We start from the raw sequence: 288,358 nt of genomic DNA, 5'->3' as shown, positions 1-288,358 counted from the left end.
GTTGAGGCGGGGAGATCACGAGGTCAGGAGATTGAGACCATCCTGGCTAACATGGTGAAACCCCATCTCTACTAAAAATACAAAAAATTAGCCAGGCATGGTGGCACGCACCTGTAGTCCCAGCTACTCGGGAGGCTGAGGCAGGAGAATCACTTGAACCCGGGAGGCAGAGGTTGCAGTGAGCCGAGATTGCGCCACTGCACTCTGACCTGGGCGACAGAGCAAGACTCCATCTCAGAACAAAACAGGCCGGGCGCAGTGGCTCACGCTTGTAATCCCAGCACTTTGGGAGGCCGAGGCGGGCGGATCACGAGGTCAGAAGATCGAGAACACGATGAAACCCCGTCTCTACTAAAAATACAAAAAAAATTAGCTGGGCGTGGTGGCGGGCGCCTGTAGTCCCAGCTACTCGGAGAGGCTGAGGCAGGAGAATGGCGTGAACCCGGGAGGCAGAGCTTGCAGTGAGCCAAGATTGCGCCACTGCACTCCAGCCTGGGCGACAGAGCGAGACTCCATCTCAAAACAAAACAAAACAAAACAAAAAATACTATCCAAGTAATGTTTCCTTTAAAATAAGGCTGACATGGAAGACCAATATGTAAGATTTGGGTCTTTCCTGGTAAAGGCAGGGGATTGGAGGTCCGGAACCTTACTCCTTTGGGTCCCTTCCCCATGTAATCTCTGAAAGCAGTTTGAAAAGTTTTAAACTAGGGTGAAACCATTCTTCATTCAGATCTGGCATCTTTCATTCATTCAACATTTATTCACTTGATGTTTGTTGAGTGATTACTATGTGTGAGCTAGCTTTATGGAGATCTGGTGAAAGAGCCTTCCAGGTGGAGGGAAGAGCAAGTACAAAACCTTGAGGTGGAAGGGAAAAGAGAAAAGAGGGGACAAGAATGGCACTAAGGTTTGTTTTTTCCCCAAATATATTACCACATTAGACACTAAAGTTTTTGATCTGAGCAATCAGAAGAATGAGGTTGCCCTTAGCTGAGATAAGGAGACTGAGGGAAGAGAAGGGTTTGTGTCTAGGGGATGGGGTAGGTGGGGGCAGAGGGAATATCAGGAACTCATTTAGACATGTTAAATTTGAGATGTCTGTCCTATATCCAGTTAAAGATGTCTGGTAAGCAGTTGGATGTATAAATCTTGAATTCAAGGCAAAGTTCAGGCTGGAGATTGACATTTTCCCACATCCCTGTAATAAGAATGTGGTATATCAGAAATACATCAGCAAACTGTCTTTCCACAAATGGCATGCACCCAGAAGGTTCATGGCTTCTAGTCCCAGTCACTTGAGGCTGCTGCATTCCAGTTGGCATATGTACAGACAATCCATTGCTTTCACCCTTAACAAGTGAGTTGGATAAACATGTCTGCACTTTCTTTCAAGGATCCCTAGGGATGACTTGTGAAGCTCAGAAACACAGTTCCAATGGAACTACATTTCATGATCTCAGATCCAGAATGTCGCTTTTCAATTGTGGCCCTTAGAGGGCCACAAAAACTTTGAAATAAAGCAAGGAAAATTTGTTTAGCCACCAAGGCTGTCCTTGCAGAACCCAGGACAGATCACAAAGCTGGCATTATCGCACATTATGAATGACTTATTAAGAGGAAATCCTCTTCAAAGGAATGTCAAGGGCAGGCTTGAGGGGAAAAGAAGTTAAAAAAGCAAGAGGGAGCCCTGGGAGCAGGGGTGCAGTGTTGGGGGGTGGGGGGAAGAGTGGCAGATTGGCTTTGCCAAGATCACAGAAGGAATAGTTTTCTTGACTTGTGTGCAGAGGAGCTCCAGTTTTTACTTAGTATCAGAGCACCAAGCCACCTCCCGCTATCCCAGTAGTTGCATCCTAGAGTAACTGCTCAGCCCCAGGTCCAAAGCGTGGGAACTGGAGAAAGGCCACTAGTCACTCAGCACTGACAAATATAGTAAACTCCTGCTGTCTTTGTTGGAGTGTGGGAGGCTGGCGAAGGGGAGGAGGTTGATACAGGATAAGGGGGTAGATGAAAAAGTACAGGAAAGAGTATTATTGGGCGTTCTAGAAGGGAGAGCTGAAAATGGGTTAGAGAAGACTTTCAGGAGTGGGTGGCAGTTAAATGATAAGCAGGATTTGACTAGGCAGAAATGGAGAAAAGGGAAATCCTAGCAAAGGAAATGGCATGAGCAGAGGGAGATGTCTTCAGGGAATAGTAAATTAAAGTGGGCAGAGTTAAAGTAAGTGAAAGAGGGCATGAAAAGGAAAGCCATACAGTGTTGTGGTTAAGTACATATTGGTGTGAAGCCAGGCTCTGCAATTTACTATGTGACCTTGGGCAAGTTACTCAACCTATTTTATCCTCTGTTTCCTTAACGTAAAATGAAAATAATAAAATTAATTGCATAATAGGGTGTTTGTGGGTATTTAATGAGATAATATCTAAGTGCTTGGCACAATTCTATTTAAGTGCTTGGCATAGTTCTCTATAACCTAACTATCAATCATACTATGAAGGAAATTACACTAAAACATTTATAGTAGTTATACTTGGGTTTAGGGATTAAGGGGAATTTTTCTCTGTTTTATTATTTTCTTTTCTTACATATACATTCTCACAGCAATAATTAGAAAAAGCAAAACAACTTTTCTTTCTTTTTAAGCATGTGCGAAAGGGCTTGGCGCAGTGGCTCATGCCTGTAATCCCAGTACTTTGGGAGGTCAACGTGGGCGAATCACTTGAGATCAGGAGTTCGAGACTGGCCTGGCCAACATGGCGAAACCCTTTCTCTACCAAAAAATACAAAAATTAGCCAGGCGTGGTGAGACATGTCTGTAGTCCCAGCTATGCTGGAGACTGAGGCATCAGAGTTGCTTGAACCTGGAAGGTGGAGGTTGCAGTGAGCTGAGATTGAGCCACTGCACTCCAGCCTGGGTGACAGAGTGAGACCCTGTCTCATTACAAAAAATGTGTAAAAGGCAATAGAAAACAATAAGATAAGAAAAATAGATTGAGGCTAGACCATCAAGCACATTCTTTTATGGCAAGGGTTTCAAATTACATTTCATGAGCTCTAAGATGCTATATAAGTGCTTCTGGGGTCTACAGATACTTGATTTAAATTTCTCCTTTAAAAATATATGTTGAGGCTGGCGTGGTGGCTCATGCCTGTAATCCCAGTACTCTGGGAGGCTGAGGCAGGTGGATGGTTTGAGCTCAGGAGTTCGAGGCCAGCCTGAGTAACATGTCGAAACCCTGTCTCTACAAAAAATACAAAAATTAGCCAGGCATGGTGGCATGTGCCTATAGTCCCAGCTAGCTGGGAGGCTGAGGCAGCAGCATTGCTTGAGCCCAGGAGGTGGAGGCTGCAGTGAGCCCAGATTGTGCCACTGCACTCCAGCCTGGGCAACAGAGCCAGACCCTGTCTCAAAGTATATATATATATTTTCAAACTGTAATAAAATTAAGACTATGTAAAATACATAAAAATTAACATATTAGAGACAATTAAAATTATGCTACTTCTTGACCTATTTTGTGTAGACTTTATAGTAAAGTGTCTTGTACAAATAAAGTATCTTACAAGATGAACTGCTAAAATTGTTAGCATTTGCAGCCACTTATCTATGGGTAAGAATTTTCTCAATACTGTACCACCAAAATTAAAAAAAAAAAACAGAAATAAGTGGGGCATGGTGGGGCACACCTGTAGTTGCAGCCACTTGGGAGATTAAGGATTGCTTAAGCCCAGGAGCTCCAGGCTGCAGTGTTCTATGATAGTGCCTGTGAATAGCCACTGCACTCCAGCCTAAGACCCAGCTCTATTATAAAACAAAAACAAAAACAGAATAAAATTGGATGTTAATATAAGAATGTAGTTCCTTAGCCCTTGATTTCAGGTTTTTGTGTTTATCAAAAGAGCCCCATTTTTCTCACTGATTGATTTCAAAATACATAGATGTAATGATTTTTAACTTACAAAATAAATTCATGTTAATAATTTAATCACCCAATGGGCTCACCTTGCCTGCTGCCTAGACAGAGCCGATTTCTCAAGACAGGGGAATTGCAAGAGAGAAAGAGTAATTCGTGCAGAGCTGGCTGTGCATAAGACTGGAGTTTTATCATTACTCAATTCAGTCTCCCTGAGCATTCAGGGATCAGAGGATAATTTGGTGGGTGAGGGAAGGCCAGTGAGTCAAGAGTGTTTATTGGTTGGGTTGGAGATGAAATCATGGGAAGTTGAAGCTGTCCTCTTGTGCTGAGTCAGTTGCTGAGTGGGGGACACAAGATCAGATGAGCCAGTTTATTGATCTGGGTGGTATCAGCTGATCCATCAAGTGCAGGGCCTGCGAAATATCTCAAGCACTGATCTTAGGAGCAGTTTAGGGAGGGTCAGAATCTTGTAGCCTCCAGCTGCGTGACTCCTAAACCATAACTTCTAATTCTGTGGCTAATTTGTTAGTCCTACAAAGACAGTCTAGTCCACAGGCAAGAAGGTTTGTTTTGGGAAAGGGCTATTATCATCTTTGTTTTAAACTATATACTATAAACTATATACTATAAACCTCCCAAAGTTATTTCAGCCTACACCCAGGAATGAACAAGGACAGCTTGGAGGCCAGAAGCAACATGGAGTTGGTTAGGTCAGATCTCTCTCACTGTCTCAGCCACAAACCTGCAATGGCGGTTTCAATAAGATATCACTTTTGTGTGTTTTATACACTGGAGTTCTGTGACAGGTTTTTATCTAAGATAGCATTCATTTGATTTTGAAAAATAAAAATGTCTGAAAACCAATATTCTATAGGAATTGGGGGCCTCTGAAAGTTTTGGGGTTGGGGAATATAAATCTTATATCTGTGCTTCTGGAAAGTTTATTTGGCAGCAATGTGAGAGATGGATTGATGGGGAGAAATTGGAGACTAGAATTAGGGAGAATAGTGCCTAACTAGAGGATAGAGCAGTGGATACAGGGAGAAGATGGATGACAGAGATGCTGAAGGGCAGATTGACATGACTTGACAAACATGACAACTGATTACTTATGAGAAAGGGGAGTCAAAGATGATGTGCTGAAGTTTAAAACCCAAGTCCCCAAGATGAAAGCATTGCTGTCCTCAGAGATCATAGACACAGGAAGAGGAGTAGATTTAAGGAACAGAGGCAGGAGATGATGAGTTCATTTTGGAGTATGTTGAGTCTCAGGTGTCTATGGACAGAAAAGTAGGAGATGCCATTCAGCAGTGGGAGATACGAGTCTAGAACTCAGGAGATTATTCTGAACTGGAGATGGAGATGAAGATTTGGGAGTGATCCACTTAGAATAGAGAAGGCCCAAAAATTGGTAATGCAAACTATGAATAGAAGTATAGTGAGATTATTGTTTTTTAAAAACTTTTTTTTTTTTAGAGACAAAGTCTCACTCTGTTGCCCAGGCTGGAGTGCAGGGGCAGAATCACAGCTTACCATAACCTTGAACTCCTGGGCTCCAGCAGTTCTCCTGCCTTGGCCTGCCAAAGTGTAGGATTACAGACATGAACGACCATGCCTGGCTTTGGCCAATACTCTTCATGTAAAATTGCATCATGATGCCAATTTACAAAGTTTTGTTTCATCTTAAATGAAGTAACATAGTTGCTCTCAGTCTGTGCTAGATAGTGAGTTGGAATTGCACTGGGTAGTGTTTTTCCAGCTTAATTTTAGAGGTAGGACCTAGGTGGACCTTGGAAGACCCATGTCAGAGCATTGACTCAGTTTCATCTGGTAGAATTAAGTAGGCCTAAGTGGATCACAGATGAAGATAATACAGCTACATGCCCAATCTGCCACAGACTACAAGAGGTTTATGTTTCACTAGTAGGAATATTTAGATAGATGCCAGAATGATGTGAATTATAGATGTCATGCAAAAATCCTGGTGCTGCTAGAGAAAAAAAATTATTTGCTAACAAAGAGCTGTCACTTAACATATTGTGGTAGGCTTGCAGTTTAGAATCTGAAAAATAATGAAATTTTAGAACTCAAATGCCCTATGGAGTTCTTTTATTCCAACTTTCTAATTTAACGTTTAACCCAAAATCTTACTTGGTAGCAGAGCTCAGAACTGAGGTCAGCCCAGTGTGCTTCCCGTGATATTGCATTCCATCCAATTCCATTCCTTTAATTTTAAACTACAATACAGTAGTTCTCTAATTCAATGAGATTTGAGGCATATAAAGAAAATTAACCTTATCTCTAAAAGGATGTATATGTATCATGCAGTGCTTGACCTGAGGTAAGATGAGGAAGATCCGACTGTTCCATGACTTTTTACCTGTGTGATTAAATTACTTCCTTATTTCTCCTCATATGTATTTGCATTTATAGAATGCAGTTGAAGAATGTGGATTATATAAATGGTAGCTAAATTTGCAAGGAAATGATCTATGCAACGATGTTGGCTGGGTGTGGTGGCTCATGCCTGTAATCCCAGCACTTTGGGAGGCCAAGGTGGGCGCATCACCTGAGGTCAGGAGTTCGAGACCAGCCTGTCCAACATAGTGAAACCCCATCTCTACTAAAAATACAAAAATTATCTGGGTGTGGTGGTGCATGCCTGTAGTCCCAGCTTCGTGGGAGGCTGAGGTGGGAAGATCACTTAAACCTGGGAGGCGGAGGTTGCAGTGAGCCGAGATTGCACCACTGCACTCCAGCCTGGACCACAGAGCAGACCCTGTTTTTTTTTAAAAAAAAAAAAAAAGAATGTCAATATGCTAAAAGTTAAGGGGTGGTTGGTGAGAAGGTGGTAGTCACACTTGAAATGTGTGGAAACAAGCAGTGTGGCTGGACTACCTCTTCCTTCCTTCCTTCCTTTTTATCTTTCCTTCCTTCCTTTCTTTCTTTCTTTCTTTCTTTCTTTCTTTCTTTCTTTCTTTCTTTCTTTCTTTCTTTCTTTCTTTTCTTTCTTTCTTCTTTCTTTCTTTTTCTTTCTTTCTTTCTTTCTTTCTTTCTTTCTTTCTTTCTTTCTTTTTTCTCTCTTTCTTTCTTCTTTTCTCTCTTTCTTTCTTTTTTTATTTTTTTTTTGGAGTTTCGTTCTTGTTGTCCTGGCTGGAGCACAATGGTGTGATCTTGGCTCACTGCAACCTCTGCCTCCCGGGTTCAAGTGATTCTTCTGCCTTGGCCTCCTGAGTAGCTGGGATTACAGGCATGCGCCACCATGCCTGGCTAATTTTGTATTTTTAGTAGAGACGGGGTTTCTCCATGTTGGTCAGGCTGGTCTTGAACTCCTGACCTCAGATGATCCACCGGCCTCAGCTTCCCAAAGTGCTGGGATTACAGGAGTGAGCCACGGCGCCTGTCCATGGTCTCCCTCTTTCTTCACTGACCCTTACTAAGCCTCTCATTTATAACATCTTAGAAATGGTACTTATTTCAAGATGGTGAATGAAATGCAAGACAAACTTAAGTCAAGAGATGGTTGTGTGATCAGAGTGCAATTTGCAATTTTGTCTCAAAAAGAGTACTAATTGGGAGAGACTGACTTTTATTGACCCAAGTTAGAAATAATCAAGTAGCATCTTTACACAATTAAAATAGCATAATCACAGTTAGATTTTCAGCGTCTCTTAACTTTTCTTTTTCACAATCTTTCTTTTTCTTTTCTTTTTTCATTTTTAGAGATGGTCTCACTGTCACCCAGCCTGGAGTGCAGTGGCACCATCATAGCTCACTGCAGCCTGGGCTCAAACAAGTCTCCTGGGCTCAAGCAAGTCTCCCACCTCAGCCTCCCAAGTAGCTGAGACTATGGCAACGTGCCACCATGCCCAGCTAATTTTTTTTATTTTTATTTTTTGTAGAAACAGGGTTTTGCTATGTTCCCCCGGCTGGTCTTGAACTCCTGAGTTCGATGGATCCTCCTGCCTCAGTCTTTCAAAGTACCAGGATTAGAGGCATGAGCCACCTCATCTAGCCTTCTTCTGATTTAAAAAAACATATAATAATTATAGAACACTTATAAAAACGCAGGAAAATATAAGAAGGAAAATAAAGCTCATTCATAATCCCATTTCCCTTGTTTTTTGGTTCATCGAGGCATTTTATTTGTATGTATTTATTACATGCCTAGAAAAAAAAGTCTCAGGTTTTCCCTCCTGTGTGTTTCATCTTGTTTCTTCATGGTCCATGATGCTAGCTGAGGTTGTCAGTACAATGAAACCTAACTGACAGATGGAAGCAGATTATTCTGTCATTTTTCTAGATCTTGTTAAGGCCTGAGCAAGAGTACTATCTGCCCTCCCCCCACCTTTTTTTTGGTTGTCAAATGATTCTTTATTGAAATATTTTCCTTTGTTCTTCTTAACTAGCTGGGCATTCCACTGTACCACTGTTGATGTCCTCTATGATGTCATGACAGTGGTGACAGCCATCAACATTGCAGCCCACAGATTGGGAAGTCCCCAGGATCTCTTTAATGGTACCAGAGAGTTCTCTGGCTAAAGATCAGTGCCACACCTGTCCAGCAAGTTGATAATCTCATCAAACCTCAGACCCTTCCAGTCACCAGTTCTCTTGGTGATGTCATACTCAACCTTTTTCTGGAGACAGATCCAGGGTGCTGATCTTGGGAGCCAGGGCAGATGTGTCACTGACTTCATTACTAGCGCACCTCATGTATATGACTTAGATCTCATTGGGGTTGAACTTAGGTGGCATGATGAGGTAGCTGGTGTTAGATGAACCCAGATTCAGGATGACTGAAGAAGGTTACACCTTGGCCTTCTCTGAGCTGGAAACTGAAAGGGTACCTTTCTGAAATGATAAAATTCACATATAGGAGTGATTAAAAACAGTAAACATAGAAATTCTCAAAGTAAAACTGCAGGCTAAATTTATAAAATAATAAAAGTCCACACTTTTATTGACCCAAGTTAGAAATAATTGTACTTAAATGATTATCATTTGACCTTTAGTGTACACATGCCACCCATCGCAGATCTCCTTCTGGTCCACCTCTCAGGCAGGCAGGAAGGAAGCAGAGTGATACAGAAGCTAGCTGGAGTGTTGCTAACCAGCAGGATGATCTTTAGGGCCCAACAGCTCATAGGACACATTGTTATTGAGGTCACTGTGGTGGCAGAACAGCCTGGTTCTGAAATGAATCTTTTATCCTGACTGTGTCCTCCCATTTCAACTTTAAGTCAGTCGGTTGACATCTATTTATTGAGCACAACCGAGGTAGGCATTTAGGATAGAGAAACCATCAAAATCAGATATGTTTCCTGGCTTTATGGAGATTGAAGACTAGTGGGAGTGATAAACATTAAATAATTACACCGATAAACAGAATAACAGAATAGGTGCACTTCTGTGATTTCTGTTCTGAACACCCTTCTTTTTATGTAGTTAAAATATGGAAAGTTATATTTTCCCTATATAACCTATTATATATAGAATATTCATGTTCACAGAATACATTTACATACAAGGTAGTACTCACAAACCAACTATATGCTATTTTATGGGAGATTTAAGTGGTTATTAATAGTAATCTTGACTCTGCTATTTTTACCCCATATGCTGATTTTAGAACTTAACCTTTGGGTAAACTGGAGCTTCATTGTGATAAAGATCTTAGCACCTGAGGGAACGCAGGTGCTAAGAGACAAAATATTCCTCTATTGGGGAAATAGAGTTTCCCCAAACTCTCTTTAGATTGGGGAAGTAGCAAAGTCTCACTGCTTCTACTCTTTGCCAACCCCTTTGTAGATTCTCAGAGACCCCGTTTGGGTCTTTGCCAAGATCTGGAATAATTGTCTCAAAATGTAGCTCTGAAGCAGCAGTTCAGCTTTGTAGGAAAATGAGGTATTAATAGGAATGAGACACTGAAGAGGTATCTCAGGCAGTAGTTCTGAAGTAGTTCAGAAATGTTCAACCCCACTCTTTATACAGAGCTGCTCTTTGTTTCATGCCTGATTTCTTCTACATGAATAATACCCATTCTTGTATTCAGATACAACAATCCGACATTCATTGTCATGATAAAATTAGAAAACGACAGGAATTGATTCTTCATAGCAATTAGTCCTAGGTCTGTTTTCTGATTTCTTGAGCACATACAGGCAAAAGAGGCAGGGCAGTAATATGGAAGAGAGTGCCTCATGCATTTAATAGGAGATCGTTGTTTTGGCAATCAGGAATGATGAAGGATAGTATATTTCAGAGAGTTTTTTTTCTCATTTCAGATTTAATTTTTCCTCATATATAAGCAAAATCTTCTGCTAAGAACAGATTTGTATAGTTAACAACAACTTTATCAGGTGTTTTAAAATTCTCTTTTCATGCTTACCATTTGAGGGACCATTTTTCTTTTTTTAAATTTAATTTAATTTTATTGTTATTATACTTTAAGTTTTAGGGTACATGTGCACAATGTGCAGGTTTGTTACATGTGTATACATGTGCCATGTTGGTGTGCTGCACCCATTAACTCGTCATTTAGCATTAGGTATATCTCCTAATGCTATCCCTCCCCCCTCCCCCGACCCCACAACAGTCCCCGGAGTGTGATGTTCCCCTTCCTGTGTCCATGTGTTCTCATTGTTCAGTTTCCACCTGTGAGTGAGAACATGCGGTGTTTGTTTTTTTGTCCTTGCGATAGTTTACTGAGAATGATGATTTCCAGTTTCATCCATGTCCCTACAAAGGACATGAACTCATCATTTTTTATGGCTTCATAGTATTCCATGGTGTATATGTGCCACATTTTCTTAAAACCAACCCAAATGTCCAATAATGAGGGACCATTTTTCAATCCCATGTGTTTTGATTGTACCAAAAGGACCTGATAAGATCAATTACAATAATGTATAGAGTAGCATTTTTGTAAACGATCACATGTCTTAGGATGATAAGGTACTATTACTCTTCATTCATTTTATAACTATTTTTTGAGAGACTACGCTGCACCAAGCACTGCACTAGATGCTTGGAAAAATGCAAAGAACAAGGCAGGCAAAGTCCAATTTGAGACCTCAGAGAAATTACATTTCAGAAGGGGTGATAGCCAGTAATCCAGAGTATGGGATAAATTCTGGAGACTTCGCTCCATCATCTAGATAACTCACCCTTCAAAATGCCATTCAAGCATTACTTCCCTCAACTAGTATTCCTTTCTACCATGGTGTGTGCACATTTGCATCATAGCACTTATCTCACTGTAGTGGGATAGGTCTTGGTTTACCTACCTAGCTCCTCTGTTATATTGTTAGCTCCTGAAAGGCAAGGGACATGTCCCGTTATCTCCTTGGTATCTATAATTTTTTACTTGCACTTAGAATGTACTTCATTAATGTTTGTAGTAATCAGTTAATGCGATGCATGGTGATTAACCTTGGCTCTGAAATTATGGACTATTGCACAAGAGCTATAAAATAGGAAGTGCTATCCAAGATCATATAGTCTAGCCTCCCTTCACATACAAGGAACTTGAGCTCTGCCGATATGCTGTGCTTTGGGCAGAGCAGATCATTCTGTGTTTTAGTGTTCTCAACTGTAAACTAGAGATAAGAGAATTTTGGAGCTGAAAGAAAGTTCACAAAGATTTCCTTATCCAAACATTTCATTTGAGAGGTGAATAAGTTGAGGCCCAGAAAAATGCAGCAGCTTCTCTAAATTTCCACAGCAAGTTAGTAGCAGAACCCAAAGCAGGTCTTCTGGCACCTATAATAATTCTTATTTCACAATCCCATGTCCTTTCTCCCTGTAAAGCTTAGTATTGTCACAAAATTTCTGTGAAGTCACATGGAAAGAATAGGTATGGATACTGTGGTTAGAGTATAAATTAGTGTTACCACTTTCAAAAACACTTTGGTATTATCTAGTGAAGATGTACATCCTCTACGACCCAATGGTTCAACTCCAGGGCATACTCCTGAGAAATTCTTGTGCATGTAAATAAAGAGGCATGTACAAAAATATTTAGAGCAGCTTTGATGATAATAGTAAAAAAAGAGAAATAAACAGCCTCGATGTTCAACACTGATATCCATTGACAGAAAATAGATAAATAAATGTATGCATAAACATAAGATGAAACATGATGTAGGAAAGAAAACAAATCTCATAAACATAATATTGAGTGAAAAAAGCAATTTCACCTCCAGTGTCAACATCCAGAATGTTTCATGTGGTATAATATCATCTACAGAAAGTTCAGGCTGGGAGACCTTGTCTCTATAAAAAAAAAAAAAAATTTAGCCAGGCGTGGTGGCACACATCTGTAGTCCCAGCTACTCAGGAGGCTGAGGTAGCAGGATCACATGAGGCTGGGAGGTCGAAGCTGCAGTGAGCCATGGTTGCATCTCTGCATTCCAGCCTGGGCAACAGAGCAAGCCCCTGTCTCAAAAAAATTATATGTATGTATGTATGTATGTATATATCTATATCTATTTAAAAATTAAAAATGGAACATTCAGTTATGAGCAAAGCTAAACAATATATGTGGTAAAACAATAAATAGCAATAAAGAAATGACAAATACAAAATACTAAAAGGTCTAGTGTAATATTCAGCCCAAACCAAGTATCATCATTGTAGAATGAACTTGAGATAGAACAAGTCTGGAACTTCATTTAAAAAAAGTATTATTGCTATACTTCCATTATTAAGCCGTTTGATATCCAAATTGTTTTAGTTATACCTTCAGTATAGGAACAATTTTTATTTTTTAACACTGTTAACTGTTAGATTGCTCTTGTGGACACTGATCTACACACTTATGAAACTAAACAGATGCTCACTGTCAACTGAGGTCAGTACAGAACCAAGCTATTTTTAGGGTGCTTCAATTTTCTGTAATATTTTCATGTTTGTTATACTCTGTATATTCTCTATTATGTATGTGGTTGAAGATGATTTGTCATGGATGTAGTTATAAATGATTTTGGAGTTTTACTCCTTGTGAAACTTAGAGGTGACAATGCTGATTTTTAATTCATCCTCACAAAATATTAAGGCCTCAAATGGGACTCTTCCTTAAAAGGCTTATTTATGGCCTATATGGAATTAGATACTTGAAAGTTAAATTCATTCCTTAAAGATGATGTTGTTTCATGTGGGAAACACAAGTACGTCAAACTAATAAAAAATATTTGAATTACTATCCAATCTAATATATACTATTTGCTCTAGAATTATTATGTAATTTTTATAAACATTTATTAGCTTGAAAAGTGTATAATTTTTTCATATAGTTATCAAGTAAACACACTCTTTTAAAATATTTATACTAACTCTCAACCTATTTGCCTATTGTTCATTTTTAAGAGATAGAGTCTTGCTATGTTGCCCAGGTTAGATTTGAACTCCTGGCCTCAAGTGATTCTCCTGTCTTGGCCTCTGAGTAGCTAGGATTCCCTGTTAATTTAACTACTTGATGTGCATAGTCATTGTGCTTGTACATAAATTTAACAGCTTCCTCAATCATTATTTATTAGTGCAACATTTTACTCCTGCAATAATAGATGTGTATTTAGGCTCCAAGTGATTGAGAATTTTGACCTCCAGAGAACAGAGCCAATTTTCAGTCCAATTATCATCTAGAATGCTTACATTTGAAACTGAATATTTTGATATTTTGATATAATAATTCCAAATGTTGTTCTCTGATCATGCACAAGTTCAGGGAAACCGAAATGATGTTGATGTGGGCATTGGCTATTCTGCTTTCCAAAGACCTAGCCCAAAATCAAAACCAAATAATAGACTTGGCCAGAATACAGAGGCCAAAAGCAGACCTCTGTCATCTCCTTGATGGACATTGGGTTTACAGATATTATGGCTATACTTTGTAATTTGCATACACATTGCAGACATTCCATTGTAGGTATCTAATATTTAATAATTAAAAATTCTAAGGATCTAGAGGTATTTTGAAAAATAAGAATATCCTATAAGGATAATCCAAGTTGTAACCCATACCTCCTTTTCCCCCTTTCTTTTCGACATGTTGCAGACAGTTTCTTTCAAAAGGCCCGATCCACCATGACTCTCATATTCAGCACTCTAGTGCTCCCCCATGTTACTCGCATCTGGGATTGGCTGGCTCCCTTTGGCAGCAGGTGTGCCACTTAGCAGCATTCATACTCAGGCTGTGCTCTGGTTGAGACTTACCCCATACTTCTTTGGGTACCACATATGCCCCTGGCAGACATACAGATAGGCATATGAATGTTAATAGACCCTCCCTTACTGTAGATTATTCCTAAGAAGATTTAATGAGCTAAGTATATTAACATTTAATAGCTTAAGCACCATTCATATTTACAGTCATCTCCCTGGAGGTAAAAGAACATTTATGTAGGAATTGGCTGAATACCTTTGAGAAAAGTATTAATATCTGTTTGCTTGTGTTTATGGGCCCAAAGACATAAAGAACAAGCTGGTCAACTCTGTGAGGCAGCCAAGGACATACCACATAATCCTCTCCCTCCTTTTTTTTTATATTGGGGGCTGAGGACAAGAGAAGTTTTCTTTTCATGGAAGATGAACTGAGTTAGCAACTAACAAGTGGTGAGGGGATTTTTTTGAGAATTTTCTATGGCCTTTGAACTTAAATGTATGCATTGGTAACAGGAGAATCTATTGTGAATATTTTATTGGTATTATTAGGAGTAGGGATTATTAGAAGTGGAAGAATAAACTGTTGTTCTTGTTTTTTCTAGAGACAGGATCTTGCTCTGTCACCCAGGCTAGAGTGCAGTGACGTCATCATAGCTCAATGCAGCCTTGTCCTCCCAGGCTCAAGTGATCCTCCCACCTCAGCCTCCCAAATAGCTGGAACTGCATGCACATGCCACCACTCCTGGCTAATTTTTTTTTTTTTTTTTTTTTTTTTTTTTTTTTTTTAGTTTTGTTTTTTTTTTTTTTTTTTTTTTTTTTTTTGTTCACTTTTTCTTTTTTTTTATTATACTTTAGGGTTTTAGGGTACATGTGCACAATGTGCAGGTTTGTTACATATGTATCCATGTGCCATGTTGATTTCCTGCACCCATTAATTCGTCATTTAGCATTAGTTGTATCTCCTAATGCTGTCCCTCCCCCCTCCCCCCACCCCACAACAGTCCCCGGAGCGTGATGTTCCCCTTCCTGTGTCCATGAGTTCTCATTGTTCAATTCCCACCTATGAGTGAGAACATGCGGTGTTTGGTTTTTTGTCCTTGCGATAGTTTACTGAGAATGATGTTTTCCAGTTTCATCCATGTCCCTACAAAGGACACGAACTCATCATTTTTTATGGCTGCATAGTATTCCATGGTGTATATGTGCCACATTTTCTTAATCCAGTCTATCGTTGTTGGACATTTGGGTTGGTTCCAACTCTTTGCTATTGTGAATAGTGCCGCAATAAACATACGTGTGCATGTGTCTTTATAGCAGCATGATTTATAGTCCTTTGGGTATATACCCAGTAATGGGATGGCTGGGTCAAATGGTATTTCTAGTTCGAGATCCCTGAGGAATCGCCACACTGACTTCCACAATGGTTGAACTAGTTTACAGTCCCACCAACAGTGTAAAAGTGTTCCTATTTCTCCACATCCTCTCCAGCACCTGTTGTTTCCTGATTTTTTAATGATGGCCATTCTAACTGGTGTGAGATGGTATCTCACTGTGGTTTTGATTTGCATTTCTCTGATGGCCAGTGATGATGAGCATTTCTTCATGTGTTTTTTGGCTGCATAAATGTCTTCTTTTGAGAAGTGTCTGTTCATGTCCTCTGCCCACTTTTTGATGGGGTTGTTTGTTTTTTTCTTGTAAATTTGTTTGAGTTCATTGTAGATTCTGGATATTAGCCCTTTGTCAGATGAGTAGGTTGCAAAAATTTTCTCCCATTGTGTAGGTTGCCTGTTCACTCTGATGATAGTTTCTTTTGCTGTGCAGAAGCTCTTTAGTTTAATGAGATCCCATTTGTCGATTTTGGCTTTTGTTGCCATTGCTTTTGGTGTTTTAGACATGAAGTCCTTGCCCACGCCTATGTCCTGAATGGTATTGCCTAGGTTTTCTTGTAGGATTTTAATGGTTTTAGGTCTAACATATAAGTCTTTAATCCATCTTGAATTAATTTTTGTATAAGGTGTAAGGAAGGGATCCAGTTGCAGCTTTCTACATATGGCTAGCCAGTTTTCCCAGCACCATTTACAAACCCACAGCCAATATCATACTGAATGGGCAAAAACTGGAAGCATTCCCTCTGAAAACTGGCACAAGACAGGGATGCCCTCTCTCACCGCTACTATTCAACATAGTGCTGGAAGTTCTGGCCAGAGCAATCAGGCAGGAGAAGGAAATAAAGGGTATTCAATTAGGAAAAGAGGAAGTCAAATTGTCCCTGTTTGCAGATGACATGATTGTATATCTAGAAAACCCCATTGTCTCAGCCCAAAATCTCCTTAAGCTGATTAGCAACTTCAGCAAAGTCTCAGGATACAAAATTAATGTACAAAAATCACAAGCATTCTTGTACACCAAAAACAGACAAACAGAGAGCCAAATCATGAGTGAACTCCCATTCACAATTGCTTCAAAGAGAATAAAATACCTAGGAATCCAACTTACCAGGGATGTGAAGGACCTCTTCAAGGAGAACTACAAACCACTGCTCAATGAAATAAAAGAGGATACAAACAAATGGAAGAACATTCCATGCTCATGGGTTGGAAGAATCAATATCGTGAAAATGGCCATACTGCCCAAGGTAATTTATAGATTCAATGCCATCCCCATCAAGCTACCAATGACTTTCTTCACAGAATTGGAAAAAACTACTTTAAAGTTCATATGGAACCAAAAAAGAGCCCGCATCGCCAAGTCAATCCTAAGCCAAAAGAACAAAGCTGGAGGCATCACGCTACCTGACTTTAAACTATACTACAAGGCTACAGTAACCAAAACAGCATGGTACTGGTACCACAACAGAGACATAGATCAATGGAACAGAACAGAGCCCTCAGAAATGATGCCACATAGCTACAACTATCTGATCTTTGACAAACCTGACAAAAACAAGAAATGGGGAAAGGATTCCCTATTTAATAAATGGTCCTGGCTAATTTTTAAAATTTTTTTGTGAGGCGGGGATCTCCCTATGTTGTCCAGCCTGATCTTGAACTCCTGGGCTCGAGGGATCCTCCCACCTCAGTTTCCTGAGTAGCTGGGACTATAGGAGCATACCACCATGACTGGCCAGTTTTTTCTTTTATTTTTTGTAGAGACAGGGGTCTCACTATGTTGCTCAAGCAGGTCTCAAATTCCTAGCCTCAAGTGATCTTCCTGCCTTGGCCTCCCAAAATGCTGGGATTACAAGAGTGAGCCACTGGCCTGGCCCAGTATGTGTTCTTTATGTGAGGTACTTCTGGATACCAAAGATCTGTTATAATCACATGTAGCAGGGGAATACAAAAAGCCAGAACCATGTTCATTTTATTTATTTATTTATTTGGTTGGTTTGAGAGACACAGTGTCTGTCACCCAGGCTGGAGTTAGTGCAGTGGTGCCATCATAACTCACTGTTGCCTCAATCTCCTGGACTCAAATGATTCTCCCACCTCAGCCTTCTGAGAGCTAGGACTACAGGCTCACACAACCACAACTGGCTAATTGATAAATTTTTTTGCCTGTCATCTCAGCCCTTTGGGAGGCTGAGGTGGGTGGATCATGAGGTCAAGAGTTCGAGACCAGCCTGGCCAACATGGTGAAACCCTGTCTCTACTAAAAATACAAAAATTATCCAGGTGTGGTGGCGGGTGCCTGTAATCCCAGCTACTTGGGAGACTGAGGCAGGAGAATTGCTTGAACCCAGGAGGCGGAGGTTCTAGTGAGCTGAGATCTCACCACTGCACTGCAGCCTGGGCGAAAGAGCAAGACTCCGTCTTGGAAAAAAAATAATAATTTTTGCAGAGATGGGGTCTTGCTATGTTGACCAGGCTGGTCTTGAACTCCTGGCCTCAAGCAATCCTCCCACCTCAGCCTCCCAAAGCTCTGGGATTACAGGCATAAGCCACACCCAGCCTTGAAACCATGTTTTAAATCAAGAGAAAGAAGAGTCTGAGTTTTGATTCAGACTTTCTTTGAAAGAAGAGTTGGCTAGGCGCAGTGGCTCACGCCTGTAATCCCAGCACTTTGGGAAGCTGAGGCAGGTGGATCACCTGAGGTCAGGAGTTTGAGACCAGCCTGACCAACATGGTGAATCCCTGTCTCTACTAAACACACAAAATTAGCCAGGAGAATCGCTTGAACCTGGGTGGCGGAGGTTGCAGTGAGCTGAGATTGTGCCATTGCACTCCAGCCTGAACAACAACAACAACACACACACACACACACACACACACACACGAGTCTGAGCTGAGTTGTTGGGGGAGCAATGCTAGAGGAGGAACAAAAAGGAGAAAAGAGTCGACAGCCATCAGTGAATGATTTTAAGAAAATGGATGGAGGAGGAAGAGGCTGTCAACTCTGTCAACTTAACAATTTGTAAAATATACGAATGTTTACGAAGAAATTGATAAGTTTTAGAGGGATTCAATATGGTACTGGAAGGTCTAAGAAGAGTAGTTAGGCTGGAAAAAGAAAAGGCATCCAAATTGGACAGAAAGAAGTAAAATGATCGCTGCTCATACATGACATAGTCATATATGTTGAAGACTCCACAAAAAAACCTGTTAGATGAATTTAGCAAAGTTGCAGAATAGAAAATCAACACCCCCAAATCAGTGGCATTTCTATACGCTAGTAATGAACAATGTGAAAAGAAAACACTTTAATTTACAATAGCATCAAAAAGATACTATACTTAGATAAAATACTTAGGAATAAATTTAACCAAGGAGGTGAAAGACTTGTACACTAAAACTACAAACATTGCCAGAAGAAATTAAAAAAGACACCAATAAATGGAAAGACACCCTGTGTTCATGGATTGGAATTCATATGGAATGTCAAGGGACCCTGAATAGCTAAAATAATCTTGAAAATGAAAAAAGTTGGACATCTCACATTTCCTGATGCCAAAACATATTACAAAGCTATAGTAATCAAAATGGTGTGGTTCTGACAAAAAGGCAAACACGTAGAACAATGGAATAGAATAGACAGCCCAGAAATAAGCCCTAGTGAATATGGTCAAATGGTTTTTGACAAGGGTGCTAGATCACTCAATGGAGAAAGTACAGTCTGTACAAAAAAAAAAAGGTTTTGGGAAAATAATATCTGCATGCAAAAGAATAAAGTTGGACACCTACCTTACATTATATACAAAAATTAACTCAAAATGATTAAAGATCTAAATGTAACACCAGAATTATAAAATTAAACTGCTAGAAGAAAACATAGAGGAAAACTTCATGACATTGCATTTGGCAATGGTTTATTGGATATGGCACATAAGTACAGCCAACAAAAGCAAAAATAGACTAAATCAAACTTTAAAACTTTTGTGCATTATAGGTCACAATCATCAGAGTGAAAAGGCAACCTATGGAATGGGAGAAAATATTTGCAAGTCATATATTCAATAAGTGGTTAATATCCAGAATATATAAAGAATTACAACTCAACAACAAAAACAACACAGTTATAAAATAGGCAAATGACTTAAATAGGCATTTCTCCAAAGATGATGGACAAATGGCCAACAGGCACATGAAAAGATGTTCAGCATCACTAATCACTAGAGAAATGCAAATCAAAATGATAATGAGATACTTCCTCACATCTGTTATGATGATTACTCTTAAAAAAATAGAAAATAAAAATATTGGTGAAGATATGGGGAAATTGGATCCCTTATACACTGTTGGTGAGAATGTAAAATGGTATGGTTGCTATGGAAAACAGTATGAAGTTTCCTCAAAAAATTGAAAACAGAACTACTGTATGATCCGGCAATCCCACTTCAGACCACATATCTACAAGAATTAAAAGCAGGGTCTCAAAAGAGATATTTGCACACCCATGTTTATAGAAGCTATTCACGATAGCCAAGAGGTGGAAGCAAAGTAAATATCCATCAATGAATGAATTGATAAAGAAAATGTAGTGCAGACTGGGCATGGTGGCTCACCCCTGTAATCCCAGTGCTTTGGGAGGCTGAGGCAGGAGGATTGCTTGAGCCCAGGAGTTTGAGACCAGCCTGTGCCACATAGAGACCCAGTCTGTGGAAAAAAAAAAAAAGCCAAGTGTGGTGTGCTCCTGTAGTCCCAGCTACTTGGGAGGCTGAACCAGGAGGATAGCTTGAGCCCAGGAGTTCAAGGTTGCAGTGACCTATGATTATGCTACAGCACTCCAGCCTGGGCAACAGAGTGAGATCCTATCTCTTTAAAAATTATTTAAAAAAGAAAATGTGGGCCAGGCGCGGTGGCTCACACCTGTGATCCCAGCACTTTGGGAGGCCGAGGTGGGTGGATTGCTTGAAGTCAGGAGTTTGAGATCAGCCTGGCCAACATGGTGAAATCCCATCTCTACTAAAAATACAAAAATTAATTGGGCTTGGTGGCACACGCCTGTAATTCCAGATACTCAGGAGTCTGAGGCAAGAGAATCGCTTGAACCTGGGAGGCACCGGTTGCAGTGAGCCAAGATTGCACCACTGCACTCCAGCCTGGGCCACAGAGTGAGACTCCATCTCAAAAAAAAAAAAAAGTAGTGTGTATACATAATAGAATACTATTCAGCCTTAATAAAGAGGAAACCTATTATTTGTGACAGCAAGGGTGAAACTTGAGGGCATTATTCTAAGTGAAATAAGCAGTCAGTCACATTTTATTTTTCATATGGTTGATTATCAGCGTGCAGGAAATAAGCCAGTCATAGAAAGACAAATACTGTATGATTCCACCCATATAAGGTAACTAAAGTCAAATTCTTAGACACAGAATGCAGAATGGTGGTTGTCAGGAGCTGGGCAAAGGGGGGAAATGGGGAGTTATTGTTTAATAGGTATAAAGTTTCAGTCTTTCAAGAGGAAAAATTTATGGAAATTGGTTGGACAACAATGTGAATATACTTGACACCACTGAACGATACATTTAAAAATGATTAAGATGGTAAATTTCATGTTATGTGTTCTTTACCACAATTAACATTTAAAAATATTAAAGGAAACTTAGACATTATCTATTTTAACTCACTCATTTTGTAAATGCTAAACTGAGTCTCAGAATAGGGAGGCAAATTGCTTAATGACCTTTAGCTACTCTGTCAAAGATTTTGGATTTCTGAACAACATAATAATGAAAAATGTGTGTGTTTGTGCCCTAGGAAAACATTTATGGTGTTAAGTCTCAGTGTTGTTTTGCTCTTCTAAAAATAATTTATAACAAATCTTGAAACTATAAATGTCATATAGGAAGCAAAAAATAAAAAACAAGCAAGCCAAATACCCCAATCCATGTGCTATTTGCAATTTTAATTTGGTCTTACATTTCTCGCAAGATGAAAACAAAAAACAAAAAACATCTTTCAAACATAGTTAGGCTTTGTTATGGTCTCTGTGCAAACCATTTTTTTTTCAAATGAATTTTGTAGGCATGGACTCAGGATAAAAACTGTGACATCAGCAACTTTGGATTCAAATCCTAGGCTCTTAGCTTGAATGTTTGCTTTATTATAAACTTCTATGGTGTGAGCCTCAGAGTCAGAAAAATACATTAGCTGCTCGATTTTTAAAAAGAATCCTTATTAATTTTTTTCCTCCCTTTTTTCCCTAGATTTTTCTTTTCCCATCAAAAATAGCTTAGGAGTGATTAAAAACCTGGAAAGTGAAAGACTGTTAAATGCAAATATGCATGTGTGTACACACACACACACACACACACACGTGTGCATGCAACTTTAAAATCCTGCTTAGTTGTTTTGTCGTGATTTAGTGGATTCAATGACTCTCTCTCTTCCACCCTGATTCTCTTATTAGTCTAAATTCCACCTTTCTCTGTCTTGTTTTTCTTTAAACACAATTTTGGTTTAAGAAGTTTAGCTTCAGCCGGGTGTGGTGGTTCATGCCTGTAATCCCAGCACTTGGGAAGCCTAGGTGGATGGATCATGAGGTCAGGAGATCAAGACCAGCCTGGCCAAGATGGTGAAACCCTGTCTCTACTAAAAATACAAAAATTAGCCAGGCAGGGTGGTAAGTACCTGTAATCCCAGCTACTCAGCAGGCTTAGGCCAGAGAATTGCTTGAACCCGGGAGGTGGAGGTTGCAGTGAGCCGAGATCCTGTCACTGCACTCCAGTCTGGGTGACAAAGCAAGACTGCGTCTCAAAGAAAAAAAAAAAAAGAAAAAAGAAGTTTAGCTTCCACAGTCTGTTTCAAGGCTCAGACCATTTTACAATCTCATCTACAGACATGACTACAACCTTCAATTTCTTTTTTGCTTCCATTTGATCCTTATGCACAAGTGTGGTTCACTCATTCTTTCATTGAGTCTGTCAATTTGTTGAGCACTTATTATGTGCCAGATACATGCTACATGCTGGTGAGGTAGCAGTGAACAAAAACAAGTTCCTTACTGTCATGAAACTTACCAACAGGTCAGGAAAGCAAAAACGAATCCTCTAATCATACAAAGAAATAAAAAATGACCACTGTGATATATGCAATATGGGAGAGGTATGTGACCGCTTCAGAGCATTTTATACATCTTTGGTCAGGAAAGCATTCCTTGGGAAGTGAGGCTTGAGCTGAAAACCAAAGGATAAGGTGCAGTTAAAAAATGGAAGCATTGGCTGGGTGCAGTGGCTCATGCGTGTAATCCCAGCACTGTGGGAGGCCAAGGCAGGTGGATCGCCTGAGCTCAGGGGTTTGAGACCAGCCTGGCCAACATGGTGAAACCCCATTTCTACTAAAAATACAAAACTTAGCTGGGTGTGGTGGCGGGTGCCTGTAATCCCAGCTACCTGGGAGGCTGAGACAGGAGAATCACTTGAACCCAGGGGGCGGAGGTTGTGGTGGGCTGAGATTGGGCCATTGCACTCCAGCCTAGGTGACGAGTGAAACTCCGTCTCAAAAAAGAAAAACAAAAAAAGCATTTCAGGCAGGCAGAACAAGGCTATGGGAGGCTATGGGTTGAGAGGAAGCAGGTTGGGTGTAAAGGAGTAAGAGAAGGCTAGTAGGCTACTAGGAAGGTGAAAGAAAGTACAATGGAAAATTCATTTGTGGCTTCATGCTGAAGAAATTCATGTTCTAGTCTATGTTAAGCAGTTTTAACTTTATCTTAAGTGCACTGGGAATCCGTCAGAGTGTTCTGTGGGTGCTTGTGTGTAGTGGTGGTGGGGAGGATATGATTCTGTTTATTTTGGAAAATGCCACTTTGGCTACAGTGTGAATAATGAAGGGGGGCGAGTGAGAATGCAGATAATATTTTAAAAGCTATCATTGATGTAGCACTTACTGTGTTAAGCACTGTTGAAAGGGATTTATATATATTGTCACTGAATCTTTGCAACAACCCAGCAAGGTAGCTACTGTTATTGTCCCCACTTGACCTATGAGGAAATTGAAGTTCAGAGAAGTGAATAGACTTGCTGAAGAACACACAGCTGGAATGTGGGAGAGCCAAGATTCTATCCCAGGAGGCTGTTCCAGTATTCAAGGTCGGAGGTGGTGGTGGCTGGGACCAGGTTAGTGGTGATGGAGAGAAGTGAATAGATTAAAGAGATATTTACCAGGTAAACTTTATAGTAATTCATGGTAATTTGGACATGGGGCAGGGGTAGAGAAAAATTCTAAGTGTCTAAATTTCTGGTTTGCATAACTAGGTGGCTGGTGGTACTATTCTTTGAGCTAGGGAACACTGAAAGACAATAAAAGGAACTTGCAAGAGACAGAGAAGGAGTAGCCAGAGAGGCAATAGGCAAAGTAGGAGATTCTATCATGGAAATCTAGGGGAGCGATGTGGGGGATGATTCAACAAGAAGTGATGGTGAACAACAAAATCAACTGCTGCTAAGGATTTTCTGTTCAACTTGATTACTCCAAGTTCTGTTGCATTTGCTGCGGGTAATAATTCTCAAAGGTTCAGCCCAATTTGTCATATTCTCCAGGGTGCCAAAGTCAAGATGTCCCTTTATTTGTATGTCTAGAGCTGCCTGTTCCCATTGCTTGCCTCCATAGACAGGAACTAACTTGCTTGCCACCCACTCACAGATCCAATCCCACCTGTGTCCCTGGACCAATCCTGACTTTAGACAGGGGCAAGTCAGGCAGTTCCAGCCTAGCCATCTGAGTTTCAGTATTGGGTTATCGTTGTTGCCTTGACATTGTTTCACCATTTCTGACAACTGGGCTTCTTGCCTTCTTCCATGTGTCTGAGTCCTCATCTCTGCCAGGTGAAATAATGGCTATGAAAATGCTTTGAGGGCTGGGCACGGTGGCCCACGCTTCTAATCCCGCACTTTGGGAGGCCGAGGCGGGTGGATCATCTGAGGTCGGGAGTTCAAGACCAGCCTGACCAACGTGGAGAAACCCTGTCTCTACTAAAAATACAAAATTAGCCGGGCATGGTGGCACATGCCTGTAATCCCAGCTACTCGGGAGGCTGAGGCAGGAGAATCGCTTAAACCCAGGAGGTGGAAGTTGCAGTGAGCTGAGATCACACCATTGCATTCCAGCCTGGGCAACAAGAGCGAAACTCCACTTAAAAAAAAATTGTCATCCAGTATACAAAAAGTACACATCAGCTAAAAGTGTGTCTTTTTTTTTTTTTTTTTTATTATACTTTAGGGTTTTAGGGTACATGTGCACAATGTGCAGGTTTGTTACATATGTATCCATGTGCCATGTTGATTTCCTGCACCCATTAACTCGTCATTTAGCATTAGGTGTATCTCCTAATGCTGTCCCTCCCCCCTCCCCCCACCCCACAACAGTCCCCGGAGTGTGATGTTCCCCTTCCTGTGTCCATGAGTTCTCATTGTTCAATTCCCACCTATGAGTGAGAACATGCGGTGTTTGGTTTTTTGTCCTTGCGATAGTTTACTGAGAATGATGTTTTCCAGTTTCATCCATGTCCCTACAAAGGACACGAACTCATCATTTTTTATGGCTGCATAGTATTCCATGGTGTATATGTGCCACATTTTCTTAATCCAGTCTATCGTTGTTGGACATTTGGGTTGGTTCCAACTCTTTGCTATTGTGAATAGTGCCGCAGTAAACATACGTGTGCATGTGTCTTTATAGCAGCATGATTTATAGTCCTTTGGGTGTATACCCAGTAATGGGATGGCTGGGTCAAATGGTATTTCTAGTTCGAGATCCCTGAGGAGTCGCCACACTGACTTCCACAATGGTTGAACTAGTTTACAGTCCCACCAACAGTGTAAAAGTGTTCCTATTTCTCCACATCCTCTCCAGCACCTGTTGTTTCCAGATTTTTTAATGATGGCCATTCTAACTGGTGTGAGATGGTATCTCACTGTGGTTTTGATTTGCATTTCTCTGATGGCCAGTGATGATGAGCATTTCTTCATGTGTTTTTTGGCTGCATAAATGTCTTCTTTTGAGAAGTGTCTGTTCATGTCCTCTGCCAACTTTTTGATGGGGTTGTTTGTTTTTTTCTTGTAAATTTGTTTGAGTTCATTGTAGATTCTGGATATTAGCCCTTTGTCAGATGAGTAGGTTGCAAAAATTTTCTCCCATTCTGTAGGTTGTCTGTTCACTCTGATGATAGTTTCTTTTGCTGTGCAGAAGCTCTTTAGTTTAATGAGATCCCATTTGTCGATTTTGGCTTTTGTTGCCATTGCTTTTGGTGTTTTAGACATGAAGTCCTTGCCCACGCCTATGTCCTGAATGGTATTGCCTAGGTTTTCTTGTAGGATTTTAATGGTTTTAGGTCTAACATATAAGTCTTTAATCCATCTTGAATTAATTTTTGTATAAGGTGTAAGGAAGGGATCCAGTTTCAGCTTTCTACATATGGCTAGCCAGTTTTCCCAGCACCATTTATTAAATAGGGAATCCTTTCCCCATTTCTTGTTTTTGTCAGGTTTGTCAAAGATCAGATAGTTGTAGCTATGTGGCATCATTTCTGAGGGCTCTGTTCTGTTCCATTGATCTATGTCTCTGTTTTGGTACCAGTACCATGCTGTTTTGGCTACTGTAGCCTTGTAGTATAGTTTAAAGTCAGGTAGCGTGATGCCTCCGGCTTTGTTCTTTTGGCTTAGGATTGACTTGGCGATGCGGGCTCTTTTTTGGTTCCATATGAACTTTAAAGTAGTTTTTTCCAATTCTGTGAAGAAAGTCACTGGTAGCTTGATGGGGATGGCATTGAATATATAAATTACCTTGGGCAGTATGGCCATGTTCACGATATTGATTCTTCCAACCCATGAGCATGGAATGTTCTTCCATTTGTTTGTATCCTCTTTTATTTCATTGAGCAGTGGTTTGTAGTTCTCCTTGAAGAGGTCCTTCACATCCCTTGTAAGTTGGATTCCTAGGTATTTTATTCTCTTTGAAGCAATTGTGAATGGGAGTTCACTCATGATTTGGCTCTCTGTTTGTCTGTTATTGGTGTACAAGAATGCTTGTGATTTTTGTACATTAATTTTGTATCCTGAGACTTTGCTGAAGTTGCTAATCAGCTTAAGGAGATTTTGGGCTGAGACAATGGGGTTTTCTAGATATACAATCATATCATCTGCAAACAGGGACAATTTGACTTCCTCTTTTCCTAATTGAATACCCTTTATTTCCTTCTCCTGCCTGATTGCTCTGGCCAGAACTTCCAGCACTATGTTGAATAGGAGCGGTGAGAGAGGGCATCCCTGCCTTGTGCCAGTTTTCAGAGGGAATGCTTCCAGTTTTTGCCCATTCAGTATGATATTTGCTGTGGGTTTGTTGTAGATAGCTCTTATTATTTTGAGATACGTCCCATCAATACCTAATTTATTGAGAGTTTTTAGCATGAAGTGTTGTTGAATTTTGTCAAAGGCCTTTTCTGCATCTATTGAGATAATCATGTGGTTTTTGTCTTTGGTTCTGTTTATATGCTGGATTACATTTATTGATTTCCGTATGTTGAACCAGCCTTGCATCCCAGGGATGAAGCCCACTTGATCATGGTGGACAAGCTTTTTGATGTGCTGCTGGATTCGGTTTGCCAGTATTTTATTGAGGATTTTTGCATCAATGTTCATCAAGGATATTGGTCTGAAATTCTCTTTTTTGGTTATGTCTCTGCCAGGTTTTGGTATCAGGACGATGCTGGCTTCGTAAAATGTGTTAGGGAGGATTCCCTCTTTTTCTATCGATTGGAATAGTTTCAGAAGGAATGGTACCAGTTCCTCCTTGTACCTCTGGTAGAATTCAGCTGTGAATCCATCAGGTCCTGGACTCTTTTTGGTTGGTAAGCTATTGATTATTGCCACAATTTCAGAACCTGTTATTGGTCTATTCAGAGATTCAACTTCTTCCTGGTTTAGTCTAGGGAGGGTGTATTTGTCGAGGAATTTATCCATTTCTTCTAGATTTTCTTGTTTATTTGCATAGAGGTGTTTGTAGTATTCTCTGATGGTAGATTGTATTTCTGTGGGATCGGTGGTGATATCCCCTTTTTCATTTTTTATTGCATCTATTTGATTCTTCTCTCTTTTCTTCTTTATTAGTCTTACTAGCGGTCCATCAATTTTGTTGATCTTTTCAAAAAACCAGCTCCTGGATTCATTAATTTTTTGAAGGGTTTTTTGTGTCTCTATTTCCTTCAGTTCTGCTCTGATTTTAGTTATTTCTAGCCTTCTGCTAGCTTCTGAATGTGTTTGCTCTTGCTTTTCTAGTTCTTTTAATTGTGATGTTAGGGTGTCAATTTTGGATCTTTCCTGCTTTCTCTTGTGGGCATTTAGTGCTATAAATTTCCCTCTACACACTGCTTTGAACGTGTCCCAGAGATTCTGGTATGTTGTGTCTTTGTTCTCATTGGTTTCAAAGAACATCTTTATTTCTGCCTTCATTTCATTATGTACCCAATAGTCATTCAGGAGCAGGTTGTTCAGTTTCCATGTAGTTGAGTGGTTTTGAGTGAGTTTCTTAATCCTGAGTTCTAGTTTGATTGCACTGTGGTCTGAGAGACAGTTTGTTATAATTTCTGTTCTTTTACATTTGCTGAGGAGAGCTTTACTTCCAACTATGTGGTCAATTTTGGAATAGGTGTGGTGTGGTGCTGAAAAAAATGTATATTCTGTTGACTTGGGGTGGAGAGTTCTGTAGATGTCTATTAGGTCCACTTTATGTAGAGCTGAGTTCAATTCCTGGATATCCTTGTTAACTTTCTGTCTCGTTGTTCTGTCTAATGCTGACAGTGGGGTGTTAAAATCTCCCATTATTATTGTGTGGGAGTTTAAGTCCCTTTGTAGGTCACTGAGGACTTGCTTTATGAATCTGGGTGCTCCTGTGTTGGGTGCATATATATTTAGGATAGTTAGCTCTTCTTGTTGAATTGATCCCTTTACCATTATGTAATGGCCTTCTTTGTCTCTTTTGATCTTTGTTGGTTTAAAGTCTATTTTATCAGAGACTAGGATTGCAACCCCTGCCTTTTTTTGTTTTCCAGTTGCTTGATAGATCTTCCTCCATCCCTTTATTTTGAGTCTATGTGTGTCTCTGCACGTGAGATGGGTTTCCTGAATACAGCACACTGATGGGTCCTGACTCCTTATCCAGTTTGCCAGTCTGTGTCTTTTGATTGGAGCATTTAGCCCATTTACATTTAATGTGAATATTGTTATGTGTGAATCTGATCCTGTCATTATGATGTTAGTTGGTTATTTTGCTCATTAGATGCTATAGTTTCTTCCTAGCCTTGATGGTCTTTACAGTTTGGCATGTTTTTGCAGTGGCTGGTACCGGTTGTTCCTTTCCATGTTTAGTGCTTCCTTCAGGAGCTCTTTTAGGGCAGGCCTGGTGGTGACAAAATCACTCAGCATTTGCTTGTCTGTAAAGTATTTTATTTCTCCTTCACTTATGAAGCTTAGTTTGGCGGGATAGGAAATTCTGGGTTGAAAATTCTTTTCTTTAAGAATGTTGAATATCGGCCCCCACTCTCTTCTGGCTTGTAGAGTTTCTGCTGAGAGATCAGCTGTTAGTCTGATGGGCTTCCCTTTGTGGGTAACCCGACCTTTCTCTCTGGCTGCCCTTAACATTTTTTCCTTCATTTCAACTTTGGTGAATCTGACAATTATGTGTCTTGGAGTTGCCCTTCTCGAGGAGTATCTTTGTGGCGTTCTCTGTATTTCCTGAATCTGAATGCTGGCCTGCCTTGCTAGATTGGGGAAGTTCTCTTGGATAATATCTTGCAGAGTGTTTTCCAACTTGGTTCCATTCTCCCCATCATTTTCAGGTACACCAATCAGACGTAGTTTGGTCTTTTCACATAGTCCCAAATTTCTTGGAGGCTTTGTTCATTTCTTTTTATTCTTTTTTCTCTAAACTTCTCTTCTTGCTTCATTTCATTCATTTCATCTTCCATCAGCGATACCCTTTCTTCCAGTTGATCGCATCTGCTACTGAGGCTTCTGCAATCTTCGCGTAGTTCTCGAAACTTGGCTTTCAGCTCCATCAGCTCCTTGAAGCCCTTCTCTCCATTGGTTATTCTAGTTATCCATTCTTCTAATTTTTTTTCAAAGTTTTTAACTTCTTTGCTATTGTTTTGAATTTCCTCTCGTAGCTCAGAGTGGTTTGATCGTCTGAAGCCTTCTCTCAACTCATCAAAGTCATCCTCCATCCAGCTTTGTTCCATTGCTGGTGAGGAACTGCGTTCCTTTGGAGGAGGAGAGGTGCTCTGTTTTTTAGAGTTTCCAGTTTTTTTGCTCTGTTTTTTCCCCATCTTTGTGGTTTTATCTACTTTTTGTCTTTGATGATGGTGATGTACAGATGGATTTTTGGTGTGGATGTCCTTTCTGTTTGTTAGTTTTCCTTCTACCAGACAGGACCCTCAGCTGCAAGTCTGTTGGAGTTTACTAGAGGTCCACTCCAGACCCTGTTTGGCTGGGTGTCAGCAGCGGTGGCTGCAGAACAGCGGATTTTCGTGAGACCACAAATTCAGCTGTCTGATAGTTCCTCTGAAAGTTTTGTCTCAGAGGAGTACCCGGTTGAATGAGGTGTCAGTCTGTCCCTACTGGGGGGGTGCCTCCCAGTTAGGCTGCTCAGGGGTGAGGGACCCACTTTAGGAGGCAGTCTGTCCGTTCTCAGATCTCCAGCTGCGTGCTGGGAGAACCACTACTCTCTTCAAAGCTGTCAGTCAGACAGGGACATTTAAGTCTGTGGAGGTTCTTGCTGGGTTTTTGTTTGTCTGTGTCCTGCCCCCAGAGGTGGAGCCTACAGAGGCAGGCAGGCCTCCTTGAGCTGTGGTGGGCTCCACCCAGTTCGAGCTTCCTGGCTGCTTTGTTTACCTAAGCAAGCCTGGGCAATGGCGGGCGGGCGCCCCTCCCCCAGCCTCGCTGCTGCCTTGCAGCTTGATCTCAGACTGCTGTGCTAGCAATCAGCGAGACTCCGTGGGCATAGGACCCTCCGAGCCAGGTGCGGGACACAATCTCCTAGTGTGCCGTTTTCCAGGCCCATTGGAAAAGCGCAGTATTAGGATGGGACTGACCCGATATTCCAGGTGTCGTCTGTTTCCCCTTTCTTTGACTAGGAAAGGGAACTCCCTGACCCCTTGCGCTTCCCGAGTGAGACAATGCCTCGCCCTGCTTCGGCTCGCGCACAGTGCGCTTCACCGACTGTCCTGCACCCACTGTTAGGCACTCCCTAGTGAGATGAAACCAGTACCTCAAGCAGAAATGCAGAAATCACCAGTCTTCTGTGTCGCTGGGGCTGGGAGCTGGAGACCGGAGCTGTTCCTATTCCGCCATCTTGGCTCCACCAAAAGTGTGTCTTTCATAGGTGTCTGATTTACAAACTAGGCACTGTTGGACAAATCTGGTTTCATATTGTATAGAAATGTATTTAAAATGATTTTACGAATCACCTTTGAAAATCTTTTTTTTGTAGTACATTTTTCTGTTAAGATCATAATTTTAGAATATGTGATTCCCATACAAAGTCCCTTTGTGATAGAATTAAAGTGAGACTTATGAAATATATCACGTTTGTATTGTTTATAGTGTATACTTCTCAGTTTTGTTCTAGAAGGTGTAGCTGAATCCACACTCAAATATGGATGTACTTGATTCTGTGAAAATATGATATTCAGGAATCTGGTCCTGCAGAATGGATAAGTGAGATTGTTCATTTCACAACTGGATCATTCATTTTTCCCTTTTTTCCCTTTTCATATACTTCCATAATCTGTGCAAGCTGGCATAGGCTAGTGGAGAAGGGGTAGAACATGAAAAAGGAAAAAAAAATTAAAAGAACTAATGGTCTGTATACTGGCTCCCAAGGACAAGGAAACAAAGGGAATGGTGTTTGGTGAGAAAGCTTGCTAAACAGCTAAACTGTTGTAAATTCTAGCCTTTAGGAATATCCATGTAGTGTTGTTTGGAGTTGGGTAAATAGTTGCTGTTGGTAAGTTGAAACAGCACCAATTCATGGTGGAAGAGGAGCATTTGGGCTCCAGTCAAGTAAAAGCTGGACTTCAGGGCAGGGATTGAACCTCAAATTGAGGAACTGGAGTGAAAAATCAAGAATCCAGGCCAGGTGTGGTGGCTCATACCTGTAATCCCAGTGTTTGGGAGGCCAAGGCAGGAGGAATGCTTGCGGCCGGGAGTTCAAGACCAGTGTAGGCAACGTAGCAAGACCCCTGACTCTCCAAAAACCAACCAAACAAACAAACAAACAAACAAGCGAACAAAAAACAAAGGCCAGACATGTTGGTGCATGCCTGTAGTCCCAGTTACTTGAGAAGCTGAGGTGGGAGGATCACTTGAGCCCAGGAGTTCAGGGCGAGTCTGCAGTGAGCCATGGTCATGCCACTGCACTCCAGCCTGGAGATAGAGTAAGTCAAGATAGAGCAAGTCCTTGACTTTAAAAAGAAAATAATAGAGTCCAAAGTTTAAAGCAGTACGCTCAGGCTTCACTTCAGGTCTTCCAGCTTGAGAAGAGCAACAGTTACCTGACCATTAATCTCCCAGGTGTGAAGCATAGGGTAGCTGAATCTACCATTTATTGGGTTGTTTGCCTTTGTTTGGATTCCTCAAAAACTAGCGGAACTGGGCTACAGGTGGAAAGACGTTAGTGCATGAAGCCCCATGGGGCTTCTATCTATAAAAATTATATGTATGTACCACTTTCCAGGAATATCTCTATTGCTCAAGAAATATTTGTTGGTGATTCGTTGTTCTGTTCTGATAGTTAATTTTATGTGTCAGCTTGGCTAGGCCTTGGCACCCAGATATGTGGTTAAACGTTATTCTAGATGTTGCTGTGTAGGTATTTTTAAAAATGAGATTAACATTTAAATCAGTAGATTTTGAGTAAAGTAGAATATCTTCCACAATGTGAGTGGACCTCATCCGATCCATAGACCTGAAGTGAAACCTGAACATACTCACTCCAAGTTATCCTTCTAACCCTGACTTGGTTTGCTCAGTCTAAAGAAGTAGCCTCCTGCTTTGGGTTCTTGATTTTCACTCCAGTTCCTCAATTTGAGGTTCAACCCTTCCCTTGAACTCCAGCTTACATGACCTGACCTGCAGACCTTAATAAAGCAAAGACTCACTACCACCCTCCCAAGATGGAGGGACTCTGCCAACAGACTGCCTTCCACTGGAGCTTCAATAGGAACCCTTTCTTGGGTCTCCAGCCTTCCGTCCTCCACAATTAGGTGAGCCAGTTCCTTAAAAATAAGTTTCTTTCTCTCTCTCTCTCTCTCTCTCTCTCTCTGTGTGTGTGTGTGTGTGTGTGTATGTGTATATATATATATATATATACATATATATATATATATATATATATAATTTCCCCTATTGGTTGTATTTCTCTGGAGAACCCTGACTAATACAGTTGTGTAATATAAAGTTTACCTGAATTTCACTCCACTGAAAGGCATCACTTGCTTATGTTGTATTCCATCCAAACTATTCCATTAATAGTATCTCTACCTCCCCACAATCTGGTTCTATAAGGATAAAAGAAGAAAGTAGCAGAGCCGGGAAACTTCATATGAAGTACATTTTTAAAAAATCTACTTTAAAAACCTGCTTGCTTTTGATATCAAAATTTGACCATATTTCTCCTTGCAGTTCTATCAAAAAAGGAAAAAGAAAACTTCAGTATACTCACAAAAATGTGTGGAAAAGTATTCACTTGAGAATGAGATACTGAACCCTGAAGGATATTTAAAGACATTGTGGACATATTTGAACTGATTCAATTGTAAAAGCTCTTTCACATGACCAGGAGGGGATTACATGGATACATAAATGCGAGTGGTGATCTCTCATGATTGACCAAGCCTTTCTTCTGGCATTGTGTGCAGCATGATGTTATGTAGTTGGTTTGTGTTATGATTTCTATCAGGACATACAGTATTTAGTTTGCTAGCCCAATACAGATTAATATTAAAAGTCCCGTGTGGTCTTTGTTTTAAAATGTTTTTGTGTCCATCCTATCACCAATGTAGTTAAAAGCTTGAGAAATGAATTAGTATGAGGTAACCTAAAATATGAGCGACTCTACTGTGAATTTAGGTCAGATACTCTCTTAGTAACTAAACTGCTAAATATTGAAACTCTTTCCCTGAAGGCATTTAAATCTTAGTTTTGGTTGGACATCTTCCTGGTGGCTGAAAGCTAATGACTATGGACATTCCTAAAGCTATTTTCCCAAGTTTCCTGTATTTTTCTTTTAACTTCTCATTTACTCTTTCCAGCTGTTTGTATTTGATCAATTGTTTTCTAAACGTTCACTTTCCTTTAACATATTCAGTAGAAAATTTGGATTTCTTGATTAGAGAATATTGCATTTATAAAAATTGTTTTATTACACATGAAATTAAAGTTATCCATTAAAACCTAATTTTGGTTTCACCATAGTATATTGATAATGTTCATTTATAGCCAGCACCTAGGATCATGCTTGAGAAGGGACTTAATAAATACATCTTCAGTTACTTAATAAAACCCAGTAGCAAACATGCTATGCAGAAATTGTTCTCTTTTAACAAATGTCATCATATCGTCCCCATTTTGCCCCATACACTACTTCAAAAACCATAAAAATATAGTTTTGCTGATTTAGCTCTCAAATAAAAAATATAAATTCTGAAAGAATACATGAGAAATAAATAATAATAATTATGTAGGAGGGTCATCCTAGGTGGATAGGACAGAAAATTTTAACTAGATAACCAGTTAGTTAGATAACTGATTTTTATTTCACTGATTTTTTTTCACATGAAACAGATTAACTGATTTGTTTTCACTATGAAAATTCTTTAATGGTGGTGTCTGTACAGCATGGGATGTGGACAGGGAAAGCAGCAAGTGCACACACAACAGGACAGCCCACAGGACAGGTTGGGAGTGAATAAAGAGTTCACACCGCTTCCCTGCTTTCCCCGGTGACTGGAGGCTCTAGGCCATCTCCTACTCGGCCCCCTCCTTGAACTCATCCTTCTCCTCGGCCGTGGCGTCCTGGTACTGCTGGTATTTGAACACCAGGTCGTTCATGTTGCTCTCGGCCTCAGTGAACTCCGTCCTGGTACTGCTGGTATTTGAACACCAGGTCGTTCATGTTGCTCTCGGCCTCAGTGAACTCCATCTCGTTCCATGTACCAGTACAGGAAGGCCTTGCACCAGAACATGGCGGTGAACTGCTCCGAGATGTGCTTGAACAGCTCCTGGATGGCTGTGCTGTTGCGGATGAAGGTGGTGGACACTTTTAGCCCCCGGGGCGGGATGTCACAGGCAGCATTGTTTTCTTAAAATATTGATAATAAACTCAACTCATAACTGGTCAATTCTGTACCCAAACGAAAACTAGTGATAAGTATAACTATCGTTGTACTCAGACTTAAGATTTTAGCATCACTTAGTCATTTAAAATACTAAGACAAATCATATCATTGCCTTGCTCCAAAGCTTTCTATGGTTTCTTTTTATTTTTTTCTTTTCTTTTTCTGAGATGGAGTCTTTGCTCTTTTGCCCAGGCTGGAGTGCAGTGGTGCAGTCTTCACTCACTGCAGCCTCCACCTCCCGAGTTCAAGTGATTCTGCTGTCTCAGCCTCCCCAGTAGCTGGGATTACAGGTGAGTGCCACCACGCCCAGCTAATTTTTGTGTTTTTAGTAGAGACGAGGTTTCACCGTGTTGGCCAGGCTGGTCTCGAACTACTGGCCTGAAGTGATCTGCCTGCCTCGGCCTCTCAAAGTGCTGGCACTACAGGTGTGAAACACCACACCCGGCCTTTCTATGGTTTCTTATTGCAATTAGAATAATATCAAAATCTTCTGATATTGAGAGGTGACAGCGTGCTGGCAGTCCTCACAGCCCTCGCTCGCTCTCAGTGCCTCGTCTGCCTGGGCTCCCACTTTGGCGGCACTTGAGGAGCCCTTCAGCCCACCACTGCACTGTGGGAGCCCCTTTCTGGGCTGGCCAAGGCCTGAGCTGGCTCCCTCAGCTTGCAGGGAGGTGTGGAAGGAGAGGCACCAGCGGGAACCAGGGCTGCACGTGACGCTTGTGGGCCAGCTGGAGTTCCGGGTGGGCATGGGCTTGGTGGGCCCTGCACTCAGAGCAGCCAGCCGGCCCTGCTGGCCCTGGGCAATGAGGGGCTTAGCACCCGGGCCAGCAGGCCAGCGGCTGCAGAGGGTGTACTGGGTCCCCCAGCAGTGCCGGCCCACCAGCGCTGCGCTTGATTTCTCGCCGGGCCTTAGCTGCCTTACCGCTGGGCAGGGTTTGGGACCTGCAGCCCACCATGCCTGAGCCTTCCACGCCTTCCATGGGCTCCTGTGCTACCCGAGCCTCCCGGACGAGCGCCGCCCCCTGCTCCACGGCGGCACCCAGTCCCATCGACCACCCAAGGGCTGAGGAGTGCGGGTGCACGGCGTGGGACTGGCAGGCAGCTCCACCTGCAGCCCCCCCAGTGCAGGATCCACTGGGTGAAGCCAGCTGGGCTCCTGAGTCTGGTGGGGACGTGGAGAACCTTTATGTCTAGCTCAGGGATTGTAAATACACCAATCAGCACTCTGTATCTAGCTCAAGGTTTGTAAACACACCAATCGGCACCCTGTGTCTGGCTCAGGGTTTGTGAATGCACCAATGGACACTCTGTATCTAGCTACTCTGGTGGGGCCTTGGTGAACCTTTATGTCTAGCTCAGGGATTGTAAATACACCAATCGGCACTCTGTATCTAGCTCAAGGTTTGTAAACACACCAATCAGCACCCTCCCTGTGTCTAGCTCAGGGTTCGTGAATGCACCAATTGACACTCTGTATCTAGCTACTCTGGTGGGGCCTTGGAGAACCTTTGTGTCCACACTGTATGTAACTAATCTGGTGGGGAGGTGGAGAACCTTTGTGTCTAGCTGGGGATTGTAAATGCACCATCAGCGCCCTGTCAAAACAGACCACTCGGCTCTACCAATCAGCAGGATGTGGGTGGGGCCAGATAAGAGAATAAAAGCAGGCTGCCTGAGCCAGGAGTGGCAACCCGCTTGGGTCCCCTTCCACACTGTGGAAGCTTTGTTCTTTGGCTCTTTGCAATAAATCTTGCTGCTGCTCACTCTTTGGGTCCACACTGCCTTTATGAGCTGTAACACTCACTGCGAAGGTCTGCAGCTTCAAGCCAGCGAGACCACGAACCCACCAGAAGGCCGAACACATCCGAACATCAGAAGGAGCAAACTCCGGACACGCTGCCTTTAAGAACTGTAACACTCACTGGGAGGGTCTGTGGCTTCATTCTTGAAGTCAGTGAGACCAAGAACCCACCAATTCCGGACACAATATGGTCCACAGACCCTAAATGATTTTGTTTTGATCGACCTTTATGACATCATGTTCTACCACTCTGCCCATAATTTACCATTCTTCAGCTATAATGACTGTTTTTTATTTTTTCAATGCATTGAGTTCATTCCCACCTCAGGGCTTTTCATTTGCCATTCCTTCTCTGGAATGATTTTCCCTCGGATCTTTGCTTGGATGACTTCCTTTCAACATTCAGGGCTCGGTGTAAATTTTACTTCTTAAAAGCAGTTTTTCCTGACCACCTCTTCAGAATTAGTTTCTCCCATCCCAGGTCACTCAGTATGTATACTACTCACTTACTATAAACCATTTCCTTGTTTTATTTTGTATGACACATATCATTACCTGGAATTATCATGCTATAGTATTTCTTGATTATTGTCTTACCCTACTAGAATATAAGCTTTTCAAAGTCATAATTTTGTCTCTTCTGCACCATCCCGAATACATAGTTGGTACTCAATAAATATTTGCAGAATTAACTAACTAAATGCCTGGCATACTGAGTGTTGATCCAGAGATCTTCACTTGTAAGATGAAGAGGTTGGATCATCATTAAGGTTCTTTCCAACTCAAAAATTTAACACTTTTTTTCATATAATTTTTTAAAATTAACTTTATTTTTTAAAATTAACTTTATTTTTTAAAATTAAAATCTATCTAGCTATGAAATATCTATCTATCTACCTATCTATCCATCCATCAATCTGGAGACAGGGTCTCACTCATTTTCCCAGGCTGGAGTGAAAATGATCAAATGATCCTCCTACCTCAGCCTCCCAACTAGTTGGGGCTACAGGTGCACACCACCATGCCAGGCTATTTTTGTTTTTTATTTTTAGTGTAGACTAGGTCTTGCTCTGTTGCCCAGGCTGGATTTGAATGCCTGGGCTCAAGCAATCCTCCCGCCTCAGCCTCCTGAGTAGCTGAGATTGCAGGCATGTGCCACCACGCCTGGCATAACTCGGTTTTTATTTTTATTTTTGAGACAGGGTCTCGCTCTATTGCCCGGGCTGGAATGTAGTGGTGCGATCTCGGCTCACTGCAACCTCTGCCTCCTGGGTTCAAGTTATTCCCTGCCTTAGCCTCCTGAGTGCCTGGGACTACAGGCGCCCGGCACCATGCCTGGCTAAATTTTGTAATTTTAGTAGAGACGGGGTTTCACTATGTCGGCCAAGCTGGTCTCAAACTCCTGGCCTCCAGTGATCCACCCACCTAAGCCTCCCAAAATGCTGGGATTAGAGGCATGAGCCACAGTTCCCGGCCTCAGTTTTTAAATGTTAAGTTTGGACATGGAAAAAAGAGCTGTCAATAACAAGGAATGTGGGGATAAATTGCTATTCTATATATAACTTTCATGTTGTAAAGAGAATCTTCCATAGTAATTTTCAAATACATAGAGCATAGATAGAGATTAGGAAGAGGAATGATGATGAAACTTATATTGAAAAAAAAGATAGATGTTCCATTGGCTATGTTTATACCCAATTATCTCGAGGAAAAGTAATATAATTTATTAATTTTTCCTGTTTCACTGAGAAGGCCAGAGCAAGGTGGAAGGTGAGGGGAAGCCCTCCCCTGAGTGACACCAATATACTAACATTTTCATAAAAATGTTATAGCATAGGCTCTGGAGCTGCCCTGCCCAGGATTGAAGCCCATCTCTGTCTCTTAATACTTGTGAAACCTTAAGGAAGTTATGTAACTTCCTGTGCTTCAGATCTCATCTCTGTGAAGTGGGAAAATTAATGGCATCTACCTCACTGGATTGTTTCAAGGACTAAATGAGATAATGTTTTTAAAGGGCTGAGTACAGTATCTGCCATATCATAGCACTCAATAAATAATAAAGTCAACTCATTATTCCCATTATTAAGAATAATCAAAGAAATATCAGTAGATGTCAAACCTAAGGACGACAAGTACTGATTGATGAGCAGGTTGGGGTGAGGAGTGAGATGGGAGGCCTGGAAGAGTTCAGGACCTTTCTGACACTCAAATGAGGCTACACTTCTAATTAGCATAGTGTTGACATTGGGCAAGATGAGTGTGGGTACTTAAAGAGCAGCCTCTGGCTGGATATAATTTATAATGTAAGGAAACAGTTGTAAAAAAAAACAATTTTACTAAAAATGCCAATAAATTACAAGTGCCATTGAAATGTAATTTCCTGTATCTTGAATGTATGAATGTGGGATTTATACCAAAATTCCGTATTTAGGCAGCTAAGGTACACAGGGCCTGAATCAAAAAGAGTTGTATTGTTAAAATCATTCATGTTGAATAGACACATCACATTCTGAAACTTTTTAATCCCTGAAATGAAGTGGTCGTTACGAGGTTTCAAGAATAATCTGATCAGAATGCAGTATAGCTTCATTAATGTGTACTTCACTAGTTGAGAATCTGAGAATATTTAGACAGAAACTGAGATTTAGCCCTATCTGTGGAAAAATAAAAGCATTGCCAAGAACATCAGTATTATAGACAAGATTGTATCAGGAGAGTATAACGAACTTAGAAGAATAAATACTGTTGATGTCCTCTTTTAGGTACAGTTGGTATGCTAATATAGTTAGTCCATCACACAACATAATTCTTTAGTGACTTGAGTAAATAAATTAAGTCAACAATATTTATTTGTGCAGTCCCAATGTGACAGGCTTTATTTCAGACACTGGGATTCAGTAACGGAACAAGACAGACCTGATCTTCATGGGGCTTACATTCTAGCAAGAAGATAAATAATGGTTTATATTAACAGGATGACATTATGATTTGAGGAGTACAGGGTGCTTTGGGAATATTATAGAAATATTCTAGTCTAAGGTATCAGGAAAGGTCTTCTGGAGAAAAGCACTAAGCTGAGACTTGAAGACTTGTAGAAGTTGTCTAGGCGAATAGGGCTGGGGAATAGTGTCCTTACAGGAAACAGTATATGAGAAGACTTGGATACCTTACTTGGCTGATTATCTTTCTGATTAGTATAGCGGGTCTATTAAGGGTTTCTATGAACTCTTAGCCCAATTTGCATTTCTCTATATACTTGAAAGTAATGTAATTGTTTTTTTTTTCTTAAAAACATTCTGTGGCTCCAAATCTTCACAAATGTAGACAGAATATTGTTTTATTTTAAAAATGTGTTCAGTTCTGGGCCGGGTGTGGTGGCTCACGCCTGTAATCCCAGCACTTTGGGAGGCCAGATCACGAGGTCAGGAGATCGAGACCATCCTGGCTAATGCAGTGAAACCCCGTCTCTACTAAAAATACAAAAAATTAGCCGGGCGTGGTGGTGGGCACCTGTAGTCGCAGCCACTCGGGAGGCTGAGGCAGGAGAATGGCGTGAACCCGAGAAGCGGAGCTTGCAGTGAGCCGAGATTGTGCCACTGCACTCCAGTCTGGGCCACACAGCAAGACTCCATCTCAAAAAAAAAAAAAAGTATTCAGTTCTAAACTTTATATACTCAGTAAGCAGCTCTTGCTGCCTATCTCTCTTCTGACTGGTCAGTAATATAACTGCTGGTGTTTCATGTGCAATGCAAACCCTTTATAATTTTCATTTTTTCTATAGAACATTTGGTATAATATGATGCCACTGTAATTTATGAGCAGTATTTAGCAAAATCTCTAATGTATGGACAATAAAATGGCATTTTCTTCACTCGGGAGGCGGGGGAGGGAGGCTCACTTGAGTCCAGAAGTTCGAGGTTACAATAATTTATTTATTTATTTATTTATTTATTTATTTATTTATTTATTTATTTTTGAGACAGAGTTTCACTATGTTTCCCAGGCTGGAGTGCAGTGGCACGATCTCGGCTCACTGCAACCTCCACCACCCGGGTTCAAGCAATTCTCCTGCCTCAGCCTCTTGAGTAGCTGGGATTACAGGCACGCACCACCACACCCAGCTAACTTTTATATTATTAGTAGAAAAGGGGTTTCACCATGTTGGCCAGACTGGTCTCAAACTTCTGACCTCAAGTGACCCACCCGCCTCAGCCTCCCAAAGTGCTGGGATGAGCGTGCCCAGCCTACAATGAATTCTTATTATGCCACAGCACTCCAGCCTGGGTGACAGAGGGAGACCCTTTCTCTAAAAATAATAAAATAGCCCCCTAAACTCCAACATCGTCCATGTCATTTTCTGTGTTTATGGGGTGTTGTGTGAGGGGAGCAATGACCCCTCTTGTATTAGGTGGCATCCCAGATTTCTTGCTACTTAGAACAGTGTAGTTACTTATAGTGAGAATGATATGCCCTTTGTTCAATTTGATTAAAAGCTAGTCTTTCCCATTATTCTCTATTTAATGGTCCTAACTTTAGAGCATGGGTGAAAAACTATGTGGTAGGGTGAGAATAGAAGATAAGAGGCTTCCCTTTTCTTAAATTTCTGGATGCCCCTGTTATGTATTCTACTAAATATGGTAGAATTTGAGTTTACAATGAGAACCATGAAATACATTTTTATAGCAAGAGGAGGCCTCAGGAGGTCTTTTGGTGAGACCTTAGAAATTGTGGTTGCCTACTTGGTGTCTCTAGCTTTTACCTGATATCTCCATTACAAATGCTAGGTGATTTTGTTAGAACTCTTTTGGTTGCAAATAACAAAAGCCTTCTTGGAGCTAACTGAAGCCTCAATACTGACTTGAAGTCATGACCAGTATATCCTCAAGTTATTATTATTATTATTATTGTTATTATTATTACTGTGACAGGGTCTTGCTGTGTTGCTCAGGGTGGTTTCCAATTCCTAGCCTCAAGTAATCCTCCTGCCTCAGCCTCCCTGCCAGCTGGGATTATAGGCGTGAGCTACCATGCCCGGCTTATTTTCCCAAATTCTTAACAGCTAGGCTAAGACTTTCTCCATCTAGTTTAGATTCAATCTAGGCCAGAGATTAGTTCATTGATCCAGAACTGGGTACCTGATACCAAAATGGCCAGTCACAGGGCCTCCAGTGGAATATAGAGTTAGGTTTCAGAGATTTCAGCCTCAGCCTGTCTGGTCTGTTGAATAGAGGAGATAAAACCTAGGGATATGTGACCAACTGAGTCCTATCATGCAGCCTAGAAAGCATAAAATCCTCATCTGTGATAAAAGAGAATAATGAAGTAGATTTCCCGGTACTGTGCAGAAAAGAGACAGAGATAGTCCTGCCAGCACTCTAGTCCCTGATTCCAAACCATTCCTGAGCCTTGACTGTATTCCTGTCTTTGTATTCTTGTTCACAAAAAGGGAGTAAACTAGAGATACTGCAGTTTGTCAAGGCACATGACTAATTTTAACAGCTTTATTGGGGTATCACTGACATACAATAAACTGTGCATATTTAAAGTCTACAATTTGATAAATATTGACATGTTTTGTGAAAACATTACCATAAAAGCAATAAGGAATATACTTATCATCCCTAAAAGTTCTCTTGTACCCAGTTGTCCTTTCTGCCGTCCCTCCAATCTCATCCCTAGGCAAACACTGATCTGCATTCTATCACTACAGATTCATTTTCATTTTATAAACTTTTATATAAATGGAATAATACAGTGCATACTTTTTTGTGTGGCATCTTTCGCTTGGATATAGTTATTTTGAGATTCATCCATATTGTTATGCATATCATATTGTAGTACCTTCATTCCTTTTTATGGCTGGGTAGTATTCCAGTGTATGGATGTACTAGTTTATCACTTGTTGATGGACTTTTGGGTTGTTTCTATTTTTAGTTAATAACTAATACATCTTCTATGAATATTAATGTACAAGTCTTTGTATGGACATATGCTTTCATTTCTCTTGAGTAAATACCTAGGAGTGGAATGGCTGGATCATATGGTAGGTGTATGTTTAACTTTTTAAAAGACTGCCAAATTATTTTCCAAAATGAGCGTACCATTTTTCATTCACAGTAGCAGCATATCAGAGTTGTAGTGCCTTGCAAAAACTTATTATAATTATTCTTTTTGGTGCTAGGTATTCTAGTACATTGTAGTGTTATCTCATTGTGGCTTTGCTTTGCATTTCCCTAATGACTAATGATGTTGAGAATCTTTTCATGTGCTTGTTTGCCATGCTTCTTTGATATATCTTCTTTGGTGGTGTCTGTTCAAATAGTTTACCTTTTTTTAAAATTTGTTGTTCATCTTCTTGTTATTGAGATTTGAAGGTTCTTTATTCTGTATGCAAGTTTTTTAATATTAGATATGATTTTTGCATATTTTCTACTGGTCTGTAGTTTCTTTTTTCATTCTGTCAACAGTGTCTTTTATAGAAGAGTTGTTTCTTTTCAATTTTGATCAAGTTCAACTTATTAATTTGTCTTTTTGTGGATCATGCTTTTCGTGTCATATCTAAAAAATCTTGGCTTAACCCAAGGTCACAAAGGTTTTTGCCAAAGTTCTGGAAATTTTATAGCTCCAGATTTTACATTTAGGTCTATGATGCATTTTGAGTTAATTTTTGTAGATGGTATTAGGTATGGATCTTAGTTCACATGGATGTCCAGTTGTTCCAGCACCATTGTTGAAAAAAGCTACCCTTTCTCCACTGAATTGCCTTTAAATTTTTTAAATGGACAAATAATAATTGTGCATGTTTGTGGGATACAATGTGAGGTTTGCGTCTATGTATACATTATAGAAAGATTTAATCAAGATAAGTAACGTATCCATCACCTCACCAACTTATCTGTTTTTTGTGGTGAAAATTTTAAAAATCTATTTTAGCAGTTTTGAAATATACACTATTAGCTGTGGTCACCATGCTGTGCAATAGGTCACTAAAATTTATTCTCCAGTCTAACTGAAACTTTGGACCCTTTGATCAACATCCTCACTTTCCCCATGCTTCCTCCTCCTTCCCCTGCCTCTGATAACCATTTTTCTATTTTCTGTTTCTATGAGATTGACTTTTTTAGATTCCACATATAAGTGAGATCATACAGTATTGTCTATGTCTGGCTTATTTCACTTAGCATAATTTCCTCCAATTCTTTCCACGTTGTCATGGATGCAAATGACAGAATTACTTTTTTAAGGTTGTATAGTATTTCATTGTGTATATATACTACATTTTCTTTATCCATTCATTCATTGATGGATTCTTAGATTGCTTCCACATTTTGACTACTATGAATAATGCTGAAATAAACACTGGAGTGCAGATATCTCTTTAACATACTGATTTCAATTTCTTTGAATATATACCCAGAGGGGGGAAAAGGATCTGAGCAGACATTTCTCAGAAGAAGAGATACAAATCGCCAACAAATATATTAAAAAATGTTGAAAATCTCTAATCATCAGGGGAAACTCAAATTAAAACCACAGTGAAATATCACCTCACAGCTGTTAGAATGGCTATTGTCAAAAGGATGAATAACAGGTATTGATGTGGATGTGGAGACTGTTGGTGGCAATGTAAACTGGTGCACTCACTATGGAAAGAAGTATGGAGGTTCCTCAAAAAGCTGAATTGCTTTTGAATATTCGTTGAAAATAACTTGCCCATATATGTTGTGGGTCTGTTTATGGACTCTCTTCTGTTTCATTGATCAATACCACACTGTCTTGAATATTGTAGCTTTACAGTAAAAATTGAAATCAGGTAGTATTATCCCCCTAATGCTCTTTTTAAAAGTTGTTTTGGCTATTTTAGTCAATTTCCATATGAACTTTAGAATCAGCTTGTCAATTTCTACAGAAAAAGCCAGCTAGGACTTTGATCGGGGTTGTGCTGTAACTATAAATCAATTAGGAGTGAACTGACATCTTAATGATATCAATCCTTCTGCCCTATGAATACAGTATATCTCTACATTTATTTAAGCCTAAAGTTTTCAGGACAGGTCTTGCACATCTTTAATCAGATTTATCTCTAACTTCTAAAGCAAGACCCTTCTATGTATGCTACCCAAGGCCCTGTGAGGGTATTTTTTTTTTGTAATAGATTCCATTCAATAATAGGTTCCATTCAATAATTGATGAGATGAGTGTTTTGATGAAACGCAAATTTACCAGAGAGACAAAATGTATCTTAAATAGTTTTCAATTTGTTTTTTAGTCAGAGTTAATGCAGTTGAAATCTTTTAGTTTCACATTAGGCACACAGCAAGCTTGCAAATGCTTTTAGACTGATTAGGGATCAGCTACCAGCTCTGTGCACTTTGGTGTGTGTGTGTGTGTGTGTGTGTATGTTATGTGTGTGCTCACATCTGCCTGTATGGTCTCTTAGTTAATTTTTATAATTGTATAATTAATTGGTGCTGTCAAATCTTTGGGGGCATGGTAGGCAGAATTCTAAGATGGTCCTAAGATTCTTGTCTTCTGTTATACATTCTCCACTTAGGTATGGTTGGGACCTGTGAATATGCTGGGCTATCACTCTTGTGATTAGGTTACATTATGTGGCAAAGGTGAAGAGATTTTGCAGATGTAATCAAGGCACACAGTTAACTTTTGAGTTAATCAAAATGGTGATAATCTTGGGTGGGCCTGACTTAATCTGGTAAAAGACCTTAAAAGAGGCACTGGACCCCTCCTGAGGAGAAAGAAGTTTTTCTGTTGGCCTTGGCTAAGTAGAACAACCATGTTGTCAACTGCTAATGGAGAGGGGCTGCCTCTAGAGCCAGCAAATGCTACGGGTCTTAATCCTGTAACTGCAAGGAACTGAATTTTGCCAACAATCTGAATGAGTTTGGAAGAAGATTCTGAGTTCCACATGAGAACACAGCCCAGCCAAAAACTTGATTGCAACCTTGTGAGACCCTGAGCAGTGCACCCAGCTAAACCATACATGGACTCCCGACACATGGAAACAGATAATTAATGTGTGTGTTTTTAGCAATGAACAATAACTACGTCAGCGGATACTCTAGCTGGCATTTGAAATGCTTCCCATTGTATTTGTTTGCTAGACCTGCCATAACAAAGTATAACACCATAGACTGGGTAACTTAAACAACAGAAATTTATTTTCTTGTAATTCTAGAAGATCAAGGTGTAGGTAAGTTTGGTTTCTTCTGAAGCCCCATCTTGTCTTGCAAGTGGTTGCCTTCTCGCTGCATTCTCACATGGTCCTTCCTCTGTGTGTGTATGTGTCTAAGTCCTAAACTCTTCCTAAAAGGACACCAGTCATGTTGGATTCGGGCCCATCTTAGAGACATTAACTGAATTACCTCTTTAAAGACCTTTTCTCCAAGTGCAATGTACTCTCCCATGTGTTATCTTATTTGAAACCCAAAACAATGCTGTGGGGCATATCAGACCAGTATTATTTTGCTCCCCACTGGAAATTTGGGAAAACACTCTCAGAGCACTAACTTAATGTCACATAACACATAAATTGTCTTCTGACTCCGAGTCTAGTGCTCTATCCAGTAGATTAAGTATTCAGATAAAGCATCCGAACCCAAACAGCAATGGACTTCTATTGGATAAGTATATTTGTAATATCTTATTGCCAGTTCTTTTTCTTTTTTCTTTTTTTTTTTAACTGAGAATCTGTGCAAGCTACTGGCAGTTCAAATGCAGATCCTGTAGTTGCCCCCATCTCAACACCCTTGCTATGAGGGTTTTCTCTTTGTGTAGATAAGGGCTGCTTGGCCCACACTGGATTATCCCATTTTTACCGGCATTTCTGTGGGAGAAACTTATTATAAAGTAACCCCACTTGAACCTTTTTATGGCAGGACAAAGCGGTGACTCGAGTGTACACCAGCTCAGTTTGTACTTATTATTTTTTAACCTGTGTGCCAGGTTTTTGATACATGCTAAAAGTGATTGCTTGGAATATATCACCTCAGTGAGATTGTAAACTTCTGTAAAAGGTGCTCTCTACCTAATAAGCATTTAGTGTGTAAGGCAGGTATACAATAATTATTGAGTAAGCGTAGTGGAGAAGCCAATGGATGCATTCCTGTTAACAAAGGGGAATTGGGTTCAATACACTTGCAGGTAAAAAGTAATAATGCAAATTCTATGTATATTTGGAGTTCTTTGATTATTTGGTAAAGTCCAACAATGTGGTACTATCTTTAGTTCTAGCAAGTTTTTGAGTAGCTGATTATTCTCAAATTTACCTAAAACCTACTACTAGAATTTCAGTGTATGTAAGTTGAAATACAAAGTCAGCAATGTTGAAGATCTCAGATCCCAGAGGGAGAAATCCTAGAAAACATAAAGATTCCACACTCACCGCATCGCTTCCTTAAGAAGAAGAAGAAGAAGAAAAAAAAAACAGCCAAAGAAAAAAAATCACAACAGTGATTAAACTGGTTGCTAAGAGCAAACTCCCTTTATTTTCCCAAGGAGGAGTCTGGAATTATAAGTAGAAAGGGCAAAGGAAGAGGTGTAAGAAGGTGGCCCCAGGCTGTAACCGTCAAGAAGGCAAAGAATGAATAGAAGACAAGCAAGGGGAAAAACAGGCTTGACTGGGGTTTTTTGGGGGGCTAGGCTGATAGAACAGAATCAAGATTCTGACTTAGAAGAGCAGTGCCACCAGAGTTTGGAAGCAGTTTGCATAGTGGTTAAGAGCCTGGGTGCCAGAATCACACCGCTTGGGATCCTGAGTCCCGCTCTGCCACTTACTATTTATGTAACCTCTGGCAACTTGCTTAACCTATACATCTCAGTTTTGTCACTTGTAAAATGGAGACAATAGTGTGTAACTTATAGAGTAGCTGTGAATTAGGTAAGTTGATGCTTCAGTGCTTGCTTGGTTCATAGCAGACACTCAGTAAAATCTTAAGTTGTTATTTGTAGTTTTTATCCTTCCTCTTTCTTAATGTTGCGTACTGCAGCAGGGAGGGGGAGGGATGAAGCGCTTATCCCACTATAAGAGTGATATTTGTGTGAGAGCCTGGGTCAGGCTTATTTTGAGACGTGGGCCCCACTGAGGTGAGGTGGCACCGCTTCCAGAGCACACCCTTTGCTCGGGCTCCGCCGTGACTATGAGGAGGCCGAGGCCACGGCTGGCAGAATGCACGGATGGACCTCCTTGGAGTGGCTAACCCGGGGCGGCTGCACTGTTGTCCCTGGATACTTGACACTTTTCACTTTTTCTGCCTCCCGGCACTAGAAGCCATGTGGGCTCACACCCGAGCCTCCCGGTTTCGGAAGCGTGAGGGCCACTTAGCGGTCATTCAGCTTCAGGGTCCGGCCCTGTCACGCCTTGGCTACAGCCTGGGAGTTCCGTTCGGACCCCACACACTGTCCTAGCCCCAGCTCCCCACCACCCTGCCTCCCGCGCAGGCGCCGCCGGGGCCACCCCCGCCGCCATGTTTCCCCCGCCCGAGCGCTCCCCCCCACTGCCCCCTCCCTCCCCAACTGGGTTCCCGCCCCCCTCCCTCAGCAGCCCCCCCACACCCTGGTGAGGTCAGGCGGAGGCTCTGCCGCTGCGGCCGCAGTAGCTCGGCTCCTATTCCCGGGAAGCCAGGAACGGGGACTTTTGAAAATAACTGGAGCGGCATTCGGGTTAGGGTCCCTGCTCTCCGCCTGCGCCAGGACAGGGTGAAGTGGTCGGGGCGAGCAGAGGGTGCGAAGGTGCGGGTGCTGGTGCCTCGCAGCAGGAGGGAGCCCCGGCTGCGCCGCGCGACTCCCTCTTTGGCCCTCGGAGCGCAGCACCCGGCGGACAAGCGGCGGAACGCCAGGACGCGGCGAGCAAGGTGAGGCAGGGTCCTGAAGTCACAGGGGCTCCATCAGCCGCTTCCCTGCTTTCGGACCCGGCGCTGCGCGGTGCGCGGCGAGGAGTTGCAATCTGTACCGGGGCAGAGGAGCAGAGGAGCAGGGAACCAGCTTCGTTTTGCCCGCCGCCCCCTCTTTTTCTCCCGCGTGCTGGTGCGCGCCCTCATCCTTACACCTTCGCATCCCTTTCTCCGGGTCCCTCTGGCTCCGTCGGACGCCTGGGTTCTTCTAGGACCCCAGAACCCGGCTTTCCTGTGCTTCTTTGTCATCTCTCCAAGATCTTCTCCTCTGGGCCTCGCTGTTGCTGCCCTGACGGTCTGGGGTCCCTCTGCCCGCCCCGGCCCTACTGTCTCTTGCCCTCTAATAGTTTCTGCTTTGTGCCTCCTAATCCATCTCTGCTTCAGAATCTTCTAACTTAGGAGGCTCCTCTGCTGGCTCCCAAGTCAGGAGCACACTCCTCTTCTGCCTCGAAGCTTTTAACTTAGCTCTGAATGTCTTCAGCTCTGAATATTTTGACTTTTTTGTTTGTTTGTTTGTTTAATCACAGTTGACTAATGATTTTCTTGGAGGCTTACAGTCTAGGCTACAGTTTACTGAAAGTGATGAGATCATTCCTTCACTAAATAGCCATAGTAAATGTCAACTAGGGAACTTTAAAGTTTCTTTCTAGGTTTCATTAACTTAGCCCAAGAACAATAGCCACTTAAAATGTATGTATATATGTTGGTACGCAATCTTCGTACATGGTCCTAAATCTGATTCTTCCCTGGCTGCTGAGCAGGCCTGAGAGAGAGGATTGGTGGGAATTGTGATGCCTGGCTCCATTTCTCTAATTGTAAACTAGGATGTTAATCGTTTTAATGTAGTCAGAGGACTTTAGTGGTTTGGGATAAAGTCGCTCAAGTTAGCATAGGCTGGTAACTAAGCACGTTGAATGGAGACTAAGAGACGCTGGGATTTAAAACTGTCTCTGGAGGGCACCTGCTTTTTTTTTTTTAAGTCACAGTTTCTTAACAGTAGATTTCATGTTTGTATAAACCCTCTAAAAGCAGCATATTTTAAAACCACGTAGTTACAAAAAAGACTACTCACTCTTAGCGATATCGCTTTCTCCCCATGTAGTTGTGGTGTTAGCTCCCATACTGAGGTTCATTTGCTCACTTTCATACTGCAATTAGTGTGTGAAGAAAACTGAACGGAGAAGCACAAAGTGGAGGCAAATACCAGTGAACAAGCACATGCTGACATATGCAGCTGTGTTTTTGGAAATAGACTGTATCTAGTGTTCAAATTTAAAAACTGAGAAAAATGAAATAATTCAGCATTTATGACATCATTTTACATCTAAAAATATTAGCTCCTTTAACTGCAAGTTCTTATTAATATCCTCATACTTAACGGTAAAAGAGTTGTTTGCCTGATGTATGACCAAGTGTTGCCATTGACACAGTGTGCACTAATTGGCAGCAATCTCAGAAGAAACCAGGTTGTGAATGAAGATAATGGCTAAATTTCACTGTCCTGGTAGCACTTCTTATGGCAGTGAGATGAGAGTAGTTTCTGCTACAACATCAAATGATGTATTTAAAAAAACAGATAAATAAGAGCTTCAATTATTAAAAAGCCCAAGGTTTTCAATCTGTCATTTTTATAAGCACACTTCAAAAAGTGTAGTGTGATTATATAAGGCTTAGTTGATGTTCTGAAGAAAGTAGTTTTCACAAGAAAAGTAAAGCCTATTGCTTATCAATTTAATTTAGTTAGATAACTTGCAGATGATTTGTAGTTTTCCAATTGATTTGGTAAATTCCTGAGTTTACTTGAGGTTTATTAAAAAATGGAATGTAGTAGGGAAAGGGTACTTATTCTAATAGGCCCACCTTTCTAAATCTGTAATTTTCTTAGCAAACCATTCTCAAAATACATAAAAACTTACAACTTTTTCAAGGAAAAGAGTTTATACTATTTTCTTGCTTTTTTCTTTTCGCGCTTATTATTGATACAAAATCTAAGCTAAGATTGCTGCTAATGTGATTGCATAGTAAGACTATTTATATTTGCCAGGAAAAGAATAAAGGTGGATATGAGTTAGCCATAAGCATTTTGCTCTGAATCTTCAATATGACTCAATATGAGTTTGATAGTCCATCTGGTACACCTAGAGCTTATCAGACTGGATATTTCTGGTATTACTAAATGTAACTGCACTAACTTACTGGATTATCTTCTTTCTCATTTTATTTACATTTCAAATTATGCTTCTTCATGTAATTTGACTTGCAGTAGTGAAATGAGACTGATCAATTTTCAAATTGTTTGATTTTTACTGATGTTTGATAAACCACTAAAACCTCTTGAAAATATTTTTTTCTTAAATCCACTGTTTGAAACCGATGTATTTTTATTGCTATGAAATAATACAACAAATTTCCAGGAATTATTTCAGAAAATGTGGAAAGACTGTAGAGAAATGAATAGCCCTAGAGAAAATATCTCAAAATTATAAAAACGGCTTTCTCGAGTTACTGATATTCATAACAATCAGGTTTTTATGTATCATTAATTCATTTACTAATTCAATGTACAAAATCTACTGGGTACTTGTGTGCCAAGGCTCTGTGTTAGGCACAATGATAAACCTTATAAGGCACAATCTTTGCTCTTGTGGAGTATCACAGTGCTTATATTCTACCAGAGAATACAGACAATAAACAAGCAAACAAATGAAGAAGATCCTTATAGACTGTAGTAAGAGCAATGAAAATAAGTAGGGGAATATGATACAGATAACTAGGAAGGGCCTACTTTAGTGTGGGAAGTCAGAAAACGCCTCTCAGAGAAGATGATTGAGCAGAGACCTGAAAGAGAAGAGAGAATAGGCCTACCTTGTCAGGATCTGGGAGAACATTCCCGAGATAACGTTCTTGCAGAGAGAAGAGTAAGAGCCAAGGCCTTGAGGGGGGAAAAAGAGATTTGGCGTTTTTGAAGAGCAGAAAGCAAGCCAGCATGGCTGCATCCTAGTGAGCTGGTAGTGATTAAAGAAGATGTTACAGAGCCTAGAAGCAGCTCAATAAGATAAATAGGACTTGGAGGTCCTGAGAAAGAATTTGGGTTTGATTCTCAGAACAATAGGAAGCCACTGAAGAGTCTTTCCTGGGGAAGGTCATTGGCTTAAAAAAATTATCCAGGGAAATAAAAAAAAAAAGTTTTGCAGAGGATAAATAGAATGTCTACTCATTCAGTCATTTATATTAATACCTGAGAATAAAAAAACTCTATGATCAGTATGCTAAATAATCATGTAATTCGGTTCCTCTACTCTGTTTAGGTAAGGGGATGGGGGAATGGGAACACTGAGGTGAGTATGTTAAAAGGCAGTTTACTTTCCACTGTCACATTGTGACTTGTGCTACAAGGTAAGTTGTCACCAACTTTATTAAAAATCAGATCATTGTTCAACTTAATTTATTTTTCAAAGAATGATGTCTTATTTTCTCATGGAAATACGTTTCCTTTGGAAGGTTGGAAATTTTATTTTGTATAAAGGAATAACCTAGGTTTTAGAACGGGCCTTTGGAATTTTAAGAAGGGCTTATCATTTTCTTTTACCTGTTGCCTCTCCAGCATTTTCAAATGGCCATACCTTTATTCCTTGAGAGATTAGGGTTACTGTGTTTCCTGAGGCTTAAATTAATTTATTGCCCTAAGCCCTTCCTTGAAGGCAATCCAGCTTTGAGGTCTAGTTGATCCCAAATAGGAATGCAGATGATTATTGACATTCCATAGGAGTAAATCCTAATATTGGGGGGGGATAACCTGCAAAATAACCTTCATCAGTGTCTGCAGGGTCAACTTGATTTGATCCCAGCCTACTTTCCCATATGTCCTTATTATTCTCTTTCACAAATCTCTATTGGTTTAAACTGATTTTCCCCAGTTTGGAACTTTTGTGCTTAGCATTATTCCTGGCATAGAGTAGGTGCACAGTAGGTGCTTGTCAAATGGATGCCATGCCTTTCTTTTTTATCATTTCAAATCCCAGGTCCTATTACACTATTCCCCATTGAACTAGATCTCCCCCTCTGAAAGTGAACAGCAGTCACACACTTGCCCTGTTGTGTCATAATTATGCTTATTTGATGCCTGGCCATCTCCCCACTTGCCTCTGGCTTCATGAAGGCGACCTAGACCTTATCTGGTTTGCTCATTGTTGTATTCTGAGCACCCAGCACATGGTATGCACTTTATAAATAGTTATTGAATAATGAATAAATGCTGTCTTGTGATGTTTCTCCTATTAATTTTTTGATATTAGATCATTTAATACTGTTTTACTTTTCACGTGTTTGATGTTCCAAAGTGGTTTCTGAGAGAGATTGTAGAGCATACTTGTTAAGAGCTCAAAGCTCTGGAGCTAGGCCACCTAGGTTTCAATTCCAGCTAGGAGACTTAATAGTTGTGGGACACTGGGTGAGTCAGTAGACCTCCCTGTACCTCAGTTATCTCATATGTAAAAAAGGGATAATAGAACTTGCCTCTTACGGTACTTGCAAAGATTACATGAATTAGCTAGGCCCACTTTTTCTTTTCTTTTTTTTTTAGACGGAATCTTGCTCTCTCTTTCTATCATTCAGGCTGGAGTGCAGTGGCATGATCCTGGCTCACTGCAACCTCTGCCTCCCGGGTTCAAGCGATTCTCCTACCTCAGCCTCCCGAGTGCCTGGGACTACAGGTGCGTGCCACCACGCCAGGCTAATTTTTTGTATTTTTAGTAGAGACAGGGTTTCACCATGTTAGCCAGGATGGTCTCGATCTTCTGACCTCGTGATCCACCTGCCTTGGCCTCCCAAGGTGTTGGGATTACAGGCGTGAGCCACTGCTCCCGGCCTAACTTTTTATTTTTAGTAGAGACAGGGTTTCACCATTTTGGTGAGGCTGGTTTCAAACTCTTGACCTCAGGTGATCCACCCACCTCGGGCTCCCAAAGTGCTGGAATTGCAGGCATGAACCACCTACCCTGGCCTAGGCCCACAATTTGTTTGCAATTTTTAAATTTCGAAAGCTCTGAAAACTGATAAAGATTTTATTTGGTAACTTAGATGCCAAAACTCATGTGGTGGCAAAACCTGGCTTAAACTGACATAGGGTATTTATAGTCTTTACTCTACTTAATGTTGGTCTTTATTTTGTTTTGCTATAGAATTACTAATATGTTTATGGGGTTGCACCATAGACCCTAATGGTGTATTACATAACATATGGTATATGAAGTATATTTCCTGTCTAAAGGTCTGGACATTTCTAAATTCAGAAACACATCTGGCACCAAGATTTTTTGATGAGATTGTACACCTTGCAGTAAACTGCTTAAATCAGGGCCTTGCACATAGTATATTGTTGCTGTGGGTGGTGGAGATTAGGGAGGTAAATAAACTACTTTATCTTTCCCAATAGCTTGCTCATAATAGTTACCATGTAAATATGTACTGATTTACTCATGCAATAACTCTGTGAATAGAGGACTGGCTGTGTGGTTCTCATGTCATAGGAAAATAGATATGGCAGGGTCATGTAATTGAAATGAGCCATACCATTTGAACCAGCCATCCCATTACTGGGTATATACCCAAAGGGCTGTAAATCATGCTGCTATAAAGACACATGCACATGCATGTTTATTGCAGCACTATTCACAATAGCAAAGACTTGGAACCAACCCAAATGTCCAACAACGATAGTCTGGATTAAGAAAATGTGGCAAATATACACCATGGAATACTATGCAGCCATAAAAAATGACGAGTTCATGTCCTTTGTAGGAACATGGATGAAACTGGAAATCATCATTCTCAGTAAACTATCGCAAGGACAAAAAACCAAACACCACATGTTCTCACTCATAGGTGGGAATTGAACAATGAGAACACATGGACACAGGAAGGGGAACATCACACTCCAGGGACTGTTGTGGGGTGGGGGCAGTGGGGAGGGATCGCATTAGGAGATATACCTAATGCTAAATGACGAGTTAATGGGTGCAGCACACCAACATGGCACATGTATACATATGTAACAAACCTGCACATTGTGCACATGTACCCTAAAACAAAGTATAATAATAATAAAATTAAAAAAGAAAGAAAAAAAGAAAATAAAATCACAATTTCATGCATGTATTTATATTTGTCATCTATGGCAAACCATGGGGATGTTTAAATATGAAACTTCAAATACCCTCCTTATTATGTTAGATGCATAATTTTTAACAATAGAAGCCTTAAATAAAATATTAAGATAAAAAAAATGAGCCAAGACTCGTCTGTTAGTACTGTCATCTGGTACCATTCAGAGCAGTTTAGTTTTTGTTTTTCTGTTGTTATTTAAACCAACCTATGCTTCTTTAGCACAAGAGAGTCTTTTGTGGGGGCGGGGGTAAGACATTCAGTTAAGAACTTATTTAATGTGATTAGACACTTATTTTTTTGCAGTTGTTGAACATTTATCGAATTGCTAATGTGTATAGAAATCTGTATTAAGAGCAAGAGAAGGCCGGGCATGGTGGCTCAGGCCTGTAATCCCAGCACTTTGGGAGGCAGAGGCGGGCAGATGATAAGGTCAGGAGATTGAGACCATCCTGACCAACATGGTGAAACCTTATCTCTACTAAAAATACAAAAATGAGCTGGGCATGGTGGCATGTGTCTGTAATCCCAGCTACTTGGGAGGCTGAGGCAGGAGAATCACTTGAGCCAGGGAGTTGGAGGTTGCAGTGAGCCAAGATGGTGGCACTGCACTCCAGCCTGGTAACAGAGCGAGACTCAGTTTAAAAAAAAAAAAAAAAGAAAACAAAAGAGAAAGGTAGAAAACAAATGAGACATGATTCCTGACCTTCCTTAACCCCAGCGCCCTGCATGGTTACATGGGGACATGAGTGTGTGTTACAATTCTTTATTTTCCTCTGTAAACTTGACATCATTAAGATTAAAAACATGCAAAGGAAAACCCAAGAGTTAATTGAAAACTCTTCTTAGCGTCCACGATATGAATTGGATTTTAATTATCCTAACACAACCCCCCTCAGTATTATCTTTATATAACATCTTGACAGCCTTTTCCTTTCCAACTAAACTAAAACAACATGGATTTTCTTGTTCTTTACCAATATACAATTGGTATATTTTCTTAAGCTTTTGTTTTTGGTAGAGATGAGGTCTCATTATGTTGCCCAGGCTGGTGTTGAACCCCTGGCCTCAAGTGATCCTCATGCTGTGGCCTCCCAAAGTATTGGGATTACAGGCATGAGCCACTGTACCTGGCCTGTCTTTTTTTTTCCTTTGGTTTTGTGGGGTTGCCAGTAATTATATGTCTCAAAGGATTTTTTCTGCAATTTTCTTGTAGTTGAAAACAAGTCCTTGAAACTATTCTGCCAATTCATTCAACAAATACTTATTAAGTGCCTATTATATTCCAAGCAGTGTGCTAGTCTAAACAAAAAGAATCTCTGTCTAGTGCTCTTTCCGTTACTTTGGGTCCTTCAAAGTGGAGCACATGTACTGATTGAGCAGGGTGGTGACAAGGTAGTGTGCCCAGGAGCCACAAAATAAAGCAGCTTGTATTTTCTTGAAGCATCTGTTTTACACAGAGATTTAGGAGAACATTAACTGGTAGCTATTTAAAAATCTTTAAACAAATTCAGATACATTCTGCCTTAGAACACAATATTCATAGAAAATTTGAGGCAAACCCCAATATTTCAGAGAAAGTCTCTGCTTGCAAGGGCAGCTGTGGTAACCCTGAGATGACCCTTTGGAAAGCACTGAGGTGGTGCTGTACTGCCCGAATCTGTTCTTTTAGTCAAACACCCAAACATTTTCATAGCCGTAAATTCCCACGATGACCTGTGGAAAAGTTAATGGACATAAATGTTTTTCTCTGTTGTGCAGTTTCAAGGGTACATGTTGGTTACCCTTGGTCTAATGGTCTAAATCTAAACATGTGTTGAGTTCTTACAGAGTTTTTAATGTTGGTGGGTAATGGCTAAGAGCGACTATGAAGGAGCTGCCTAGGGAATGATATCTTCAGAATAAAGGTTATTAGGCCAGATGCAGTGGCTCACTCCTGTTATCCCAACACTTTGGGACGCCTAGGCGGGAGCATTGCTTGAGCCCAGGAGTTCAAGACCATCCTGGGCAACGAAGCGAGACCCTGTCTCTATAAGAACAAAAAGAAATTTAAAAATTAGCTGGGCATGGAGGCACACGCCTATAGTCTCAGCTACTGGGGGGAGGTTTAGGCAGGAGGATCCCTTGAGCCCAGGAGTTCGAGGTTGCAGTGGGCTACAATCACACCACTGCCCTTCAGTCTGGGTGACAGAGTGAAACCCTGTCTCAAAAAAAAAAATTTTAAAAAAATTTTAGAAAAGGCTAGAAGTTATTAGAACACAAGGACCACAAACTTAAAGCAGCACAGTTCATGGTGTCAAAGCTTTGCCTTGTTCTGTGCACACTTGCCTTTCTCATTGATTTGAAGTTCACTTTTGCTAACTTTAAAGCTGCTTTCATTTACAACATAGTATACAAATTGGTTTGTTAATTGCTGGCCACTGAAATAGTTAATACTAGAAGAAAGTTGTCAAGGATTATGTGCTTTGAGGTTGATAAAAGGTTTCTACAGTTTGAGATGGTTTTGAAAATAGGCCAGCAGAGCATTGGAGGAATGCCTGTTACAACGTGATGGTTTAATTTGCTCCAGATGAGAAAGATGAAGAAGAAAAAGGCAAGTGAAGAAAGGGGGTGAAAGTAAATGGAGTAAGTCAAACACTAAATCTTTCAACTGATTTTCATTATTGCAGTCCCACTTTCATTGCTGTTGTTCCATGCCAGACATAGTTCACAGGGCCTGACATTGTTATATTGTTGTGTTACTGCTCAAAGCTTGTAAGGACCTGGGTATAGAGGATTGTGATTAGTGGATGGTCTTTATCGTCTACATGTGAAGTGCTTTTACAGTCTATTCAGTAAAAGGAGATAAGAGTTTTGCTGGTAGTTTGTAGAGTTTTCTTTCTTGGTCCCACTTTTTAAAAAATGGTGGTACATTTCTAAAGATCACTTCATTTCAACAAAGTTTTCTGTTCCACTCTTGGATGTTTCTTTTTTCTTTTAAGACAGGTTCTCATTCTGTCACTCAGGCTGGAGTGCAGTGGTGCAAAGTCAAGGCTCACTACAGCTTCAACCTCCCAAGTTCAAGTGATCTTCCCACCTCAGCCTCCCAAGTAGTTGGGACTACAGGTGCATGCCACCATGCCTGGCTATTTTTATGTATTTTTTGTAGAGACAGGGTTTCACCATGTTGCTCAGGCTGGTCCTGGGCTCAAGCAATCCTCCTGCCTCAGCCTCCCAGTTTGCTGGGATTACAGACATGAGCCACTGAACCTGGCCTCACTCTCAGATATTTCTTAGTGGAAAGGCAGTAGAGCTTAATGGCTATGATCTTGAACCCTGGAATCATAGGCTTGGGTTCAAATCCTGACTGCCTTTTGTTGGGCAACTTGCTTCACCTCTCTGAGCCTTGTTTATCTCCCTTGTAAACTATCTCATCTAGTTTAAGGATTAAATTAATAATGCATATAGAGTGCTAAGCACACTTAAGCCACATATGAAATATAACTATACTTATTATTGACTATTTTCATAGATTTGTGGCTAAATTAGTTGATAACTTGGAGCATACTATAGGAGCTTGGCCAATCATATATGAAGCAGAAATGTGAGGGGAAATTGTGTGTCTTCTTTGTTTATATTGTCTTAATCCTAGCTGGAATGCTATTTTTTGAATGTGCATCTCGTAAATGGTGAGTAGACTGTTTAGAATTAACACTAGTTTTCTGGCAGACAAGAAAGTTTATGGTGAATGTTGGCTTATTACTTACTCAAATATGGCATCACATTGATTCCAAGAAAAATGTCAGTTTTTAATACAATTAACCCAATATGTATTTAAATGTGATACTGTTTGGTTTAATAGGATTTAAAATTTTAATATCCATTTTGAAGGAAAAGGGATATGCAGGATAATGTATACTATGAACATTGTTATCTTTTAAACATGAAAACATTTGGTTTTCTGATAATCACAGAGGTCACACATTTTTCTGATTTATCTCTAATTGTTCCAGATTTTAAGTCCCCAAAGAAGAAAATACTGAAGCATTTGTAATAGTTAAGCCATTGGGAAGAGGTATAATTCTGTTGTGAATAATGTCTTTCTATGGATTTTGAGTTGTTATGGTTATTTCAAGATTTTATCATGGCTACTGTAATAACAAATCAAATAATAACCTAAGAGAAGATAAAAGTTTGATAGTACCTTTGATAAATGAATGGATAAGTCTAAATGGAGTATTGAGAACAGCTTTAGGTGTTAGAGGGATAGACTAATCTTTTAAGTTGAAAGTACATGAATGTACCTTTCCTACTTTCTTACATGATGCCCTTTAGTTCCAATGTCAGACAAATGATGAGACAGATAATCCTTGGTTATGAAATGCCACAGGTGCACAGAAGGGAAAAGACCAGGTAACACATTGGTCATATACTGTATATTCACAGGTTTTTGTGACCAATATTAAGATAATGTATATCCAAGTGCTTGAAAAGCTTAGCTCACTATATTGATGAAATATATTATTTATTAGCAGTGATACCTACATTTATAAATAGTGATCATTCTCAGTATCATTTGATGATAAAAAGACAATATTCAAATATATATTTTTTAGAAAAATTAGACTTACTCTACCATTAGGTCATTAGCTCAAACCTTAAATAAAGATAATACCCTTTATTTTTAGAGCATGTTTCTTTTGAAGCATGATTAACTGTCCTTACTCTGTTTATTCCTGTGGAATACGCACGAGTTTAAGTAAATTGCAGAAGGGTTACATCCTGTGAGGTGGAGCTAAGAGTAGACCTTTAGTTTCTAATCCAGTGCTTTTGTACTAATGATATAAAAAGCTCTTGGCCGGGCGCGGTGGCTCATGCCTGTAATCCCAGCACTTTGGGAGGCCGAAGCGGGCGGATCACGAGGTCAGGAGATCGAGACCACGGTGAAACCCCGTTTCTACTAAAAATCCAAAAAAAAAAAAAAAAAAAAATAGCCGGGTGCGGTGGTGGGCACCTGTAGTCCCAGCTACTTGGGAGGCTGAGGCAGGAGAATGGCGTGAACCTGGGAGGTGGAGCTTGCAGTGAGCTGAGATTGCGCTACTGCACTCCAGCCTGCGCGACAGAGTGAGACTCTATCTCAAAAAAAAAAAAAAAAAAAGCTCTTTAGACCAAAGGATCCTTTAATATCTGTAGCCTTTCAATTGATGGGGTTAAAGCAAAATGTCAGTAATTGTGATATCTACATTCTATACCTATATACCTTCTTGCACAATTTGGTATTTATCAAAATGAGTTTTGGATTCAGTAAGAATTTTATAAGTACTTTTGGTATCATATAGGTACAGGATCCACGTGAACATTTATGAACAAGCAATTATACCCAAAGCACTCTGCTAGGAGGGAGAAAATGTATTCACTGCCCTGAAATAGGTTACAGTCTTGCCAGGGGCAACAGAGAACATGAGTCAATTTGATATTGGCCAATACTAATATTATTACCAACCAGCCAGTGACTAATAAATCATTATTGCACTCATTATGAGCCTGGGACCCTTCCAAGTGCATCTGATGCATTGATACATTTAAACCACATAACAATACTATGAGGTAGGAACTATTATTAGCCCCACTTTACAGATGAGGAAACTGAGGCACATAGACGCTGGATAACTTGCCTGTGGTTACACACCTAATAAGTATAAGAGCTAGGAATAAAATCTATGTAGTCTGATTCTTGAGTCTATGCTTTTAACCACACTTCCTTTCATGCTATCTCGGATAGAGGCCATTATATAACAGAGCATGATATCTAAAAAAGGCATGTTAGAAAACAGATTCTAGAGAAATACAGACAAATGATCAGATGAGGGTGTTAAAGTTGGAAAGATAGTTTGAAGAAGGCACTTTTAAAGGAGGTCTTACTGAAAAGCAAGGAACGTATTTCTGAATATTTCAATGCCCAAAGCTATGTGTACATATGTGCATGTGCGTGCACAGGTGCGTGTCGGTATATGTGTGTGGGTGTGTTTATTTTAAACTGGAAAAAAAACTTTAGAGGTTAAAACAAATTGAGAATCTTTTTACTGACAGCTAATCAGAGCTCTGTTTTTGTGTACAATATTTTGACTTCACAATCCTGTGTCGAAAAAATATTTAACGGCTTTATTAAGATATAGTTCACTCATCATACAATTTACCTGTTTAAAGTAATATAATTCAGTAGTGTTTAGTATACTCACAGAGCTGAGCAACTGTCACCACAATTTTAGAACATTTTCATCACCTCAAAAAGAGAAATTTGTTTTGAAACAATTGTGGCCACAAAGAGGATGGAACTAGTGTCTGTTGGTACTACTGCTTCTCTATCAAAATGTTCATGATTTATGCTCAGTCTAACACAGACCTCATGCTGTTTTTCTGCAGTCTAGCTCCAAATTGCTGTAGAGCTCCTCCTCCTTTGAATTTAATTTTGATCGGTGACAGTCTTTCAAGGCATTATGTATCGATCTAATTTTGAATTCTCAATTCAAGTTGATTGTATATTTGTATTTGTCATAAAGGTATTGATCTTAGTTCTAAATAGCAAAGCCAGACTCGTATTTAAAACAAAACTGCTAAACCCACTAGTATGAGTGGCTACCTCCTTGTCTGTGTATGCTCTATAGTGGGCCAAAGCCAAAGATTTCTGAGAAATTTTATGTGTATACACTGATATTTTTAATTACTTCTAAAAGTTATACCTGATATAGGTTACTAGTGGACAGATGGCTAAGGTAAAAGCAACTCCTCCATGCCTTTTTTTTGGCTGGGGCATAGTATTGGGGTGGTGTGTTATGGAAAATGTCTTTTTTTTGAGACAGGGTTTCATTCTGTTTTCTAGGCTAGAATGCAGTGGCATGATCACAGCTTACTGTAGCCTTGACCTCTGGGGCTCAAATGTTTCTTCCACCTCAACCTTCTGAGTAGCTGGGAACACAGGCGCACATCACCATGCTTGGCATTTTTTTTCTTTTTAGTAGAAATGAGGCCTCGGTATATTGCTCAGGCTGTTCTTGAACTTCTGAGCTCAAGTGGTCCTCCCACCTTGGCCTCCAGAAGTGCTGGGATTACAGGTGTGAGCGACTGCATGTGGCTGAAAAATGTCTTATAAAATGTATTCCATGATACTGTGTACAGAGTATGAAATAACTGGAATTAAAAAAAATTCGGCCACTGACTTTTCAGCTATTTAGGGTTCAAAAAATATACAGTTAGTGTTTACAGTCAAGGACTGTGTTTCTGTCCAGTGGGAGTTACCAAACCAAACATCTGTGTGTGTGTTGGGGGAGGCAGGCTGTTCCCAGGTCTTCATTAAAGTAATAAGCTACAGTCAGTGTTATCTTTCAGACTAAATAATTACTATTTCCTTTCTGTTATTAAAAAATGACCTTCAGACATAATTAAATGTCTTAAAGAACATAGGTGTCTTCTAAAATGTGTTAATCTTAGGTTGCTCTCTTTTTCTTTTTCTGATTTTTCTTACTTTTAATTTTACCGAATTTTTCTTTCAGAATGATCTTGAAATGTCATTTTACACTTTCTCGGTATTTTTAAATGCCTGTTATCTACTTGGGTTGTTTCTACTCAGGGGCCAAAGTAGTTTTAGTTGAAGTTAAAGTGAGTTGATAAAATGATTTCCTGTGAATCTTAAGTAAATTTTTTATTTGCATAGATGGAATTTCTGCTTTGCCATGTATGGCAAAAGGTGTAGTGATCTCACAGCTAGTAGGTGGGAGAAAATCAATTAAGGTGGCACTGCTGTCACTAGAATAAAAAATCTAAGCATACCTTTATATTAATTAGGTGGAAGCTCCTCTTTATCACTAAGCTCAACAGTTGAGATCGCCTGGAGTCAGGGAGTCAGGTGCCGTGGAGTTAAAAACAAAAAGCTTGCTTGATTTAGAAATTCTGGCTTATATGTATGATGCTACCTTTTCTCACAACTAGATTTTGGTTATTAAGCCATTGTGATATTGGGCTATGTTAAAAGACGTTAGAAACCTGTTCATTTAAGGCAAGCCAAATTGGTCTGGTATAAGAGGGGCATGCTGAATGAGAAAGTATCACATCATTTAGGATAGAGAATTTTGAGTAATGTGAATATTGAGTTTTCTGTGACTTGATATATCATTTATTGATTTTAACAAATGAACCCATTACATTATACTCATAAACTATTACTTCACAATAGTTTGATTTTCTGCTTAAATCAGTGCCTAAAATGGTAAAGTCTTAAATGGTTTAGAATGACTCTGCATGTAGGTTAGGTCCATCTACCTGTTTTATACAGGGATCTGCTTTATCTGCACATAAAGAAGATTCGCTAGCTTTAATTAGCCTTACTATGTAGGGCAGCACTTTCTCTAATGAGAGAAAATGAGGTATTTTACACAAATTAATTAAACAGAAATTAGCGAGTACCTTCTTTAACCCAGGTGATGGGGATGCAGTGGTGAACAAAGTTCTATCTTCATTCTATGAGGTATTCACAGCATTATATGCACTCTCTTTGTTCTTTTCTAAGAACATTCCATTCAAAGGAATAGAAAAAGTGGCAGGAGAAAACACACTCCTTTCCTTTAAGGATGTAGTTTAGCATTTGCACACATCACATTCACACATATCCCACTGGCCAGAACTTAATCCTATGGTGATACTTAAGCTGGAAAATGTGGCCCTTCACTGCATGGATATGTGCCAAGCAAAAACATTTATTACTATATGAGCCGGGAAGAACAGATATTGGGGAATAACTAACAGTCTCGGCTATACATTGTCCCTAATGTAAACCTTTAATCATTCATCAATTTCTTGACTTATCTGGAGATATTATCTCTATGACATCAGCTACACATTTGCTTCAGGGTAAAAATTAAAACTTCTCAGCAGAGTATACAAGCCCATCATGACCTGACTCCTGCCTGTCCCTCTAGCACCTCTCTCACCCCATCCGAAGTTGCAGCCTTATGGGGACTACTTGGACTTCCCCAATGTGCTCTCTTACCACACATTTGTACTTGCTACTTGTATTAGTTTGTTTTCACACTACTATAAAGAGATACCCAAGACTGGATAATTTATAAAGGAAAGAGTTTTAATTGACTCATAGTTTTGAGGGGAGGCCCTCAGAAAACTTACAATCATGGTGGAAGGTGAAGGGGAAGCAAGCACCTTCTTCACAAGGTGGCAAGAGAGAGAAGAGTGAAGGAGGAACTTCTAAACACTTATAAAACCATCAGATCTCATTAGAACTATCATGAGAACAGCATGGGGAAAACTGCACCCGTGATCCAATCACCTCCCTGCCTTGACACATGGGGATTACAGGTCCCTCCCTCCACACTTGGGGATTATAAATTGAGATGAGATTTGGGTGGAGACACAGAGCCAAACCATATCACTGCTCGTCCTAAACTGCTGCCTACTTTTTGTCCTTCAGGGTTCAGTTTAGATAGCACCTCTTCTGGGAAGGTTTTCTTGAGCCTCCTGTACCCCACACCCCTGTTATGTGTTTCTTTCATGTATTTCCATAGTATTGTTCATGACTCTCTTTAACAACCTGTATTACAAGTAGTGTTTTTCCTTCTCTGTCTCTCTCCCTGAATTATGAATTCCTTGAGGACAGGGGCTAACTCAGTTATCTGTATTGTCTGGCATGATAACCTGCTCCAGAGTTGAGTTTAGTTAATGTTTGTTGGTAAGAAAATGAATGAATGAATATTCAGTTTACTAATTATGACTCCTTGATTAAGATGTCAACTCTTCCTATTTGCCATCTGGAAATTGCAGTACTTAGAGTATTTTCCAGTAGCTAGGACTGGGTAATTTTGTAAGAGGTATTGATAAAATAAAATAATTTGAAATAAACATCAGATGATTAATACATGAATTATAGAAGGCACAAACAATTGATGTGTAAGAGTTAGGAAGAGCCCTAGGGATCATTTAATCCAGCCCTTCTAGAAGTTTTTAAAAGGACACACGACTAATATATAGAGAGATGTTAAATTACTTGCTCAAGGGCCTCCACTTTCAAGGATCTTGCAATATTGTTAGACAGATGGTATGTATAGACATGAAAGAGGTGATTGAGAAAAAATTGCTGAAGGAGTAGAAATGATTGGAATAGTCAGGGTAGGTTTGACCAAGGATCTTGGCTTTGCAGTGAGCCTTGGTCACTGGGTAGGATTTTGATATGAGAAGACATTCAAGATATAGGCAATGTATAAATAAAAGTGGAAAGACAAGGATATACGGGAGAATTTTGAGATCTCTTTAGTTGAGTGATATTTAGTAGTAAGAGAAAATACAGAAAAATTGGGCCAGAAAATGGAGGGATTTAAATACCAGGCTGCTGAGGGAAACCATTGGCAGTTTTAAGTAGGCGAGTAATACAATTTTTGTATGTTGTATCTGACTGATAGGTGGGCTGGGTTGAAGGCTGAATGGGTCATGAAACTGGCATATTGTCTAATATGCCAATTTAAAAATATGAACTTAATGGGTTCTTGTTTTTGCTCAAAAGCAAACGCATGATATACTATCAGTTCCCATGATAATTAACATAACAATGTCAGTGTTTTTCTTAATGGAGAAAGTGAGTGGAAGTAGCAAGCTTATAGTATTAGTATTGCATATGTATTAGTCATGACATACTATAGATAATTGTATAAATTCTCACGTTACGCCAATAAACTGTAAAAATTCCAGAAGTAACTGAGAACGTGGTAGCAGCTGCAGCATCAGCCCATGCTATTTTGCCAGCCATTCGGAGACTGGGTAAATTAACTAGTGGCATGAACTCTCCCGGTGCATTTTGGAGCCATTTTGTTCAAAAATTGTTTTGTAGAAAGTGAAAATGTTATACTGTATTTTGGCAAAAATACAAAGAACAATAAGCAGAGCTCTCTTTAGTATATTAATCATCATCTAAAAATGAAAAGTGTGAGGGGAGAACCTTACTTCATGTGCCTGTGAGGAAATTTTGACTTTGTATAGACAAAAAGTATGTACACAGAGAAAGATTTGTTATATAAATAGTATAGCTCATTTGTATAGTCAAGGTGCCTGCCTGCCTGCCTGCCTGCCTTCTTTCTTTCCTTCCTTCCTTCCCCCCTTCCTTCCTCCCTTCCTTCCTTCCTTCCTTCCTTCCTTCCTTCCTTCCTTCCTTCCTTCCTTCCTTCTTTCCTTCCTTCCTTTCTTCTTTCCTTCTTTCCTTTCTTTCTTTGTGACAGAGTCTGGCTCTGTCACCCAGGCTGGAGTGCAGTGGCACCATCTCAGCTCACTGCAACCTCTACCTCCAGGGCTCAAGGAATCCCCCACCAAGTCGCTGGGACTACAGGTGTGTGCCACCATGCCCAGCTAATTTTTTTTTTTTAAATTTTTATTAGAGATGAGGTGTTGGTGTGGTGCTGAGGCTGGCTGGTCTCAAACTCCTGGCCTCAATTGATCCACCTGTTTCGGCCTCCCAAAGTGCTGAGATTATAGGTGTGAGCCACTGTGCCCAGCCGAGTGTATTTATTTAATAGCTGTGTACGATTGCACTTAACTCATGGCTTTAACCCGTGGCTGGCTTTAACTTAGCCTTTTGAAAGTCTCTAAGTTTATAGCTTCAGACACATATTAATACTTACTTTTTAGGACCTAATGAAAACAGTTTATATTATCATTTGTCTTTCTCCTAGGAATTGGAAGGAAATTTTCAGTTTAATGAAGTTTTAAGTTGTATTAATTTGAGTCTAGCAAATTTGTACAACTTTTTTTGGGAAACCTTCAAAAGTATTTGTTTCAGATGGTGTACAATGAAATGCATAAATACCTACTTCCATAACATCTTTGTACTTCAAAATAATATAAAATTAATTTTATGTTCCTTCTGATAATTAAAAGCATTTAATAAATAAAAAAGTATAATTTTTTTAAAATTTTATTTATTTATTTATTTATTTATTTATTTATTTATTTATTTATTATACTTTAGGGTTTTAGGGTACATGTGCACAATGTGCAGGTTCGTTACATATGTATCCATGTGCCATGTTGATTTCCTGCACCCATTAACTCGTCATTTAGCATTAGGTGTATCTCCTAATGCTGTCCCTCCCCCCTCCCCCCACCCCACAACAGTTCCCGGAGTGTGATGTTCCCCTTCCTGTGTCCATGAGTTCTCATTGTTCAATTCCCACCTATGAGTGAGAACATGCGGTGTTTGGTTTTTTGTCCTTGCGATAGTTTACTGAGAATGATGTTTTCCAGTTTCATCCATGTCCCTACAAAGGACACGAACTCATCATTTTTTATGGCTGCATAGTATTCCATGGTGTATATGTGCCACATTTTCTTAATCCAGTCTATCGTTGTTGGACATTTGGGTTGGTTCCAACTCTTTGCTATTGTGAATAGTGCCGCAATAAACATACGTGTGCATGTGTCTTTATAGCAGTATGATTTATAGTCCTTTGGGTATATACCCAGTAATGGGATGGCTGGGTCAAATGGTATTTCTAGATCGAGATCCCTGAGGAATCGCCACACTGACTTCCACAATGGTTGAACTAGTTTACAGTCCCAACAACAGTGTAAAAGTGTTCCTATTTCTCCACATCCTCTCCAGCACCTGTTGTTTCCAGATTTTTTAATGATGGCCATTCTAACTGGTGTGAGATGGTATCTCACTGTGGTTTTGATTTGCATTTCTCTGATGGCCAGTGATGATGAGCATTTCTTCATGTGTTTTCTGGCTGCATAAATGTCTTCTTTTGAGAAGTGTCTGTTCATGTCCTCTGCCCACTTTTTGGTGGGGTTGTTTGTTTTTTTCTTGTAAATTTGTTTGAGTTCATTGTAGATTCTGGATATTAGCCCTTTGTCAGATGAGTAGTTTGCAAAAATTTTCTCCCATTCTGTAGGTTGCCTGTTCATTCTGATGATAGTTTCTTTTGCTGTGCAGAAGCTCTTTAGTTTAATTAGATCCCATTTGTCAATTTTGGCTTTTGTTGCCATTGCTTTTGGTGTTTTAGACATGAAGTCCTTGCCCACGCCTATGTCATGAATGGTATTGCCTAGGTTTTCTTGTAGGATTTTAATGGTTTTAGGTCTAACATATAAGTCTTTAATCCATCTTGAATTAATTTTTGTATAAGGTGTAAGGAAGGGATCCAGTTTCAGCTTTCTACATATGGCTAGCCAGTTTTCCCAGCACCATTTATTAAATAGGGAATCCTTTCCCCATTTCTTGTTTTTGTCAGGTTTGTCAAAGATCAGATAGTTGTAGATATGTGACATCATTTCTGAGGGCTCTGTTCTGTTCCATTGATCTATGTCTCTGTTGTGGTACCAGTACCATGCTGTTTTGGTTACTGTAGCCTTGTAGTATAGTTTAAAGTCAGGTAGCATGATGCCTCCAGCTTTGTTGTTTTGGCTTAGGATTGACTTGGCGATGCGGGCTCTTTTTTGGTTCCATATGAACTTTAAAGTAGTTTTTTCCAATTCTGTGAAGAAAGTCATTGGTAGCTTGATGGGGATGGCATTGAATCTATAAATTACCTTGGGCAGTATGGCCATTTTCACGATATTGATTCTTCCAACCCATGAGCATGGAATGTTCTTCCATTTGTTTGTATCCTCTTTTATTTCATTGAGCAGTGGTTTGTAGTTCTCCTTGAAGAGGTCCTTCACATCCCTTGTAAGTTGGATTCCTAGGTATTTTATTCTCTTTGAAGCAATTGTGAATGGGAGTTCACTCATGATTTGGCTCTCTGTTTGTCTGTTATTGGTGTACAAGAATGCTTGTGATTTTTGTACATTAATTTTGTATCCTGAGACTTTGCTGAAGTTGCTAATCAGCTTAAGGAGATTTTGGGCTGAGACAATGGGGTTTTCTAGATATACAATCATGTCATCTGCAAACAGGGACAATTTGACTTCCTCTTTTCCTAATTGAATACCCTTTATTTCCTTCTCCTGCCTGATTGCTCTGGCCAGAACTTCCAGCACTATGTTGAATAGGAGCGGTGAGAGAGGGCATCCCTGTCTTGTGCCAGTTTTCAAAGGGAATGCTTCCAGTTTTTGCCCATTCAGTATGATATTGGCTGTGGGTTTGTCGTAGATAGCTCTTATTATTTTGAGATACGTCCCTTCAATACCTAATTTATTGAGAGTTTTTAGCATGAAGGGTTGTTGAATTTTGTCAAAGGCCTTTTCTGCATCTATTGAGATAATCATGTGGTTTTTGTCTTTGGTTCTGTTTATATGCTGGATTACATTTATTGATTTGCGTATGTTGAACCAGCCTTGCATCCCAGGGATGAAGCCCACTTGATCATGGTGGATAAGCTTTTTGATGTGCTGCTGGATTCGGTTTGCCAGTATTTTATTGAGGATTTTTGCATCAATGTTCATCAAGGATATTGGTCTGAAATTCTCTTTTTTGGTTATGTCTCTGCCAGATTTTGGTATCAGGACGATGCTGGCTTCATAAAATGTGTTAGGGAGGATTGCCTCTTTTTCTATCGATTGGAATAGTTTCAGAAGGAATGGTACCAGTTCCTCCTTGTACCTCTGGTAGAATTCAGCTGTGAATCCATCAGGTCCTGGACTCTTTTTGGTTGGTAAGCTATTGATTATTGCCACAATTTCAGAACCTGTTATTGGTCTATTCAGAGATTCAACTTCTTCCTGGTTTAGTCTTGGGAGGGTGTATTTGTCCAGGAATTTATCCATTTCTTCTAGATTTTCTAGTTTATTTGCATAGAGGTGTTTATAGTATTCTCTGATGGTAGATTGTATTTCTGTGGGATCGGTGGTGATATCCCCTTTTTCGTTTTTTATTGCATCTATTTGATTCTTCTCTCTTTTCTTCTTTATTAGTCTTGCTAGCGGTCCATCAATTTTGTTGATCTTTTCAAAAAACCAGCTCCTGGATTCATTAATTTTTTGAAGGGTTTTTTGTGTCTCTGTTTCCTTCAGTTCTGCTCTGATTTTAGTTATTTCTAGCCTTCTGCTAGCTTTTGAATGTGTTTGCTCTTGCTTTTCTAGTTCTTTTAATTGTGATGTTAGGGTGTCAATTTTGGATCTTTCCTACTTTCTCTTGTGGGCATTTAGTGCTATAAATTTCCCTCTACACACTGCTTTGAATGTGTCCCAGAGATTCTGGTATGTTGTGTCTTTGTTCTCGTTGGTTTCAAAGAACATCTTTATTTCTGCCTTCATTTCATTATGTACCCAATAGTCATTCAGGAGCAGGTTGTTCAGTTTCCATGTAGTTGAGCGGTTTTGAGTGAGTTTCTTAATCCTGAGTTCTAGTTTGATTGCACTGTGGTCTGAGAGACAGTTTGTTATAATTTCTGTTCTTTTACATTTGCTGAGGAGAGCTTTACTTCCAACTATGTGGTCAATTTTGGAATAGGTGTGGTGTGGTGCTGAAAAAAATGTATATTCTGTTGACTTGGAGTGGAGAGTTCTGTAGATGTCTATTAGGTCCACTTTATGTAGAGCTGAGTTCAATTCCTGGATATCCTTGTTAACTTTCTGTCTCGTTGATCTGTCTAATGCTGACAGTGGGGTGTTAAAATCTCCCATTATTATTGTGTGGGAGTTTAAGTCCCTTTGTAGGTCACTGAGGACTTGCTTTATGAATCTGGGTGCTCCTGTGTTGGGTGCATATATATTTAGGATAGTTAGCTCTTCTTGTTGAATTGATCCCTTTACCATTATGTAATGGCCTTCTTTGTCTCTTTTGATCTTTGTTGGTTTAAAGTCTATTTTATCAGAGACTAGGATTGCAACCCCTGCCTTTTTTTGTTTTCCCGTTGCTTGATAGATCTTCCTCCATCCCTTTATTTTGAGTCTATGTGTGTCTCTGCACGTGAGATGGGTTTCCTGAATACAGCACACTGATGGGTCCTGACTCCTTATCCAGTTTGCCAGTCTGTGTCTTTTGATTGGAGCATTTAGCCCATTTACATTTAACGTTAATATTGTTATGTGTGAATCTGATCCTGTCATTATGATGTTAGTTGGTTATTTTGCTCGTTAGTTGCTATACTTTCTTCCTAGCCTCGATGGTCTTTACAATTTGGCATGTTTTTGCAGTGGCTGGTACCGGTTGTTCCTTTCCATGTTTAGTGCTTCCTTCAGGAGCTCTTTTAGGGCAGGCCTGGTGGTGACAAAATCACTCAGCGTTTGCTTGTCTGTAAAGTATTTTATTTCTCCTTCACTTATGAAGCTTAGTTTGGCGGGATAGGAAATTCTGGGTTGAAAATTCTTTTCTTTAAGAATGTTGAATATCGGCCCCCACTCTCTTCTGGCTTATAGAGTTTCTGCTGAGAGATCAGCTGTTAGTCTGATGGGCTTCCCTTTGTGGGTAACCCGACCTTTCTCTCTGGCTGCCCTTAACATTTTTTCCTTCATTTCAACTTTGGTGAATCTGACAATTATGTGTCTTGGAGTTGCCCTTCTCGAGGAGTATCTTTGTGGCGTTCTCTGTATTTCCTGAATCTGAATGCTGGCCTGCCTTGCTAGATTGGGGAAGTTCTCCTGGATAATATCTTGCAGAGTGTTTTCCAACTTGGTTCCATTCTCCCCATCATTTTCAGGTACACCAATCAGACGTAGTTTGGTCTTTTCACATAGTCCCAATTTCTTGGAGGCTTTGTTCATTTCTTTTTATTCTTTTTTCTCTAAACTTTCCTTCTCTCTTCATTTCATTCATTTCATCTTCCATCAGCGATACCCTTTCTTCCAGTTGATCGCATCTGCTACTGAGGCTTCTGCAATCTTCGCGTAGTTCTCGAAACTTGGCTTTCAGCTCCATCAGCTCCTTGAAGCCCTTCTCTCCATTGGTTATTCTAGTTATCCATTCTTCTAAATTTTTTTCAAAGTTTTTAACTTCTTTGCTATTGTTTTGAATTTCCTCTCGTAGCTCAGAGTGGTTTGATCGTCTGAAGCCTTCTTCTCTCAACTCATCAAAGTCATCCTCCATCCAGCTTTGTTCCATTGCTGGTGAGGAACTGCGTTCCTTTGGAGGAGGAGAGGTGCTCTGTTTTTTAGAGTTTCCAGTTTTTTTGCTCTGTTTTTTCCCCATCTTTGTGGTTTTATCTACTTTTTGTCTTTGATGATGGTGATGTACAGATGGGTTTTTGGTGTGGATGTCCTTTCTGTTTGTTAGTTTTCCTTCTACCAGACAGGACCCTCGGCTGCAGGTCTGTTGGAGTTTACTAGAGGTGCACTCCAGACCCTGTTTGGCTGGGTGTCAGCAGTGGTGGCTGCAGAACAGCGGATTTTCGTGAGACCACAAATTCAGCTGTCTGATAGTTCCTCTGAAAGTTTTGTCTCAGAGAAGTACCCGGTTGAATGAGGTGTCAGTCTGTCCCTACTGGGGGGGTGCCTCCCAGTTAGGCTGCTCAGGGGTGAGGGACCCACTTTAGGAGGCAGTCTGTCCGTTCTCAGATCTCCAGCTGCGTGCTGGGAGAACCACTACTCTCTTCAAAGCTGTCAGTCAGACAGGGACATTTAAGTCTGTGGAGGTTCTTGCTGAGTTTTTGTTTGTCTGCGCCCTGCCCCCAGAGGTGGAGCCTACAGAGGCAGGCAGGCCTCCTTGAGCTGTGGTGGGCTCCACCCAGTTCGAGCTTCCTGGCTGCTTTGTTTACCTAAGCAAGCCTGGGCAATGGCGGGCGCCCCTCTCCCAGCCTCGCTGCCACCTTGGAGCTTGATCTCAGACTGCTGTGCTAGCAATTAGCGAGACTTCGTGGGCATAGGACCCTCCGAGCCAGGTGCGGGACACAATCTCCTAGTGTGCCGTTTTCCAGGCCTGTTGGAAAAGCGCAGTATTAGGATGGGACTGACCCGATATTCCAGGTGCTGTCTGTTTCCCCTTTCTTTGACTAGGAAAGGGAACTCCCTGACCCCTTGCGCTTCCCCAGTGAGGCAGTGCCTCGCCCTGCTTTGGCTCACGCAAAGTGCGCTTCACCGACTGTCCTGCACCCACTGTTAGGCACTCCCTAGTGAGATGAAACCGGTACCTCAAGCAGAAATGCAGAAATCACCCGTCTTCTGTGTCGCTGGGGCTGGGAGCTGGAGACCGGAGCTGTTCCTATTCGAAAATTTTATTATTATTTAAGTTTTAGGGTACATGTGCACAACGTGCAGATTTGTTACATATGTATACATGTGCCATGTTGGTGTGCTGCACTCATTAACTCGTCATTTAGCATTAGGTATATCTCCTAATGCTGTCCCTCCCCCCTCCCCCGACCCCACAACAGGCCCCAGTGTGTGATGTTTCCCTTCCTGTGTCCATGTGTTCTCATTGTTCAATTCCCACCTATGAGTGAGAACATGCGGTGTTTGGTTTTTTGTCCTTGCGATAGTTTCCTCAGAGTGATGGGTTCCAGTTTCATCCATGTCCCTACAAAGGACATGAACTCATCATTTTTTATGGCTGCATAGTATTCCATGGTGTATATGTGCCACGTTTTCTTAATCCGGTCTATCATTGTTGGACATTTGGGTTGGTTCCAAGTCTTTGCTATTGTGAATAGTGCCACAATAAACATACGTGTGCATGTGTCTTTATAGCAGCATGATTTATAGTCCTTTGGGTATATACCCAGTAATGGGATGGCTGGGTCAAATGGTATTTCTAGTTCTAGATCCCTGAGGAATCGCCACACTGACTTCCACAATGGTTGAACTAGTTTACAGTCCCACCAACAGTGTAAAAGTGTTCCTATTTCTCCGTGTCCTCTCTAGCACCTGTTGTTTCCTAACTTTTTAATGATGGCCATTCTAACTGGTGTGAGATGGTATCTCATTGTGGTTTTGATTTGCATTTCTCTGATGGCCAGTGATGATGAGCATTTTTTCATGTGTCTTTTGGCTGCATAAATGTCTTCTTTTGAGAAGTGTCTGTTCATGCTCTTTGCCCACTTTTTGATGGGGTTGTTTGTTTTTTTCTTCTAAATTTGTTGGAGTTCATTGTAGATTCTGGATATTAGCCCTTTGTCCGATGAGTAGGTTGCAAAAATTTTCTCCCATTCTGTAGGTTGCCTGTTCACTCTGATGGTAGTTTCTTTTGCTGTGCAGAAGCTCTTTAGTTTAATTAGATCCCTTGTCAATTTTGGCTTTTGTTGCCATTGCTTTTGGTGTTTTAGACATGAAGTCCTTGCCCATGCCTATGTCCTGAATGGTATTGCCTAGGTTTTCTTCTAGGGTTTTTATGGTTTTAGGTCTAACATGTAAGTCTTTAATCCATCTTGAATTAATTTTAGTATAAGGTGTAAGGAAGGGATCCAGTTTCAGCTTTCTACATATGGCTAGCCAGTTTTCCCAACACCGTTTATTAAATAGGGAATCCTTTCCCCATTTCTTGTTATTGTCAGGTTTGTCAAAGATCTGATAGTTGTAGATGTGTGGCATTATTTCTGAGGGCACTGTTGTGTTCCATAGGTCTATATCTCTGTTTTGGTACCAGTACCATGCTGTTTTGGTTACTGTAGCCTTGTAGTATAGTTTGAAGTCAGGTAGCATGATGCCTCCAGCTTTGTTCTTTTGGCTTAGGATTGACTTGGCGATGCGGGCTCTTTTTTAGTTCCATATGAACTTTAAAGTAGTTCTTTCCAATTCTGTGAAGAAAGTCATTGGTAGCTTGATGGAGATGGCATTGAATCTATAAATTACCTTGGGCAGTATGGCCATTTTCACGATATTGATTCTTCCTACCCATGAGCATGGAATGTTCTTCCATTTGATTGTATCCTCTTTTATTTCATTGAGCAGTGGTTTGTAGTTCTCCTTGAAGAGGTCCCTCACATCCCTTGTAAGTTGGATTCCTAGGTATTTTATTCTCTTTGAAGCAATTGTGAATGGGAGTTCACTCATGATTTGGCTCTCTGTTTGTCTGTTATTGGTGTATAAGAATGCTTGTGATTTTTGCACGTTGATTTTGTATCCTGAGACTTTGCTGAAGTTGCCTATCAGCTTAAGGAGATTTTGGGCTGAGACAATGGGGTTTTCTAGATATACAATCATGTCATCTGCAAACAGGGACAATTTGACTTCCTCTTTTCCTAATTGAATAACTTTTATTTCCTTCTCCTGCCTGATTGCCCTGGCCAGAACTTCCAGCACTATGTTGAATAGGAGTGGTGAGAGAGGGCATCCCTGTCTTGTGCCAGTTTTCAAAGGGAATGCTTCCAGTTTTTGTTCATTCAGTATGATATTGGCTTTGGGTTTGTCATAGATAGCTCTTATTATTTTGAGATACATCCCATCAATACCTAATTTATTGAGAGTTTTTAGCATGAAGGGCTGTTGCATTTTGTCAAAGGCCTTTTCTGCATCTATTGAGATAATCATGTGGTTTTTGTCTTTGGTTCTGTTTATATGCTGGATTACGTTTATTGAATTTCGTATGTTGAACCAGGCTTGCATCCCAGGGATGAAGCCCACTTGATCGTGGTGGATAAGCTTTTTGATGTGCTGCTGGATTCAGTTTGCCAGTATTTTATTGAGGATTTTTGCATCAATGTTCATCAAGGATATTGGTCTGAAATTCTCTTTTTTTGTTGTGTCTCTGCCAGGCTTTGGTATCAGGATGATGCTGGCCTCATAAAATGTGTTAGGGAGGATTCCCTCTATTTCTATTGATTGGAATAGTTTCAGAAGGATGGTACCACCTCCTCCTTGTACCTCTGGTAGACTTCGGCTGTGAATCCATCTGGTCCTGGACTTTTTTTGGTTGGTAAGCTATTGATTATTGCCTCAATTTCAGAGCCTGTTATTGGTCTATTCAGAGATTCAGCTTCTTCCTTGTTTAGTCTTGGGAGGGTGTATGTGTTGAGGAATTTATCCTTTTCTTCTAGATTTTCTAGTTTATTTGCATAGAGTTGTTTATAGTATTCTCTGATGGTAGTTTGTATTTTTGTGGGATCGATGGTGATATCCCCTTTGTCATTTTTTATTGCGTCTATTTGATTCTTCTCTCTTGTCTTCTTTATTAGTCTTGCTAGCGGTCTATCAATTTTGTTGTTCTTTTCAAAAAACCAGCTCCTGCATTCATTGATTTTTTGAAGGTTTTTTTGTGTCTCTATTTCCTTCAGTTCTGCTCTGATTTTAGTTATGTCTTGCCTTCTGCTAGCTTTTGAATGTGTTTGCTCTTGCTTCTCTAGGTCTTTCAATGGTGTTAGGGTGTCAATTTTAGATCTTTCCTGCTTTCTCTTGTGGGCATTTAGTGCTCTAAATTTCCCTCTACACACTGCTTTGAATGTGTCCCAGAGATTCTGGCATGTTGTGTCTTTGTTCTCATTGGTTTCAAAGAGCATCTTTATTTCTGCCTTCATTTCATTATGTACCCAGTAGTCATTCAGGAGCAGTTTGTTCAGTTTCCATGTAGTTGAGCGGTTTTGAGTGAGTTTCTTAATCCTGAGTTCTAGTTTGATTGCACTGTGGTCTGAGAGACAGTTTGTTATAATTTCTGTTCTTTTATATTTGCTGAGGAGTGCTTTACTTCCAACTGTGTGGTCAATTTTGGAATAGGTGTGGTGTGGTGCTGAAAAGAATGTATATTCTGTTGATTTGGGGTGGAGAGTTCTGTAGATGTCTATTAGGTCTGCTTGGTGCAGAGCTGAGTTCAATTCCTGGGTATCCTTGTTAACTTTCTGTCTCGTTGATGTGTGTAATGTTGACAGTGGGGTGTTAAAATCTCCCATTATTATTGTGTGGGAGTCTAAGTCTCTTTGTAGGTCACTCAGGACTTGCTTTATGAATCTGGGTGCTCCTGTATTGGGTGCATATATATTTAGGATAGTTAGCTCTTCTTGTTGAATTGATCCCTTTACCATTATGTAATGGCCTTCTTTGTCTCTTTTGATCTTTGTTGGTTTAAAGTCTGTTTTATCAGAGACTAGGATTGCAACCCCTGCCTTTTTTTGTTTTCCGTTTGCTTGGTAGATCTTCCTCTATCCCTTTATTTTGGGCCTATGTGTGTCTCTGCACGTGAGATGGGTTTCCTGAATACAGCACACTGATGGGTCTTGACTCCTTATCCAATTTGCCAGTCTGTGTCTTTTAATTGGAGCATTTAGCCCATTTACATTTAAAGTTAATATTGTTATGTGTGAATTTGATCCTGTCATTATGATGTTAGCTGGTTATTTTGCTCTTAGTTGATGCAGTTTCTTCCTAGCCTCGATGGTCTTTACAATTTGGCATGTTTTTGCAGTGGCTGGTACCGGTTGTTCCTTTCCATGTTTAGTGCTTCCTTCAGGAGCTCTTTTAGGGCAGGCCTGGTGGTGACAAAATCTCTCAGCATTTGCTTGTCTGTAAAGTATTTTATTTCTGCTTCACTTATGAAGCTTAGTTTGGCTGGATATGAAATTCTGGGTTGAAAATTCTTTTCTTTTTTTTATTTTTCTTTTTTCTTTTATTATTATTATACTTTAAGTTTTAGGGTACATGTGCACAACGTGCAGGTTTGTTACATATGTATACTTGTGCCATGTTGGTGTGCTGCACCCATTAACTCGTCATTTAGCATTAGGTATATCTCCTAATGCTATCCCTCCCCCCTCCTCCCACCCCACAACAGTCCCTGGTGTGTGATATTCCCCTTCCTGTGTCCATGTGTTCTCATTGTTCAATTCCCACCTATGAGCAAGAACATGCGGTGTTTGGTTTTTTGTCCTTGCGACAGTTTGCTGAGAATGATAGTTTTCAGTTTCATCCATATCCCTATAAAGGACATGAACTCATCATTTTTTATGGCTTCTTTTCTTTAATAATGTTGAATATTGGCCCCCACTCTCTTCTGGCCTGTTGAGTTTCTGTGGAGAGATCAGCTGTTAGTCTGATGGGCTTCTCTTTGTGGGTAACCCGACCTTTCTCTCTGGCTGCCCTTACCATTTTTTTCCTTCATTTCAACTTTGGTGAGTCTGACAATTATGTGTCTTGGAGTTGCTCTTCTCGAGGAGTATCTTTGTGGCGTTCTCTGTATTTCCTGAATTTGAATGTTGGCCTGCCTTGCTAGATTGGGGTAGTTCTCCTGGATAATATCCTGCAGAGTGTTTTCCAACTTGGTTCCATTCTCCCCGTCACTTTCAGGTACACCAATCAGACGTAGATTTGGTCTTTTCACATAGTCCCATATTTCTTGGAGGCTTCGTTTGTTTCTTATTACTCTTTTTTCTCTAAACTTCTCTTCTTGCTTCATTTCATTCATTTCGTCTTCCATCGCTGATACCCTTTCTTCCAGTTGATCGCATCGGCTACTGAGGCTTGTGCATTTGTCACATAGTTCTCGTGCCATGGTTTTCAGCTCCATCAGGTCCTTTAAGGATTTCTCTGCATTGGTTATTCTAGTTAGTCATTCGTCTAATTTTTTTTCTAGGTTTTTAACTTCTTTGCCTTGAACTAAAGGAGGAGGTTCGAACTTCCTCCTTTAGCTCGGAGTAGTTTGATCTTCTGAAGCCTTCTTCTCTCAACTTGTCAAAGTCATTCTCCGTCCAGCTGTGTTCCGTTGCTGGTAAGGAGCTGCGTTCCTCAGTTGGAAATGCAGAAATCACCTGTCTTCTGCGTCGCTCACGCTGGGAGCTGTAGACTGGAGCAGTTCCTATTCGGCCATCTTGGCTCCACCCCCGAGAGAAAAAGTATAATTTTTCTGTGATTCCGTTTCCTACTTTGTTGGAACATCTGTTAAACTTTAGCTCATCATACTTCTTATGCTTGTATAACAACATGAAAATCTGTAATAACCAGTTTTTGGCATCATACATTATTATAAGACTTTGTCATAATATTTCAGGGAAGTAATGCTGTTGAATGTACTAATAAGATACAAAATTAATTTAGATGATTTCCTAGCTATAACCTATTGAAAATCATTTGTTTTGGTTTCCAATCTGATTGAAATCCTAAAAATACTTAAAATAAGTTACAGAGTAAAATGTAATAGGAATCATTTAATATACATCAGCACACATCCTGTCTCTTCATTACATGAAATGGTACTCGAACATTGTGAATATAAAGTTAAGGTATAGTTTTAATTAAGACTGTGGATTCTAAACCTGACCTAAAATCTGACTCTGTCACTTGCTACTTGTGTTACTTCATTTTATTGCGTCATGGTTTCCTCATCTCTAATGGAGGAACAAGATATTTTATAGAAGTTAGATAAAGTAGTGTATGTGAGTGTTAAGCATAGTACCTAGAATATGATAAGATTTAACAAATGTTATTATTTTATATAACTAGTATTATCTGGTTATGAAAGGAACTTTGGCTTTTAGTTTCAAATTTATCTTTCTAGCCATTTTATTTAAGACATTTATACAAGAAGAAATATATAAAGAATGAGGTAAATGACAAATTAGCAAATTAATAGTTATCAACTAGTAGGGGGCACTTTTAGCAGGCAAATTACTCATTATTATGGTCAATTATTTTGGCAAATAATTAAAGAAAATGAAAAAAGAGGACCACCAGACTATGAATGACTTTGCCTTTAACTCATGCCGATAGAATTTGTTTTAAAATTGTTTCACTATTAGGAAGTACCCTGGTTTTGACTAAACCTTTTAAAAAGTTTGTTTGAAATAATTACAGATTCACATGAACTTGCAAAGATAGTACAGAGATGTCCTGGATACCTGTCACTCAGTTTCTCCAAATGACTGTATCTTATGTAACTATAGTATATTTTCATAGCCCAGAAATTGATATTGGTACAATGTGTATATATAGTTCTGTGACATTTTATCACATTATGGATTCATGTAACCACCTCCACAATGATGATACAGAAATATTTCACCATAACAGACATAAATTAGAGAACTCAAGAGGAGGGGGAAGGAAAGAAAATTTTTTGTATTGATACATATTTTGCTTACCATGTTCTTCCTTCCTTCCTGATGTTCCAAGGTACCCTCTTTTATCATTTTCTTTTGGTTTAGATAACTTCTTTTAGCTAACAGGGTAGGTATGCTGGTGACAAAATCTTAGTTTTCCTTTATCTGAGAATGCCTTAATTTCCCCTTTATTCCTGAAGATTTTTTTTTTTTGCTTGATATAGGGTTCTGAGTTGACAGTTCTTATCTTTCAGCACTTGAAAAATCCTGTGTGTCTCTTCCTTATGGCCTCCATGGTTTCTGATGAAAAATCTGCTGTCATGTGAATTGTTTCCCCTGATAGGTAAGGTGTTTCTCTCACTGCTTTAAAAATTTTTTATTTGTTAACAACTTTCAAAAATTTGATTATGATGTGGTTTATAGTCAATTTTCGTATTTTATTTATGTATTTTTTAATTTCAATAGGTTTTTGACAAACAGGTGGTGTTTGATTACATGAATAACTTCTTTAGTGATGATTTCTGAGATTTTGTTGCACCCATCCCTCAAGCAGTGCACACTGTACCCGGTGTGAAGTCTTTTATCCCTCGCCACCCCCAACCCTTTCTCCTGAGTCCCCAAAGTCTAATGTATCACTCTTATGCCTTCGCATCCTCATAGCTTAGCTCCCACATATGAGTGAGAATGCGTGATGTTTGGTGGTTTTCCATTCCTGAGTTACTTCACTTAGAATATTCTGGTATGTATATAATGATGCTACCTTCATCCAGGTTGCTGTGAATGCCATTATTTCATTCCATTTTATGTCTGAGTAGTATTCCATGGTGTGTGTGTGTGTGTGTGTGTGTGTGTATATATATATATATATATATGTGTATACCTCCACATTTTCTTTATCCTAGAGTGGATTTTCTTGGGTATATTCTATTTGGGATTTGCATGGCTTCTTGATTCTGTAGGTTTCTTGTCTCTTTGAGTACTTTTTCAGCCCCACCCTTTCTCTCTCCTTCTTATCTCTCATAATGCAAATGTTAGATCGTTTGTTATAGTCCCTAAAGTCCCTAATTCTGTATTCATATTTTTTTCAGTTTATTTTATCTTTGTTTTTCAGGTTGGATAATTAGTGTTCTTCTATTTTACAGTTCACTGATTTTTCCTCTGTCTTTTCCATTCTGCTGTTGAACCTATCTGTTGGGTATTTTATTACAATTATTGTGTTTTTTGCTTTTAAAAGATCCATTTGGTTCTTCCTTATATCTTCTATTTCTTTACTGAGACTTTATTTTTTTGCTGAGACTCTTGGTTTCAAATGTTTTCGTAATTGCTCATTGAAGCATTTTTATGATGGCTATTTTAAAATCTTTGTCAGATAATTCTAACATCTCTGTCATCTTGCTGTCAACATCTATTGATACTTTTTTATTATACTTTAAGTTTTAGGGTACATGTGCACAACGTGCAGGTTTGTTACATATGTATACATGTGCCATGTTGGTGTGCTGCACCCATTAACTCGTCATTTAGCATTAGGTATATCTCCTAATGCTATCCCTCCCCCCTCCCCCCACCCCACAACAGGCCCCAGTGTGTGATGTTCCCCTTCCTGTGTCCATGTGTTCTCATTGTTCAATTCCCACCTATGAGTGAGAACATGCGGTGTTTGGTTTTTTGTCCTTGCGATAGTTTGCTGAGAGTGATGGTTTCCAGCTTCATCCATGTCCCTACAAAGGACATGAACTCATCATTTTCTATGGCTGCATAGTATTCCATGGTGTATATGTGCCACGTTTTCTTAATCCAGTCTATCATTGTTGGACATTTGGGTTGGTTCCAAGTCTTTGCTATTGTGAATACTGCCACAATAAACACATGTGTGCATGTGTCTATATAGCAGCATGATTTATAATCCTTTGGGTATATACCCAGTAATGGGATGGCTGGGTCAAATGGTATTTTTAGTTCTAGATCCCTGAGGAATCGCCACACTGACTTCCACAATGGTTGAACTAGTTTACAGTCCCACCAACAGTGTAAAAGTGTTCCTATTTCTCCACATCCTCTCCAGCACCTGTTGTTTCCTGACTTTTTAATGATCACCATTCTAACTGGTGTGAGATGGTATCTCATTGTGGTTTTGATTTGCATTTCTCCGATGGCCAGTGATGATGAGCATTTTTTCATGTGTCTTTTGGCTGCATAAATGTCTTCTTTGGGGAAGTGTCTGTTCATATCTTTCGCCCATTTTTTGATGGGGTTGTTTTTTTTTTCTTGTAAATTTGTTTGAGTTCATTGTGGATTCTGGATATTAGCCCTTTGCCAGATGAGTAGATTGCAAAAATTTTCTCCCATTCTGTAGGTTGCCTGTTCACTCTGATGGTAGTTTCTTTTGCTATGCAGAAGCTCTTTAGTTTAATTAGATCCCATTTGTCAATTTTGGCTTTTGTTGCCATTACTTTTGGTGTTTTAGACATGAAGTCCTTGCCCATGCCTATGTCCTGAATGGTGTTGCCTAGGTTTTCTTCTAGGGTTTTTTATGGTTTTAGGTCTAACATTTAAGTCTTTAATCCATCTTGAATTAATTTTAGTATAAGGTGTAAGGAAGGGATTCAGTTTTATGTTTTTTGAGACAGAGTCTTGCTCTGTTCCCCAGGCTGGAGTGAAGTGGCGTGATCTTGGCTCACTGCAACCTCCGCCTCCCCAGTTCAAGCGATTCTTCTGCCTCTGCCTCTCGAGTAGCTGGGACTATAGGCGCACACCACCATACCTGGCTAATATTTGTATATTTTTAGTAGAGACGGGGTTTCACCATGTTGGCAAGGCTGGTCTCAAACTCCTGACCTCAAATGATCCACTCGCCTTGGCCTCCCAAAATGCTGGGAGTACAGATGTGAGCCACCACACCCAGCTCTATTGATACTTTTTTAATGCAGCTGAATCTTCCTGGTTCTTGGTATGGCAAATGATTTTTTTGATGGCAACCTGGACATTTTGGGCATTATGTCATAAGATTCTGGATCTCATTGAAACTTTCTGTTTTATTTATTTATTTATTTATTTATTTATTTATTTATTTATATTTAAAATCTTGCCCTGTGAATGAAACTTTCTGTCTTAGCTGGCTTCATCTGATACTGCTGTGTCAAGGGAGGGAGGGCACTGCCTCGTTACTGCCAGGGGGGTCTAGACAGCCAGGTTTCCTAATTTACCTCTCTTGATACCTAAGAGGGTGGTTTTTCCTTACTGGTGGGTGAGGGTGGAAGTCCTGGCTCCTCACTAGACCTCCAGTGATATCTCCCTGCCTGAGAGGGCTAAGAGTGCCTTGTTACTGCTTTACACATAGCCTTCACTGACATCATTAGGGGGATGGTCTCACAGCCACTGGATACTGGTGAAAGTCCTGCCTCTCCATTGGGCCTCTTCTGACCCCATCCCAGGGCAGAAAGGAGTGTGTTTCATTACAGCATTGTGAAGGTGGAAGTCTAGGATTCCCACTAAGCCTTTGGTGACGTGGATGAGGGTGCAGCCATATTTTTTTCTGTAGTATTTAGCTGGAGTAGAGTAATTACTGTCTAAAAATTTTCTGTCCTGATATTCTGCCCTTTTTCTGATCCTCTGGCTAGAGAGAGCAGACTTTTCTTCTTCTGTTTTTTTGGTTTGTGCTCACTGTCATTTCTAGGTTGCCAATTTCTTCAGCTTTATACCTTGAATATATTAGGCAAAAAGAACGCCCAGGAAAATCTCCACTGTGCTATTCCTTGGGTCCTGAGGTCCCTAGCCCATCTGCTTCTTCCTGCCACCTTTCAGAACCATTTTATGTTTTTATATACAATATCCGTGATTGTTAGCCATATTTTGTAGGAGAAATAAGGAAAAAAATGCATCTACCTCATCTTTCCAGAGGAAATTTGACTTATGTTGGCCTTGCTGAATTTTTTGTAAGTTATTATAGTTTAATTATATCTTGAAACCAGAAACTATTCCTTGTCCTAACTCAGGAGACATTTTGGAGTGGCTTTATATTCTATTTTGCTGCTTTGTCAATAGAGTTATTTAAAATTATTATGTAGGCAACAGTTCCTTAGTTTGTAAGACAAAATGCTAAATCTAAGAAGCATGTACCACATATGTGTCTGTTATATCTTTAAGAATTTACTTATTTAAAATCCTGTTTGCGTTAAGGGCAATAAAAGTGAAGTGATGTATAGATGACAGATTTCATGAGGGAAAAATTTTGAAGTCAGAATGGGGATGAGTATCATACTGAATTCAGTAATGTATTATATATAATGCTTTAGTAATGATTAACATACACATTATTGCAGTACCGGTTAACTAGTAATCACATAATTCTCATCAAAATTTTTTAGAGACATAAAATATTGGCACAGGGTATTGTTTTACATTCTTTGAAACAGTAAATGTAGATTGGATTGAGGGAAAGGCTATCTGCTTTAACAATAAATTTCCTTGGTACTTCAGTAGCTTACTGTGAATTTACTTTGCCCTGTCTGTTGTATTACTCTTAAAGGAGTTAGAGAATATGGCTTCAAAATAATATCAGTGGCATTGCTTTCCCCTGCTCTTGCAGGTGAAATCCACTGATAAAGGGGAAGAAGATCCATTGATGGTCATAAATAAAATTTATCCTAAAAATGTAAAATATTCAGAGCTGAATACAGCTCTCTATATATCAGCCCTCTGAGTTTATAGATGAGGAAACTGAAGCCCAGCAATGTTAAGAGACCTGGAAAAAGTAACAAGCTACTTAGAAGGAACTGGGAATTGAATTCAGATTCTCTGATCCTGGGGCCAGTATATTTTCCATTAGCTGGTACAGTGAGGGAAGAATCAGACCTAGAAGCTGCCCTCAAAGAGTCTACTGGAGCAGATGGGAAGGGCAAAAGTAATTGTAATACTTGGTAGAAAGTGACCTTTCCCATAAAAGAGATTCGGATGAAGTTTTTTGAAATGTAATTCTTTAAGCATTTAAACTGTACTATGCATACATAAAGAAAAGGAAAGAAGTCAGAAATCTTATTTCCAGACTCTTTTAGATAAAGAGGTCCCCAAATTTATTAATTTTTATTTTGAAAAAGTATACTCTTGGGATAAAAATGTGGATGATTATGTCTGGTTTAGAGTGTTTCATAATTTAATTAACCTAAGATAAATTTATATAAGTAAATAGATAAATGAATAAATGTACTCACAGAAGATATATATATATGTGTATATATGTGTGTGTGTGTATATATATATATATATATATATAAAAGAGTAGATTCAGTGGATAGAAGTTTCAAAGAGTTAAATGTCACCTCAGTATAAGGAGATTTTTCTGATAAAGCTATTGAAGTATGGAATAAGCCATCTCAGATTACAGGGAGTTCACATTACTAGAGGTGGTTAAGGGAAGGCTAGTTAACTTCTTAACAGGGATGAGAGTTTAGAGGGAAATTAAGCATTGTGTAAGTGGCAGGACCCATTTGATCTGCAAAGTTCCCTTTGAACTTTGAGATTTTATGATTTGAATTATTTCAAATTTTGCCTAAACTTTGGAGACTTGGGCATAGTTTAAATATTGTATTTTTCTCATTTTCGATAAGAGAAATCCTTTATTTTCCAATTTTTAGAGTATTTAAGTGTCATGTCTAGCAGTAAAAAATAAAATTTTTTTGTAGAGTAACATCCTTATTTGTTAAGATTATGTTTTATGATTTCACCAAATTTGTATTTCATCATAGGTACATATAGGACTAACACATTTTAATACATGCCTCATAGACTGGAAGAATTTCAATCTACATATTTCATATGCTTTCTATTTTTTTAAATTATAAAGGCATTTAACACACATGGCAAAAAATTTACAGAAACGCAAAGTATCCATGAAAAATAAGTCTTCTCTCTCTGGAGGCAGCCATTGTTATCATTTTGTTTATTTGCTTTGCTTACAGATGTTTTCTATGCAAATACAAGCATGTGTGTATATCCTCTTTTAAACACAAGTGGAAGTACATGATACACATTGATCTATGGCTACTTAACAAAAATTTATATTATAAATATTTCTATATCAGGACATAAATACCTACCTTATTCTTTAATTTCTCATATAATTAAAAAAATTGAGATATAATTCACATACCATACAATTCACCTTTTTAAAGTATTCAATTCAGTGTTTTTTTTTAGGATGTTCACAAAGTTGTGCTGCCATTACAGTGATCTGATTCCAGAACATTTTCATCAGTGAATGCCTATATACTGTTGGTGGGAATGTAAATTAATACAACCTCTAAGAAAAACAGTCTAGAGATTTCTCAAAGAACTAAAAGTAGATCTACCATTCAGTCTATCAGTCCCACTACTGGGTATCTACCCAAAGGGGGAAAAAAAGCCATTATATAAAAAAGACATCCGGGCACGGTGGCTCACGCCTGTAATCCCAGCACTTTGGGAGGCCAAGGCAGGCAGATAATTGATGGCAGGAGTTCAAGGCCAGCCTGACCAATGTGGTGAAATCCCATCTCTACTAAAAATACAAAATTAACCGGCTATGGTGGCGCACTCCTGTAGTCCCAGCTACTTGGGAGGCTGAGGCAGGAGAATTGCTTGAACCCGGGAAGCAGAGGTTGCAGTGAGCCAAGATCGTGCCGTTGCACTCCAGCCTGGGCAGCAAAGCAAAACTCCATCTCAAAAAAAAAAAAAATCCTTCTTCATGCATATGTTTATTGCAGCACAATTCACAACTGCAAAGATAGGGAATCAAACTAAGTGACCATCAACTGTTGAGTGGATGAAGAATATATGATGTATGTATCATATATTTTATATATCATATATATCATATATATACACACACACACACACACCATGGAATATTACTCTGCCATAAAAAAGACACAAATAATGTCTTTTGCAGCAACTTGGATGGAACTGGAGGCCATTATCCTGAGTGAAGTAACTCAGGAATGGAAAAGCAAATATAATATGTTCTCACTTTTAAGTGGGAGCTAAGCTATGGGTATTCAAAAGCATACAGAGTGATATCATAGACACTGGAATCTCAGAAGGAGGGAGATTGGGAGGAGAATGAGGGATGAAAATCTGTCTGTGGGGTACCATGTACACTATTTGGGTGACAGGTACACTAAAAGCCTAGACTTCACCACTATACAATTCATCCATGTAACCAAAAGCCACTTGTACCCCCAAAACTATTGAAATATATATATATATATATCCTTTTACTCATCCCATTTGTTCTATAATAAAGTTTGAATCTGTACTAAACTCTCAAAAAAGAAAAAAAGAAACCTTGTATCCAATTAGCAGACACTCCTATCTCCCCTCTCCCCAGTTCCTGGCAATTATGATTCTGCTTTCTATTTCTATGGATTTGCTTATTCTGGACATGTTATATAAATGGAATAATACAATAAATGGCCTATTGTGTCTGGCTTCTTTCCCTTAGCATAACGTTTTCAATGTTCATCTTAGTTATAGCATGTATTAGTACTTTCTTCTTTCTATGGATGAATAATTCTACAAGGTATGAATATACTACTACTTATGTTTATTCATTTATCGGTTGATGGACATTTGGGTTATTTTCACTTTTTACTTATTAATAAAGCTGCTGTTAGCATTTGTGTATAATTTTTTATGTGGTATGTTACCTCATTATTATTATTATTATTATTATTATTTTTAGACAGAGTCTTGCTCTGTTGCCCAGTCTGGAGTGCAGTGTCACGATCTCAGCTCACTGCAACCTCTGCTTCCCAGGTTCAAGTGATTCTTTGCCTCAGCCTCCAGAGTAGCTGGGACTGGGCCACGTGCCACCATGCCTGGCTAATTTTTCTATTTTTGTAGAATGGGTTTTCTCCATATTGGCCAGGCTGGTCTCAAACTCCTGGCCTCAAGTGATCCATCCACCTCGGCCTCCCAAAGTGCTGGGATTACAGGTGTGAGCCACCATGCCTGGCCTATTACCTTATTTTTAATAACTCCATAGTACTGTGTCATTTGGATGTTTTATAATTTATCTAAATAGTCTCCTACATAGAGACATTATGGTTAGGTATGGACTTTGTGATTGATATTGAAAACAGCCTTGCACATTTCTGTGTACAATTATGAGATAAAAGTTGAGAGTTGGAATTTCTGCAGCAAAAGGCATGTGCATTTATAAATGTATCCTCGTTGCCCCTCAGAGAAGTTTCATCAGTTTATTCCTCTAAGTACCTGTTTCCTCACAACCTTTCTTAAAATCTTTTGAATCTCTGTAGCATTGTGATGTTCTTTTTTTTTTTTTTTTTTTTTTTTTTAGACTGAGTCTCGCTCTGTCGCCCAGGCTGGAGTGCAGTGGTGCATCTCGGCTCACTGCAAGCTCCACCTCCCGGGTTCACACCATTCTCCTGCCTCAGCCTCTCCAAGTAGCTGGGACTACAGGCGACCGCCACCACGCCCGGCTAATTCTTTTGTATTTTTAGTAGAGACGGGGTTTCATCGTGGTCTCGATCTCCTGACCTCGTGATCCGCCCGCCTTGGCCTCCCAAAGTGCTGGGATTACAAGTGTGAGCCACTGCGCCCGGCCATGTGATGTTCATTTTTATTCCTAATATATTAATGCTATCTCTCTTTTTCTGGATCAGTCTTTTAAGAAGTTTGTCACTATTATTCAGCTAATAAAATCCTCAGCAACCCAACTTCTTTTTTGAGACAGGGTCTCTGTCATCCAGGCTGGAGTGCAAAGGTGCAATCATAGCACTCCTGGGCTCAAGGGATCCTCCTGCCTCAGCTTCCCAAGAGCAGGTAGGACTACAGGTGCATGTGACTACTTCCAGCTAAGTTTTTAAACATTTTTTTTGTAGAGACAGAGTTTCATTATGTTGCTCAGGCTGATCTCAAACTCCTGGCCTCAAACAGTCCGCCTACCTTGGCCTCCCAAAGTGTTGGGATTATAGGCGTGAGCCACTACAACAAACCACATTTTGATTTTCTTGATCATTTATTGTTTTAGTTTTCTATTTCATTTATTGTTTTATTATTTCTCCATTTGTACTTTCTTTGATTTTTATAACATTGTTTTTCTAGCTTATTAAACTAGATGCATAGTGCATCTATTTTTAGCCTTTTAAAGCAGTTTTATTTTGTTTTAAATTGATACATGATAATTGTTCATATTTATGGGGTACATTGTGATGTTTTGATACATATATACATTATGTAATGATTAAATCAGGGTAATTAGGATATCAGTCATCTCAAATACATGTCATTTCTTCATGATGAGAACATTTGAAATCCTCTCTTCTATTTTAAAATACATTATTGTTAACTGTAGTCACCCCGCTATGCAATAGAACACCAGAACTTACTCCTTTTATCTAACTGTAACTTTTGTTGAACAACCTCTCTTCATTACCTGCCCCCCACTCTCGCCCAGCCTCTGATAACCATTATTCTACTCTCTACTTCTATGAGATAAACTTTTAAAAATTCCTCATTATGAGTGGAATCATATGGTGTTTGTCCTTCTGTTCTTGTCTTATTTCACTTAACATAATGTCCTCTAAGTTCATCCATTTTGTCACAAATGACAGGTTGCATTCTTTGTTATGGCTGAATAGTATTCCATTGTGTATGTATACAACATTAAAAATTAATTTATCCATTGATGGACACTTAGGTTGATTCCATATTTTGGTTATTGTTAATAGCACTGCAGTAAACATGAGGGCATAGGTGTATGATGATAGATACATATATATACTCGGAATTGTGATTGCTAGATCATACAGTAGTTTTATTTTTAGTTTTTTGAGGACCCTCCATACAGTTGTCTATATTGGCTACCCAAGGTGATCCACAGAGTCAATGCAATTCTACCAAAATACCAATGATAGTTTTTATAAAAATAAGAGAAAAACAGTCTTACAATTTATATGGAACAACAAATGACCTAGAATAGCCAAAGCTATACTTAACAAAAAGAACAAAACTGGAGGAATCACATTGCCTGAGTAAGGAAAACAGCATGGTACTAGCATAAAAACAGACACATAGACCACTAGAACAGAATGTAGAACCTAGAAACAAATACACATATTTACAGCCAACTGCTTTTAACAGAGGTGTTAAGAACATTCAGTGAGGGAAAGGAAAGTCTCTTCAATAAGTGGTGCTGGGGGAAATAGGATATCCATATGCAGAAAAATGAAAAGTAGACCCTTATCTCTCACCATATACAAAAAAAATCAAATCAAAATGGATTACAGAATTAAACCTAAGACCTGAAACTACTACAAGAAAACATAGGCGAAGTGCTTTATGAAATTCTTTGGGGAAAGAGATTTTTGGCTAAGCTTCAAAAGCATAGACAACATAAGCAAAAATAGACAGATGGGATTATATCAAACTAGAAAGCTTCTACACAGCTAGGAAACAATCAAGAGTGAAGTGACAACCTGCAGAATGTGAGAGAATATTTGCAAACTATGCATCTGACAAGGAGATAATATCCAGAATATATAAGGAACTCAACTCAATAGCAAAAAAGAAAATAATATGATTAAAAAGTTGGCAAAAGGGCTGAACAGCTGTTTCTCAAAATAAGATATAAAAATGGCTGACAGATATATTAAAAAAATGCTCAACATCACTAGTCATCAGATAAATGCAAATCAGAACCACAATGCAATATCATCTCACCCCTGTTAGAATGGCTATTATCAAAAAGACATAAAATAAATGCTGGGGATGATGTGGAGAAAAGGGAACTTACATATTGTTGGTAGAGTTGTGAATTAGTACAGCCACTATGGAAAATAGTATGAAGGTTCCTAAAAAATGTAAATAGATCTCCCATGTGATACAGCAATCTCACTGCTGACTGTATATTCAAAAGGAGGGAAATCAGTATATTGAAGAAATATCTGCACTCCCATGTTTATTACAACACTATTCACAATAGTCAGGATATGAAATCAACCTAACTGTATGTCAAAGGATGACTGGATAAAGAAAAGCTAATACACACACACACACACACACACACACACACACACACACACACACACAATGGAATACTATTCAGCCTTAAAAAGAATTAAATCCTGTCATTTGTAGCATCATGGATAGAACTGGGGGTCATTATGTTAAGTGAAATAAGCCAGGCATGGAAAGACAAATATTACATGTTCTCACTCATATACAAAAGTTGACTTCATGGAGGTAGAGAGAAGAATGATGGTTACTTGAGGTTGGGATGGGTAGCAGGAGGAATGAAGAGAGGTTGGTTAATGTGTACCAACATACAGTTAAATAGGAAGAATAAGTTCTAGTGTTTAATAGCACAGTAGGGTGACTGTAGTTAACAATAATTTATTGAATGTTTCAAAATAGCTAGAAGACTTGAAATGTTCCCAGCACAAAGAAATGATAAATGTTTGAGATGATAGACAACTCGGTTACCCAGATTTGAACACTGCACATTATATGCTTGTATCAAAAATATTATGTGCACCCCAAAAATATGTCCAATTATTATGTATCAGTTAAAAAAAACAAAAAATCAACATCACTGTAACAAATGGTATTTATATTCTTATTTTTTTACAGATATTGACAAGTTGTTCCAAAACCCATGCTCTCATGATGAGTGAGTTTAACTATCTGCCCACCCCCTTGACATATCTGATGTACTTTTTTTTGGCACAGGTGTGCACACAATTTGATAGAAAAATGATTTATTCTTGTTAGGGAGTATTTAAAAATATTTTCAACTTTTAGATACAGGGTATACACATATGCAGGTTTGCTACCTGGGTATATCGCACTCAGGTAGCGTGCACAATACCCAATAGGTAGCTTTTTAACCCATGCCCCACTCTGCCCCTCACCCCTCTAGTAGTCCGCAGTGTCTATTGTTTCGATATTTATGTCCATATGTGCTCAATGTTTAGCTCCCACTTCTAAGTAACAATATGCAGCATTTGGTTTTCTGTTCCTGTGTTAATTCGCTTGTGATTATGGCCTCTAGCTGCATCTATGTTGCTGCAAAGGACATGATTTTTTTCTTTTTTTATGGCTGCATAGTATTCTTTGCTGTCTATGTACCACATTTTCTTTATCCAGTCCACCATTGATGGGCACCTAGGTCGATTCCATGTCTTTGCTATTATGAATAGTATGACGATGAACATACAAGTGCGTGTGTATTTTTGGTATAATGATCTAATTTCCTTTGGGTATGTACCCAGTAATGGGATTCCTGAATCAAATGGTAACTCTGTTTTAAGTTCTTTGAGAAATCTCCAAACTGCTTTCCACAGTGGCCGAACTAATTTACATTCCCACCAACAGTGTATAAGTGTTCCCTTTTTTCTGCAGCCTCACTGACATCTGTTGTTCTTTTACTTTTTAATAACAGCCATTCTCACTGGTGTAAGAGGATATCTCATTGTGGTCTTGATTTGAATTTCTCTGATGATTAGTGATGAGCATTTTTTCGTATGCTTGTTGGCTGCTCGTATGTCTTTTGAGAAGTGTCTGTTCATGTCCTTTGCCTGTTTTTTAAGTGGGGTTGTTTCTTGCTGGTTGATTAAGTTACTTATAGATTCTGGATAATAGACGTTTGTTGAATGCGTAGTTTGCAAGTATTTTCTCCCATTCTGTAGGTTGTCTGTTTATTGATAGTTTCTTTTGCTGTGCAGAAGCTCTTTAGTTTAATTAGGTCTCGTTTGTCAAACTTTGTTTTTGTTGCAATTGCTTTTGGGGACTTATCCAAAAATTCTTTGCCCAGGCTGATGTTGAAAAGAGTATTCATAGGTTTTCTTCTACACTTTTTATAGTTCGAGTTCTTAAATTTTTAATCCATTTTGAGTCATTTTTGTATATGGTGAAAGGCAAGTATCCAGTTTCATTCTTTTGTATATGGCTAGCCAATTATCCCAGCACCATTTATTGAATAGGGAGTCCTTTTCCCATTGCTTGTATTTGTTGGCCTTGTCAAAGATCTGATGGTTGTAGGTGTGTGGCTTTATTTCTGAGTTTTCTATTCTGTTCCATTGGTCTATGTGTCTGTTTTTGTACCAGTACTATGCTATTTTGGTTTTGTAGCCTTATAGTATAATTTGAAATCAGGTAGTGTGATGCATATGGCTTTTTTCTGTTTTCCTTTTGCCTTGGCTATTTGTGCTCTTTTTTGGTTCCATATGAATTTTAGAATAGTTTTTTCTAATTCTATGAAGAATAATGTTGGTAGTTTCATAGGAATAACATTGAATCGGTAAATTGCATGGGGTGGTATGGCCATTTTAATGATATTGATTCTTCCAATCCACGAGAATGTAATGTTTTTCCATTTATTTATGTTGTCTTTCATTTCTTTCACCAGTGTTTTATAGTGCTCCTTGTAGAGATCTTTTACCTCCTTGGTTCTCAGTGTTCCTAGGTATTTCATTTTCTTTGTGACTATTGTAAATAGGATTGTGTTCTTGATTTGACTCAGCCTGGGTGTTATTGGTGTATACAAAGGTTACCGATTTTTGTACATTGGTTTTGCATCCTGAAGTCTTGCTAAAATGGTTTATCAGTTCTAGTACCGTTTTGGTGGAGTTTTTAGGGTATTTTAATAATAGAATTATATCATCAGCAAAGAGGGATAGTTTAACTTCTTTTTTTCCTATTTGGATACCTTTTATTTCATTCTGTTTCATGATTGCTCTGGCTAGACTTCCTATACATCTTTTAAGCCTTATTGTATGTCCTGATATTTAGCTAGAAATGGCTGAATATTTTCTTATGCTTCTCGGATATTCACATTTCTTTTTCTGCAAATTTACAATTTCAAATCATTTGCTCTATTTGTGCTTTTCTTTTGAATTTTATGAATTCTTTTTCTCCTTTGAATTTTCATTCTTAGTCACTTTTGTATGTTACTATTATTTTATCCTTCTTTGTTGATTATCTTTTATTTTTAGATGATGAATTTTACTGTGGTATAATTTACCTGCAATAAAATATGAGATACCCCTAGGAACATACTAGAATGTCTAAAATTAAAAAAAGAATACCTAACTGACAATGCGAAGGTGCTGGCAAGGATTGTGAGCAAGTAAAACTCTCACACATTGCTGATGGAAGTACAAAATGGTACGGCTACCCTGGAAAATAATTTGGCAGTTTCTTACAAAGTTAAATATACACTTAACATATGATCCAGCATTCTCATTCAAAGGTATTTACCCTAGACAAGTAAAAGCTTATGTTCACAGAAAAATATGTATACAAATGTTTATGGTAGCTTTATTTATAATTGCCTTAAACTGAAAACAGCCTGAGTGGTTTTCAGCTGGTGACTGAATAAACAAACAGTGGTATATGTACACAAAAAATACTACTTAACAATAAAAAGGAACAAAGTACTGATACATACAAAAATTTGGATGAATCTCGAAGGCGTTAATGCTAATCAACTAAAAGAGGTCAGACTCATTAAGGCTAAATATATTATGATTCCATTTATATGACATTCTGGGAAAGGCAAAATTATAGGGACAGAAAACAAGTCAGTGCTTGCTGGAGAATGGGGGTGAAAAGTGGATGATTCCATATCAAGGAAATTTGGACAGTGATGGAATTGTTCTATACTATATCTTGATTATGGTTGTAATTATGACTATTACATGTTTGTCAAAACTCAGCTGTACACCTAAAAAGTGTGAATGTTTTTATATGTAAATTACACCTCAATAAACCTAATTAAAAAATTTAAAATTAAACCCATGTGATTTTTTTTTTTTATTATACTTTAGGTTTTAGGGTACATGTGCACATAATGTGCAGGTTTGTTACATATGTATCCATGTGCCATGTTGATTTCCTGCACCCATTAACTCGTCATTTAGCATTAGGTATATCTCCTAATGCTGTCCCTCCCCCCTCCCCCAACCCCACAACAGTCCCCAGAGTGTGATGTTCCCCTTCCTGTGTCCATGAGTTCTCATTGTTCAATTCCCACCTATGAGTGAGAACATGCGGTGTTTGGTTTTTTGTCCTTGTGATAGTTTACTGAGAATGATGTTTTCCAGTTTCATCCATGTCCCTACAAAGGACACGAACTCATCATTTTTTATGGCTGCATAGTATTCCATGGTGTATATGTGCCACATTTTCTTAATCCAGTCTATCGTTGTTGGACATTTGGGTTGGTTCCAACTCTTTGCTATGGTGAACAGTGCTGCAATAAACATACGTGTGCATGTGTCTTTATAGCAGCACGATTTATAGTCCTTTGGGTATATACCCAGTAATGGGATGGCTGGGTCAAATGCTATTTCTAGTTCTAGATCCCTGAGGAATCGCCACACTGACTTCCACAATGGTTGAACTAGTTTACAGTCCCACCAACAGTGTAAAAGTGTTCCTATTTCTCCACATCCTCTCCAGCACCTGTTGTTTCCTGATTTTTTAATGATGGCCATTCTAACTGATGTGAGATGGTATCTCACTGTGGTTTTGATTTGCATTTCTCTGATGGCCAGTGATGATGAGCATTTTTTCATGTGTTTTTTGGCTGCATAAATGTCTTCTTTTGAGAAGTGTCTGTTCATATCCTTTGCCCACTTTTTGATGGGGTTGTTTGCTTTTTTTTTTTTTTTTTTTTTTTGAGACGGAGTCTCGCTCTGTCGCCCAGACTGGAGTGCAGTGGCGCAATCTCAGCTCACTGCAAGCTCCGCCTCCCGGGTTCACGCCATTCTCCTGCCTCAGCCTCTCCGAGTAGCTGGGACTACAGGCGCCCGCCACCACGCCCGGCTAATTTTTTGTATTTTTAGTAGAGACGGGGTTTCACCATGGTCTCGATCTCCTGACCTCGTGATCCGCCCGCCTTGGCCTCCCAAAGTGCTGGGATTACAAGCGTGAGCCACCGCGCCCGGCCGTTTGTTTTTTTCTTGTAAATTTGTTTGAGTTCATTGTAGATTCTGGATATTAGCCCTTTGTCAGATGAGTAGGTTGCAAAAATTTTCTCCCATTCTGTAAGTTGCCTGTTCACTCTGATGGTAGTTTCTTTTGCTGTGCAGAAGCTCTTTAATTTAATTAGATCCCATTTGTCAATTTTGGCTTTCGTTGCCATTGCTTTTGGTGTTTTAGACATGAAGTCCTTGCCCACGCCTATGTCATGAATGGTATTGCCTAGGTTTTCTTGTAGGATTTTAATGGTTTTAGGTCTAACATGTAAGTCTTTAATCCATCTTGAATTAATTTTTGTATAAGGTGTAAGGAAGGGATCCAGTTTCAGCTTTCTACATATGGCTAGCCAGTTTTCCCAGCACCATTTATTAAATAGGGAATCCTTTCCCCATTTCTTGTTTTTGTCAGGTTTGTCAAAGATCAGATAGTTGTAGATATGCGGCATCATTTCTGAGGGCTCTGTTCTGTTCCATTGATCTATGTCTCTGTTGTGGTACCAGTATCATGCTGTTTTGGTTACTGTAGCCTTGCAGTGTAGTTTGAAATCAGGTAGCGTGATGCCTCCAGCTTTGTTCTTTTGGCTTAGGATTGACAAACCCATGTGATTTGTATTATAAATTGGATCACCATTTGTGATTATGAAATACGAACTTGCCAACAAACTGCTATAGGTGACGCTAAACTATAAGGAGCCCCTTCTGCCACCTCTACTAATTAAATCCTTTGAATGAGGTTCAAAAATGGCCAATTTGAAAATAAAAGTAACTTTTAAAACAAAAGTTGTTACACAAATATTCAATTGCAGAAAGTTAGAGTAAGAACTTTTCTCAAAAACTTGAATATGACATTCACATAATATCCACTTTTCTAGAAAACAAAACTTATAATAATGTCTGCATCTGTACATTACTTTTGAGTTTGTAAGGTACTTTTATATATGCCATCTCATTTTGAATTATTGCAAAACAATGCCTCACTAGCAAAGAATAAATATTCCCATGAAGCTGCAAGCCCCTATGACTATGAATGCAATTGTGAAGTAGGGATTGTCAGACCCCAAGGTTCATTTTCTCCCTGAGTGACACTTAACCCAGAGGTAAAAATCAGTCTCAGATAGTAGAACAGGCCAAGTTATATGGTAAGGCTGTCGTGTCCCCAAACAGAAGCACCTCTGATGGAAGAAAACAGAGAATACGTGTAAACATGTATTTGTGCACATTTGTATTCCATGGCTGCTGAGAGAAAATAGCAGGCTGTCTCCTTTCTAGGGCCTGTTTATTTCTGAGCATATCTCCTTGGTGAGTGCTCCCCACAAAATACTGGTGCATAATATGTAACATCTTTCCTTAATCATAATGCACCCCCTACGTCCCTGGTCCCAGGCGTTTTCTCACCATGTTCCCTCATTTTTTGAATATACTTTTATACTCCCACACCCTCCACAACAAGGCAGAAATTTAAACCTCATCCATCCTTAAGGACCAGCTCCAAACATCCTCATTCGCCCAAGCAGAAGTAATTACTTTTTGTAGATTCCCACTGCATGCTGCTTAACTTTCCCTTATAGAATTGATCACATTTGGCATTGTCTCATATAGATGTTTGATTGCTTCCAGTTGTAAACTCATTAAGTACTTAGCCTAGTTCATTGGAGACCCACCACACCAGCTAGCAGTGTGCCTTGCTATACTGTAAGGTCTTAGCACTTTCACTGAAGTTCAGCCATAATCAAGTGTGCCACATGATTCCAGAAAGCACCAAGCCAAGAGGAAACACAGAGGTGGATGTGGAAAGCAAAATACAATAATAAAGCAAAAGTATGTTTCTCCCTGTGTTAATCGGGGTTGTTCAGAGAGAAACAGAACCATTAGGAGATTATCTATCAAGAGGTGGGGGTTGAGAAAAGGGGAGAGAGAGAGAGAGAAGAAGAGAAGAGGAGAAAAGAGGAGAGAGGAGAGAGAAAGAAAGAAAAGAAAAGAAAGAGAAAAAAGATTTTAAGGAGCTATGGAAGCCTACAGGCTGGAGACCCAGGGAAGAGTTAATATTGAAGCCCCAGCCAAAGGCAGTCTTCTTGTTTGGGGGTGGGGGACAGAAAAGGAGCAGTCTTTTTTCTATTAAGGCCTTCAAATGATTGGATGAAACTCACCAACATTAGGAAGGATAACCTACTTTACACAAAGTAACCTACTTTACTCAGAAACATCTAGAATAATGGTTGACCAAATAACCATGTTGACACATAAATTAACCATTAGACCCTTTTTTCTCTACAAAATGCTCCACGAGTCTCTTCTTCCCAGTCCTTCTCCCAATGCAGCGACTGCAGTGGGAGCCACCTCCTTAAAAAGGAAGCAGTTTTATCTAAGGCATGCTAAACAAATTCCTGGAAAGGTCTAACTAAATGATAATGCTTCGGAAACTATAGTGATCACATAACCAAAAAAATTCCAAGTTATTTTAAAGTTGCAGATAAATCCCAATTGTGTATAATAATTTATCTTGTGATTGGTTAGTTTTGTTACGTTGCAGTCACATTTAAAAAAATCTCTCAGAAGAATTAATTTCAAAATAAACCTCAATCCTGGAACACATTACAACATTCTCTTCTTATGCTACTCTTTCTAAATAAGGTACCAGTGACCTCAACTGAAACTGCAGTTTAACCTTATTAAGGAAGAAGAAATAGAAGAGACAAAAACTGTTGTAAAATAAATTATAAATATTAATAATCACTAATGCTGAAATTTCTAGTGCTCAAATAAACATAAAATTAGAAACTGGTCTGCTCTGCCTATGGAGTAGCGATTCTTTATTCCTTAACTTTCTTAATAAACTTGCTTTTACTTAAAAAAAAAACTGTCTTAACTATTTTAATGAAGTATTTGAAAACAGTTTTTTTCCCACAAATATGACACATAAATAGAACCTAGCAGACTATTACACTAGTGAGCAAATAATGAACTTTTGGTAAAGCATACCCAACCTTCATTTAGAATATCTCCTGATAATAAGAAAGATCTCATTGAAATTTATTAATTCTTTTGTGTCTAGTAGATAACTCGGATGGCACACAGTGCCTTGACTTTAACCTGCCCAGAATTTAACTCCTCATCCTATCCTACATGATTTTCTTTTTCCTCTCCCCCTTCATCTTTTATTCCATGGCACTGGGAATGGCAGGTCTTGCACCAAGTAGTGCAAGCCAGAAACCTGAGCTTTATTCTTTATTCCTCCCCACTTTTCAGTCCTGCATCCATTCTAGTAGTGAAACCGTTCAATAGCTTTCAATTCATCCTTCCTCTCTCTTTTTTCTTGGTTCAGATTCTTTAGTTTGAATTACTCTGTCAGTTTTCTAATTGATCCACTGACTTCAGGACTTGCCTTCCTTCAGTTTGTTCAACTGCATTTTGAGAAATACTGCTAATGCTATTCTGAAGTCACTCTTGCTCGAAAGTATTTCAGTGGCTCCCCAGTATCATCAATATAAAAAAACCCTTTTTTGAGTTACACATAAGCCCTTCAGTATGGACCTGGTCACTTGCTAATTCTCATCATCTTCCACACACAGCAAACAAACTGACTTTTCTGCTCTAGTTTATGTTTTATCTCCCTTATGTGGCACCCTCTGCCTGGAATGCCCACTCCCTTCCCCACTTCGCCTAGTTAACCCATACATGTTGTCTAATAAAGACTGAAATCAACCTTTGTCACCTCTCAAAAGCTTTACAGACACAAGAGTATTAACTGTAGTTTATTGAGCTTGGGAAAAGAGCAATGATCTGAGATACTGAGTCAAAAAGCCTCACAGATCATCTAAACAATTTCCAGTCCGAAAGGGCTGAACCAGTATTTTTCAATGTATTATTTCCCCCATACTATTCATATGTGTAGTGCATTCTATCAGTAACTCTCAATATAAGTAGTGAATCTCTAGAAGGGAAGGGAACACTTCGGGAGGGATAATTCAATGTGCAGATGTTGGGACAGAGGAAAAGAAAGAAAAGAAAGAGAAGCAGCCTCACAAACCCAAGAAAATCTTGTCAAATTTTTATAGTGAAACAATTTGGGGGTGGGTGGCATTGAATCAAAAATGACTTTACTGGAGGTCCAGTTTTCAAATGTAGATAATAATTATGGGCACAGAGATTTTATATAGAGTTTACAACTTGACAATAAGCTCTTACAAAATCACCAGTGGAAAATGTTTGCCATGGTCATAAATTCAGTGCTGCTTGAAAGACGTGTGGTATTTACCCTATCTTGCTCCAGCCAGCTCATACAGAAAGCCATAGCATAATCCAAAGGAGTGGGAACATCCATGGAAAATTTCCTGGCCTGGCAGTTTGCATGTAAGTGAAGAAAACACGATTTACTAAGAAAAATGCAGGTGGAATCCCCACAGCAAGATGAGGCCAACAAATTTATTATACTAGGTGAAATACACATGAATGTCTGCTGCCAGGTCAGACTCATAAATATGCATTAAAAGAGATTCTGAACCCTTATGAGAACCAGTTTTTTCTCAACCTACAAGGGCTGACAGATTTATGGTTGAGGGTTTTACTTCACAAACAAACCCTAAGGTAGAACCTACATTTCTGCTAAGGTCATAGTGTTCTTTCACACCAAGGAGACTCCTAAGAAGAAACAGTTTTTTTTAACAGTTTATATAGGTAGAACATTCCAGTAATCAGCAGATAGCAAAATCTGTGACTATAATGAGCAACTAAAATGGAAAAAAGCAGAAAAAATAGGACAAGGGAGTCAGAAAGGAGAGACATTGTTTCTAATCTCTACTTTGCTACAAATTAGTTAGCTATGAGGACCCCAGGTTCCTCATTTATAAAGTATGTTAAGGGTAGGAAGATAATAAAATCTTTTAAGGTCTGTCCCAGCATTGAAACAGTATGATTTGATCTAGAGTGACCTCCCTGACAGATACAAGGGTGAAATAGAGGCAAGCTCACATGACAGTTACTGGCAAGGAAGAGAAATCGGTAGTCATGACTGGTGGAAGTGAGTAAAAGTTATAAAAGTAAGCTGGACATACAGTCTGGGTAGCCAACTTTATATTGTTAGAAAGTTTAACCATTCTTTTCCAAACATCCCTTCCCACAACTTTCAAAATTATTCCTTAATTCTTCTATGACTTTCTATTTTTATATTCTGCATTTGTATCACAATAGTGTTAACATCAACCCCTAGTATAGATAGGGCTGAAATTTCAGTCAATCTACTGTTATCTCCACAGCCAAGTATATGTAGAGAGGATGATATTGGGGAATGATATGATTTGGCTGTGTCCCCACCCAAATCTCATCTTAAATCGCACGTGTTGTGGGAGGGACCCAGTGGGAGGTAATTGAATCATGGGGGCAGGCCTTTCCTATGCTGTTCTTGTGATAGTGAATAAGTCTCACAAGATCTGATGTTATATAAAGGGGAGTTTCCCTGCACAAGCTCTCTTTTTGCCTGCTGCCATCCATGTACGACGTGACTTCCTCCTCCTTGCCCTCCACTGTGATTGTGAGGCTTCCCCAGTCACGTGGAACTGTAAGTCCATTAAACCTCCTTATTTTGTAAATTGCCCAGTCTCTGGTATGTCTTTATCAGCAGCATGAAAACAGACTAATATAGGGGAGAAGGGAGAAATAGAGGGAATGAGGACTTCTTTCTTCATTTGTGGGTTTTTCTTTTTGAGAGAGAGTGTCTCACTCTGTAACCCAGGTGATAGTGTAGTGGCACAGTCTTGGTTCACTGAAGACTTGACCTCCAGGGCTCAAGCAATTCTCCCACCTCAGCCTCCTGAGTAGCTGGGAATAGAGGCACACACCACCACACCTGGCTAATTTTCAAATGTTTGGAGACGTGGGGGTCTCACTATGTTTCCCAGGCTGGTCTCAAACTCCTGGGCTCAAGTGTCTTCCCACCTCGGCCTCCCAAAGTGCTGGGATTACAGGTATGTGTCACTATGCCCAGCCTCTTTCTTCATTTGACCACATCATGATATAGGCTTCAATTCATCAGGAAGAGAAAACAATTCTAAACTTTTGTGGATCTATTGCATAGCTTCAGAATACATAAAGCAAAACTGAGCAATAAGAAAATGACAAATCTACCAATTAGAATGGAAAATTGTAAACCACCTCTCTCAGTAACTGATAGAACAAGCAGACAAAAAAAATCTAGTATGGTTATACATAATTTGAATACAATTATCAAACTTAATTTATTGAGTATACATAGATTATTTCAGCAAGTGGAGAAAATGTCTTATCACAAGTACGGACAGAACATTTATTAAAATTGACCATATACGCCATCAAACAAGTCTCAACAACTAGTAAAAGGACTGAAAATTAGAGTATATTCTCTGGTTACTGTGCAATTATGCTAAAAATATGAAACAACTAAAAATAGCCATGTATGGATATTGAAAAACATTTTTAAAGAACACATAGGGTCAAAGAAATCCTAGTAGAAATGTAAACTACTTAAAACTGAGCAATAACAAACATTGCATAGCAAAACGTGTGAGGTGCAGCGTAAGCAAAACTTACAGGAAAATTTGTAGCCTTAAATGCTTACACAGCTTTCATCACTTAACGACAGGTATACGTTCTGAGAAATGCATCCTTAGGCAATTTTGTCGTTGTGTGAATATCATAGAGTGTACTTACACAAACGTGTGTGGTATAGCCTACTACACACCTAGGCTATATGGTATAGCCTGTTGCTCACAGCCTACAAACCTGTAATGCATGTGACTGTACTGAATACTATAGGCAGTTGAAACATAATGATCTGTATTTGTATATCTAAATATATATAAGCATATAGAAGATATGGTAAAAATATGGCATAAAAGATAAAAAATGGTACACCTGCATAGGGCATTTATCATGAATGGAGCTTGCAGGACTGAAAGTTGTTATGGGTGTCAGTCAGTGAGAAGAGAATGTGAATGCCTAGGACATTATTGTACACTACTATAGACTTTATAAACACTATACATTTAGGCTCTACTAAATTTATAAAAAATATTTTTTCTTTAATAATAAATTAACCTTAGTGTAACTTTTTACTTTGTACACTTTTTAATTTTTTAAAACTTTTTGCCTCTTTTGTAATAACACTTAGCTTGAGACAAAAACATATTGCACAGCTATACAAAAATTCTTTTTTATATCCATATATATACATACAATTTCTTTATATAAGCATTTTTCTTTTTTCATGAACTAGAAGAATTAATATTGTTTTTTATTTGTATAAATGTAAGAGGTACAAGTTCAATTTTGTTACATGGGTATATTGTATAATGGTGAAGTCTTGGCTTTTACCATATATATGCCTTTTTCTATTTTTAAAATTGTTATTTTTTTTTTTTACATTTTAAACTTTTTCTTGTTAAAAACGAAGACACAAACATATACATCAGCCTGGGCCTACGCAGGGTTAGGATAATCAATTTCACTGCCTTCCACTTACACATCTTATCTCACTGGAAGGTCTTCAGGGCAATAACGTGCATGGAGCTGTCATTTCCTGTGGTAGCAATGCTTTTTTTCTGGAATACCTCCTGAAGGAATGTGCAGCTGCTCAGCTCAGCAAAGGCACCAACTCCCAAGGGGGCAATTTTCAATTTCAGTTCAGGTGAGGGTGTGTGTGTGTGTGTGACTCTTCTGGGTGGCCCTGTTTTCACCAGGATGCAGGGCTCCACCACAGCGCTGTTTGCTCAGCAGCAGTGTGCAGATTCAGCTCAGGTCCCTAGAGGCAGGGTGCAGGCATGGCTGAGAGAAGATGGAGCTGTTCTCCCAAAGTATGGGTTCCCCAGGAGGGACTGCGCAGCCTCAACTCTGCCTGAGGGGGTGGGGGAAGGAGTGGGTGGAGCAGTTCCACCATTTCTTGGCCCCACAAGGAAGGGACAATTGTTCACAGCTGGACTTGAGGATATAGGGCCACTAAGCAGGGGTGGTTTGAGAGCAGTTTAGTCTCAGGGAAGAAGATGTGCTGTGACTACTCTTACTCATCCTGGGGCAAGACATACTCTAGCATTAGCTCTCAGTGCAGTAGCCCTGTGGGCCACTTGGGGTGGGGCACAGTGTTGGCTTCTTATCTGTGGGGAGAGCACAGCTTTGTGGTCTCTAGGCAGCTCCCTCAGCTGAGCTTAATGCTAGTGAAGACTGCAGGGGACCCCAGTAGTGAGGACTGTAGGTATCCAAAGGGTTGATGGGGGCTGCTGGGATCCTCTGCCTACCTTTGCACCATAGAGAGAAGTTCCTTCTGGTTCCCAGGTGATCTCACATGGGGGATGGGGTGATGGAGTCCTAGTATTTCCTTCCGTTCTTTATGTGACTCTCCTGAGTTTCTGTGCTCACCAAGGTTTGTGTTACTCCTTTGATGTACCCTGGTGTTCTCCATTAGTTATTTTCATTAAAATATAGCTGTTTATTTGTAGTTTTGCATGTCTTTATGGAAGGGAGGAGGGCTACGGGCTTCTAGTCAGCCATCTTGCTGTCTATCCATTGTGCTTTTCTAGTGATACTGTTCTGAAGGCTGGATCCAACAGAAATTGTGTGTATGCAGAGATGTGTAAATAAGAATGCGATATTATAGTCATATGTCACATAACCTTTCGGCCAGTGATGAACTGCCTATGAAATTGTGGTCTCATATGATTATAACAGAGTGAAAAATTCCTGTTGCCTAGTGAAGTCAGATCCCTCCTAATGTTGTAGTGCAAAGCATTCTTCACGTGTTTGTGGTGATGCTGGTGTAAAGGACCCCACTGTGCTGCTTCTAGTGGTATAAAGGTATAGCAATACTGTTATATATATAGTGCATAATACTTGATAATAAATGACTGTATTATTGGTTTATATATTTATTGTACTTTCTATTGTTATTTTAGAGTGTATTCCTTCTATATATACAAAAACCTAACTGTAAACAGCTTCAGGCAGGTCCTTCAGAAGGGATTCCAGAAGAAGGCATTATCATCATAGGAGATGACAGCTCCATGCACGTTATTGTCCCTGAAGACCTTCCAGTGGGATGCGATGTGGAGGTGGAAGACAGTGGTACTGATGATCCTGACCCTGTGTAGGCCTATGTGCTTGTGCCTTAGTTAAAAAAAAGTTTAAAAAGTAAAAAAAATAAAGTAAAAATAGAATAAGGATTATAGAATAAGGATATAAAGAAATAAAATATTTTTTACAGCTGTATGTGTTTTAAGCTAAGTTATTACAAAAGAGGCAAAAAGTTAAAAAAAATTAAAAAGCATATAAAGTAAAAAAGTTACAGTAAGCTAAGGTTATTATTGAAGAAAGAGAAATGTTTTTATACATTTAGTTTACCTAAGTGTACAGTGTTGATAAAGTCTACAACAGTGTACAGTAACGTCCTAGGCCTTCACATTCACTTACCACTCACTTACTGACTCACTCAGAGCAACCAACTTCCAGTCCTGCAGGTTCTATTCATGCTAAGTGCCCTGTACGGGTGTACCATTTTTTATCTTTTGTACCATATTTTTACTGCACCTTTTCTAAGTTTAGATATGCTTAGATACACAAATACTGACTATTATGTTACAATTGCCTACAGTATTCAGTACAGTCACATGCATTACAGGTTTGTAGCCTGCGAGCAATAGGCTATACCATATAACCTGGGTATATAATAGGCTATATCATCTAGGTTTGTGTAAGTGTATTCTATGATGTTTGCATAATGATGAAATCACCTAATGACACATTTCTGAGTACCTATCCCCATTGTTAAGTGATGCATGACTGTACTTATAATGAGAAACTATTGGAAACTCTCTATGTATACACCAATGGGAAGAATAAAGAATTGTCTCATTGGGTTCATGGGCATGTACCTTAATGACTAATGATTTTGAGCATCTTTCCATATATTTATTTGTTATTCCATATATCTTTGAGTATGTGTTCAGATTTTTGCTCATTAAGGAAAAAAACTGGATTGTCTTTCATTGTAGAGTTGTAATTTTTTTTATTGATTCTGGATGTAAATCTTTCATCAGATGTGTGGGTTGCAATTTTTCTTCCTGGTTTGTGGTTTGTCCTTTCATTTTCTTGGTAGTCTTTCTCAGAACAAAATATTTTAATTTTGATAAAGATCGTTTTGTCAGGTTTCTCTTTCGTGGATCATGTTTTTCATAGCTACAAGATCTTTGCCTAACCTAAAATCCTGATGATTTTCTTCTGTCTTTTCTTCCAGAAGTTGTATATTTTTGGGTTTTATATTTAGATCTATGATCCACTTTGAGTTAACTTAAAGCAAATAAGATTTATTTGCTAGGAATACTTTTATTTGTTTAACTCATAAAATAAATATGTTATGGAAATGTGTTACTAGGAGTTATTGCCTCCAGTTGGTATTTTGGAAGCATGGGATTGTTAGTGACATTTAAGCTCTTTTGACCCTGGCCAGAAGTTAGAACTATAGTTGATTTCGTAATTTAGTGACTTAAAAGTGTGTAGTATCTGAAGCAAATCGTTTCATGAAAGAATACTTACTAATATTTATTCTTACTATTTTACCCCTGTAGTTCCGTTTCATTAAAAATAAACACTTGTCCTGACCCACTAAACAGATTTCATGTCTCATGACTGGATCCAGATAATTGAAAAAGCATACTGGCTTAACTATCTTCCTGAATTGGAACTCACAATCTTCACCACCTCCACTACTAAATAAATATTACCTGTCATTACCCTTTTGTGTCTGCTTTGTAACAATTCTACTTGGTTTTTCTCTAAGCACAGTTTAATTTTTATTATGACTTTACAAATTTTTAGATAATATACTATCAGCTATGTTGTCAGAATAAAACAGTAAATGGAGTAATAGAAGGAACTTATTGTGATACTGTAGAATTTTAGTATCTATTAAAATAGCAATGTCCAGCCCTGGAGGAGCTATAACTCTTCTGTATTTGTGTTTCATTACCTATTCCTGTCTTAGTTGAGTTTCTTTTACTTCTATGTAGCAGAAACACACTGGAGCTTTCTCTAGCCTAATGGGGCCTAGGGAGGCCGAGGGCAGGAAGCTAGAAGGGCTCAGTAACCTTGGAAGGTATTCTTGCTTCTTGTATCATTTGTGTTCCAGGCTACTTTGGCTCTGTTTCTTTTTATGTGAGTCCTTTACACCTCTCTCTTTCTGAAGACTGGCTTTCTCTGATTCTCTGTGCATATGACTGCCCTGAGACCTTGGGATTACTTCTGGCCAGACTAGAATTGCTCTGCTCCAATTCCCAGGAGAGATAGTATATATAATTAGTTTAGGACAAGTTCCACTTCTGGGCTAATCAGCATGGCCCAAAGGTAGTTAGATCGGAAAGAACAACCCATATTTGCCTTGTGGGTAGACGGTATGCAGTTCTCAGAGACTGAGAAGGGTGTTGGGTCTACTGCAAGTTCACAAAATGCTGGTTGGTATATGTTTACCTTTTAAAATGAATTTTAATTAATTTGGTTTTCAGAATGTAGAAGTTTATAAAAAGTTCATTGTATATTAAAAAAACTGAGTTAAGGATTACAAAACTAGAAAAGTCACACTGACATCAAAGGATGACTAATCTTTTATTACTTTCATGTTAAAAATAATTAAACTTATATAACAAATTTAGTCAAATATATTGACCACAGAGTACTTTTTATTTTCAAAGGTGGTAGTCATCCACATACTGAACGTCTTGTCGATCCAGCAGTTGAAGGTCTTATAGGCTAAAGAAAATTAATATTTAAAATATTAGACATGCATTACTAATTTACCTCTAAAGAATTTTCATTTAGATATATTAAAATTCCAAGTTGCAGGGAAGGGAAAATATGAGACTCAACATTTATTGTGTTTCTGCCTAGTCAGTCACTTAACATATTTTATTCCATTCAGACCTTATAGCCACCCTTTGAGAAGTAGGCATTGTTATCCTAGAATCAGTGAAGAAATTAAAACTCACAGAAAACAGCTAGCAAATATGTAGTGAGGCTAGCATTTAAGCTCAAGTCTGTGTGACTCCACAGTTTCTTCTCACTTCACTCTACTGTTTGGGGGTATGAAAGTATATTTATTAAACTTTTCTAAAAGAGGCTATAAGTAGGACTATACAGAAGCTATTCAGTTCATTTTCTTGTCTGTATACTTAAGACAGTCTCAGTGTCAAACATATGATAATCATTTCTCCATATCTGGAGCAAAAAGAGAGTCGTATCAGTTATCTAATGTTAGTCACTTAAGCACATGGATTTTTTAGAGGTCATTACAGTGATAAATCAATATTTAAAAATAGCAGTGGCTTCTTCAGTTTGGAGAGAAATGTTTTTTAACCTTATATTCTAAACCTTAATGCATGCTAAATTAGGAATTGGAGGGAAAAAGGGAAAACTGACCTTTCTTTTTTAGTCTGAACAAACAAGAAGAGGAAAGCAAAGACTGGCTAAATAGTATAAGGCAGTATATTAAGCTTTCCATGTTTATCCACTTGAAACCTGTTATTTTTCAAAAACACATTTTTAAGTGAAAAATCAGAAAATATATATGCTTTAGAAATTATTGTTAAATACAAATTTTGTAACATAAATTCTTTATGTAATAGTTACATAAAACAAGTTTAAGTTGTCTAGTATTGATGATATAGAGGAAAAACTATCCTTCAAATATTTGTGAATTTTACCTGTGAGTTAATGATGGTTTACCTTCTAATTTATCAACCTAAATGGCTTTGTCCAATACAATTAAAATGAACAATTATTTGGTTTATTGTAACTTCAGACTTGGAAAAAAAATATAACAGTTGCTAGGGTGTAATTGCTAAAATAACTATAATAATTTTTGTCTCTGCTTGGTGAAGAATATGCATTAAGACTTTAGCAAAAGATAAGACTGTGCTTTCTTTGTAAGTAGTCTGATCAAATGTGGCTCATGACTTAAAATTAATTTCATATAAAGTAAATCTATCTTAATGCTTTATTAAGAATTCACAATGACCTTTTTGAAATAGAGGAATTTGAGATGAGGATGAGCTCCAGAGTTCACATTGCTGCTACCCTTTAGGGCATAAAGGGAGCAACCCAAATCATGCTATTTTAGTTCTTTAATAGTTTGGCTATTCCTTTACAAGCTATCTTTTCTAGGGACAAACTAATATAGCATGACATACTTTAAGCATCAAACATAAAGAGTTTTGACCAAACTGCTCTCAGCGTTTCTGTTCTGAAAGTACCTAATTAAAAGTAACCCTGAGTTACTGGCCCAGATATTGGCCCAGCGTAGGGAAAATGAAGCCCACTTAGAGTTAATGGGTTGAACCAATTGTCCTCTGTAGTTCATTTCAGTACCTCTAATGTTTTTCTCATTGGAAAGCTTTGAGACAGGATGGGAGCTTATTAGTGACACAATTTTCTTCTTCTGAAGCTAAACTCTTGGTATTGTGATCTTTTGACCTGTTATTCTCTCTGACTTCTTGATTCCCTTTTTCCACTCCTCTAAAGTACAGCACATATACAGGTTCGTTGATGTACAACCAAATTTTACTGTAGTGGTGAGCATGGTTTATGGATTTAATTAATTGACCTGTTAGTCAAATCCAGCTTATTGGCAGTCTTTCATGATTGAAATTCTAACTAGTCTCTCTTCATATCTATTTAGATCATCCCTTAACCCCAATGCTAGGCTGCTGCTAAGTTAGATCTGAAAGCACTACCGGCAGTCAGTTTTGCATATTCATAGTTAATTATTTGGTTTCTTATAAACCACTTCTCTTTTTTTTTCTTTTACTTATTCTTTGCTTCCAATTTCTTGGCTACAGTTTCTTAGTTCTGTTTGCTGTTTAGTCAGAGGACCAGTAGAAAAGAGCATTTTCCTTTTCCTTTTCACCAGATTCAGGGACAGTTTCTGTGTTCTCCTGGTTGAGGTCTCTTTAAGTCACCATATGTGACTTTCAACCCTATCAGACGTTGACCTTCCCTTTTAAACATTTTATAACAGTTTGTTTAATTAATGGGAAATAGAATTCATAGATAATATGACCTACTTATATACATATGACAAAATCATAATACCATGATTATAATATAAAGAATAAATAAATATAATTTATAATGAAACTGTATGTATTTCAGGATATGACTGTGAGGGCCCAACTGTACTAGAAGATGTAGTGAATCAGTGAATGCTTGTACCTACTTCTTTTTTTAAAACAAAAAATTTTTTAATGTCTGTAGCCTAATCTTGGAAATGAAGCTTGTACCTACTTCTAAAGAGTAAGTTCAGGTTTATGAGAAGTAACAAGGTAATTCTGTATAGAAAACTACAGAAAATGAAAAATTAGTGGTACATGTGGACCATAAAATAAAAATGTTAGAATAAATAACCCCTGACGAGACTTGTTTGTACATAATAAGAGAAAGAAGGAAATACTTGAAGCCTAGAAAACATGTCATGACAAATTACAGACTCTCAAAATCAAGAAAATGAGGAAGTACGATATTCTCACAAAGCGCTTGGGCCATACTTATAAGGGTACTGACAAAGTAATTTCCTATGTTGTGATAGAGAACAAGACCCTGATGAGGTATCACAGAAAGCATATTTCCTATTTTGAAATACTACCACTTTAAGACATAGTTTAGATTCCTGGTACCTCAAAAAACGTTGATGACCAAATTCTTCTCTGGGTGATGAGAAATAGAGAGGATGGATTAGAAAGAGAAACAATAAAACAGTAAGGTATGGAGAAGATGGGGCAGTAGATGTCTCTATACAAAAAACATAGAAAAATAACAGGCAATCACCAAATGAATACTTTCAATATGGGTTTTTACAGGATATGTTTCTTTTTTCTTTTTTTTCTTTTTTACTATAAAGTACATTTTATTCTATCAAATGTTTAAAAACCTTTGGGGAAATTTTCAGAAATACATATTAAGTATTTGCTTTCCACCTCTATTGGCGTTTGTTCTGTTTGTAATTATGTGAAGGCTTACTTGTGTTTTTTTTTCTAATTTTCCTTGTAATTTCTTTATTATTATTATTATTATTATACTTTAAATTTTAGGGTACATGTACAGAATGTGAAGGTTTGTTACATATGTATCCATGTGCCATGTTGGTGTGCTGCACCCATTAACTCATCATTTAGCATTACGTATATCTCCTAATGCTGTCCCTCCCCCCTCTCCCCACCCCACAACAGTCCCTGGAGTGTGATGTTTCCCTTCCCGTGTCCATGTGTTCTCATTGTTCAATTCCCACCTATGAGTGAGAACATGTGGTGTTTGGTTTTTTGTCCTTGCGATAGTTTACTGAGAATGATGTTTTCCAGTTTCATCCATGTCCCTACAAAGGACATGAACTCATCATTTTCTATGGCTGCATAGTATTTCATGGTGTATATGTGCCACATTTTCTTAATCCAGTCTATCGTTGTTGGACATTTGGGTTGGTTCCAACTCTTTGCTATTGTGAATAGTGCTGCAATAAACATACGTGTGCATGTGTCTTTATAGCAGCATGATTTATAGTCCTTTGGGTATATACCCAGTAATGGGATGGCTGGGTCAAATGCTATTTCTAGTTCTAGATCCCTGAGGAATCGCCACACTGACTTCCACAATGGTTGAACTAGTTTACAGTCCCACCAACAGTGTAAAAGTGTTACTATTTCTCCACATCCTCTCCAGCACCTGTTGTTTCCTGGCTTTTTAATGATTGCCATTCTAACTGATGTGAGATGGTATCTCATTGTGGTTTTGATTTGCATTTCTCTGATGGCCAGTGATGATGAGCATTTTTTCATGTGTTTTTTTGGCTGCATAAATGTCTTCTTTTGAGAAGTGTCTGTTCATATCCTTTGCCCACTTTTTGATGGGGTTGTTTGTTTTTTTCTTGTAAATTTGTTTGAGTTCATTGTAGATTCTGGATATTAGCCCTTTGTCAGATGAGTATGTTGTGAAAATTTTCTCCCATTCTGTAGGTTGCCTGTTCACTCTGATGGTAGTTTCTTTTGCTGTGCAGAAGCTCTTTAGTTTAATTAGATCCCATTTGTCAATTTTGGCTTTTGTTGCCATTGCTTTTGGTGTTTTAGACATGAAGTCCTTGCCCATGCCTATGTCCTGAATGGTATTGCCTAGGTTTTCTTCTAGGAGTTTTATGGTTTTAGGTCTAACATTTAAGTCTTTAATCCATCTTGAATTAATTTTAGTATAAGGTGTAAGGAAGGGATCCAGTTTCAGCTTTCTACATATGGCTAGCCAGTTTTCCCAGCACCATTTATTAAATAGGAATCCTTATCCCGTTGCTTGTTTTTGTCAGGTTTGTCAAAGATGAGATAGTTGTACATATGTGGCATTATTTCTGAGGGCTCTGTTCTGTTCCATTGATCTATGTCTCTGTTTTGGTACCAGTACCATGCTGTTTTGGTTACTGTAGCCTTGTAATATAGTTTGAGGTCAGGTAGCATGATGCCTCCAGCTTTGTTCTTTTGGCTTAGGGTTGACTTGGTGATGCGGGCTCTTTTTTTGGTTCCATATGAACTTTAAAGTAGTTTTTTCCAATTCTGTGAAGAAAGTCATTGGTAGCTTGATGGGGATGGCATTGAATCTATAAATTACCTTGGGCAGTATGGCCATTTTCACAATATTGATTCTTCCTACCCATGAGCATGGAATGTTCTTCCATTTGTTTGTATCCTCTTTTATTTCATTGAGCAGTGGTTTGTAGTTCTCCTTGAAGAGGTCCTTCACATCCCTTGTAAGTTGGATTCCTAGGTATTTTATTCTCTTTGAAGCAATTGTGAATGGGAGTTCACTCATGATTTGGCTCTCTGTTTGTCTGTTATTGGTGTACAAGAATGCTTGTGATTTTTATACATTGATTTTGTATCCTGAGACTTTGCTGAAGTTGCTTATCAGCTTAAGGAGATTTTGGGCTGAGACAATGGGGCTTTCTAGATATACAATCATGTCATCTGCAAACGGGGACAATTTGACTTCCTCTTTTCCTAATTGAATACCCTTTATTTCCTTCTCCTGCCTGATTGCCCTGGCCAGAACTTCCAGCACTGTGTTGAATAGGAGTGGTGAGAGAGGGCATTCCTGTCTTGTGCCAGTTTTCAAAGGGAATGCTTCCAGTTTTTGCCCATTCAGTATGATATTGGCTGTGGGTTTATCATAGATAGCTCTTATTATTTTGAGATACGTCCCATCAATACCTAATTTATTGAGAGTTTTTAGCAGGAAGGGTTGTTGAATTTTGTCAAAGGCCTTTTCTGCATCTATTGAGATAATCATGTGGTTTTTGTCTTTGGTTCTGTTTATATGCTGGATTACATTTATTGATTTGCATATGTTGAACCAGCCTTGCATCCCAGGGATGAAGCCCACTTGATCATGGTGGATAAGCTTTTTGATATGCTGCTGGATTCAGTTTGCCAGTATTTTATTGAGGATTTTTGCATCAATGTTCATCAAGGATATTGGTCTGAAATTCTCGTTTTTGGTTGTGTCTCTGCCAGGCTTTGGAATCAGGATGATGCTGGCCTCATAAAATGAGTTAGGGAGGATTCCCTCTTTTTCTATTGATTGGAATAGTTTCAGAAGGAATGGTACCAGTTCCTCTTTGTACCTCTGGTAGAATTCGGCTGTGAATCCATCAGGTCCTGGACTCTTTTTGGTTGGTAAGCTCTTGATTATTGCCACAATTTCAGAGCCTGTTATTGGCCTATTCAGAGATTCAACTTCTTCCTGGTTTAGTCTTGGGAGGATGTATTTGTCCAGAAATTTATCCATTTCTTCTAGATTTTCTAGTTTATTTGCATAGAGGTGTTTGTAGTATTCTCTGATGGTAGATTGTGTTACTGTGGGATCGGTGGTTATATCCCCTTTATCATTTTTTATTGCATCTATTTGATTCTTCTCTCTTTTCTTCTTTATTAGTCTTGCTAGCAGTCTATCCATTTTGTTTGTCTTTTCAAAAAACCAGCTCCTGGATACATTAATATTTTGAAGGGTTTTTTGTGTCTCTATTTCCTTCAGTTCTGCTCTGATTTTAGTTATTTCTTGCCTTCTGCTAGGTTTTGAATACATTTGCTCTTGCTTTTCTAGTTCTTTTAATTGTGATGTTAGGGTGTCAATTTTGGATCTTTCCTGCTTTCTCTTGTGGGCATTTAGTGCTCTAAATTTCCCTCTACACACTGCTTTGAATGTGTCCCAGAAATTCTGGTATGTTGTGTCTTTGTTCTCATTGGTTTCAAAGAGCATCTTTATTTCTGCCTTCATTTCATTATGTACCCAGTAGTCATTCAGGAGCAGGTTGTTCAGTTTCCATGTAGTTGATCGGTTTTGAGTGAGTTTCTTAATCCTGAGTTATAGTTTGATTGTACTGTGGTCTGAGAGACAGTTTATTATAATTTCTGTTCTTTTACATTTGGTGAGGAGAGCTTTACTTCCAACTATGTGGTCAATTTTGGAATAGGTGTGGTGTGGTGCTGAAAAAAATGTATATTCTGTTGATTTGGGGTGGAGAGTTCTGTAGATGTGTATTATGTCCGCTTGGTGCAGAGCTGAGTTCAATTCCTGGGTATCCTTGTTAACTTTCTGTCTCGTTGATGTGTGTAATGTTGACAGTGGGGTGTTAAAATCTCCCATTATTATTGTGTGGGAGTCTAAGTCTCTTTGTAGGTCACTCAGGACTTGCTTTATGAATCTGGGTGCTCCTGTATTGGGTGCATATATATTTAGGATAGCTAGCTCTTCTTGTTGAATTGATCCCTTTACCATTATGTAATGGCCTTCTTTGTCTCTTTTGATCTTTGTTGGTTTAAAGTCTATTTTATCAGAGACTAGGATTGCAACCCCTGCCTTTTTTTTGTTTTCCATTTGCTTGGTAGATCTTCCTCCATCCCTTTATTTTGAGTCTATGTGTGTCTCTGCACGTGAGATGGGTTTCCTGAATACAGCACACTGATGGGTCTTGACTCCTTATCCAGTTTGCCAGTCTGTGTCTTTTAATTGGAGCATTTAGCCCGTTTACATTTAAAGTTAATATTGTTATGTGTGAATTTGATCCTGTCATTATGATGTTAGCTGGTTATTTTGCTCTTAGTTGATGCAGTTTCTTCCTAGCCTCGATGGTCTTTACAATTTGGCATGTTTTTGCAGTGGCTGGTACCGGTTGTTCCTTTCCATGTTTAGTGCTTCCTTCAGGAGCTCTTTTAGGGCAGGCCTGGTGGTGACAAAATCTCTCAGCATTTGCTTGTCTGTAAAGGATTTTATTTCTCCTTCACGTATGAAGCTTAGTTTGGCTGGATATGAAATTCTGGGTTGAAAATTCTTTTCTTTAAGAATGTTGAATATTGGCCCCCACTCTCTTCTGGCTTGTAGAGTTTCTGCAGAGAGATCAGCTGTTAGTCTGATGGGCTTCCCTTTGTGGGTAACCCGACCTTTCTTTCTGGCTGCCCTTAACATTTTTTCCTTCATTTCAACTTTGGTGAATCTGACAATTATGTGTCTTGGGGTTGCTCTTCTCGAGGAGTGTCTTTGTGGCGTTCTCTGTATTTCCTGAATCTGAATGTTGGCCTGCCTTGCTAGATTGGGGAAGTTCTCCTGGATAATATCTTGCAGAGTGTTTTCCAACTTGGTTCCATTCTCCCCGTCACTTTCAGGTACACTAATCAGACGTAGGTTTGGTCTTTTCACATAGTCCCATATTTCTTGGAGGCTTTGTTCATTTCTTTTTATTCTTTTTTCTCTAAACTTCTCTTCTTGCTTCATTTCATTCATTTCATCTTCCATCACTGATACCCTTTCCTCCAGTTGATCGCATCAGCTACTGAGGCTTCTGTATTCTTCATGTAGTTCTCGATACTTGGCTTTCAGCTCCATCAGCTCCTTTAAGGACTTCTGTGCATTGGTCATTTTAGTTATACATTCATCTAATTTTTTTTCAAAGTTTTTAACTTCTTTGCCATTGGTTTGAATATCCTCCTGTAGCTCGGAGTAGTTTGATTGTCTGAAGCCTTCTTCTCTCAACTCGTCAAAGTCATTCTCCATCCAGCTTTGTTCCGTTGCTGGTGAGGAGCTGCGTTTCTTTGGAGGAGGAGAGGCACTTTGCTTTTTAGAGTTTCCAGTTTTTCTGCTCTGTTTTCTCCCTATCTTTGTAGTTTTTTCTGCTTTTGGTCTTTGATGATGGTGATGTACAGATGTGTTTTTGGTGTGGGTGTCCTTTCTGTTTGTTAGTTTTCCTTCTAACAGACAGGACCCTCAGCTTCAGGTCTGTTGGAGTTTGCCAGAGGTCCACTCCAGATCGTGTTTGCTTGGGTGTCAGCAGTGGTGGCTGCAGAACAGTGGATTTTCATGAACCACAAATTCAGCGGTCTGGTCCTTCCTCTGGAAGTTTTGTCTCAGAGGAGCACCTGGCCGAGTGAGGTGTCAGTCTGTCCCTACTGGGGGGTGCCTCCCAGTTAGGCTGCTCGGGGGTGAGGGACCCACTTTAGGAGGCAGTCTGTCCGTTCTCAGATCTCCAGCTGCGTACTGCGAGAACCACTGCTCTCTTCAAAGCTGTCCAACAGGGACATTTAAGTCTGCAGAGGTTACTGCTGACTTTTTGTTTGTCTGTGCCCTGCCCCCAGAGGTGGAGCCTACAGAGGCAGGCATGCCTCCTTGAGCTGTGGTGGGCTCCACCCAGTTCGAGCTTCCTGGCTGCTTTGTTTACCTAAGCAAGCCTGGGCAATGGGGGGCGCCCCTCCCCCAGCCTCGCTGCTGCCTTGCAGTTTGATCTCAGACTGCTGTGCTAGCAATCAGTTAGACTACGTGGGCATAGGACCCTCCGAGCCAGGTGTGGGACACAATCTCCTGGTGTGCCGTTTTCCAAGCCCGTTGGAAAAGCACAGTATTAGGGTGGGAGTAACCTGAGTTTCCAGGTGCCCTCTGTCACCCCTTTCTTTGACTACGAAAGGGAACTCCCTGACCCCTTGCGCTTCCCGAGTGAGACAATGCCTCGCCCTGCTTCGGCTCGGCTCGCACAGGGTGCGCTAAACCTACTGTGCTGTGCCCACTGTTTGGCACTCCCTAGTGAGATGAACCTGGTACCTCAGATGGAAATGCAAAAATCACCCGTCTTCTGCGTTGCTCATGCTGGGAGCTGTGGACCGGAGCTTTTCCTATTCAGCCATCTTGGCTCCACCCCCAGGATATGTTTCTTAGTGTTACAAAACATTTTTTTTTTTTTTTGCTGTAGGAAAAATTTTATTTTAAGCAGTTTTAGAGAATCAGCCCTATTTTCATTGCTTCATTTCTTTTTTTTAAAATTTTATTATTATTATACTTTAAGTTTTAGGGTACATGTGCACAACGTGCAGGTTTGTTACATATGTATACATGTGCCATGTTGGTGTGCTGCACCCATTAACTCATCATTTAGCATTAGGTATATCTCCTAATGCTATCCCTCTGCCCACCCCAAAACAGGCCCCGGTGTGTGATGTTCCCCTTCCTGTGTCCATGTGTTCTCATTGTTCAATGCCCACCTATGAGTGAGAACATGCGGTGTTTGGTTTTTTGTCTTTGCGATAGTTTGCTGAGAATTGTGGTTTCCAGTTTCATCCATGTCCCTACAAAGGACATGAACTCGTCATTTTTTATGGCTGCCTAGTATTCCATGATGTATATGTGCCACATTTTCTTAATCCAGTCTATCGTTGTTGGACATTTAGGTTGGTTCCAAGTCTTTGCTATTGTGAATAGTGCCGCTATAAACATACGTGTGCATGTGTCTTTATAGCAGCATGATTTATAATCCTTTGGGTATATACCCAGTAATGGGAAGGCTGTGTCAAATGGTATTTCTAGTTCTAGATCCCTGAGGAATCGCCACACTGACTTCCACAATGGTTGAACTAGTTTACAGTCCCACCAACAGTGTAAAAGTGTTCCTATTTCTCCACATTTTCTCCAGCACCTGTTGTTTCCTGACTTTTTAATGATTGCCATTCTAACTGGTGTGAGATGGTATCTCATTGTAGTTTTGATTTGCATTTCTCTGATGGCCAGTGATGATGAGCATTTTTTCATGTGTTTTTTGGCTGCATAAATGTCTTCTTTTGAGAACTCTCTTCATATCCTTCACCCACTTTTTGATGGGGTTGTTTGTTTTTTTCTTGTAAATTTGTTTGAGTTCATTGTAGATTCTGGATATTAGCCCTTTGTCCGATGAGTAGGTTGCAAAAATTTCCTCCAATTCTGTAGGTTGCCTGTTCACTCTGATGGTAGTTTCTTTCGCTGTGCAGAGGCTCTTTAGTTTAATTAGATCCCATTTGTCAATTTTGGCTTTTGTTGCCATTGCTTTTGGTGTTTTAGACATGAAGTCCTTGCCCATGCCTATGTCCTGAATGGTATTGCCTAGGTTTTCTTTTAGGGTTTTTATGGTTTTAGGTCTAACATTTAAGTCTTTAATCCATCTTGAATTAATTTTTGTATAAGGTGTAAGGAAGGGATCCAGTTTCAGCTTTCTACATATTGCTAGCCGGTTTTCCCAGCACCATTTATTAAAGAGGGAATCCTTTCCCCATTGCTTTTGTCAGGTTTGTCAAAGATCAGATAGTTGTAGAGATGTAGCATTATTTCTGAGGGCTCTGTTGTGTTCCATTGGTCTGTATCTCTGTTGTTGTACCGGTACCATGCTGTTTTGGTTACTGTAGCCTTGTAGTATAGTTTGAAATCAGGTAGCGTGATGCCTCCAGCTTTGTTCTTTTGGCTTAGGATTGACTTGGCGATGCGGGCTCTTTTTTGGTTCCATATGAACTTTAAAGTAGTTCTTTCCAATTCTGTGAAGAAAGTCATTGGTAGCTTGATGGGGATGGCATTGAATCTATAAATTACCTTGGGCAGTATGGCCATTTTCACGATATTGATTCTTCCTACCCATGAGCATGGAATGTTCTTCCATTTGTTTGTATCCTCTTTTATTTCATTGAGCAGTGGTTTGTAGTTCTCCTTGAAGAGGTCCTTCACATCCCTTGTAAGTTGGATTCCTAGGTATTTTATTCTCTTTGAAGCAATTGTGAATGGGAGTTCACTCATGATTTGGCTCTCTGTTTGTCTGTTATTGATGTATAAGAATGTTTGTGATCTTTGCAGACTGATTTTGTATCCTGAGACTTTGCTGAAGTTGCTTATCAGCTTGAGATTTTGGGCTGAGACGATGGGGTTTTCCAGATATACAATCATGTCATCTTCAAACGGGGACAATTTGACTTCCTCTTTTCCTAATTGAATGCCCTTTATTTCCTTCTCCTGCCTGATTGCCCTGGCCAGAACTTCCAACACTATGTTGAATAGGAGTGGTGAGAGAGGGCATCCCTGTCTTGTGTCCGTTTTCAAAGGGAGTGCTTCCAGTTTTTGTTCATTCAGTATGATATTGGCTGTGGGTTTGTCATAGATAGCTCTTATTATTTTGAGATACGTCCCATCAATACCTAATTTATTGAGAGTTTTTAGCAGGAAGGGCCGTTGAATTTTGTCCAAAGCCTTTTCTGCATCTATTGAGATAACCATGTGGTTTTTGTCTTTGGTTCTGTTTATATGCTGGATTACATTTATTGATTTGCATATGTTGAACCAGCCTTGCATCCCAGGGATGAAGCCCACTTGATCATGGTGGATAAGCTTTTTGATATGCTGCTGGATTCAGTTTGCCAGTATTTTATTGAGGATTTTTGCATTGATGTTCATCAAGGATATTGGTCTAAAATTCTCTTGTTTGGTTGTGTCCCTGCCAGGCTTTGGAATCAGGATGATGCTGGCCTCATAAAATGAGTTAGGGAGGATTCCATCTTTTTCTATTGATTGGAATAGTTTCAGAAGGAATGATACCAGCTCCTCTTTGTACCTCTGGTAGAATTCGGCTGTGAATCTATCTGGTCCTGGACTTTTTTTGGTTGGTAAGCTCTTGATTATTGCCTCAATTTCAGAGCCTGTTATTGGTCTATTCATAGATTCAACGTCTTCCTGGTTTAGTCTTGGGAGGATGTATGTGTCGAGGAATTTATCCATTTCTTCTAGATTTTCTAGTTTATTTGCGTATAGTTGTTTATACTATTCTCTGATGATAGGTTGTATTTCTGTGGGATCGGTGTTGATATCCCCTTTGTCATTTTTTATTGTGTCTATTTGATTCTTCTCTCTTTTCTTCTTTATTAGTCTTGCTAGCGGTCTATCAATTTTGTTGATCTTTTCAAAAAAACCAGCTCATGGATTCATTAATATTTTGAAGGGTTTATTTGTGTCTCTATTTCCTTCAGTTCTCCTCTGATCTTAGTTATTTCTTGCCTTCTGCTATCTTTTGAATGTGTTTGTTCTTGCTTCTCTAGTTCTTTTAATTGTGATGTTTGGGTGTCAATTTTAGATCTTTCCTGCTTTCTCTTGTGGGCATTTATTGCTATAAATTTCCCTCTTCACACTACTTTGAATGTGTCCCAGAGATTCTGGTATGTTGTGTCTTTGTTCTCATTGGTTTCAAAGAACATCTTTATTTCTGCCTTCATTTCATTGTTTACCCAGTAATCATTCAGGAGCAGGTAGTTCAGTTTCCATGTAGTTGATCGGTTTTGAGTGAGTTTCTTAATCCTGATTTCTAGTTTGTTTGTACTGTGGTCTGAGAGACAGTTTGTTATAATTTCTGTTCTTTTACATTTGCTGAGGAGTGCTTTACTTGCAACTATGTGGTCAGTTTTGGAGTAGGTGTGGTGTGGTGCTGAACAGAATGTATATTCTGTTGATTTGGGCTGGAGAGTTCTGTAGATGTGTATTAGGTCTGCTTGGTGCAGAGCTGAGTTCAATTCCTGGGTATCCTTGTTAACTTTCTGTCTCATTGATCTGTCTAATGTTGACAGTGGGGTGTTAAAATCTCCCATTATTATTGTGTGGGAGTCTAAGTCTCTTTGTAGGTCACTAAGGACTTGCTTTATGAATCTGGGTGCTCCTGTAATGGGTGCATATATATTTAGGATAGTTAGCTCTTCTTGTTGAATTGATCCCTTTACCATTATGTAATGGCCTTCTTTGTCTCTTTTGATCTTTGTTGGTTTAAAGTCTATTTTATCAGAGACTAGGATTGCAACCCCTGCCTTTTTTTTGTTTTCCATTTGCTTTGTAGATCTTCCTCCATCCCTTTATTTTGAGCCTATGTGTGTCTCTGCACATGAGATGGGTTTCCTGAATACAGCACATTGATGGGTCTGGACTCTGTATCCAATTTGCCAGTCTGTGTTTTTTAATTGGAGCATTTAGCCCATTTGCATTTAAAGTTAATATTGTTATGTGTGAATTTGATCCTGTCATTATGATGTTAGCTGGTTATTTTGCTCGTTAGTTGATGCAGTTTCTTCCCAGCCTCGATGGTCTTTACAATTTGGCATGTTTTTGCAGTGGCTGGTACCGGTTGTTCCTTTCCATGTTTAGTGCTTCCTTCAGGAGCTCTTTTAGGGCAGGCCTGGTGGTGACAAAATCTCTCAGCATTTGCTTGTCTGTAAAGGATTTTATTTCTCCTTTTCTTATGAAGCTTAGTTTGGCTGGATATGAAATTCTGGGTTGAAAATTCTTTTCTTTAAGAGTGTTGAATATTGGCCCCCACTCTCTTCTGGCTTGTAGAGTTTCTGCAGAGAGATCAGCTGTTAGTCTGATGGGCTTCCCTTTGTGGGTAACCCGACCTTTCTCTCTGGCTGCCCTTAACATTTTATCCTTCATTTCAACTTTGGTGAATCTGACAATTACGTGTCTTGGGGTTGTTCTTCTCAAGGAGTATGTTTGTGGCGTTCTCTGTATTTCCTGAATCTGAATGTTGGCCTGCCTTGCTAGATTGGGGAAGTTCTCCTGGATAATATCCTGCAGAGTGTTTTCTACCTCGGTTCCATTCTCCCCATCACTTTCGGGTACACCAATCATATGTAGGTTTGGTCTTTTCACATAGTCCCATATTTCTTGGAGGCTTTGTTTGTTTATTTTTATTCTTTTTTCTCTAAACTTCTCTTCTTGCTTCATTTCATTCATTTTGTCTTCCATCACTGATACCCTTTCATCCAGTTGATCCCATTGGCTACTGAGGCTTCTGCATTTGTCACGTATCTTTCGTGCCATGGTTTTCAGCTCCATCAGGTCCTTTAAGGACTTCTGTGCATTGGTTATTCTAGTTATCCATTCGTCTAATTTTTTTTCAAAGTTTTTAACTTCTTTGCCATTGGTTTGAATTTCCTCCTGTAGGTTAGAGTAGTTTGATCATCTGAAGCCTTCTTCTCTCAACTTGTCAAAGTCATTCTCCATCCAGCTTTGTTCCATTGCTGGTGAGGAGCTGCATTCCTTTGGAAGAGGAGAGGCGCTCTGATTTTTAGAGTTTCGTTTTTCTGCTCTGTTTTTTTTTCCCATCTTTGTGGTTTTATCTACCTTTGGTCTTTGACGATGGTGATGTACAGATGTGTTTTTGGTTGGATGTCCTTTCTGTTTGTTAGTTTTCCTTTTAATAGACGGGAGCCTCAGCTGCAGGTCTGTTGGAGTTTGCTAGAGGTCCACTCCAGACCCTGTTTGCCTGGGTATCAGCAGCTGTGGCTGCAGAACAGAGGATATTGGTGCACAAATGCTGCTGCCTGATCGTTGCTCTGGAAGTTTTGTCTCAGAGGAGTACCCGGCCGTGTGAGGTGTCAGTCCGCCCCTACCTGGGGGTGCCTCCCAGTTAGGCTGCTCGGGGGTCAGGGACCCACTTTAAGAGGCAGTCTGCCCGTTCTCAGATCTCAAGCTGCATGCTGGGAGAACCATTGCTCTCTTCAAAGCTGTCAGAGAGGGAAATTTAAGTCTGCAGAGGTTACTGTAGGCTCCACCTCTGGGGGCAGGGCACAGACAAACAAAACATTTTTTTAACACCTAGAATTTCGTAATTTGAAAGAGTTAAGTAATTTTTATTCTTTTAAAAAATTTGTTCTTCAAAATTCAATTTCAGTAATTTTTATTGAGATCCCTGTGGTTCATGTGTCTCTACAAATTTAATAACGGTTTGTTTGTAATCTTTAAGAATGGACTCAGATATCCTCTGCCATTTTTGCAGAGGTTCCATTGCTTCTGCAGTAACTGCACTATTTTACTAAACTCTTTTCAACAAATATATAATTAGACATGCTCTAGTATGTAGTGCATAGAGTGGATACATAATTTAGTTTCGAGACAACATCTTTATTTGATTCAAGCTTCTGCCTCCATAAAGACTTTGTCCTAAATTATTGGGCTTTTCTCTTAACTTCTTGTCAAATCTACCTGTATTAGTATACACAGGTAGTATACTAAGGTAGTATACATAGGTATACTAAGTATAAGTATACATAGGTAGTATACTACCTGTGTATTAGTAAACACAGTTCCTGGTGTTTATTGTGTTAAGTTTCATCTGGCAGGGTATTTTCCTCTTCTGGGATATGAAGCCATTCTTTATTGTTTGGGACTGCTCCATGTATTCCATAACTCTTGCCTCTGCCCACCAAATGTTAGTGGTTTCTCTCAATAATATTGAGTGGTAAAAGTACCCCAACACATTTCCTAAATGCTCCTCAGGGGCATTTGACTCATTGGCTATTCCTAGCTAAATGTATATGCTTACATTTCTTAAAAAACAACCTCCACAAATTTTATTCATGATTTAAAAACACTTAAGGTTAATCCCCATTTTCTCTTGGAAGAGGAGTCTTTTTTCAGTGTGACTGTTGTGGATTGAATTGTGCCCTCCTGAAATCCAGATGTTGAAGTCCCAACCCCACTAGTATCTCAGACTGTGGTGATGTGTGGAGATAGGGTATTTCATGGTAGACTCTAATTCAATGTAACTGGTGTCCTTTTAAGAAGAGATTAGGACATAGGCAGTTTCAGAGGGAAGACCATGTGAAGATGGCCATCTGGAAGCCAAGGAGAGAGACCTCAGAAGAAACCTACTGTGCTGACATGTTGAATCTGTTGTTTAAGCTGCCCAGTTTGTGGTACTTTATTATGGCAACCCCAGCAAACTAATACAGTGACTGATTGATACTTCTTAATATGTGTTATTTCCATGTTAGTATACCAAGATAGCAGTATAATTTAGTGGTTGCAGTTCAGACTTTCAAGGTTAGAATTCTGACTCAGCCACTTAGCAATGGTGACCTTGAGCATATTAATAAACTCTGAGAAGCCTCTGTTTTTTTAATCTGTAAAATGAGGATAATAATACTTTCTTCTCTGGGTTGTTGTGAGGATTTGGTAAAGTAACTAATGTAAAGTGTCTGGTACGTGGAAGAATTCTATAAATAATACTTCTTTTTTCATCTGCTTCCATTTTTAGGTGTACTTTGCATTTTCAAAAATGATGTAATGGCATACTTGTTAGATGGACATTTATTGTGGGGATTTCAGGCTGCCTGATTGGTGGATGAGGGAGAGGTTTGCGGGTCGTAGGGATTTTCAATACCTTTATACTCAGTAATGTGCATTTAACACTTTACAAAGTCATAGTACCTCACATCCAGGTCTACATGATGCACAAGGATTACCCTCATTGTGCCTCAGGAGATATTATTGTAACCTTTGTTTTGCTTACATAACTTCCTTTAAGACACAGTATACCTGTCCCCTGGGAATATGCTGAGATAAGTATTCTTTCTCTGTATTCCCTAGTGCCATAGCACACATACCTTCATTCATAGCATTTATATGCTCTGTTATGTCTGTTTTCTCCATGAGACTGAGCTCTTTGAATGTAGTGACTGTTCCTCGTTCATCTTTATATTCCTAATGTTCTGCACGGTGCCTGATTCTTTGTAGATGTGCTATAAATTACATATTACCTACATTGATGAGTAATGCTACGTGCTAGATGCTGTCTGTCTCTGTTTTACAGACAGTAGTTAAGTGCTCACGGTAACACAGTTCAGTGGTAGAGCTAGAATTGAACACCATGATAGCTTGTTTGCAGGGTCCATGCTCTTAACCATTATACTATAATGTCTCTTCCCTGAGAATGGAAGGGTCATCATCTGGTATATTGTAGGTCAGTGTAGCCCAGAGAGAGAGTTTGGAGCATTTAGTTGGTAGGACCAAGAACCTGAAGCACGCCTTACCTGAAGGCAAGTTGGGGGTGCGTGTGCATGTCCTGATGCTTGGAAAAGAAGTTATATTTTAATGTACATAGTCTGCTATATTATTTGTACTACTGGTATTGAAGGTTTAGATAAAATTTGTATCTCTGAAGTGTACTTTCTTCATTAAAAATATGTTTCTGTAGTGATATAGAGTGAAATTTCCTTGTAGGCCCCCAAATCGCTTAAAATGGATGTCATCATTGACTGTGCTCCCTTATACATTGATAGCAGGGTTAAGATGATTGATATAGCTTTAGAGAATTTGCTATATTTGTAGTGGAAACAGCGTGAGAAGAAAAGTGAAGATGCTGCTCGTAACAGTTAAAACTTCAGATTTCTTAAATGCTTAGGAGATGAACTGTTCCAGAATTTTGTTTTGTTGTATTTTTATTTACAACTGATTTTATCTCCTTAACATCAATGTAGTTTTCATTTTCAATACTTTGGTTAAATTTTTTCCTGCTGACTCATGGCTGTCATTACAGCTCTTACAGTGAAGTGTTTTAGAGATGCTGTAGGATCTGTTGAGACTTGTAGAACTATTTGCTTCTACAATATATGATCCCGGATTGTTGTACTCTCCTTATGTTCCTTGAACAGCTTCTGCATTTTCTTCTATGTCATGCCTTAGTGTGCCTTTCTTCAGCTCCTTATCTCCTTCTTCTGATTTTTTGCATGCTCAAAACCAGTTGGCCAAACAGGTTTAGAATTGTACATGAAGGACTAAGGTGTGTGTCAGTTACTAAGATGAATGTGCGTTTGTGCTTGAGCTTTGTGATATCTATTCTGTCTCTGAGGCCTCTTTTTTACTTGTTTCTTTACTGTGTTTTGAATAGATGAAGTTACTGCAAAATTGGTTCATTCTAGACATTATATTATAAAATGCTGTCAATTTTCATTCTGTCTATTAAAAGGGATAGTTTGGCTTAATAATCAGAAGTTCAGGTACTTTTCCAGTAGATTGTTTTAGTGACATTTTGCAATTGATTATTATTGGAAAGTAAAATTCTTTTTGCCTTAATGAAAGAAATTGTGCTTTAATTTATCCTGTATAAAAGGAAAAGTCAACAAATATTTTGGGTGATAAATTCATGACCAGCATTCATTTGGGCACGTTGCATAATTGAGCTATAGTTATTGACCCAGAAGAAGTAATACCACATCAGAATAGCAAAGGATTATAATTGTTTTGAAAGATCAAGACACTAGCCATGGATTTAAGAGTAGAGAACTATTAAAGCACTTGGTGTTTAGGAACTCTGAGAGGAACTGTAGAATGAAATAAAATAGAGCGTAATAGGAAGGTGGAAGCTGATAAAGACAGAGCACTAAATTAGTGTGGCATACTTTAATTAATTAGTGTGTGTAAGAGAAATAAAAATGAGGGGGGGAGTAGGGGAAGGGATTTCTGGAGATATTACTCTATAGTTTCATATTTAGAAGACAAATCAAAGCTGTTAATAGACTGTTGACTTTGAGCTGCAATTATTGATATCAGTATGAGAAACAGTGGGCTGACATCAGAATTTAAAGGGCTGAGGTGGTAACACTATGTAATGGAGAGGCTTTAAAATCAGACAGTCCTGGGTTAGATTCCTGGCATCATCACTTCTGGCTATTTTGACATTGGACAACTTCATGTTTTCTAAAAAGCCTAGAAAACGTGTACCAGTGCCTGTCTTTCTCTTTATAGTCATCATTTTGGCAGATTACTGGAAGTTGACTGTTTGGGCCTAAAGGAAGCTGTCCAGTTTTAAATTATTGTTGTTGCTGTATATCCGTACATATAATTTATTGTCAGGTATATGATTTGCAAATATTTTCTCCTATTCTGTGGCATTTTTCACTTTTTTTTTTGAAATGGAGTCTTTCTCTGTTGCCCAGGCTGGAGTGCAGTGGCACAATCTTGGCTCACTGCAAGCTCCGCCTCCCAGGTTCACACCATTCTCCTGCCTCAGCCTCCAGAGTGGCTGGGATTACAGGTGCCCACCACCACACCTGACTAATTTTTTCTTTTTTGTATTTCTAGTAGAAATGGAGTTTCACTGTGTTAGCCAGGATGGTCTCGATCTCCTGACCTTGTGATCCACCCACCTCGGCCTCCCAAAGTGCTGGGAGTACAGGCATGAGCCACTGCACCCGGCCGATTTTTCACATTTTTGATAATGTCCAGTGATGCACAAGTTTTACATTTTGATTAAGTCCAAATTATCTATTGTTGCTCATGCTTTTGGTGTCGTGTCTAAAAATCCTTTGTCAAATGTGAGGTCATAAAAATTTGTTTTTATCTAAGAATTTTAGCTCTAACAGGTTTTTGATCCATTTTAGTTAAGATTTGTATATTATATATACAAATGTATATGTATATGGTATATACCTCATTCTTTTGCATGTGACTATCCAGTTGTGCTAGCACCATATGTTGAAGAGATTTTCCTCTCCTCATTGAACAGTCTTGGAACACTTATGGAAAATAATTAACCATAGACACATGGCTTTATTTCTGGACTCTCAATTCTATTCCATTGATCTATCTTTGTGCCAATATCACACTGTTTTGATTACCACTGCTTTATAGTAAGTTTTGAAATTGGGAAGTGTGAGTCTTCCAGCTTTGTTCTGCTGTGATTACCTTTAAAGATTAATCTTTGCTAAAAAAAAAAGTCCCAAGGAACAGGGACAAAGTACAGTGTGGTTTTGACAAGGGAAGAAATACTCTGGGAGGCTGTAGCTGAGATAGATAGATTTAAGTGCTTGGAGGCTGATAATAAAGAAATGAATAAAAAAGTAAAATATATTGAACACCTATTATATGTCAGCTGTTCATATATCTTCACAACAAACTTGAGGAAGTGGGTATTGGCTCCCCGTTTTTACCTAGTAACATTCTGAGAATTAATGAGATGAAGTAATTTGCTTATGCAGCTAGAAAGTGACAGCTGAACCTATGTCATTAAGCTTCTAAAGGCCTATTACCATGCTGCCTTGATAATGAAACTACCTGAATAAATGTATCAACCAGGGTCTAATCAAGAGAAAGAAATCACATGAGTTCTTTGAACAAAGAGAATTTAATATAAATAATTATTATGTAAGTATATTATCTACTGTAAACTAATTGAAATGGTAAAAAGGTATTTTTTTACCCAGGACAGATAAGGCTTTCCTGTCCGATACAATAGCCACTAGCTACATGTGGCTTTTGAGTACTTAATTATGACTTTTACAATTAGCTAGTCAGTTTCTACAAATAAGTCAGTTGAGAGTCTGATGAGGATTGTGTTAAATCTGCAGGTCACTTTGGGGAGTATTACCATCTTAACAATATCAAGGCTTCTAATCCATGAACATGGTATGTTTTCCCATTTATTTAGATCTTATTCTGTTTTTCAGCAATGTTTTATAGTTCCCAGAATATAAATTTTTTACTTTTTCTGTTAAATTTATTTCCGAGTATTTTATGTCTACATTGATGGAATTGTTTTAAATTTCATTTTCAGATTGTTTATTGCATATGTATAGAAATAAAATCTTTTTTTGTATATTGATCTTGTATCCTGCAACTTTGCTGGACTCATTTTTTTAGTTCTAATAGTCTTCCATCAATTCTGTAGGATTTTCTACATACAAGCTCATGTCATCTGCTCTGAAAAAATAAAGTAAAAATAGTTTTACTTCCTTCTGTCCAATATGGATGCCTTTTTTTCTTTTAAAAATTATTTCCCTGAGTTTCCAAGATGAATTTCCTTTCCTTTTCTTGGTTAATTGCCCTGGCTAGAGCTTCTAGCACAATGTTGAATAGAGGCAGTGAGAGCAGACATCCTTGTCTTGTTCCTGATTTTAGGGGGCGAGCATCTAATGTTTTATCATCAAGTATAGTGTTGTAGAATTTTAAAATATTACATTAAATTATTATTCATCTTTCTTAGAGCTGAGGGTCTTGCTGTGTTGTCCAGGCTGGTCTCAAACTCCTGGGCTCAAGTAATCCTCCTGCCTCAGCCTCCTGAGTTGCTGGGATTTCAGATATGAGCCACTATGCCCGGCATATTCATCTTTATTACTGAATTTTTTTTGCAACCCCTTAAATTTCTGTGGTTGAGGTGAGACCCTCACTTACTTTACATCAGTTTTGGTCCTGTGGTTATAGAAGATTTGGGGGAAATTGTAAAAAGTCCTAAAGATTCTGAATTCAGATTGTTTTGCAAGTGTCTTTATATTCTATATCTGTTTTTAAAGAAACCAAATCTGTAAGTGACAGTTCATGCATTCATCATGGTAGTGAGGTTAATTTTAAGATGCCATTCCAAGATTTAATTAACAGGCATTTGTGCAAATCAACAGCCTTAGTTCTATATCAAATGATAAAGTAAACCATATCCTACTTTAACTTTTTTGATCTATTGTTGAACTGTGGGTCTGAATGTGTTCCATAAGATGGTTTCTACTGTGGCTATGAAGATTGTAGAAAAGATAGAGCTACCTACACTTCCCTTTATGTCTTTTGTCATTTTCTTAAATTTGCTAAAAATATTTGTTATGGATCCAGAAAAACTGTTACCTTTATTCAGACCTGCATGCTGTACTCCCTTGAATCCCTTGCACAGTAAAAGTAGAGTGACATAATTTAGTAACATGGTGATTTCTGCTGGAAAGATTTGTATCTGAAATACTGCTAAGGACTTCTGATTGGTGATTTGCCATTTTTTTTTTTTTTTACCATATTTGAAAATCACTTATTAAAAAGAGTTAAAACTCTAGTACATGGACTATATGAATTTTATCAGAACAGGTTTTAATTGTTTTACATTTAATTGACTTGTGGCTTTTGATCGAATAGGATGTTAAACAGTATTTCATCTATTTAGAAGGAAATGCTTTGTCTTTTTAATGTAATATTGAGGAATATGATAAACTCTTAAGGAGGCAGTTTATAATTTAATACAGTACTCACAATATTTCTAAGACTGATTGTGATATATAAATCAGAGTGGGCCTTAAAGAGGGTTCTTAATTCATATTAGCCTATGTCATTTCAGCAAATGATTAATACTTATTTTTTAAGAAATGCGATAACAAACTTGTCATTGGTAAAGAAATACTTTTGTCTTCTTGTTGTTATTTAGGTGTTGCTTAGTGTTGAGAGCACGGACTTTAGATTTCAGCTATAGATTCACTCAAAAACCAGAATCCTTCAGCTTAAAGACCTCTTGTACAAAGAAAGCAAAATGATGTTGTTTTCTTTTACTGTATTAGAAGAATATCATGTTATAAAAATGCTGCTTGCATCTAGATTTCAAGAGTTACTTGGAACTTAATCATATTTTATTATATTAGAGATATAGGCATTTTTGTTTTAAGATAGTTTGTGAATCTCATTTTGCTTGGATAAACAGCTTTCTGATAAGGTGATTACTGTAATATAAAAGCACTTAAGAATTTTACCCTTTGGAACATGGAGGACGAATTGAATTATAGCTTGTTAGCATAGGGATGAGGAAAAAAGAAACAACCTGCACCTGCTTGCTTAAACTCATCCCAAATTGAAAGCTTTAATACATGAAGCCACTTAATTTTCCCTATAAAATGCTCAACAGTTTTTTATCTTCCCTCAATTTATCTATAGATTCCCACTTAAAATCTTTTGTAAGCGTTTTTCTTCTTTCTCCTTCATTGTCTTTTTCTTGTTTGTAATTTATTGTGGGAGAAATAGGATTTTGCATGGTAACTAGGACCCTGAGAGGTGTTTTATATTCTATGGTTTCAGATTTTCTCTTGGTTTCTGTCTCTCTCTCTCTCTCTCACACACACACACACAAATTGAGATTGGACATCTTTTCTTATGCTTATTCTTTTTAATGCCATTCTTCTGTGAAAGGCCTGTTGAAATATTTGCTCACAAGATTGCTCACCTTTGTTTCATTATGTTTTCTTTTTATTATTATTATACTTTAAGTTTTAGGGTACACATGCACAACGTGCAGGTTTGTTACATATGTATATATGTGCCATGTTGGTGTGCTGCACCTATTAACTCTTCATTTAACATTAGGTATATCTCCTATTGCTATCCCTCCCTCCTCCCTCAACCCCACAACAGGCCCCGGTGTGTGATGTTCCCCTTCCTGTGTCCATGTGTTCTCATTGTTCAATTCCTACCTATGAGTGAGAACATGCGGTGTTTAGTTTTTTGTCCTTGAGATAGTTTGCTGAGAATGATGGTTTCGAGTTTCATCCATGTTCCTACAAAGGACATGAACTCATCCTTTTTTATGGCTGCATAGTATTCCATGGTGTATATGTGCCACATTTTCTTAATCCAGTCTATCATTATTAGACATTTGGGTTGGTTCCAACTCTTTGCTATTGTGAATAGTGCTGCAATAAACATACGTGTGCATGTGTCTTTATAGCAGCATGATTTATAATCCTTTGGGTATATACCCAGTAATGGGATGGCTGGGTCAAATGGTATTTCTTCATTATGTTTTTAGAATATTTTATGTATGATGAATATTAAACCTTTGCTTATGTTGCACATCTCCTGGCTTCCAACCTCACACCCCCCCGCCTCTTGTTAATTATGTTTATGGTGTTTTGTACCATATAGAATTGCAACTTTTTGTAACCTGCAAACTTAAACATTATTTTCTTTATGGGCTCTAAGTTTTGTGTCAGCCCTTAGAAAGATTTTGTGACTCATTAAAATTTTTTTTAAAAAATTCTCCTTTATCTTCTAGTTTTTTTTGTGTTTTTTTTTTTTTTCTTGAGACGGCGTCTTGCTCTGTTGGCCTGACTGGAGTGCAGTGGTGTGATCTTGGCTCACTGCAACCTCCACCTCCTGGGTTCAAGCAATTCTCCTGCCTCAGCCTCCTGACTAGCTGCGATTACAGGTGTGCGCCACACGCCCAGCTAATTTTTTGTAATTTTTTTTTTAGTAGAGACAGGGTTTCGCCATGTTGGCCAGGCTGGTCTCAAACTCCTGACCTCGTGATCTGCCCACCTCAGCCTCCCAAAGTGGTGGGATTACAGGCCTGAGCCGCTGTGCCTGGCCTCTACTACTTTTTTTTTTTTTTTTTGAGATGGAGTCTCCCTCTGTCGCCCAGGCTGGAGTGCAGTGGCGCATCTCTGCTCACTGCAAGCTCCGCCTCCCGGGTTCACGCCATTCTCCTGCCTCAGTCTCCCGCATAGCTGGGACTACAGGCGCCTGCCACCACACCGGCTAATTTTTTGTATTTTTTTTTTTTTTAGTAGAGACAGGGTTTCACCGTGTTAGCCAGGATGGTCTCGATCTCCTGACCTTCGTGATCCACCTGCCTCGGCCTCCCAAAGTGCTGGGATTACAGGCGTGAGCCACCGCATCTGGCCCTCTACTACTTTTACAATTTTATTTTTTCATATTGCAATATTTAATCTATCTGAAACATATGGTATAGATAGGATTTTAATCTCCTCTCCCCAGCATAGCCAGTTTCCCCTAAAGTGTTTTTTGAGGAGTTTTATCTTCCTACTGATTTCAACTGCCACATTCATGATATAGTTAATAACCATATGTATTTTGATCTATTTTTAGATTCAATTCTGTTCATTCCTCTGTCTGTTCCCACACTATTACCACACTGTAATAGTTACTATTTTTTTTTTACTACATTTTAATATCCACTGGAAATAGTTTCCTTGCCTCTGCCTCCACAACCACCCTCCCCAAACACCAGCCATGATGTTTGTGGCTTATTTTTCTTTTTTAAGCTTATTGGACAATTTTTATGTGTTCAGTTCTCCCAATGAACTATAGATTCAATGTACAAAATATCCACCTTCTCCATAAAAAATCTGACTCTTTTAGGGAATTTGATTGAAATTGTATTGAATTTATATATTAAATTTGAAGGAAGTTTGCATCTTTATGATTTTGAGTTTGTCTGTTCCTGGATATGGTGTGTGTGTGTGTGTATGTGCGTGTGAGCGCGTGTGTTTCCATTTATTCAGGGTCATTTGTTCTTTTAAGTGCTTCCATAAAATTTTATTTTTCTTTTTATTTATTTATTACTTTTTTTTGAGACGGAGTCTCACTCTGTCGCCCAGGCTGGAGTGCAGTGGCGCAATCTCGGCTCACTGCAAGCTCTGCCTCCCGGTTTCACGCCATTCTCCTGCCTCAGCCTCCCGAGTAGCTGGGACTACAGGCGGCCACCACCACGCCTGGCTAATTTTTTTGTATTTTTAGTAGATACAGAGTTTCACCATGTTAGCCAGGATGGTCTTGATCTCCTGACCTTGTCGTGATCTGCCCACCTCAGCCTCCCAAAGTGCTGGGATTACAGGTGTGAGCCACCGTGCCTGGCCATAAATTTGATTTTTCATATGTCTTTCATACACCTTTTAAAGCATATTTGTAAGTTTTTTTTTTTTTAACAAACTTTGCTGCTCTCAGGTAGGTGATATTTTTTCCAGTACTTTTAGAATATGATATTGGTGGAATATAAGAAATCCTTGTTTTCATGGACCTGACATTCTTGTGATTGGCCTCTCATTGTGCTAGTTTTTCAGTTGATAGTTTTGCATTTTCCATAAACCTTATGTTACCTATAAATCATTAATTTTTAGACAATCATTTATGATCCTGCAGCAGCAACATTCCTCAGGAACTTGTTAGCAATGCAAATTCTCTAGACCGATCCCACACCAACTGAAGGAGAAACTCTTTCCAGCAATTTTTGCTTCACATGTCTCCAAACTCCGATGTATGCTCAAATTTGGAGACCACTGATGTAAATAATAATTTTATGCTGTCTTGCTTACATTTTCGTTTCTTACATTTTTTAAATTGCAAGATGAGTGTGTATAAGGGCTCAGTGGATTACATAGAATGAACACTGACTGAATAGGCTGAGACAAATCGCTAACATCCATGGGTAAGATAGGAGGGGAATGATGAGACATGAATTATTCCTTAATTTCTTAATTCCTTAATTAGGTGAATAAGGAAAAAGTAAATCAGAGAGAGAGAGAGAGAAGGAAAGAAAGAAGGAAATTAAGTGTACAATTTAGGGTGAGCATTTTAGTGGTTGACAGAGGGAAGTCTGATTCAAAGTAAGATCACTCCTATAGATAAGTAAGAATTGTAACATTATGAAATTGCAAGAAGTAAAGACAGCTAAGCCTAAGCCTGGCATTTGATACTTAATGAATGTTTGTAAGATGAAGTTCAGTCTTTGCAATATGAGGGTCACCACTATTAGAAAATCATGTAGAATTGCATTAATACAAGGATAATACTTTCAATATTGGAAAAAAAAGCCAATTGCAATGATGAGTCAGATGATACCATGAGCCAACAATACAATTCAAAGCCATTCCTAAAGCCTATTATGAATGACAACGTGAGAAGGGACTACCAAGGGATCTTGTCAGGAAAGAAGGAGGCCAGGTGTGGTGGCTTATGCCCATAATCCCAACACTTTGGGAGGCCAAAACAGGAGGATTGCTTGAGGCCAAGAGTTTGAGACAAGCCTGAGCAATACAGTGAGACACTCCTGTCTAAAAAGAAAAAAAAAAGAAAGAAAAGATGGGAGGAATGATATTAAGCAGTGGAACTGCATGGTGTATGGTGTATACCTATAGCCGACATGAAGTACAATGATAGTGACCGCATGGTGGTGACATGGACAGATTGCTTCAGTGACTATAGCAGGGAAGCTGAAATTGTTGAGAAGAGTGTGTCAGCCACTCTGGCACTTGGCCAGGAAAAGGGAGAAACCTAAGAAACATGGGAATCCAGTCTTTTTGGTAGGAGTTTAGACCTAAAAGTAGCTGTGAACATACCTCTCTGGACCCTCCAGTTGTAGCATGAGATGCTGGTCAAGGGGAAACCAGGCAGGCTGATCATGTACTTAAAATGAGTGTTCTGAAATAGGCTTTAGCTGCAACCTTTAGTATAGTGCAACTGTTATTTTGTTAGGGTGTGTATGTGGGAGCATGCCAGATAGACCCATCAATTTTTAGATTTACTGTACTGAAAAATCACCACTCAATCCAACAGTTAGTGCTCAGGTATTTTAGGATAAGACCTCTTTAGTGCCACACGTGGGAGGGGAGAATAAGCTAAATGATTCTATGATCTAACACTCTGGGACATTTAAAAAAATCAACTTTTGTCTAACTAACTATTTTTTAAAGAACACAGCTCTCTGTTAAACCTCAGATTTTGCATTTTCAAGATGATTTTGAATTTTTGTGATGCTGCTATATATAACTTAATTTAGAGGAGTGCAATTATGTGCAGTTTTTCTAGATTTTGCGGTTTTTTGATTTTGTCGTGTTTAGCATTTTTCACTAATCCTGTCAGCTTTCTTTTCTTACCACAGTACTTATCAAAATTTTATTTGAAGACAGAGTCCTAGAGAAACTCCTAAAATTTCTTTTACATAGCATCAGTTTAATTCATACGTGAGACTTACCTTATGTAGTGTGAAATTGGCCTAAGGATATCTCAAATCTGATTATTTTAAAGCTATTGGTTTTTGGACAGAGTAGGACAGAGTGATATAGTGGGTTTTAATTAAATGCTAGGTCATAAACTGGAATCTTTATTTGAAGTATTATCTAAGATAGGTGCTTGAGAAATATTAGATTCGTGAATTACTTAAATACTTATGAGTAAAATTGCTTGAACTTATGCAAGATATCTCAACTATCATAAGCAGTTTTGTCAGTTTTGTTTCTGGTGAGCTATATTGAATATTTTAAGGGCAAAACTACAATTAGGTCGTTGGCAGGTATGTGCTCTGAGTAATGATTAGTTTCCCTTTTATTCATGAGAGTGTCATGGCCAGGGGAAAGTGTGCATTTTTGATTACAATACTTGTCTCGTTATATTTTTGTTCTGTCTGGTTTTATTTCTTTGAAAGCTCTTAAAAAAAAATGTTGGCCTTTCTATGTCATATCCTGTCTGCTCACCTACATAGTCCCGACTTTAGGGCAGAAATAATATTTTCTACTTTTTTTGTTTCTTCTTTATTAGAAAATTCCAAACATGCAGAAAAGTACAATATACCAGTTGCCCATGTAGCCACCATGTAGCTGTGTAAAACTTCAAAATTTTACCATTTTTGTTTTAGATCCTCAACAGAAAAGATACAGGTGAAGCTCCTAGAGTATCCTTCCACAATTACATTTTCCTACTATCCTCTCCTGGGGGAACTACTGTCCAAAATTTGGTATTTATCATTTCCATATTTTGTCCTTTTTCTATATCTGTGTGTGTGTGTGTCTACATGTGTGTACTTGTGTACTTGAACTTCTTCAGTTTACAGTTTTGTCTAATGTAATGCTATTCAGATTTACCTGCTCTAGTATCTCCTATTATGAAAACAAAATAAAACAAAACATTAACTACTTGTACATTATGTCTCATCCAAATGCCATCCATTTCTCTACTCTCTATTAAAGGAGCACTCCTTGTAAGAGTTGTGTGTACTTATTTCCTCTCTCCCTTCTAATTCTTAAACTCACACTAATCAACTCATCTCTATCACTCCACGCAACCCAGTCTTACTTAACAAGGTCTCCAGTTGCCTCTCTGTTACTACACTAAGTTGTCATTTCTCACTTCCTTAATCTCTCAGCAGCATCTGACATACTTGCTTACTCTTTTCTTCATATAACACCTTATTTTGTCTTCTGGGTGACCACACCTTCTTGGTTTCCCTTCTAGCCCATGGCCTCTCCTTACTCTTTTTACCAGATCCTTTTTATCTTTTTATTTCAAAGTTAATTGAGCAAAAAATTACAGGATTAAAAGTAAACATCTCTCCCATCTCATATTCCTTCTCACAAATAAAGGCTATAAACAGGCTTTATGTGTTGTGCGTGTGCATGCACATGTGTGTGAATTCATAGGTGAAGACAGTGCCTCAATTAAAATAGCATTTATTTGTTTCTTATTTCGATTATGGTTGATGCGAAAGTAATTGTGGTTTTTGTCATTAAAAGTAATTGCAGTTTTTTTTTTTTTTTTTTTTTTTTTTTGAGACGGAGTCTCGCTCTGTCGCCCAGGCTGGAGTGCAGTGGCGCGATCTCGGCTCACTGCAAGCTCCGCCTCCCGGGTTCACGCCATTCTCCTGCCTCAGCCTCTCCGAGTAGCTGGGACTACAGGCGCCCGCCACTACGCCCGGCTAATTTTTTGTATTTTTGGTAGAGACGGGGTTTCACCGTGGTCTCGATCTCCTGACCTCGTGATCCGCCCGCCTCGGCCTCCCAAAGTGCTGGAATTACAAGCGTGAGCCACCGCGCCTGGTCGTAATTGCAGTTTTAATGGCAAAAACCGCAATAACTTTCACACCAACCTAATATTGGTTTTATATGTGCTTCTTGCTTATATTATTTCTTTACTTTACTATTATATGTTATTGTTTTAACTAATTTGTGTAAGTTAAAATTATTAGCCCTTTGTTGCCTGTCATGTGTTTATGAATTATTTTTCCTAGTTTATCAGTTGCCTGAGGGCCTTGGCATATTCGAAGTACAGAGTTTTAATTTTTTTCTATGATCAGATTGAATAGTCGGTTATGATTTCTGATATTCGGGTGCTGCTTGCCTTCTTCACTGCATGATTATAAATAATTTCACTTAGGTTTTCTTTTGGTACTCTTACAGCTTCATTTTGTTACCTCTAAATTTTGATCCTTCTGGAATGTATTTCAGGGCAACAAGTGAAATAGTGGATAACCTCTGCTTTTTTTAAAAAATAAACACGACCAAATGGCTACCCAGTTGTCCTGAAATCACTTATTCAATCATTCCCCCTTCTCTTACTTGTTTGAAAGGCCATCTTTACCCCAGAGTAACTCCCTGCTGTATTTGCATTCCTCACAAGATCTTGAAATAATTTATTTATTTCTGTTTTATTTTTCAAGCCACTGCAGTAAGGTTCTCCCCACTGATGTTGAAACTGCTCTTGGTAAAGGTCACCACTCATATTATAATTGTTAAATCAAGTAGATGTATCTTACTTGGTCTTGAATTTGTTTTTGTTTTTTATTATTGTACTTTAAGTTTTAGGGTACATGTGCACAATGTGCAGGTTTGTTACATATGTATCCATGTGCCATGTTGGTGTGCTGCACCCATTAACCCGTCATTTAACATTAGGTATATCTCCTAATGCTATCCCTCCCCCCTCCCCCCACCCCACAACAGTCCCCGGAGTGTGATGTTCCCCTTCCTGTGTCCATGTGTTCTCATTGTTCAATTCCCACCTATGAGTGAGAACATGTGGTGTTTGGTTTTTTGTCCTTGCGATAGTTTACTGAGAATGATGATTTCCAGTTTCATCCATGTCCCTACAAAGGACATGAACTCATCATTTTTTATGGCTGCATAGTATTCCATGGTGTATATGTGCCACATTTTCTTAATCCAGTCTATCGTTGTTGGACATTTGGGTTGGTTCCAAGTCTTTGCTATTGTGAATAGTGCTGCAATAAACATACGTGTGCATGTGTCTTTATAGCAGCATGATTTATAGTCCTTTGGGTATATACCCAGTAATGGGATGGCTGGGTCAAATGGTATTTCTAGTTCTAGATCCCTGAGGAACCGCCACACTGAGTCTTGAATTTGTTGAATGCTCTTGAACTACTCTTCTTTTTTAGCTTTTATCTCACAATTCTCATAGTTTCCCTCCTACCGTTCTGTTTTCCTTACTAGTTTGTCTTCTTCCATTTCTTTGGGATTCCACCTTCTCATGGTGAATATATTCGTTTTCTGCTTTTTATTTATTTATAATTTTTGTGGGCACATAGTAGGTGTATGTATTTATGGTATATATGAGCTGTTTAGATACAGACATGTAATGGGAAATAAACACATCATGGAGAATGGGGTGTCCATCCCCTCAAGCATTTATCCTTTGAGTTACAAGCAATCTAATTATACTCTTTAAGTTATTTTAAAATGTACACCTAAGTTGTTATTAACTATAGTTGCTCCTGTTGTGCTATCAAATAATAGATCTTATTTATTCTATCTAACTGTAGTTTTGTACTCATTAACCATCCCCACTTCTCCCTACCCAACTACCCTTCCCAGCCTCTGGTAGCCATCATTCTACCATCTGTCTCCATGAGTTCAATCATTTTAATTTTTAGCTCCCACAAGTAAGTGAGAACATGCGAAGTTTGTCTTTCTGTGCCTGGCTTATTTCACTTAACACAATGTCCTCCAGTTCTATCCATGTTATTGCAATTGACAAGATCACATTCTTTTTGTAGTTAAATAGTACTCCATTGTGTATATGTGCTACATCTTCTTTATCCATTCATCTGTTGATGGACACTTAGGTTGCTTCCAAATCTTGGCTATTGAATAGTGCTGCAATAAACATGGGATTGCAGATACCTCTTTGATACATAGATTTTCTTTCTTTGGGGTTTGTAATTAGCAGTGGGATTGCTGGATCATATGGTAGCTCTATTTTTAGTTTGTTGAGGAATTGCCAAACTGTTCTCCATAGTAGTAGTGGTACTAATTTACATTCCACCAACAGTGGACAAGGGTTTCCTTTTATCCACATCCTCGCCAGCATTAGTTATTGCCTGTCTTTTGGATAAAAGCCATTTTAACTGAGATGAGATGACATCTCAGTGTAGTTTTATTTTTATTTTTAGTTTTTGGAGACAGAGTCTCACTCTGCTGCCCAAGCTGCAGTGCAGTGGCTCAATCTCAGCTCACTGCAATCTCTGCCACCCAGGTTCAAGCAATTCTCTTGTCAGCTTCCTGAGTAGCTGAGATTACAGGCATGCGCCACCATGCCCATCTACTTTTTTGTGTGTGTATTTTTAGTAGACATGGGTTTTCATCATGTTGGCCAGCTGGCCTCAAACTCCTCGCCTCAAGTGATCCACCAGCCTCAGCCTCCCAAAGTGCTGGGATTACAGGCGTGAACCATCATGCCTGGCCCTCAGTGTAGTTTTGATTTGCATTTCTCTAATGATCAATGATATCAGCCACCTTTTTATTGGCCTGTTTGCCATATGTATGTCTTCTTTTTAGAAATGTCTATTCAGATAGTTTGCCCATTTCTTTTTCTTTTTTTTCCTTTTTTTTTTTGATGGAATCTTGCTCTGTCACCCAGGCTGGAGTGCAGTGGCACAATCTTGGTTCACTGCAAGCTCCACCTCCCAGGTTCACACCATTCTCCTGCCTCAGCCTCCTGAGTAGCTGGGACTACAGGCGCCCACCACCACGCCTGGCTAATTTTTTTGTATTTTTAGTATAGACAGGGTTTCACTGTGTTAGCCAGGATGGTCTCGATCTCCTGACCTTGTGATCTGCCTGCCTCGGCCTCTCAAAGTGCTGGGATTACAGGCGTGAGCCACCACACCCAGCCTATTTTGCCCATTTCTTAATTGGATTATTAGAATTTTTTCTATAGAGTTGCTGAGCTCCTTACATATTTTGGTTATTAATCACTTGTCAGATGGATGGTTTGCATGTGGGAAAAAATAGATGCAAATTATCCATCTATCATTGTCTCTTCATTTTGTTGATTGTTTTCTTTGCTGTGCAGAAACTTTTTAACTTGATGTGATCCCATTTGTCCATTTTTGCTTTGGTTGTCTGTGCTTGTCAGGTATTGCTCAAGAAATCTTTGCCTAGACCAATATTCTGGAGTCTTTCCCCAGTGTTTTCTTTTAGAAGTTTTATAGTTTGAGGTCTTAGATTTATGTCTTTAATCCATTTTGATTTGATGTTTGTATATGGTGAGAGATAGGGGTCTAGTTTCATTCTTCTGCATATGGATACCCAGTTTTCTCAGCATGATTTATTGAAGAGACTGTCCTTTCCCTAATGCATATTCTTGGCACCTTTGTAAAAAGTGAGTTCATTGTAGATGTATGGATTTATTTCTGGGTTCTCTATTCTGTTCCATTGGTCAATGTGTCTTTTCTTATTCCAGGACCATGCTGTTTTGGTTATTGTAGCTCTAGAGTATAATTTGAGGTGAGGTAATGTGATTCTTCTGATTTTCCTTTTTTTTTTTTTTTCCTCAGAGTAACTTTGGCAATTCTGGTCTTTTGTGGTTCTTATTAATTTTAGGATTATTATTTCTATTTCTGTGAAGAATGTCATTGGTATTTTGATAGGGATTACATTGAATCTGTAAACAGCATTGGGTAGTATGGAAATTTTAGCAATATTGATTCCTCCAATCCATGAAGATGAAATATGTTTCCATTTTGTTGTGTCCGCTTCAATTTTTCATCAGTGTTTTATAGTTTTCATTGTAGAGGTCTTTAACATCTTTGGTTAATTCTTAGGTATTTTCCTTTATGTGTGGCTATTATAAGTGGGATTACTTTCTTGGTTTCTTTTTCAGATTGTTCACTTTTGACATATAGAAATGCTACTGATTTTTTATGTTGATTTTGTATCACAGCTTTACTGAATTTATCAGTTCTAATAGTTTTTGGGTGGAGCCTTTAGGTTTCTCCAAATATAAGATCATGTTATCTACAGTCAAGGATAATTTGATTTCTTCCTTTCCATTTTGTAAGCCTTTATTTCTTTCTCTTGTCTGGTTGCTCTATCTAGGACTTCCTGTACTATGTTGAGTAACAATGGTGAAAGTGGGCATCCATATTTTGTTCCAGATCTTAGAAGAAAGGCTTTCAGTTTTTCCCCATTCAATATGATACTAGCTGTGGGTCTGACATAAACAGCCTTTATTGTGGTGAGGTGTATTCCTTTTATACCCAGGTTTTTGAGGGTTTTCTTTTTATCATGAAGCAATATTGAATTTTATCAAATACTTTTTCATTATCAATTGAAATGATCATAAGGTTTTTGTCCTTCCTTCTATTGATATTATATACCACATTGATTGATTTATGTATGTTGAACCATCCTTGCATCCCTGGGGCAAAACCCATTTGATCTTGACGAATGGTCTTTTTAATGTGTTGTTGAATTCAGTTTGCTAATATTTTGTGGAGGATTTTTGCATCTATGTTCATCAGATATATTAGCCTATAGTTTTCTTTCTGTGATGTGTCTTTGTTTGGTTTTGGTATCAGGACAATACTGGCCTGGTAGAATGAGTTTTGCAGTATTCATTCCTCCTCCATTATTTGGAATAGTTTGAGTAGGATTGGCATTATTTCTTCTGGAAAGGTTTGGTGAAATTCATCAGTGAAGCCATCTGATCCTGTACTTTCCTGTGCTGGAGACACTTCATTACCGTTTCAATCTCATTACTTGTTATTGGTCTGTTCAGGTTTTGGATTTTTTCATGGGTCAATGTCACTAGGTTGTGTATGTCTAGAAATTTATTAATTTATTCTCGTTTTTCCAATTTATTGTCATGTACTTGCTCATAGTAGCCAGTAATGATCCTTTGAATTTCTGCAGTATCAGTTGTAATGTCTCCCTTTTCTTTGATTTTATTTATTTGGGTCTTTTCTTCATTTTTCTGTCTGGCTCAGGGTTTGTCAATTTTGTTTCTCTTTTCAAAAAACCAACTTTTCATTTCGTTGATCTTTTGTAATTTTTTTTTATTTCAATGTCATCTATTTCTGCTCTGATCTTTATGATTTCTTTTCTTCTACTAAGTTTGGGTTTGGTTTGCTTTTTTTCTATTCCTCTAAGATGCACTGTTAGGTTGTTTATTAGAATTTTATGTCTTTTTGATGTAGGCATTTGTAACTATAAACTCTCCTTTTAGTACTGCTTTCACTGTATCTTATAGATTTTGTATGTTTTGTTTACATTATCATTTGTTTCAAGAATTTTTTGGATTTCCTTCTTAATTTCTTTTTATGAAATCTGCCATGAGAGAACACCTTCTTAATTTCTTCAGTGACCCACTGATCATTCAGGAGCATATATTTTAATTTTCATGTGTTTGTACAGTTTCCAAAATTTCTCTTGTTATTGATTTCTAGTTATATTCTATTGTGGTCAGAGAAGATGCTTGATGTAACTTCAATTTTTTTGAATGTTTTAATACTTGTTTTGTGGCCCAACATATGGCCTGTCCTTGAAAGTGATCCATATGCTGAGGAGAAGAATGTGTAATCTGTGCTGGTGGATGAAATGTTCTGTAAATTTCTATTAGTTCCATTTGTTCTATAATGCAGATTGAGTCCAATGTTTCTTAGTTGATTTTTCAGTCTGGGTGATGTGTCCAATGCTGAAAATGGGTTATTGAAGTCTCCAGCTATGATTGTACTGGGGTCTATTGCTGTCTTTAGGTCTAATAATATTTACTTTATATGCCTAAGTGCTCCAGTGTCGGGTGCATATATGATTACAATTTTATATCCTGTTGCCAACTTGACCCCTTTATCAGTATAAAATGCCATTTTGTCTCTTTATAGTTTTTGTCTTGAAATATGTTTTGTGATATAAATATAGCTATCCTTGCTCTTTTTTTGGTTTCCATTTGCATGGAGTATCTTTTTCCATTCCCTTATTTTCGAACTAAGTATGTCTCTACAGGTTATGTGTACTTTTTGTAGGCAACAGATCTTTGGGTCTTGTTTTTGAAAACCATCCAGCCAATCTATGTCTTTTGATTGTAGGATTTAGTCACGTAGATTCAATGTTGTAAGGACTTACTCCAGCCATTTTGTTATTTATTTTCTGGTTGTTTTATGGTCTTCTCTTCCTCCTTTCCTTCCCTCCTGTCTTCCTTTAGTGAAAATAATTTTCTCTGGTTGTATATGTTAATTTTTTATATATCATTTATGTTTTTTGATATGAGATTACCATGAGACTTTCAAATAATATCTTATAACTCAGTATTTAAACTGTCGACAGCTTAATACTGAATGTGTAAATAATCAAACAAAAAAGCAAGAGAAAACCAATAAAACTCTACACTTTAATTTCTTCCCCTAGCTTTTTAACTTTTTGTTGTCTCTTTTCTTTTTGAGACAGGGTCTCACTCTGTCATCCAGGCTGGAGTGCAGTGGTGTGATCTCAGCTCACTGTAGCCTCGAGACCTCCTGGCCTCAAGTTATCCCCCCACCTCAACCTCCCTAGTAGCTGGGACTATAGGCATGCACCACCATGCCTGGCTAGTTTTTGTATTTTTTGTAGAGACAGAGTTTTGCCATGTTGCCCAGACTGGTCTTGAACTCCTGGGTGCAAGTGATCCACCCACCTTGGTCCCCCAAAGTATTGGGGCTACAGGCATGAGCCATTGTGCCTGGCCTGATGTTTCTATTTATATCTTGTCATACTGTTTATGCTGTGAAAAGTTGTAATTATATTTCACCGTGTTATAATATTCTGTGGTTTTCAGTGTGCTTATCATTACCAGTAGGTTTTGTACCTTCTGAAGATTTTGTCTTGCTCAATAATATCCTTTTCTTTCAGATTGAGGAACTCCCTTTAGCATTTCTTCTAGGACAGATCTGGTGTTGATGAAATTCCTCAGCTTTTGTTTGTCAAGGAAGGTCTTTATTTCTCCTTCATGTTTGAAAGATATTTTTGCCAGATATACTACTCTAGGGTAAAAGTTTTTTTTTTCCTTCGACACTTTAAATATGTCATGTCACTCTCTCCTAGCCTATAAGGTTTCCACTGAAAAGCCTGCTGACAGATGTATTGGAGCTCCATTGTATGTTATTTGTTTCTTTTCTGTTGCTGCTTTAGGATCCTTTCTTTGTCCTTGACCTTTGGGAGTTTGATAATTAAATGCTTTGAGGTAGTCTTCTTTGAGCTAAATCTACTTGATGTTCTGTAACCTTCTTATACTTGAATATTGATATCTTTCTCTAGGTTTGGGAAGTTCCCTGTTGTTATCCCTTTGAATAAACTTTCTATCCTCATTTCTCTATCTACCACTTCTTTAATGCCAATAACTCCTAGATTTGCCCTTTTGAGACTATTTTCTAAATATTGTAAGTATACTTTCTTTTTTCTTTTTTCTTTTGTCTCTCTATTTTCAAATAACCTATATTCAAGCTCACTAATTCTTATGTTTTATTGTTCTACTGTTGAGAGACTCTGACTCATTCTTCAGTATGTCACTTGTATTTTTCAGCTCTCGTCTAATAGGATTCTGAATTCTTTCTCTGTATTATCTTTAATTTCACTGAGGTTCATCAAAACAGCTATTTTGAATTCTCCATCTGAAATGTGACATATCCCTGTCTCTCTAAGACTGGTCTCTGTTGCCTCATTTAGTTTGTTTGGTGAGGTCATATTTCCTGGGTGGTCTCAATGTTTGTAGATTTTCATTGGGGTCTGGGCATTGAACAGTTACGTATTTATTTTAATCTTTGCAGTGTGGACTTGTTTTTAGTCATCCTTCCTGGGAAGGCTTTCCAGGTATTTAAAGGGACATGGGTGTTGTGATCTAAGTAAGTCTTTGGTCACTGTGGCTATATTTTCATTAGTGGACATCCCAAGCCTCGTCACGCTGTGGCTCTTGCAAACTCTTGGAGATACCTTTTTTGCTAAGATCCAGAAGAATTCTATGGATTACCAGGCAGAGACTCTTGTTCTCTTCCCCTAATTTCTCCTAAACAAATGGAGTCTCTCTCTCTCTCTCTCTTTCCTGAGTTGTTTAGAGCTGAGGGAGAGGTGACACCAGCACCTCTGTGGCAACCACCACTGGGACTGCACTGGGTCCCACCTGATGCTAGCACAGCCCTGGGTCTTGCCCAAGGCTCATGGTAACCACTTCCTGGCTACTGCTTATGTTCATTCAAGGCCCAAGTGCTCTACAATCAGCATGTGGTGAATCCAGCCAGGCTTGTGTCCTTCCCTTCAGCATGGTGAGTTCTCCCTGGCCCTGGGTGTGTCCAGAGATCCTGTCTGGGAGTTAAAGCCTAGAGTCGGAAACCTTAGGAATCTACCTGGTGCTCTAGTCTACTGTTACTGAGCTGGCACTCAAGTTGCAAGACGAAGTCCTTCCTACTTTCCCCACTCCTTTCCTGAAGCAGAGGAGCCACTCCTTTTGGCCACCCTTACCCCAGGGCTGTAATGAGTACTATCTAGCTACCAGTGATGTTCACTCAAGGCCCAAGTGCTCCTCAGTCAGCTTGTGGTGAATGCTGCCTGTCCTGAGTCTTTCTCTTCAGGGCAGTGGGCTCCCCTGTGGCCAGAACAGGTCCAGAAATACCGTCCAGGAGTCAAGGCCTGGAATTGGGGACTGCAGGAGACTGCTTGGTCCTTTACTCCACTGTGGTCTCTCCACATAGCTAACACATCTAGGAATGTTCTGGGTCACACGTGAAGCCAGCATGGCTCTGAGTCTCACCCAAAACCCACAGTGAGTATTGCCTCACTACCACTGCTTATTTTTCAGGGCCCAAGGGCCCTTTAATCAGCAGATGATGAATCCTGCTTAGGACTGGGTCCTTCCCTTCAAGGCAGCAGGTTTCCTTTTTGCTCAGGGTGTCTGTAGAAATGTCATCTGAGAACTAGGGCCTGGAATGGGGGCTTCAGAACTATGCCTGCTGCCCTAGCCTACTGTAGGTAAGCTAGTATGCAAGTTGCAAGACAAAATCATCTTTTTCCCTTCTGTCCTCAAGTGGAAGGAAGGAGTCTCTCCCGTAGCTGTGAACTGTGCTGCCTGGGGTTATGGGAGGGCTGATGCAAGCACTCCCTTGAGTGCACCAGCTTGTGTCTCACTGGGTCATGTGCACCCCACATCCACTGGCTTTGAGCCCAGCATAACACCAGGACTTGCCTGGGAATTGCAGTCCTAGTGGCCTAGACTGCCTTCTCAATTTATTTAGAATGCCAGAGCGCTTTAGCCCATGCTGGCAGGGCTTGATGGAACTCAGGTTCTAATCATTGGGATAAGCAATTTATCTCTTCCTAGGCCTGGTCTAAATGCTCCCTCCATGGTCGTTGGCTGAGTTTTCCCCCTTGTTGCTCTACTCTGACAGGGTAGCACTGAGTTCCCATGGAAAGTCCCACCATTACTGCAATCTCTCTCCTCTGGTGCACAGATTCTCCCTCTGCACAATGTGGCCACTTCCAGGGGATGGAGGGGTGGTGGTGTAGGCAATTAAGGGCTGTATATCCTACGATCTTCAGGGCCTCTTCCCTTAATATGATGTTAAAACAAGGTATTGTGATCATTCACCTGATTTTTGGTTGTTATGAAAGTTCTTTTTTGTGTAAATAGTTGTTCAATTTCATCTTCCTACACGAGAGATGATCACTTGAGGCTTCTATTCAGCCATCTTGCTCTGCCTGCCTTCACTTGAGTAACATTTCCCAATCTCATCATTTCACTTGTTACTTAATTGGCTAAATATTCCTACATTGACACTTCTAGTTCCAATCTAAATCTAGATGTAATCTTTTCAATTTTCTGTTAGACACTGTTTGGTGTGTCCTGTGATACATAAATGTGTGTACATCAAACAATTGTTCTCCTTTTTTCAATATTTTTCCTTATTCTCTACATGCTACCTCACTTGATATCTTCATCCTCATCCCAGTTATTTAAACAGATTTTGTGATTTTGTTTGTGATCTCCTTATCCCTGTAATATCTATTCATGTTCTTTTAGTCGATCAGTACTAGTTCACTCTGGCTATCCTCATAGACCTTGTCTGGGCTCTTATCTCAGTTCTTGACTGTAGAAGAACTTTCTTAACTGATCTCTAGATATCTAGTCTGTCTCTCTTCCATCCCCATATTGGAGCCGTGCTAATTTTCAAATATGTATTTGTCTATATATATGATCTGGCTAAAAATTTTAGTTAAAGTTAAATCCCACATAAACTTGATCACATGTGTTTACTTCTCCCTTCCTAACTTCATGAAAACGAGAGTAAGGTAATGGAAAAACCCAATAAGACAAAGAGAACAGGAGTAGAAGCATTGATAGATGTAAGGTTCAAACTAACTTTTACTTATTGCAATGGAAGTTTCAACTTGAATATCTCCTTCTACGTGAACTTCTGAGAGAAACCAACTAATTCTTCCCATAGAGCTCCTAATATTTTAAGACTTGGAGGTACCTGGTCTGTGGAAGGCAGGAATGTGTCATGAGATTGGATACATGAGTTATTTTTTGAAAATCTTTATGATAAGTGGCTGCAGTTCCATGTCGTATCACCTACTCCCTGCTCCTCAGGAGACCAAAGAGTTTATTTTCTGGAGAATCTGAATGAGAATGTCCCAGACTCAGAAATCCAGGCACAGTAGGAGGATTGGTTGAAATAAGAAGACTGTGTTATTCTGTTTTGTGCTGCTATAACAGAGTACATTATTATTTATATATAACAGATTAATTTACAATGAGCAGAAATTTACTTCTCACAGTTCTGGAAGCTAGAACATTCAAGATAAAGAGGCTGGCATCTGACAAGGGCCTTCTTGCTGTGTCATTCCATGGCAGAAGTTGGAAGGGCAAAAAGAGACAGAGGGAGAGAGAGAACACACAAGAGGAGGATGAACTTGAACTTGTCCTTTTATAAGGAACGCACTCCCATGATAATGGCATTAATCCTTCATGAGGGTGGTGCCCCCATGGCCAAACACCTCCTGTTAAGCCCCACCTCCCAACACTGTTGCACTGAGGTCAAGTTTCCAACACATGCTTTTTTGGGGGCACATTCAAACCATAGCAGAGATTAAGAGAAAATTTGCATACCTAATTTCAGGACCTGTATGTTTCATCCTAGATGCAATTAGTGAAACAGGGCATGAGTTATTTAGTTTTACATTATCAGATTTCTAGTAGTAATCTAGATATAGATTTTTCCCTTTTCAACATCTTCTAAATGTATAGTCTAAACATAATTTAAAAATTTTAACATCTCAAATTCTCTCATCACTTTAACATGTTTTAGAAAAGGTAAATCAAAGGTCAGTTCATGTGAGATTCTGTAAAATATTAATTTCATTTAGCCTACTCAGTTTCTTTACTTGTAATAACAGAATTGTAAGCAGAAAAATGATTGTACAAATAAACATAAATGATGTCATTTGATTTATTTCCTTTATAGAATTATGAAAACCCAATAAATAGAGTTTTTTTTTCCTCTTCTATTTCTTTTCCTTAAATTCAGGAGCTGGAAGAGGGCTGACAACAATGAAGAATCCCTCCTCCTGCTTGCTTAATTATTTTAGATCTTCACATAACTTTTTTTTCTTTTCTTTTCTTTTATTATTATTTTTTGAGACAGGGTCTCACTCTACCACCCAGGCTGGAGTGCAGTTCTGTGATCTTGGCTCACTGCAACCTCTGCCTCTTGGGCTCAAGAGATCTTTTCACCTCAGCCCTCTGAGTAGCTGGGACTACAGGCGCGTACCACCATGCCCAGCTAATTTTTGTATTTTTATAGAGATGGGGTGTTGTCATATTGTCCAGGCTGGTCTCAAACTCCTGGACTGAAGCAATCTGCTCGCCTCAGCCTCCCAAAGTGCTGGGATTATAGGCATGAGCCACTACACCCAGCCAACATAACTTTATGAATAAGCTAAATTGCGTATTATGCGTTTTTATTTTCCCAATGTAATAAATTGATTTTATTAACAAGAGATATTTGAGTAAAATATACATTTTGCTTCCCAATATATCCGAAATGAATAGAATAAATACATAAAATATATTCTACCTTCCCGGTGCTATACATCGGCATTACTAAAATGTAGATATTTTAGATATAGTTGAGTTTACCAGAACTCACCTACTCTTTTCCTACAAAAATAATCACCAAAACAAAAATTTAGCGCAGGCCAATAAAATATTTCTATCCCCTATTTTATGTCTTTCGAATTTCAAAGTACTATACCTTTCTAGCTTATATTTTTTGCAACCAATTCTAAAATTGTGTTCCCTGTTTATAGACTTCTCAGACCCCAAGTCCCCGAGGTAACATGGGAATCAGTGCGTCTCTATGTGTGTGTATCTATGTGGCATGTATTTGCCTCAACTCCCCTCTTCTAACTTCTCTTGTCTAACCCAACTTCACACAGACTCCTTAGGTCTTCTGATCCTCAGTTTATTCCAATTTCCTGTATAAATAGTCCCTCTTGTCTGCAGGTGGTATGTTCCAAGACCCCCAGTGGATGCCTGAAACCGTGGAGAGTACCAAACCCTATATATCCTATGTTTTTTTTGATAACTGAGACCGCTACTAAGTGGCTATCAGGCAAGTGGCATATATAGCATGGATACGCTGCACAAAAGGATGATTTACATCCCAGGTGAGGTGCAGCAGGATAGTGTGAAATTTCATCCTGTCACTCAAAATGGTGTGCAATTTAAAAACATGTGAATTGTTTATTTTGAGAATGCTCTGTTTAATATTTTTTGAACTGCAGAAGGCCAAACCATGGATAAGGGAGGACTACTCCACTTGGTTGCTTTTCCATGGATAATCGTTAGTTACTGATTTCACATGAAATTTAGTCAATATTATTTAGTGATTCACTATTAAATTTCATAGATATTTTTACTTTCAGTTTTTTAAATAAGATTCAATTTCTTAATTTTCTTAAGATGTAATATGGACATTAAGTACAGGGGCATACATTTTTCCTTTAATTCAACCATGAAAAGTATAAAAATATTATAAAAACAATTTGAAAATTCTGGTATTAATCTTCATAGTAAATATTGGCTTCTTTTCCTCCTGAACAGGTCATTATCCAACTTTTAGAGGTGATGGATCATCTGCATAGAGGGGAATTGGTTGCTGCAGTACTTCGTAACCGGTATATTTATGGAAATAGTTTAACTTATATAATGTCTTTCCTATTTATATACCTAACATAGCAGGCATTCAATAAATATGTGTTGAATACTTGGTATAAAGTAAGTATTTACTGTATGAATGAATTAGAGAATGACTAAGTGACAAAGAAATTGAATAAAGAGGATGTTAGTGACAATATGTCGTGAGGTAATGAAAAAATAGAGAATATATTTAGAAAATATAATTGGTATAAATTATGAGCACCTGGAATACAATCAGTGGAGATATTCATTTGAATTGTTAGTTTTAAAGGCATATCTGAATAAATACAGGTATCCATAGCTTAAGAACAGATGTGCCAACAACACATTTTTAAAAATAGGATTGTCCTGTGATTGTGTATATTTATATTATTTAAAAATCCAGTTAAAACCTTTTCAGGGAGTTACTATGAGATATTTAAAGCTTCTTCTGACAAATTAGGATTTTAAATTTATTATTTAAAGAAAAATAGCCTTGTTTTGCAGGTGTGACAGAGTCTGTCTTATTCCCAGTAGCTTGATTGTACAGTTTGGGTGAAACATTTGGAATAGTATGTTTGAGTTGTCTGTATCCTGGCTCTGATGCTTACTAGTGGTATAGCCTTGGGCAAGTTTCGTATTCATTCTATACCTCAATTTCCTTACCTATGAAATGGTGTTAATAATAGTACCTACATTGCAGGGTTGTTGTGAAGATTAAATAAGTGTAAAGGGTGGGGGATGTATGAAAGTATCTGTCTGTGTGTGTATGTGTGGAGAGAGAAAAAAATAGCGGGCGTGAGTGAGTGAGCTGGGCAGATAGTAAGCAGTATATATAAGCTAGTATGAGGGAACTTTTAAAAGTTCATGGAAAAAATGGAAATAAAAGATAAAAATAAAAAACAACTGTTTCTTAATATAAGCTCCACCCAAATCAAGATGCTTTTTTTAAGTGTTGATACCAGCCATTTAAAGAACTGAGGGTCCTGGGAATTTAACCATATCAATGATGTCTCTTTTACATTATTAAGTGAAGAAAAATGGGTGCTCTTTAAAGGGTTTTTAAGACTAGGAAACAAAAAGAAGTCAGAAGGAGCCAAATTAGTACTGTAAGATGGGTGCTTAATGATTTCCCATCAAAACTCTCACAAAATTGCCCTTGTTTGAGAAATGAGCAGAAGCATTGTCATGGCGAAGAAGGACTTTCTGCTGAAGCTGTCCTAGGCATTTTTCTGGTAATGTTTTGGTAACTTTCTCAAAACACTCTCATAATAAACAGATGGTGTAGTCCTTTGGCCCTTCTGAAAATCCTCAAGCAAAACGTCTTGATCATCCCAAAATAACTGTTGCTGTGACTTTTGCTTGTGACCGGTCTGCTTTTGTTTTGACTGGGTTACTTCTACCTTTTCCTAGCTATTGCTTTGATTGTACTTGTCTTCAGAATCATACTGGTAAGGCCATATTTCATTTCATGTTACAATTCTTTGAAGAAATACTTCAGGATCTTGATCCTACTTGTTTAAAATTTTCCATTGAAAGCTCTTTTCTTGTCTGCAGCAGATGTATGTGTAATTGTTTTGGTACCCATCAAGTGGAAAGTTTGCTCAACTTGAATTTTTCAGTTGGAGTTGTGTAAGCTGAACCAACTGAGGTATCTGTGGTGTTGGGTATCATGTCTGCTGTTATTCGCTGGTCCTCTTTAATTAGGGCATGAGCAAGATTAATTTTTTCCTTGCAAATTGATTTGGATCATCTGCTGCTGAGGGCTTCATCTTTAACATCATCTCATCCCTTTCTAAAATGAGTTATCCATTTGTAAACCGCTGATTTCTTTGGGGGCACTGTCCCCATAAACTTTTCATAAAGCATCAACGATTTCATCATTCTTCCACCCAAACTTTGTGATAAATTTGATGTTTGTTCTTGCTTCAATTTTAGCAGAATTCATGTTGCTTTGATAGAGGCTCTTTTCAAACTGATGTCTTATACTTCTTAGTGCTTCAAACTGGGTCCTGTTCAGGCATGTTATAACACATTACTATGAGTTTATTTTCGTGCAAAAAAATTGAAATCCATGCATAGTTTTTTTCAAAATACACATTTTGCATGAACTTTTTGAAGATCCCTCATATTATTCAAATATAAAAGTGAGATTTTAATTATTTTGAAAATGTAGTATTTGTGTTTTTCAGTTCTGAGGTATTTTAAAATACAGGCATGTTGTAAAATGAACAGAAAATGTATGAAAGGTTGAGGTAGGAAGGGAAAATCTATAAAGTTACTGTTACTTGACGGATACCATAGAAGGAATTTTCCATAACCAATTAGAGAAATAATATGATGGATGCCTGTTTGTTGGAATGTACACAGTAGTCCCCCTTTATCCATGCAGGATACATTTCAAGTCTCCAAGGATGCCTGAAACAGGATAGTACCGAATCCAGCTGTCATCAGTCAGAACATATTTCTGCTCATCTCTTCTACTCACAAATATAAACATTTTCCATCTTAACTAAGCACTTATCATACACTGTGGTCATAACTTTTGCAGTTTGAGTGTGACAGCAGAACTAGCACAAGCTTCTTCTTCCTTCTCCACAATTTCACCAACAGAAGATTTCTTTCTTACTGTTGATCTTAGCAACCTCAGCATGTGATTTTTAAAAATTAATTTTGTTTTAAGTTCTGGGATACATGTTCAGGATGTGCAAGTTTCTTACGTAGTTAAAACGTGTGTCCTGGTGGAGGGAGAACATACTTTTTTAAGTCAAGAACTTTGACCCTTTCATTTAAAGGAAACCCTTTATGGCTTGTCTTTGACATATCCAAGTCACCAGTATCACTATTCTTGCACTATGGGCCATTATTAAGTTAAATAAGGGTTCCATGAACACAAGCACTGAAATACCTCAGCAGTTGATTTAATAACTGAACTGGCTACTAAGTGACTCATGGGTGGGTAGCATTTACAGCAAGGATGCTGGACAAAGAGATAATTCCCGTCGAGGGTGGGGTGGAGTGAAGTAGGATAGTGTAAGATTTCATCATCTTACTCAGAATGACACACAATTGAAAACTTATAAATTGTTTATTCCTGGAGTTTTCTATTTGATATTTTCTTTAGAATGTGGTTGACCATGGGTAACTGAAACCAGGGGAAAGTGAAACCATGCATAAGCAGGGACTACTGTACTATCATCTGGGCTAGGGTGGAATATTCAGCTTAGGGGCTTTAAATAGACTTGCTCACAGATACAGAAAATAGGGGAATCATAGCAGGGCTAATATGTGGCCATGTTGGGTGAAAACAGGAGCAGATCAGGGGATGTTGAATTTATAGCTGCATGTATCAGTAGTTCCTTCTTTATTGTTGCTGTATAATATTTCATTGTTTAAATATACAACAATTTATTCTATCTATTTTCCTGTTGATAGTCATTTAAGTTGCATCTAGCATTTGGCTATAATGCATAAACTCTTATTAGGATTCTTGTGTAAAATTTATTTTGGCCACATGCACTCATTTTGTTTGGATTTACAGTATGCTAGAAGTGGAATTGCTGGGACATAGAGTAAGCTACTGTTGTTTAACATTTGTAGAAACTACCAAACGTTTTTTGAAAATAGTTGTACCATTTTATACTCCCATCAGTAATAAGTGAGAATCTTTACTAACACTTGATATTCTTAGCTTCTTTAATTTTAGCCATTCTGTGGGTGTGTAGTACTTCCTCATTATGGTTTTCACTCTTCATTTTCCTCATGTGTAATGATATGAATAGGTTTTCTTATGTTTATTAGCTATTTGGATATATTTTAGAAGCATATGTTCAAGTGTTTTGGCCATTTAAAAATGGGTTGTTATTTTATTTTGATTATTAGGAGTTTTTAATTCACTCTGGATATATAGGTATTTGTACTGTGAATATTTCCTTCCAGTCCATGGCTTACCCTCGAATTCTGGTATTTGTGTCTTTTGATGAGCAGTAGTTCTTTTTTAAATGAAGTTCAGTTTATCATTTTTCTTCTGTTATGCTTGGTGCTTTTTGTATCTTGCCCAAGAAATCTTTGCCCTTCCAAATTTGAGGCTTTCTTCCAAAAGTTTTACAGTTTTAGCCCTCCCATTATAAATGCATTCTTGACTGCAAACCAGAGAAGTGAATGTATGGCCTAGATTCCACATAGGATCTAAGTAATTAATAAGACCACTTTACAGAAGAAAAGTTCTTTGTACTTTTAATTCTAAGCTAATACCTTTGTAAATGGCAAGGTAACTGAATGATAACTTGAGCTAAATCTGGCATTGCAGAGAGACCTAGTCTTATGGCCCCTGGTTTATAACACAATGACTTTTGAGTTTCTTCTCATGTAACCTTTCTTATAAATAAAGCCCCTTTGAAAGAAATATAATTCTGATTCTGTGTAATGAGATCCAGAACATAGAAAATAATGGGAAGCTGCATAGTTCAAATGTCAAAACCTGAGAAAAACGTTGCTTGCATGCATATACAAATTATGGGTCAGTTTCAAATTCTAAATACAATAAAACCAAAAACATTCAGAAATACATGAAAAGGCTCACATCTGGAATCACAGCACTTTGGGAGGTTAAGGAGGGTGGATTATCTGAGGTTAAGAGTCCAAGACCAGCCTGGCCAGCATGGTGAAATCCTGTCTCTACTAAAAATACAAAGAAAATTAGCTGGACATGGTGGTGCACACCTGTAATTCCAGCTATTTGGGAGGCTGAGGCATGAGAATTGCCTGAACCTGGGAGGCGGAGGTTGCAGTGAGCTGAGATCGTGCCACTGCCTTCCAGCCTGGGTGACAGAGCAAGACTCCGTCAAAAAAGAAAAGTGGAATATATGAAGGGAATAAACTCTTTTTGACTAAGAAAGTTTTATCTCAGCGTGAGAATGGTTTAAGATCATGAAAGTTATTCATAGAATGCACAGATGTAATGAGAACCAAAAGTGAAAATCCAAAGGTGTTTGAAAACAATTACATGCTCATTTTAAGAATAGAAAAGAGCCCTTAAAAGACATGTACCCTAAAACTTAAAGTATAATAATATAAAAAAGATTAGTGACAGAAACTTGCACTTATAATAAGAAAAAATTATCTCTCTGAAACAACCATTCAGCATCACACTTAATGGTAATATGTAAGAGTTGTTCCTTAAGCAGCAGTAAAATGAGGATGCCTACAATCAACATAATATTGAATATGTATCTATAAATTCTGTTCAATGTCAGTAAAGAGGCATAATTAATGGAAGGAAGAAGACAAAATTACCAATTCTTAGAAGATAAATAGTGCTGGAAAAACTGTATATCCACTTGCAAAAGAATGAAACTGGATCCTTATATTACATTGTATACAAAAATAAATGCAAAATGGATTAAATACCGAAGTGTAAGACCTGAAATCATAGAGATTCTGAAAGTAAACACAAGGGATCAGAGCTATCGGGAAGAGCTTGACAAAAAAGAAAAGAAAACACAAGGGAAACAATCCTTGATATTGGCCTTGGCAATAATTTTTTTGGATATCACCCCAAAAGCTTAGGTAACAGAAACAAAAATAAACAAGTTGGGACTACATAAAAATCTTCTTCATGGGAAAGAAAACAATAAACAAAACGAAAAGGCAGCCTACATATTGGGAGAAAATATTTGCAAACCATATATGTGATGAGGGTTAATATCTTAACATAACTTACATAACTCAGTAGAAAAGAAACACACCAAATAACACAACTTAAAAATGAGCAAAGGACCTGAATAGATATATTTTTAAAATAACATAGAAATGGCCAACAGGCATATAAAAAGGTGCTCAACATCACATCATCAGGGAAATGTATATGAAAACCACGATGAGATATCACCTTGCACCTATTAGGATGGCCATTATCAGAAAGACAAATGATAGCAAGTGTTGGAGAGGATGTAGAGAAGAGAACCCTTGCACATTGTTGGTGGGAATATAAAATGATGCAGCCATTATGGTAAACAGTATAGAAGTTCCTCAGAAACCTAAATACAGAACTACCATATGACCCAGTAATCCCACTTCTGGGTATATATACAAGAGTAATGGAATTAGCACTTCCTTGAGATATCTGTGCTTTCATGTTCATTGCAACGTTATACACAATAGCCAAGATATGGAAACAACTTTCAATGGATGACTGGATAAAGAAATTGTGATATACACACACACACACACAAGTGGGATATTATTCAGTCTTTTAAAAAGGAGATAATGCCTAGAGAAAATTTTTACAATCTACCCATCTGACAAAGGGCTAATATCCAGAATCTACAAAGAACTTAAACAAATTTACAAGAAAAAATCAAACAACCCCATCAAAAAGTGGGTGAAGGATATGAACAGACACTTCTCAAAAGAAGACATTTATGCAGCCAAAAGACACATGAAAAAATGCTCATCATCACTGGCCATCAGAGAAATACAAATCAAAACCACAATGAGATACCATCTCACTCCAGTTAGAATGGTGATCATTATAAATCATGCCGCTATAAAGACACATGCACACGTATGTTTATTGCAGCACTATTCACAATAGCAAAGACTTGGAACCAACCCAAATGTCCAACAACGATAGACTGGATTAAGAGAATGTGGCACATATACACCATGGAATACTATGCAGCCATAAAAAAATGATGAGTTCATGTCCTTTGTAGGGACATGGATGAAACTGGAAACCATCATTCTCAGTAAACTATCGCAAGGACAAAAAACCAAACACTGCATGTTCTCACTCATAGGTGGGAATTGAACAATGAGAACACATGGACACAGGAAGGGGAACATCACACTCCGGGGACTGTTGTGGGGTGTGGGGAGGAGGGAGGGACAGCATTAGGAGATACACCTAATGCTAAATGACGAGTTAATGGGTGCAGCACACCAGCATGGCACATGTATACATATGTAACAAACCTGCACATTGTGCACATGTACCCTAAAACTTAAAGTATAATAATAAAAAAAATAAAAAAATAAAAAAGACAGATCATCTTAAAATAAAATAGTGGAATAAAGTGATAAAACCCACGTAAAAAAAAAAAGTCAGGAAACAACAGGTGCTGGAGAGGATGTGGAGAAATAGGAACACTTTTACACTGTTGGTGGGACTGTAAACTAGTTCAACCATTGTGGAAGATAGTGTGGCGATTCCTCAAGGATCTAGAACCAGAAAAACTATTTTACCCAGCCATCCCATTACTGGGTATATACCCAAAGGATTATAAATCATGCTGCTATAAAGACACATGCACACTTATGTTTATTGCGACACTATTCACAATAGCAAAGACTTGGAACCAACCCAAATGCCCATCAATGATAGAGTGGATTAAGAAAATGTGGCACATATACACCATGGAATACTATGCAGCCATAAAAATGATGAGTTCATGTCCTTTGTAGGGACATGGATGAAGCTGGAAACCATCATTCTCAGCAAACTATCACAAGGACAGAAAACCAAACACCGCATGTTCTCACTCATAGTTGGGAATTGAACAATGAGAACACTTGGACACAGGAAGGGGAACATCACACACTGGGGCCTGTCGTGGGGTAAGGGTAGCGGGGAGGGATAACATTAGGAGATACACCTAATGTAAATGACAAGTTGATGGGTGCAGCAAACCAACATGGCACATGTATACATATGTAACAAACCTGCACGTTGTGCACATGTACCCTAGAACTTAAAGTATAATAATAAAAAAAAGGAGATAATGCCATTTGCAACAACATGGATGAACGTGGAGGACATTATGCTAAATGAAATAAGGCAGACATCGAACAAAAAATACTGTATTTGTAAATGTCAAATAGAAACACGGGCAAGAGTGGGAAGAAATGGGAAGAAGAAGGTCAAAGCATGAAAATTTGCAGTTAGGTAGGGTGAATAAGTCTAGAGATGTAATCTATGGCATGAGAACAATAGTTAACAATAATATATTGTATTTTGAAAATTTGCTAAGGAAGTAGATTTTAGATGTTCTTACCACACAAAAAGGCAATTTGGAAGGTGATGGATATATTAATTTGTTTAACTATAGGAATCATTTCACTCTGTCTATGTGTACCAAAACATCATATTGTACACTTTAAATATATGCAATAAAAATAGAAATAAATAAAAAAGGTTAGGCCTGTATATCTATAAAAGCTAAGTCTTAAAAACAACCCCTTAGTGCTAGAACTAATGAGTTATAAAAAATAGTTGGATATAAATAAAAATTTTTAAAAACAGTACCTTTTATCTGTATCAGAAATCGCCATTTAGAAGATATAATGGAAAACAATCAATTTATAATAGCCATAACAAAAATGTTTAGGATTTATATTATGAATACTTAAAAATTCTGCTCAGAGACAGGAAAGGAGACATTTTAAAAATGGAGAGTTATACATACCATGGTTCTTGATAAAAGACTAAATGCTAAGAAGAGATACATTATTTCCAAATTGTCCTATACATTCTACATAAATTTAGTAGGATATTTAAAAATTTGGCAAAGCAAATCTTCAATAAGATAATGAATATCTGAAAGAAATATATCTCCATTATTAGTACATTGTCTGCTATGTAGTAATTGCTCATTAATTTACTAAAGGACTAGTAAAAAATCTATATTTATTCTGTTTATGACTCAACAAATATTTATTGTGTAACTGGTAAGAACTAAACATTTTCACGTGCAAAAGTATGATGAAAAGTGATGAGTTCTTCTACTCATTGACCTTCTTCTGGGGGTGTGGTGTGGTCAGATAATATATATCACGGAGAAAATCATTATGAAAAATTAATAAGGTAGGTGGAAATATAAAGAGTTAAGAGTGAGCAGAGGTCAGTGTAGAAGGGCATTAACTTCTTATTAGCCTTGCATGTGTTTAGTCTTGTAATTTGCCATCCATCATATATTTTACTCTATATGAAGTTTTATTCTAGTGCTTTATGAGATATAGGGAGACGTCAGCCACATGTGGCTTGCTTTGATGCAAACAGTATACTTATCTGAACATCCTCATGCATACATTATGGTAATGTCTAGGAGGACATATTGTGGTGAGAGTCACCAGTTTGTTGTTGTGGCGGTATTTTCTGATTGCATTCCTGGATCTAATAAGCATTTCTGTAATGCTCTGACAGAGTTTCAGTCTTCTAAAAGTAGTCTTTTCATAGATGAAACACAGTATAAAATATCGTCTGGTATTTCCAACACAGGAGAAAGAGTGCCAAACACTGTACAATCATATTTTTATCATTTTAACAAATATTATTCACCACTTACTGGGTAGGGTGCTAGGGATATAGCAGTGAATGATAATACATGGTTTTATGTGTAGTGGGGAATACACACAAATAATTGTGTTTCTTAAGTGCTGTTGAAAGGATGTATGGAGTGCTACTGACTGTGTATAACACATATATACAGCGGGTCTTGGGGTGGTCAGGACAGGCTTTATGAGTGAAGTCATGTTTCTTCTACTTCTCTCCATCTCCACTCTACTACCATCATCTTAGTTCAAGCTACTCTCATCTTCTGTCTGACGTCCTGCAATAACCAATTGGTTAGTTCATTTTTCTCTAGGTTCTAATTAGAGTTCTCTTTTCAGAATTCAAATCTAGCCATGTTGCCTTTTCACTGTGAAATTATTCTATAGCTGTATCTTAATTTTAGGATAACATCCAATGTTAATCTCACATTGCACTACTATGCATGAAGGCATGAAAAAGCATGATGCATTCACAGAGCTATAATCAAAATCAGATGATTATTAATTATAATGATAAGGAGCAAAGTAAGAAAAGGCTGGAGATGAGTTAGGAGAGGGAGGTATGGATCAAGTTAAGAAGCATTTTATGTTTATGTTTATGCAAAAGAGTTTACATACTTCACAGACTGCAGAGATCTACTGAAGCTTACAAACAGAAGAGTGATGTAATCCGCCTTATACTGCTAGAAAGATCACTTTGGTGGCTGTGTGGATTATTTGGGGAAGGAGGATGGGAAAATTAGGAGACCAGTGATCAGTCTATTGTAGTAGTCAAAGAAAGAAATGAAAAGAGTCTGAACAAAGGTGATGGCAGTGGGAATGGATGAAAGGGAATGGATTTGTGAAATACTTAGGGATGAATTTTACAATGTTTGGCAACCAACTGGTTTCTTCACACTCTAGTCAGAAGGTTCTTTTAAAATTGTTAATCTGATAATGTCACCTACACTGTCCTTTCCTGTTTATGACTATTAAAATCCTACTTGTTCCTCAAGACCCATATTGAATTCCATACCCTACATAAAGCCTCATCTGATCAATCCAATCCCGTTATCAGGAGAGCTTCTTGCTTCTGAACTGCTTTACCACTGCAATGAATTTTATCATGTTTGGTTCTGCATTGAAGTAATTTGAGCCTTTATTTGCTTATGCCTAAGGGAGCCCTTTCAGAGAGTGACTGGCTGTATCTAATGTATTTTTATATCCTGTATTGTACATAATGCAGGATTTTGCACATAGTAAGCTTTCAGTAAATACCTGTAGAAGGTGTAGCATTTATCAACAATTACTGGATGGTGATTTTATTCAGTAAAATGGTTTAGAGTAGTTTTCTTTTGTTTCCCACAGTTAACTCTTGCTTATAGTTAAGTAATTTAATATTAAGTGACAATCTTTAAAACTGTAAAATAGGCTAATTGAATTTAGTATAGATTCTAGGAATAAGCCCAGACTTTTGTACTGACATAATGTATAATCATGTCTTCATGGTGTAGAATGTCAAGGGAATACAGGGCTGGGAATCAGGTCATTCCATGTTTAAAAATATTTAGCCTTTACTGTTTGTCAAGTGGTGTCCTCATCTGTCAAATGTAAGAATTGGAAGATGGAAATCTTCCTTTTCATTTTAAAAGTCTAAAATTATGTTTTTAAGCTGAAGCACATAGTACATGCTAAAGAAACACGTATGTGATTAACTTCATATAAAACAAATTTAAGAAGGTGATCAGCCGTTGGAGATAAGTCCTTTTATTAATTTATCATAATTTGGTTTTCTCACTTTCAATGAAGGTATCTTTTCTGTGTTTTTTGAATATTAAAAACTTGTGAGGGTCTGGTTTTATCATTGGTGAAGTAAGCTTGGCAATAATTGTAAGCCAAATCTTTGGCTAGAAGATCTAGCCAATAAAAATAATAAGAGGGTAACACACGAAATTCTGAGACCAGTTACTTTTTATACATTGGAATTATTTTGGTTTAAAAATTTTGTAGGTTTTGGTTATCCATTATTATTGTCATTAGATCTTATGGTAGACGCACATGAAATTTATCACCATATTTGTTCCTATAACTGAAGATTGCGTGTTTTCATACAAAGGATATGAGCTTGTTAGTAATGTTGCATGTTTTATATATTTGAAGGAATTTTCCAGGTCATAGAAAGTGTATCTGTTCTTGGGGAGAATAATTGCTACTCCAATTTCAGTCATGCTACCTATCTTGAGTGTTGCTGTTCATATGTACATTGTTTCTGTGCAATCTCATCTACTGCAATTATTTCAGTCCTTGCCTACATACTGAAGACCTTTCATGTATAGCTTGAGTCTCAATTTTTTCTGAGTCCCAGACTAAAAGTTGTTTATTTTCTCCCTCCACAATTTTTTGTTTGTTTGTTTGGACTTTACAAGTAATACATATTTATTATAGAACACTTAGAAAAATAGAAAATTTTATATATGCAGGGTAAATAATCACAAGATAACCTCTATTAACACCTCGATGTATTTTCACTCTAGTCTTCTGATACATTTTTAAATGTAACTAAGGTTTTAGTTATTGAATATGATCTAGTTATAGTAGTGTGGTTAAGGGTGAGGCTCTGAAGTCTGCCAAATATAGGTTTCATTCAAACTCTGCTACTTACTAGCTGTGTGAAATTTGGAAAGTGTCTTAACTCCTATGAGTCCATTTCCTCATCTATAAAATAAAGTAATATCACTGTGTGGGATTGTTCTGTGGATTAAATAAAATGTTTGTAAGATAGTTAAATTCCTGGCATATGGAAAATGCTAAGTAAATGGAAGCGCTTACTGTTTTATTATACTATATATCATGTCTGTACCTCCCTGTTTTTCTTATTAGATTTTGAATATTTTGACATCAGTAAAGACTTGTAGTTATAATAGCTGCATGGCATAAGCCATTCTGTGGTACAAACAATGTCTTAATATTAGATATTTAGGCCAATTCCATTTTGGGAGTATCGGGGGAATCAGCCCCCAATATTTCAATGTAGGGTCTTTTCTGTTTTCCCTAAGTGTCAGCTGGTCTGAGAAATAAAGAGAAAGAGTACAAAGAGAAGAATTTTATAGCTGGGCCGCCGGAGGTGAAGTCACATATCGGCGGGTTCTGTGATATCTACTTGAGCCTCAAAACCAGCAAGTTTTTATTAGGGATTCCAAAAGGGGAGGGGGTGTACACAAAGGGAGTAAGTCACAAAGATCACATGATTCAAAGGGCAATAAAAGATCACAAGGCAAAGGCAAAATTAGCATACTGATGAGGGTCTGTGTCCTGCTGTGCATGCATTGTCTTGATAAACATCTTAACAGGAAACAGGGTTCAAGAGCAGAGAACCGGTCTGACTAGAATTTACCAGGCTGGAATTTCCCAATCCTAGTAAGCCTGAAGGCACTGCAGGAGACCAGGGTGTATTTCAGTCCTTATCTCAAACACATAAGACAGACACTCTCAGAGCGGCCATCTATAGACCTACCCCCAGGAATGCATTTCTTCCCCAGGGTCTCAATTATTAATATTCCTTGCTGGGGAAAGAATTCAGTGATATTTCTCCTACTCACACTTCCATCTATAGGCTCTCTGCAAGAAGAAAAATAGGCTGTATTCTGCCCGACCCCGTAGGCAGTCAGGCCTCATGGTTATCTTCCCTTGTTCCCTGAAAATCACTGTTATTCTGTTCTTTTTCAGGGTGCACTGATTTAATATTGTTCAAACACACATATTTTACAATCAATTTGTACAATAGTGGTCCTGAGGTGACACACATTCTCCACTTACGAAGATAACAGGATTAAGAGATTAAAGTAAAGACAGGCATACAAAATTATAAGAGTATTGATTGAGGAAGTCACAAATGTCCATGAAATCTTCACAATTTATGTTCAGAGATTGCAGTAAAGACAGGTGTAAGAAATTATAAAAGTATTAATTTGGGGAACTGATAAATGTCCATGAAATCTTCACAATTTATGTTCTTCTGCCTCGGCTCCAGCCGGTCTCTCCGTTTGGGGTCTCTGACTTCCTGCAACATGGGGGTATTAGTTGTAGTAGTGCCTTCCATATCTGTTATAATTTATCTTTTTTCCTTCTATTTATTGATTTTTGCTCTATACTGTGTCAAATCCTCTCTTTACTCCCTTTAATGTACATTTTGTTTGTCACATTGGTTTAGTTTCCTTTAGTTTCCTTGACCAACATAATTTTTATCTTTCCTCTTCTTATCTTACTTGGCTTTCTCTTCCTGGCTCATTGAAGTCATGTTTCCTTATTCAGTAAATAGTGTTTTTCAATGTATTTCCGTTGCTGCTTTCCATGCTAGTTGTTTTTGTTTTTGTCTGTTCATTCTCAAAGGAAGAAAGATTCCCTGAAAGGCCTTTGTACTGTTGTTTAAAATGTTTTTTGTTCATGGTCTTTATGTGGCTGACTCTTGTTGTCTAGATCTTTACTTAAATATCCTCTCCTCTGAGAGGTTTCCTTTGACCATCCAATCTAAAGTGGCCACCTGTATACTGTCTATTGTCACACCATCCCAACTTAATTCTCTCCATAAGACTCATCATTCCAACTATTAGATATTTTCCTTCTTTATTTATTTTCTGTCCCCTTCCACTGGAATAGAAGCTCCAAGAGGCCAGGCATCTTGTTCAACTTGTTTACTGCTTTAATCGCAGCAGCTACAACCATTTCTTACAGACATGAGTTACTCAATAAATATTTGCTGAATGAATGAATAAAGGAATTAACCATTTCCCCTCTGTCTGTGCTCTTGTGCACTAATCCCAACCTTTTCTCTGACTTTTATCCATGAGTCAATACTAATAGAAATAAATGATTGAATAAATAAGTAGGGTAGAAGAGACAAGTCTTCCTTACAGAAGAATTCCGTATTTTATTTGTGAATGTTTGTTTGTATATATATCTTCTTTAGATGCTGGAACTTTATTCTCCTTCCACTGGGTGTTAATTTAATGATTCACTTACAAAGAAAAGAATGTGGAATGGAAAAAAAAATAGTAACTTTATAGTGAAGAAATCTGACAAATACTACCAGCGGTAGACAGAATACCTGCCCCCCGCCCCCCACCCAGGATGTCCACCTTTTAATCCCCAGAACCTGTGACTATGACACTGTTAATGGCAAGGTGGACTTGCAGATGTGATTAAGTTAAGGTCTTTGAGATGAGGAGATTATCCTGGACCATTCAGGCAGGCCCATTGCAATCACAGGGATCCTTATAAAAGGGCACAGGTGCAAGTCAGAAAAAGGAGATGCAATGATGGATCCAGAGGTTGGAGTGATGCTCTTTGAAGATATGGGAAGGTGCCACAAGCCAAGAATGCAGGTAGCCTCTAGAATCTGGGAAAAAAAAATAACAACAAGAAAACCATCTCTCCCCTGAAGCTTTGCCAATACTTAATTTTTGACTTCTGACCTCCAGAGCTGTAAGATAATCAACTAGGGTTGTTTAAAACCACCATTTGTGATCATTTGTCACAGTGGGAATAAGTTAATATGTCTCATTTTCAGAGTCTGGCACAAAGGCTTCCTAATATATACCAGGAGCTGTAATTTCTGACTTGATATAAGCACAAAGAGGAATTGATGGTGGTGGTGGTCAGAAAGGGGCACACAGTAAAAGGTACTAGAACTCTGGCTGCTTTAAAAAGCAACAACATTGCCAGGTCTCAGTTTCAGTGCTGGCACTGGTTATCCTGACTCTGTCTACAAGATATTTAACAGTAAGTTGGACAAGGCAGGATCAGAAGTAACTAGCTGTTTGTTATTTAAAATTTAATATTCAAGTATTTATCTATATTTTTCTTATCCAATTGTATAATTTATGCTCATTGAGAAGTATTTGGAAAAATTATAGGAAAGTATAATCCCATTGCACTGAAAGCGCTGTTAATATTTTGGATCTCATAAATACAAATGTTTATTAAATACAAAGATTCCCCAGTATTGTAAACATGACATATCCAGTGTCCAATCCCATGTAATCTTAGCCCTGAGTACCTGCCTTCTCATCTATATTCTTGGTATTGTTTGATGACACCACCATTCACTCAGGTGTCTGACTCAGAAACTGGGGCATCATCCTGGACTCTTCCTCATCCTTCACACTCAGTTAGTCACTAAGTCCACTTCTCCTTCTCAATTATTTCTCCAATTCACTCCCCCTGCTGCTTTATCCTTATTATCACTTCCTTAGATTTGGCCCATGTAATTTGTCAGCTAGATCATTAAAATATCCTTCTAATCTGTTTTTTTTTTTTTTTTTGCTTCTAGTCTTAGCCCTCCCCTTCTCCTCTGACAGTTTCTCTCTCTCTTTGCAGCCATAATGATCTTTCTGAAATGTAAATATGGTCATATTGTTTTCTTGTTTAGATTTCTTCAGTGGCTCCCAGTGTGGCAAGGTCTCTTATATGGCTCCTCTCTACCTCACCAGGCTTTTCTCCTGCGCAGAGCATGCATTGCAGCCTTCCCCAGCATTGGAAGATGACGCGTTCCCTCATATTGCCACCCTTCTTTCTGGAATGCTTTCTCTCATATGTTGGGCCTAACCCACTCCTGTTTATCATTCAGGACCTCTCTGTGAAACTTTGTCTCACTCTGTCACCCAGGTTGGACTACAGTGGTGCAGTCATGGCTCACTGCAGCCTTGACTTCCCAGGCTCAGGTGATTCTCCCACCTCAGACTCCTGAGTAGCTGGGACAACAGGCGTGTGCCACCATGCCTGGCTAATTTTTGTATTTTTTTTAGAAATGGGGTTTTGCCATGTTGCCCAGGCTGGTCTTCAACTCCTGGACTCAAGTGATTCACCCACCTCAGCCTCCCAAAGTACTGGGATTACAGGCGTGAGCCACCACATGTGGCCAAGTATCCCTTTCTAATGGCTCCCTTAGCATTGACTCTTACATTTGGTGTTGGTAGGGGGCATTGAAGTCCCAGTACTCATAGTAGTTGTATTGGCAAGAGTCATTATAATAGCTAACACTTAAATAGTGTTACTTTGTACTAGGTACAAAACCTTCATGCATATTAATTTATGTTATTCTCATAATAATCTTATGAAGTAGATACTCATCATTATTATTCCCATTTTACAAACAAGGACTTTGAGGCGGAGAGAGATTAAGTAAATTGTCTAAGGTCACACAGTAAATAAGCATGGATCCAGGGTTCAAATGCAGGAAGTCTAGCTCCAGAGTCTTTGCATTTAGCCATATGCCAGTCTTTTTCCTTCTCTGGAATGCAAACTCCCTGAGGACAAGGGTTTTGCCTGTCCTGTATCACCTCTTCTGTGTCTCATTACCTAAAACTAATTCATGGCAGTAATAAATACTTCTCATGATGATCTTTTTAGAGAGCGCAGGAAGTGAATGTAGAGGAATGTGTCCTCCTGTCTCTTCCAAGCAGAATTAGGTGTCCCTTTCTTACAGCTCCCATAGTATTAGATCTTATTTCTGTGGTGTCTGTAGCAGATATTAAAGTTCCAATACTAGTAGTACATTGGTTGTATTGGCAAGAGTCATTGTAATAGCCACCCATGGCGTTTACCCTAAGGCCAAGCTAGTTCTGCTTATTTTGGGTGTGCATACATTTACACTGATAGGTTAAGTACTATTAATGAGTTGGAAGCCTGGAAGTTGATAAAGGTAATTTTTTCTTTTAACAAATGTTCACTTCCCTCCTTTTTCAGTCTTTTATTTTTTCCCCTTTTCATCTTCCCAGCAAATGCAGTTACAAGGTGAGCATTAGAAAGATTATGTAAAATTTTCAAAGGCTCCTGAACAACAGTTGTGTAATGTTCTATTTTGGGTTACATGTGACCAGGAATATGTACCCATGAAATAATTCAGAGCCTTAATGTGGATGCTTTTAAAAATATATAGCCAAAGGACAAAGTTTTCCTTTGTCTTTCTGGTTATCAGTGCTGTGTGATATTTTGACCCCTTCCCTCCATTCGACACTTGGTTTTCTTTGTACCATTGCTTTGTTTCAGATTAAAATGAAAAGAAAAAGATTAATACCTTTTTTCCCTGGAAGATCTACCTTTTCATTGGATTATAGTTTCCATGCCTGTCTTTGGGACTTATTAATAGCTATGGCAATTTAAAGGCTTTGTGATCCACAGATAGGCCTACTATGATTCTCTTCTAAGAGTCCTTATTCCACCATTGAGAGAAGGGCAATGTGCCCTCCTCACTTCCTGAGGCCCTCTGTATCCATGGTGTGTTATGAAATGCATGATCCTGAAGGTAAAGATGTTTTCCTATATCAGCACAGCACGGCATCGCTGACATAGATATGAGCTATAGATAGCTAGAATAAAATCCTCTAGTGACCTTTGCAGTCTGTTTTAGGGGAAACAAATAACAGAAGCAGCAGAGTGAATCCAAATTAAATTTAATGTTGTTTTTGACAGGAAGAGCTGTGCCTAGATGTAGACAGTGTCATTTCTTTTTCCCTGGCACATTATTGAAAATACGAATATATAACTTTGTCCAAATTTGGCTGAGATCAGCCATTGTCCAGGGCTGGCAGATCTCTCTCTCTCTCTCTCTCTCTTTTTTTTGACAGGGTCTCCTTCTGTTGCCCAGGCTGGAGTGCAGTGGCTCAAGTGATTCTCCCACCTCAGCCTCCTGAATAGCTGGGACTACGGGTGCACATCACCATGCCTGGCTAACTTTTTCTATTTTGTAGAGATGGGGTCTCGCTATGTTCATCAGGCTGGTTTAGAGTTCCTGGCCCACAAGCGGTCCTCCCACCTGGGCCTCCCAAAGTGCTGGGCTTATAGGCATGAGCCACCTCACCTGGCTGACTCCTACTTTTGACTTCTCAAACTTGGAAGGACATGAACAGACACTTCTCAAAAGAAGACATTTATTCAGCCAAAAAACACATGAAAAAATGCTCATCATCACTGGCCATCAGAGAAATGGAAATCAAAACCACAATGAGATACCATCTCACACCAGTTAGAATGGCAATCGTTAAAAAGTCAGGAAACAACAGGTGCTAGAGAGGATGTGGAGAAATAGGAACACTTTTACACTGTTGGTGGGACTGTAAACTAGTTCAACCATTGTGGAAGTCAGTGTGGCGATTCCTCAGGGATCTAGAACTAGAAATACCATTTGACCCAGCCATCCCATTACTGGGTATATACCCGAAGGACTATAAATCGTGCTGCTATAAAGACACATGCACACGTATGTTTATTGCGACACTATTCACGATAGCAAAGACTTGGAACCAACCCAAATGTCCACCAATGATAGACTGGATTAAGAAAATGTGGCACATATACACCATGGAATACTATGCAGCCATAAAAAATGATGAGTTCATGTCCTTTGTAGGGACATGGATGAAGCTGGAAACCATCATTCTCAGCAAACTATCGCAAGGACAGAAAACCAAACACCGCATGTTCTCACTCATAGGTGGGAATTGAACAATGAGAACACATGGACACAGGAAGGGGAACATCACACTCTGGGGCCTGTTGTGGGGTGGGGGGAGGGGGGAGGGATAGCATTAGAAGATATACCTAATGCTAAATGACGGGTTAATGGGTGCAGCACACCAACATGGCACATATGTATACATATGTAACAAACCTGCACATTGTGCACATGTACCCTAAAACTTAAAGTATAATAATAAAAAAAAAACTTGGGAGGCTACTCAAATCAGTGGGAGGTCACCTAGAACACATTTTTCTCTCTAGATTCCCTGAAGCAGTGCTAAGTCTAATAAGGCCTCTAGGGAGCGATAATTATTTGATCTCTGGCCCCCAATGCCTGCCCCTTAATGTTACATTTATCCTTTACCCATGTGATATGAAGGGGAAAGTATATTAATACTAGCTTTCGACCCTATACTCCTTCCCATTTCCCTTTAAGGGTAGTTTATTTACCTGATTGACCTTTCTGTTGTAAAGGCAGAATGTGATACTGAGTGTGGAGTTTGAAAACCACTGTTTTCTGGTCTTCACTCTGCCAACTTAACAGTGGTACCCATTTCTTTCTTCTTCCTTTTTTTTTTTTTTTGTTTTCAGAACAGAAATACTTTCTCCTGTCTTGAAAATTAATGAGATGATATGCTTGAATCACTATGTTCTCCCTGAAAGATGGACTCTGAATAAATTCGAGCTGATTTTTTTGAAAGGAGCTGAAAGCAGAGTTAAGGCTATTTGTTTTTCTAAGAATAGCTGTGGCTCCACAAATAACATACTACACTTTTTTAGATAGGAAAAGATTGTAGAGATAGTGTTAACCCTCTCAAATGTAAAATGACAGGGAATCTGATATTCAAAGGTGAGATCGTTTATCCAAGTTCACATAGCAAGGTAAAGGGCCAAGACGTGAGTACCCAGAGGTTTGGTTTTTCTTTTTTTTTGGCACAATTAAGAGTTATTTTTGCCTCAGAAATCTGCATTTCACATATTTAATGCAAAATAAAACCCTTCTTTGGTAAAATGTATTTTGTTAGACTTTCACTATTGTACAGTCCATGTGATGAACTTAGTATTTATAGTTAAATTAGTATAGCCTTTACCACTATTTTTGTATGTAAAATACTTTCCCTCTTATCCAAATAGTTCCAGTAGTGTCTTTTCTGTGGGTTGGATAGAAACTAAGTATTGATCTAATAATCATTGAGTGGTAGGGAGATGGATAAAAATAGAATGGAAACTCAACCCAGTCTGTTCTAAACTTTGCTATGTGTGCAATTCTGATGTATTATATGGCCTTAAACATATATTTAATGACACACCTACATCCAGGCACAGCCCTTGCTGTTAACAACATTGTTAATTAAGTTACACTTCACTCTCCTGCCTCAGTTGTTTTGTTTTTCCCTAGAAAAGACTGCTAAAATCATTACACAATTTCTTTCCAGCTATTTATAGGCCCATGTCTTAGTTTTCTATTGCTGCTGTAACAAATTACCATAGCTCCAGTGCCTTAAAACAACACTGATTTGTTACCTTACAGTTCTGCCGGTCATTGGCCTATAATTAAAGGACTGTGTTCCTTTCTGGAGGCTATAGGGGAAAATCCATTTCCTTGCCTTTCCCAGCGTCCAGAGGCCACCTATGTGCCTTTGCTCGTGTCTCTCTTCCTCCATCTTCAAAGCCAGCAGTGCTGGGTCAAATCTTTCTCACATCTCACTTGAACCTCTGCTGCTTTCCTCTTCCAATGTTAAGGAGCACAACTGAATAATCCAGGATAATCTCCCCATCTCACAGTCTTTAACTTAATCACATCTGCATCGTCTCTTGCTATGTTAGGCAACATGTGCACAGGTCCCAGGAATTAAGATGTGGACATCTTTGGGGGCCCATTATTCTGCCTACCACACCCTATATCTATGTCAACTATACCATACTGTGAGTTTTCTTTTGGAGGGTATTAAGATAATGGCTGTTTTCAACTTAAAAAATTATTTTCAAAAATATTTATCACAAATCTTTGTCCCAGTGCCCTCTATGCAAGATAGTTTCCAGCCATTATGAATAATTGTTTAATATTTTATATATACAGTCATCCATTGTTATCTGTGGGGCATTGGTTCCACGACCCCCTGGGGCTACAAAAATCCACAGATGCTCAAGTCCCTGACAACATTAATACATTATAATCAAAGCCCATTCAAATTTTTTCCAGTTATCCCAAAAGTGTTATTGACAGCAGAAAGCTCAACTTCAGAATTATGCATTGCAATTAATTGTAATGTCTTTTTAGTGTTTTCCATCTGGAACACTTTCTCAGTCTTCTCTTGACTTTTATGACCTTGACACTTTTGAAGATTACAGGCCAGTTAATTTGTAGAATGTCCCTCAGTTTTCATTAGTCTTAATTGTTCCTCATGATATTATTGAGGTTTTGCTTCTTCAGCAGGAATTGCACAGACATGATCTTCTCATTGCATCCTATCAGGTGGTACCTGATATTGATTTGTCCCATACAACTTGATAACTTGATTAAGGTGGTGTCTGTCAGGCCTCTCCACTGCAAGATTACTTTTTCTTTTATTTCTTTTTTTTTAATGTATGCAAAGTGTTTATTAAGGAGCTAAGGGTAGACTCCAAGAGAGGAGCAGGCTGACCTGGTTGGAAAACAGCTCCAAACTGGCCCAGCTGGAAAAATAGCATTAGCAGGGTTTATTTTAAAAGACAGTAACTCTTAAAGACCAGTCAGAGCAGGCTGGTTGAAAGAGAGAATGAGCCAGCAGCAGCCCTGAGAGTTCTGCATTGGTTTTTATGACGCTGGATTTTTTTCTTGAAGTTCTCCCTCTGTTTTAAGTCTCTGCCTTCTTTCTTTGTCTAGTTTTTCTGCTTTTTTTTTTTATTATTGTACTTTAGGTTTTAGGGTACATGTGCACAATGTGCAGGTTTGTTACATATGTATCCATGTGCCGTGTTGGTTTGCTGCACCCATTAACTCGTCATTTAGCATTAGGTATATCTCCTAATGCTGTCCCTCCCCCCTCCCCCCAACCCACAACAGTCCCCGGAGTGTGATGTTCCCCTTCCTGTGTCCATGAGTTCTCATTGTTCAATTCCCACCTATGAGTGAGAACATGCGGTGTTTGGTTTTTTGTCCTTGCGATAGTTTACTGAGAATGATGTTTTCCAGTTTCATCCATGTCCCTACAAAGGACATGAACTCATCATTTTCTATGGCTGCATAGTATTCCATGGTGTATATGTGCCACATTTTCTTAATCCAGTCTATCGTTGTTGGACATTTGGGTTGGTTCCAAATTAATAGTATTTCTGATGAGGTTGAGAATACTTTGAGACTATATAAATATCTTATTCCTTATCAGACTTTCAGTATCTCATTTATTGCATCAATATGGAATCATAGTTTCCTATTTTATTCAGTTATAATCCTTGATTTATTTTGATGCCAAGTGGTCTCATATTTGTATGATCCCCTTCAAGTTGGTTTATGTATCTTTTTGACAAGTCTCAATCATCCTTCCTTATGTTTGGAGTTTATCTTGTACTTTCTGAGTGCTCCATTACATTCCATTTCATCTTGTACTTTCTCTGCCTTAGCTCTGGAATCAGGCATCATGGTTCCTTTTAGTGGATAATCATATCTCAAACCAAAATCTGTTTGCTAGGAATGCTCATTGCTATTCCAGTATTGCTGTTCCGAGGCCCTTTTGATGGAGAGAGCTAGGAAATATTTGTATACATGTATATACACACATAAATACATATACACATTTATACATATATGTTTATATCTTTATCCATTGAAACCATGAGTTCTCACCAATACCTTCAATTTTAATCCAATACCATAGGGTTCATTCTAGTTTTCTCCCTTTTCATGATTTCACTTCTCAATTGCTAACATTAAGAAACATGTCTCTTATTATTTGACCAGTTGCTTCATATGTAGCCAATGCCCTGTTGACATACCCTTGCCTCCCGACTCTGACTTCCAGAAATCCTGGCTGTAGCTGCTACCTCCCTGCATGAATACCCTCATTTTGTTTGCATTTCACCTTACCACATCAGTCCACCATTGATGTAGTCTTCCTGCAATGACACCTTCCTCATCTTCTCAAGCCCCACAAAGAGTCTCTACAGTGCCCTCTTCATAGGGCATGCCTACTTTGCTTGGCCCCACTAATGGATTGAACTTTTCAGGAAGGGGAAGGGAAGGAACATTTTCTGTACTTTGACGAGTTGTTGCCACCTTTTTCCTTACAACTATGGTAAGGATTACTACCCTTGTACTGGATATTTACTTTCTATTGTTGTAGTTCCTATAAATTCTGCTTTCCTGTAGTCAAAATCCACATTTTAAAATTATAATTTATGAGATTTTTGCTTGTCAATTTGAGTCCTTTTCTTCAGATTAATATTAATTTGTTTACTGGTTTATTATTATTACTGGTTTGATTTTTACCTAATAAGGTGTTAAAAATGAGGCATCTGGAAATGAGATGATTTTCACATAATTATAGTATAATTTATAGAAACACTACTGCTTTCTCATAATACTTCTTTTTGTTATTTTTATGTTTTTCATTTAATTTTTTTTCTTTTCACTAACCAAACAAACAGCAGTGATAAATATAAACTATCCGCAAAGCTGGCTTAAAAGAAAGAGTTTTTAAAAAATGAGACAGGATCTCTATGTTGTCCAGGCTGGTTTTGAACTCCTGGCTTCAAGTGATCATCCCACCTCGGCCCTCCAAAGTGTTGGGATTACAGGCGTGAGCCACTACTCCTGGCCAGAGTGAAGCCTTTCATTTTCGAATAGAGGTATTTTAAAAACCTATTGCACAGTAACCTATTCCTGGTTATTTAGGGTTAGGAACATGAGTTCAAAAAGTCTGACTTCCTTAGCATGGCATAGAAAGCTCTTCACATTAGGTTCTCAGATTTCCTTTCTAGCGTCAGTTTCTGCTGCTTCTCATTTTGGTACTCTGTGCTATTACTGTACCACATTATTTTCCCTTCGCCAAGTGTGCCACATTCTTTTGTATTTCTGTGATAGTGTGTGATTACCCAGAAGGTAGATCAAGCACATGCTTGGAACACCGAACAGACATAGGTACCAAACAATGAGGAAGACAAAGAGTATTTGATGTTTCATGTCATCATCAAGGAAATTAGATCTTTGTTGGACTTCCTTACACTTAATTCATAGTTTAGAATTATTTATTTATATTTTGAAATAAATGTGAGGGAGCACCATAGGCTTTTCTGTAATTAAGGCCCCTGTATATTATTTTAGGCCCTTCTCTGTGCCTTTGCTTTTGCTGGATCTTAGCACTGTGAACCCTGCCTCTGAGAGAATTGCATGATATTCCATCTAATAGCATTTTATTTATTTATTTATTTATTTATTTATTTATTTATTTATTGAGACAGAGTTTCTCTCTTGTTGCCCAGGCTGGAGTGCAATGGTGCGATCTCGGCTCACCGCAACCTCTGCCTCCCAGGTTCAAGCAATTCTCCTGCCTCAGCCTCCCAAGTAGCTGGAATTACAGGCATGCAGCACCACGCCTGGCTAATTTTGTATTTTTAGTAGAGACTAGGTTTCTCCATGTTGAGGCTGGTCTCGAACTCCTGACCTCAGGTGATCCGCCCGCCTTGGCCTCCCAAAGTGCTGGGATTACAGGCGTGAGCCACTGCGCCCGGCCTCCATCCCATAGCATTTTATTGCACATCTATCATAACACTTATCACTTTGTATAATAATTTTTAAATCATCTCTCCTGACCAAACCATGAAGTCCATGAGGAAAATGACATCTTCCCATCTAGCCATCTATTTCGTGCATCTAACCCGGTGATTTAGGCAAAGTAGAGATTCATTAAGTGTTGTTAAACTGTATAATTATTGTCTTGTTTATAGATGCAGGTGGTAGCTTTTATAGCACAGATTAAATTATGTCTCTTCAACTGTTACCGCACTTGATTCACTAGTATCTGTTCGGATAGAATTTGACATGTTCAGGCAGTCCAGTTTGTTAATATAACAAGCTGTTCAGAGAATTGTCAGTGTTCAGAAATAAGAAATCTGAAAAATCTGTAAGATTCTTATGCAACATGATGATTTACTGGAGGCTTTTTTTTTTTTTTTTTGACGGGGTCTTGCTCTCACCCAGGTTGGAGTGCAGTGGCACGATCTTGGCTTGCACAATCACTGCAACCTCTGCCTCCCAGGCTCAAGTGATCCTCCCACTTCAGCCTCCTGAGTAGCTGAGACCACAGGCATGTGCCACCATGCCCAGCTAATTTTTTGTATTTTTGGTAGAGACACGGTTTCATCATGTTGCTGAGGCTGGTCTCGAACTCCAGAGCTCCAGCAATCCACCCGCCTCAGCCTCCCAAAATGCTGGGATTACAGGTGTGAGCCACCATACCCGACCCTACTGGTGGCTTTTTCTTCCATCTTGTCCAGTGTTCTGACAATCAGGATTTAGCCTTGTATACTCATGTTCATTCAATTGCATTAGTTCTTTAAAAATCAAAGAATCTTTTCAGTTAGATTTGGATTAGAGTTGTAGGTACTTTCTGATTTGTTCACTTAAAGCAGTTCAAGGAGAAAACAATGAAAAATTCTGTTGTTGGATGGATATCACATTACCACTGGCTCTTTTGCTGCTTAAATATCATCTATCCATGGCCTGCAGGAGCCATAGAATATCTTAACTCATTCGGGTCCTATTACGATAGTCCTGCCCCAGACTACGAAAAGGTTCCAAAGGTCATCTTTTAAGTTTGAAGCCAACTGAGTAGAAAGTTTTCTAATGGCAGTGGTTCCCAGATGCCAGTTAGCTCATGGAAGCTGGTTTGTTATGGATATTGTCACAGGTCTGCAGTAATGTATGAGAAACAACAGTGTAGTGATTATCTACCAGAAACTAACTTTATTGATTACAAAGGACCATCCTTTATTCTGAGATTGTTCTTTACACTTTTTGCTTGTCCAAATGCTCTTTTGTCCTTAATTTAATGAAACTAAATTTACGATGGTAATCAAGGACTGTATCTGTATCTTTATATGAAACCCTTGAGACAAGATATGTTTCAGAACTTCTATTCTTTTTGGATTTTAGAAAGGTAACAGTCTGTATATCCTATATTACATAACAGCCCCAGCAGGGTTTGAGGTGACACCCCATAATCAGTTACAGTAATGTTACTGCAGTAAAATATAAGAATATTTATACTAAGGGAGAGAAAAAGCCTGTGAATAGCCTCACGTCAGTTCAGGTCAAGCTTGACTGCCAGATGAGTTCATATCAGTTCAGATTTTGTTGCCAAATGAGTTACAGGCAAGAAAAAATTGATTTCCAAGTGTTTGGATTTTGAAATTGTGGGTAAGGGGTTGCCTTTTAAAATGTCCTTACTTTGTAAAATAAAGTTGAGTATCCTATGTAGGACCCCAAAATGTTTTTGAAATTTCATTGGTCCACAAAATCCAAAAGCATGGGAAACAGCCCTTGAAAGCTATTGAAGTGAGTATAACATTAGTGTTACACTCATCCTTAGCCAATAATAATTTTCCTCTCTATTTTGTTTGCACGGAAATACATTGTTGTTGGTTATAATCTTTGGATGTTGTAAAAATCTCCAAATATACTTTTAATCAAAGTAGGTTGAAATTAAGTTTATCTTGTAGCAATTTTAGGACGCTGGGGCAGGAGAGAAGGTTGCAGCCTGAATCCATCCACAATTCCCAGTGATGGACTAGGATTCTCTGATAGGGATGGGTTCTAGCTTGACAAGTCCTCCTGGCTGCATTTGTTTGGCCAAATAGATTAGTGAGGAGATTGGTCTGTTTTGGGTAAGGGCAATGTTAAATACCTACGTGAACTTAGGTTAACTGATTAATCTTTGGCATTTGTAGCTTATGTTTCTATCCATCAGATGGGGTTAACAGTTCCCATCTCACAAGTATAAAATGAGTTAGGAGCTATGGAAGTACTTTGACAATGAAGATCACGTTAGCATATAAAATAATAATCTTAAAGAAGAAGTTATATAGTATGAGCTAATAGAATCAAAACAACACAACTACACAATTCTTGTCTCAGTAAATTTGTCTAGAAAGTAGACTTGGTAAAACAATTATTTGACCTAACTGGGCTATAATTTGGCTCTTGCTTAAAAACAGTATTTCTCTGTTCTATATGCCAGTTATTTATTTATTGGCCCTCAGCTTCAGATTCACCATGTGTTGCCTGCTCTGTGAAAAAGGACCTGAACCTTTTGTTATTTATTTATTTTTTAATAGATTTTTTTATTATACTTTAAGTTCTAGGGTACATGTGCACAACGTGCAGGTTTGTTGCATGTGTATACATGTGCCATGTTGATGTGCTGCACCCATTAACTCGTCATTTACATTAGGTATATATCCTAATGCTATCTCTCCTCCGTCACCCCACCCCACAACAGGCTCCAGTGTGTGATGTTCCCCTTCCTGTGTCCGTGTGTTCTCATTGTTCAATTCCCACCTATGAGTGAGAACATGCGGTGTTTGGTTTTTTGTCCTTGTGATAGTTTGCTGAGAATGATGGTTTCCAGCTTCATCCATGTCCCTACAAAGGACATGAACTCATCATTTTTTACGGCTGCATAGTATTCCATGGTGTATATGTGCCACATTTTCTTAATCCAGTCTATCATTGATGGACATTTGGGTTGGTTCCAAGTCTTTGCTATTGTGAGTAGTGCCACAATAAACATATGTGTGCATGTGTCTTTATAGCAGCATGATTTATAATCCTTTGGGTATATACCCAGTAATGGGATGGCTAGGTCAAATGGTATTTCTAGTTCTAGATCCCTGAGGAACCTTTTGTTTTTATCTTTTTTTTTGGTTTTGAACCTTTTGAATGGTTGCTTCCTTTACCACATGACACTGAAGTTTTGTCAGTAGAGGGTACTGGAAAGGCACGTCAGGAAGGAAGTACTTTGACAATGGTGACCACTTTAATATATCAAACCATAATTTTGAGGAATAATTATATGGTACAAATTTATATAGTATTTATATGTTCATATAGTTGTTTATATAATATTTATATATTTATGTAGTTGTTATATATAATATGTATAATTTACATAGCATTTATGTGGTTTTGCTTCGTGGTTCCCTGTGTGCTTGCTCAGCAGGCTGTTTTTTGAGCATCTTCACCAGTGCTCAGCTTCTTTACCCAGTGGTCAGTAGCTTCTCCTGGTGCCCCCAGAGACAGTTTTATAGCAGAGTATTTCTGGTAGGACACTTTACAGAAGGTGTATTTTGAGCATGTTCCAAAGGGTGGGTTTCTGACAGATTCCAGCTAACGAGCACCACAGCAGCTTCTCTACCCTTCATTGAGCTGTGGCTGTGCCCTCTCCAATAATGTCTGGATCCCAGCCTTGAGCAGACGTCACTTTCTTTGGTGCTCTCTCTCAGCCCTAGGGGTAGTTGCTCCTGATATCTGTGGTTCTTTGATTCTTGTGTTTTTTTTTTTTAGAATCTCTTTACGTATTACTAGTCAATTTCTCATTACTCCAATTTCGTGTTATTCCAACCCTCTGTCATAGTTAATAATTCCTTATGTACAACTCTCCCTGTTCAAATTACTATGTGGTTTCTCTCTCCTAAGTAGACCCAGACAGTTGCAACCAGTTAAAGATCTCTCTGAGCCACCATGTATCACTGGCAAGCCAATTCTTAAGAGATGATATCGTTGTATCTGTAGTTGAAAAAATTCAAATATCTTTTAGGGAAATGTCTCAAAATCCAATGAAGTTTAGCTGTTCTTCCCATGGGGTCTCTGTGTACCTATGTATTTGTCTGTCTTTCTCTATCTTCATGTCCCACCGCCTTCACTGTGAGTTCTCACTCTTCTCTGCTTCTCCATCTATTTGCCTTCATACACTTAGTTTCCAACCCCAGCATTGCTTTTGGCTTCCCTGCATCTCAATTTCTGTCTTGGTGAGGCAGTGATATAAAAGATCATAAATTAATGAAATCAAGGACATGAAAGTGCTTTGTAATTAGTAGAGTACCATACAAAGTGGTGATATTACTTGTGTTTATTAAATAGTTTTCTATGTTTTCAAGTTTTCAATTATGTTTTATTTTAAGAGCTTTGTGGGTGCCTTCAAGGGTACTTACAAACTAGTAAAATAGATACATCAATTCTTAGAATTATTAGACAAGGCTGAATTGCTGGGTGCTAAAATAGGGGAACAAATGAGGAAACAGGAGCCCTGAAAATTAGAATTTAATTGTGGTCTGAGGATTCATGGCTTATTTCCAAGGAGAATCATCTGACCTTGAAGGACCTTAGCTGCAATTTATTAAATGTTTGTGGCACAAATGAGCCTTGCGATACATACTTTACATATATTCTCATATTGAATCTTTACATTGATCCTTATATTCTTAAATTATTTTATGTCTTAGACTGATTTCAAAATATTTTGTTTGAAGACAGATTTTTGTTCATTTGTTTTATTTTTTAATTGAAACTTACCTCCAGTTGTGTGTGAAAACTCAGTGGCAGTAAAATCTGCAAGATAGAACATTATATTTTATGTTGCTTTTCAGGTATTTTCTATTTTCATATTTATTCATGGATACCTACATTTTAAAAGATGGTTAAACACTTTTCACCTGAGAACTGGAGTAAATAGATTATATGATAATCTCTATATTGAAAAAGGGAAACGTTTCGTTTAAAAATTGATGACTCAGTCTCTTTTTTTTTTTCCATAAGACAGCATGTCAGTAGGCTTCTAGGAGATGGCATACTTTATGAAAAAATGTAGCATACTATTTAAATTAGAGGTGGTTACTCTCTGAATGCAAAGTATCCTGTCAAATCACAGGATGAGTGCATCTCCCAGTGGAAGATGTTGCAAAGTGCAAGTGACTATGAGTCTTCCCGAAAGCATTTGTCTTTATAGCTTGGATTCTGTGAGATGCCCACCAAAGACACTTAATCTTTTATCTTAGAAAGTCAAGATGGATGAGTCTTCAGATTTATTAGGAACCCTTCTTTAGTTTTGAATATTTTGTGATGAATCCATACTTTATTTTTTTGCAGATGAGACGGAAATGTCCTGTTTCTTTGGCAAATAATATGTGAGCATAGCACATGTAGCTTTTTTTTTAAAAAATAGGGTATGATTTGATCAGTGTTTTCTGAAGTATTATGTGCATGCTACTGGTGGTATATGTACCCCTAGAAATAGACAGACTAACACAATTTGAATATATTTGTTACTTATTTTAACGCTGATTAGGAAAAAAAGCTTGGTATATCACACTTGTCATTTCTTAGATACTACTGAAGTTAGGACTATGCAGGTAACAACACCTCACCCAGACCAAGTGAATTACTGGTGCAGTGTTCAGGCATGCCCAAGAATGTATTGCTGCATTCTTTTCATAGATACAGCAACACTCTACTACCAGGAAATAGTAATATTTAAATATATAAAGTATTTATAACATACATAATTGCGAATTGGAATCGGTTCTGTGCTCTTTTTTTGTTTTGTTGTTGAGGTCAGCATGGATCAATGGATAAAAATTGAATTTTTAAAAAGTAAAGGTGCAGACTGTGAGGGAAATCTTATTAGGGGATGATTTTGATGAAGTTAGTCATGTAGCTTTAGACAAACTTGAAGACCAAATTTAGCAAACTGTCTGAATCATCTGCTACTATTACAGAAGGACAAACTGCAAAGAAAACAACTATCACAAAAATTTGATGAAAGTATTTGAAATTTGTATTTTCGTAAGTATGATGAGAATGAACCTCTTTCCTTGTATGTCAGATGTGTAGAGACACACGTTCTGGTGTGAAATCTTTCAATCCTGTGCTTTTTTGAAACACAAAGTATGCTATACAAAGTCTACCTGAGAGGTTCCTTAAAAAGTTGAACGTAGAGTTATCATATGACCCAGAAATTCAGAAACTCCTAGGTGTATATCCCCCCAAATTAAAAACTAGTACTCAAACAAATGTACACCCATGTGCAGGGAGGGACTATTCACAATACCCAAAGGTGGAAAGAGCTCAAATGCCCATTAACTGATGGATGGGTAAATAAATTGTGGTATGTACATATAATGGAATACTCAGCCATATAGTATATTAGAAGTACTGATACTAGTACTAATATGCTAGTAGATAGTGGATGAGCCTCTAAAATATTATGTTAGTGAAAGGAGCCAAGCACGAATGATTAGATACTATATGATTCAATTTATGTGAAATACTAAAATAGATAAATCCATAGTGACAGAATGCAGATGCAAGGGGCTAGGGGCAGGGAGGAGAGAATGGGGAGCAGCTGCTTAATGGGTATGGGTTTTATTTTGGAGTTGATTAAAATGTTTCGCAACAAGATGGAAGGGGGTGGTTGCGCAACATTCTGAATGCACTGAATGCTACTGAATTGTTTACTTGATAGGTACAGCAAACCACCATGGCACATGTATACTTATGTAACAAACCTGCACATTCTGCACATGTATCCTGGAACTTAAAGTAAAATAAAAAATTTTTAAAAATCACTACTTTTATCTTATGTGGATTTCACCTCAGTAGGAAAAAAAAAAACTTACCCAATAGTGTGGTATGTGTGACATTTTATGGGGAATAGGATGATGTTAGGTTGTGCATAAGCATTTCTTATTACAGGAGTTAAGTATGTATTTTTACAGTTGCCTTCTTTTTATGAGAAATTATTAGTTTTCTATTTGCAGTAATAAGTTTTCCTTTAAAGATAAATGTAAGTTTTAAAGAAAAAATAAGAAAGATGGTACTGATATGACACATGAAGACAGTTCACAAATGAATGAAAAATGGCACCTTCAAAGAGACATTTTGTTTTATGTTCAAGCCAATTAATTTTAATTTTTATTATGTTATTATTATAATTATTATTGTTTTAGAGACAGAGTCTCGCTCTGTTGCCCAGGCTGGAGTGCAGTGGCACCATCATACCTCATTGCAGCCTTGAACTCTGTGACTCAAGTGATCCTCCTACCTCAGCCTCCCTCACAGGCGTGTACCACTACTCCTTGCTATTTTTTTTTTTTTAATTTTTATACAGACGAAGTCTCACTATGTTGTCCAGGCTAGTCTTGAACTCTTCCCACTTCAGCTTCCCAAAGTGTTGGGATTACAGGCGTGAGCCACTGTGCCTGGCCAATTTTTAGTGAGAACATATTGGACACTAGTTGCTGTTGATCAAAGTTGAACGAGATGTGACTTTTGCCTTAGGGAAAACTTTCAACCTAAAGGTGATAAGCCAAATCTATAAATAATTCAAGGAAGAAGCTGAATGTGCCCAGTGAGACTGGAACAGAGGACAAACAGACTGAGGCCAAGACCAGGTACCTGTTTGGTTTGATTACCAGTACCATTTCAGAAAATGCTAGAATAGGCTGCCAGGTGTAGTGGCTCATGCCTGTAATCCCAGCACTTTGGGAAACCGAGGATGGAGGATTGTTTGAGACCTGGAGTTCAAGACCAGTCTGGGCAACATAGCAAGACCCCATCTCTAAAAAAATTTTTAAAAAGTGGGCATTGTGGCAAGCACCTGTAGTCTCAGCTACTCAGAAGACTAAGGTGGGAGGATCACTTGAGCCCAGGAGTTCGAGGCTGCAGTCACCTATAATCACACTACTGCACTCCAGCCTGGGTGACAGAACAAGACCCTGTCACTAAAAACGGGAAGGAAGGAAGGGAAGAAGGAAACAAGGAAGAGGGGGAGGGAGGAAGGAAGATGCTAGGATATATAGGAAGAAATTAAACTAAACTCTATGTACAAGTGCAAACAAAACCCCAACTTAATATTGGCATTCGTGATTGATGGAAAGATGGGAGTTGGTGGGAAACCATTTTAGAGCAAAATTTGCTTTTGAAATTAGAAACAGGGAGCAAAATTACTTAATAAATGCAGCAGGCCGGGCGTGGTGGCTCATGCCTGTAATCACAGCATTTTGGGAAGCCGAGGTGGGTGGATCACCTGAGGTCGGGAGTTCGAGACCAGCCTGACCAACATGGAGAAACCCCGTCTCTACTACAAATACAAAATTAGCGGGGCGTGGTGGCACGTGTCTGTAATCCCAGCTACTCAGGAGGCTGATGCAGGAGAATTGCTTGAACCCAGGAGGCAGAGGTTGCGGTGAGCTGAGATCATGCCATTGCACTCCAGCCTGGGCAACAAGAGCGAAACTCCATCTAAAAAAAAAAAAAAAAAAGCAACAGATAATGTAATCAAGTTTCATATACTGTGGTCCTTTTTGCCTCTACCTTTTTCTCTCTCAGTAACTTGGCAGTCCTCTGGGCTTCCTCTCCCCCTAAAAATCTCACATTTAAAGGTAGAATAGTAGAGGGCTTGAGAATGTATGCTCTGGAGCTAGACTGCTTAGGTTCAAATTCCAGTTCCAATATTTACACATCGTGTAACCTTAGTCATGTCACTTGATTTTTCTATGTATTCGTTTTATCTTTTGTAAAATGGGGATGTTAATAGTAACTGCATTATAAGGCTTTGGTAAGGATTAAATAAGTTAAATGATTAAATGGGGTAAGCATTTATAACACTGCTTGGCACATGATAAGTGATCAAACAAATGTTAGCCATCATCATCATCTCCAGTCAGTAAATCCTGTCAATTTTGTCTCCTAAAAGTCTTTTTGAATGTCACCCACTACCACTGCCTTAGTTTAAGATCTTATGTTGTCACAATTGCAATTGTGCCTTAACTAGTCTTGCACCCGCACCCTCTCTCCTAACCATCCCCTCTGTCTCACTTGGCTGCCTGACATACTCTTGCTTATTCTGAAATACTCAGCTCAGATGTCACCTCTGTGAAACTTTCCCTGATCCTCTGTGCTAGTCCACTTAGGGCTCTCCATGTGCACTTATATCCTTTGGAAAATATCTCATTTATAGCACAGCTTATATATAGTACTGTGACTGTACTTGATGTTCCCTGGGTTGTGTCCACCTTGAAGATGGGAAACTGGGTTTACTTAATTTTGAACTTCCACCATAAACACAGCCCCTGGTACAAAGTAGATGCTTATTAAATGCTTGGGTGGATTATTGAATGGCCTCTGCCTGTAGAAAGCTAGTTTGCAGTCTTCATTTGGGAAGCTAAGTTGAACACACCTAAGGATAAATAACTATGAACATTGCATAGTAAGTGCTGAAAGAGTTTAGAAAGAAAAGGGGAGAGCTGGGGGTAATCAAATTATACTTTAAAAAGGTAGAGTTTGATTTAGAACTTAAGAATGGGCAGAACTTGTGTGAACAGAGAGGCAGCCACAATCTACTATGCAAAAGGGATGTTTTATGAGTTGAATGGGTGGTGACAGAAAAAAAGAAAAAAAAAAGCCCAGCCTTAGCAAAACAGAGAAGAGATCAGTCTAATTAGGGTGTGTGTATGTGTGTTGATGGGGGGAAGGTATATGTTGAAAAGTACAAGTAGATCATAACCTGTAAACAGGGTGTGTTCTAAAGATTTATTTACAGATCATTTGTTTGGACATGACACATAATATACATGGTTTCTAGCCAGCTCAAAATATTGTATTCAACCTACTTAATAGTGAACTATCCCAGGGACAGTGTTCCAGAGCCTGGGAGCAGAGAGTCAGGAAAGGTGTGATGGATTCTGGGCTAGAAGACAGAGTAATAGAGAAAATTGAGATCTGTGGTTCTCCTATGACCCTTTCTGCACCTTTTTTTTTTTTTACATCTCAGTTTCTCCAAGGGAAAGTTTCTCTATCCCTCAAGGCACCCCATGCTGCTAACTTCCTTGAAACAGAACCCCACCCAAAGTTGCTAGGGCTCTAAAAGGCTCTCTCTCACCTCCAGCCTGCCTCATTCCCTCAGGGCAACAGCTCTTCGCTATTTGAAGAAACTTGACTGAACTCATTCATGCCAATGTGTGAATAACTGATAGCCACCTCATCCTGGCAGCTGTAGTTATTTTAATTTTAACAGCCTTCTTGTTAGCTCAAATGAACCTGTAATTGCTGGAATTTCTGGCACTGGTACAGAGCAAACAATGTGGGAGGGGGGTGAGGATTACAGAGAGAGAGAGAAAGAGGGAGTTTCACTGTAGGAGAAGATATTTTGAGACAGGGAAAGCTTTGGCCAAGAGCTTTGCCTAATTTTCCTTTCTTCTCCACCTCGCTCCCCCAAATTGTTCTTGTGTATTCCTCTTCACAGATTTACTATAGGCTGCAAGTTGTTTATTATTATTTTTTTTAAGAATAACTTCTGCAGCAGTTCTGGGTATGGTGGTACTGTGTTTTTTAGTTGTGTGCAAATCTGGGATTACCTGTAATGGGAAATAGGGTTGAATAGATAAGGTGGGGCTGGGGGTTGAGGTGACCTTGAAAGTGGAGTCTACAAATACATGGATAGAAATAAGTAGTCATGGAAAGTTTTTGAATAAAAGCTTAAGATGATGAAACCAATAAAGGAGGCAAAATTAATGATACATTTTGAATTAGAAATGATGGAATATTATGTTTACTCTTGGCTTGGGATTGGTTTATACAGAATCGTATTTCTGGTTACCATTTTTCATGGTTCTGGGCATTCACCTTTAATTGTTAGTGTCTCTCTCCTTGGCTGTCTGTTCTCTGTGGCTCCTGAGCCAATCTTCCTTCAGGATTAATTGCTCCTAGAAGCTTTTATGACTTTTGTATTACCAACTAGCACATAAGGGCTTATACATTATGTTTTTGTGTCCCAAAATTCAAGTCTAATGTTAGCAAAACACAACTCTCATTTATAAGACTTTTTTTTTTTTTTTTTTACTTTTTAATGAAAATTTCCAGCCTTTCCAAACATACCCCAAAAACACACTGGAGATAGTGGTTAATGATCTGCATCAGTTAGCCTTCAGAGCTGCAGGAACCTCCACACCCACTCCCTAACCTATGCACGTTAAACCATGTTGTAGATAAGTTCTTCCCTTTGGGGAACCCCATTGTCTTTTATTCTTTATATTGTTCATTATGTAAATATTCTTGATATTTCTCCTCCACCAGTCTGCACAAAGGAGAAGCCAGAAAATGGGGTGAGAAGGGGATTTGAGACATTTCCTTAAGCCTAAATTATAATTCTCTCATTGGAACAGGATTCATAGATCTTTAATCAAATATGTTTATTTTTCTCTGTTTTGAACGTTAAGAGGGCTTGTTCGCATTGGGCCCTCTTGTGTGTCATTTGTATGTTTTGCTCTTGACTGCTCAGCATACCATTTACATTACCAGGTATTGGTGATGTGCAGTGACTTGCTTGGTTGAATTTGCTATTTCATTTTTTGCTCCATGTAGTGGAGCAGTGATTGTCAAAATTGGATTTTGTGGTTTACTCTTTCATTATCACTTGTTGCAATAGTAATTTAATAGGATTTAACAGTCCAAAGAATATACTTTTTGTCCTTTTCATTTACCAGTCCACAAAATGACAGCTTTTAGGAGATATTGTTTCATTTTTCAACATTCCCTGGCCTAGGCGGTGACAAACTAATAAAATGCATTCCTTTGCTTTACCAACCCTATCTTGACTTAGAAAACTGATTACTGACATTTCCCTTCCTTATGGTAGTTAAGTGTTTTCCTTACTCAGTTCAGTTCAGCAGTCGCCTATTGATCCATTCACACCCCCATCCTCATTCATCTATCATAAAGTTATTATATACCTACTATGCTGGGCACCCTGCCAGGCACACATAGGGTCTGTCATGCAAACATCAAAAGGAGCCATTTAGGTATGCTATGTGCAGTTGTAACATTTTATTTTTACTTATGATTCAGATCTTAGTTTTGGAAGGAAAAGGTCCTTTAATGATTTCTTATTTAATTATCATCAGAAAAGTGTGGTTAGGCATGGAGGAGGGAAGAACCTACCTCTGCTGGCTTGATTTCACCAAAATCGCCTCCTATAATTGGGTTACTATGTGACAGGCACTGAGTTAGGTATAATACAAACATAAGGAAGGCCCAACCTCAGTTCTCAGGAATTTATAGTCTAGGGAGACATAGAAGCAGTTTTAACCCAAAGAGAGAGGAGCTATAATATTCAAAGTACCACAGGAGGGTAGCAAACCCATTACCTGCATCTTCTAAGGGATATGAGGGAAAGTTTCACTGAGGGAGGTTTGCTTGAACACTTAAGCATGACTAGAAGTTTGCTTGGTAGAGTAGAAGGGCAGGGAATTCCAAGTGGAATCAGATGTGAAGTCACTGAGGCATGAAGGAGTATGACATGTTTGAAATGTATGCCAAGAAATTGCCAATTAATAGATGAAAGAGAACTCTGTGGAATTGGCATTGGGAAGATATTTCTGGTACAGGTATAGGTTGATCATTTATGTAACTTTTGTCATATAGCTATTCTGTAGCTTCCATTAACTATTCCTTACTTCTCCCCTCCTCCAGCCATTTATGTGAAGACCTTTTTTTTTTGGAGGGGAGGTGTTTAGGAGTCATATTTGTAGTTTTCCCTTAAAATAGATATTAATATAAATATTAATACAATACAGAGGTGAGTAATAAACACCAAATTAGGTATCAGGAGACCTGGCTTATTGTTTTCCACTTCTCTCAGCGGCTATGTCACTTGAGCCAAGGCATTTAACAGCTCTGTTTTTTCACGAGTAAAATGGGAATATTAATGCCTGCACTGGCTACCTCAGGATCAGGTTGAAAATGAAAATGAAACTGTTAAAAATAAAGAGGTATAATAAACTCTTTTACTTGGAATTCTGCTGTCTGAGGTTAAACTGACATTTAAAGCAAGTAAAATACTTTGTGGAGTATCTGGATAGAAAAATTAGGTTGGAAAATAATTCTTACTTCCTCATTAACCCTCTATGTCTGCCCTTTAGTCTTTGAAATGTCATTTAGCTTATTTCTGTGTTTCCAAACTAACATGATAAAAATTTTAAACTTCCTAATGTTCTGGCATGTATATCTTGGCCCTTTCAAATTCTCAGTGTAACTATTAAATAGCAATTGATTTAAGATTTAGGTGAGTAAAATATAAGTTGGTATATTTCGTTGTCAATCTTGAATAATTCATACCTATTAAGTAGTTTGAATTACTAATGAGATACTGTCTATCATTTCTTGTTCCATATGGTGGTAGGACACAAGTTTTGTTCCATTTTAGAAATGTATAAGAGGGTCCTGATTCATTCAGTTAGGATTGGGAGGTTATGAGACTTTGGCCTTCTGCCTTCTTTGCCATTTTTCCTAATTCAGTGACAATGCAGGCAGCAGTTATTAGTAGCAGCAAATGACATTTCCATTCATTTTATTTCCTTTGACCCCCATTTCCCCCATTAGACTGAGTGGTAATCTACTGAAATCTGATAAATCACTCGAAATATGAACTTCTAGACTATAGGAGTATGAGCAATTGCTTCCAATATAAATACGCCTGGCTAACCCTTCTTTAGATCAGTGGTTCTCAAAATCTATCACTATGGATATTTCAGCAGGACAGAAAATTCTGTAAACCACTTAAGTCATCCTGCTCTGAACCATCTTACATACATCAGAAGAAAGGGAAAGACTACTGCTATGGATGAGATAACGCAATGATATTTTAAATGGAATGTAACTGAATTATTTACACTAGACTAGTATTGATCCTGTAATCATAATCACTAATATTATATGACACCTGTGGAATTCCAAGAGATAGTTACCCCTCTTCCCTTTCTGCCTTTGCAACTTAGAGATGAACTAGTTATGTGAATTTGGATAAAACACCTATTCTAGTCAAAATATAATATAAAATGGTTGTTGAGATTTTTCTACCAGGCCCTAAGGAAACAATCTGTCAATCTGTCTGTTTTTCACAGAACTAAATGAGGAAATGGTCTGCCTTATTTTCTCTTTGTTTTAAAATCTATGGTGCCATTGATACCCGGTTTTAAAACATTCTTCTGAAGGTGCTGTTGATTAAATCTTTTTAATGTCCCCCAAGTACTGCCTGTTTTTGAAGATTATTTGGAAAATGTGGCGCATTCACCAACTCACATTCTCCTCTTATTCTGTACTTGCTTTTTTTTCCTTATAAATTAGTGGAAAGGCAAGTGGTCAGTTTTTTCACTCAATAAAAAAGAAGGAATGTGTAGACAGCTTTTATCTGGGAATGCTTTAAGTCATTGAGAGAATATTTTTAAGTGTTAACTACTTTTTGACATTATTGGCAGAATCTTTTAATCCATTTTAACATAAAACGGTTGACTAAGATGGAAAGATTTTTATTGTTTACATGAAAGAAATCACCATGGTTTTTGCATCATTGCATAAATCTAAGAGATTGTGCATACATAAAAAGGATGAGACAAAGCTGAATGTTAAGTGCCAAAATCAACGAAAGCTTGCATACTTACTGGGTATTTGACACTGAGCATAATGGAATGTGGTTCCACAGAGAGAGAATACTAAATATTTACACCCAAGGACATGTTTCTCTGATAGTTTCTTATCCTAATCTCCTAGCTAACATTATTAACCCTTTTTGAAACACCTCTTTCTTATACTTATATTTCCTCCTATTAAAGCTCACCATTGGAGATTCTAAACCTTCTATACCCAAGCACCTACACTTACCCACTCATTCTTTTTGAGATCTTCATGAATTCCTTTTGTTTATTATATGGATCTTTAGGTGAATTATCTTGGTTTACTATGAGTAGTAAAGCACAATCACAATTTCTCTCCACTTACAGCTCTATTTTTCCAAAGGTCACAGCTCCATCATTCAGCTCTTCTGTCGGTATCCCTTTCTCATTGATTCCCTGGAATTTTTGAACCAGGGCTGTGAGGTATACAGCCAGCAATGTTGCATAGTACTTTAGAGCTTCTGCTCAATACAGGTCCATCTCTCTTCACAATTCATGTTTGTTCCTTTTCAGGCTCAGAGTGGTGAAGGAAGTTACAAAGATTAGCGTGCACTATGAAGTCTGGGAGGTGGGCTTTCAGGGACCTGCTTACTTATTCAGAGGCTCTGACCTTTGCCTTAGTGTGATTTTCTTACCATCCTCTTTTATTTTGTGGGCAAAGGATCAAAAAGATTTCTTCAACATTGAGTGCTAAACATTAGCAAGAATGCATGGTTTCTGGTCCCTGTAATGAAAGAATATTTTTAAAACCATAGACTCAAATTACCATGGAAGATATCACAGAAACAAATGGAATTTGAGCTGGATCTGGAAGAATGGGTTGAGTTCAGGAAAGTGGAGTGGGGAAGAGATTTCATGCAAGAGGGACCTCTGGAGCAAAGGTGAGAAAGAACAAAGAAAGCTTTTGAGACAGAGAACTGGAAGTTGGTGTTATGATTTACTACAGTAAACTGGAAGAGTAGGTTGGCCGGTATCTACTGAGTTCTTAGTGCTAGGCTTAGTTACTTGATTAATTATTTGATTGATCTACTCATTCAACAGATTGTTTCTCATAGCCCACAGGATAAAATCCAAACCTGTTTTCTGGCATGCATGATCTTCCATGGCGTGGTTTCTGCATACCTTAAAATCTACTCCACTCAACACTATGCACCCACTTTTCAGTAATATTGAACTCTTTTCGGTCATCTCGAAGAATTTGCTGATCCCTCCAACATGTTGTATTCCTTCACATGTTTCTTTCTTTGCACAGGCTATTTCTTCTAGAGTTCACTTGATGTATGCTTCATTCTTCAGCCTCAGTTGCAACGGAATTTTTGTTATTCCTCTGCTGCTGTAGAATGCTAGGCTTATATTACTAAAGCTTCTACACCATATTTTGTATTGTCAGAATACATGCCTGCTTCCCGCACTCAGCTTATGAGCTTCCTGAGGGCCAGGGATTGTGTCTGGTTCACCTTTACATCCACACCACCCAACATAGTACCTAACATGTAGCCAATTCAATAAATACATACTTACTGAAAAAATATTCATTGATCATTTACTTTACATCATGTGTAGTTTTATTTTTAAAAAGCCATCTAGATGGAATGGGATTGACAGATTGAAGATGGGCAATGCAGGGAGATGAGTTATATGTATTTTTCGAAGTAGCTCATTTGTTTAAAAAGAACAGTAGGGGCTATATTCCTGGGAGATTGATAAACAAAAAAAGATAGGACTTAATGACTGGCAACTATGGGCAAGAGGGAGGGAAGAATTAAAGATAATAAAAATTAGGATAATATAACAAATAGCAGGATAGTGACCCTTAAAAAAATAAGGTTACTTTCAGGTAAGCATGTTTTTTTTTCTAAGTCAGATTTCCTGGTGTTAGTATTTGTCTCACTCCACCTTTGCTCTAAAGATGAACACTTTGTTCCTGTTCAGTTTACCGGAACTAAGCTCAAGATATATGTGCTTCTCATTTTCATATCTGGCCAGCAGTTTAGATATGAAATATAAATAGTTCAACTACACTGACTACAATTTCCTATCAAGGGAAGGTATGCAGTACATAGGTTTTTTTTTTTTTTTTTTTTTTAAATATATAAAGCCTGTTTTTGCTTTTGGGAGCTACAACTGACGTGTTATACCAGGCAGATGCACTGGGGTGCGCTACTATGTAGCAGAGCCTAGCTGTGCATCACAGCTCTTAACTTTAAAACTCCAGAGAATTTGATGAGAGAGGGATCCACAAGAACATGACAAATGATGAGAGTTCAAACCTTAAGAGAAAAATGGGCTTATTGGTAAGAGACCTTTCTTTTCCTTTATTTACTGCTGTTACTTATTCATTAAAATAGCAAGCCTGTTATTTCCATATGTGGCTGTGAAGCGATATACAAAAATCAATTTTAGATGTATTGTAGAATTCAGGAGACATATTGGTAACCATGCAAAAATCATAGGAAGCATGTACAAAGCTTAATTTTGAATAAGATTTCTAAGGGAATTTTATTTTACTTCAGACTGTGTTATAGATTTATTTATATAGTTTAAATGTAATGCAGGTAAGAAATATCTATATATACATATATTTAAAAAGTTAAAATAAAGAATAGTGACTTATGTAGAAATACATAATTTCACTCAGTTGCCAGAAGGTGGCATACCAGATTTTTTTAAATACACAAAGAAAAGGAATAATATTAATAGGGATATAAAATAAGCTGTATTTCAAGACATTTTGATGCATTTTAAAGCAAAGAAATAATATAATTGTTATTTTTTGGTAGGGCTTAATTGTAAAACATGACAGATATGAATTTGACCTATTATAGCTTTTTATCATTCAACAATAATGTTTATGTGTATAGCATTTTAAAAGTATACTTTCAAATAGTACTGTCATTAAGGAGATGCTGTTTTGAATTTATCATTCAAAAAAATAAAATATTTTCCACCTACTTTTTTTCATAGGAAGTTATTAGATTTAGTATCACATTTTGGATAAGGTCTTTGTCAAGGTCTTTCTAAAGATATTATTAAACTATGACTTTGATATAGTTATGGATTTAATAATGCAGTAGTGCTTGTGAGATGACCCAGAAAAAACCAAGACAGTTTATTTTGAAAAAAAGTGAGATAAGGCTAATACTTACTTGCTATATGCTGATAACAACTTAAATGAAATAAATGGAAATAAATGAAATTTTATATTAGAGCTCATCAAACATTTGCCAGCATACTTTAATTTTTTAAGAGAGTTGACTGTCAACAGCCTATACTGTAGTGCTTCTGTAGTAGTCTCTATTTTTAAAACTGGATTTCTGAGGCAGTACCAGAAGTATGTCTATCCAACGTTGCTTTTTGTATTAGCACAAAAGAGCTAGATATATGACAGAACTTAACAAAAACCAAATCTTCTGGTTAGGAGACAGTATATCTATTTATGTGTTTTTATTAATTACAAGCAGTATGAAAATAAAAAAAATTGGTAGTAAATGAACCTAGAAGAACATTAGCCATCTGTTCTCTGAAAGCTTCTAATATGTGTCATTTGCTTTCAGGTTTTTATGGCAAAGAAGTATATCTGCAAAGAATTGACCTTTAGGCTTAAAAAGCTACAAAATGACAAATTATTCCAAAGGGCGAGTATATATTTACTGGAAAAGTGTCTCCTTGTGTCCAAATTTGGCTAGTTTAGTCTTTTAGATCAACTGCCAATAATTGTTATACTTAATGCCAATCTTTATTCTAGACTTTCTGAGACATTAAGAAAGCTTCTAAAAACAAACAGAATCTTATGGCTTTCTAGTTAAGGGTTTTTAAAAGTTAATTTACATAGTTTAAAATTGTTCTGTGTGGTTTTAACTGTTCAGGATTTATAAATATGTTTATTAATTTACAGCTAAAATGCTGTCAGGGTATGCTTTGAAAAATTTGAACTAAATATAATAAAACCACGATTAACCAGGTTTCTTTTTGCACTCCACTTTCAGGAGACGGAGGCAATTGTCATTAAAACAAGCCGATTTCAAGGATATATTCAAAAAATCAACTTCAGGGTATGTCCAGGGGTCTACATTTTTCCTCACTTTTTTTTTTTTCAGTGCGAATTGGTTTTCATGAAAGACCCTGAGAATACTAGAAGACAGTTATCAAGTATAGTTACAGTAATGTCTAGGGCACTGTGTTTATTAGGAAAAAAATATGTAAATCATGCTGTTAAAAATGCCACACATCATTGTATTGTGCCTTATATTTTCCAACACGCTTTCACAAACATAAATTACTTTGGTTTTCATGACAACACTGTGAGACGGGCAAGGAAAGCAGCATTTTCCCCATTTTACAGATGGGGGAAGATAACACTGGAGGTCAGAAAGCTAATCAGGGACGCAGCTGCAGTTGGACCACAGATGCCTAGCTCTGTACTCTTCTGCCTTCTTCCTGATGGAAAAAGTTTGAAACAAGTTTTTAACTTTTTAATCTGTATTACGTAATCAAGCTAATTTGTTTTCTAATTGTTGTACCTCACAGTTTCCCACTTTGCATCTGTCTGTCTGCCTCTGCGCCTGTCTGCCAGCTGGAGACCTTACTTTCAGACTGTCCCAGACCTAGAAGGATCTGGAGTGTGGGAGGGCAAGATAATGGCTGTACAGTTTGCTATGACAACTGGTGTTGAGCAGCCAGTGTTCATATGCTAAGGAAGGCCAGGGACTGAGAAAGAAGACAATCTTACTATAGCTAAGGGATATTCAGCAGGGGTTAGCAACCTTGACTTTAAAGCAGTGTTTCTCTAATAGTTTAGTAGACCTGGTGTAATAATCAGCTGTAGTACTTGTTGGGAATGCAGAATACTGGGCCCCACCTCCAGATATCTACATTTTAAATAATCACCTCATGTGATTCTTATGCACGCTAATGTCTAAGCACGTCGGCCTTAAAGGTAAAGAACTTTTCTTTTGGTATATGTATTGCAGCATAAAGAAAAGAGCCACTTTTCTCTCAGCAACTTCTGTGTTCCATGTCCAACCATATTAACCAGGGCAGTGGGGAGCAAGGGGCAAGCAAGAGTGATCAATGACAGATGTTATTTGCACACATTGCTGGATGTACATCTGAAGCATGTCACGATAGCTACTGTTCATTGTGGTGACTTTGACGTATTTTATAAAGGTTTGTGTCTATTTTAGACATGAAGGGCAGAAAGATTTCTGCCAAAAGGTGAAAAATAATTGAGTTTTGATATTTTAATAACATCTCCCAGTTGTTTTTACTGTAAAGTAATTTTAAAAACTGTATAGAAAACTAGGCTATTCAGGGTTCTGGTAGTTAAGGGTTTACTGTAACAATGTATTTACACTAATTTGTGTTTCCTATGTGTATATCTAGTCTGCCTGATTAGATTATAATGGTCTTGTGGCCAGGGAACGTGTGTTCTTTCGTGTATTTGTAACATATAGCAAAGTCATAAGTTATTGATACTTATTGATAACTGAAATAACTCACTCAGCATGTATCTCCTTTCTAGGGGTTTTGGGCTAGGCAGAGTAAGTTGATTGATTTCATTTGAGAAGTTAAAGGAGACAATCTTACACTGTCAGTAATGGTTAATATACTAAGAAGTTTTCAGCTGAAATAAATGCATTTTAGTTGACAGATGTGAAAGTGTGGTCCTAATTAATAAATGTGCTTTTTCCCTGTTTAGAGTATCCATTCAAGCTCCATCTTGCCTCTTCACCCTTTTTGGAATACATGTTATGTTGTTCTGTGCTTTACAAATCTGAATCTGAAAGATTGATATTTCTAGAAACCCCTAAACATAAATATTTTTGTTTAATTTCTGAACAGTATCATAGAAATTTAAACAAATGGCTAGACCCTGTAGTGGAAGATTCATAAAAATGCTCAAGTGTCTCTGACTTAAATCAAGCTGAATAAGGAATGAATGAATAAATATATGCTAGCTAAAGGGAAAATGTATTTTACTCAGTGTTATGTAGCTTCAGAATTCTATGAGAAGTAACTGATTATTTAAAACATATATTTGATTTTGAAGACATGAAGTGGTTCTGAACTTATTAGTTGAAGTAGACAGACATAGAAAGTAAGTCAAGAAACCCAGATTTAGATTACCTCTAGCTTAAATGTAGATTCAACCTAGAAGATGAATTCTGTTTTTATTCAAAATGGAATTTACTTTAGTTAGTAATAGAGCATGAAATAAAGGAAAAGAAATGATTTCCCTTTCATTGGTTAGCCATTGCATCCAAATAATAAAGCTAAACCTAACGCCAAAACAAGCTGTGATTATTTTACAACACATGAACACTTGATGTGGCATGTGCTAATGATGTTGTACATCATAGGATTTTAATTGAATTTCTGTTTGCAGGCATAGCAATTTTAAATTACATACTTTTCAGCTAGAGTCTACAATTTAGACCTATGACCATACACTTGGCATCTTTCAGTATAACTGTCTCTGTACTCTTTAGTTGTTTGTAGAATTTAAAATCGCTAAAGAGAAGAATTCTAAATTGGAAAACCAAAAGGATCTGGAAATACTCATGAAAATAGAAGTATTGACCAGGTTGCTAAGTCTCTTGGATAGTGGCATAGTGGGCAAATAACATTACCATAAGGACATCTTTAAGAAAACTGTTGGGTTTCATGTTATGGCAATGGGTCACAAGGTTCAAGTTTGAAATTGAGCCTTTTTTGAAGTGTAAGATTTTCTCATTCATTATTTGGTCAAAACCTTTTATTTTTAGACAGCAATAGTTTCTGTGGGCATATGTATATGAAATTCAGTTTTAATGATTAAACCTAGGAAATGGTAAAAGTTAAAGCAATTGAATATAAATGGCTCTTTCTCATAGAAAATTTAAATAGTGTTAAATAGTCTTAGTCATTAGGATTAGCTTTCTGTGAAAGTGCTGCTGGTTAGCAAAACGTTATTTTGATTACTCTGTAAGTATTTTTAACCGATATTTATAAATAGGAGGAGGAAGAGATTGGGTAATCAGGTAATCTTCTAACCTCATTTTTGGTTATAACATTTATGATGCATATGTGAATGTTATAATAACTTTTTAGATGTAAATATACATTTTTCAAGGTAGTAGTACTATTTCATTAATTTAAAATTGGGATGTTGAAGAAAATATACTCTTCTAAAGATCTTTCAGAAATTCAGACTTTTATAAAAGTATAGGTATTTCTGAAATAATATAGAATATGGCAAATGTTGAATTTGTTTAACTGGCATGTCTTTTGAGATTTGGTATGTGATGTGTTTATTACTGAAAAATTTTTCAACTATCCTAAATAAACATTGTTAGAAGTTGTTTATTCTTACCAAAATAGTGCAGGATTTACAAATATAAAGATTACAGTATTCCTTACATTGTCTTCATGCCACTTTGGCAGTGTTGCTTCTATATTTGATGCTACCAAAATTAAAAAAAATAAGTGAAACTATTTGGAAAGCTTCATATGAATGTATTTTCATTCAGTAGAGCCATATTCTTAACTGTTCAGTTGCAGTGTACATTTTAAGTGGCTTTTTATTTTGATAAGTTTACAGATTCAATCAGAAAAGCTAACAATAGCTTGACTATTTTATTTACTCAAAGTAGTTTAAGGAGATACTTAGGAAGTTGCTGAGAGATGACTAAACGGGTGAGTGATCACTATTTCAGGTGACAGAGATATTTTTATTGGAATATTTATTTTATTTAAGAAAGTATATATATATATTCTGGATGATTTCCTTTAATACATACTTATTTTTAATAAGATAGTGTGTTTCTACATATTTTTTCATTTTAAGGAGATTATAGCCTAAAATTATCGAATTAACAGATAAATATCCCTCTTGACCTCTGCTTTTGGTAATAGCAGGTTTAACAACAGTGTTTTAAAAATCTTTCAGGATATATTCTGGCTTCAATATATAATTCTGATTTTCACTCCTCTGCTTATAAATTTCCCTTTCAATTTACTCAACAAATACTTACTGAGTGCTTTCCAATGGGCCAGGAATGGTGCTGGATTAGGAAGATACAAAGATTTAGGAATTCCTTCTTGAAGGGCACATAGGAATTTGGGAAAGACATCTTGGGCAGATGAAGTAAAATAGCTGTAGCACAGGGTGTGGTAATAGCATGGCCTCTTTTTGGAGCATTGGATATATTACCCCTACTGATGATGATAAATCGTCTCTCTGTATTGCTCTTACCAAACAATTTAAAAATGGTAATCTAAAATCACATATGTAAATAGTACATAGTATACATACTTAAAAACCATGGATTTGCCAGGTGCAGTGGCTCACGCCTGTAATCCCAGCAATTTGGGAGGTCGAGGCAGGCGGATCACCTGAGGCCAGGAGTTCAAGACCAGCCTGGCCAACGTGGTAAAAACCCATCTCTATTAAAAATACAAAAAATTAGCCGGACATAGTGGCGCATGCCTGTAATCCCAGCTCTTCGGGAGGCTGAGGCAGGAGAATTGCTTGAACCTGGGAGGCGGAAGTTGCAGTGAGCCAAGATCGTGTCACTGCACTCCAGCCTGGGCTACAGAATGAGACTCTGTCTCAAAAATAAATAAATAAAATAAAATAAAATAAAATAAAATAAAATAAAATAAAAACCATTGATTTCCACTACCACAACCCCAAGCATACACAAACATCCTGGTTTGGAGTTTAAAGCATTTTTTTTTTTTAAACAGATGGGAATACTTTGAAGCATACACGGGTAGAAAAAAAAAAAAAAAGAAAAGCCATAAAGAGTATAGATAGTGCCAGAAAACAAAATGAAGAAGGAAGGGCAAGAACTTCTGAATTTCCCATTCAATGTTACTCCTTTTTTCGGCCTTAGTGAAGGAGTAAAGTTAATCAGAATCTGTGGATCATTGGGTCCCCAACAACTGGATCTTTGTTCTCTGCTCAGTCTCTCTGTATTTTTGCCCACTCATCCCAGCTCCTATCTTAGCCCCATAACCTCTTTCATCTGACACCCAACTATAAAAGATATTATGTAAATATCAGCAATTACTACCACTCTGGCTTTCCTTTCCCGTTACAGCCAGCCATTACCTTCCTCACCCCTATTGTCTTCTCCTTTGGACCCATTACCTAGTGTTTCTGCCTTTTCAACACACTAGCATCTCTTATTGCTGTTTTTTCTCTGCCCAACATGGCACCCTTCTTATCTTAAGGAAATGTTACAGATAGGAAGAATACTGCCCTTCACATTGCTTATGCCATCATGGTGTGAGGAATTCTCTACGCATATACATGAGTGTGTGCCTGCATAACATTGTATTGTTTGATGATTTTGACTAATTTATATTGCTTGATACCTTTGATATAAATCCAAGGCATAGTCATAGCTACAAAAGGGAATGTCTTTGTATATTCCTTGTTGGCCTACTAGGTTTCACGCAATTCTGTTAAGGAAATTTCTAATGTAAAACTTTCCAATGTAGTTGTCTTTGAGAAACATCTGGGATTTTCCATTTTTTATTGTGGCAAGACTACATATCTGAGTATCTAGTAAGAAATTTTAAATGTATCTGATAGTTTCCTGAAACAAAGGAGACACACATGCACGAATATATAGTCATATATGTGTATAAAAGATACACACAAACACACATGCATATAAGTGTATAAGTGTACATAGCCATGAATGTGAACAATTTTATTTCCTGTAAGAAGGAACCCTTAATGTATCAAGAATTTTGCTTTGCTGTCCAGAATTTTGTGTGTGTTTTAAAGGGTTTAACAGTCCTATTTGGTTGCTATCCAAGTACTTTTACTGATTGGTGGAACATAAACAAAGCACACAATTTGGCATGATCTGCAGTCTTGTCTAAGCATTGTGAATAACATGGATATTTTAGATTAATCTGAAGAGACATTTCAAAACTGAAAAGATTACACAGTGCCTGTTCATACAAACTCTGGCTAGGGCTATTAGTCTTTAGCTGTACCTACCACAGGATTAACCAAAACTTGCACGAAAAAGTAGATAATTTCTTAGGGGACATCAGGAAAAAAATGGAGCAAGAGATTAGAAACACGATATATTTCGTTCATTTGGTGAGGTGGTACTGGTGACAAACTGTACTAGTCAGTTAGCAAATTAAGTTTTACTATAAAATTATTTAGGAACATTTACATTGAGAAAAAAATCAGAGTATTGGTAATATATTTACCTTTTCTCTCATACCGTGACTGCTTAAATTATACTTATATTTTCTTCCTGAACATTCTTAAACATCTTCTGGAATTAAGATTTTGGAAATGGTTCTTCATGCACAGCTTTTCTTTTATGGTGTTTTTCTCCCACTTCTATTTTTCAGTGAACATATAATTGGAGGAGTTGATAGCTCTTTGTAATCCTGTTTCTTTAGAATACATTGAGACATTTATAGAATGTGGTTCACTTCGAATAGAAACATGCATCTTGTGGAACGGTCTCATTGGGAAGAATAGTAGGGATTCTACAAGAGTCCTATACTAGGAGGTTGAAATTTGGTTTCTGGTTTCTCTTTTGCTGCTAGCTTGTGATACAACATTGGGCAAAGTAGCTTCTCTGGGTTTCAGTGTTTTCATTTATACAATGAGGGTACTGAGAAAAATGAATTCTTAGAGTCCTAAAATTTCAACAGATCTTCTCCTTTTACCTTCTGAGAGTTGACTCTTTTCGTAGCCTTGGCCAAGACCCATCGTTGTCCTTTGTTTGTTACATCTCTGAACTATGCATTTCACAGGTATTTTTTAACTGATTAGTTAATGTTCATAAAATGCGTTGAAGAGCTTTTATGTATGTTGTCTTTCTCTCCTGTTTTATGCAATTGTACATAATAGAAACCAAGTGTTCTGTAATCAAAATAAGTGTTTCCTACGATGTGACCAGGGGTTTTTTGGCATTTGCTATTCTAAATATTAAAGTAGTGGGATACTGAGCCTGCATAAAATTATATTTAAAATATATGTTTAATCATTTTTGTTCATTCTGTAGGTGAACATATTTTTAGTTCTAGAATGTAATGGAAATTATAATTACTCTCCATAGTTATGACTGGATTCTCCACCAGGGTAGTAACATTTGATTTGTTTGGATGCTGCCAACTTGTAATTAGGATGATTTTACCTGGCTGAAGTTTATTTCTAAATGATACGTGAGGAATAGTGTTGTTAAGTGAATTAATAGTGTAAAGTATCGTTCATGAACTGTATTTCAGATTAAAGGGATTATTTTTAAGGACTTTGGCATAATAGTTGTTTGCTCATGAGAGGTAATTATAAGTGACTTAATAATTTATTAAAGGAAAAGTAAGAACTGAATATATATACATCACCACCATCAGATATAATGCTTTTAGGGTTTTAGGTGTTTTAGATGCTGAGGATGGGGTGTAGGGAGGCAGCCTTACTTTCTTTTCATGCTGAACAAATATTAAAATTATTGGATTACCACAAAAACAAATATTAAATATTAAGTCTGCAAGGAATCTAGACTGAAAAATTGACCTGGAAGATTCATGGTATTAGATAGCTTCTTTGGAGCCCAATGAAATTCGACAAAAATATGTTGTTTTTTTTTTAATCATTTGATTGTTTATAGAAGAATAATAACTTATAGAATAATATTGCTATAGAAGAATAATAATCTTTACAATAAAATGATCTTCACTTGTTCGCGGTGCTTCCCTTTTTGGGAATTTGGAAAACTCTACCTTAACTTAGCTATTTTCCACTCATCAATGTTTGAGAAGTCTTCATAGACAGATAAACTCCTGGAAACACTTCACTACCGTGTTTTTACACAGGTTTTTGGATCTTCATTCTCAGAAAGTGAAGTAGACCAGGCACGGTGGCTCATGCCTTTAATCCCAGCACTTTGGGAGGCCAAGTCAAGTGGATCACCTGAGGTCAAGAGTTCGAGACCAGCCTGACCAATATGGTGAAACCTTGTCTCTACTGAAAATACAAAAATTAGCCAGGCGTGGTGGCAGGTGCATGTAATCCCAGCTACTCAAGAGGCTGAAGCAGGAGAATTGCTGCAACCTGAAAGGCAGAGGTTGCAGTGAGCCTGGATTGCACCACCGCACTCCGGCCTAGGTGACAGAGGGAGACTCCGTCTCAAAAAAGCAAACAAACAAAAAGATTCATAAGCTGGAAAGTGATTGAATCTCTTTTGTAAAACATCACCTCCTTACTACATAATATATAGCTGCTTTATGTTTTATATTTTTAAATGTTTGCAAATGCTTCGGGTTTTGAAAATTTGTTTGAAACTCACTGTGGAGTAAGACATTTCAAACTTGATGTGTTCATACGTGTGTGTGGCTGTGTGTGTGTGTGTGTGTGTGTGTTTGTATTTCTCCTTCTTTGGATTTCAAACAAGTTGCCCCTGCTGATTATACTTGAGGCCTTTTTGCTATATAACCATTAAGGATTATTGCAGAAAGCCTTCTAATGTAAAATATTGACTATAATTTATGCATATTAGTGGCAGGTTAAAAAAAACTTTTAAATATATTTTGGCCACTAACGCATTGATAAATATTCCTTTCTCTGACTCGTTTGACGATTTCTATGAGTCTGTTTTGTGTGCAAGTACTAAAAGGAGTTGGATATATAATTTAACCCTTTAAAATGCTTGACTGGGTTTTTGGGGGCTGTTTCTTTTGTATGATAGGTAGAATAAAAATTGTATGTAAGGTAATGATGGTTGACATAATTTAATATTTACAAAGCTCATATATTACTTGTTGATCTTTCAAAATAAGCTTTCTCTTTCCATGTATGTATGTATGTGTATATGTACATACTGCATGTACATATATGTTTTGTGCTTCACAGGAAAATAGTAGTTTGTCTTTTTGCCTTGATACTGGTCTGTATCTTAAAAGGAAGGCATTTGTGATTACATTAGCTGATTTCATGCTGTATTTCTTATATATTAAATTTGGTATTTTGGAATTTTTGAAAATAATTCCTTACTGTAGAAATATTCATGTATGTTTCTAAAATACAGATGAAAAAGCCTCTTAGGGGACTAAATCTCAATCTTTAAAAACTAGGAATAATTTGGAAAGAGTATTCGAAAGCCAACTATTTAAGTTGGAAGCATGAGTTTATTGTTTGGATGCAGACTTGAAAGTAAATATGAGCTCTTTGTCCCTGCAGTGATTTTTTAAAATAGGTTGTGGCTTTCATGTCAATCATGATCTGCCTTTGCTAAGCTTGCATTGATGGAAATGGATAATTCTGTTTTTAGGTAGAAGCAGAAGGGTACTATGATTTTGAATTGCCTGTATCAGAAGTAAAATTCTTCAGCCTGTAAATAAAGAGTTCAGCATAATACTCATTTAACCTATATTCACTTTTTAGAATTGTGTAGAAAATTTGTGAGTTTGTTTTGGTGCTTTAAACAGAAGCTTAAAAGTCACTTTCAGGGCATTTACAACGCTATTTTCTGGCAGTATTTTAAAACAATATAGATGAACCCTTTATTTGCCATTGCTTTCATGAAATACCTCAAGCTGCCTTTGACAGCAGTTTCAATTTTTGAACCTCCTTGACAATCGCTAATCCCTATAGGTTACTGGACCCACTGTTGAGCTTTGGAGTGGTCCCTGCTGGTGGACACCTGCTTGGCCAGCAGCGTTGGTCTTTTCTCTAGGCAATTTGTGAGCTGTTTGCGGGGGAGGGAGGGGAGGAGTAAGGGGGGTGAACAAGAGGGGAAAGGGGAGAGAAGGGGAGGGCAGTATTGAATTAGATTGTTGATAGCGTCCCTCTGAGGACTGCTATTAAGAGCATGCTACTCTGTACTTCGCTGCTGCAGAAGAGAGAGTGATATTTGTGTTACTACAGCATGTTGTAAATGTATGAGATTTTGCTCATCTCAGCTTGGAAATAAGAATAGGGAAAGGAGAGCAACTTGAATCAGAAGCTACTAGAAGAGCCTGCAGAGTTCTGCAGCAGTTTATATTCTTCTTACATTTTGCCTTCTCCTAGCTGGAAAACAGAGGGACTGGAATTTTTGAAACGGGCTTTTCCCATAATGGCATTCTTGATTTGTGTGGCCAGAGCTTGCACAGGAGGAAAGCAGGCTGCTGAATTTAGTCACTGATCTCTATTAGCGGTGGCCTAAGGCTATGCTGAGTTTTATATCCCATTTGTATTGTTGCAGCTCAAAAGAAGATTGTTCAGAGGATGACAAGTGTATTCTGAGTAGGTATGTTGTTTCATTTTCATATGAAACCCATCTATGTTTTTTCTTGCTACTATTGGTCAGAAATCAGGTTAATAGGTGCAGTATATAGTACAGTGCTGCAGTATCCCTGTTAAGGTAGAACAATGGTATTGCAAGCTTAAAAAAAAAAAGCCTGGCTGCTTTTATTAAATAAAGCTGCATTGTATGGTATGCACAGTGCAGTCTTAAAAAAATATGCTGCAGTCAACGCTTTTCTGGCACTATTGTTGAGTTGGAATGATAGAATCATCATATTGCTTTAGGGGACAGAAGAATTTAAGGAGGTACCTTATAGCCCTATTTTATAGATTGGAAGCATCGGTTTAAGGGCACTGGCAGAATCCTTTGCTTGTTCTCCGCGGCAGCCACTGCTGTGTCAGTACAGTGTGGAATGGAAGTCCTAGTTGGTAGTCTGTTATGGAAACGCTCTTTACTGTTATTGTAGTACCGTGGTGACAACATGCCATTGAAATGGAAAACGAGCTCTCCTGCTATCTGGAAATTCCCAGTTCCTGTGCTTAAAACATCCAGGTCAACTCCACTTTCTCCAGCATACATGTAAGTGAGAGAAAATAGGATATTAAAGTGGGATTTCATTCATGAATCTACCTTGTGGCAAAACGGGGGCGGGGGAGCCCCCAAACAGCAACATCCAAAAACCTACAGGATTAAAAACCTCAAGCTTGCTTACATTTAAAGATGTTGGCATGCCCACACTTCATCATTGTTTTGTTTTTCTAAAGTTTATTTAAAGTGTTTAATGGTAATCTAATTACCAGTGTGAAAGTACAAAGGCATAACTAAGGAATTGCAGAAGAATTAACTTTAATATTTAACATATGTTGGATTTGTTTGAATTTTTGAATATCTAAAACACTTAGGATGACTTTTTTTGTGTAATGGCATTAAAAAATTGATGATTGATGGTGGTGTGTTAAATATGGTAATGCCTCTATACTATTTTTTCATGAATTAAAAACAGAGTTAACATTGATCAGAAAATGAGTCTTTTAATTGAGACTTTATACTTTAGTTGTGTATGAATATTAATATGTTTGATAGTACATCTTTCTCAGTTTTATCATTCAAGTTCTGAAGTGTAAGTTTGAATTTGTGCAAATTATATCTATGAGCAGTTATTTATATTATGAGGATTGAAAAAGTATTCTACAAATGTCTGTTTTAAAAATGTATTTTAAATAAATACATACTGAAGTGCACTGGGAAGTCTTTCTAGAAGTTTTCAAAATTTTTGAAAATCTTTTTAAATTTGCAGTGTTGCTTTAAAGGCAAAATCCAGGAGATGTAATAAAATGTTCTTTTAAAGTATTGTTCATGATCCTTTTTGGTGGAGGAAAACCGAATCTTTTTTTAAAGAAAATATTAGTACGAGAAAAGCTTTTGAAAATAATGTTTTAAATTCGAGTGTTACCTTTAAAATATTTATCAGTAGGAAAAATGTGGAAAACTTCTCCTGCCTTAGTTTAATTGTGTATTTAGAGCTGTGGTGAGTTGCCAATTTTTAACTTAGTTTTTGTTTTATGTGAGGTAGAGATGCACAATTATATCTATCTCGTTCTTTGAAACCCTTTCAGATGCTGAGGAAGTGTGGTTATGCTCTCAGTCCAAAAGAAGCAATTCCCTGGGAAGTGTTGAAAAATGAGGCCATTTCAGAGTTAAATCCTGTCATCATTTTATTTTCAGATTTTTTAATGCTCCTTTCCGTTTATGCTCCAGGATATTTTTATCTCTTTGGGTGTTAAACTTTTTTCTATGAAGTAAAAAAAAAAAAAATAGGCTAGTTTGTAAAAATAAACCAGCTATATTTGTTTTTCAAAAACTGTGTTTGTCAAAAGCACAAATTAATGGAGGTGACAAGTTAATGGAGGTGAGAAGTTACTGGAGCTCTTTCAAATAATTCGAGAAAATAGGATGCTTCCTGACTTTATGCATCTTAACTGGCAAGAAATGACTGAAGATTTACCAAAAGCAACTTTATTATAAAAACAAAACAAAACAAACCCTCACTAAAATCAGGTTACAATTATTAATGTTTCTAATATTCCTACTATATTTGATTGTCTAAAAGATCCTAATTGCAGCCCTTATTGCAGCTGTTTTGTCGATTTTTAGAGATGGTGAAATAAATGCCCATATTTTATTTATTCATGCCAGCCACAAGCTCAGATACAACTCAACACAACATTTTAAATTAATCACTTTCTTCCTTTTAAGTACTTACCTCTTTGACCTGATGATATGAGTGAATCAATTTAGAAGATAGAACCTACAAAATATAATAGATCTTGCATGTTGACTATCGGTTGTTGGTAGTACACATAGGTAGAATGGAAAAATATATTTGAAGAGCTTATGGTAGGCTGGAGTATTTTGACATTGTAACAGACTGTTTTGACATTGTAACACTCTATATTATTGAATTGGTCTTAACTGATTTTTCTTTTTATGTATATTAATACTTAATAGTAAGTAAATATGCACAGATAGAAATTTATGTGAAATGTAGCAAGACTAGCTTGGGGAGTTTAAATCAGGTTGTTAAATATGTTGTTTAGTTTTTGACCGTTTTAGATCACAGTTCATTGCCTCACTTGGCCAAAAATAAAAACATCATGTTTAACATGTTTTTCTCATCAGTACTTCTCTATATTCCTCAACACATTTACACACAAAATGGTACTTAAGTATAGCATAATTTCACTTCAAAAACGATAAAGACTAAATTAGATTACTGGGTCAAGTAACATTATATTTGTTCTCACAGTTGTTTGGCTGGCAAACATAGGTTTAAATGGTTACTTGTGTCTTTTGGGTCTAAACTCTTTGCATTGAAATGGAATTGTTCAATTCCGACTCCTCAATAAATTGTGATATATAGGAAATTTACCTGTAAAATCATGTATAAGTATTTAAAGTATTATTTTGATATAGAATTCTTCATAGGTGATATAAGATCTTTTTGTATGTATGCTTGTGTAGCATCAGTATTGGTTTGTAATGTTTTATCATTACTTACTGTGCTTTGTCAAATATACATTACGTGGTTTTCATTGAAGACTTGAGTACTTTGTCAAGGACTGAAATTTCAATATGAAGTATTTTAGTTAGTAGTAAAAATGTGTTATAGTGATTGAGCATGTGTGGGAAAAATCTAAAGGCTCTATGGTCTCTTTCTAAACCCAGTGTATGTGCTGCTTCGCTGTAGCTCTTCCATTGATGCTACAGATAGGGCAGTACTGCTGTGCTAGTGAAGGCTACAATAGAGAACATTTTACTTACTGCAAACATTGAGCAGCAAGACTATTTTACTTTTTTCCTTGTGGGTTTAAAGTCCATGTTTGTTTTCTTTCTGTTTGTTTAGAACTTGAATGACAGTTGAAATGTCCCAACATTTTTAAGATTTCTTTATGATGAAGACTATAGTATTTGTGGCAATATTAGTAGAAATAGCATCTTATATAGTATAAAGCACTTAAAAATTTTGCTGTAATGTCATACTAGAAAAGTGGGATATCTTAAATACAAAAGATTCAGGAAAATAATACTTCAGGCCCTAGATTGATTGATGATCAAATAGTCTTTATTGGGTAGATATATTCTTTCAGCTTTAGATTTGAGCACTTGCAGGGTGGTGTGCCATCTATATGGATTTCTGAAGGGATTGTCTTGATAGAGATAGAGTGCTTGGTGACATGTGTTTTCTTTGCACTCTGTTCAAGAGTAGGTTGAAGTTCAACCTTAGCCTGAGGGAGGATCTCCTGGCCAGTGTAAACTGCATTAGTAAAGACTCTGCCCCTGACAGGTGCAAACCATATAAATTACTCTGTCATTTAGCCTAAATTAATAAAGTTGAAAGGGCAATCACATCTAAGTGTTTTTATGGTGTTTAGGTATTCATTGTTTTAAAACAGCAAATGGTTCCTTCAGGCTAATATTATAGGGTTAATGCCTTGTTAGATGCTAAGGACACACTGAAATAGAACAAAATTAGCACTAGTGATCCTTTTATCTTTTCTTTTCCAGCAGCGAGTTTTGACAATAATAGTGTGGCAAGGAGGAAGGCAATTAGGTAAGAATTAACCAGTGAAATATAACAGTGAATTCTAGCAAGACAGACCCTGTGAATTGTTTTCCTTAGAATGTTACCTTTCTCAATCTAAAAGACGATCAATGTTAGTGAACTAGACTTGTTCTCCTTTAGTCCCTGCACTTACATTCAGTTAGCTTCCTATTTATGATTATTTTTTTGATATGTAAAAATATTTTTATAGTAAATGCCAAAAAACACAGCATTCTATAGCAATTGCTTCTATAATTTCTTCAATAAAATTCAGTACCTGGCATTTCCTGAGAAAAGATTGTGTATATTGTATAAATGCTCCTTGTTTGTAAGTGATTCATAGCACAGACATAATAAAAATATGAATTTTCTAAATTTGACATGTTTCTATCCCCTAAGATTGTCTTTTTTTTCTAATTTAGTAAATAAAACAAAACTTTGTGGTTACAGAAATCTTTCTTATCTAGCAAAATACTTATTAAATTGATAATCATTTGTGATTAGAGAAATCTTTCTTTTCTAGCAAAATACTTATTAAATTGATAATCTCAAAATAGAAAATAATGTTTAGTTGCTTTGAAAACATAAACTTTTACTTGCTTGTGTCTACTTAATTTGTTTTTATTACATATACACAATTTAACAAAATTACGTGGAAAAATAACACAACTAAAACCTAAGATAAATTTTCTGTTAGTCTGCAACTTTTGTGGCATGTTCTTTGGGAATTTGCATTGTCTGAGCTTGCAGAAGGACTAGGTTGTCATTTATTAATGGAAAATCATAGAGATAGAAGTGACCTTAGAAGTCATTTAGAAAGTCCAAACCCCTTTTAACACAGGAACTCATTCCATGACACCTCTTGAAGATGGCATTCCATGTCCTTCTTGAACACTGTCAGTGACAAAGGGCTCACTACCTCACCAAGGCTGCACCCTTCATTCATGGACAGCTTTTCCTTGCATTGAGCAAAATCAGTTCCTTGTATCTTTTATCTCCCGTTCCCAGTGCAGCCTTATAGAGCTATATAGAAAGAAAATTCTGTTACATACACGCTTAGGCGTCTTCTCATGTGACATGGTTTTCAGACCCTTCACTCTCCTGGTTGTCCTCACGTGGATGGCTTTTTCATGTTAATCTTTATGTAAGACACTACATTTGAATGTGATGCTCCACATGGGGTCCAAATAGAAGACAATTCTCTTCCTTTAAGCAGAAGCTCTGCTTGTCTTAAAGGGCCTGAGATTATATTATTATTTTTTTAATTATAGGATTCACACTGTCCTCTAGTGAATTTACAGTTTGCAAATTGCCTTTTTGAAGGCCTTACAATCAGATTGCTTGCTCCTCACTGTCTGTGTTTATTCTTTTAGGTTCTTCAGATCTTTTAGTCTGAGGAAGTCTGGCATGTGCAAATGAAGTTAACATTTTGTTTTAAAGCCTATTGTGTATGTTTTTTAAAAGACCTCTTGAAATCATTTAATGTAACAGAAAAATATTGCAGACAAGACACTTGCAAGACAAAGAGCTAGTGTTCCTGTCACTTTCAGATATTTCAAAGACATTCGCTGGTCAATAATTTATCTAGATTCCTTTTTTTATACTTAGTGTTTCTTCCAAGTAATCGCTTCCCCCACTGCAAAGAAACCACTTTGTACACAGGGAAGAGAGGCAGAATTTCATATCTCCATACCATCATGGGAAGTATGGAGTTACTGAGAATTTCATACATTCTGCTTGAAACTTAGAATATTTAGTTGATACTTAAGTAAGGCCAAACTTGGGGAGAGGGAGAGATGAGAAAGAAGCATGGGATAGGCAAGTATTTGTGCTAATGACTTGCAGTTAAAGAGTTAAGAATTACAAACAACATACATGATAAAATTTTAGATTGACATGGCTGCCATGATGTATTGCTTTATATCCTCAAGACTTTGAGAAAGGTGGTATAAACACGAGATTCTTGGGGAATCAGTACATAAATAAGTTACTTAGTAATTCATTTTAGAAAGTGCTCAGTTCTGGATATTAGCCCTTTGTCAGATGAGTAGATTGCAAAAATTTTCTCCAATTCTGTAGGTTGCCTGTTCACTCTGATGGTAGTTTCTTTTGCTGTGCAGAAGCTCTTTAGTTTAATTAGATCCCATTTGTCAATTTTGGCTTTTGTTGCCATTGCTTTTGGTGTTTTAGACATGAAGTCTTTGTCCATGCCTATGTCCTGAATGGTATTGCCTGGGTTTTCTTCTAGGGTTTTTATGGTTTTAGGTCTAACATTTATGTCTTTAAACCATCTTGAATTAATTTTTGTATAAGGTGTAAGGAAGGGATCCAGTTTCAGCTTTCTACATATGGCTGGCCAGTTTTCCCAGCACCATTTATTAAATAGGGAATCCTTTCCCTATTTCTTGTTTTTGTCAGGTTTGTCAAAGATCAGATAGTTGCAGATATGCGGCATTATTTCTGAGGGCTCTGTTGTGTTCCATTGGTCTATATCTTTTTTTTGGTACCAGTACCATGTTGTTTTGGTTACTGTAGCCTTGTAGTATAGTTTGAGGTCAGGTAGCGTGATGCCTCCAGCTTTGTTCTTTTGGCTTAGGATTGACTTGGCAATGCAGGCTCTTTTTTGGTTCCATATGAACTTTAAAGTAGTTTTTTTCCAATTCTGTGAAGAAAGTCATTGGTAGCTTGATGGGGATGGCATTGAGTCTGTAAATTACCTTGGGCAGTATGGCCATTTTCATGATATTGATTCTTCCTACCCATGAGCATGGAATGTTCTTCCATTTGTTTGTATCCTCTTTTATTTCATTGAGCAGTGGTTTGTAGTTCTCCTTGAAGAGGTCCTTCACGTCCCTTGTAAGTTGGATTCCTAGGTATTTTTATTCTCTTTGAAGCAATTGTGAATGGGAGTTCACTCATAATTTGGCTCTCTGTTTGTCTGTTATTGGTGTATAAGAATGCTTGTGATTTTTGCACATTGATTTTGTATCCTGAGACTTTGCTGAAGTTGCATATCAGCTTAAGGAGATTTTGGGCTGAGACGATGGGGTTTTCTAGATATACAATCATGTCATCTGCAAACAGGGACAATTTGACTTCCTCTTTTCCTAATTGAATACCCTTTATTTCCTTCTCCTGCCTGATGGCCCTGGCCAGAACTTCCAACACTATGTTGAATAGGAGTGGCGAGAGAGGGCATCCCTGTCTTGTGCCAGTTTTCAAAGGGAATGCTTCCAGTTTTTTCCCATTCAGTATGATATTGGTTGTGGGTTTGTCATAGATAGCTCTTATTATTTTGAGATACGTCCCATCAATACGTAATTTATTGAGAGTTTTTAGCGTAAAGGGTTGTTGAATTTTGTCAAAGGCCTTTTCTGGATCTATTGAGATAATCATGTGGTTTTTGTCTTTGGTTCTGTTTATATGCTGGATTGCATTTATTGATTTGCGTATGTTGAACCAGCCTTGCATCCCAGGGATGAAGCCCACTTGATCATGGTGGATAAGCTTTTTGATGTGCTGCTGGATTCAGTTTGCCAGTATTTTATTGAGGATTTTTGCATGGATGTTCATCAGAGATATTGGTCTAAAATTCTCTTTTTTTGTTGTGTCTCTGCCAGGCTTTGGTATCAGGATGATGCTGGCCTCATAAAATGAGTTAGGGAGGATTCCCTCTTTTTCTACTGATTGGAATAGTTTCAGAAGGAATGGTACCAGCTCCTCCTTGTACCTCTGGTAGAATTTCAAACAAATTTATAAGAAAAAAACAAACAACCCCATCAACAAGTGGGTGAAGGATAGGAACAGACACTTCTCAAAAGAAGACATTTATGCAGCCAAAAGACACATGAAAAAATGCTCATCATCACTGGCCATCAGAGAAATGCAAATCAATACCACAATGAGATACCATCTCACACCAGTTAGAATGGCGATCATTAAAAAGTCAGGAAACAACAGGTGCTGGAGAGGATGTGGAGAAATAGGAACACTTTTACACTGTTGGTGGGACTGTAAACTAGTTCAACCATTGTGGAAGTCGGTGTGGCAATTCCTCAGGGATCTAGAACTAGAAATACCATTTGACCCAGCCATCCCATTACTGGGTGTATACCCAAAGGATTGTAAGTCATGCTGCTATAAAGACACACGCACACGTATGTTTACTGTGGCACTATTCACAATAGCAAATACTTGGAACCAACCCAAATGTCCAACAATGATAGACTGGATTAAGAAAATGTGGCACATATACACCAGGGAATACTATGCAGCCATAAAAAATGATGAGTTGATGTCCTTTGTAGGGACATGGATGAAGCTGGAAACCACCATTCTCAGCAAACTATCGCAAGGACAAAAAACCAAACACTGCATGTTCTCACTCATAGGTGGGAACTGAACAATGAGAACTCATGGACACAGGAAGGGGAACATCACACACCGGGGCCTGTTGTGGGGTGGGGGTATGGGGGAGGGATAGCATTAGGAGATATACCTAATATTAAATGATGAGTTAATGGGTGCAGCACACCAACATGGCACATGTATACATATGTAACAAACCTGCACGTTGTGCACATGTACCCTAAATCTTAAAGTATAATAAAAAAAAAAGAAAGTGCTCAGTTCTTTTTCAATCACCTTGTATATTAAGTTTATAACATTCTCCAGTTACTCAACTGTCTATTATGTGCCAGGCATAACTCTGCTGAGGATTAGGGGTGTAGTCCTTGTGATCATTCAAAGTGATTATTTTTTATCTTCCATACTATCTTCATTCATAAGCAATTAAATAGCTTAATTTATTCTCCTGCTGTGAAAATTCGGAACCAAGACAAACAGGTTAAATAAATTCTTGCCTACTGTACTTTCAATATTGATAATAGATTTAAGGGCAGTGAAAATACCTCAGAAGAAAAATTTGTCTGGACTAAGTGGGGAGACCTGAACTGGAGGTAGATAACACATTTTAAAGTGCATATTGCACAGGATGGAAAGTAAAGCAATTTATGTTTAAATTTCATAGTATCTTTTTAAACAACAAGAATGAAATACCATTCTTTACATTGGACAGGGAATAATTTACTTTTTAGGCACTTTATAGCACCCAAGGGTACATATATTACGTTCCAAGCAGTAATAATTTGATCTCAAACTCAAGATTTAATCGTAGTCTAAAATAAAATTATATTGTGTTTCCAATTATACTAAAATATTTTTCCCAGCATAACTTACTATGATGAGGGTATCTGTTGTTTTTATCCATTTTCTCCCACATTTATGTCATGCTAAAGCAAGAACATGCCCAATTTATTTGAGAGGATTTCTTATGATATAGTTCAATGGAGTAATGAAGTAACTTATCTTCAATAACAAAAAAATAAAAACAAGTTTCAGAACTTTAGATTAAATTTTAATCTAGCATGTATAACAGATATTCTAAACTTCATGAGACATATTTCAAATTTTTAAAATGTCCTAGTTTAACATGAAAAAATGCTCATCATTACTGGCCATCAGAGAAATGCAAATCAAAACCACAGTGAGATACCATCTCACACCAGTTAGAATGGCCATCATTAAAAAGTCAGGAAACAACAGGTGCTGGAGAGGATGTGGAGAAATAGGAACACTTTTACACTGTTGGTGGGACTGTAAACTAGTTCAACCATTGTGGAAGTCAGTGTGGCGATTCCTCAGGGATCTAGAACTAGAAATACCATTTGACCCAGCCATCCCATTACTGGGTATATACCCAAAGGACTATAAATCATGCTGCTATAAAGACACATGCACACGTATGTTTATTGCGTCACTATTCACAACAGCAAAGACTTGGAACCAACCCAAATATCCAACAACGATAGAGTGGATTAAGAAAATGTGGCACATATACACCATGGAATACTATGCAGCCATAAAAAATGATGAGTTCATGTCCTTTGTAGGGACATGGATGAAACTGGAAACCATCATTCTCAGTAAACTATCGCAAGGACAAAAAACCAAACACCGCATGTTCTCACTCACAGGTGGGAATTGAACAATGAGAACTCATGGACACAGCAAGGGGAACATCACACTCCGGGGACTGTTGTGGAGTGGGGGGAGGGGGGAGGGACAGCATTAGGAGATATACCTAATGCTAAATGACGAGTTAATGGGTGCAGCAAACCAACATGGCACATGGATACATATGTAACAAACCTGCACATTGTGCACATGTACCCTAAAACCTAAAGTATAATAATAAAAAAAGTCCTAGTTTAGCATAGTTAAATGTAATACAATTTATTTTCTTCTATTATAGAAGTGCTAAGCACTTAATTTCGTTCCTCCCAAAAAGCCCTGTAAGTGTACATCTTCTCCCTATTTTACGAATAAGGACACAAGTTCAGAGAGGTTAATTAACTTGCTTAATGTTACACATCAAATTATAAGTTGAGCCAAAATTCAAATATAGGGCCATGTGATTTCAAAGCTCGTAATTTCTCCAATGCCATTTCATTTTTATAGAGTTTTGCTACTTTCATGCCATCTATTAATTATATAATACCTTACTAGGATTAGAAGAAAAGGGAAGTATAGTAGATGGGAAAACCTTTTTGAATTGGGGGGTGGTATAGGAAGACGTTAGAAAGCTTTACTTGCATACTGTCAAGTGGTGAAGTTGAAGGAAAATATTGAGGCAATTATCTTTACTTGCTCATATGATATCGGGATTAACTTCATTGTCTCTTGATGTTTCCATAGTTCCTTGAAGCACTATTCCACTTCATTGATTACACACATTTCCCACCCATGGTAATTAGCTACCATGGACAGTGCCGTAGCTGGTGTACTCTTTTTAGCATGTTCCAAGGGTTCTACCCCAGTCAGTATGTTTAGTACTTTCCTGCAGACATTATCCTCCCACTGCTTAATCGTATGCAAATACTCAATGAAAAAACAAAAAACCCAAACCTCTATGTATTACTTTTCTATTGCTGCCATATCAAATTAGTGCAAACGAATGGCCTAAAATGTCATTTTAGGCCATTATCAGTATCTCACTGTGTCGCCCAGGCTGGAGTACAGTGGCATGATCATGGCTCCCTGCAGCCTCGACCACCAGCCTCAAGTGCTTCTGCTGCTGCTGCTGCTTCTTCTTCTTCTTCTTCTTCTTCTTCTTCTTCTTCTTCTTCTTCTTCTTCTTCTTCTTCTTCTTCTTCTTTTCTTCTTCTTCTTTCTTCTTCTTCTTCTTCTTCTTCTTCTTCTTCTTCTTCTTCTTCTTCTTCTTCTTCTTCTTCTTCTTCTTCTTTCTTCTTCTTCTTCTTTCTTCTTCTCTTCTTCTCTTCTTCTTCTTCTTCTTCTTTCTTCCTTCTTCTTCCTCCTTCTTCTTCTTCCTCTTTCTTCTTTCTTCTTTCTTCTTCTTCTTCTTCTTCTTCTTCTTCTTCTTCTTCTTCTTCTTCTTCTTCTTCTTCTTCTTCTTTCTTCTTCTTCTTCCTTTCTTTCTTCTTCTTTCTTCTTCTTCCTTTTCTTCTTCTTCCTTTTCTTCTTCTTCCTTTTATTCTTCTTTTTCTTTCTTTCTTCTTCTTCTTCTTTCTTCTTCTTCTTCCTCTTCCTCTTCTTCTTTCTTCTTCTTCCTTTCTTTCTTTCTCCGTCTCCATCTCCTTCTCCTTCTCCTCCTCCTTCTTCTCCTCCTTCTCCTCTCTTTTCTTCTCCTCCTTCTCCTTTTCCTCCTTCTCCTTCTCCTTCTCCTTCTTTCTCCTTTCTCCTCCTCCTCCTCCTCCTCCTCCTCCTTCTTCCTTCTCCTTCTTCCTTCTCCTTCTTCCTTCTTCTTTCTTCTTTCTTCTTCTTCTATTATTATTATTATTATTTGTAGAGATGAGGTCTTGCTGTGTTACCCAGGCTGGTTTCAAACTCCTGGGCTCAAGCTATCCTCCTGTCTCAGCCTCCCAAAGTACTGGGATTACAGGCATGAGCCACCATGCTTGGCATATTATCTTACAGTTTTTTTTCAGATCAGAAATTTGTTACTGGTCTCACGGGGCTCAAATAAAAGTGTCAGCAAGGCTGAGGCTCTAGGGGAGAATCTGTTTCCTGCTCATTCCTGTCATTGACAAAATTCCGTTCTTTGTGGCTGTAGGACCAAGGTTCCTATCATCTCGTTGGCTGTAAGTTAAAGGACAATTTCAGCTTCTAGAGATTGCTTGCATTCCAGCCCCATTCCTCCCTCGTTAAGGCCAGCGACAGCAGGTTGAATCCTTTTCACACTGCTTTATGGCTCACTCTTCTGCCTTCTTCTTCCATTTTTTCAGGACTCATGTAATTAGATTAGGCTACCTGGATAAAACAAGAGACTCCCCATTTCAAAGTTCGTAACCTTTATCACATTTTCAAAGTTTCCTTTGCCATATAACAACATCTCCACAGATTCCTGGGGTTAAGATATGGACATCTTTAGGAGGTCATTTGTTCTATCTACAATACTCTAGTTGAACACAATCATGTTGGGCTTACACATGCGTTGTAGAAAGTGTTCCAATTAACCCAAGTGGTTCTACATATTTTGCATTCCTGTAACTAAGCCATATTTATTAATCTCTGGATCAGTAGTTTTGTTCTTGAAAATTATAATAGTTTAAACATTACATAGGCAGTTCTCAGCCCTTGCAACAATGATTTCATGGAAATCTTATTAAAAAGTGGAATTATCCAGTAACAGAACTATAATCTGGGGTTGTGTTGAAAGTATCATGAAAACAAGTTTCTCCTATTAGAGGTTTTAGTGTGCTCTACATTTTATAAAATAGGAGCAATTGTTTTGATTACATCGATTTTGCAAGCATATACAATCATATAAAATACAGATATGAGTGAAATTGAAGATGCTAGTTATTTAAAAACTATTTTTTTGAAAATTCAGGCTATTTTGAGATGGTTCACATAGCCCAAGTCTCTTATTAAAAGTTAATAAGTAATAGTGCTACCTTTTGAATAAAATCATGAAATTAGTTTTCTTAATAAAATTTGATGCAACAAGCAGAATCATTCAGAATAACTCCACTGTTATCAGAGCCATTTAAAAAGTACTAAAGTGTATGCATAATACAAGTTGGTTGATGTTGATTGCATTTTATTGCATTGAAAAAAATTTCAAAGGACTCTACATTTCTACCTTCCCAAAACATTTTCAGTTTATTCAAAAGACTGTTCAAAATCAGATTGAACATAAAGGCTACCAGAAAATAATAGTTAACAGCTAGAAGGTCTTTGCATGTCTCTGGAAATTCAAGTAATACAGGTTGTTGAGAACCTTAAAAATCTTCAAAACATAGTACTGAATTATCTAGCAGTGGCATATGATTATGTGGTTGTTGCTAATGCACTTTAGTGTTTGGTCTTTGGCAGGTGCAGGGGGCAAATATTGAAAATTTGAGTGTCGGGTAACATCTGCTGAGTGAAATAGGAACAGTTAAATAACAGGTGAGGACTGTCTATGCTACTCATTGACCATTATGTTTGATTCTTCAGCAAGTTACGGCCTCAAAAGTGGCATTTCTAAACTTGGAGGTGCATCCAGGAAAGTTCTGATCTCAGATCTGGTTACCAAACTTTCTAGACATTGTCTGGCTCCTATTATGGCAGGTGCAGGGGGTGATGGTATTTTAATTTATTATTATTACTTTTTTTGTAGAGACAGGATATTGCTGTGTTTCCAAGACTGGTCGTGAACTCCTAGCCTCAAGCTATCCCCCTGCCCCCAACCTGTGCCCCGCAAAGTGCTGGGATTACAGACATGAGCCACCACACTTGGCCTTCAGATGGTATTTTAAATTTAAAAGGTTTAGATTGAAAATATTGTGTTTTAGAGCACTAAAATTTAGAGAACCAAATATTATGAGAATGATGAATTGGAGTGGCAAGCTCAGTTGAGTGTATGTGGGCAATTGGGCTTAATTTGTGCTTATGCGATCCCTCTGTACCTAACTGCATTCCCTTCTTGCTTCCCACATTTAAGTCTCTCACCACAGCTGTTTCTAAAAGTTCTAAGTGAACTTGGCTAATCATTTATGAGTTGCCCTGTAACATCTTTTTTTTTCACTTTTTTTTCTGGTTTCAAAAATATAGAGCTTTTCACTGATCAATGAGATAAGACCTTGACATCATATAATGTGCATAATTATCTCAATCAGGGTTCTTTCAATCCACAAGCTGATAGGAACCTTAGAAATCACGCTTTTGGTCATACCATTTACCTTGAAAGAGAATGTGATATTAATGCCTGATCACTTTTTCTCCATCTGTGTACATTTGTATTTGGTGATTTAACCCAGTCTTAATTTATATTTCCTTTTTAAAATACCATTTCTTCAACTGCATTAAAATTAATGTTAAAGACCAGCTCTACAAAATCTTAACTAGGTTTCTCTTTATTAGATGCGATTATATCAGAGCTTTTCTCTTGTCTGACAGTGAAGCATGTTCTTAATTAATAGTCTGATCTAGCTTTAGTTTGGGTGGACCTACAAAATATTTGAAATACAATTTTGAAAAGTATATGGATGACACTAGATTGTGAATCATTGTCCAGTAGATAATCCCTTAGCATCACCAAATTGAAGTGATTTTCTCATTCGTTATGATCACTTTCCTACAGAGGGTGTGTGCATGCAGTCATTTCTGAATGATTCACAGCTAAACAAAGTTCGTGGAACTGGAAACAAAGGTTTGGTTTTAAGTAGACTGGAGACTTGGCTCATTAATATACTTTTCATAGAAATGTTGCTGAAGCATATAGATAGATGCAATTAGAGTGTTTTTTTTTTTCAAATGATATGAGGTACTATCACATCATCAAGAGTTTTGACTTTCTTCAATATAATTAAAATTGCACATTATGTTTTTGAATAGTGAATATTGTGTGATTGCTGATCCAGCCCTGCAGATAGCCTGATCTTGAACAAATAACCCTTTAAAATAATAGTAAGGAAAGTTGATATTATTTATTTATTTTTATTTGGTGCTTATATGCTAAATATGAACTGATACCCTTATGGATTAGAGAAAAAAGTTGGCAATTGTTTTGTTACTGTGGTTTCTATGAATTATACAACATGATATTTGTTAGTAAATAGTGGTAAGCATTTATTATTTTATATCATTTAATTATTTGGAAAGTAAGTGTTTTTTATTATCATTTCTTAGCAGGCAAGTATCCTGACTGCTCTTTGTTTTCCTATCATCTAGTGCAGTGCCTGGCACATAGCAGATGCTCAATAAATGTTGATTTTATAAATGAATTTAGAGAATAGTTTTTAGGTCTGTACCTCTGTGCAAATCACTTCACATGAAAGTGTTAAGTTTATTCATCTGATATACACAGTAATTGAATATAGTAGTTGTCCCTTATGCATGATTTCCAACTCCTTGGAATGAGTTACCCATGGTTAACCGTGGCATGAAAATAGGTGAGTACAGTATAAGATATTTTGAGAAAGAGACAGAGAAAAAGAGCACATTCACATAACTTTTATTAAAGTATATTGTTATAATTGTTCTATTTATTATTAGTTATTGTTGTTGATATCTTACTGTACCTAATTTATAAATCAGGTAGTTATGTATATATAGGAATAAAACGTAGTGTATATGGGATTTGTTATATCCATAGTTTCAAACATCCACTGGAGGTCTTGGAATGTATCCACCGAATAATGGGGGCTATTGTGTATCATGGTCTTGTTAGAGAATAAGTTATGACTGTATTTCCTATGAAAAGAACTAATCAAAAATCCAGATTCTGTTCATTGTTGCTGAGAAATACCATGATGCTGGCACAGACTGAAAGTAATTTTACTAGAAGCAATCTACCAGTGACCAAAATACTTTAGTCATGGTTCATCAAATTGTAACTGATAAGGAAAATAAGGTTTTTTTAAAATCTGTTCTATGATAGAAACTACTCTCAAAGTTAAGAGTTATTTGACTTATTTTTGCATGCTGTTCATCATAATGGAGAAAACTATTTGAGATATTTATGTTTTGAAGCTAATATGCTTTTACTTAAATGATAATGTGTTTTGTGTGTATAGTTTGATAAAATAAATCACTGACTAGGAGAAAAAGAAAACCTGACTAGGGTTTAGGAGAAATAAATTAAAAATTAGCACTCAAAAAAGTATTTACATTTATGTCCTGAATTTTTTATACTTAAAGGGCTTCAACCTAACCATAAAGGTTTAGCCGATATTATATTTAAATTAAATGAATTTTCTTTGTGTTAAAAATGATTAAATACAATGGCTTTTACACATTACTTGTTTAGCAAGAGACAAAAAATGCATAGCTGTGAATATGTAAAAGCAATATATTCCAAAGCAAAACAATTGGTAGTTTGTAAGTAAATTTGGATTTTTGTTTGTTCTATGGTCATTAAACAAACATTTATTGTGAATAATTTGCTGGACTGTGCAATTAGTTAAGGAGGGCGAGGCCAGGAAGCCTTGACTTCAAAGAGTGTAGGATTTGGCTTCTGTTCGTCAAGCAGTGACTCACTGAATACCTTTGAGCAAGGGAGTGCTTTTCTGAGCTATAAATACAATCACAGTATATATAAAGACCATTATGTATGTGAAAATTATAATTAAATCCAGGTAAGAGGTAATTGAGACAAGAACTATGGTAGAGGCAGTGAGAGTGGATGGGGGTTGAAGGATAGGAGCATTCTAGAGAGAGATTCAGTTGAACTTAACAGTTGATTGGACATGGGAAATGGGGAAGAAGCAAGGGTCAAAGGTGGCCAAATAATTTTGGTGAGAGCAATTGCCTTTTAGAATCCAAATATTTTATCTATAGTTCTTTTGAATGTATAATATCAGGATACATCGGAGATTCCTGAAATTTCTTCTGACTGACCAACATTTTAGGAATGGTCATTAAGAAATATGTATGTAGTCAAATTCATTACCATTAAGCGTATCTTTGACATATGAAAAGATTGGATTTTGAAGATGTAAAAATGATGATTGCTTCAACAAGTAGCTCATGGAGATGGAGTGAGTGAGGGTAGTGGCATTTTCCGACCAGCTAGGGAAACTTTTAACACCTTGACTCCTTGCTACTCTCATCTACATGGTGACTCTTCTCCCCTTTTGTCTGCTTCTCACCTGCACTGAGAGTCAGAAATTATAGTTTGGGGTGTGAAACACTGGTTTAAAGGACTGTATAAAAGGAAGGAAAGGAATGCTTCTCTTTTTTCATTTATCTCACACAGATTAAGATAAGTACTTCATTACTACTTCATAATTCATAGATTGCTTCTGCAAAACACATGTACACACAATCTGAAAACGCTCCAGTTATCTTCAATTTAAAATTCCCATTTAAATGACCAGGAGATTTGAATGCTTGATGCCTACTATGTCATTTTTATCACAATGGTATGTTCTACCCAAGAACACATAGCCTTCTTTTAGCCAGAGAACATGATGTTTCTAAAAATAAACATCTTACCCCTAAAGAGACAAATTCCTTGATGATTTATAATTTGGAATAGCCCCTCCCCAAATCATCAGTCTGCCTTCCAGAAAAACATTATAAATTTTGTAAATATGTTTTAATATTTTAGGTAATGATGTATAGTTGTGACACATAAATACTTTGCCCAAATGAATCCTTCTTTAGAGTTACTGCACCATGGATAAACACTTATGGTGGTTTTGGTAGAGCAATTTTTGTTATTCACATTAGCAGAGTTGTCTGTGGCTAGATCCTGAAATTGCTCTGTGATATGGACTGGAATATTATAGTGATCTTAATTAAAATAGCTTTCTAGGAGTGTAGTAAAATGGTGGATCCTAAAACATTTTAGGTGAAAAACCAGGAACCAGTCCTAGAGCTAAAGACCACATATATACTCTTGGAGTGTGATAACTGTGAATATGTAGATAGGTGAGTGGGCTGTAAGTAACAGTAAAGACTTTTTGCATCTCCTAACAACCTGAGAGCTTATGGCCAGCAATGGATATGTTTCTTTATGGGAAGCATACTACAAAAGGGATAAATTGAAGTCTTATAATAAAGTTTTGTGGAAAAACACCGTTAATGGTGAGGCAGATATGCAGAAAAGGGACAATAACTTTAATGTTGAAAAATGATACTTAGAGTCTTTGCTTCCATTGAGCCACATATCTGTGATGAGCTTGAAAGAACTATCCTAAGAGTGATTCCCAGACTCATTTGGTTGAGAGACTGTCTTCTTTTTTTGTATTATTCTCCCCTGTCTTAAAAATACTGGCTGTCATATTGAAAACATATGATTGATTTGATACTAATTTTTTCCTACATTCATTGAAATAATTAGAGATGACTCCAGGCCATTACAAAAATCAAGACTGAGATTTGGTAAATTTATTACGGGCTTTGAATACATAGAGTCATTGGGACTCAGGGTTGCCAATTATATTTCTTAAAACATGGAATGCAACGGTTATTACTTTGTGAGTCTTACTCTTAGTTTTTTTCATGTTTCCCCTTAAAAGATAAATAAACATTCTCTTAAGAGCTGGTCACGAATTACTGACTTTGTGAAGTTGAATAGAACTGGGAAATTCAGAAAAGGATAGGATTTTCACCACCTTTTAGCAGTTGATTAATGAGTCTCCTGTTCCCAAATAGATTTGTCTCAGTTATTTCTAATTGGTTTTGAGTTTGTGGAATCTGCTTTAATAATAAACTCTAAAATTGGGTAACTCAGATGTTTGAATATTTAATAAAAATCTTAGGAAGGTGAAACACAGTTCTTTCTTAACATGCTTTTTGATTTTAATGCACCTTAGCAAAAAGAGTCAAATTTTAAAGTTGATGAGCTACAGATAATGGGAGTAAAATGACACCTTGGTTAGCAAATCCTCTGGAAGCAAAGCTCCTAGAAAATTGGCCTGGGCATTGAAGGGGTTGGAATACCCATTCCAGTTTCTTCATTTTTGGATTAAAGAAAGAGAAGGCAACTCACTGCTGCAGATATAGAGACTTCTCAAAGGGCAGGCTGGGTGCTAGCTGTAGGGCGAAGCATCCTTCTAGAGGGCCTATGCTTCACCAGAGGATTGTAACTATTTCCTCTGTGCACTGGGAAGGGGACTCTTGACAGTGATGGGAGCACATGCTGTTTCTCCTAGCCCACTTCTACATATTGCCATCTCCCTACCACCATTACCACATGTGCGTTCTTTCACCTATGTGGTTTTATAAAAGCAAGGAAGATTTGAATTCACTTGTTTGTATAGAAGGTATGGAATCAACATTTAGAAATTCATTCATCTTCTAGTTATTTTTAAATTACTTCATTAGAAATAAAATAATTATCTCATTCAGAAAATAGAATGGATTCCTACATACCCTATCTACCTACCATTCATCCATCCATGTATCCATTTATCCATCCATCCATCCGTCTACCTATCTACCAATCTACCCATCTACTTATCTTGCTTTCACACAAATATAAGAAATGTGGAGAATGAGAAATAATATGTAAACTAAGCTTTCTAAATAGAAAACATTTTTGGTCAAGATGAATTGGACATGATGCAGTTTAACTGGTATATAAATTTTAAAAGATGAAGGGACACTAAAGTCTTGAAATATGCTAAGTAGAGGGAGCAAATATTATTTTGAAGTTCTTTAAGGACAAGATTGAGATATTCAGTGGAAATGCCTTTTGATTTGGGTAATTAACTTTCATCCTGTTATAGTTATCTAATGGAGTATCATTTGTCTAGCCCAATTCCCTTATCTATGTCATAGTGTTATATCTGTTATTGTGATGGTTGGCATTAGAGTTCAGAATGTGTTCTTTTAAATGTTGATATCAGTATGTGAAATTCTCCCCAAATTCCAACTGAGTTATTTTCTAGGATTTACTACCTCCCTACCCCATATGTGTTGGGAGAATAGCATGAAAGATTTTTAGTGTTGGTATTGCTTTTATGGAAATAGAATGGTAAAAGTAAGTGATCTTCAGATTGAATTAATTACACCAGAAAATTACTTGCCTATAACAGAATGTATCTCTCTGATATCCTCCTTGTGCTTATAAATTAAGCATTGAAATGCTAAGTGACTTATAGCCTCTACTGTCTGCTATTTTTAATTTTTTAGGCTTGGTATAAATGGGAACAATGTAGGCTCTGGATTCAGATGTGGGTTCAAATCATAGTTACTAGACTCATGGTGAGGCCTTAAACTCTCCGAGCTTCAGTTCCCTGTCTTTAAATGAGATTATTACAAGGATTAAGTAGGATACTAGCATGTGCCTGGCACAGTGCTTAGTACACAGCAGGTGCTGGGTAAACGATCTTATTCCTATGTTAAAACAGACATAAGCTATTTATTAATACTGTTCTATTTTAAATGTGACAGACATATGCATATAAGAAGCCTGTGCAATAGCTGCTTATAGCCAGTGCAATAGCTTCTTATAGCCTTGGAAAGATAGCAGCTATTTTATAAAATCTCATCTGTAACTAAAGAGTTCCATTAGTGAAATGATTTCAAGTAGACAATAATATATTTATGTCATTTAAAAAACTACAAATAACTAACAAAAGCTTTATCTTTCTTGATTCCTTTCAGGCAAACATCTCATTAAGAAGATATATTCTTTAAACAATAATTAATTTTTTTATGATTCATTTTATACTTTACTAATTAAAAATGTGAAGTGATAAACATCATAAACAGAAGGGAAACTAGTGGTCTGAAGGAGTTGGTTTTTAAATTTCCTTTTTTAAATTATTATTATTATTATTATACTTTAAGTTTTAGGGTACATGTGCACAATGTGCAGGTTTGTTACATATGTATCTATGTGCCATGTTGGTGTGCTGCACCCATTAACTCGTCATTTAGCATTAGGTATATCTCCTAATGCTGTCCCTCCCTCCTCCCCCCACCCCACAACAGTCCCCGGAGTGTGATGTTCCCCTTCCTGTGTCCATGTGTTCTCATTAACAACAATTAATTTATGCCTTATTAATAGATGTTACTTTCAAGCTCACTCTTGTTGGTATTTGAAAAAGAAAAAAGAGAGAGAAGTTGCTGTGATATTTATAATTTCTTTGTGTAATGATACTATAAATGACATTTTAGTTGGGGGACAAATCTTTCAATATTTGAAAGTTTAAGTTTTTAATTTTTTTCAACAAAAATGCCAGGCTTATTTTATATACATTAGTTTACTTCATGAGTTGGAAATTTTGTTCCCGATTTTTTCAAAACATGTTCCTTTTTTTCATAATGAAAGTTAAGTATGTGTACACTCAAACGTGTGTGATATCATTCAGCTTTTGTTTGGGAAGTGTGGAGAGAGGAGTAGAAAAGCTATTAATATCTTTCAAATTCAATGCAGTATGAATACTTTGACTCTATCTTAAAAAGCCAATGGAAAATGGCTTCTACCATCTTAAGTTTTTAATTTATTTCTCAAGGGTGGAAGGAAATACCTTGACAGATTTAGCCCTGAAATTCAAATGAGTATGAGAACAGGTGGTGAAATTTCTTCTCCACCTGCCATGCAACTTTATCACAAGAAATGTTTCATTTAGCAAATGCTGCTGCTAGCAGACACTTCTCTGTTTCAGAGCAGAAAAATAAATGGATGGAAAGTACTTTGAAGAATTTTTTCTTGATTTTCTTTTTAAATTGTGAGTGTGAGCAATATGTATTTTATTTTCCTGGGGGTTGGGTAGTGGATAGTCAGTGCCTTGATTAACCAACCTGTTTTGTTGTATTGTTAAACCATTCATAGCTTTCTTGTTTTTGTTTTCATTTTATTTTGTTATTGTTGTTCCTGTATAGCAACCCACTGACACCAACTTTAGTTAAGGTAGTATTATTAATCTGGGGAACTTGAAATATCTATATTATACTTTTGACACTAACGCAAGAGACTTTTTTTTCTTTTTCTTTTTTTTTTTTTTTTTGAGACGGAGTTTCACTCTTTCACCCAGGCTGGAGTGCAGTGGCACAGTCTCGGCTCACTGCCCCCCCGCCCCCCAGGGTTCAAGCCATTCCCCTGCCTCAGCCTCCTAAGTAGCTAGGATTACAGGCACCTGCCACCGCGCGGCTGATTTTTGTGCTTTTAGTGGAGACAGGGTTTTACCATGTTGGCTGGGCTGGTCTCGAACTCCTGATCTCAGGTGATCTGCCCGCTTTGGCCTTCCAAAGTGCTGGGATTACAGGCGTGAGCCACCATGCCCAGCCTGGGACTTTCATTTTTTTGTTGCAGTGAAATTGAGTTTTTAGCATATATTGTTAGATTTAACCTTTTTTGGTAATGAAATGATGGCAAGTAAAGCACTATGAAACAAATCAGGGAACTAAAGAGAAAAGTGTTGTTCATATACTTTTACCTTTCTAGCTTTTCTCTAATTCATTTCTTCTTTTTTTCCCTTCAGAAATTACAAACAGTACAGGAAAGTGTAGAAAACAGTCTTTTATTCATAGCAGTATCAAGATGTTGCTTTTTATTTGATGTGAGCTAGACGTTAATGTACCAGTGCATGAATTGGCACACATAACCTCTCTACCAAGAAAAGTTAAGTGTTTTTATTGTGTTTTCATGATAATAATTTCAAGAAGCACCAAAATGTTCCCTTTTCCTTGACAATGAAATTTGACCACACCTGGGTTTCTGTATAACATGAACTGCTATTTGCAATGATAGAAACCAAGAAATTGAGGTACACATTTTATAATTGATCAAGATGATATCTTATTTTTTAAACACAATGGTACTGGTTTCAGTGGATTATCGTGGGATTTATTTAGGTATGGAGATTGAGGAACATTGGAAGATTATTTGTGGCTTTTGAGCCAAATGATGCAATTAAGAGATGCTTTTTCCTTCCTCATATAGCATTCCAACAAACATATTTACTATAATGAATTCTAAGAGTACGTGGTTCTCTATAGAACGTCTACCAAATTAAACCTCTACAGAGGGATTCATTGAAGAAAACACATTTAAATCAGATCAGCAGAGCACTCTTGCTTTGGCCTGCCTACCAGGACATAGATACTAGGACACAATTCTTCATTGTCATGTTGCTTGCTATTAAAAAAAACCACATTTGTCCATTTAGTGAGTTTTAAATTTCCTTTGAAAAAATCCATTTGGATGAACGATTCTATGCAGACAGTAGTAGGAGTTTGTTACATGTTTGCACTAGCAATTTTGAGAGTATATCTTGTACTCTGATAATTTTGCAGGTTTAAAGATAGAATCTTTGTGCATATTCTGGAATACTGATGAGGTTGAACTTTTTCTATCTGCTAACCATTTGCACCTTGATCTTTGTGAATTGTGTGCCCATATCACTTACACGTTTCCCTTCGGGTAATTTTAAATATGTGGACATTTCGAGGCAAGATTACAATGTTGGTAGCCCTTTGTTAACATATGACAAATGGCTTAGACTTTTTTTCCCTTTGTCTTTAAATGCAGTGCAGAGAAATGCCACAGTCTGTGTATGTTTGGTTTGACCACGTTTACAATGTTTTCAGTAAAATGATCAGACAGTGCCTCCATCTCTAAGCTAATACTCATCAAAAAAGTAGTTGTTTTCTTTGAACAAGCACAGTTGAGTGATTCACGTACACTTTGTGAAAGATTGCTCTTGTGCTTTATGGTTGGTCATTGTTTCAAGAATAAGATGTGTGCTGTGGTGATTGGGTAGGCGGGGGGTGGCATGCAGGCAATATGCAGACTATAATATTGTAGGGAAAAGAGAGGTTTAATTTTTAGAAACAAAATTCGTTAATATAGTCTCTCTCATGAATAATCTTGTAGGGTTGGTGAAATGGGACTATTTAGACAGAATTTGCCAGATTCTAACTTAACATGTAAAAGTGGATCCAAATAACAACTGTTTTATGCAGATTTAGGAAATTATTATTCTTACATGAGCTTATGTAAAACAAAAGCTTTGCTGCATAATTTTCTTATAAACTTCAAAGCCATTATCTACTTTTTTACTCTTAGACTTGAGTTTTCAAATTGATGGGCCTGTGGAGAGCAGAGATATTCTGTTAGGTAGCCTTGGAAGAATTAGTGATAATTAATAATCCTGCTGTGTTTCATATTGCTCGCATTACCTCATGGATTCAACCCTATGACTGGGAAATTATTTAAATCATGAAATTGCTTGAGAAAAATTTTCATGAGACAGTAAATTCCTCTATATTAGGATTTCTCACCTTTGGCACTTGACTTTTCTGCCTGAGAACAGCTTTGACCTTGAGAACTGTCCTGTGTTTTGTAGGATGTTTAGCAGCATCCTCAGTTGTGACAGTGAAAAATGTCTGCAGACATTATGAATCATGGGAGTGGGAGGAGGGGCAAAATGCCTCCTGCTCCCCCTCCCCACACTGAGAATGATTTGTATGTATATTGTATTTAACTATATGAGTTGAAAAAACATCAGATTAAAAACTTATTTTTTTTCTTGGAATTACTCAGATAATCATTCCTTTAAGCATAGATTGATATAATTGTGGCTTGGGCTTTGCAGAGAAGTGTTACCTCCTTGCAATGTTGAAGAACAGTGCTCTTCACATTCAATCAATAAACTTAATAAAGGGGAGATAGATGGGAATATTGAATCTGCTAAGAAGGTTAACATGGCATGTACTGTGTTACCAAAGCAGAAATTAGTAGGGAGTGTTTTGAATGTTAAAAAGTCAAAAGATACTGATAAAACATCATGAAAAAGATAATTTTAGTCCAGGCTTCTTCAGCTTTTGAAGTAATTAATTAAAAAGGCAAGCATATTATATTGGCAAGAAAGGGCTGCATTTTCACTTTTTGCTTTCTGTTTTTAAGAGCGAGAGACAAATGACAAAGTAAACAAGTTGTTACTTGTAGTTTACTCAAAAAAGCAATTTCCAGGATATGTTATTGTGGCAATGTGAATTCAGCTTTTCTCCTATCCCTTTTACATCTGCAGTTTTATAAGAATGATAATTGATGGTCATTTAAGCACTGCATAATAAAGAAATGTCTTTGGAATGATCTACAGAAAGAAAATTCTGTATTCATTCAGAGGACATATATTAAGTCTTTCGTGCCAGGCTCTGTGCAGGGAATACAGAAACTAATAAAACAGTCTGCTTGAATATCCTATTAATATGATCTGGATGAATAGACATTTTCTGGTTAGGGATAACAGTCACCATCAATCAATTTCTGACTTTTCCAATTGATTCTGTAATTTTAAACGTCTGTCCACAAAAGTTGTTTAAAAGTGTGTGTGTGTGTGCTATATATCATAAATATGACTTAATTCTCTTTAAAGCTGTCTCTGAAACTCTGGTGGAAGGTTATATCCATTTTCTTTTATGCTTTTTAAAATCTTAAATTATTCTCTTCTTTATTAAATATCTATCAGAATTGAATTAAACATGGTTATATATTATTAATTCATTTTTGGTTATATTATGGCTCTAATATCATTAAGAAGAATTGATGTCACCCTTAAGGCCAGAATTTTTGCTAATTATTGCAAGATTTAAAGCCACTTGGTTGGTGTCATAATTCAAAAAGCAGAATCTTTAGTATAGTCTTTTTCTTGTTAAAACTGATCAACTTGGGGTTATAGGTATGACAGGAAAAAAAAGGTGAAAACTTTCTGATATTGGATAGCTCAGTTAGACAGTTAGAAAAGCAAATAATTCAAAATTGAGGAAATTGCAGAAAAAATGAAGAGTTCCAGCACTTGAAAATCTGCTCTCCTTCTTTTTTCCTAATGTCTATTTTAGCAGTCTTTTTAGCAGTCTGTATCATGAATGCAGAACCAAATTCATGAGCCATGGGCTCCCCACTCTTAGGCAGGTGATCCAGAGATTATTTTAGCAATGTATACCTATGGAGAAACACAAGATCTCTTCTAAGGAATGATGAAAGGTTGTTAATAATGGCACATTTTTAGTATAACCTAACTGAGATTTTTAAACTATCAAATGTATTGTCATAGTCTCTTTGCAACTAAGTGACCTACTGACTAAGGTTCTCCCACTCATACTTATGCCCCTTGAAAATATTATTGCTGCAATATATGCAAATACAGAATTGCCTGTATTTCTATTTTTAGTATTCATTTCTTTGAAAAGATGGAAATGTGACTAGATTGTAGGTATTAAGCAATCTCAAACTGGTAAGTGAGAGATACTGCTAGAAAAAGAAATTATTTCATGTGAAAAATTTTGTTCAGTTGGGGTTTATTAGAACTATTACTAATAACAGAAGATAAAGTAACACATTAATATATAACAATTAATCTTTTACTTTTATTAATGGGGGTTTGGAGTGGGAATCAGACTAGACCTAGATTCAAACCCTGGGCCAACCACTTTAATAATGTAAGTGGTTTCTGACCCTTCTTTAGTCTGTGTATAAAATTATTGGCAAGTACCTGCTATATAATGACTATTCAATAAATGGCAGCTATTATTTTTATCTTTTCAAAATTAGGTGTTCCAAATCAATTTTAACTGTATGCAACATAATTTGATGGCATTGCTATCTAAATAGTAACATATCAACAGTAATTACTGTGGCCTTTAAAAACTCTGTGACTATATTTTTGAACCACCTTTTAAGTTGATTTCTCAGTTATCATCTGTATTTTCTGTACTTGGAAAGCATTTTACAAATATACATTTCTTCTAAGATAAAGAGTGGTACAAGCATATAATATAGTGAAACAATATTCACCATATTGCATAGTCATATGATTGCGATAGTGACTGATTATTTTTCTAAATAATCTCATTGTAAATTGTACAAGTTTTAATTTCCCCTTCTTTCTTATGTAAAAAAACTTTCAGATCTCTCGTGGAAGAGGAAGACCAACACATGAAATTGTCCCTTGGAGGCAGCGAAATGGGCCTCTCATCCCATTTGCAGTCTTCCAAGGCAGGACCTACACGCATCTTTACCAGCAATACCCACAGTTCTGTGGTGTTACAGGTAATTTAAGCTGTCTCTTTGGTAGTGTTTACATAGCTTTAAAAAACCCACCATGGATTTTGTGATGCAGGATGTCAGTAGTGGGGGAGGTTGTGGGTGTGTATGTGTGAATAGGAAATGTATGGTAACTATTTTTTGCTCAGTTTTGCTGTGAACCCAAAACGGCTCTAAAAAATGAAGTTTATTAAATAAAGAAACAAAGACAAAAACTAACCAGGAGAGAAATCTTGATGGAGGAATGCATACATTCCTGAGGTTAAAAAATCCTCAGAATCAATTTTTTGTTTGGTTTGTATAAAGGACATTTTGCCAGTATGCCACTTTCTTACAGAATACCATATCTGATTTCATTCCATAGCAGTCAAAGTAAGTATTACAGGGTCCCTACACTGAATTTTCCTAGTTCCTCATTCACAGCCTGTTTTACTATCATCTTTGTAATGGTTCTAAAGATTGTATTTATTTGGTGTCCCAATTCGCATTGATAGTAGTAACTGTGGGAGTAGAGGTTAGGACTGCTGGATGCAAACCCTCTGATACGTGTAATAAGTAATAACTAAAATCAAAGCAGGGGACAGAAACACAGTAGAAAGCCAAAAGAACATGAAACACAGCAATCTGGAGCTATTTAGCACAGGGATTAGAAGCCTAAGTACTTCTGACCTTTGTGGACATTTTCTGACTTCTGTGGGCATTGCTGAATTAGAGAGCAATATGATACTGGATGTCCATTAATGTCTTCTAAAGATAGTTAAATTATATCAGTCCTCTTACTACCCTTAGTAAGATAAGGAAAATTTGCCTTTCTAAATGCATATTTAAAAGAAATCTACCCAGATGGATTTCATGCATATCCCTGATCAAGAACCATTATAGTAAAGCTGTATATAGAATATAATATAATGAGGGACAAGGTTTATACTTGCTGTGCATCCTCTGTGTTTAAAGGTAATTTCACCGGATTTCATTTTCCTTGTCTCCAAAATGTGACTCTTGACTAGCATACCTCTAAATTTCCTTCTAGTTTCAATCTTTGCATTCAGTAAAATCCCATTTCCCTAGTATTTCAGTTTCTAATTGGAGCTGGGGTCTATCTAAGGTTCATTGTCCTGTGGGTATCATCAATAGATATGTGAGAGTCAGGAATGAAAATCTTTCCATCTCCTGGCATCTTAAAGCTGTGTAGGGAAAAGGGAAGATGGCTGAATAGAACAGCTCTGGTCTGCAGCTCCCGGCAAGATCAACGCAGAAGGTGGGTGATTTCTGCATTTCCAACTGAGCCTCCACTGGTGATACCCAGGCAAACAGGGTGTGGAGTGGACCTCTAGCACCTCTAGCAGATCTGCAGCAGAGGGGCCTGACTGTTAGAAGGAAAACTAATAAACAGAAGAAAGGAATAGCGTCAAGAACAACAAAAATGGCATCCACACAGAAACCGCATCTGAAGGTCACCAACGTTAAAGATCAAAGGTAGATAAATCCACAAAGATGAGGAAAAACCAACACAAAAAGGCTGAAAATTCCAAACACCAGAGCGCCTCTTCTCCTCCAAAGGATCACAACTCCTCGCCAGCAAGGGAACAAAACTGGACAGAGAATGAGTTTGACAAACTGACAGAAGTAGGCTTCAGAAGGTGGGTAACAACAAACTCCTCCGAGCTAAAGGAGCATGTTCTAACCCAATGCAAGGAAGCTAAGAACCTTGAAAAAAATTACAGGAATTGCTAACTAGAATAACCAATTTAGAGAAGAACATAAATGACCTGATGGAGCTGAAAAACACAGCATGAGAACTTCATGAAGCATACAAAAGTATCAACAGCCAAATCAATCAAGCAGAAGAAAGGATATCAGAGATTGAAGATCAACTTAATGAAATAAAGCAAGAAGACAAGATCAAAGAAACAAGAATGAAAAGAAACAAACAAAGCCTCCAAGAAATATGGGACTATATGAAAAGACCAAACCTAAGTTAGATTGGTGTACCTGAAAGTGATGGGGAGAATGGAACAAAGTTGGAAAATACTCTTCAGGGTATTCTCCAGGAGAACTTCCCCAACCTAGCAAGAGAGGCCAACATTCAAATTCAGGAAATACAGAGAATGCCACAAAGATACTCCTCAAGAAGAGCAACCCCAAGACACATAATCATCAGATTCACCAAGGTTGAAATGAAGGAAAAAATGTTAAGGGCAGCCGGAGAGAAAGGTCGGGTTACCTGCAAAGGGAAGCCCATCAGACTAACATCAGATCTCTCTGCAGAAACCCTACAAGGCAGAAGAGAGTGGGGACCAATATTCAACATTCTTAAGCAAAAGAATTTTCAACCCAGAATTTCATATCCAGCCAAACTAAGCTTCATAAACAAAGGATAAATAAAATCCTTTACAGACAAGAAAATGCTGAGAGATTTTGTCACTACCAGGCCTGCCTTACAAGAGCTCCTGAAGGAAGCACTAAATATGGAAAGAAAAAACTGGTACCAACCACTGCAAAAACATACCAAATTGTAAAGACCATTGACACTATGAAGAAACTGCATCAATAAAGGGGCAAAATAACTAGCTAGCATCATAATGACAGGATCAAATTCACACATAACAGTATTAACCTTAAATGTAAATATGCTAAATGCCCCAATTAAAAGACACTGACTGGCAAATTGGATAGAGTCAAGGCCCATTGGTGTGCTGTATTCAGGAGACCCATCTCACATGCAAAGACACACATGGGCTCAAAATAAAGGGATGGAAGAATATTTACCAAGCAAATGGAAAACAAAAAACAAGCAGGGGTTGCAATCCTAGTTTCTGATAAAACAGACTTTAAACCAACAAAGATCAAAAAAGACAAAGAAGAGCATTGCATAATGGTAAAGGGATCGATGCAACAAGAAGAGCTAACTATCCTAAATATATATGCACCCAGCACAGGAGCACCCAGATTCATTAAGCAAGTTCGTAGAGATCTACAAAGAGACTTAGACTCCCACACAATAAGAGTGGGAGATTTTATCACCCCACTGACAATATTAGACAGATTAATGAGACAGAAAATTAACAAGGATATTCAGGACTTGAACTCAGCTCTAGACCAAGCAGACCTAATAGACATCTACAGAACTCTCCATCCCAAATGAACAGAATATACATTCTTCTTAGCACCACATTACACTTATTGTAAAACTGACCACATAATTGGAAGTAAAACACTCCTCAGTTAAAAGAACAGAAATCATAGCAGTCTCTGAAACCACAGTGCAATCAAATTAGAACTCAGGATTAAGAAATTCACTCAAAACCATACAAGTATAGGGAAACTGAACAACCTGCTCCTGAATGACTACTGGGTATATAACGAAATTAAGGCAGAAATAAATAAGTTCTTTGAAACCAATGAGAACAAAGACACAACATACCAGAATCTCTAGGACACAGCTAAAGCAGTGTTTAGAGAGAAATTTATAGCACTAAATCCCCGTAGGAGAAAGCAGGAAAGCTAAAATTGACACCCTAACATCACAATTAAAAGAACTAGAGAAGCAAGAGCAAACAAATTCAAAAGCTAGCAGACGACAAGAAGTAACTAAGATCAGAGTAAAACTGAAGGAGATAGAGACACGAGGAACACTTCAATATCTCAGTGAATCCAGGAGCTGGTTTTTTGAAAAGATCAACAAAATAGATAGACCACTAGCCAGATTAATGAAGAAAAAAGAGAGAAGAATCAAATAGACACAATAAGAAATGATAAAGGGGATGTCACCACTGATCCCACAGAAATAGACTACCATCAGAGAATACTACAAACACCTCTACACAAATAAACTAGAAAATCTAGAAGAAATGGGTAAATTCCTAGACACATACACCCTCCCAAGACTAAACTAGAGAGAAGTCGAATCCCTGAATAGACCAATAACAAGTTCTGAAATTGAGGCAGTAATTAATAGCCTACCAACCAAAAAAGGCCCAGGACCAGACAGAGTCACAGCCAGATTCTACCAGAGGTACAAAGAAGAGCTGATACCATTCCTTCTGAAACTATTCCAAACAATAGAAAAAGATGGAATATTCCCCAACTCTTTTTATGAGGCCAGCATCATCCTGATACCAAAACCTGGCAAAGACAACAAAAAAAGAAAATTTCAGGCCAACATCCCTGATCAACATAGATGCAAAAATCCTCAATAAAATGTAATCCATCACATAAACAGAACAAATGACAAAAACCACATGATTTTCTCAATAGATGCAGAAAACGCCTTTGACAAAATTCAACACACCTTCATCCTAAAAACTCTGAATAAACTAGGTATTGATGTAACGTATCTCAAAATAATAAGCGTTATTTATGACAAACCCACAGCCAATATCATACTGAATGGGCAAAAGCTGGAAGCATTCTCTTTGAAAACTGGCACAAGACAAGGATGCCATCTCTCACCACTCCTATTCAACATAGTATTGGAAGTTCTGGCCAGGGCAATCAGGCAAGAGAAAGAAATAAAGTTTATTCAAATAGGAAGAGAGGAAGTTAAATTGTCTCTGTTTGCAGATGACATGATTGTATATTTAGAAAATCCCATCATCTCAGCCCCAAATCTCCTTAAGCTGATAAGCAACTTCAGCAAAGTCTCAGGATACAAAATCAATGTGCAAAAAATCACAGGCATTCCTATACACCAATAACAGACAAACAGAGAGCCAAATCATGAGTGAACTCCCATTCACAATTGCTACAAAGAGAATAAAATACCTAGGAATCCAACTTACAAGGGACGTGAAGGACCTCTTCAAGGAGAACTACAAACCACTGCTCAAGGAAATAAGAAAGGACACAAACAAATGGAAAAACATTCTGTGCTCATGGATAGGAAGAATCAGTATCGTGAAAATGGACATACTGCCCAATGTAATTTATCGATTCAATGCTATCCCCATCAAGCTACCAATGACTTTCTTCACAGAATTAGAAAAAAGCTACTTTAAATTTCATATGGAACCAAAAAAGAGCCCGTGTAGCCAAGACAATCCTAAGCAAAAAGAACAAAGCTGGAGGCATCCCACTACCTGACTTCAAACTATACTACAAGGCTACAGTAACCAAAACAGCATGGTACTGGTACCAAAACAGATATATAGACAAATGGAACAGAACAGAGCCCTCAGAAGTAATGCCACACATCTACAACTATCAGATCTGATCTTTGCCCAACCTGACAATAACAAGAAATGGGGAAAGGATTCCCTATTTAATAAGTGGTGTTGGGAAAACTGGCTAGCCATATGCAGAAAACTGAAACTGGACCCCTTCCTTACAGCTTATACAAAAATTAACTCAAGATGGATTAAAGACTTAAACGTAAGACCTAAAACCATAAAAACCCTGGAAGAAAACCTAGGCAATACCATTCAGGACATAGGCATTGGCAAAGACTTGATGACTAACACACCAAAAGCAATGGCAACAAAAGCCAAAACTGACAAATGGGATCTAATTAAACTAAAGAGCTTCTGCACACCAAAAGAAACTATCATCAGAGTGTACAGGAATCCTACAGAATGGGAGAAAATTTTTGCAATCTATCCATCATACAAAGGGCTAATATCCAGAATCTACAAAGGACTTAAACAAATTTACAAGAAAAAACAAACCACCCCATCAAAAAGTGTGTGAAGGATATGAACAGACACTTCTCAAAAGAACACATTTATGCGTCCAACAAATATATGAAAAAAAAAAAAAAGCTCATGATTACTGGTCATTAGAGAAATGCAAATCAAAACCACAAGGAGATACCATCTCATGCCAGTTAGAACGGTGATCATTAAAAAGCCAGGAAACAACAAATGCTGGAGAAGATGTGGAGAAATAGGAACACGTTTACTCTGTTGGTGGGTGTATAAATTAGTTCAACCATTGTGGAAGACAGTGTGGTGATTCGTCAAGGATCTAGAACCAGAAATACCATTTGACCCACAATCCCATTACTGGGCATATACCCAAAGGATTTATAAATCATTTTACTATTAAGACACATGCACATGTATGTTTATTGCAGCACTGTTCACAATAGCAAAGACTTGGAACCAACCCAAATGTCCATCAATGATAGATTAGATAAACAAAATGTGGCACATACACACCATGGAATACTATGCAGCCATTAAAAGGATGAGTTCATGTCCTTTGCAGGGACATGCACGAGCTGGAAACCATCATTCTCAGCAAAGTAACACAAGAAAAGAAAACCAAACACCACATGTTCTCACTCATAAGTGGGAGGTGAACAATGAGAACACATGGACACAGGGAGGGGAACGTTACACACCAGGGCCTTTCAGGGGGTGGGGGGCTAGGGGAGGCACAGCATTAGGAGAAATACCTAATGTAGATGATGGATTGATGGGTGCAGCAAACCACCATGGCAAGTGTATACCTGTGTAACAAACCTGCATTTTCTGCACATGTACCCCAGAACTTTAAGTATAAAAAAATAAATCCCTCTAATCTTCTAATATATGAAAACAAGTCTTTGGCTATTTTTGTTTGTTATACATCTGAGGATAGATTTTTAAGGTGCTCAAAAAAAAGCTGTGTAAATGGTTTACTTGTTGATTTTTCAAGTTATGGGAAGAGAGAATAAGGGGTCAAACAGATAGGAAAAGTATGTGAGGAAGAAGTGTTTTTGGTATACTAAAGTGCTCTCGCTAAAGAAAAATAAGAAACACCTCACTACTATACTCCTACCTTATGTAATGCCCATAGTAGTCATGAGTTAAAGCCAATTATTGTGGGCCTGCTAATTTTTAAAATTTACTGGAAACCAAACAATGATTGCCACTGTAGTGCAGTGAGAGATATTTAAAGCAATGGTTCTCAAATTTTAGTGCATGTCAGAATCATCAGGAGGGCTTGCTAAAACACTGAACACTAGGTCCCAAACCAGAATTTTCGAATCAAAAACTCTGGGGATAAGGCCCAGGAATTTGCATTTCTAACAAGTTCCTAGATGATGCTGCAGATCAAGGAACATAGTTTTAAGACCATTGTTCTAGAGGTGGGACCTTCTTCCACCAAGAGTCATGGCCTTTTCTTTTCTCCCTATATATTTTTTGTAGGTTATAAATTATTGTTACAATGGATAAACATTAGCAATAACTTAAGTATCTATCAGTAGGTGAATGGTTACATGAAATATGTTGCACCAAAACTATGCAATACTGTGCGGTCACCAAAAAGAGTAATATCTGTACATACTGAATGGAAAGAATATAAGATACTAAAAAAAAAGTAACAGGGAAAATATGATATATCCATACAATGTAATATGATCCAGCTATTTTAAAAGATGAAGTACTAATACATGCTATCATATGGATGAACTTTGAAAACATTATGCTAATTGAAAGGGGCTAGTCACCAAATCCATATTTTATGTGATTCCATGTTTTATGTGATTCCATTTGTATGAAATGTCCAGAATAAAGAAACCTATCGAGATGTAAAGTAGACTATTGGTTGCTTACAGCTAGGGAAATTGGGGGGATATGAGAGTGAAAGCTAAAGGGTACAGGGTTTCTTTTTGCAGTGATAAAAATATTCTGAAGTTGACTCTGGATATCGTTGCATATATCTGTGAATATACTAAAACCATTGATTTGTGTGCTTTAAATGGGTGAATTGTATGGTATTCAAATTATATCTCAATAAAGCTGTTAAAAATGTATTGTATAATCCTTTTTATCAGTAGAAAAATTATACAATATGTATACATATGAATGTGAATGCATAGCAAATGGTATGGAAACGCTAGGGAAGCTGAGGAATGTCATCTTTTGCTCTGTAAAATCCTACAATGTTTAATTTTTATTTACAGTGGAAATATTTTTCTGCATAACATCTGTAATAAAAAAATATATAACAACTGACAAAACAAGTGTAGCTGGGTCTCAGAGCCCTTAGCTCTGCCATGCCTTAGCTCATTGGTCCAGGCTGAGAAAGAACAGTGATGTGAAAGTAACCTGAAATTTTGTGTTACTTGAAGATAATTTTTCTTCAACTGATTTTTTATGTTGTTACAATATTTCCTGTGGTAGCATAGAGATACCACTCTATATTGCTATTAAAACCCTTCTATGCTCTGTTTAAAAGTCTATTAAAATTATGTTCTCACAAATTGAGATTTTTAAGGCCAAGCACTAACAGGGAACATTATTGTATCTAATCTTAGGTGTGTGGTTGTCAAGAGTACAAGCTAGAGAAGTGTTTAATGTGTAAATGTTATCATTGTTTTAAAATTAGCAATAACACATACTCCAGCTTCAAAAGGCATTGAAAGTAGCTGTCAGGGGAACTGATCCATGGGGAGAAACTGTTGTAATAAGCCTCACTCTGCAGGATTACCCAGTACCTAATTGTAGTGAGAAGGACATGGGTTTCAGCCAAAACTGGAATTCTAATCGTGCCCCTTATTAGCTAGTTATGTGACTTAGGGAATGTCATTTATACTCTCTGGCCCAGCTTTTCTTATTTGTAATCTGGGTAAGAGATTTGAGGATTAAGTGTCACAATTTATGGAAATAAGGTGCATAATAAATATTCATTTATTTTCCTTCCACTTGAGGTAAATGGAGAAGGTCTCACAGAGAATAGAGCTGATCAGAAGTTATGGGTATACTACAGGGAACTCCTGAGCCCCTGGGTCATTAATGGACCAGACTCTGGCTATGGGATGTGGTTCCTCTCAGACTAGGGTCTTTCCTCTTTCCCTTTAACTCTCACCTAGACAGAGCACAGCAGTGAGGGTAGGAGTCATGGTGTCTCCCACTGGATAAGATTGGGCAGGTGGATGAGGCCACTTATTTTCTGCAATGACTATTGAAGAAAACAGAAAACAGTTAATGAATTAAATGACTATGTATTAATATGTGATTATATAATAAAAAAGAAGTTATGGGTATACCAAATAAGGTATCCATCTGGTTGGCTTGAGCAGGCGGTTGGCTTGAGCAGGTCTAGCAGGTTACTCATCTCCATTAAATGGCTTCAGCAAACTAGGCTGTCAAAGAAAATTCCTAGAAAGTCATTTGATACCTAACAGGCTTGGATTCCTAGAATCTTGAACAAGTTCCAGGATAATCCATGACTGAGTTAGCAGGGCAAATGACTTTTACTCAAGTAAGAAAGATTAACTAGGGTTAGCTTAAGTAGTGATTGGTAAAATCAAGGATTATTTCATTTCCCTCACTCCTTGGCTACTACTACATCTGTGGTTATTTCTCATGGAAACCTTCTATTTGGCTTCTCCCTATTATTCCAGATTGTCAGCATCTTTCTCTTATTGTCCTGTCGTATGGTAATTCATTGAATGGTACCTTTCCTAGCACCTTCAGTTTTTAAAATAATAGCTTTATTGAGATATGATTCACATACCATATAATTCACCCATTTATTGTGCAAATCAATGGCTTTTAGTATATTCACAGGATTGTGCAACTGTCACCACAATCAATTGTAGAACATTATAATCACCTCAAAAAGAAGCCCATATTTGTTAGCAGTCACTCCCCACTTGCCCCCAACTCTTTTCTCAGTATGGCAACTGAATGGTTTGGCTCTGTGTCCCTGCCTAAATCTCATGTCAAATTGTAATCCCCAATGTTGGAGGAGGGGCTTGGTGGGAGGCAATTGGATCATGAGGGTGGATTTCCCTTTTGCTGTTCTCGTGATAGTGAGTTCTCAAGAGATCTAGTTGTTTGAAAGTGTGTAGCACCTCCCCCTTCACTCTCTTCCTTTCACTCATTTTCTGAGGCTTCCGCAGCCATGCTTCCTGTATATCCTGTGGAATGATGAACCCATTAAACTTCTTTTCTTTGTAAATGACCAGTTCCAGGTATTTCTTTATAGTAGTGTGAGAATGGATTAATACAGCAACCATTTATCTTTTCTCTGTTTCTGTAGATCTGTCTATTCTGAGCGTTTCATATGAATGGAATCATACAATATGTGGTCTTTTGTGACTGGTTTCTATTACTTACCATAATGTTTTCAAGGTTCGTCTCTATTGTGGCATATAACATGCTTCCTTCCTTTCTGTGTTCAAATAATACTCCATTGTGTAGGTATTTTGTTTATCCATTCATTGATAAGCATTTTTTCATACATTTTGGCTTTTATGAATAAAAGCTATGAATATTCATGTGTAAGTGTCTGTGAGGACATGTTTTCATTTCTTTTTGGTATATACCTTAGAGTAGAATTACTGGATCCTATGGTAATTCTGTCTAATTTTTTGAAGAACTGCCAGTGTTTTCCAAACTATCTGCACCATTTTATATTCACACTGGCAGTGCATGAGGGTTTTAATTTCTCCACATTCTTACCAGCATTTATTAACTGTCTTTTTAAAATTATTATAGCCATCCCTGTAGGTGTGAAGTAGTTTTGATTTGCATTTCCCTGATTGCTAATGATGTTGAATATCTTTTTTTTTATGCTTATGGCCATTTGTATGTGATTCTGGAAGAAAAAAATCTTATTCTTATTCTGTGCCAAGTCACCAGGAAAGAAGAAAACAAACCAAAACAAACAGAAAAAGAAATCCTTTACCCATTTTTCAGTTAGGTTATCTTTTTATTACTCAGTAGTAAGAGTTCATACACACATATATATTATATTACATATATGTATATATATATTTTACATATATATGTATTCTAGATACAGATCCCTTATCTGATACATGATTTACAAGCATTTTCTCTAAGCACCTTCAGCTTTATGGTCCCTTCTTGTTCTGCTGATTGCTTTGCCAATCTCCAATTCTTTATGTGTTCAGCCATATAATCTTTGCTTCTGTATTATCTTGGCAAAGTTAGTAGGAGAGAGGGTCAAGGAAAATGCCTGTAAGGGTTTGGATTTTTCACTATTCTCTAAACATATATTGTGTGTTCATATGTTAGTGCATTTGTACACATTACCTCTCCCTGAAATGCCCTTACTTCACTTTTCCTGTCTGGTAAACCTCAATTTATTTATAATGACCTTTCTTTCTTTTTAAAAATTATTTATTTTTACTTTAGATTCAGGGGGACATGTGCAAATTTGTTACATGGGTATACTGCGTGATGCTGAGGTTTGGGCTAATGATTCCCTTGCCCAAGTAGTGAACATAGTACCCAATAGGTAGTTTTTCAACCCTTCCCCCATTTCTCCCTTCCTCCTTTTAGAATCCCCAGTGTTTATTATTTCCATTTTTGTGTCCATGTGTACCCAATGTTTAGCTCCTACTTCTAAGTGAGAACATATGATATTTCAGTTTCTGTTTCTGCCTTAATTTGCTTGGGATAATGGCCCCCAGCAGTATCCATGTTGCTGCAGAGGACATGATTTCATTGTTTTTTATGGCTGTGTAGTATTCCATGGTGTATATGATCCATCTTAAATGGATGGTACCTCTTCTGTTAAACTTTTCTTGACCCAAGCAGAGTTAGTAGCTTCTTCTATTCATACATTTTATCTGTTATAAATATCACCTATCAGTGAGCTCCTCAGGGTCTGGGATCTAAATTGTTGTTTTTGTATGCCTATGATCAGTACATGATGCTGCTTAATAAATGTCCACCTTTTGTATTATTAGCATACTAGTTATCATTAAAAGAGATGCTACTTTGCTATAAAGAAGCTTTTTAGTTTGATGTACTCCCATTTGTCTATTTGCTTTTGTTGCTTCTGCTTTTGAGGACCTATTAAAAAAATCCTTGCCCAGCCCAATTTCATGAAGCATTTATCCTGTATTTTCTTCTAGTAGTTTCAAAGTTTTGGATTTTACTTTTAAGAATTTAACCTATTTATAGTTGGTTTTTGTGTGTTGTGAGAGACTAGTTTCATTCTTCCATATGTGGATATCTAGTTTTCCTGGCACCATTTATTGAATAGACGGTCCTTTCCTCATGGGTGTTCTTGGCACCTTTATAAAAAAAATCACTTGGCTGTAAATACATGGATTTATTTCTGGGTTCTCTATTCTGTCCCATTGGCCTGTGGGTCTGTTTTTATGCCAGAACCAGGCTGTTTTGTTTACTATAGCTTTGTAGGATATTTTGAAACCAGACAGTGTGATGCCATCAATTTTGTTATTTTTGCTGATGATTGCTTTGGCTCTTCAGGCTCTTTTGCATTTCCAAATGAAGAGACAACCTACAAAATGGGAGAAAGCACTTTCAAACTATGCATCTGATAAAAGTTAATATCCAAAATGTATAAGGAACTCAACAGCAAAAAAAAAAAAAAAACATAAATTAAAAATGAGCAAAAGACCTGAATAGACATTTCATTTCTCAGAATAAGACATACAAATGGCCAACAGATATGTGGAAAATTACACAACAACACTAATTATCAGAGAAATGCAAATCAGAACCACAATGGAAAATCATCTCATCCCAGTTAGAATGGTTATTATAAAAAAGATAAAATATAACAAATTCTGGTGATGATGTGGAGAAAAGGGAACTTTTATATACTGTTGGTGGAAATGTAAATTAGTACAGCAATGATAAAAAACAGTATGGAAGTTCCTAAAAAACTAATAATGGAACTACCATATGATCCAGCAATCCCATTACTGGGTATATATCCAAAGGAAATCAGCATGTTGGAGAGACATTGGTACATTCATATTTATTGCAGTAGTGTTCACAATAGCTAAGACATGGAGTTAAACTAAATGCTCATCTACAAATGAATGGATAAAGAAAAAAATTTTATATCTACATCTATATATAAATGTAATATAGATAGAGAGATAGATACAATGGAATACCATTAAGGAATAAAATAGAACAAAATCCTGTAATTTGTGGCAGTATGGATGAACCTGGAAGACATTATGTTAAGTGAAATAAATCAGGCAATGAAAGAGAAATACTGCATGTTCTCACTCATATTTGGAATCTAAAAAAGTTAATCTCATAGAAGTAGGGTTAAATAGTGGTTACCAGATGCTGGGGAGGGTAGGGGAGAGGAGAGGACTGGGAAAGATTGGTCAATGAGTACAAAGTTACAGTTAGGAAGAATAAATTTTGGTTTTCTATTACACAGTAGAGTGACTGTAGTAAATAACAATGTAATATATATTTCAAGAAAGCTACAAGAGAAGATTTTGAATGTTATTGCCACAAAGCCACAAAGAAATGATAAATATTTCAGATGATGGATATAGTAATTACCCTGATTTGATCATTATACTATGTATAAATGCTTTGAAACATCACATTGTACCCCATAAATATGTACAATTATTGTGTGTCAATTATAATTAAAAATTAAATTTTAATAAGAAATAATACATATAAAGAGCTTAGCCCTGGGATAGAGAAAGTACTCAGTATCTTTTTAATGCTATTATTGATGTTGTTTGTGAAATAAATTAATTTGGATGGCAGCTTATAAATCACTTTCATATATACTTTCCTCATTGATACTTGAAAAAAATGCTATGAGGTACAAAAGGCAGGAATTGTTATCTCCATTTTATAGATAAGGACACTGAAGCTCAGGGAGATTAGGAGGCTTGCCCAAGTTCACATAGCCAGTAAGTGATAAATACTGAGACTTGAACCCAGATTTGATGATGGTGTAGTTTTGTATTTCTATTTTTAATTGTCTTGCTCTAAATTGTCTTACCTTTTAAAATACAGTGTCTATAAATATTGTGTTCATTAACTATAAATGTAAAAACATGTATTAGCAAAGGCTAAAAGATAGTTTGGAATGAATGATATAATAAATATTTTATTCTTGATAGACATAGCAGAATTACACAGAATGTCTTCTTGCTGACCTGCCTTTCTTCCATTCCGCTACTGAAAAGAAAAAAAAAACAGGGAGAAAAATGTTAACTGCCAGTTGAAAACATCCCTTTCATCCTTAAGACCTGGAGGCCATAACCAGGGTATCATGCTTCAGCTGGTGGCAGTGTATATTAATTACAGAATACTTAGGTATATGGAAACAAATCATTTCCTGATGACTGGCAATACTTACTAAAACCTATAAAGGTTGAAAATGCCTCATTACTCTGGCCGTGTAGGCTTCTAGTTGGCATTTTCTCATTTTAAGATTGGTGCCTATTGGACTGCTCTTTTTGTGTTTTCCTCCCTTATAGCTATTTACTTTCTCTCTTCATTTTTAGTTCTAAAGTCAATGTAAGATATCATTTTACAGTCTTAAGTTATCATCTAGCTAATAGAATGTTAAAGAAATGGGTTATTGTAAGAGCCTATACAGACTAACATGTGTTTCCTTTCCCTGGGTTAATTTCTCTGAATGCTTATGCTGAGGTAAATGCTTGGGTTGCTGATGTCGTGTTGATGAAGTATATCTTTTTTCTAAACATTATGATCATGAAATAAACAACTTTAAAAATATATTGTTAATACATTGTTAACATAAGAAACAGGCATAATGATTAAGATAATTTACATTTTATAAAATAAGAGTTCAAATAGTCTAGATTCTTGTGGCTTTTATGAAAATTATATTTTAAATTTCTTTTCATTTCCTGAATGGCAGCTAGAATGTAGGGATATGAGTCTATAGTTTTTCTTGGGCATAGCTCTTGGGGCACTCAGGTTGGGGTATAATAAATTATTCTTATTCTTCGAATTGACTGTGCATCTTTAGGATAAAAGTTGGAAGACTGTCTGCCGCTTTCCCTTTTTAGGCCACTGCAGTGTGTTCTTGTCCTGCTCTCTCAATTGAGTATTTTTGGTTATTTGCTAGTGTCGAAATGATAGAGAGGGCTATCACATACCAACTTGAAAGTCAAATATGCTGGAATACATAATTTGAATTTCTGATTGTTGCTGGTATATAGTAATACAGTTTGTTATTAATTATTGATCTGGCATTGTCCAACCTTGGTAAACTGAATTATCAGTTCTAGCAGCTTTTTTTTTGATAGATTCTATAGGTTTTCCTATATAGGCAATCATTTTGCCAATAAATAAGCCAGCCTGCCTGCCTGCCTGCCTGCCTGCCTGCCTGCCTTCCTTCCTTCCTTCCTTCCTTCCTTCCTTCCTTCCTTCCTTCCTTCCTTCCTTCCTTCCTTCTTCCTTTTCATCCTTTCTTTGCCCTCCCTTCCTTTCATTTCTTTCCCTTCTTCCTTTCTTTTTCTTTTCTTCTTTTCTTTTTTCTTTCCAGTCTGATGCCTTTTTTTCCTTACCTTATTGTACTGGATAAAACCTCTAGGAAAATGGTGAAAACAATCAGTCTTTCACCATTAAGTATGATGTTATCTGTAGGTTTGAGGAAGTTCTCTCCTATTCTTAGCTTGCTAAAAATTTATTTTAATTTTCTAATTTCTTTTGAGATAAGGTCTCATTCTGTCACCCAGACTGGAGTGCAGTTGCATGATTTAGGCTCACTGCAACCTCCATCTCCCAGGCTCAAGCAATCCTCCTACCTCAGCCTCCAGAGTAGCTGGGACTATATGTGTGTGCCCCCACACTTGACTAATTTAATTTAATTTAATTTTTTTTTTGTAGAGATGATGTCTCACTATATTGCCCAGGCTAGTCTTAAATAGCTGGGCTCAAGCAATCCTCCTGCCTCGACCTCCCAAAGTGCTGGGATTGCAGGCATGAGCCACCACATCTGGCAAGTTTACTTTAAAAAAAAAAAAAACAGGAATGGATGTTGGATTTTGACAAATGCCTTTTTTTTCTGTAGCCATTAAGAAATGATCTTAGCATTTTTCTTTTTCAGTCTGTTAGTATGGTGATTTATACTGATTACTTTTTGATTGTGAAAACAACCTTGCATTGGAGGTACAAACTCTTCACTTGGTCATGATGTATTTATTATTCTTATATATCAGTAAATTTGGCTTGCTAAAATTTTGTTGAAAATTTTTACATCTTTGTGCCTGATGGATTTTGATCTTGGCTTTCTGTGATTGTCTTGCCTGGTTTTGGTATTAGAATAATGCTGGCCATGTATAATAACTTGGGATATATGCTCTCCTCCTAATATTCTGGATTTGTTTGTGGGGTTTTGGTGTTCTTTCTTCCTTAAATGTTTGATAGATTTCACCAGTGAAACCATTTCATCTTAGAGTTTTCCTTGGGGAACCAATTTTAAATTAAAATTTAATTTTATAGTAGACATGTAGCTATTTAGCTTATCTGTTTCTTCTAAAACTTTAGTAGCTTGTGTCTTTCACAGAATTTGTCCATTTAAACTGAGTTGTCAAATTTATTGGCATGAAGTTGTTCATATTTCCTTATTATCCTTTTAATACCTGTAGAATCTCAGTTTATGCCACTTCTATTCATCCTGGCATTGGTAATTTGTATATTCTCTTTTTCTCACCTAATCAGTCTTGTTAGAGTTTTGTCAGATTTATAGATTTTCTCAAAGGAACAGCTTTTGGTCTTATTGCTTTTTCTGTTTTTCTGTTTTCTATTTCATTGATTTCCACTATGATCTTTATTATTGCAATTCTCCTACCTAATTTGGGATAAATTTTTTCTTCTGTTTCTAGTTTTTTAAGAAGGAAACAGATCTTTCATAGGAGATGTTTCTTCTTTTTTAATATAGTCATTGACTGATATAAATTTCCCCTAAGTAGAGCTTCATCTGCACTCCACAATTTTTGATGTTATATTTTCATTTAGTTCAAAATGCTTACTAGTTTTTCTTTTGATTTCTTTGTGGGTTATTTAGAAGTATGTTTTAGTTTCAAAACATTTGGGTATTTTCCAGAGATTTTTCTGTTTTTGATTTCTAATATAATTAAGCTGGGATCAGAGAACATATTAATAATTTGTATGACTTGAATCCTTTTAAATTTTTTAAGACTAGTTTTATGGCCCAGAATATGATCTATCTTGTAAATGGTTCACATATACCTGAAAATAATTTGCATCCCACTGTTCTTCGGCAAAGTATTCTGTAAATGCCAATTAGGTCAAGGTATCCTTGCTGATTTCTGTATATTTACTGGTTTCAGTATCCTTGCTAATTTCTGTATATTTACTGGTTTCTGTCACCTTTAAAATCAATTATTGAGAGAATGGTATTGAAATCTCCAATTATAATTGTAAATTTGTTTATTTCTATTTGTAGTTCTCTCAGAGTTTGCTTCATGTATTTTGAAACTTTGCTATTAAACACACAAACATCTAAGGAATTTGTATTCTCTTGGTAAACTGACCTTTATTATGAAATTACCTGATTAATTTTTGGTACTATGCTCTGAGATCTATTTTGTTTGATATTGTAGTCATGCTAGGTTTATTTTAGTTAGTGTTTGCTTTGTATATCTTTTACCATCCTTTTATTTTTATAAATTAACATGCAGTAAAAGTCAATTTTTTATTAGTACATACTTTTATGAGTTTCAACATATATATTGTTTCATTTAATTTCCAGAATTATGACACAGAACCATTCCATGACCTCAGCATACTCCCTTGTGTTACCCCTTGGTAGTTATACCCACCACCATCCCTAAACCCTGGAAGCTACTGATCTGTTTTCTGTTGCTTTATTTTTGTCTTTTTGGAAATGTTACATAAATGACATTATATGGTCTGTAAGCTTTTGGGGCTGGCTTCTTTTACTTAGTATAATATTTTGAGATTCATTAATTTTGTTGTGTATGTCAATAGTTTGTTCCTTTTTACTGTTGAGCAGTATTCCATGTTATGGAACTTTGTGAGGTCTCTTCTCCATTCTCCTCTACCTGGACCATCTTCCGGATTCTTTCCCGTTGCCAGGGCTCTATTTTGGCCCTTTGGCCTGAAAGCTGGGACCTTATTTTCCCTGCTCTGCCACGCAGTTATCATGGCTGCACCCACATCTTGGCCCAAAGACAGAGGAATTGAATTGAATATTCACCACAGAAGGACAATCACTGCTTCTCTGACCAAGGAGAAAGGTTCCTCTTTTTCAGGGTTTTAGGCATCTGCCAACCCCACTGTCACCATTGTCACTCCTCTTGCTACCAATGCCTTGAAATTGCCTTGGGATCCAGGCCAGGCCAGGCCAGGCCAGGCGGGGCGGGGCGGGAAGAGGCGGGGAGGGGCGGGTCGAGGCGGGGCTAGGCGAGGCGAGGCCTCCTCTCCAAGCTCTCTGAGCTTTGAGAATCCTCTTCTCTTTAAGAAAGAAGTGGCCGGGCGCGGTGGCTCACGCCTGTAATCCCAGCACTTTGGGTGGCATAGGCGGGCGGATCACGGTCAGGATATCAAGACCATCCTGGCTAACATGGTGAAACCCCGTCTTTACTAAAACTACAAAAAAATTATCCGGGCGTGGCTGCACGCGCCTGTAGTCCCAGCTACTCGGGAGGCTGAGGCAGGAGAAGGGCATGAACCCGGGAGGCGGGGCTTGCAGTGAACTGAGATTGCGCCACTGCACTCCAGCCTGGGCGACAGAGCGAGACTCCATCTCAAAAAAAAAAAAAAAAATATTAGGGGGCTTCTCCTGGAGCTTTTTCTGTCTGTTGACAGGTGACTGTTTCCAGCTTACATGATGCCCTAAGTCCAGGTCGGGGTACACTGGGAAATATAAGATAGGGGGTGGGGTGAGGTGGGGACTCACCATCAGCTTGGTGAAAGTTTGCATTCTGATTTTCTTTCTCAATTCATCTGTTCTCATTAACATGTGGTTTTCATTTACTTTTAAGCTTTGTGAAATTGCACCAGGCCAGCATTTATTCTAGAGCAAACTTTCCCCCAGTACTGAGGCAGAATCCTTTTGACAATGGTGACAGTGGGGATGGCAGATGCCTAAAACCCCAGCCTTGTAAGGTTTCCACTCATGGTTTGAATAGAAATGACTTCCAGCCCTTTGTGAACCTTGGAGAGTATTCCTTGTGCTCTTTTTTGGCGGTTCTTTCTGCAGACAAATATGCTTCTCATTACTCGCTGGAATACTTGAGGGTGACTGTTTTTCGAGCTCTGGAATCCTCTCTGTGTACTGATCTCTCTTCTTATATTCTGTCCTATCTGCCTTGATGTCCCCAGACTCTCAGCTCTAGGAGAATACTAGGTTTTGCCTGGGTTCCCACTCCCTGTACCTCTGTCTGAAATCCGTAGGCAGTAAATTTAGACAGTCGTAGGGCTCACCTAATTTGTTTCTTATCTTTCACAGATCCCTTTCCTTCAATGTTTTGAAACTTTTTTCCATATATTTTTGTCTGATTTGAAAGAGTTTCAGGAGGTAATGTAAATTGAATCTCTCTTACTGGAAACATAAATTTATAGGATATAATTGAATAAGTAATGGTGAAATCCAGACTAAAAATGCCTAATTATTTTAGAGATGATTGTATGAGAGATAGCTTTACAAAGGAGGTGAAATTTGGGCGGGTGTGGTGGCTCACACCTGTAATCTCAGCATTTTGGGAGGCTGAGACAGGTGGTGGTTGGGGGGCATCCTTGAGGCCAGCCTGGGTAACATGATGAAACCTCTTTTCTACAAAACAACAACAACAAAGGAGGTCTAATTTAAACTAGTCTTTGAAGGAGGGAGGATATTCCAGGAGAAAAAAAAAATTTTATCACCAATGAGATAGTTTGGAGAACAACCTGATAAGATGGTTCAGAGTATATAGGGAACTAATAAAAAATAAGGTTGGGATCAGATCAAAGAAGTCTCTGAAAACCAGAAGCTGTGCTATAATGCAGTGATGGAACGCCTTTAAGAAGTTTTTAAAGTCTAAGCAGTGTTGTATAATGAGCACAGAGTTTAAAATTAATATAAACATTTATGTCCAGCCTATATATTTCTTTTAACTTAAGTGCATCTGTTCCTTTTCTTGTCCTTTGAATAAAATGAAGAGCAGCCTCATAAAAACATGGCTGGTATTGTTTTTATCTAATACATTACATTTACATAACATTGGAGTAAAGCCATTTCTTAACTTTCTTTAGTTCCTTAATCTTTGTTCATAGAACATATTTTCCATTATAATTTTAACTACTCTTTTCAGGATGCATTTCGTTTTTTCTCTACTTAAAATGACAATGATCAAAACTAGATATAATATGCTAGTAAGTTTGTTCTAATGTAGAATTTAGTTGAATGATTTGTTTATCAAATTCCTTTTAAATACCTGACAGTATCAATGTAGCTTTTTTTCACAATAGCATTATATTTCACTTGAAAGCTATTGACATCCAAGTAATTTTTATACAAATTATTCATAGCTTGTCTGGTTTCCATGTTATAATCCTGTAATGTCAAGTCGTATTCTGTTGTTTTAATATGATCATTTTAAAATTTATCAAACTCATTAGATGTTTCAGACTTTCATTGTTTCCTGGTATTAGATATGTACCTCTCTCTGTTTAATAGAGGTTGAAGTTTTGATACATTGGGTAAGTTTAATACAGTGAAGAGAAAAAACATGTTTTTAATGCTATTTTCCAGCATCAAAATAGCATTAAATGATGCTATTTTTCCAGGATATGGAGAAGAAAATAAAGGAAGATATGGGGAGATTTATAGAAGAAGAAAGGGAAATATTAAAGAAATTGAGGACAGACAAGCCGCTCTTAAATCAAATCCAAGGCACAGAGACAGAAAAGTAGAGAACTAAGATAAGTGTTGAGATAGAGAGACTGGAAAGATGATGAGTTTAAATCAACAGAAGCAGTTTTAAGGACATTCTGAAAAACTAATTGGAAACGGAACAATTTGCCTAAAGCAGAGCTGCATAGGTATATGGTATACTAGCATGTGGAAACAGACAAAAATGTTCATGTAAATCTTTCAAGAAGAGTGAGTACAAGTTTGGTGAAAAAAATGATTTTACAGTAAAAGGACTTATTTCGAGTGTACAGGAATCTTTGAAAGGCTTCTTAAATAGGGGAAAAGATTTATGAGTGAAAGCAAAAAGTAGATATATAGAAGGCAGATGAGAATGTTGGAGGATAATGAACCTCTCTCTTTTTCTTTTAATGTATGCATACTCCACTAGAAGATTAGAGAATAAAAGGTGTTTAGAGAAATGACTGCCTTCTTGTACACAACAATGTGTATAGTCAGAAGGAGCTTCTCTTTAGACAGAACAGGGATATCCGGAAAATGATATACAAACAAGATGTTTAGAATTTGTTTGAAAACAATCTGAATTGACAGATATCATTTGGATAAAGATAGACATAATGTAGAATAAAATTCGCTAATATGGAATTGGATAGTGGGGTCGTTCATTTATGCATATAAAAATAAAGGTTATGAAATGTTTAGAAAGGGACACTGTATGTTGTGAAAATAAATGTAAAACCTTACAAAAGCAGATAACTTGCCAAAGGTAGATACATTAAGCGTGGAATAGAAGATACTCCGAATTTGTTAAAAATGCTCTAGGTGCCTTAACTTCTTTTCTTTTGGAACACCAGATTATACTGAGAAAGGTTAAAGGATTTTTTAAAAATGATAGTGTAAAGGGATGCAAAATGATAAAATCTGTGAAAAGAATAAAAGCTCCTGGTGTCTTAGCTGAGCAAAGCTGTCCAGATCTTGAGCATTGATTACATATCTCCACAAGCAGTTTGAATGGAATATGGACAAAACAAGAAATTACACAGCTGACGATACAAGATGCACTAGCTACTCCTTTTTTCAGAGGGAAAAAGAAGTAATACGTAGTAGGAATGGAACATACTGACATTATTCAACTCCAATTGTAAAATATTTGCAGGAATATTTTAAAGGCAGGAGGCTAGCAAATAAGCCAAGAAGGATTTGTTTGTTTGTTTTTGTTCTTTAGTGGAAGAAAATAATGGATCAGATACAATCATTGCTTTTGAATAAATAAGCCAGAATTGCTTTATAAAGATATTGTCTACATATGCTTTAGAGAAGAAGAATAAAAAACTATTTGATAAATAAAAAAAGGGGGCATACAGTACCTAGGCTCATCTCATTAGTATCTTGACATCTCTCTTTTACGCCAATGCCTAAAGTATGTTATTTCTCCCAAGAAAAATCAAATCCTTTAACTTGCCATTAGCTATTCAAAACTTTAAAAATAAATATCCTTCAAACCAACAACTTCAATCCTGAGAATATCTCCCACAGATATACTTAGACAACTAAGTGTATGTACAGGGAGGTTAATTGCAGCATTGCTTATAACTGCAGAAATTGAGGGAAAACCTGAGTGTTCAACTAAACAGGAATGGATAAATAACTTATGACATTCCCCCACTATAGATTACTGTGCATGCACTAAAAGAATGAAGTAAATCCTGTGCACTGAGATAGAAGACTATCTGTGTTATCTGCTCAAGTGAATTTTAAAATGCACAACAGTATGTATAGTAACCCACTTTAAAAAGGCCTTTATATATTTTAATACAAGCATAATGTAGATTATGATATGTAGAGAATGAGGTCTTGAAGTATGCTTACTAAACTGTTAACAGTAGTTACTTCTAGTAAGTGAAAGAGGTAGCCTTTAAGTTTTAACTTATATCCTTCTGTATTTTGACTTCAAAAAACATACAAGCACATATTTAATTTTTTAAACCTGAAATTTATATGAGGGAGGAAACAAACACAAGTTTGAGAGCCAGCATTTTCTCCCCAACTCCCGTTTCACTACCCTTTCTCTTAACCTTTACCACTACCACAAACTACCACAAACGAATACTTTAAGCACAACTCATTTTATTATTGGGAGAGGTTTCACAAATAAGTTCCTGGTTTCCAGTTAACTTGTTGTAAAGTTTACATCCTACCCATTGTGACTACATGGCTTTAAAGTTACCAGTGGTAGCTTCTGAGAAAAATTTTGTTTGTTTGTTCATGCATTAATGGAACATATATTAAGTACCAACAGTATGCCAAACACTGGGGAATTCAAAGATGCTAGTCTCTCAACTGTTTCAGCTGATGCTTGACTGTCCTCTCCCACACCCTAGTGTGCTCATTCAGTACTTCCCAATACTCTACATTTGAAAGGTGATTCCCACAAATTTATTGCAATTTAGACCCCATATATCAATGCCGAGATCGCGCCACTGCACTCCAACCTGGGCGACGGAGCGAGACTCCGTCTCAAAAAAAAAAAAAAAAAAGAGAAAAGAGCGGAAGCGACTCTTCTCATGCCTTCAGCATGAGAATATTCCCTTAAAATTGGCATCTCTTTTTACAAGATGAGCTATTATTATTTTACTTCTGATTTTCTAAATAACAGAGACAGCAGACGAATTAGCAATGGAAAATAAAAGTAGTAGCATAGGATATATAATGTTTGAGTTTACAAAGAAAAAGGGGCATTTGTGAAAGATTTGATATTTGTTAACAAACATGTCAATCATTGTTGGAAAAAGAAAAATATGATATATAATCTTGTTTTAAAGTGTATGTATAATGTATAAATATTTTTGGAATAAAAATATTCATCTCTTTCCCTAGAGGGAGAGTGGCTGGATCAGATCATCTCTTTGAAGTTCCAGTTCTGTAATTCAAGCATTTTCTTTAAAAAGCAGTTTTAAAATTAAAATGAGAAGCTTAACTGGGGTTTATATTACACATATGTGTAGGATCAATATTTTTAAAACTGCATTCTTAATATGTTATGCCTTTTGCTCTTTAAATCTGTGAAACAAAACATAGTTTTATTTGAAGTCATTAAAATATGAAGGGGACAGAGTAATCAATGCTATTGGTTCTTATTGTATTATATTATTAGAAAGCAATTTGTGTATCTGTCTTCCTGATTTTTTATAATGAAACATTTCTATCTTTGAAAGTACAGACTCAATCTTGCCAAAATGTTCATTTTTTGTATCATTGTTAAATTGTATATTGTCCCCTTTTGGTGTACTTTACTAGCCTGTTATAATCTTTTTAAATTCATTATTCTTAATCGACAAATAAACATTATATATAATTTGTCATGTAAAACATGATATTTTAATCATATCATGATAAATGGGGTATCCATCCCCTAAAGCATACATTTCTGTACCCACAAAAGTTAAAAATAAAAGATAAAAAATGAAAAACATGATGTTTTGAAATATGTGTATGTTGTAGATTCAACCTGTTATAATCTTAAAAGTGATTGTCATTCTTCCAACTTATATCAATAGAACAACTGTCTATTTGTCGTTAGTTGAGACCATCAGGGTGTAGTGAAAAAGCTAATCAACAAGGATTCTTCTCACCAGAGCTCTGTCACTCCTCTGAATTGTGGCTGCTAGCCTGTTAATTCTCCACTAAACCTTTAGGCATTTGGAGACTATTAAGTCTCACGTTGGGGTTTCCTGGGCTTTTTTTTTTTTTTTCAAACAAAGATAATTAAGTCTCAAGCTTTAAACTTGAAAGATATTTGGTCAGGCAGCAGCAATGTACTGAATATAGGCTTCTCAAAGAGATGAAATAATACAATTAGTAAAAAGAACTATCGTGTACTTAATACAGTTGCTCTCTACTTTTCTTTCTCAACCTCCCTCAAAACAAAACAAAACCAAGATGCTTCAATCAACCACTATAAAAGGACTATTAAATTATCGTGAAAAGGAATGTTGGACAGTCTAATACTCTCATTCTGCAGATGGGAAAGTAAAAGTGCACATTGTAATTATTTTTCAAAATAAGGTAAAAGCTGATAATTGTGTAAATAAGCAAAAGTATATACTTTTTCCTTAATCGTTTTTAACCTAAATTAGTCTTAATTTTGTGTTATTCCTACAGTGAAAGAAAATATGCATTGTCACATATCAGGAAAGTTGCGCAGTTATTTTTTCTTCTCCCGAATAATTATTCTGTTGGCTTTATGTTCCACATATGTTGCACCACATTAATATTCAAACAATTTTAGCACACGAAGATTTGTAACCTCATTTTACCTTGATTAGTGACTCAACTCATGTTCTTGTTGTAGGGCTTTGACCAGCTTCGACTTGAAGGATTGCTTTGTGATGTGACCCTGATGCCAGGTGACACAGATGATGCTTTCCCTGTGCATAGAGTCATGATGGCATCTGCTAGTGATTACTTCAAGGCTATGTTCACAGGTAGTTTGCCATTTAAAACTCTGAAACCACATTAAAACAATATGAAAAATCCGTGTTTAAATCTTTTTTATTTCTAACATGAAATTTAGTTCTTTTGGAAACAGCTTCAAAAAAAGTACACAACAGTATGTATGGTTTTCGGTGGTGCTGTTTTAACATGGAAAATTGATGCACTTTTTTCATACTGTCCATCTTTATCTCACAGCTTTTCTTTTTCAAGCTCATATCTAGTGGGCCATCAGAGACTGTGTCCTGCTAATACAATCTCTACTCTATGTCAAAAGATAGGAAGTGAGAACATTTTGGAAGCACTTGCATCATATATGACCTCCATTAGTATAGAGATTATCTTTTTTAAGTACTTTCTTTTAAAGATAAAATGTGCAGCAGACTGACTCTAATACGACTGCTTACACAAAATAAGACTTTCCCTTGATTTTATTGCATCTAATTAGCAGCAGAAGTGAGTTTGACCATAATTATCCACCTTCATTTAATTGAATGTCTTTTTATTTAAGGTGGAATGAAAGAACAAGATTTAATGTGCATTAAACTTCATGGTGTGAGCAAAGTCGGTCTAAGGAAAATTATTGATTTCATTTATACTGCAAAGCTTTCTCTTAATATGGACAACCTTCAAGACACGCTGGAAGCTGCCAGTTTTCTACAGATTCTGCCAGTTTTGGACTTCTGTAAAGTATTTCTCATATCTGGGGTAAGATATTTTGAAATCCGATTTTTCCTGTAGTAGACTCTGATGTAGCCTGTTTAGATTAGGACTCATGAAATCTGCTGTGCAGGAATGTGAAACTTGCCATTAGACAGATGTGTCTTGTAGTATGTGGTCTGTAAGCAAGGTGAGATTGAAACAGGTACATTTTTATGAAATAGAATCATTTAATAAAAGCCTCTGTGTTGGCCGGGCATGGTGGCTCACGCCTGTAATCCCAGCACTTTGGGAGGCGGAGGTGGGCAGATCATCTGAGGTTGGGAGTTCAAGACCAGCCTGACCAACATGGAGAAAGCCCGTCTCTACTAAAAATACAAAAATTAGCTGGACATGGTGGTGCATGCCTTTAATTCCAGCTACTTGGGAGGCTGAGGCAAGAGAATCGCTTGAACCTGGGAGGTGTAGGTTGTGGTGAACTGAGATGCCATTGCACTCCAGCCTGGGCAACAAGAGTGAGACTCCATCTCAGGAAGAAAAAAAAAAGCCTCTGTGTAATCAAATGACATTGGATACTAATAATGTTTGATAAAGATATATACTTTAACTGTTTGATAATGGTATATACCATAATCTGGTTTTATTCACCTTAACGACTATACAAGCAGGCTTCTTAAATGTAATTAAATGGAAAAGTAACCTGAGCTTCTAGAACTCTTTAAGATTTCTTCTTTTAATATGGGAGCTAGATCTTAAGAAGAACTAATACCTATGGGCAAACCTGTAAGAATGTAAGTCTTGATTCCATAGAAACATATCACCTACTGAATAGTGTTTAGCCATTTTTTAATAGATAAGATAGGGCACATACAACTACCAATCGATGAAGTACTTAGTGGTAGTCACTCAGTTCCTGAAGAGAGTGTTTTATTTTCGTTGAGACCCTTAAATTTTACTTCTGGGGAGATAAATGGCTACATTGGACAGAAATATTGCCAAGACTTCCAGAGGTCTTGGAGCTTGTTTTTCTGATTAAGAATTCTGGCAATATTAATTTTTGGTATATTTTCTAACTCATTATGTTGATGGATATGTTTTTTATAATTGTTTAACTCATATCAATCTTAATATAGGTAAATAATTGCTGTCAGATCTTTACAACTTACATTTTTTGAACATGCAACCTTCTTTAAAACACTAACTTTCAAGAGAGCATATCCTTAATTATTTTATTATTAAGGTACTTACTATCTTAAAAGTCAGCCAATAACTAATTTAACTGGCCTATTGAAAGTGTGTTTTTTGTATGTTTGATTTTAGAAAACTCAGACTACTGTCTCACAATTACTTATAAAATTTGAACGAATTGCTACTTTTAAGGGTTTTTATGGCACCATGGTGCTAAATTGTTGACTTGTATTGTCTTCTTCATTGCACAAGTAGCCCAAGTGAAGTTGGTTAATTTCCATGCTATTGCTTGCCTCCATTACTGAATTTAGGTGCTAAATTTTATTTTAATTTGATCATACAAGGCCCATCCCCTCAAGAGCTATTGGGATTTCACCTCTGGTTGTGTCACTGGCATGATATAACAACTTCATTTCAAGGAAAAATGAATCATATTGATTGTGATTTTCAAAATGCCTCAAGTCCAGAATTTAATTTAGTAGTAACACTTAAAGCTTGTACTTATAGACTCTTAACATTGCTTTACACTGATCTTAGCAATACATAGTCATCCTGAGCCAAATTAAGGAAAGTGCCATGATTTCTTTGGAACTAATCATTAACAAGAGACATTGTTGGCCTATCCTCTAATACTGAAGTTTAGTACTTAGAACTTCAGATACTGATTGACATCAGTTCCTTTACCTGAAAGAAAATGACCAAACTGGATAATACACAATACAAAAAAGTTACAGTAATATTATTGTCACAATAATAGAAAAGAATTTTGTTCTAGATAATTGTATTTAAAGCAATTTTATTTAAAGATGAGACCATAGTCACTTCGTATTGCTAATTTCCAGTAATTAGACTGTTGGTTCCTTAACCTGTGTCGAAACATTTATTATAATTGTCTAACAATTTAGAAATGTCTTCATTTTTATAAACACTTAATATTGCCTGAAATATCATGTTCGTTATTTTTTTTGCATCCTTTGCAGACATCCTAAAACCTATTTCTAATGGAGAAGAGGCTTCTCTGTAGCAAAGATTACTTGTGATAGAGTTTACTCCTACCTCTCAGTTTTAGAATTTTCTTGCCTATGAACTTTTAGGAATTACCTCTTTTCTTTGCATTATTCTACCTTACTTGTCCTTCATCCTTTTTTGCAGAGGATATGTCTGTATGGTTTTAGAGTAGAAATCTCTTCCCTCTCAGAATCCATTGTAATTTTTGAGAAAATCTGGCAGATTATTAGTTCCAGGAACATGCAAAACCCAAGTTTTCCTTTACCCTTCTTTCATGCATTCTGTTTTTTAGTTAAACCTATGTTCAGTCTTGCTCTATTTATTTCCCCTTTCCTTCTCAGCAATCAAGTGAAAAAGGAAAAATAGTAGCCCAGTGTATTTTCTACTTATAAAAACTGAACATCTCAAGATACTATATTTTTTAAAGGAGGATTTTTTGAAGTTCTTCCATGAGCTAAGTTATTATAGATAAATTTTAATATAGTGTTCTCATGTTCAAGAACTGTGTGCTGAAATCAGATGTTTTAGAGGAAATAGGCTTTATGTTTTTAATGATATAGTGATATTATAGTTCACATAACCAAAACACTATTTGGGTTTGAACTTCTAGACAGAAAAATTCCCTTCTAATACAATTCTGTTCTATCCTATTCTCAATCATTTGTGTGGAGGAAGAAGAACAGTGGTACCTAAAATGTGAATCAGTAACAGTGGTACGTAAAATGCGAATCAGTAAAGAACCCAGAAAACATGTATGTATTAGTTTTGAATGATACCTCTAGATACAGTAGTAAAGCCACACTTGCCTTTGGTGGGATAGAGATACCAGTTTTCTATAACAGAGCATCAGTGTTAATAGAACAAGAGCCAACCTCCCTTCTAACTTTGCCATCATTTGCAGTGTTTCTTAGTGGTTTATAGGATGTGGCATTTTTGTTTTTGCTATGTTACTTTCTTGGAGTTATGGAAAAGAGGACAATGAAATGAATACAGAAGGATGACAATGAAGGATAGATATGAAGCATAGTAGGTAAAAATTTCTGTAAAACTAAAACCACTTTTATATACTATGGAGATAATGGAAAATTGCCTTTGTTTAGTCATACCTAAAAATTGCATTGGTTCTGTCCTTATGACATTGTATAACTACAACATGTTAAATACTGTGCCCATTAGCTAGTTTTTTTTTTTTTTTTTTTTTTTTTTTTTTGAGGCTAAGTGTCGCTCTTGTTGCCCAGGCTGGAGTGCAATGGCAGGATCTCTGCTTACTGCAACCTCCGCCTCACAGGTTCAAGCGATTCTCCTGCCTCAGCCTCCCGAGTAGCTGGGATTACAGGCATGCGCCACTGTGCCCGGCTAATTTTGTATTTTTAGTAGAGACGGGTTTTCTCCATGTTGGTCAGGCTGGTCTCGAACTCCTGACCTCAGGTGATCCACCCGCCTCAGCCTCCCAAAGTGCTGGGATTACAGGCATGAGCCACCGCGCCCAGCCCCATTTGCTAGTTTATAAGAAAGTTGTGCAAGTTTTGTTTATCCTTTGTTTGCAATTTGAAATTTTTAGCATCTAGCATTTGCCTCACGGAACTTTTGTTGTGGAGGATTTTAGGCTAGTTCACAAAACAACCTAATTTAATGTTAGGTTGCTGAAATAGGGCATCTGTAATTGAACTCAAAAGATTACAATTTAAATATACAAATATATAGAATGAACAAAACAGAATAAAGGTGAGAAAGAAATCACTTTATGTTTGTATAAAAGCATTTTTTAACAAGAGAATGAAGATGTCATTGGACTTTAGACTTGGGGATAATCTTTCTTAAAATAGTTTTTTAATTGTGTTTTCCCCCCTTGATGCAGGTAGATTACTGGTTCCACCTGCACAATTGTTATCAGTGATAGGGATGGAGAGCTCACAATGAAGTAGAGAGAAAGTTTATTGAGGTGACTGGCGGTGATGAAGAGTTGGAGACAGAAAATAAAGGAGGTACATAAGTGGGAAGGAGACAAGAGAGAGGAATAGGGAGAATATGTTTCTCTCAAAAGAAAAACAAAAAGAATCAGAAGTCATTGGAGAAGACAGTTTCTTTTGCTTTGCCTCTGTTACTAAATTACTGAGGATTTCCTGCATAGTACATATATTTCACATTCTTCATTTAATCTAAATTGTATTTACCCGTAAAGATTAACAGACATGTTTTTTAAGATTTTTTTTCACCTTTGAGGGCATTTAATGCAAGTTAGAGACAAATTGTGTAGATAATTAAAATTAAAAATGAATCAAAATTATTTCCCTCCCCACCAAACCAGTCTTGACTTCCTTATTGACAGGGCTGATATTGGGCAAATAGTACATAGAAGGCCATCCCCGTTGCTTATGGTCGGCCATCCATTCTGATTGGTTGATACCCATCTTGTGTGGTTGTTAAATATTCTAAATATCCCTCCTATAACCTTGAGCACCCATTCTTGCCTATCTGCTATCTGGGACTCTGTCTGGGAAGAGGCCTAGCCTGGGCTCAAACCTCTTCAGCCTCACAAAAGCCATTGTAATAACTAACATTGCATTCAATAAAAGAACTGCATTCAAAGTGCAAATAAATAGAGAATTGAATATTTTGGGCTGGAGACACCAGTGGCATTCACCTCAAATAGCATTTAGAAACTGAAGAAAGACAAAGACTGAGAGAGAGGTGTTTATTATTCAATTATCCCTTTGTTCTTACCAAAGTGTCTCTTCTTTGTGTCTTGTGACGGTCTCATCTGTGGAAGGAGGCTTGAGAAAAGATACCTGTACATTCTCTGCCTGCTAAAGTAGCTTGTTTGATTTCTTCCCAGTCTTATTCTGTGGACATGGTTTCATTCTCTGCATTGATTGTACTAGATATCAGGCTGTCATTTTAATAAACTAGATAGCACCAAGTAGAATTTGGCACATTGAATGGCTAAGGAGTTCCCCAAATTTTTGGCCGATTTCTTAGTCTTTGCATTTCTCTTGAGAGTACAAAAGCAGATACTGGCTGGTCCGAGTGCAGTGGCATTTACAACTAATTGATCACAACCAGTTACAGATTTCTTTGTTCCTTCTTCACTCCCACTGCTTCACTCGGCTAGCCAGAAAAAAAAAAAAAAAAAAAAAAAAAGCAGATACCCATTTTTTTCTAAATGGGAATTTCTTTGTATAAAACGCCAATCTTTAAAAGTCCTAGATTTCAGATGAAATCTTCCATTAAAATTGCAAATTATGTTAATGACAGTGTTTTGGGTACATCAGTTATAATTTGAATAGTACAGCAGCAGTGAGGACCAGTATGTTATTGAGAATACCACTTGCAATGTTATGATGTTGGAAGTGCCTTTAGGATTACTATGAATGTTGTTTGGTTATAAAAGAATAATTTATAATAATTTATATCAAAGAAATGTAAATGAGCAGTTGATTATTTTAAGAACAATTTTATAGGTTCCCATAGGTGCTTGAAGAATTTTATCGTTTTTTGTTGTTCTTTTTTTTTTTTTTTTGATGGAGTCTTGCTCTGTCACCAGGCTGGAGTGCAGTGGTGCAGTCTTGGCTCACAGCAACCTCCGCCTCCCGGGTTCAAGTGATTCTCCTGCCTCAGCCTCCCAAGTAGCTGGGAATACAGGCATGTGCCACCACACCCGGCTAATTTTTGTATTTTTAGTAGAGATGGGTTTCACCATGTAGGCCAAGATGGTCTCGATCTCCTGACCTCATGATCCACCCACCAAGGCCTCTCAAAGTGCTGGGATTACAGGCGTCAGCCACCACGCCCGGCCTTGTTGTTCTTTTTAAATGCCAATGTAGTTATTTGGATTAACTTCTGTTATAACTCTGTTTTCAAGTGTACCTTCTTTGGAATTGTGGCCGGGTTTTCAGATGAAATAAAAGATGAACTCATACTACACTTGATCTTAGCCAAAAGGCCGAGAAGTGATAAAAGATGAACGCAGATGAAATTTCTACTTAGAAATTTTTCAAATAAGCTTTAAACTTCATATTTTATATTTTCAATGTGTATTCTATTATATATGTAAATTGCATTATAAATCCAAGTATCCATTTATGAATATCCAATTATCCATTTATCCTTTCATGTATCCAATGGATACACAAACACATGTATCCATTTAAAAATACTATCTGGCCGGGCATGGTGGCTCACGCTTGTAATCCCAGCACTTTGGGAGGCCGAGGAGGGCGGATCACGAGGTCAGGAGATCGAGACCACGGTGAAACCCCGTCTCTACTAAAAATACAAAAAAATTAGCCGGGCGTGGTGGCGGGCGCCTGTAGTCCCAGCTACTCGGAGAGGCTGAGGCAGGAGAATGGCGTGAACCCGGGAGGCGGAGCTTGCAGTGAGCCGAGATTGCGCCACTGCACTCCAGCCTGGGTGACAGAGCGAGACTCCGTCTCAAAAAAATAAATAAATAAAAAATAAAAAAATAAAATAAAAATACTATCTAGGCTTAATGTTTGGAGATCTAGCTGAGTCACTTTTAAGAATCATGATGAAGTGGATTAAAATGAACCATTATAGAATATTATGTATTTATCTGAATATTGTTTACTATAATTCCATCAGTTTTGGTCTATTTATATTGTTAATTATTACTGTAGGCTTTGCTTCTTTAATTTCTATATTCTATGATTAATTTTTAAGCTTTGATTACATATACTTGCTAAGAATTAATTTCCTAATACATATTTTTCTTCTCTGTCTCATTTTGAAATTAATAAGGTTTTAGTAATTTGCTACATTAATTCAACAGGTATCCTATTTTTAATTGCATCTATCATTGTATCTTTACTTTTTATATTTTTGATATTTGTAGTATTTAGCCTTTGTTGTATACTCACATTATGGTAGCTGTTGTACATGAGCTATAGAAAATACTTAGTCTTGGGTACCCCATAAATATATATACCAACTATGTGACTACAAAAATTAAAAACTGAAAGAAATAAAAAAAGAAAATTCTTAGTTCTTCTATCAAGAAGATAACAGTTCGGAAGGTTATGGAATACCTTTCCCTGGTGATTTTAAAGAAAAAAGTAGGCAGCTATTTGTATTGGTTAGATGGTCTGTCAAAGTCTTTTCTAGTCTTATGTGTCTGTGTATATGAATGTATTGATATACAGAAGGTATTTTCCAAATGCCTGTAAATAAAATGTAAGTTTCTTTCTTGTGTTATTCTAGCAATCATTTTCTCACTGGATAAATTTGAAGAGGGAAAAGGTGAAGGAATTAAATACTTTGATCCCATTTCTAAATTATACAGTTTGGCTTTTAATCTTTAATCTTGCTCTATTTTACATGCTATAAATTTAGATTTCAGTTTGGTGACTAGCAACTGGTAGTATCATTTTGCCTTCTTAAAGTACCCATTCTTTGTTGTTTTTTAGTAATCATATCAATAATGATGAGAATTTGCATACTTGGGAATTATATTTGTGTTGTCATCAACTTTTGCCTAACTGTACTAATAAACATCTTCAAAAGTATAAATCACCTTCACTCTGGGGACGAGATAATTCCTACTTGTCTTGGGAAGTGAATTCATGACCTCAAATTCCTTCCACTCACGGTGAATTGGGAAAACAGGTATTGACTGTAACTCCATTTATGTAACTTAAATTTTTGAACCACCAACCTGCAGCTCCTCAAATTGGATTAAATGGACTTTTTATTAACCACGTTAGAAATCCAGGGTGTTTATACAGTGTTATGCTATCTATTTCTAGAGACTCATAATTTGTTAACTTATTTTTCTTTTTTTTATGTTACAGTTATGTGTTAGGTATTTTTAAAATATATGGCTACTAAGTAAAATAAGCAATTAAACATTTTTGTAAAGCAAATCAGCTACTTAAAAGAGCACAAATTCTTTTTGAGTAATAAATCAATGATAGACTGGATAAAGAAAATGTGGCACATGTACACCATGGAATACTATGCAGCCATAAAAAGGGATGAGTTCATATCCTTTGTAGGGACATAAATGAAGCTGGAAACCATCATTCTCCGCAAACTAACACAGGAACAGAAAACCAAACACCACATGTTCTCACTCATAAGTGGGAGTTGAACAATGAGAACTCATGGGCACAGAGAGGGGAAGGAACATCACACACCAGAGCCTGTCAGAGGCTGGGAGACTAGAGGAGGGATAGCATTAGGAGAAATACCTAATGTAGATGACTGGTTGATGGGTGCAGCAAACCACCATGGTAGTTACATGGTGTAATACCTATGTAACAAACCTGCACATTCTGCATGTATATCCCATAAGTTAAAGTCTAATTAAAATAATCTATGAAAATAACAATGTGTGTGTGTGTTAACCTTAGAGATTTCAGTGATATTGTATCCTAACTGGGCTGTCATTTTATGTGGAGGAGTAATGTTTTAGCTCTATTTCAGTTTTTAAAGAAATGTCAACAGGAGGATTATTTTATTTTCTCTTAACCATCTGCCAAATCTGTTAACTATACAGGTGTGAGGTTAACAATACATTGATAAAGTTTGTGTGGCATTGAGGACACATAACCTGACAAAATTTTAAAAACAACCAAACATTTAAGTCTTTTGCCTGTGATCCGTGTGTTTGTATGCATACACACTGGCATTTTTTATGGTAGGCTTGTTTTTGCGGTTTGTTCTTTGTATTATATTTGCTAATATTATTTTTCCTATTTTTCCTTTGACGAGTCAGTTATTAGAGCATTGAAAAGAGGTTCTACTGAGGAAAGGCCTCTCTGTCACTTCTCTTCTTTGTCAGCTTTTCACTTTATGGTATATTTTGCTCTATGGTGGGGAGATGGTTCTGGGCTCATGTTGATGCCAGAGAGAAACAGAATGTGCTGAAAGTAAGAGTGGCTAAGGAAAGCTATGTTGCCCAGATGGAAGCAGTCGTCACAGATACCAAAATCTCATTTACATGAGAGATTTGTTGTAGATATGCCCCTCTGCCCTTAAGAAAGACATTTCCTTGCTTATGTTTCCAGATAAATAATGTTGAAAATTAATTTACCCTGGGAATAGTTATCTTATTAAATTATTTTCATTATGAGTAATAACTTTGAAGGAACCAAAATGAATGATAGTAATGAGTGATGCCTATTTACATGAAAGGGAAATCTAGGGATTGGGTATTAGAGCTTTTCTGTTCATGAATCTGCTAGCTGTGTGGTATTTTTAAGAATAATGACTGAGAAGTGGATTGAGATGAATCATAATAGAACAACCTTCTATTTTCCCAAGTTTCCATCTGGCAGGAATTTTATCAGTATTTTGGGAGTGGGGGTGGGATACATTTTTGAGGAGAGAAGAGTAACTAGTTTGGCCATATTCCAGTTATAACATTGTTTCTTAGAGTAGCTTCTAACTTACTGACTTTGATCATTTTCTTTTAGTCAGCCTTCTACTGGATTAAGTAAAGGTGGTTTGCAAATTATCTGTATGTAGATCATTGATACATTTAGATAAGAATCCTATTTGTATCTATATGAACATTAAAAGCATAATTTATTCTTATTCTAGAACAGGTGTTTGTGCTATCAAGATGTGATTGCCATGAAAGTAGTCATGTTTTAATTTTTTTTAATTGGCTTAATAGGTCACTTTAGACAATTGTGTTGAAGTTGGACGGATTGCCAACACCTACAATCTAACCGAAGTGGATAAATACGTTAACAGTTTCGTCTTGAAGAATTTTCCTACATTGCTGAGCACGGGGGAGTTCTTGAAACTCCCTTTTGAGCGTCTTGCCTTTGTGCTTTCCAGTAATAGCCTTAAGCACTGTACTGAACTGGAGCTCTTTAAGGCTACCTGTCGTTGGCTTCGCCTGGAAGAGCCTCGGATGGACTTTGCTGCAAAATTAATGAAGAACATACGATTTCCACTGATGACACCACAGGAGCTCATTAATTATGTGCAAACAGTGGATTTCATGAGAACTGACAATACTTGTGTGAATTTGCTTTTGGAAGCCAGCAATTACCAAATGATGCCATATATGCAGCCAGTTATGCAGTCAGACAGGACTGCCATTAGGTCTGACACCACTCACTTGGTTACATTAGGAGGAGTGCTGAGGCAGCAGCTGGTTGTCAGTAAGGAATTGCGCATGTATGATGAAAAGGCCCATGAGTGGAAATCGTTAGCCCCCATGGATGCCCCAAGGTACCAGCATGGCATCGCCGTCATTGGAAATTTTCTCTATGTGGTTGGTGGACAGAGTAATTATGATACAAAAGGAAAAACGGCAGTTGATACAGTCTTCAGATTTGATCCTCGATACAATAAATGGATGCAAGTTGCATCTTTAAATGAAAAGCGCACCTTCTTCCACCTAAGTGCCCTCAAAGGATATCTGTATGCAGTTGGTGGGCGAAATGCAGCAGGTGAACTGCGTAAGTGTGCATTTATATTAAGCATAGAGACAAATTTCTTCACTCAGAAATTCTTATCAAATCATAAACTAAGCAGTCCTGTAAAATCAGATAAAAATGTAGCTAGGGTTTTATTTTAAAACTATTTTTCTGAGAAAATATTGGAGATCATCTTTATGCCTTATCTGGGCATATATCATTGGTGAGGGAACCAATTGTATGTTACAAATACATCAGTATATTGTAGCATATTTTACTTGTGCAGTGTATATGGTCTTCATCTTGAAGGTTCATCTAAAAAGTATACTTAGCTCATTTAAATTATAATAAGGTCTTGGATAGAACTTTGGCATGTTTTCTCATTTTCTGCTTTTAAAAGGCCATATGATATTTTACTGAACAGGTTACAATCCTTCATTACAGAAAACTTTCATTGTTTCTTCTTTTACAAAATTTGTTACCTATTAGAGGCCACATAGATAATTTTCTTTATAGATTAAATGTACAAAGTTCAACATTATCCAAAGTTTGTTCACTGTGAATATTATGATCTATGACTGTTTTAAAAATAATTCTCTTGACGTAATATCAGATAGTTTTCTTTTCCATAAGCCCATCTGGTAAGCTTTTTTTGATGGTCACTTTTTTGTCTTCCCAGTATAAAACTGGTCATAAACATACTTTGATATAGAATACTTTGACTATATAAATTAACCCAAAAAGGTATAATTTTATTATTTCAGCTAAAATTGGGATAGTATAATTTTTCCAAAAATAAAGGCAGGAAGTCCACATTTTATGTTGTGACATATATTTGTCATTACCATTATTGTTTGGCCTTGTTTTCAATTCTTTTACTCTCTATTATAAATAGAGTCTGTCACAGGGAGGGGAACATGACACACCAGGGCCTGTCTGGGGGGTGGGGGGCTAGGGGAGGGATAGCATTAGGAGAAATACCTAATGTAGGTGATGGGTTGATGGGTGCAGCAAACCACCATGGCACGTGTATACCTATGTAACAAAACAGCATGTTCTGCACATGTACCCCAGAACTTAAAGTATAATAATATAAATAAATAAGTAAATAAATAAAATAAAAAATTACAAAAAAGACAGGAAGAAAGAAAGAAAGAAAAAAAAGAAAGAAAGAAAGTACACAAGCAAGCAAGCCAGATGTGGCTCATGCCTGTAGTCCTAGCTGTTAGGGAGGCTGAAGCAGGATTGCTTGAACCCAGTAAATAAATAAATAAATAAATAAATAAAGTCCTTGTAGTTGACCAATTCCAGGCTCCATAGAGCTGGGAAAGTTCAAAATATTGGCATTGGCTCTGGATAAGTTCAGAGTAATTTTCAGAATCTTTATTTTTCAATATTCTACGAAATAAAAGATAGTTGAATGTATTTGAGACTAAGCTATTTATCAGAGAAAAGAATAACTGTTCTCAGCTTTTATACTTTCCTGTTTATAAAACCCTTTCTTGTTAGTGACATGGTCTTTTTCCTGATCTTTTCTACCCAAAGTTTTTTTTTTCTTTGTTGTTACAATGATATTTTTTTCTAAGACCAGATTTTCTAGATTGTTGGACTGTGTTGTATGATCATGAACTGCATAGGTTTTCCAGTATATTTTAATAATTGGACTTTTAAAAGCAGTTAAGGCATAAGTGTCCTTAGTGTACAATTGTTCTGTAGGCCTCCTCAGTCAACCCACACGCATTATTTTCACGTTATTATGCTATTTTAAATTTGTGGTATCTGGAAATATCTAGAAGGTGCCAGTAGTGACTTGGCTGTTTCTTAGAAAATCCCTGTATAAGATAATCTTTTCTTAAATATTTTCTTCACAAATAATAGGTCATTAACTTGGGCAGTCTTCTCAAAGGAAATAGCTCCGTTTTTCAAAGTTGGTCCTTGCTTGTTGATATTATCACCCCTGTTAATATGCAGCTACTTAGTTTTCAATATATAGTTCCTGATACTAATTAAAAGCCATATTCTTCTGGGAGTTTTTAATCTTCAGGCCAAGGAGAGTCATTACATAAAACCAGGATGCCAGAGGCTTCTTTCTTTGAACCTATCCCAACCCTCTTTCAGTTGCTCCTATGGTATACCCGTCTAGGAACTAGAAATAGACCACCCTGTTGTGCAAGTGGTTCATACACAGGAATCCTTGCTCCTGACCTTCAGAAACCACCCCTCCATCTCTGATTAAAAACAGTCTTCTGTGTTTCATTTTGAAAGGGTAAAGAAACAAGGGAATCATGCTTTTCGTAGGGTATTCCTAAATTCATATTTAGGCTTTAACAATAAAATTTCTAAAGCTTAACCTAAGGATAATGACTTAAAAAAATTTCCCCTCTAATGGTAAATATAGGTCCATTTTAATCGTATTTCATAAACTGCGTTTAAAAAAATGCACATGTCATTATAATACAGGCACAAACCATCTATTCCAAGAATTCTAATTCTAGTTATCATCCAATTATTTGATATTTTATTCCATTTGAAATGATCTATAGATTACAAATCTATAATGATCTTATAGATTTGTAACCTATAAGTAGCTAAACTTTTGTAGAAAATGATTGCATCCCTTAAAATCAGCATACCCATCAAATGCATTCTGTACTAAACATTTTATTATACAATATATTGGAAGTTTAAAAAATATTTTGTGATTGACTTAGTAAGTGCATTCAAATTTAGAGTCTTGATTTCAGGAGAAAAAAGGCCAAAAAAGTCATTAAATAAAGCCAAAAAGCAAGAGGTTTCATTTGTTTCTGATCCACTCCACCCCCTTTGAGTTCTTTCTATGTTATACTCAAATAGAAGCAAGAAGTAGATTGTCTTGTCATGTCACATTCTATATTACTGAGGTAACCAAACTTGGTGAAACCTGCCTTGATTACTAATGCTCCCAAAGAATAATATTAATGAAATTTCCTGAATTCTATCCATGATCGTGTTTCTCTTTATATAAATAAAAAGTGAATTTGTGTTAGTTGGCATTTCCAGTTTTCTTGGACCCATTGTTTTTGCAGAATAGCAGATTTTTATTCTAAAGAAACTCTTGCCTATATTTCTGAATGTTCCTGCCAGAAACTGAGTTTTTAACATTTCCCCTACCCTACAAGTGCTTTTTAAAAATAGAATTCCTCCTTCAACGCACACATTAACATCTGTTATAATAAATTAACATTCCCATTGTAACTGATTAAGTTGACATGTTCATATGCCTATGTAAATAGAAGGAGGTGATGGGAATGGGTGGCAGGAAAAGGGGACTGATGGGAAAGTCATTTAACAATTTAATAGGTTGATTAGTACCAGTATATCACTTCATACACACAGTAACCATTGCCTGTATATAATTATAAAAAGAAAAATTTAATGGGTACAAAAATAGTTAGAATGAATTAATAAGGCCTAGTATTTGATAGCACAGCAGGGTGACTAGTCAATAGTAATTTAATTGTATGTTTTACAATAAATATGAGTATATATAATTGGATTATTTGTAACACAGAGGATAAATGCCTGAGAGGATGGATACTCCACCTTCTATGATGTGATTATTATACATTGCATGCCTGCATCAAAACATCTCATGTACCCCATAAAAATATACACCTACTATGTACCCACAAAAAATTAAAAATTAAAAAAAAACAATGGCAACATTTGCAAGACAGTTTAGATCACTTTAATGCATTTGGCCTTTTAAAATCTTTTCATGGGGTACTTGGACCAAAGGAAACCTAAGCCCATTGTTCATCAAAAAAAGACTGTGTGTGTGTGTGTGTGTGTGCACGCGCACACGCACTAGCACACATGTGCTCACCTGGTTTAGTGCTGAAATATAATTCCTTAAAAATGCTGCTTTCCTTTGACACTGGTTACAATGGGAAACTAGGGGAAGCTTAGAGTAGCTGTCATTTAAGTGTAAAAGGAGTCAGTTATTTCTGGCATCTTTCAAAATTGTGTCATATAAGAAATCAATCTTCCATTGAGGCTTCCTATATTGAAGAAGAATATGACAGCTCCAATATCTTTCACTTCAGTTAAATATTAATAAGTTAAGGTTTCAAATAATAAAATAACTTATAGAAAACATGTTAGATGTTTTTCAAATAAATGCACAATAAAACTACTAAAATTTATTAAATGCCTCTATACCCTCCAAAGGATTTGGGGATTTCTTGATCACTCACCAGCGTTCTATGTTTCTAGAGTCCATCTCCCCTGTATGAGAGCCGTCATTGTTCAAATGATTTTCTTTAGGCTAATCTCTTTCCTAATCTTAAAGAACAAATAAATTCCACATCATCTTCTGGGACCAATTCTAGATTCCTATGGAATTATCTCAGAAAATAAGAACTCCTGGTATATGTGAGATAACCAACCTAAGTATAATTCTTAAATTGGAGAGATTCTTTAATGTAAACACTAGGCCACCAAACTACTGAAGTTAATTCTCTAGATTAGGGGTCAGCAAACTTTTGTAAAGGGCCAGAAAGAGTCTATTTCCAGCTTTGTGGGCCATTCAATCTCTGTCACAAGTAATCAACTCTGCTGTTGTAGTGTAAAAGCAACCCTACATAATCCATAAACAAATGAGTGAGGCTGTGCTCCAATAAAGCTTTATTTGTGAACACTGAAATTTGAATTTTATAGAATTTTCATAAGTTACAAAATAGTCTTGATTCTTTTTCAATGTGTAAACAATGTAAAATCATATTTTTATCTTTTGGGCCCTACAAGACAGGAAGTAGACTGGATTTGGCCTATGGACTGAGGTTTGCTGCCACCTGCTCTAGATTTTTCCAGTTGCCTCTTTACCATTTCCAACTCTTATAGACTACGATTGAAGCACTGCTTTGTGGCTCCAACTCTTTGCTTTGCATTATCCCTTGCTCCCTCTTCCCATCAGAGTTGTTGGTAGTAACCTATATCTGAGTGTCGTGTAAATATGGAAAATGGAAATAAGAGCATGTGTATCTACTTTTTAATTAGATGTATTTTATTTTAAAATAAAATACTATTGATTTTACTGATAACAATAGCAATTCTGCATGGAGAATTGCATGACAATAAAAGTTGACAATAAAAATTAAACTCCTGGAACAGCTGAAGGAGATAGATTTTTAGCTGGAAAAAAGCTTAAGAATGATGGACTATTATATAGTAATTTTGTTATTGGTGGTTAATAGCTATCTTGCACTGAGGGGCTCCTGTATGAAAAAGTACAAATGGATTCTTATAACCACTATTAGGGGAAAATGCAATTAAGTCACTGACAGAGGAATTATCTTTCTACATAGGAAAATATTAATAATAATAAAAAGTGAATAAGTATTCAAATTCTAACTCCACTATAAAAAGAATAAGAAGAAACTAATGGAAATCATGTTGGAAAAGTTTGAATTAAACATAAGAAAGGACAGTTACAATCCCAAAATTTCAAAGTTTAAGTCAGAGTCCCGCATTAAGAAAAGTGTAAAACTATAGTGAATCCTGTCTTTGGCTTCAAGTAGATGGAGATGATATCTGGAAGTCTTTTTAGACCCCGTTTCTGATAGGATGTGTGGTTTAATTACTTCTAAAACCTTCCCATTAATGACTTTGCTAGTGCCAAGTACCAATCAATGCACTAGGTTTTCTGTTATGTGGCGAGAGAGAGAAAGAGAGAGAGAGAGAGAGAGAGAATAATAATGTAGGATTTTGCTCGTCCGTTAGGTAAAAGTCATGCCAAAGGCAAATGGAAATGAACATTTGAAAAGGCATCCAGTGACTAGAAATAGTAAAAGAAACAGTACTGGGGCATGTGGCAGTTTAACTTGTTATTAATTTTAGAAATAGGGTTTAAAAGAAATAGAATTGGCAAGGATCCCGGCCTAAAGCAATGAACAAAGCCAACAAAGCAGTAGGTAAAAATGAGAATTGCAAAAGCCTTTGAAATAAGACTTAAAATTCAAAGCTAAAGTAAGTGGAAAAGGAAGTCAGTAGACAGATACAAGAAATGGCATAATATAGGTGTGCTTGGAGGAGAAAAGCATACTTTGCATAGTGAATTTGATGATGAAATGAAATTATTGAATAGAGCGGAAAAGTAGTCTCTCTCTCTCTCCTCTCTCTCTCTCTCTGTGTGTGTGTGTGTTTTGCCTGTCACCATGTTATTTATTTTTTTTTTCACATTTCTTTTTTTTTATTATACTTTAGGTTTTAGGGTACATGTGCACAATGTGCAGGTTTGTTACATATGTATCCATGTGCCATGTTGTTTTGCTGCACCCATTAACTCGTCATTTAGCATTAGGTATATCTCCTAATGCTGTCCCTCCCCCCTCCCCCCACCCCACAACAGTCCCTGGAGTGTGATGTTCCCCTTCCTGTGTCCATGAGTTCTCATTGTTCAATTCCCACCTATGAATGAGAACATGCGGTGTTTGGTTTTTTGTCCTTGCGATAGTTTACTGAGAATGATGGCTTCCAGTTTCATCCATGTCCCTACAAAGGACATGAACTCATCATTTTTTATGGCTGCATAGTATTCCATGGTGTATATGTGCCACATTTTTCTTAATCCAGTCTATCGTTGTTGGACATTTGGGTTGGTTCCAACTCTTTGCTATTGTGAATAGTGCTGCAATAAACATACGTGTGCATGTGTCTTTATAGCAGCATGATTTATAGTCCTTTGGGTATATACCCAGTAATGGGATGGCTGGGTCAAATGGTATTTCTAGTTCTAGATCCCTGAGGAATTGCCACACTGACTTCCACAATAGTTGAACTAGTTTACAGTCCCACCAACAGTGTAAAAGTGTTCCTATTTCTCCACATCCTCTCCAGCACCTGTTGTTTCCTGACTTTTTAATGATGGCCATTCTAACTGGTGTGAGATGGTATCTCACTGTGGTTTTGATTTCCATTTCTCTGATGGCCAGTGATGATGAGCATTTCTTCATGTGTTTTTTGGCTGCATAAATGTCTTCTTTTGAGAAGTGTCTGTTCATGTCCTTTGCCCACTTTTTGATGGGGTTGTTTGTTTTTTTCTTGTAAATTTGAGTTCATTGTAGATTCTGGATATTAGCCCTTCGTGTGATGAGTAGGTTGCAAAAATTTTCTCCCATTCTGTAGGTTGCCTGTTCACTCTGATGGTAGTTTCTTTTGCTGTGCAGAAGCTCTTTAGTTTAATTAGATCCCATTTGTCAATTTTGGCTTTTGTTGCCATTGCTTTTGGTGTTTTAGACATGAAGTCCTTGCCCACGCCTATGTCCTGAATGGTATTGCCTAGGTTTTCTTGTAGGATTTTAATGGTTTTAGGTCTAACATTTAAGTCTTTAATCCATCTTGAATTAATTTTTGTATAAGGTGTAAGGAAGGGATGCAGTTTCAGCTTTCTACATATGGCTAGCCAGTTTTCCCAGCACCATTTATTAAATAGGAAATCCTTTCCCCATTTCTTGTTTTTGTCAGGTTTGTCAAAGATCAGATAGTTGTAGATATGCGGCATCATTTCTGAGGGCTCTGTTCTGTTCCATTGATCTATGTCTCTGTTGTGGTACCAGTAGCATGCTGTTTTGGTTACTGTAGCCTTGTAATATAGTTTGAAGTCAGGTAACGTGATGCCTCCAGCTTTGTTGTTTTGGCTTAGGATTGACTTGGCGATGCGGGCTCTTTTTTGGTTCCATATGAACTTTAAAGTAGTTTTTTCCAATTCTGTGAAGAAAGTCATTGGTAGCTTGATGGGGATGGCATTGAATCTATAAATTACCTTGGGCAGTATGGCCATTTTCACGCTATTGATTCTTCCAACCCATGAGCATGGAATGTTCTTCCATTTGTTTGTATCCTCTTTTATTTCATTGAGCAGTGGTTTGTAGTTCTCCTTGAAGAGGTCCTTCACATCCCTTGTAAGTTGGATTCCTAGGTATTTTATTCTCTTTGAAGCAATTGTGAATGGGAGTTCACTCATGATTTGGCTCTCTGTTTGTCTGTGATTGGTGTACAAGAATGCTTGTGATTTTTGTACATTGATTTTGTATCCTGAGACTTTGCTGAAGTTGCTAATTAGCTTAAGGAGATTTTGGGCTGAGACGATGGGGTTTTCTAGATACACAATCATGTCATCTGCAAACAGGGACAATTTGACTTCCTCTTTTCCTAATTGAATACCCTTTATTTCCTTCTCCTGCCTGATTGCTCTGGCCAGAACTTCCAGCACTATGTTGAATAGGAGTGGTGAGAGAGGGCATCCCTGTCTTGTGCCAGTTTTCAAAAGGAATGCTTCCAGTTTTTGGCCATTCAGTATGATATTGGCTGTCGGTTTGTCATAGATAGCTCTTATTATTTTGAGATACATCCCATCAATACCTAATTTATTGAGAGTTTTTAGCATGAAGAGTTGTTGAATTTTGTCAAAGGCCTTTTCTGCATCTATTGAGATAATCATGTGGTTTTTGTCTTTGGTTCTGTTTATATGCTGGATTACATTTATTGATTTGCATATGTTGAACCAGCCTTGCATCCCAGGGATGAAGCCCACTTGATCATGGTGGATAAGCTTTTTGATGTGCTGCTGGATTCGGTTTGCCAGTATTTTACTGAGGATTTTTGCATCAATGTTCATCAAGGATATTGGTCTGAAATTCTCTTTTTTGGTTATGTCTCTGCCAAGCTTTGGTATCAGGACGATGCTGGCTTCTTAAAATGTGTTAGGGAAGATTCCCTCTTTTTCTATCGATTGGAATAGTTTCAGAAGGAATGGTACCAGTTCCTCCTTGTACCTCTGGTAGAATTTGGCTGTGAATCCATCAGGTCCTGGACTCTTTTTGGTTGGTAAGCTATTGATTATTGCCACAATTTCAGAACCTGTTATTGGTCTATTCAGAGATTCAACTTCTTCCTGGTTTAGTCTTGGGAGGGTGTATTTGTCGAGGAATTTATCCATTTCTTCTAGATTTTCTAGTTTATTTGCATAGAGGTGTTTGTAGTATTCTCTGATGGTAGATTGTATTTCTGTGGGATCGGTGGTGATATCCTCTTTTTCATTTTTTATTGCATCTATTTGATTCTTCTCTCTTTTCTTCTTTATTAGTCTTGCTTGCGGTCTATCAATTTTTAAGTAGAGAATCTAATTCAAAGGTTGATTCATCAGGATTGCATTTGGTTGCAAGTAGCTAAACCTGATTCCAGTGGCTTGATCAATGTCCTACTCAATAAACTTCTGCTTAGCTGTCACTGCCCAGAGCTATATCATATGGTGGACCAAAGCTTCAAGGGAACCTGCTAAATTAAATTTCGTTTTTATCTTGGTGCAGTGCTTCCCTAAGCAGTGTTGTGGTTCTGTTAGTTTAAAAAAGTAGGGTTGGGGGACGCAAGAAATTGGATTAGCAGTTGGCAGTGTCTGCAATAAATAATATGAACTTTTCAAGTCAATCTAGTCCTCCTGCTTTTGATGAGTTCTCTTAATAGCTTTTCTGCGTTTTAAAAAGTGATTACATTTTCCATCTTTCTTGGTGACATTGTTCTGTTCTTGAGGTTATAACAGACTGATTGAAAGATACTTAAGTGAATTGAAGTCACTTCTCCAAAATACATTATGTTAAAAGATGATAAATATATTACGGACAGGAAGTATTCTTAATAAAGATCTTTATATTATGCTGCCAACCATCTTCAGGTTAAGAGTAGTATTGGCTGCAATGATGGTGGGTATATACAAACTATTAGCTTTAAAGTATAAATGTAGAGAAATTATTATCAATGTCCATTTTGTAGTCTGTATATGAATTAAAGCAGTGGGCTTCAGAACATAAACCAAGAAGTGTGTGTATTTTCATTCTCAATGTAAAAGTTTGCTTCTTATGTATTAACGTTTGTTTCTATCAACATGGGGACCCAGAATTGAGGAGTTTTTCATTTCTTTTGATTTTTTTCTTCCTTTCTTCCTATGTTTTTAGAGCAAAGAAAATGCAGAAATGTCAAATTATAAATATGTAAGCAGGTTACAGAATAAATATTAATGATTTCTGCAATGACAGAAATTTGTTAGATTCTTACACTGTCTAGTCTAATGTAACATGTACTAATGGTTTATATTATTAATATAGTCTCAATAATTACTATAAGAGCTCCCCCCAAAGTCTTACACATATCTATCATAGCTATAATAGATATGTTTCAAGTGTTTGGATATTATTACTGTTCCACTTAAGAGAAAAATAATTAATTGCTAAATTTGAAGTTAAAAATAATTTTCTTTTCTTTTTTTTTTTTTTTAACAGCCACAGTAGAATGTTACAATCCAAGAACAAATGAATGGACCTATGTTGCCAAAATGAGTGAGCCCCACTATGGCCATGCTGGAACTGTGTATGGAGGAGTGATGTATATTTCAGGTAAACAAGTATCTATGAACACAATATAATATATAAGCTTTTAACTATATGGTTATCTTTCCATATAGTGGTAGTAATAATAATAATTCAGGCGTCAGGAGTTTGAGACCAGGCGGGCCAACATGGTGAAACCCTGTCTCTATTAAAAATATGAAAATTAACTGGATGTGGTGGTGCACGTCTGTAATCCCAGCTACTTGGGAGGCTGAGGCAGGAGAATCTCTTGAACCCGGAAGATGGAGGTTGCAGTGAGCCGATATCACGCCACTGTACTCCAGCCTGGGTGAAAGAGCGAGACTCCATCTCAAAAAAAAAAAAAAAAATCCAGAAAAAATAATTTATGTTGATTTTAGAAACTATTTTTGTGTGTATTTGCATATGAATGCCTTGGGCATTCTGTAAATTGATAAGAGTACTAGTAAACCAATCTTGTTGTAAGGTATAACTTAGAAGAAATTGGAAAGCATTCAAATTTTGCTTTCCAGTCCCCATGCTCTGTATTCTAATAAATACCATTCATAGTTTCTGTAGCAACAATTAATTCATTTCAGATTTAGCTAAACTATTTGAAGGAGTGTATCATTATATAACATATAAGCTCTCCTATGCATAAAACGTGCTTCCAATATGCATAGTAGTACATAATAATGTTCATTCTCTCTTTCAGTATAGCCCACAATGTGGGTTTCCTTCTTCCTTAGCATTATAAGGGGATTCTACTATGGTGTCATTGCATAAATATTTCTGTGCTGATTATCTGTATTTTATGCACATTAAGATATATTTTTCTGTTAAAAAATTCTGAAGTGGCTATAGTTTGTTCACAGTGTCCCAGTAGCAACTTTCATTCTCAAATTGTTGGTGTTTAAATCAACCTACTGTAGAATTTCTTTCTTTTTTTAATGCATTTTCTGCTTTCGTTCTCTGGTAGAATTTAGGAAGAAGTCTCACTTTAATGTAATGACCACCTCTGGTATTGACATTTAACTTTGTTAGTCAGGTTATTATCATTTGGCCCTGACACACTCTGCCTGGGACAATTCTTCCCCATTTGAAGGCCTGCCAGTGCCAGGCCAGCAGTTACATTGCTAGAGACCAAGGGTGTAAAGGTGCTATTTGTGGCCTGATAGACCACTGCCTTATGAAATCTGTAATCAATAAGTATCAATGAAAGGCCTGTAGTATATGATTGGCAGGTTTCTGGTGTTAAATTCATGAGCAACTACAGAATGTCTTATATTGGAAGAGCCATCCAGGTAATAAATATGCTCCCATTAATCAATGATTTACACCATCTATCTATTTTATGTGGGCAGCTGCTGTACCATTATAATGAAAGCTCCAACTCCTCTGAGAAAAATGACACCTGAATTGTTTTAGTGGTGCTTTGGCACAACTGGTGTATATTGCAGAAATGACCTTCCCAATCAAGAGTGGTTAGAAACTATAGCTGATTTTCAAAACAATGAACACTCTTTTGCTTTCTGGGAATTCTGTAAAGCACAAGGAAAATATTTTTAAAAAGCAGAAGGAAACAGTGATAGTGATTGACATCTGGCCACTTGACAGTAAAGCTTTGAATGATTTGACTAAAGATTAGCTTACTTCTCTCCCTTGTCTTTAGAAGGTATAGTTTAATACTTTCATTGTAGAGACTGGTTTATATATGATCTAAGAGTACACTTTGTAGATGATACAGACTAAATTAGATTAACAGCAAATTGGTGCATGTATAAAATTCCATATATATTCAGCATTCTAATTCTTTAGATTTTTAAATATCCATTCTGATAACAGATGACATTATCCACCCTCACTCTGCCCACAGAAAACTCTATAAACATAAACAATTCTGAATATTCTTATAAGCTTTTACACTTGTACAAGACTTTCAACTTTTTCAAAGCATTTTGATAAATATCTCACTTCAGAGTCACAATCTTGATGCAATAACTAGAGTAGATATTGTTTTGTGACAAGTGAGGAAATGGGCACCTGGAATTTAATGTGCTCTAGCCCAGTGCTCAACACCCAGAGGGTACCCACTAAAAGGCAGTAAGTAGTGAACGATGCTTTGTAGTTGGAATTTACTACAGACCCAACTCTATCAGTGATCAAAATTTATTTTCCTTCAGCAAAGCCTTTTAAATACCATGGATCTCCATTTGAGAAAGTCATTGCAATAATGTAAGTGATTGCAAAAAAAGTAATTGTTTTGTTCTTTAAGAAGATGAAAATGCTATTTTCTTTACTTTTAATCCAGAGAATGTATTTACAGAGGGAAGACAGTCCTAAGAACAGTATTGATAAGCTATATGTCATAATATGTGACTAAAAGTTACCTGTGACAGAGCTCCTTTAATTACTTTTGCATTTCTATAATCTATTTACTTCAAAACTATTGTTTTCATTCTTTAGGAGGAATTACTCATGATACTTTTCAAAAGGAGCTCATGTGCTTTGACCCTGATACTGACAAATGGATCCAGAAGGCGCCAATGACCACTGTCAGAGGTCTGCATTGCATGTGTACAGTGGGAGAAAGGCTCTATGTCATTGGTGGCAATCACTTCAGAGGAACAAGTGATTATGATGATGTCCTAAGCTGTGAATACTATTCACCTATCCTTGACCAGTGGACCCCAATTGCTGCCATGTTAAGAGGGCAGAGTGATGTTGGGGTCGCTGTCTTCGAAAATAAAATCTATGTGGTTGGGGGGTATTCTTGGAATAATCGTTGTATGGTAGAGATAGTGCAGAAATATGATCCAGATAAAGATGAATGGCATAAGGTTTTTGATCTCCCAGAATCCCTTGGCGGCATTCGTGCTTGCACACTCACAGTTTTTCCACCAGAAGAAACCACACCATCACCTTCTAGAGAGTCCCCTCTTTCTGCATCTTAAGATCATCTCCACAACTAAGATGCTGTAGTTCTATCTTTGCAATGTGTCATAAATTCTCTTCTTTTTCCCCCTTAAGTAGTATATATGTTAGGATTAGCCTCTGGTAATTGATACAGATATTGGAAAAAAGACAACATTGATGTTATTTGTGCTCTTTGTTTGGCCTAGAATGTTTATAAAGTGGTAACACAACCATTCTGGAAATGTATCCCATAGAAGCTGATGTTTAACATATGAAAGAAAAGTATTGTCTATAAAATGTTTCTTCAGTACTTTTTAAATGCTGTGTATTGGGTGTAAGGTATTTGTCATCTTACATTAGTAAACCCAATAAGCCAAGTTGAAGGTGGATTATAGTAAATGTACAACTGTGCTCACTAGGCTTCAAGTAAAAAGTTTTCCTTTCATCTTTGACTGTAAGATGTCAAAGGGAGGCAGCCTGCTTGAACAGGAAACAATACACAAAAGGTTGCCAACTCGCATGAGCTACCTCCCTCTTTTCATAAAGTATTTTTGACATATCTGTCAACCCACTTGACTGTGTGGGTGCATTGAGAACACAAAGTTTCTTAGACACACAGGAGAAGTAGCTTAAATTCACTAATAATTTAAAAAGCAGCATGAACCCTCTACTTATAAACAAGGGTTTGGTGTTTTTAAAGTGTGTATACATACATACACATACACACATACACATATGTCAAATATAATATTTTTAAAAATTGAGTGGCACATCAAAGAAATGTGAAATTAAAAAGAATTCTTCCAAAAAGCAGCTTCCATTAAAATGGGAATTCAGTATGCACATACTGAATGCATATATGTAGAACCATACAGAATTTAGGTGGATAAGGGCTAGAAATTTTGAGCAACAAAATTTGTCACTTGACCAGATTTTATCTTCAAAAACTGTATTCTACTCCTTCTCCTTTGCTGTTGAGGTAACTTGCATATTATATGTATTCTGTATACTCAGTTCATAAGGTTATTTAGCACAAAGTATAGCAGCTTCACCTGGAGAGCTGCTTTTGCTCAGTAAATTCAACTTCCATGTTTTATCTTTTTTTGTTCAATAAAAACTTTTAATGTCATTTTGGTCTGAGACATCCAATTACTGTCTGATTTGACTTGCTTTGATTAAATATCTATATTTTTGGCATGGCAAAATGTGATCAGAATTTACAGCTCTGAGCAGCTTGGACGAGTGAATATTTATGCCTTTTTATTCAAGGAAAAAAGAATTTGACAAAATCTAACCTTATTCATCAAAACTCATTGCTGGTTGTGTTTGGGGAATTAGATTATGGAAGATGCTAACTGGCTTTTCATCACCACAGAAGAACTGCCAGCCACGTCTAAACCAGAAGAGCAGTTACAATTCTGAGTTTAGTCTCCCTGATCTTCAAGAGGATCCATCTTGCCTGATGAGAAGGGATTGTATAAAATTACCTTAGAGATTTGTCTTGACCTGGGATCCCAAAGGAAAAATGTTTCTGTGAAAATTATTTGAGAATTATATTAGCATCATATTGTGATCTTCTCTACTTTATCTGCAGATGATCAGATTAAATCTGAGCCAAAAATTTAGGGCTATGTTAACACAACTAGTGAGTCTCCAAATTTCTTTACCATTAGGTAATTAGCAGTGCAGATGTCACTGCCTCTATCTTGAGTTAAATAATTAAGGAAATAATTTTCTCAATAGCGGTACATTTGAATATTAGGAAAAGCTTGGTATGAATTTGAAAATCCCTCTTGAGCATTATTGTTCTTAAGTCAGAGCAGCTGGTCAATGGTATCAGTTCTCTGCTTATAGGCAGAGTGAATTCAGCCATTTGCACATAGTTAACACCTGTCTAAAAATGGAGGCATTATATGGTTTGACAGTGTCTCCATCCAAATCTCATCTTGAATTGTAGCTCCCATAGGGACCCGGTGGAGGTAATTGAATCATGGAGATGGGTTTTTCCCATGCTGTTCTCGTGATAGTGAATAAGTCTCATGAGATCTGATGGTTTTATAAAGGGCAGTTCCTCTGCACACGCTCTCTTGCCTGCCACCATGCAAGACATGCCTTTGCTCCCCCTTCACCTTCTGCCATGATTGCGAGGCCTCCCCAGCCGTGTGGAACTGTGAGTCCATTAAACCTCTTTTTTCTTTATAAACTATCCAGTCTTGGGTATTTCTTCATAGCCATGTGAAAATGGACTAATACAAGGAGTATATAAGACAGATTGATAATTCAGAAACAACGATCAGGCATGGGGGCATGCCTGATCAGATGGCTCTTCTCCAAGCAGCAAAGGTTCTTTCCATCTTGTGGCCTCCCCCTTTTAGGTTCTCAGAGTCCTCTCCGGTCAGTCAGAAGAAAAAAATGGAGGATTGCAGGTGGGAGGGCTATAGTGGTCAGGCTTGAAAGAGGCATACATTACCTCTACCCACATCACCTGTACCCACATTCTAGTGGCCAGAAGTCAGCTCTGTGGTTACATAGAAACACAAAGAAAACTAGAAAATATCAGAAAGCTGTGTGCCCAGAAAGAAGAAGAAATGGGGCTGGTGATCTTCTAGCAGTCTGCCACAGGGAATAACACAAAACATACATATCCACTTCTTTTTGACAACATAGCTTTTCTGCATCTATGTATGTTATTTAGAATAGCAATTTATTTCACACTTTACTGTAGGTGCTATTACTAAACAATTCTAACAGCCGGAAAATTATTACACATTTTGCTTTACAGTGAATTAACTATTTTTATTTATGAAAAAATACCTGCCAGTTATTAGTTGGCTTTATAAGCATTTCTATTTGCTCTTAAGTTCTTAGCCTACTTGAAAGAGGAGGTATAGAATTCACTAAATCTCAAAAGGTTTGTGATTTTCCTTCTTGGTCAAGATTACTGGAATATGAAAAATGAAGAAAGAATTTGCCTATTTCTATAATTTTTAGAAAATTCATCTGATAATCAGTACTTGCCCTGAAAAGTGAAATTATGACCTGAAACTCTTTCCTTTCCAAAATTACTTTAGAGACTAAAATATACATACATACTTAAATACATACATATGTAATATTTCTTTGGGAGTTGCTAAAATAATTCCATATTAGCCCATGACAGGGTGCACCACAGGGCAATTAAGTAGTGTCTTATTTAATTGGTTCCACCATGTGACCTTTTATTTTCTCATTTCAAGGGCCTTTGCGTGTTTTCCTCCCACAAGAATAGTAAGCAAACATTCTTGTGTGGAAAGTTGGCTGTGCCTCTAATTTTATTCTTAGCTCCTATGCCTTTCCTTGTGTTTTTCATTTTCAGCCACAAAACCACAGGTTTAGTCCTTTGCACATCAAACAGCTTTGTGAGTAGGCAGGAAGAAAAATAAATACAAAGCAAGTTCTTAGAGATGGGGAATCTTATTTTAAATTGGTCAAATAATTCGGTGTTTAAAACTTCTGGTATTTATGAAAATGCAAAATATAGAAAAATTGAAAAGTATAAGAAGGAAGAAAACAGTCATCGTCTTCCACATATCAAGATAACTATTGCCAATTATGAGTATATTGTTTATACACAATTATTTAAAAATCAGCATTATTTTTGTATATACTATATAAAGTATGTTCTGATACATCAATACATCATTTTCTGGTATGAAATACATTCTAATACACCAATGCATTAACTTCTGATACAAAATACATCAATGCAATATTTAGGATGCAATTTTGTAATGTGTAGTAAGTGAAGTTCAACAATTAGGTAATGTGTTGGGCGTTTGTCAGTTTAAAAAATACTGAATATTGACATGATCAAATCAGATGTTTGCATAATTAAGCACTAGTGATGCCAGACAATTAAAACATTTATTTCATCAATGAACCTAATTTGAATAATTCATATCTCATAGTGGATATTTCATCTCTATTTACATTTAGTGTTCCTTACTAATCATGTGTTATCAAGTATTATCAAAGCTTTGTCAAATGCATCTTTACCTTCTATGTGTTATTTGGCAATGTGATTAAGAGAAAAAAAGACCAAATTAAAAAAGTGAGACTAAAGGCCATACATTTATCGACAGAAAAAAAGAGGGGATATTACAACAGGGCTTGGCAAACTTTCTGTAAAGAGCCAGTAAATATTTTAATCTTTGTGGGCCATATGGTCTTCATCACAACTACTCAACTCTGCTGTTGCAGTGTGAAGGCAGACACAGACAATATGTAAATGAATGAGTGTGGATGTGTTTCAATAAAACTTTATTTATAGACACTGGGATTTGAATTTCATATAATTTTCATGTATTACACAATATTCTTCTTTTGACTTCTTTCAACCATTTAAAAATGTGAAGGCCATTCTTAGCTCATGAGCCATACCACATTTGGTCCACAGGCTGTAGTTTGCTGACCCCCGCATTACAAAAGCATATTTCATTACCATTCATTTATTCTTTCAACACAAATTTATTGTGAACCTATTTCGTATCAGTCAATGAAAAGTCTTAAGGTTACACAGATGAATAAAACAATTCCTGCCATCATGAGCTCAGTCTAATTGGAGAGATAGGTACTTACACTGTATTGTGCTTGAGGCTATGGTGGGTGTAAAGAAGCAACATCTGAGCAGAGTCATAGGAACAGGTCTTTGTAAAATGAGTGGAAGGCTATAAAGAAATGAGGGCCTGCCCTAATAAAATACAGTTTCTGTGGCCACAAAGGTGGAAATGAGAGAGTACTCATAGGGAAAGGGTAGCTTCTCTTTGAAATCCTAGCACCTATCCTCTGAGGTACAACTTCCTGTTGCAAATCTCTCATTAGTTACACCAACTACCAACTTGCTGGTTCTGTGCTAGATAGAGTCATATACAACTTGTCCTTCAAAATACTCTGAAACTCAGCAAAAATCAGGATGGGGTATTTCATAAGGTTTCTTTAAATCCTCAGTATATTGGATGCCTTTTACTACAAGAAGCAAAAAACCCCAAATTTTAACAATAGGGAAATGTGTTTTCTCACAAATCTTCAATGCCTTCTTGGAGGTAAAAGAAGACTCAGGCATGGTATAATTGGCTAAATGTCCTCAAACACCTAGGGTTCTCTTTTTCTTCACATTCCACTTGCAATATAGCTTTGTAAACCTGTGTTGCCAGTATCATCTCTAGTTAAGACCCAGAGAGAGAAAACCTCTCCCCAACCATGGAATTGAAATCCTTTTTTTCAGTCTGATGGAGTCAACTTAGGAGATATGACTGCCCCTGGCCCAGTTGCTAGGGGAATTTCATGCATGGATTGGCTTAGACTAATTATCTTATATGAAATCATTATGGAATTAACCATAATACCCTTCTCACTCAGGAAGAACAAAAGGAAAACACATAGGGAGACGAAATTTAACTAATTGGATTTACTTTGTTCAGTTTGTCCGTAATCAGCTTGGGCTTTTTCTAGATTAGTGTTTTTCAAAGTCTGGTCATAACTTACTTGTACAAAAATTCTCAAAATGTGGTCTAGGCACACTGGTGTCCCTGAGACCATTTCAGAGGGTTCACAAGGTCAAAATCATTTTCATCACAATACTAAGACGTCATTTGCCTGTCTCACTCTCATTTCCCCACAAATGTATAGTGGAGTTTTCCAGAGGCTAAAGAATGCGTAATGACATAGTTGATCAGTCAGGTAATAGAATATGAGTTTATACATGCTTGTATATAAAAATATTCTCCTATTTCATTTTGAATGCAGTAAATATCAATAGATATAATCTACATGAACAAAACCTCTTTCGTGTCCTCAAAAAATTTTAAGAGTGTAAAAGAGTACTGAGACCAGAAAGATTGAGAACAGCTGGTACAGCTGGTGTTAATTCTAAAATCGATTTTAGTGGATTATAAGCGACATTTTTTACAGAAATGGAATAAAACAGAGCATACTATACATCATAATTTTAAGGTTTTTGTGAATTTTTATTATTTTGGTTATATATGCATATATATATATTACATATTTATGTATACATATATACTTATACACATATACATACCTATATAGGTATATATAATAAAAATGTTCACAAAACAATACACACACACACACACACACAGAGTTGCATTGTAAATATTTCTTATTGTAGGGCCTGATCAAAAATGGCTGAAAACACTGTTCACTAGCTGCTGACCATATACTCTGTATAACAAAAGCCTTCCTCCCACCGCCACTGAGGAGCACACTCAAGTTTTCTAGATTGCTCAAAGTCCTGACACCAAAGAGCAAGATGCAGAGAAATACATTACCTAAAGTCTGATTTCTCAGTTCTCATGTCTTAAAACTTACTCATTTCCTTGGTAATTAAAACCAAAACCCAGAGGAAGACAACTACCTATAGGTTCCCTCCTGATCTTAGAGGAATTTGCATGATAGCTACATTAGAGGAGAACACATAACACCAAATGTACCATAAATGGTACACAGTCTTAGTAGCAGGCTTTTGCAAATCTTATGCAAATCTCTTAATTAAGGCATTTCCCAAAAGGAACAGTAGTTCTGGTAGACATTAGTACATGTGGAAGGAAAAGAAGCCCTGATTGTAAGCCACAGAAACTAGACTCCAACCAGCTTAGACTAAAAGGATAAACATAGTAGAGCAGTAGTGGGGCATCTCTCAAAACCTTAGGAAGACCAGAGCTGAAGCTAGGATACAGTAAAAACTGGAGGAAGAAAGAAATGCTGACAGTACTCTGTGACTCTGCTTTTCTCTGAGGTGAGATTCATTGCCTCCTCCTGCAGACCAGCTGCCTTGACATGGTACTGACTGTGATTGGGAGCTCCCAAAACTTCCAGCTCTCCCCACCACAAAGAAAATGTCACCCACTCCGCATCACCAGTTAAAGACTCCTTGGTAATCACAGTCATTGACCAGGTTTAGCTCAAATACTTACTTTTGGATCAATAAGCAATGGCTCTGCCAAAGGGCCCGAGTGCTGATATGAATGCTGGTGACTCAATCCCTACAAAAGATACTTTCCCCATGAACAAGGAAGTTATTCGTGCCAAGCAGTCCCCCAAATTGATGTCTACAACAATAGCTAGGTCAAGGTACAGTTACCCTCCTGATGTCCAAAGGAAAATGTGTTTGCCTGTCAAAGGGCCAGATATTTCTAAAAACTTGACAGAGTCCATGAAGAGAGCTGATCTCTACTCAAGAGTCAGTAAATACCATACAATTTTCTACTTTCCACCTCACCAAAGCTCGGGCATGCATTCAGGCTTTCCAGTGTTCAAAAAGCCATCATTATGGCCAAGAATGGGAGGCAGCCAGGGAGGGAGAATTTGCACAGTTGCATCTCATAACTGATTGCCTTCACTGTATGCTATCTTGGTTTAGGTAGAAAAGCAAATGCAAAATGACAAAATATGGCAGAATCTGAGCTAACATCTCAAAGCATTTGTTTTAGACTACTTAAAAAGGAAGCCACCGAGCATTTAGTTAAACACAACAAATATGAGATGAAGTTGCTGTAGCAAATCTTAGTAACAAGGCTTAGTCTGGAATAGCTGGGAATGTGG

General features: G+C 37.5%; 1 protein-coding gene and 1 pseudogene across 9 annotated transcripts; one reads left to right on the top strand and one right to left on the bottom strand.

Moving 5' to 3' along the window:
• The first annotated feature begins 48,154 nt into the window (after nucleotides 1-48,154).
• Nucleotides 48,155-281,882, top strand: KLHL13 (kelch like family member 13). Of its 9 annotated transcripts, XM_055268035.1 has the most exons (9): nucleotides 48,466-48,571; nucleotides 150,411-150,484; nucleotides 203,999-204,043; nucleotides 231,015-231,156; nucleotides 256,073-256,205; nucleotides 256,724-256,920; nucleotides 266,705-267,500; nucleotides 277,772-277,885; nucleotides 280,304-281,882. In XM_055268035.1, exons 2-9 carry the CDS (start codon nucleotides 150,435-150,437, stop codon nucleotides 280,789-280,791), a joined length of 1,965 nt encoding a protein of 654 aa, XP_055124010.1. In that variant the 5' UTR covers nucleotides 48,466-48,571; nucleotides 150,411-150,434; the 3' UTR covers nucleotides 280,792-281,882. The 9 variants fall into 9 exon arrangements, with proteins under 9 accessions (XP_055124012.1, XP_055124013.1, XP_063490919.1 ...); XM_063634849.1 differs by lacking the exons at nucleotides 150,411-150,484; nucleotides 203,999-204,043 and adding an exon at nucleotides 193,778-193,843 and having other exon boundaries at nucleotides 48,271-48,571; XM_055268036.1 differs by lacking the exon at nucleotides 203,999-204,043.
• Nucleotides 262,944-263,023, bottom strand: LOC129476638 (uncharacterized; annotated as a pseudogene).
• Nucleotides 281,883-288,358: the final 6,476 nt, after the last annotated feature.

Source organism: Symphalangus syndactylus, chromosome X (assembly GCF_028878055.3).
Source record: "Symphalangus syndactylus isolate Jambi chromosome X, NHGRI_mSymSyn1-v2.1_pri, whole genome shotgun sequence".
NCBI classification, from domain to species: Eukaryota; Metazoa; Chordata; class Mammalia; order Primates; family Hylobatidae; genus Symphalangus; species Symphalangus syndactylus.
The sequence above is the reverse complement of the archived record's forward strand: the minus strand, read 5'-3'. Positions and strand labels throughout refer to the sequence as shown.

What these genes read in the sequence shown, in the direction of transcription:
- KLHL13 (XM_063634847.1), top strand. Translation starts at nt 145,471, where the DNA reads ATGGTAACCACTTCCTGGCTACTGCTTATGTTCATTCAAGGCCCAAGT. An exon ending in GCTGCAGTACTTCGTAACCG is followed by an intron (nt 150,485 to 231,014) that starts GTATATTTATGG and finishes AAAAACTTTCAG; the next exon opens with ATCTCTCGTGGAAGAGGAAG. An exon ending in AAGTATTTCTCATATCTGGG is followed by an intron (nt 256,921 to 266,704) that starts GTAAGATATTTT and finishes TTGGCTTAATAG; the next exon opens with GTCACTTTAGACAATTGTGT.